At 40.0% G+C, this 288358-nt stretch overlaps 5 protein-coding genes and 1 long non-coding RNA gene across 18 annotated transcripts in view; 4 read left to right on the top strand and 2 right to left on the bottom strand.

Moving 5' to 3' along the window:
- The window catches only part of LOC139753386 (solute carrier family 12 member 8), a 120123-nt gene extending 107054 nt beyond the window's left edge, over positions 1-13069 (top strand). Inside the window, exons 12-14 of the mRNA XM_071669821.1 lie at positions 250-389; positions 6981-7159; positions 10787-13069. Coding sequence (XP_071525922.1) covers positions 250-389; positions 6981-7159; positions 10787-10952 — 485 coding nt within the window. The 3' untranslated portion in view covers positions 10953-13069. The remainder of the gene's footprint in view (positions 1-249; positions 390-6980; positions 7160-10786) is intronic.
- A 28155-nt stretch (positions 13070-41224) lies between these two features.
- Positions 41225-57321, bottom strand: LOC139753385 (uncharacterized). Of its 4 annotated transcripts, XR_011713704.1 has the most exons (8): positions 49710-57321; positions 49130-49236; positions 48914-48973; positions 47896-47953; positions 47477-47678; positions 46635-47305; positions 42433-46405; positions 41225-42170 (listed from the first exon to the last, which is right to left on the bottom strand). It is a non-coding gene; the product is annotated as an uncharacterized lncRNA (long non-coding RNA). The 4 variants fall into 4 exon arrangements; XR_011713703.1 differs by lacking the exons at positions 48914-48973; positions 49130-49236; positions 49710-57321 and having other exon boundaries at positions 47896-48907; XR_011713702.1 differs by lacking the exons at positions 48914-48973; positions 49130-49236; positions 49710-57321 and having other exon boundaries at positions 41225-43268; positions 43376-46405; positions 47896-48907.
- Positions 57322-57640: 319 nt separating this feature from the next.
- On the top strand, positions 57641-100292 carry LOC139753384 (zinc finger MYM-type protein 1-like). 5 transcript variants are annotated; one of them, XR_011713700.1, is made up of 4 exons: positions 85382-88028; positions 95731-95883; positions 97114-97554; positions 99865-100001. XR_011713700.1 is itself a non-coding variant. In XM_071669819.1 (3 exons), the coding sequence occupies exons 1-3, from the start codon at positions 58149-58151 to the stop codon at positions 100042-100044; spliced, it is 771 nt and encodes a 256-aa protein (XP_071525920.1). In that variant the 5' UTR covers positions 57641-58148; the 3' UTR covers positions 100045-100292. The 5 variants fall into 5 exon arrangements, 4 of the variants coding, with proteins under 4 accessions (XP_071525920.1, XP_071525921.1, XP_071525918.1 ...); XM_071669819.1 differs by lacking the exons at positions 85382-88028; positions 97114-97554 and adding an exon at positions 57641-58586 and having other exon boundaries at positions 99865-100292; XM_071669820.1 differs by lacking the exons at positions 85382-88028; positions 97114-97554 and adding an exon at positions 82415-82550 and having other exon boundaries at positions 99865-100292.
- Positions 100293-116166: 15874 nt separating this feature from the next.
- Positions 116167-127149, top strand: LOC139753383 (general transcription factor II-I repeat domain-containing protein 2A-like). Its single transcript, XM_071669816.1, has 2 exons — positions 116167-118150; positions 126111-127149. Exons 1-2 carry the CDS (start codon positions 116342-116344, stop codon positions 126270-126272), a joined length of 1971 nt encoding a protein of 656 aa, XP_071525917.1. The 5' UTR covers positions 116167-116341; the 3' UTR covers positions 126273-127149.
- A 22478-nt stretch (positions 127150-149627) lies between these two features.
- Positions 149628-280338, bottom strand: LOC139753382 (proteasome adapter and scaffold protein ECM29). The gene is made up of 26 exons (XM_071669814.1): positions 280153-280338; positions 263239-263369; positions 263020-263136; positions 256444-256562; positions 256125-256274; positions 249420-250418; positions 242065-242266; positions 238422-238581; positions 234028-234176; positions 233228-233356; positions 229548-229677; positions 223805-223992; positions 221387-221491; positions 219728-219877; positions 217073-217142; positions 216250-216407; positions 212885-212999; positions 202567-202750; positions 193322-193439; positions 186339-186509; positions 181788-182033; positions 172313-173599; positions 167758-167881; positions 164663-164863; positions 161136-161207; positions 149628-152442 (listed from the first exon to the last, which is right to left on the bottom strand). The coding sequence occupies exons 1-26, from the start codon at positions 280190-280192 to the stop codon at positions 152300-152302; spliced, it is 5658 nt and encodes a 1885-aa protein (XP_071525915.1). The 5' UTR covers positions 280193-280338; the 3' UTR covers positions 149628-152299.
- A 3714-nt stretch (positions 280339-284052) lies between these two features.
- LOC139753091 (zinc metalloproteinase nas-4-like) overlaps positions 284053-288358 on the top strand; it is a 25799-nt gene continuing 21493 nt past the window's right edge. For 5 of the 6 annotated variants that reach the window (XM_071669182.1, XM_071669181.1, XM_071669179.1 and 2 more), the window contains exons 1-2: positions 284112-284191; positions 284335-284505. In XM_071669182.1, the coding sequence (XP_071525283.1) occupies positions 284189-284191; positions 284335-284505 (174 nt within the window). In that variant the 5' untranslated portion in view covers positions 284112-284188. Of the gene's footprint in view, positions 284192-284334; positions 284506-288358 lie in introns of all 6 variants that reach the window. The other variant, XM_071669178.1, reaches the window with a different exon arrangement.

The following is a 288358-nucleotide window of genomic DNA, read 5'->3' as shown; positions in this document are numbered from 1 at the left end:
GTGTGTGGACGTGTATGTATATACATGTGTATGGGGGTGGGTTGGGCCATTTCTTTCGTCTGTTTCCTTACGCTACCTCGCAAACGCGGGAGACAGCGACAAAGCAAAATAAATAAAAAAATAAAAAACTTCTTACTAGGCCACACAGCTCCACTATGGTAGAAAGCAAGCTTTTTTTTTTTAGACTAGATAAGAATCATTCAAACACTGTTCCCCACTGTCTGTTACAACCAGTCTTTCCTCCAGCAGAAGAAGAGAGCATTGGTAGTGGTGTGACAGGTGAAGGAATGGTGCCTTCCACAGGAGGCCCTGCAGGAATGATGGGTATCTCGGGTAAACCAACACATTGGTACTCTTACCTCTGTAACCGCTGGCTATCCCTGCTGGGGGTGAGTACTTCATCTCTTTGAATCTCTTGATTGTATTGTACCTGATGATTTAAACAATGAAATAAGCATAAAATAAGGTGAGATGATTTGAATGCATGAGGGGGAAAAGCATTGGGACAAGCTCCCAACAAAGGGGTGTGAAACTGTATGAATAACAAGTGAAAATATGTGACAAAAAGCTGCATGATGAAAGAAAGAAAATTTCATGAAAGTTCAGTAATCCAGAAATAGAGGTGAAGAAAAAGCAAGGGGGAAAGAGAACACAAATTCTTGAATATGGAAGATGTGAATGAGGACCTTTTAACAGGAAAAAAAATCTGAATATAGGGGAAAAAATAAATTATTTAATTCTTTGGTTAAACTGATAAAGAAACAAATTTTTGAAAACTGAGGGTGCAACAGACTTGGTTTAGAGGCTGCTGGTGAGAGTGAATGAAGATCTTGAGAGGTAGACTTTAAGCTAAGTTCTTCATGTCTAATTTATAAGCTCACCAGAATCTTCATACAGACTATCAGCTTTAGAGGATCTAAATGCTCCTATGCACAATCTAATACCAATATTATGGATAATGTAACCATATTTAGGATGTCATCAATGACTGACAAATAAGGATAGTAATAAGAGTTCAGTTTGGTCCACATATCACCTCAGCATGGTTTTCCTATCAGCTTCTGTGTAGTGAGGTACTAACTTCAACTCGTTTAGTGACTGTCAATTTACTTTTAAAGCTTTTAAATATGAGGGCCCCATGTCAATCTCTGATCAAAAATCATGCTTAAACAATTTTCTCCTCTTTATGTGGAACAAGAAATGCCTCTCAGTAATGTATATGGAATTGCTGGTCTTTAGTTGATCTTGTAAAATGCACACCTTTAGCTTTTTGTTCAGAAACATCAAAACCACAGATATTTGCTCCAACATTACTCTTCAACAAATGTCAAACAACAGCTTCAGGTTATAATAACATATAAATGACAGCCAATTCATCAAAAAGGGATAAATTGACAACCTCTAGATTGGTGTCTACAACACTGTATATGGTAATAATGAAGCGTATAGTATAACACTAAACATACTGTTCTTCCATGTAAATTCTATTGAATAACCACCACCAACTATCACCTCTATTTTTCTGTCTTTCATGTACTGTTGAATAAAGTATACTAACTCAAAAAAAAAAGCCAATTTTGTGGAATAAATCTATGATACCATATCTCCGAGTTATTTCACAGGCTAGAACATGACTGTTGTATGATGATTAGCATATCTTTTCTGCAATTCACTTGATATTCATATTCAGGGATCTGTAATAGATAAATATTTTCTAAAACCATACTAGAATGGAGTAATACAATTATTTCTATCAACAAACCAATCTATTATAAATTGATTTTTTCCATGAATTTGCAGAGAATTAGTCTGTGCAGGTCTATAGCTTGAAGTAACGGTAAGTCTTTACCTGGCTTAAGAATGCCAAGAATAATGGATATCTTTCAACTATTTGAGAGTACACTAAGCATCCATCTTAGGTTTAACTAAGCTGATAAATATTTGAAGGTGGCTTTGGGTGGATGTTTTAACAGGTCATAGTGTACTTCATCCTCCCCTAGAGCAACAGAATCAGTGTCTGCCACAGTTTATACCATTTACTTTATAGAAATGGCTCATAATGGTCCTCTCTTCCTTATTAGAGGAAAAATAGGGGAGAGGTATCTCTGTCAAATTCAGTGGAACTCCCTATGTCTGCTGATGCTAGACACTGATGAGAAACTTTCAGGAAGAATATCAGCTACTGCAGAGGGGTTATTTATTTAAAGAAGTCGATGAATACAGCAAGGTAAAGACATAAGAGGGTACTTTCCAAACAATCTCTATGGTCTCTTTGAAACTTCTTCAGTTTTGGCACTGGAGATAATATCATCAACATACTTATCCAAAATCAAGATGTCCTCTTAGTTTCACTGATTTTTTTTTCAGATACTCTCAGACTAATTAATCTATTAAGCAAAAAGTAATTATCCCCAAATTTTCCATGGAACTAATGATTCTGGGTATTTGCTTTTGATTTTAGGGATACTATCCTCTGCCGCATGAAAAAAAAATAATCATATGCTTCTTCAACTACTGGTAATCAAAAGATTCATTGAATAATAATGTTCTAGTTTTATGTCCATCCCAATTACCCTTCTAAAGTTTCCACCAAGGAGGGCTATTTGGCAGAGAATATTCTGTCTTTTCAGTAAGATTGGAAAATGATCACTAATAAGAAGTATGTGAACAAATGACCATTTAAAATTTAGATAAATATCACCAAAACAAAGGGAAAGGTCATTTCCTGAAAGATTTCCAATGTGTAGTTTTGGTAAATAGGGCTACCATCACTTAGAATATGTCAAAGTTCAATAACCTTCCATTGAAGTCAACAAAGCAGAACAGGGCTTAGTTGTTCAATTCATAGGTCTTCAATATCAATTTGCATAAGCTCTCCTTCTGAAAGGGAATATAAGGAGCAGAAAGGAATTCCAGATTTCAGAATTATCAGTACTCTGAATGCTGTCAATTATAATGTTGTTCTCAAAGGAACAAGTCTGATTGATTTCTACTTTCTAAATAATGTCAGCTCCTCTTTCAGTCTTATTACCAGGTGTAGGGTTGGATGTATAAAACTTAGTCACATCCAAGGGTCAGGTTCTCCTTCCTACCCTGATTAAATGCAAACTAATGGTTTTTGGGGAGGTTTTGTTCAATAAATCTAAGATCTTCCATATGAGACTGTATTTTCATAGAGTTCCCCTCCTGAATACATGAAGAAAAACTGATTATTTTACAGAATTAAGAACTCCTTATTCTATGTAGTTCCTCTAACTTTGGTTTTGTCTGCTGACTTTACCACTTTAGGATAGTTCCTAGGCGGGATGAAAATCCCATGCCATCATCCAAGGGCTCCTTCTCCCTAATTAATCATGACCAATTGGTTCTGAAATATAGTCTTTATATTTTCTTTATTTTTCATGATGTCATTCTGAAGTAGAAGCAGGTGATTCTAGTCTCTCAGAGGCCACTGATGAGCATTCCTTGGGCATAGAACCAAAGCTCTTCAATGCAACATCAAAGGATATTTTGGGAAAGGTTTCATTTACATCTCTCCTTGCTTCTGCAAATTCTACTTTTTGGGGTATACAGAAGAAATTTGTTTTTCTCTTTTCAACTTGATGCAGTTTTTGTCACCAGATTTGTGTTTACCCACACAGTTACAACAAATACCAAATTACTTTTGTATATGCATGGATGTCTTTAAAGATTCCTGCAAAACCATATGTTTCAAATAATTGCTCTTCCCCTTGAGTAACCAAAGGCCATGACAAAAATTGGGCAAAAAGTTAGTTAGAAAGGATGAAGGATGTCAGGAATGGTTAAGTGTTAGGGTGGTGGTTAGTTGGAATAAAATAAGCGATGAGATGGTGAATGGTGGCAGTTTATAAAGGTTTAAATGGCTACTTGATGGCATAGAAAGTCAGGAGACAGGGTACCACAATTGTAGAGATCTCTCCCTGTACTGTACCAATTGGTAAGTATACCTTTCAGATAATCATGGTTGAGGACGAATCAAAGAGAATGCCAGAAATCATATACCTTTCATTCATTCCAGGACCTGAAAGCAACTTTTAGCAATATTTGTCACAAAATTATTCCATTCACCTTGGGTAGTGCAGTAGCCACCACTACATTACAATTAACTTTGGTGATGAGAGGGATTTCTTTTCCAATTTGTTCTGAGTTAAAAATCTGACTAATGAAGAAATATCCTCTCCATTTACAAAAGTGACAAGTAGTTGTCACCAATACAAAAGCCATGGTATCGCCCCAATATAAAAAGGTATTCAAGCACTGGGGACTCAGAACTATTGAAGTATCAGTTAGGACATTCAAATGGGGCACTTGATAAATTGTGGCTAATGCTAATAAGGAGGTATAATATTTACAAAAGTGCAGTAAGATAAAGCAAACTGAGCAGTTGTGTGGCTATAGGGAGAAGGATTGGAGATGTAAGGCAGATCCAGAGTTGTGGGAGTGTAGCTGTGATGGTCTGGAATATGAGTAAAGTGGTCAATGATAAGCTTCTGATCATGAAGAATTGAAAAAATGAGGACTTCTAACTCCTCCCCCCCAAAAAAAAACAGACACACAATCTGTGCAGAAGGATTTCAACTACTCCCTATGATGGATTTTGAAATCTGCTATATGAAGAACCTCAGCTTATGGATGAAAGGATGTCACAGTCTTATGGAAGGGATTTACACTACCAAGAAAAAAAAGTATGATTTGTTAGAGTCAAGCAAGCAGCAAGAACAGAGGTAAACTGCTGTAATTGAGAAACAGATCTCAAGCCAGATGATGTCAAAGTTTGGAGATTCAAAGTGCATGAAGCATGCAACAGATGTTTTTGTTCTTGGAATATATACAGTCCCCTCCTATGAAGCAGAATTGATGGTGATGTGAAAGGGATCACTGAAAATATCATTAGACAGTTGAGTCTCTGAAAGTAGTCAGATGCTGTATTATGAGAGGTACCCACTAAATGGTGTTTAGAAGAAGAAAGGTTAGCAAAAAGATTAAGAATTCTAGAGAAATTAAAGGAGAAATTCAGATTGTCACAGAAGCAAAGGCCCGAGAGGAGCACTGTTATTGCTGTAGCCCTCCCTCTAAACAGCAGCAAAGACAGGTGGATTCCTCAGATTCTTCACACCTTATACCAGATAGTAAAGGGCACAAGCTAGTTGAATTCTTTCAAGTTGCATTTAAAGGTTTACGATGAGAAACAGGAGAGAGAGAAAGAGAGAGTAAAAATGAGTTGTGTAGATGTACAGTGCTTGTCGGGAGATGACAGACTCCTTTGGAGTGATAAGTTCCTCATCAAAACTACACCCCTTTTCATCCACTGATAATGATACAACTTTGCCAAAGGAATTCACTCATGATGGTCTAGAATATGAGTAAAGTGGTCAATGATATGCTTCTGATCATTAAGAATTGAAAAAGTGAAGCCTCCACCACATGCAGGTGGAGTCCAGCACCCATAATATACATATCAAGAGAGAAACATGGAGTGTACCTAACTACAAGTACATAGAATGAGATTTTGTCATCATCATGGTGTGCATTGTTTACTGGATGACTTACTGCACATATCGTCTTCAGGCACACACATTACATAAATATCAATCCCGGGTGTATCTAGAACTGTTTCTGCCAGTCATCAAGGTTTTTCAATATTTCTGTGCTTATCCTTTGCAAATTTCTTATCTCACTTAAGGAGCCTTTCCAAGTATGAATATGTATATGTGTATATATGTATATGTCTGTGTATGTATATGTATGTATATGTTGAAATGTATAGGTTTGCACATGTGCGTGTGTGGGCTTTCATGTATATACATGTGTATATGAGTGGGTTGGGCCATTCTTTCATCTGTTTCCTGCACTTCCTCGCTAACACGGGAGACAGTGACTAAGTATAATAAATAAATAAATATAATCTGTTAGCATATTCAAAGGTATTACTGCAACATCAATTACTCTGTTTCTAATCGGAGAGAAGTTTTCACTGCAAACAAGTTTTTGATACCCTCAATTTTCTGCCAAGAGATTATCACATATCTCTTCCTTCTATGCTATGGGGTATGAGTTCTTTTGACTTATTATGTTGATCAATATGTTTCACTCCATCAGTTTTACGTTTGAAGTGCTTCTGAATTCTTTCTAATTTGTTAATTTCTCATTATTCAGATGGTGACCATATTATACAGCATTTCAAGTTAACTCTTTATTAATGAACAGTACAAAACATTTTCATATTCACCTTACTATCATGTACAGTATGATGAAAAATTCCATCATCACTCCACTCATTCTTTAAGCAAATAATGTGATTTCACTGAGAAAGTACCTACTTCAAAGAGAGAGAGATAAGTAATTGCACCGATGAAAGTTTTGTATGCAAGTCTTGAAGGGTACACAAATACCATACATTGTATGCAGGGCTAGAAGGGTACCAGACATACCATACAAGGCTCTCATAATTCAATATATAGCAATTAATATGATGCCCTGAGGTATTTATTGTGGAAGATTTACATTGTTTGACTGAGCTAAAGTTGGGAATGGTTATAGATAAAGCTTTGAGATCATATGCCCTTGAATTAACCCATTTAAATGAGGAGTAAAAGATTATGAATATGTGAATTATATCACTAAGCATTAAATGTGTCTCATGAATTCAGTGTGTTACTGGTTATTTCAAATCTTATTTTTACTGTTTGGTAAAGACTCATTTTCCTTTACAAAGATTGTTAATAATTTAGACTAGACTGCTGAAAATATGATAAAAAAGATAAAGTATACTTGAATTGTACAGTGAACTTAATTTTTCAAACCACCATTTCTTGAGCATATGAAACTTAATCTTACACCCCACTGTTTTCTAAGATAAACTGTGTAATTGATCCTTGTTGTTCATCATATACAGTGTACAATCCTTAGTACTGTTTTTTAAGTTACATCAATTAAATAACTCTGCCTGATAATTGCAGGTAGGTGTGAAGCTTGCAATGATGCTATGTGTTCATTGGGCATACGGCCTTGTCACCCTACTGACAATGCTTCTTCTGTATGTTTATATTGGACAAGCAGCACCTGGTGGCCCTCCTGGAATAGCCACAGAATTTGTCTTCCTCCGATGGCTCAAAAACAAGTTCCTTACTTGCATTGGGTATGTTAGTCTGGAGTTACCAATGTCATTGAATTTATTTGTTGAATTCCTATATGCAGATTATTAGCAGCCTAGAACTTATATTGGGCTTTTACCCTCTAGGTGCAACATGAAGGTATACCCACTCTGACATTAATGATAATCAAGCATGACAAGCAGATATATTCCATGGTCACTAGTAAAATTTTTCCCTGGAGGCAATGTGCTGGCATTTTCTCTCATCCTTTAAATCCCTACCATATGCCTGTACATGCTGCTATCTGTTCAGCTACTGCAGATATTCCTGGTTTGTTGGTGGCAGGCAGTGACAGCTGATGTAAGTAGGTACAGTATGTGAATTAAAGTTATTTTCGCAATTAATCTTGTTTCTGCAAGTTATACTCTGCATATGTAGTCAGTATTATATCATCTGTGACCTAATGTACCAATGCAAGCTTTATTTTTGTAAGAGCTGCTACAATGTATATATGTGTCGGTGCATATCATCCCAATCTTCATTTTTTATTAAGCAGACCACTTGAACAATGCTTTAAGAGATTTTTTCTGTTTGTAGACAATTTCTGGGTTATATTTCATATTCTTCTATTGGCAGATATGGGACTGTGATGACTGCTGCTCTGTTTGTCTACATTCAGTCAGCTGTTTGGTGCCATCTTAAAGTCAGGGCACAAGGAAAATATGTCAAAAGTTCATGATGAAAATGCAGTAGAAAATCTTATAAATCTCATTTTTTTGCTGAACAAATGACACGTTTTGTGAACTGACACTTAATCAGTTATGCACCCAAAGGATTAAACCAAGCTTATGTTGTAAGCCCTGCAATTACATTTTATGGGATGTGGAAAATGACAGGCTCTGTACCATCACTTCCCTGTGAAAGGGAGACAGTGCACTTTCATATTCTGACATGAAAGTGAAACAGAAAAGAAAATGCTAAGAAATGTTGATATTAAGAGGTATATGTGAAAGGATGGACTTTCAGAGAAGGGCAAATTCCTCCTAAAGAAGTTGAAACATTTTCAACTTAATTAGTGCAGTTTGGGGCAAGTGACCCACATGTTAAGTTGAAAATTTAGTTAAGACCTCTCACCATTTTATTGTCATAACATAAAACTTCAGATATATATAAAAAAAATCAGCATATATAAATAACTGGCATTAGAGATATAAATAGACTGATAAATAATTAAACATAAGTTTCTTAACTTTCTCATCATGATTATTATCTTTTGCAGTATATTACTGATTATTATTAGTGCAAACAGTCTACAATAATTTTCATTTACCATTTTCTAGTACTTTCTGGACAAGTGTAGTCTGTTTATATGTTTATACATATTCTTACTTCCAGCCCCAGGAGTCCCTTCCATCTTTAAACTTCTGCAGCACTCAGGAAGTTGGCCATGTCCACTGGGTGGGACCATAGGTCATGAAATGTAGTAATGTGTGTGCATTTATGTGGGTAGAGTGCTGGGCATCCGAGCCGTAAGGGTTCACTGTCTTCATTGTGGTTGTTACATCTTAGGCAAGTAGGGATCTACAATGTGTTGATTTGATGTTTATAGTAAGATAGAGATGGTTGGTAGCGACAGTGAAGACCGGAAAGTGTGACTTGTTTCTGCCCGGGAAATGTGTATCAAGTTGGGTGGAGTCCCAAACTGAGTTGAGAGAGCAATTGTTTTGTGCTTTTGGGTTGTTTCAGTGTGTATGTGTTTAATGAGTGTAATATCTCTTGGGATTGTATTGGGAAGATTTCTATTTCATTGTGTAGGCAGTGAGTGGTTATGGTTACAAGGCAGCCAGTGATTGTTCTGAATGCTCTAGTTTGTATGTTGTGCAGCTTTATTCATAAAAATAGGTATTTGCTTTTGAAAGGATGGAAGACCAGGCAGGTGAGGTGTGGTTTAGAGTAGAGCAGATGAGTTGTTTGTGGAAGATGTTAAGGGGGCTAAGTGATTCTTTTCATAATCCAAATCTGGTGCCAGTTAGTGTTCAGAGGGCATCTAGTTTGTGAGAGGCTTTTGTGTTGATGTTTCTGGTGTGGATAGTGAAGGTTCTTTCATGTCATACGTGATGCTCAACATTCATGGTGTTTTATTCAGTTGGTGTGATGAGTCAAGGTGAGTGGAGGGTGTAAGATGAGTTTATGTCTATCTGGAATTAAAAGAGTGACTGAAGACTTCTATGGAGATGCAGATGATCTGTTCTGGGTGAGCCATTGTTGTTCTTGGTGAGCCACTGTTGTAACTGTGTTATATAGTGCAGCATGATTGCTTTTCTACTGAGATGTCAGAGTGTTGTGATATGACTTTATATTGTGGTTTGCTAGAGGTAATGGGAGGATGCATAGGAAGAGATTGAGGAGAGTCAGATGGAGAACTACTCCTTGGGGAACTCCATAGTAGAGTTTGTCTTTGAGGTAAATCCATTGTCAGCAGGAGTGTAACTCTGTCTATCTATCTGTCTATATATATATTTTTTTTTTCACACACTTGATCACCATTTCCTGTGTCAGCAAGGTAGTGCCAGGAACAGAAGAAGAAAGACAACATCTGCTCACATCCATTCTCTAGCTGTCATGTGTAATGCAATAAAACTACAGCTCCCTATCCATAACCAAGCCGCACAGACCTTTGTGTCATTTACCCCTGTGATGCTTCACATGCCCTGGTTCAGTCCACTGATAGCATGTCGACCCCTGTATAACACATCATTCCAGTTCCTTCTATCCCTTTCACCCTCCTGCATGTTCATGCTCCAATCATGTGCTTGTCCAATCATTAAAAAAGAAGTAAAGAAGTGCTTTTATTATAAAGCATAAGAGAAATGGATGAAATAAATAGAATGACTGAGGATTTAGTTAATGCAGCCAGCATACATAAATTTAAAAAGTCGTATGATAATACAGAATTTTCAAGAGATGGGATCCAATTAGTGTAAAACTCCCTTCCCATATAGAACAAATAGGTAATTAAAAGCAGATAAATATACCTTACCTTCCTGCCCAAGGACACTTTCTGTGAGGGCTTTCATAAAGCAAAAGAAGCCAGCCACATCCACAGGAGAGCATAGATCAAGAAGTGCAGAGATTTTGTGATTGTCTTTGCAGGGTGTGTGCAGGACAACTGAGGATTATGTGTTTAGTCTAATCATTACAGGCATTGCAACTTGGGCATGAAGGGTCTTGTGATTATGTACTGAATTGATGTTTATGATGTTGGAGAGATGGGTGGTGTACAAAAGTGTAACTCATACGAGGCTGAACAGTGTAGTTTTATATGTTGATTATACTGTTAATGGACTTCGTCTACTTGAGATTACATTGCAAGTGAAGTCACTTTTGGTAAGGCTGCATTATCATCATTTGACAAAAAAAAGAGTACGGTCTCACCAAAGAACTTCTTGCTTTCAAAGAGTCCATCCCGTCCTTGTTACTGAGGGTAGTAAAGCCTTGGAAATGCAGGAGCCCTTATCCAGAGGCTCCTGCAATAACACCAGGACCCTTTCAGAAAGAGTCCCCAGAGTAATTAGGGATACAAAAATTTATGTTTTTGTTTTATGAATCTTACATCTCTAGGGCTTCAAATTCTAAGATGCACCTTTCTTTTATCCTCTAACCTTGAGCAGGCAGAGCCCAGCAGAATATGATCAAGTAGTAGTCACCCCTCTACACCCTGGAGTTGAGGTTACTGCCAACCAACTGACTGAAGAAAATGAAGATTTTGCAGCGAGGTCACGCTATCATCAAGCGACACCAGGGCAGGCACTGCCAGGCCTACCTGAACCCCAGTGATGTGACAGATGAATCACACAAGAAATTATATTAATCTCTTTTACCATCCCAGTGTAAAAAAGCAACATGCTTTTACTGTGTCTTTTGCTTCAAAATGGTCAAAATTGAAGTTTGGACATAGATATTCCGGGGACTGAGCTGCCAAATGCATAATTCTCATCCCCTTGCTAAGTCTCAGGGCACTGGAAGGTATAAAATGCATATCCACCGACTGCTCATCTCAGATTTCTGAGTGAATGATAAATATGCTATATGCCATACAGTATGCTACTTCCAACATCAGGAAGATGTGGACTCCTTTGGATTGTTTTTCCTCCAAGGTGACTTTTCACTTGCAGTGTAAACTTCATCTGCCAGACTCCAGTAACATCTATATATATAGAGTTATTGGATTACTTCTATAAGTGGTTACACAGTGTGTGAGAAGTTGCCTCCAATGAAGCTAAATCATCTTGTCAACGATCATCTCATCCCAAAGGAGTCCATAATTTCCCTGCTAGCTTCAAAGCTGCAGGAGCCCCATGAAAGGGGTTCTTTCGGATATATGAAAATGAAAATAAAAACCTTTACCTTTTCAGTACATTCCTGCCCCAGGGTCCCCTTCACTGGGGCTTCTGCAGCACTCAGGAAGTCAGCCACATCCATCAGACAGGACCACAGGTAAAGAGGTGTGGTGATGTTATGTGTGTTTGCCCTTGTGGGATGAGTAAAAGACAAATGAGTCTTCAGTGTGAAAGCTGCATCTTGGGCATGAGGGGTCATGTGATTTGTTGAATCAGTGTTTTTACTACTGATGTCCAGAACACAGACAAGGGTATCTTATATGTGCCTGGAGAGTGTAGTTTCAGATGGGAGTATGTCTGTGGGAGTGGTATTCAAGCATAAGCTGAGAGGGCAGTTATTTAGTGCTTATCAGGTCATTATGGTGTGTATGAGTTTTGTCAGTGTTGTGTTTATTGAGCAAGGGGAAATCTCTTGTTGAAGATTGAGGCAGGGGTAAGCTTTTTGTTTCTACTTGGAGGATGGTGGTTGGCTATGGAATGCTTCTTATGGTAGTGGTCTTGCACTGTTGCAGAGAAATGAGTGTCAGGCATTCTGAGGTAAGATTGTACTAAAATCAAATTTGCTCTAATGTGTATGTATTAAATGTTTGTGGTTGCTAATAAGCCACTGAGTGTTCTGAGTTCTCTGTTTTGTGTAATCTGCTGCTTTGTTATACTTACTTTATACAGAGTGGACAACTAGGATGGTGAGGCATAGTTAAGAATGGAGTGGGTGAATCATTTGCTGAGGGATACTAAGGGATTCTTCTTCTGGTCCAAATCTGATACCAGGAGTGTTTGGAGTGTTTACTTTGTTAGTGGCCTGTGTGTTGTTTGAAGTGTTGGGGAATGAATGTTGTGTTTGATATACATGAAGCCCCGTTTGGTTGGAGTTTTGCCGAGTGTGAGTGGTTGACCATATCAGGGTGATACAAGGATGAAGTTTGAATTTATATCTGTAAGAGCTTAAGAGAGTGAAGGTAGATTTCATGATTCAGATTTGGTTTTGAATGACAGTGTTTCTAGCTGAATGATGCAGTGTTGCAAGTTTGCTGTTGCTCCAGGTACTGTCAGGGTGCTGTGAAGTGATTGTAAATTCATCTGCTTATGACATACAGTAAGAGGAATTTCACACTAAGCTTTGTAAGAGGTGACATAGGAAGAGACTGAGATGGTAGAAGGAGCTGCTCATCAGGGAACTCCATTGTAAAGCTCAGGTTTTTGGAAATGAGACCTTTGTGAATTACTCTGACTTCATGGCCAACTATGAAGTTAGTTCAATCATTTTTGTCATTACTGTGGAGGTGGTGTCATGTAACCTTTGTGTGTGAGGATATGTCGCATGAGAACAAAGTGTTGAATGCTTTATTGATATTTATTGTCACATACTTTTCAGGAGAGGGGGTTACAGTAAGATAAAGCCATCCATGATGTGTTGTGTAAGGACTGTGTACAGTGTGACAATGAAGTGATAGGGTCTAAAGCCATGCTGTGGGTGAATGTGATATTTTGGATGACTGTTGTGGAGGAAGTTTTTAAGGAATTTTGATAGTGAAGACATTAATTTATATATATATATATATATATATATATATATATATATATATATATATATATATATATATATATATTTTTTTTTTTTTTTTTTTTTTTTTTTTTTTTATACTTTGTCGCTGTCTCCCGCGTTTGCGAGGTAGCGCAAGGAAACAGACGAAAGAAATGGCCCAACCCCCCCCCCCCATACACATGTACATACACATGTCCACACACGAGTATACATACCTACACAGCTTTCCATGGTCCACCCCAGACGCCTCACATGCCTTGATTCACTCCACTGACAGCACGTCAACCCCTGTATACCACATCGCTCCAATTCACTCTATTTCCTTGCCCTCCTTACACCCTCCTGCATGTTCAGGCCCCGATCACACAAAATCTTTTTCACTCCATCTTTCCACCTCCAATTTGGTCTCCCTCTTCTCCTCGTTCCCTCCACCTCCGACACATATATCCTCTTGGTCAATCTTTCCTCACTCATTCTCTCCATGTGCCCAAACCATTTCAAAACACCCTCTTCTGCTCTCTCAACCACGCTCTTTTTATTTCCACACATCTCTCTTACCCTTACGTTACTTACTCGATCAAACCACCTCACACCACACATTGTCCTCAAACATCTCATTTCCAGCACATCCATCCTCCTGCGCACAACTCTATCCATAGCCCACGCCTCGCAACCATACAACATTGTTGGAACCACTATTCCTTCAAACATACCCATTTTTGCTTTCCGAGATATATATATATATATATATATATATATATATATATATATATATATATATATATATATATATATATATATATATATATATTCTTTCTTTCTTTCTTTTAAACTATTAGCCATTTCCCGCGTTAGCGAGGTAGCGTTAAGAACAGAAGACTGGGCCTTTTTTGGAATATCCTCACCTGGCCCCCTCTGTTCCTTCTTTTGGAAAATTAAAAAAAAAACGAGAGGGGAGGATTTCCAGCCCCCCGCTCCCTCCCCTTTTAGTCGCCTTCTACGACACGCAGGGAATACGTGGGAAGTATTCTTAATCCCCTATCCCAAGGGATAATATATATATATATATATATATATATATATATATATATATATATATATATATATATATATATATTTTTATTTTTTTTTTGCTTTGTCGCTGTCTCCCGCGTTTGCGAGGTAGCGCAAGGAAACAGACGAAAGAAATGGCCCAACCCACCTCCATACACATGTATATACATACGTCCACACACGCAAATATACATACCTACACAGCTTTCCATGGTTTACCCCAGACGCTTCACATGCCCTGATTCAATCCACTGACAGCACGTCAACCTCGGTATACCACATCGATCCAATTCACTCTATTCCTTGCCCTCCTTTCACCCTCCTGCATGTTTAGGCCCCGATCACACAAAATCTTTTTCACTCCATCTTTCCACCTCCAATTTGGTCTCCCACTTCTCCTTGTTCCCTCCACCTCCGACACATATATCCTCTTGGTCAATCTTTCCTCACTCATTCTCTCCATGTGCCCAAACCATTTCAAAACACCCTCTTCTGCTCTCACAACCACGCTCTTTTTATTTCCACACATCTCTCTTACCCTTACGTTATTTACTTGATCAAACCACCTCACACCACACATTGTCCTCAAACATCTCATTTCCAGCACATCCATCCTCCTGCGCACAACTCTATCCACAGCCCACGCCTCGCAACCATACAACATTGTTGGAACCACTATTCCTTCAAACATACCCATTTTTGCTTTCTGAGATTATGTTCTCGACTTCCACACATTCTTCAAGGCTCCCAGGATTTTCGCCCCCTCCCCCACCCTATGATCCACTTCCGCTTCCATGGTTCCATCCGCTGCCAGATCCACTCCCAGATATCTAAAACACTTTACTTCCTCCAGTTTTTCTCCATTCAAACTTACCTCCCAATTGACTTGACCCTCAACCCTACTGTACCTAATAACCTTGCTCTTATTCATATTTACTCTTAACTTTCTTCTTTCACACACTTTACCAAACTCAGTCACCAGCTGCTGCAGTTTCTCACATGAATCAGCCACCAGCGCTGTATCATCAGCGAACAACAACTGACTCACTTCCCAAGCTCTCTCATCCCCAACATGTGTATGTGTATACATGTGTATGTAGGTGAGATGGGCCATTCTTTCATCTGTTTCCTTGCGCTACCTCGCTAACGTGGGAGACAGCAACAAAGCAAAATTGTTTTTATTATTATTTTGCTTTGTCGCTGTCTCCCGCGTTTGCGAGGTAGCGCAAGGAAACAGACGAAAGAAATGGCCCAACCCACCCCCATACACATGTATATACATACGTCCACACACGCAAATATACATACCTATACATCTCAATGTACACATATATATACACACACAGACACATACATATATACCCATGCACACAATTCACACTGTCTGCCTTTATTCATTCCCATCGCCACCTCGCCACACATGGAATACCATCCCCCTACATGTGTATGTAGGTGAGTTGGGCCATTCTTTCGTCTGTCTCCTTGCGCTACCTCGCTAACGTGGGAGACAGCGACAAAGCAAAATTTTTCTTATTATTATTTTACTTTGTCGCTGTCTCCCGCGTTTGCGAGGTAGCGCAAGGAAACAGACGAAAGAAATGACCCAACCCACCCCCATACACATGTATATACATACATGTCCACACATGCAAATATCGCAAATATACATACCCATACATCTCAATGTACACATATATATACACACACAGACCCATACATATATACACATGCACACAATTCACACTGCCTTTATTCATTCCCATCGCCACCTCGCCACACATGGAATAACATCCCCCTCCCCCCTCATGTTTGCGAGGTAGCGCTAGGAAAAGACAACAAAGGCCCCATTCGTTCACGCTCAGTCTCTAGCTGTCATGTAATAATGCCCGAAACCACAGCTCCCTTTCCACATCCAGGCCCCACAGAACTTTCCATGGTTTACCCCAGACGCTTCACATGCCCTGATTCAATCCACTGACAGCACGTCTACCCCGGTATACCACATCGCTCCAATTCACTCTATTCCTTGCACGCCTTTCACCCTCCTGCATGTTCAGGCCCCGATCACTCAAAATCTTTTTCACTCCATCTTTCCACTTCTAATTTGGTCTCCCACCTCTCCTCGTTCCCTCCACCTCCGACACATATATCCTCTTGGTCAATCTTTCCTCACTCATTCTCTCCATGTGCCCAAACCATTTCAAAACACCCTCTTCTGCTCTCTCAACCACGCTCTTTTTATTTCAACACATCTCTCTTACCCTTACATTACTTACTCGATCAAACCATCTCACACCACATATTGTCCTCAAACATCTCATTTCCAGCACATCCACCCTCCTGCGCACAACTCTTTCCATAGCCCACGCCTCGCAACCATACAACATTGTTGGAACCACTATTCCTTCAAACATACCCATTTTTGCTTTCCGAGATAATGTTCTCGACTTCCACACATTCTTCAAGGCTCCCAGGATTTTCGCCCCCTCCCCCACCCTATGATTCACTTCCACTTCCATGGTTCCATCCGCTGCCAGATCCACTCCCAGATATCTAACACACTTTACTTCCTCCAGTTTTTCTCCATTCAAACTTACCTCCCAATTGACTTGACCCTCAACCCTACTGTACCTAATAACCTTGCTCTTATTCACATTTACTCTTAACTTTCTCCTTTCACACACTTTACCAAACTCAGTTACCAGCTTCTGCAGTTTCTCACATGAATCAGCCACCAGCGCTGTATCATCAGCGAACAACAACTGACTCACTTCCCAAGCTCTCTCATCCCCAACAGACTTCATACTTGCCCCTCTTTCCAAAACTCATATATATATATATATATATATATATATATATATATATATATATATATATATATATATATATATATATATATATATATATATATCTTCTTCTTTCTTTCAAACTATTCGCCATTTCCCGCATTAGCGAGGTAGCGTTAAGAACAGAGGACTGGGCCTTGAGGGAATACCCTCACCTGGCCCAATTCTCTGTTCCTTCTTTTGGAAAATTAAAAAAAAAACCGAGAGGGGAGGATTTCCAGCCCCCCGCTCCCTCCCCTTTTAGTCGCCTTCTATGACACGCAGGGAATACGTGGGAAGTATTCTTTCTCCCCTATCCCCAGGGATAATATATATATATATATATATATATATATATATATATATATAATAATCTTACTTCTTCATCCCACCACTCACTACCCTTTCTAATCAACCCACCTCCCACTCTTCTCATGCCACAAGCATCTTTTGTGCAATCCATCACTGATTCCCTAAATACATCCCATTCCTCCCCCACTCCCCTTACTTCCATTGTTCTCACCTTTTTCCATTCTGTACTCAGTCTCTCCTGGTACTTCCTCACACAAGTCTCCTTCCCAAGCTCACTTACTCTCACCATCCTCTTCACCCCAACATTCACTCTTCTTTTCTGAAAACCCATACAAATCTTCACCTTAGCCTCCACAAGATAATGATCAGACATCCCTCCAGTTGCACCTCTCAGCACATTAACATCCAAAAGTCTCTCTTTCGCGCGCCTGTCAATTAACACGTAATCTAATAACACTCTCTGGCCATATCTCCTACTTACATACGTATACTTATGTATATCTCGCTTTTTAAACCAGGTATTCCCAATCACCAGTCCTTTTTCAGCACATAAATCTACAAGCTCTTCACCATTTCCATTTACAACACTGAACACCCCATGTATACCAATTATTCCCTCAACTGCCACATTACTCACCTTTGCATTCAAATCACCCATCACTATAACCCGGTCTCGTGCATCAAAACCACTAACACACTCATTCAGCTGCTCCCAAAACACTTGCCTCTCATGATCTTTCTTCTCATGCCCAGGTGCATATGCACCAATCATCACCCATCTCTCTCCATCAACTTTCAGTTTTACCCATATTAATCGAGAATTTACTTTCTTACATTCTATCACATACTCCCACAACTCCTGTTTCAGGAGTACTGCTACTCCTTCCCTTGCTCTTGTCCTCTCACTAACCCCAAATTTGAAGAGAGAGGCATTTGGACGATTTTTGCAGGGAAAAAATGCAATTGAGTGGGAGATGTATAAAAGAAAGAGACAGGAGGTCAAGAGAAAGTGCAAGAGGTGAAAAAGAGGGCAAATGAGAGTTGGGGTGAGGGAGTATCATTAAATTTTAGGGAGAATAAAAAGATGTTCTGGAAGGAGGTAAATAAAGTGCGTAAGACAAGGGAGCAAATGGGAACTTCAGTGAAGGGCGCAAATGGGGAGGTGATAACAAGTAGTGGTGATGTGAGAAGGAGATGGAGTAAGTATATGAAGGTTTGTTGAATGTGTTTGATGATAAAGTGGCAGATATGGGGTGTTTTGGTCGAGGTGGTGTGCAAAGTGAGAGGGTTAGGGAAAATGATTTGGTAAACAGAGAAGAGGTAGTAAAAGCTTTGCGGAAGATGAAAGCCGGCAAGGCAGCAGGTTTGGATGGTATTGCAGTGGAATTTATTAAAAAAGGGGGTGACTGTATTATTGACTGGTTGGTAAGGTTATTTAATGTATGTATGACTCATGGTTTTCACTGCTTCTAACAACTTGCCTCCCACACCATATATTCTTAATACCTTCCACAGAGCATCTCTATCAACTCTATCATATGCCTTCTCCAGATCCATAAATGCTACATACAAATCCATTTGCTTTTCTAAGTATTTCTCACATACATTCTTCAAAGCAAACACCTGATCCACACATCCTCTACCACTTCTGAAACCACACTGCTCTTCCCCAATCTGATGCTCTGTACATGCCTTCACCCTCTCAATCAATACCCTCCCATATAATTTACCAGGAATACTCAACAAACTTATACCTCTGTAATTTGAGCACTCACTCTTATCCCCTTTGCCTTTGTACAATGGCGCTATGCATGCATTCCGCCAATCCTCAGGCAGTGAAAAGTTTTTATCGAGGAGGTAAGGCATGTGTACGTGTAGGAAGAGAGGAAAGTGATTGGTTCTCAGTGAATGTAGGTTTGCGGCAGGGGTGTGTGATGTCTCCATGGTTGTTTAATTTGTTTATGGATGGGGTTGTTAGGGAGGTGAATGCAAGAGTTTTGGAAAGAGGGGCAAGTATGAAGTCTGTTGGGGATGAGAGAGCTTGGGAAGTGAGTCAGTTTTTGTTCGCTGATGATACAGCGCTGGTGGCTGATTCATGTGAGAAACTGCAGAAGCTGGTGACTGAGTTTGGTAAAGTGTGTGAAAGAAGAAAGTTAAGAGTAAATGTGAATAAGAGCAAGGTTATTAGGTACAGTAGGGTTGAGGGTCAAGTCAATTGGGAGGTGAGCTTGAATGGAGAAAAACTGGAGGAAGTAAAGTGTTTTAGATATCTGGGAGTGGATCTGGCAGCGGATGGAACCATGGAAGCGGAAGTGGATCATAGGATGGGGGAGGGGGCGAAAATTCTGGGAGCCTTGAAGAATGTGTGGAAGTCGAGAACATTATCTCGGAAAGCAAAAATGGGTATGTTTGAAGGAATAGTGGTTCCAACAATGTTGTATGGTTGCGAGGCATGGGCTATGGATAGAGTGGTGCGCAGGAGGATGGATGTGCTGGAAATGAGATGTTTGAGGACAATGTGTGGTGTGAGGTGGTTTGATCGAGTAAGTAACGTAAGGGTAAGAGAGATGTGTGGAAATAAAAAGAGCGTGGTTGAGAGAGCAGAAGAGGGTGTTTTGAAATGGTTTGGGCACATGGAGAGAATGAGTGAGGAAAGATTGACCAAGAGGATATATGTGTCGGAGGTGGAGGGAATGAGGAGAAGAGGGAGACCAAATTGGAGGTGGAAAGATGGAGTGAAAAAGATTTTGTGTGATCGGGGCCTGAACATGCAGGAGGGTGAAAGGAGGGCAAGGAATAGAGTGAATTGGAGCGATGTGGTATACCGGGGTTGACGTGCTGTCAGTGGATTGAATCAGGGCATGTGAAGCGTCTGGGGTAAACCATGGAAAGCTGTGTAGGTATGTATATTTGCGTGTGTGGACGTATGTATATACATGTGTATGGGGGTGGGTTGGGCCATTTCTTTCGTCTGTTTCCTTGCGCTACCTCGCAAACGCGGGAGACAGCGACAAAGCAAAAAAAAAAAAAAAAAAAAAAGACTCATGGTGAGGTGCCTGAGGATTGGCGGAATGCGTGCATAGTGCCATTGTACAAAGGCAAAGGGGATAAGAGTGAGTGCTCAAATTACAGAGGTATAAGTTTGTTGAGTATTCCTGGTAAATTATATGGGAGGGTATTGATTGAGAGGGTGAAGGCATGTACAGAGCATCAGATTGGGGAAGAGCAGTGTGGTTTCAGAAGTGGTAGAGGATGTGTGGATCAGGTGTTTGCTTTGAAGAATGTATGTGAGAAATACTTAGAAAAGCAAATGGATTTGTATGTAGCATTTATGGATCTGGAGAAGGCATATGATAGAGTTGATAGAGATGCTCTGTGGAAGGTATTAAGAATATATGGTGTGGGAGGCAAGTTGTTAGAAGCAGTGAAAAGTTTTTATCGAGGATGTAAGGCGTGTGTACGTGTCGGAAGAGAGGAAAGTGATTGGTTCTCAGTGAATGTAGGTTTGCGGCAGGGGTGTGTAATGTCTCCATGGTTGTTTAATTTGTTTATGGATGGGGTTCTTAGGGAGGTAAATGCAAGAGTTTTGGAAAGAGGGGCAAGTATGAAGTCTGTTGGGGATGAGAGAGCTTGGGAAGTGAGTCAGTTGTTGTTCGCTGATGATACAGCGCTGGTGGCTAATTCATGTGAGAAACTGCAGAAGCTGGTGACTGAGTTTGGTAAAGTGTGTGAAAGAAGAAAGTTAAGAGTAAATGTGAATAAGAGCAAGGTTATTTGGTACAGTAGGGTTGAGGGTCAAGTCAATTGGGAGGTAAGTTTGAATGGAGAAAAACTGGAGGAAGTAAAGTGTTTTAGATATCTGGGAGTGGATCTGGCAGCGAATGTAACCATGGAAGCGGAAGTGGATCGTAGGGTGGGGGAGGGGGCGAAAATCCTGGGAGCCTTGAAGAATGTGTGGAAGTCGAGAACATTATCTCGGAAAGCAAAAATGGCTATGTTTGAAGGAATAGTGGTTCCAACAATGTTGTATGGTTGCGGGGCGTGGGCTATGGATAGAGTTGTGCGCAGGAGGATGGATGTGCTGGAAATGAGATGTTTGAGGACAATGTGTGGTGTGAGGTGGTTTGATCGAGTAAGTAACGTAAGGATAAGAGAGATGTGTGGAAATAAAAAGAGCGTGGTTGAGAGAGCAGAAGAGGGTGTTTTGAAATGGTTTGGGCACATGGAGAGAATGAGTGAGGAAAGATTGACCAAGAGGATATATGTGTCGGAGGTGGAGGGAACGAGGAGAAGAGGGAGACCAAATTGGAGGTGGAAGGATGGAGTGAAAAAGATTTTGTGTGATCGGGGCCTGAACATGCAGGAGGGTGAAAGGAGGGCAAGGAATAGAGTGAATTGGAGCGATGTGGTATACCGGGGTTGACGTGCTGTCAGTGGATTGAATCAGGGCATGTGAAGCGTCTGGGGTAAACCATGGAAAGCTGTGTAGGTATGTATATTTGCGTGTGTGGACGTATGTATATACATGTGTATGGGGGTGGGTTGGGCCATTTCTTTCGTCTGTTTCCTTGCGCTACCTCGCAAACGCGGGAGACAGCGACAAAGCAAAAAAAAAAAAAAAAAAAAGACTCATGGTGAGGTGCCTGAGGATTGGCGGAATGCGTGCATAGTGCCATTGTACAAAGGCAAAGGGGATAAGAGTGAGTGCTCAAATTACAGAGGTATAAGTTTGTTGAGTATTCCTGGTAAATTATATGGGAGGGTATTGATTGAGAGGGTGAAGGCATGTACAGAGCATCAGATTGGGGAAGAGCAGTGTGGTTTCAGAAGTGGTAGAGGATGTGTGGATCAGGTGTTTGCTTTGAAGAATGTATGTGAGAAATACTTAGAAAAGCAAATGGATTTGTATGTAGCATTTATGGATCTGGAGAAGGCATATGATAGAGTTGATAGAGATGCTCTGTGGAAGGTATTAAGAATATATGGTGTGGGAGGCAAGTTGTTAGAAGCAGTGAAAAGTTTTTATCGAGGATGTAAGGCGTGTGTACGTGTCGGAAGAGAGGAAAGTGATTGGTTCTCAGTGAATGTAGGTTTGCGGCAGGGGTGTGTAATGTCTCCATGGTTGTTTAATTTGTTTATGGATGGGGTTCTTAGGGAGGTAAATGCAAGAGTTTTGGAAAGAGGGGCAAGTATGAAGTCTGTTGGGGATGAGAGAGCTTGGGAAGTGAGTCAGTTGTTGTTCGCTGATGATACAGCGCTGGTGGCTAATTCATGTGAGAAACTGCAGAAGCTGGTGACTGAGTTTGGTAAAGTGTGTGAAAGAAGAAAGTTAAGAGTAAATGTGAATAAGAGCAAGGTTATTTGGTACAGTAGGGTTGAGGGTCAAGTCAATTGGGAGGTAAGTTTGAATGGAGAAAAACTGGAGGAAGTAAAGTGTTTTAGATATCTGGGAGTGGATCTGGCAGCGAATGTAACCATGGAAGCGGAAGTGGATCGTAGGGTGGGGGAGGGGGCGAAAATCCTGGGAGCCTTGAAGAATGTGTGGAAGTCGAGAACATTATCTCGGAAAGCAAAAATGGCTATGTTTGAAGGAATAGTGGTTCCAACAATGTTGTATGGTTGCGGGGCGTGGGCTATGGATAGAGTTGTGCGCAGGAGGATGGATGTGCTGGAAATGAGATGTTTGAGGACAATGTGTGGTGTGAGGTGGTTTGATCGAGTAAGTAACGTAAGGATAAGAGAGATGTGTGGAAATAAAAAGAGCGTGGTTGAGAGAGCAGAAGAGGGTGTTTTGAAATGGTTTGGGCACATGGAGAGAATGAGTGAGGAAAGATTGACCAAGAGGATATATGTGTCGGAGGTGGAGGGAACGAGGAGAAGAGGGAGACCAAATTGGAGGTGGAAGGATGGAGTGAAAAAGATTTTGTGTGATCGGGGCCTGAACATGCAGGAGGGTGAAAGGAGGGCAAGGAATAGAGTGAATTGGAGCGATGTGGTATACCGGGGTTGACGTGCTGTCAGTGGATTGAATCAGGGCATGTGAAGCGTCGGGGGTAAACCATGGAAAGCTGTGTAGGTATGTATATTTGCGTGTGTGGACGTATGTATATACATGTGTATGGGGGTGGGTTGGGCCATTTCTTTCGTCTGTTTCCTTGCGCTACCTCGCAAACGCGGGAGACAGCGGCAAAAAAAAATATATATATATATATATATATATATATATATATATATATATATATATATATATATACAGAGAGAGAGAGAGACAGGAGCTCAGTTATATCACAGATCTTCAAATTAAAGTCACCAAGTCGTACCCAAATTTGCATTCTAAAATTTTGAATATATGTTTAAAACTTACTATGACTTCTAAATGCAAGAACAGTAAAGATACAATAATAAATCAAAATTATCCATGTTCCAACTTATCTTACCTAATTGCATTTTCTCTTCTAGTCGTTCCTACAACTCAGACACCTTGTTTTCAGTTGCACCACTGAATCCCAGGATGAACTGCTCTTCCATTCCCCATTTGTCTCTTGGACCCATGCAAGAAAGTGAAAATGCATTGGTGTACACTTTATGTAACATTTAATCTGACCTTAAATTTCTAAAATACTGGAATTTTTATCTAATGTCATGGTCAGTCATCATCCAAATATCTAATATATAATGGTTTCTACATTCACCCTCATGCATATGAAAAGTATTTACATAATGAAAACATATCAGTATGTAAAAAGGCCAAGGTAAAGATCAGCAGTCAATGACCCATCACTGAGAAGGCAAAATAATGTATTATATACCTAATGACCCCATGCCTTCCCTTCTCTGCATTGGTACATTGTGACCCACATTCAAAATAATGAATATCTCCTATGAAACTGCCGCACTCACTGTTTGCAGATTACAGTACAATGACTGTAAGGTTCTAATTCAGGAATACTGTACAACACTGCGATACAGTACAGCCCTTTTTTAGTTATCATCTTTTCTGCTGGCTGAACAAGAATACTGTACAGATTATGACACAGCTAAAATATATGGGATCAGTAACAATAATCCTGAGTGTAACATCTCATGGTAGAGCCTCATGAAGTCCCAAGGATGAACTTTTTTGATGTAACTAATCATTTCATGAACGTTAAGAAAGTAATGCATGGAAGTAACTGCAAAATGTTTCTCATGTATAATTTCTGTGTGGTACTCCTAAATATGAATTGATTGAATTCAATTGGTAAATATAAAGGTTTGTTTCCAACCCACAGGCTACTGTTTAAAAATGCATGATATAACAAAGCTCCTGTATGTGTGATCACAATTTGTATTTTAGGAGAGAGTTTTACATTCATGTTGCCCCATCTTCTTAACTTTGTATATAGTATGTACCGTGTGTGTGTGTGTGTGAGTGTGTGTGTTAGTATATATATCATATATATTCAGGAAACACCCTACATATTCAAGGCACACACCTGTTTGCAAATGTGAAAAGTCCACTTTACTAAAAACTGTATACTTTTTCATCTAAAATACATCCTAAGATATTACAGTGGTCATAATGTGTTCATAAACATTTTATGTTAATAAATGGAACGTATAGTAATGAAAACAAGAACCTTATTAATTCCACATAATTAGGGGGAGGGTAGGATACCATAAAAAATTATTGTACAGCATATCTCCAACAGCGGTCCATACATTTAACACAAAAAATTTTACCTCTCCTTAAAACCCAAAGTCTATCAGCCTCAGTATGAAAACTTTTCAGATTGTGGCTTTTTTGTTCTCTGTTCATATGGCTCATTAAACTGCATTATTATTATTCGTCAATTCTTTTTCTCAACTTTGTTTTATCATTTTCCTTTCTCTTCCTATATTCTCAAAATTCATTGTCCTTGGGCAGTCACATGATCCCAAAAAGTACTGCCACAGCAATTGTCCAGGATTTAGATACAAGTCACAGGCCACCTTGTATTGTGTGTGAACACTAGGTGAACTTTCTGAATCAACATATGATAGAGCATATGAGAGCCAGAGGGGACAATACACTATCTCTGATTTACCTTATACTATTACATAACACCATGGGGTAGAACATAATCAAACATGAGCCATTTTTTGGAAACAGTGATCATTTCATGCCTGACTATGACAATATGGTAGAGGGATATCAGACGGGGTGCCAGACCCAATAAGTAAATACAGTCATGGCAACTAGGCAGTGCTGATCAAGTCCTCTGAGAAAGAGAATAAACCGATGCTATATAAGGCTTAGTAAAATCTACTAGGAAGGGGTTAGAAAATGGATACCATTTGACATTAATTGAGGAGAAAGAAGAAAACAGAGATAGACATGTTCCGCAACAAATGTTAGAAAGTGAAAGAGCAGCTCAGGGATGTACTAAGGAAGAGATATAAATAACTCTGTAACCAGCTACCATATAAGGAACAGGAGGGCAAGAAATGAATAGTGCAAGAAAAGGGGGAGACAAAGAATAATTCTTAAAAGAAGACAAGGCAAAACACAACACAAAACTTCCATAAGTTTATCATAATCAAATTAATGGGTGAGAGCATCTAATTTGGCTTAAGAGACCAGGAGGGAAGAACTGTTGAGGAAAATGAAGGTATTCAAAGAAAAAACTGCTTCATAAAAGCAGAACCTGCTTTATAAACTAGATCTGAGTATACTGTTGCCTGAAGACACCCATGTATACATATCTTGAGCCCAAATAGGCACCCTTAATAAGCCACATATGGTAACATTTTACAATAAATTTATCCAAGTATTTATATACTCTTAATCTGGTTTAAATACCAGAACTAAACCAGGGATATGATGACTACAGCTTACGATTTATGAGAAAATATTCAGAATAACTGCTTAACGATAACCCAGAGATAAAACCACAATCACGAAACTGGCAATGGGCAGAACACCAAACTAAGAAACGTTACACACAAGATGACAGTTACTTAAGACCATCAAACAAAGTGCATCTCTGTAGTGTTCACACAAATACTCCTTTGTTAAAGCTAATTACATATTCATAAAATCTGTCTATAGTCAACGAATGGAGATGGATGAGGAAGCCGAGTAATATACACTTTAGGGTTCTCCCAATAACAAAGTTGTGGACCAAAGATTATGCAGACTTTGCCACCTCTGCAAAGAAGTATCTTCCAGCTGATGTTTGTTGAGTATAAACTCAAGCTGTTACTATAGAATACATAATGTATTTGCTTTTGTTATGTATATAGAAAGTTTAAGTTTCTCAAAAAAAAAATTTAATTGTAAAAGTGTATTTTCTTTATTTTAGTAATGCTCTCTTCAGTCAGCATTGTTTGACTTTGTTTTTGAATAATAAAGTTCAAGAGGGAGGCCAGATTTTCTCTTAATCCACCGTCATGACAGCACCTATGACAACAGGATATAAGCCCAGCAAGCATCTAGTATTTGACAGTGATGAGGAAAAGTACAAGTTGTGGGAAGTGATGTGTCTTGACCATTTAAGATTACAAAAGTTGCCTTATGTGATTACCAGCACTGGAACTCCCACTGCAGACAAAGATGCCAACGTGCTTGTCAAGCTTGTGCAATTGTTAAATGACTGTAGCCTATCCCTCATCATCAGAGATGCTAAGGACAATAGTAAGAAAGCACTGACAATTCTAAGTGATTATTAGTTGGGCAGAAGCCTAAATCAATTGCTTTATACAATGAGTTGACCTCACTGAAGATGACCAGAAGGAAATGTTACTGATTATGTGATTCAGGAAAAGACAGCAGCAACTTCACTGAAGACAGCAGGTGAAACTATCATTCACAGCCTACATGTGGCTATGGCACTGAAAGGCCTACCCCTAGAATGTAAGGCTTTTTCTGTTGTAAAGACTCAAAAAGAAATACCAATGACTTTTGGTGAATCTAAGAGTGCACTAAGAAATTTTGATGAGAGAAACGAACCACTTTTCGTGAATTTAAGAGTGCACTAAGAAATCTTGAAGAGACAGAAAAGAACCAAGAGCTACAAAGCACAGCTAACTACAGTGTCATGAATGCCAGGTCAAAGGATTTAAGTTTTAGTCTTACATGTTTTTTGTGTGGCAAGGTTGGTCATAAAAAGTTTGAGTGTACAAGCAAAGATAGGCCAGAGCCTACTAAACCCCAATGGCAACAGTCCCAGTAATGTGACTATCACAAGTCTTGTACTCATGACACAAAATTCAGAAAAAAAAAAATCAGTCAAGTCTGTAAGTGATAACTTCTCATTCATCTGCTTTTACAGTTAGAACTAGCACTGATCCTGTTAATAATCATATGAGTTATGATGTAAAGCACATTGTTTGTTGGTAGACTGTGGAGCAACAGCTCATATCATATATCGTAAGTGACAGATCAAATTTTGTGAAATTTGATAAAGGTTATGATTCCTCAAACTACTTTATGGAATTAGTTGATGGAAGTATGCCAAGGCAGAGGTAATGCAAGTGTCTTATTACATGATAAAAATGGTAGTCCTCAGAGTCATGTTAGAAAATGCTTTGTGTGTACCTTCTTACAAGCAAGATATATTTTCTGTACAGGCAGCAACAGAAAAAGGTGCATCAGCAAGTTTTACCCCAGTCTGTAGAATTAAGGGCTGCAGACAGTACAGTTTTCAACATTGAGAAACACAGCAAGTTGTATTTTCTTATATTATTTATTTATTATACTTTGTCGCTGTCTCCCGCGTTTGCGAGGTAGCGCAAGGAAACAGACGAAAGAAATGGCCCAACCCCCCCCATACACATGTATATACATACGTCCACACACGCAAATATACATACCTACACAGCTTTCCATGGTTTACCCCAGACGCTTCACATGCCTTGATTTAATCCACTGACAGCACGTCAACCCCGGTATACCACATCGCTCCAATTCACTCTATTCCTTGCTCTCCTCTCACCCTCCTGCATGTTCAGGCCCCGATCACACAAAATCTTTTTCACTCCATCTTTCCACCTCCAATTTGGTCTCCCTCTTCTCCTCGTTCCCTCCACCTCCGACACATATATCCTCTTGGTCAATCTTTCCTTACTCATTCTCTCCATGTGCCCAAACCACTTCAAAACACCCTCTTCTGCTCTCTCAACCACGCTCTTTTTATTTCCACACATCTCTCTTACCCTTACGTTACTCACTCGATCAAACCGTCTCACACCACACATTGTCCTCAAACATCTCATTTCCAGCACATCCATCCTCCTGCGCACAACTCTATCCACAGCCCACGCCTCGCAACCATACAACATTGTTGGAACCACTATTCCTTCAAACATACCCATTTTTGCTTTCCGAGATAATGTTCTCGACTTCCACACATTCTTCAAGGCCCCCAGAATTTTCGCCCCCTCCCCCACCCTATGATCCACTTCCGCTTCCATGGTTCCATCCGCTGCCAGATCCACTCCCAGATATCTGAAACACTTCACTTCCTCCAGTTTTTCTCCATTCAAACTCACCTCCCAATTGACTTGACCCTCAACCCTACTGTACCTAATAACCTTGCTCTTATTCACATTTACTCTTAACTTTCTTCTTCCACACACTTTACCAAACTCAGTCACCAGCTTCTGCAGTTTCTCACATGAATCAGCCACCAGCACTGTATCATCAGCGAACAACAACTGACTCACTTCCCAAGCTCTCTCATCCCCAACAGACTTCATACTTGCCCCTCTTTCCAAAACTCTTGCATTTACCTCCCTAACAACCCCATCCATAAACAAATTAAACAACCTTGGAGACATCACACACCCCTGCCGCAAACCTACATTCACTGAGAACCAATCACTTTCCTCTCTTCCTACACGTACACATGCCTTACATCCTCGATAAAAACTTTTCACTGCTTCTAACAACTTGCCTCCCACACCATATATTCTTAATACCTTCCACAGAGCATCTCTATCAACTCTATCATATGCCTTCTCCAGATCCATAAATGCTACATACAAATCCATTTGCTTTTCTAAGTATTTCTCACATACATTCTTCAAAGCAAACACCTGATCCACACATCCTCTACCACTTCTGAAACCACACTGCTCTTCCCCAATCTGATGCTCTGTACATGCCTTCACCCTCTCAATCAATACCCTCCCATATAATTTACCAGGAATACTCAACAAACTTATACCTCTGTAATTTGAGCACTCACTCTTATCCCCTTTGCCTTTGTACAATGGCACTATGCACGCATTCCGCCAATCCTCAGGCACCTAACCATGAGTCATACATACATTAAATAACCTTACCAACCAGTCAACAATACAGTCACCCCCTTTTTTAATAAATTCCACTGCAATACCATCCAAACCTGCTGCCTTGCCGGCTTTCATCTTCCGCAAAGCTTTCACTACCTCTTCTCTGTTTACCAAATCATTTTCCCTAACCCTCTCACTTTGCACACCACCTCGACCAAAACACCCTATATCTGCCACTCTATCATCAAACACATTCAACAAACCTTCAAAATACTCACTCCATCTCCTTCTCACATCACCACTACTTGTTATCACCTCCCCATTTGCACCCTTCACTGAAGTTCCCATTTGCTCCCTTGTCTTACGCACTTTATTTACCTCCTTCCAGAACATCTTTTCATTCTCCCTAAAATTTAATGATACTCTCTCACCCCAACTCTCATTTGCCCTTTTTTTCACCTCTTGCACCTTTCTCTTGACCTCCTGTCTCTTTCTTTTATACATCTCCCACTCAATTGCATTTTTTCCCTGCAAAAATCGTATTTTCTTAATAATGTAAATTATCTCAAATGAAATGCACAGACCATAGAAGAGCAGCATACAATTTTTTGACACTGTAATGCGAAGGTTGTACTCAAACTAGAGGGTGTTGTAAATGGTATGAACATCGCTGACAAAAATGATAATCATAGTAAATGTGTTATGGGAAAAATGTCTCAATATAGGTGAAGAGAAGCTGACAACTGTGCTACTTATCAACTTGAATTAGTTCATTGTGATTTATCAGGTCCAGTTGAACCTGTTGTTAGAGGTTTCAGATATGCAATTTCATTTGTAGATGATTATTCTGGTGCAATTATGGTGTATTTTCTGAATTGTAAGAGTGGTAATGTGGCTGCCACAGAGGGATCTTGGCAGATACTGCTCCATATCATTCAAGCAAATGGTGCTGAGTTTTCCTCTACAAAGTTTAGGCCACTTCTTATCAAAAATGGCATTAAGCATGAATTTTCAACACCATGTTCACCACATCAAAATGGCACAGTGGAGAGATCATGCAGATCCCTTTTTGACATAACTAGGTATATACTGTTTGAAGCCAAGTTGCCAAAGAAATTATGGACTTATGCTGTGAAGACTTCAGCTTATATTTGCAACAGGTGTTATAATCAAAGGACTGGAAAAAAAACCTTATGAGATGCTTACAGGAAAGAAATGAAATTTGAGTAAGACGCATGTATTTGGAACTGCATGTTATGCATATGTGCAAAATAAGAAAAAGTTAGATGGATGCAGTGAACAGGGAATTTATACAGGCAATGATAGTAAGATGTGTTAAATTCAAAGACAAATTCAAGCAAGAAAGAGTGATGCCAGAGCCTGAATATGAATATGCAAGGCCTGTGTCGCCAGACTCAAAACCACAGTGTGAGAAGGTGAATCAAGATAGTGAACAAGATGGTGAAAAAGGTGAAGTAAAGGAAGATACAAATGAGCAAGAGAGGAGATATCCTCAGACAGAACAACAAAGCCAAGTATCTAAGGGATTATGATACGGAATCAGAAGCATTAAACATTGCTAAGTGTTCTGTCGACTAGTGTTACAGGTGTTAAGTGTTCTATCGACTATCGTTACAATGGCAAATGTTCCAAGAACATACGAAGAGGCAATCTCATCCTCAGATTACCACTAGTGGAAGAAAGCAATGGATGAAGAAATGAAGGCTCTGGCAGATAATGATACATATGAGCTCACAACGCTAACAGAAAGTCGATCTGTACTGGGGGAAGATGGGTGTATGCAGTGAAGCTAGGTCCAGACAATGAAGAAAAGTTCAAAGCAAGATATGTAGCAAAAGGTTATTCACAAGTTCAAGGAATAGATTATCAAGAAACATTATCACCAACAGCTCATGTTACTTCAATTCATATGTTGATGCAGTTAGCTGTACAACACAATTTAACAGTTCACCAGGTGGATGTAAAGACTACTTATTTGGTGATATAGACTGTCAGCTTTATTTAGTACAACCAGAAGGTTCTGTCAAAACTAGCAAAAATGGTGAAAAGCTTGTATGTAAATTGAAGAAATCATTGTATGGTTTGAAACAGAGTGCATGCAATTGGAACAATATGTTACATACTTTTCTTTTTTTTTTTTTTTTTTTTTGCTTTGTCGCTGTCTCCCGCGTTTGCGAGGTAGCGCAAGGAAACAGACGAAAGAAATGGCCCAACCCACCCCCATACACATGTATATACATACGTCCACACACGCAAATATACATACCTACACAGCTTTCCATGGTTTACCCCAGACGCTTCACATGCCTTGATTCAATCCACTGACAGCACGTCAACCCCGGTATACCACATCGCTCCAATTCACTCTATTCCTTGCCCTCCTTTCACCCTCCTGCATGTTCAGGCCCCAATCACACAAAATCTTTTTCACTCCATCTTTCCACCTCCAATTTGGTCTCCCTCTTCTCCTCGTTCCCTCCACCTCTGACACATATATCCTCTTGGTCAATCTTTCCTCACTCATTCTCTCCATGTGACCAAACCATTTCAAAACACCCTCTTCTGCTCTCTCAACCACGCTCTTTTTTTTTCCACACATCTCTCTTACCCTTACGTTACTTACTCGATCAAACCACCTCACACCACACATTGTCCTCAAACATCTCATTTCCAGCACATCCATCCTCCTGCGCACAACTCTATCCATAGTCCACGCCTCGCAACCATACAACATTGTTGGAACCACTATTCCTTCAAACATACCCATTTTTGCTTTCCGAGATAATGTTCTCGACTTCCACACATTCTTCAAGGCTCCCAGAATTTTCGCCCCCTCCCCCACCCTACTTTTCTATTGTCTGAAAATTTTGAACAATCATTTGCTGATTCATGTGTTTATACCAGAATTGATAGTGAATCAAAAGTTATCATTTCCATTTGGGTGGATGACATTATCATTGCTGCAAGTAATGAAAATGTATTTCATGTTAAGGATTCCTTGTGTATCAAATATAAGATGAAGGATTTAGGAAATCATCATGGTTTCTAGGTACTGAGTCTAATTTTGAGGAAGATTGTATTAGAATTAATCATATCAAATATTTGCAGAGAATACTCAGTAAATTCAAGATGATTAATTGTAATCCTAAGTTAATCCCATGTGATTCAAGGTAAACAAGATGATTAATTGTAATCCTAAGTTAATCCCATGTGATTCAAGGTAAACAAGATGATTAGTAGTGACTCCAAAGAGCTAGCAGATGCTAAAACGTACAGAGAAATTATTGGAAGTTTAATTTACATTATGTCAGGTACAAGGCCTGACTTGTAACACAGTTGTCTCAGCATATGGCCAACCAAACCCTTGCACATTTTAGTCTACTGTACTGAATGAGTGATTTGAAGTTAACAATATCAAATAACACATTGAATTTGATTGTTTTTTTGTGACACTGGGGTTCAATGGAAGATAGATATCTTATTACAGATTGCAGTTACAAGGTAAGTAGTAATGGACCACTACTTTCATGGAAAAGTAGAAAGCAGAAAATTGTAGCATCATGTGAATCAGAGAATATGGCCTTAAGTGCTATGTAGGACGTTCATTTCTTAAAACAGTTGTTTGCAGATATACAAAGATGTGACAGAGGAGCAACAGCATTAGCCAAAAATCCTTTAAATCATCAAATATCAAAACATATGGATACTGAATTTCATTTTGTTAGATCGGAAGTACAAAATGGTGTTAGAGAATAGCAGTGTGTACGCCATCAGAGGATGACGTTGCAGACATATTTACAAAACCTGTATGGAACGTAAAATTTAATGAATTTTCTGTTATAAGTGGTTTGACTTGAGTTTAATTGAGGGGGTTGTTGTTGATGTTGTTGTTGCTTCAGTATATATATAATTGTATTTGCGTTAATGTAAATAGTAGGTTTGCTTTAGTCTTCCCATAAAATTGTATATGTGTGTTTATTTTAGTAATGCCCTCTACAATCATCATTGTTTAACTTTGTTTTTGAAAAATAAACTTTAAGAAGGAGGCCGGATTTTCTCTTATTCCACCGTCATGACAACACCACTGACAGCAATATTCAACAAACTTTTGAACCAAATTGGCCAACATGCATCAGCCGGGCAGGTGACAGTGACACTTTACCTTGAAGAAAGATGTGATACATAAAAATAAAATAGTACAAGACTGATATTGGAATATGATTATCAGAAAACGACACGGGATATATTTATATCATAAACATACCCAATCAAGTCACAAGGCTGAAGGAAGCACACGTTGATACACAAGCATAGGTTGCTACCAGTAAAACATATCTATTAACAACTGACTTGAAATCATATTCCAACACAGTTGCAACTGATAAACATTGGAGTTCATCTCATCAAGGTATGTTGCCTATACTTTCTCCCCAATGATCTAAATACAGGCAGCACTACTGAAAACTGGGTATCCATGATTCACACTTCTGAAAGCACATTGAATTTGTCCGTATGTGACTGCCTGAACAGAAATATAAGAATCAAGGCTGGATGATAGATTCTCTAATATTACATCATGCAACTTTGAACTATTGTTTTGAACGAGCGGATGGACGTTTAGTCTGGAATGGCCATTGCTTGCTATTGATTATATCAGGTCCCTGGGGCGCTTGTCGCTTATCGTTGCCCGTCCTTATAGCCATGATGGGATCAGCAATATAGCTGGTGGAATTTCTCCTGCCATTGGTTATCCCGTTCAAGAAATCACGAGTGTAACATACCTATTGTTCAAGTTTATCATAGGGGGTTACCTTGCGTACGTCACAATATGGTTGGTTGGTTATTTGTTATCAACTACCAGGGTCGCCAATATTTAGTCCGTCAACATCAATTTGTAATCACTAATCGACAAAAGGAACACCATGCGTTCAAGATTATTCAAGACCATGAACGAACACTAAATATATCGACCTTAAACCACAGATAGTGGACACTGATTATCAAACAACGTAGCTGTACATCAAGGGATGAGATGAAATTCACTTATTGTAACTGATTCTTGCAAGAAGTTCTTTTACTATGGCAGAAAACTCAGCAAGTAGGCATTTCATCTAGAGGGAATGACCCATATATTACCCAGAGAGTATGGTCCTCCGTCAAAGTTTCATCTTCCAAGACCAGCATCTACATCTGGATGATTCAACAGCGCATTTACTGCGGCTAAAGGTAAGTTTGTACGCAACATTTACACCAATTTCTACTGTTTTTGTTACAGCCCTCCTAAAGCCTGATTCACACTAGAAGTAACTTCACTGATAAATCAACATACCGTACCGGCCCGACAAAATATGATTCAATGGTATAACCATTGTTTGTTTTCACATTACACCGCATCTGCACCGTCGGTCAGGTTTCTCGGCGAGAATATTTTGCTGTGTCTATCCAGTAACGATCAGGTCCTGATCCTGTATGTGTTAGACAGTGTGAACGTAGCATTAACACGGGTAACTACTACCGACAGCAGCTACTGAGCTGCCTCAGTTGAGATCACACTATCGTACGTCGCAAGATGGACGAAGAGAAATTAATTACAGTCGTGCGGAACCATGAATGTCTTTATAACATTTCCCACAGATTACAGCAACAATGCAAAGGATAGAATTTGTGCTGAAACAGGAAATGGATCAGAACAATCAAGTAACTGATATTTCATTTTTTAGTCAATACACCATAATTTGATATGTAAAGCAGTACTTACATGACACATTTGACAAATCAGCGGAAGTAACTTCCATAAAATCATTTCCTATATATATATATATATATATATATATATATATATATATATATATATATATATATATATATATATATCCCTGGGGATAGGGGGAGAAAGAATACTACCCACGTATTCCCTGCGTGTCGTAGAAGGCGACTAAAAGGGGAGGGAGCGGGGGGCTGGAAATCCTCCCCTCTCAATTTTTTTTTTAATTTTCCAAAAGAAGGAACAGAGAAGGGGGCCAGGTGAGGATATTCCCTAAAAGGCCCAGTCCTCTGTTCTTAACGCTACCTCGCTAATGCGGGAAATGGCGAATAGTGTGAAAGAATATATATATATATATATATATATATATATATATATATATATATATATATATATATATATATATATATATATTCAAACTATTCGCCACTTCCCGCGTTAGCGAGGTAGCGTTAAAAACAGAGGACTGGGCCTTTTAGGGAATATCCTCACCTGGCCCCCTTCTCTGTTTCTTCTTTTGGAAAATTAAAAAAAAAATTGAGAGGGGAGGATTTCCAGCACCCCGCTCCCTCCCCTTTTTGTCGCCTTCTACGACACGCAGGGAATACGTGGGAAGTATTCTTTCTCCCCTATCCCCAGGGATAAATATATATATATATATATATATATATATATATATATATATATATATATATATATATATATATATATATATATATATATATATATATATATTATATATATATATATATATATATATATTATATATATATATATATATATATATATATATATATATATATATATATATTATTATACTTAGTCGCTGTCTCCCGCGTTACCGTGGTAGCGCAAGGAAACAGACGAAAGAATGGCCCAACCCACCCACATACATGTATATACACAAACGCCCACACGCACATATACATACCTATACGTTTCAACGTATATATATATATATATATATATATATATATATATATATATATATATATATATATATTTATATATATATATATATATATATATATATTTTTTTTCATACTATTCGCCATTTCCCGCGATAGCGAGGTAGCGTTAAGAACAGAGGACTGGGCCTTTGAGGAAATACCCTCACCTGGCCCCCTTCTCTGTTCCTTCTTTTGGAAAAAAAAAAAAAAAAAAAAAACGAGAGGGGAGGATTTCCAGCCCCCCCGCTCCCTTCCCTTTTAGTCGCCTTCTACGACACGCAGGGAATACGTGGGAAGTATTCTTTCTCCCCTATCCCCAGGGATAATATATATATATATATATATATATATATATATATATATATATATATATATATATATATATATATATATATACAGACATATATACACGTACATATTCTACTTGCTGCCTTCATCCATTCTCGTCGCCACCCCGCCACACATGAAATACCACCGAAAGCTTAAAATCCCTGCTAGTATATTTTCATTAACAAATGTCGAAAAGGTATTGCATGGAAAGTCAATGGTGAAATTCTCAGTATTAAGTTTACTACAGTGTTATTTCCTTAGAATTGGCCACAGTTGACCAATCAAACTTTTACGAAAATATGTCAGTGGAAGGGCGGGATTTTAGAGAAAGCACCTCCTGTGAAATAAATCTCCTCGCCTACGGTTAGGCGAGCTTTTTATATATTTTCTTAATTATTACACTAATTCGGATATTTATATCGATATCATACGCCAATTCAGCTGTCAAAAGGCATTAGGATAGGATTACTACATAAGGGGGTCTGTTCTACACAGCGTAAGATTTCATCATTAATAATCATCTAAGCTCCTTACTTACCTCTCGACCTTATAACAAACGAGTCATTTCATATCGAAAGATGAATCATATTAGTGAAAACTGCTAATGCCCCTCTCTTCAGTAATCATTTAAGGGTCATGAACGATTTCATAAGAGAAAAGAGATCATACACCTAGAACCAGCAACTCTTCTCTCGGAAACATGGAGGACCTTATCATCACGCATAGACATGGAGGAACTTACTGTACATTACTGCGAAGCAATCTTCATTTTTTTTTTTTTTTCCCCGTGCTGAAGCTCGTGATCCGATTCCAATTTTCTTCGTTGATGAAGCTCCTGATCCGATTCTTTCCCCTCTGCCGATTTTTTCCATCATCAGATACGTTTTTGGCCACTAGAACACAACACAGAAGTACGAGCCTTCCAGCTTGCTGCTAGATGACAGGACGACCCTTGGGTGGGATGGTTTAGCTCAGGGGTCAAGTCAAAAGCCAGTCTGAAGTCGTTTCTGGCAATTTTTCTTTTCTTAGCCACAATCTAACATTTTCTTAAAAATCAAAATGATCAAAACACACCGTATATACACAGATGTGTTTGAAATAATCAAAATGATTAAAACACACCGTACATACACAGATGTGTTTGAAATAATCAAAATGATTAAAACACACCGTACATACACAGATGTATTTGAAATAATATTATCGGTCGACATAACACTTCTTGCCAAATAGTATTTAATGTACTAAGCGCCTCAGGGTGTAATCCATAACGCACAACACACACTAAGCAACTGGCGCCTTGTGTCACTCTTCAGCCTGAACGACTGTACGAGAATCGTGCTCTGTATTTACATAGCCTGTACTGTGCAACTAGTTATGAGAGAAACTACAAAATACAAGTCTTTATGAAAAAGTGTTAGAATGATAAAGGAAATGGTAAAATCCAGCTTTTGTATAATGCACAACTGGTCGAGGGTCAGTGTTGCAATGCCAAGAATCATATCCTGCAAATTTATGAAAGCTGAAGGATGCAAAATTATAACCAATATATGCAAACTTAGAAAGTAAAGGAAGAGCTGTTGTGATCTAATAACACTATATACTTGCTAAAATAGAAGCCCACAGAAGAAACAAAACATTCTGAACCCTGGAAATACCAAGTAACAGTTAGGATGCTGAAAATGTCATAGAATGGAAAAATCTTGTTCCATATATAAGAACTATTGTCTCCTCACATCGCAGACTGATTTTGTATTGTTCATGTAAGTCTCGCGCTCAATATCAGTGCTTCAATAGCAGCAATATTTGTATATTTTACACCAATCTTAAGTCACTCTTCCAACCCGTCGAAAGTAAAAATACTGCTCATGTGGACAAGTCACGGCCACTTCCCCTGATATCCCCTGGGGGTCGCAACATATTTGAGAAACCATTTCATGTGTTTATTATACAATTGTTGTGATGTCGAAAATACCAGCATGGTATGAATGAGAAATTCTATATTACTAAACAGTATTACATAAGACAACTAGTACAATCAGGTATGTCAGACCCCATATACTCAACGGAACTGATAGAGACAGTAACATGATTTTATGCTATGACTGAAATGGGTAAAATCACCATTTTACACATCTACCCCCCACCATCAAAAGCCATAGGAAAAACAACTTCAACCAAACCAAACCTAATTTGCTGTATGCCCTATAGAGTGATAATACCAAGAATTGGAAAGGGGGGGGGGGTCAACCATCTGGAAACATAAGTGAAAACAAGGGAATCACTTATAAAAATCAAAAGAACCTCTTAAAAAAAATTCACTTAACTTCCACTAGCATCATGAATTCACAAGAGTTTTGTAGTTCAGTAAAACAATATGAAGATATCATGGTATCGTGTATATTCTGCTCCCTACGTGTTTACTTCCTACAACCACAGACACACTTTCCAGTCACCTTAAATGGACAGTCTCCACCAATGAACAAAACACTAACCTCTCTAGACGTCACAAACGATACACTGATGAATTCACTTCCAACACTAGTAGTAACATGAATACGAAAGCAACACAAATGCATCTCAGAACACGAACTGGTACCAGATGTGGACAAGAAAAAGAATCCCTTAGTATCTTACACAAACAATTCATCCGCTCCACTTTATACTGTGCCTTGCTATCCTGACCTTCCACTTTCTCAAAAGCAAATGTAAGAAAGCTGCAAATCACACAAAATAGTGTTCTACGAACAATCACTGGCTGCCTAGCAACCATAAACACTCAAAACCTTCATAATGAAACAGAGATCCTCCCGAAACAGACCCACATTAACATGCTCGTCACCCAGGTATACGCAACCCCTCAGTACAAATAAAAAGCTTACACTTCAGTAACCTATACTCACAGCGAGTCAGTTGTGTGCTGATGACACGGCATTGGTGGTAGATTCTAGTGAGAATGATGTCTGAGTTAGGGAGGGTGTGAAAGATGGAAGTCAAGTGTGAATAAAAGCAAAGTTATTAGGTTTAATAGTGCAGATATACAGGTTAGTTGGGGGTGTGAGTTTGTATAGAAAACATTTGGAAGAAATGAGAGTTTTAGATATCTGGGAGTGGACACGGCAGCAAATGGAACCATAAACGCAGAGGTGAGTTATAAAGTGTTTGGGGTTGAAGGTTCTGGGAGTATTGAAGAGTGCGTGGAAAGAGAGTTTGCTCTTTGGGAGGGCGAGAATGGATATCTGAAGTGAGTGTAGTGCTATTGATGTTGTATGGTTACGAAGCATAGGATATAGATGAGAATGTACTGAGAAGGATGCATATGTCGGAAATGAAATGTTTGAGGACAATATGTAGTGTGATGAGGGTTGATCGAGTAAGAGAGGTATGACAATAATAAAAGTGTAGTTGAGAAGGCTGGCTGAAGGGTATGTGCTGAAGTGGTTTGGACATCTGAAGAAACTGAATGATGAGAGGTTGACAAAGAAGATATATGTGTCAGAAGCAGAAGGGACAAGAGAAAGGGAAGCCAGTTTGGAGATGGAAGGACGAAGTGAAAATCATTTTGAGTGCTCAGGGCCTGAATATGCAGGAGGGCGAAAGGCGTGCGCGGGATAAGAGTAAATTGGAGCAATGTGGTATACAGGAGTCGACGTGATGTCTATGGACTGAACCCTGGTATGAGAAGCCGTCGGAGGAAACCACTAAAGGTCTGTTGTCCCTGGTTTTGGATAGGGGGTTGTGGTTTCGGTGCATTACACATGGCACTTAGAGAATAGATGTGTGCAAATGAGACCATTCTTCGTGTGTTCCTGGTGCTACCTTGCAAAACGTAGAAACAACGAACAATTGTGTGTGTGTGTGTGTGTGTGTGTGTGTGTGTGTGTGTGTGTGTTATAAAGGACAGGTTTCATAAAATTTGAATTTGGCGGATAGGTTGCAATTTTAGCGTATTGTGACAGGGGTAGCAACATTGTTGGGCTAGCGGAGGTAAACACGTGGTCCAGCTCTCTAGGAATTATTGCCTTAACGGAAACAGGAATATTGTGTTCTAGCCTAATGGAGGCGGAAGTTGGTTGGCGCAGTGACAGTGAGGGAATACTTCATATGAGGGAGATAGGCGTCCTTTTGGACGTCCCAGAAGTACGTACAGTCAGGCCTAGCCCTTCCTGTTAGCGTGGAATGGAGCTCAGCCATGGTGTGAGGTGAAGCACCTTGTCTTACAAGATGGAGCTTGCAACCAAACAAGATACCTAGACCACCAGGTATATATATATATATATATATATATATATATATATATATATATATATATATATATATATATATGTGTGTGTGTGTGTGTGTGTGTGTGTGTGTGTGTGTGTGTGTGTGTGTGTATATCTAACGCCCTGAGTGAAGAATTATGGTATGGGTTACGTAGAGGATGGTAATCTCACTTATGATAACTAATGGGTGAATACAGTAATAAATTGGAATTATGCACGAGACGGTCAAAGCGATACTGGGATACATATGCCGATTTTCTCTTTTCTCAAACGATACCTATTAAAGACCAACCATTCTTGAATTTATAATCTATCAGCAAGTTTAAAGCAGTGACCATAGCAATCATATTGTGTCCGGTGAGAGGAATGTGGCCACAAAACAAAAGTACTTATTTCTATTTCTTTTATTTAATGAAAGTGACAAGGTATCGTATCATTCAACAGTGTTCAATTCTTATTTTCTTTACATACATAAGGAAGGCACTAAAAGGGAAAACACTTTTTTTTCATTGCATCTTTATTCATTAATAAGTTCAGCCATCTGCAGCACAGCACCGGCCGATACATTCTTGAAAAATTCCAGATATGTCAGGAATGTGGATGAAATGTGCTTGTTGAGTGCGAGGTGAGATGGACAGTGATGAAACACTTGTGACTACGTTAAGACTCATAGACACCATGATGAGCACATCTGGTTGGAGCTGGTTGAAGGGACATAATTTGAACTATGACGGTTTATCGCCATAGCGAGACTTCAATGCATAACATGGGAGCCAAAGGAAGCAACGGCTTCATCAACAGTACATCCAGGAACAATGACAAGTAGTAGGTGGAAACTTGAAGATTCTCCGAGAAACCAGCACTGCAACGTGGAGCTTCAATGGCTGAAGAGCGTTCGAAGAGACTTCTTGGGGATTGGGAATTGTACGTGTTGCACAGAAAGGCTAATTTCAGCAAATATCCAATATGGCTGAGGGTACTATTAAGTTTTCTGGGCAACCATTTTATAAATTAGAAAATTTCCAAGTTGAACACTATAACAGTCTTGACAATTTTAGCATTTAAACGTAATTTTCATAGTCCCCGAATCAAAATCCTTTGAAGATGCTGGTGTGCATTCACATTGTTGGAGTTTTATTCCCGTTTCCAATGTGCAACGCTTCCGGTGCAATACGGTCGACTGCTCTAACACCTCAGAATGACCACTCGTCTGCCTTGCCCAGTCTCTCCTCATGTCAAATATACCTCGGCTCGCTCCAACCAGCTGTTCGACCCAGCAAGTCACATACATCCTATGATGGCTCCAACCAGTCTCAACAATTAAGCCAAATGACCTGGAATTGGTGATTTTTGTTGAAAGGATGTTTACTTCGTATGAATAGTTTGTGGCCTTTGTGAATAATCTAAAAAGTCAGTGAACGAGGACACTTAATGATTCACCAATATATACATAACTAGACAATAGTTTGGCACATTTACTAAATGAACTACCATTGCAACTTGTGCTTGTGAAACATTACCGTGATAATCATACTTACCGTGCAAAACTGAAATGATACACATACCCTACCTTTAGAAGATGACTCTTCAACTTACATCATGGAGATTATAAAGTATTCATCGCCGATTTTCCTTCCATCATATTACAGTAGAAAGTACTTTCTTTCATTATGCAGTCATGTTTATCTTGCGATACCAATAGATAGTTATCAAAGTTCCTTTCCCAATACACAACGCAATGCGACCAAGCCAATCCCATCCTCTTCAACGCTGAGGGCGATCTTTCCCAAACCTGCTGGCGACCAAGCCCATTCCATTCAGTTCTCATAACACTGAAGTCGATTCTCCTCCTCTCTCCCACAACTGGTGGCGACCAAGCCCATCTCCATTATCGCTCAAGATCATCCTCATCTTTGCCACACCTTGTTAGCGAAAAAGCCCATCCCATTCCATTTTCTTGAACGCTAAAGGCGATCTTTCCCTGAACCTGTTGACGACCAAGCCCATTCCATCTCGAACGCTAAGCGTCCTTTAACCCCCAACATCGACCACGCCAATCTCCATTAACGATGAAGGCGATCATCTTTTCTCCCACACCTGTTGGCGACCAAGCCCACCTGCAATGTTGAAGTCGATCCTAATCCAACCACACCTGTCGTCGACCAAGCCCATCTCTAACGTTGAAGGCGACCCTCATCATTCCCAAACCTGTTGGCGACCAAGCCCACCTGCAACGTTGAAGGCGATCCTAATCCTTCCAACACCTGTCGTCGACCAAGCCCATCTCCAACGCTGAAGACGACCCTCATCATTCCCAAACCTGTTGGCGACCAAGCCCACCTGCAACGTTGAAGGCGATCCTAATCCTTCGAACACCTGTCGTCGACCAAGCCCATCTCCAACGCTGAAGACGACCCTCATCATTCCCAAACCTGTTGGCGACCAAGCCCACCTGCAACGTTGAAGGCGATCCTAATCCTTCCAACACCTGTCGTCGACCAAGCCCATCTCCAACGTTGAGAGACCTTCATCTCCAAACCTGTTGGCGACCAAGCCCATCCTATCTTCAACGTGAAGACGATCTCATCTTTCCAACACCTGTCGGAGAGGCTCCATCTCTCCTAGTATTTCCCACGCCTGTTAACCAAGCCCATCCGATTAACGATAAAGGCGATCATCTTTCCGAAAACCGGTTGCCGACCAGGCCCATTCCATCTTCAACACTAAGCCGATTGCTCATCTCTCCCACACGTGTTGACGACCAAGCCCATCCGATCACCGATGAAGACGAGCATCTCACAATACTGTTGCCGACCAAGCCCATTCCATCTACACGAAGCAGATTCATTTTGCCACCTGCAACACTGAAGGCGATCCTCATTTTTCCACCTATATGCGATCGTCTTGCACGCCTGAAGATAATAATCGACCTCATCTTAAAGAGGACCAAACAAAACTCCTCCTTCCTTCACGCAGATACAGATGTAGCCAGTACTCTACAACGAACACTGAAGGCGACCAAAACGTCGCCGTGTCGTCGTCGTCTTCATCCAATCAAGCGAAGAGAGACAGAGTACAAATCCTGCATGAGCAGAGATAGCGACCAGAAACATAGTTATGCTAAATGATTGGCTGGTGATTATTATTCCCTTAATCTCGCCATGGAAAATGATTAAGACGTCATCATGTTTCCCTTCCCAAAGATAGAAATTTATACCTTATAGGCTTAAAGTACTTAGAAATTTATACCTTATAGGCTTAAAGTACTTAAATAGTAGAGAATATGAGACTTCAATTCCTATTAAGATTCATTAACCTTCAACACTACAACCTACAATAGATTTCACATTAAGAACGATAGGGTATAATCCAAGCAAGTAGCAAGCCATCTAAATGCTGAACAAAATAATGGAGATAAACTTGACATCATGTGAAGGACAGGCGATCAATCTTCCAGAGACTTGAAGAGTGTATCACGTGACTGCATAAGGGACATCTTCATCCTCTACACGTGTTGTAACCAGTCACCTGCATGGCAGCTGCCACCATTAATTTGGCAAGATAGCTGAACCCTTCTTCCTCTACACGTGCTGTAACCAATCCACCTGCCACCAGTCATTTGGCAAGATAGCTGCAAGTCATGGTAAAGCTTATAAATATCGAAAATTGGCCTGTTATGGTTCTAAGGTTATTAGAGGGTTATGTTTCAATTACCTTAAATTCCTCATAGTATGTTCACAATTATTTGATGTTAAAACTTTTAAACATTCCAATTCACATCAGCGAGATCCAATTCACATCAGAGAAGTGTTTCCGCTTCAAATCTTCAGTTTAACTTTCAACGTCAAAGAAGTCTGACTAGTTTTTGAGATCATTCTTCAATTAAAGTTCCATACTATCTACCTTTTCCTAAAGTATTTATGCTTAATACTTTAGTTGTGAAATTGATCATTTCCCTACAATTGTTTTACAATGCTGTCACCTTATGTAACGTGCACCACTTTTAGCAGTCTACTTTCAATGAAGCACTATAAGCAGCTCGAGTACAAATTTCATACTTTCTCAATGTGATCTTATGAAGCAATATAATCAGCTTGGGGAGCAAACTTCACTTTCAAAGCATTGCAACTATTTTTCTATTATCGAACTTATTCTTCTGAATATGTCTAGAGTACTTTATATACAACACGGACTGTCTCCTTTCTTTAAAAAAAAAAAAAAAAAACCTTGTTAGATGAACACGTCTTTTCCAAACATAACATTGTCAATGTTTGTTACGTTACAAAATAGGTAGAAAATCAAGAGGGTCATTCACAGGTAGAATTACCTATCAGAGTTCATGTCAAGTCAAAGAGGTTTCAAAGTTATTCATCCATCATTAGAGAACGTAGTGTATAGACAAGGTGGTATAGATATATTGTTCATCTTCAGTAAAAGACCTTTCGTCGAAGGTTCGACATGGAAAATAGTCTTCCTGTAGCCTGTGCCAATATAAGATTCGGAAGTCTTCACTTCACTCTAGATGTCATGAATAAAAAGGATTAGATATATTTTCATATGGGTTCACAAGGGATTTAACCCTTTTTAGACTCGTTCAATACAGAGTATTGTTAAAAGATAATGCATCATTTCAGATCATGATATATTAGAAAAGTTAAATCTGCCGCCTTCTAAGAACTGTCCAGTCCTTCAGTGTTACCGTAGTGTTCATAACGGTACTTTTCTTTTTCATTAATCTCCTTGCTCATTCAATACAAAGTATTGTTCATGATAATAGAGGATTTCAAATCAAGAGTCGATAACAAAATCAAAGCTGTCGCCTTGTAAGAGGAGGGAATAGATTCACCTTGATCAATATCTAACCGGCATAGTTCTATCAACAGAAAAATAGATGTGATCAGATCTACTCCAAATATGGTTCTCTCTTGTTCCGTTTTTGATGATTAGGCTATTTGATCCTTAGGTGGTAAGACAAACACAGTAAAAGTAAGGAAGTGGAGTAGGAGGAGGGAAAGGAGGAGGGAAGTATCTTATGAGGCCCAGGATCATCTCAGTACAACTTTTTACAGAAAAAAAAAAAATCGTTAATTACATCAGTTGCCCATGATTCCAATTCATGTCATCTCTGAATGGGGCACTAGTTACAAGGTTCGATCTTGCTTTATACATCGAAATTTGCCTACTGACAACCAGACAAGTCTGCTACAAATTCCGAAACATCAAATCCAAGAACTTGTCTCCAGTAAATAATCTTTTTCAAGCAATTCAAAATTCCCGATTAGCCAGCTTTACATTGAAATAAAAAAAAATATATATATCGCTAAAACATTACAACCATAACTTTCTCCTGAGAATGGAATTTAATATTTTTTAGCTATCCAAAGTCCCATAATTTCTCAGTAAAAAGACAACCAATTTCACCCCCAAAAAAACAACTGTCTACTAATCCTCCTTTCATAAGTGGAGAAACTGTCGTCAGGTGACTCAAGTCAGCGTCGTCTGTTTGCGCTCAACAGTTTTGACACGACGAATTGTCTGTCAGAACCTCAGTGCTGGATCTACCACAACCCTGCAAATAAACGTAAAGTAAAAATCTAAGAAATCTACAAAGTCGTACAATACTAGTCATTAACAACCAGCAATATGGTATTAATTACTCAGTCGATATATATATTTCACAAATATATCAAGGTATTAAATTAATTACTCAGTAGATATGTATATTTCACAAATATATCTGATAATTATATTAATCAAATATCACCTAGTTTTACTTCAACAATATTACAATAACTAACCTTAAACTACTATGACGACAGAAGTATACCGCCCAGCTCCCGGCGCTGCTGCCGCGATTCCCCGCATGGATTCTGCTTGTAACACCTCTATGACGACGGCGACATAGAAGTGACACCCCGGAGAACATCCCGTTACGGCCTCAAGCTGTTGCTAATCGTCACCATCAACTCAGCCGAAGTCATCATCGATCACCCTCCAACGGCCGCTACCGCCACGATTTCCTAAGCTCACCTGTTACTCGCAGCGTAACCTTGGATGTCGCCAATCACTGCCCTGCTAGGACTCCCAGCGTGGCCTCAGTTGACCAGTGATTCTCACCATGGCTCTGATGCCATGATGCGACTCAACACGGCCCCTGTTGACCCACTGTGACTCTCAGCGTAGCTTCCTTTTTTCCTTGCCTCAGCTCCCACGTGGCCTCGGTTGCAATGTACCAGTGATAATGCGACAGACGTTCATCCTTACATTTCAGACCTCAGACATCTTATACAGCAAAGACTCCAAGCCAAAGTAACGTCCGACATGCCTAGCTTCCCGCCGTCTTCAAAGTCGCTTGAAGCGGCCGTTGCCAAATTAACATCAAAACTTTATCAAGTGCGCAGTACACATTCCTTCGTTGCAGTTATTCCAGTTATTCAAGAAATCTATGATGGCGCTTGACAGTACATTCCTGAAAAATAAAAATACGTGATTAGAAATTAAATCACTTGACAAATGACCAAAGACTGTAATTGCATGAGAAAATTAATCAAATAATACGAAAATTATAGTATGATATTCTTGATCATGTTTTAATGTTTTAGACTCTACAAGTGCGTTCTTAAAGTTTTAAAATACAAACCTTTGATGAAACGTAGCCTTGAATGATGCCGACTCCTTTCAGAAGAGACGTCGACATAGCCATATTCTAAGCATTTATTGGTTCCCCAGATCCTATCTCTCAACCTCATGATCTAATACGATAGTCTCCCAAAGCTTCGTAACAAAACTCGTTAATGACTGCTTCGACATCCAGCAACCGATCCTAGCAAGCGTCTTGAAACCTTTAAAATCAAACAAATATGTATTACCTTACTATAACCAAGAATAGTCGTTCATGTGTGAAATTTAAGGACTGCACACAAAAAATTGGCATAGGGCAACATGTTAAGAAAGTTTTCACTCACTGGCTAAGCTTTAAATATAATTCTATTAACACTTTATCCAATTATCAACAAAACTGTTAGATCATTTAGTTCAATATTTTGCCATGACACTCACCATCAACTGTTTGTTGTTTGTAAAGGTTGCAGTGTGTCCAACTTCAGTATCCTGCCAACTTTGCCAGTATTATTTTACTTGGAGGAAAAGTCCCACCCTCTCTCCCACTCTCGTTGTAAGCCTACTATATTAGGTTTACAACAGAGTGACCAACACCCATGAATAAACCCGGATTCAAATGAATCCAAATCAACTGAAGTAACTCAGCCATTCCTCCAAGTTTACAGTATATATCAGTCAACAAATCTGTATGCAGCAACATTTCGAATATACTAGCATTACAAATAAACATATGGTTTTTAAAGCTACAACTTTGTGAAAAAATATAACGATTCTTTTTTTTTTTTTTGTTTTCTTCAGTAAAAATGTTATAACCAAATGTTTAGTAATCAGTTAATGTAACTACTAAAAACTTAAGTCAATCATGAAGTAAATAAGTTGTGTCTGCTTTAAAAGTCTACAATAACATTTTACAAGAACTAATTAATAAGCCATAATATGAACTAGAAAATTAATATGTCACAAATATAGCATCCCGTTACAAGCCGCTGGAAGACATTTTCCATATACAATGCACAATGTATTGTTACAAAAGTACGCAACGAATAATGCATTCACACCACTTTCATTACCTTAAAAGAAAACTAGGTCATAAAAGTAGTTCACTGCATCATTTATGCCCACTTTACCATCAAAAATCACCCGGTTTATGTTTTGTATACACATCCCCAAACAACACTACCTATCCCTCAAATAGTTAAAACCTAATATTACAAGTATAGCATATATAATGAACTCATGGGAAGATATTCTAACAGGAAACTATCCCATGTATAGTCTTATAACAGTTCTCATCATTACGTTATTTCATGTATGCACAGTCTATTATCTATTCTTTCAAACCCATTTGTATGAAGTTTTGCACATGTCAGTAACATACGTACGAATCTTAACTGAACTAATCATACCGATTTAAACCTCATCACAAACAAAAACTGTATTGAACATCAATAAACACCTATAAAGTTATTGGTCCCGATGTATTCTTATTTGCCGAGCTACCTGATGAAATCGGGTTCTGAAAAGTGAAATAAAGAAAAAAAATTGAAGGAAGATATTGAGCAATGACAATTCATATGATTCCATCATTACATAAAATTATATGTATCAACTGCTACATAGAAAGAAAAAAATAGAAAAAAAAAAAAAAAGGCCTTAGGAACGTCTTACTAACCACTTGGGTTTATGACAGCATAGACGTGATTCTCTCCGTTCATGAGTTTGGAGACAACCGTTGATTGCAGTCTCGACTTTTCACCAGTCAACATAGCCGGTCTGTAACTAAAGAACTTCCTTACTGAATCCCCCCCCCCCCCACCACTTACAACTATCCAAGCCACAAGGTTCCTTTTCTATGACTGAGAGCTAAGAGGAGCCCAAACAATTCCCTTACACATCAGTTACTGACTTCAGTCCTTCACATTGGAGGGTTTCAACTGTATGCATATCCCAGATGCATGTATTTTTATTTCGCCATCACCCAATGTCCACTAACAAATTATATTGCAAAGTATCTCAAAAAAAAAAAATTAAATTCTTAAGATACAGTTACTGTCTCCTAAAATCACCCAAACTTTATTTTCACTGTCCACCTACAGCAATCTCTGACTGAACCAATTGTTGAACTTCATCTTAAGTGTTCTAATGCATGAACTAACTTCATCTTAAGTGTTCTAATGCATGAATTGTCCCTATAAATGGTTACCTAATAAATCGACAAGCCCTAATACTAACTGGAACATCCAAGCACATACCAGTGCGTGTGGTTCAATTGCTGCTATCGCCGACGTTGATAGGCTTCACCACTTCACGACCTTCCGCACTTTCTCTACCTCGGATGAAACCTTTTACCGCCAATCCTTTAACAAAAAACTTTGCTTTTTCCTACCTAGACTCACGTAATATATATCTACTGTTTACTTTGATAACATTTTTCTTATTCTTGAACATAAAAATTTTCAATATTCAGCAAGATGCTTTTTCTAAACATGTACAGAAAAACAAAGATCATCAGTAATTAATGCAACAGACTGTTCGACTAGAATTCACAACTTGTAGGCACAGCTTTATAAAAAGCAATCACCAAACCTTTCACAAAAAGGATGATTCTTCACAGAGAACTGCTAGAAAACTGTCGGAACCAACAGCTGCTGCCGGGCAGACAAAGCTGTCATACAAAATAAAAGAACATTAGTCTTACCCCCCTCCCCCCTTCGACCCATTTAATATACATCTCTGTACACTTGACAGTACAATACATTCATCATTCGGACAATGAATCTTTAATGCATTACAATTACAAGCAAAGCTTGGATTACACCATTCACTTTTATGCAAACCCTGTTAAATTGTTGGAACAAAATTGGGTATTCAAAAATTGAGTAAAATCACATACCACCAACTATAAAGGATGCACTACAGCATATATGCCGGCAGAACATGCAGACTCTACTGTGAAAGGAAACCGTAGAACGCCTGTGATGCGCCATGCCGAGGGTAGTGTTGGCCATGTCTCCTGAGAGTCTAAACAAACATGTTATTTACCCCTCCCCATCCCACCCCTTGAAACAGTAAGCCAGACACCCCTCCCAGAAAGGCTAGCAAATTGTATTAGTTAATTAATATCCACATGACTATTTGCCATAGAGAGAGGAAACTTGGAAAGACCGAAATGAAACTTACAAAACACATAACAAGGAAAACACAACCGTAGATCAGCAAGTGTAGCCGTCACTCACAACCAAGATGTTATACTGCCATGAAAGCTGTTGCCCATATCTGTTCAGAAAGTCTAAACAAAGTTATTTACCCCTCCCCTTTACCCCTTCAAACAAGCAAATTAATCTTTTTTTCTCATTCCTAGTTAGAATTAACTAGCACTACCACACCTGTTAGAAAATTATGCAGGCATTCCATTTAATAACAATAAGCTGTGTAATCAAACGCTTTTAAGCGCAAAAAAAAATCCGACTCCACGGGTGGATATATCACTCAGTGCTCAGTTGAAGGTTAATAAGTGTGGCGTAGAGGAATATACACAGCGACGCATGCTGAACGAGTATTACCGAATGGAGAGCCCTGTCCCATCCTACTTGCTAGAACAAACTCACATGGATTATTGTATTTGCTATAGCCTCATGAAATTAGAGCAGACTTTCACCATCCAAAAAAATGATGCAGTTTGTTTCTATTTTCAAACAGCACCCATGATATTCTTGATCGATATCAAGTTGAAAGTATCTAACCAGACCATTGCAAGATTACAATTTTCCATGTAAACTCCAATGGGTATATGAAATATAGTAATACTACCGAAGCCAATTTAAATGCATTACTACCAGCAAAATTTCAGGCTTGATCATGCTACTTTAGGCTATATATATATATATATATATATATATATATATATATATATATATATATATATATATATATATATATAAACGATCATGAGTCAAAAATTACACTTCACACGTACACGTCGAGTACCTTAGCATATTTCAAATCATCACGGGAAATGCAAAGCTATTAATAACGATGCCGCAATGTTGCACTCAAATGGATTTCAAATAAAAAAAAAATCAGGGCTCAATCCAACTGCTCTCAAAGGTGTATAACTTTTTATCGTTAATTCTGCCACCACTCCAAAACAATCAAAGCTGTACATCTATAAACTGTGAATGAAAACTAATCACTGTAAAAGTGAAATACTTTTAAGGGTCAATTTCAAGAAAAACTATGCTCAAAAACGAAATACCTGTAACTGCGTGGATGCACCAAATATATCAAAGACTGATAATAATGATTTTATAAAAATCGGTCAAGCCTACCTTCCACTCAATAGTCCAGAAGACGAGAGCAACACATTCTTAAGGTTGAAAAAATAACATGCTAGATTCTCCTTTAATTACAAACAAACCTACCACTGCCTTCGACGTTTTAATCAGCTTACTTTCCAAATAATTTGAGTTTGGACTTACATACATTTCACCATTCTTAAGAATTCATAACAATCTTTGCAATGTGCCAATAGATGAAATCAACGAAAAAATTCATTTTCTGTCAACATGCAACATCTTAATATACTTTTTTTTTTTTTTTTACCTGTGTCGTACTATGATATCTTGAGGGGCGGCGACAAGTTGTAACACAAATATGGGGAATGCTGACCAAAGCGACTGTGTACATAAATGGAAAAATGGATGTTCTAACCGCACTGGACCTGCATCACGAGAACGATCACAAGGCACAGTCCACCGAGTCGTGACCTACTGGAATAAATAACTTTATCTGCACCAACACTCCCAACCCAAAAGGTTTCCCTTGTGTCGAATGAAAAATTCCGTCCATTGCCTCACCAATTACGCAAACTTGTCCAAATTCCTATGAAACTTCCCTCTTAAGTTACAATCAACTTGCATCTACCACAAACAGCAGCATACAGTCAATCCTAAAAGTAGGTTCAATCCAATTTTCCAGTTGTGCCCTAAGTAGGTTTAATCTAATTTTCTGGTTGTGCCCTAAAAGTAGGTTTATTCCAATTTTCCAGTTGTGCCCTAAAAGTAGGTTCATTCCAATTTTCCAGTTGTGCCCTAAAAGTAGGTTCATTCTAATTTTCCAGTTGTGCCCTAAAAGTAGGTTCATTCTAATTTCCCAGTTGTGCCCTGAAAGTAGGTTCATTCCAATTTTCCAGTTGTGCCCTAAAAGTAGGTTCAATCCAATTTTCCAGTTGTGCCCTAAAAGTAGGTTCAATCCAATTTGCCAGCAAGTACAATAAAAAATGCTCACATTTTCTAAAACTGTCCTAAAAGTAGGTTCAATCCAATTTGCCAGAAAGTAGACAATAAAAAAGGTTTACATTATTTCTAAGTCTTCAAAGTAGGTTCACTCCAATTTTCTAGTTAGGTGCCCTATGAGTAGGTTCAATCCAATAAAACGGCTCTACACAAGCTATCGCAAAAATGCATTACAACCATACTATCCATTCAGAAAAATGAGTAGAGTTCAAACAGAATCTCTATACAATTCACAACACTGCACAACTGGTACGAAATTCGCAATCCATGACACATATCAGTACGTTTGTCACCTGTAACAAATGCTCTTTACACTCTCCCACTTGCGTAGGATTGCATCTTCCCGAAGACCAAATCATCGACCACCATCTGGTGTCGGCTGATGACATAGGTAATGCTCAAACGTTTCTATACATTTTCATCGGAGTCCTATCCAGTTTTCCTTTCACCCTAATTTCGATAAAAATACTGCAACCCGCACTACTAACATACTATAACTTTCACTCCATGTTCCGTCCAAGAAATATATACGTTCACATAAAAGTGACGTGGCCTAAATATTTCCAAAATATCCCATTTGACTGGGGTCCAAGGAAGTTATAACTTCAATATAGCAAGTGTGCAACTGGAATACTTTGTGAAATGACAAATTCGACTAACTAGTTCGTGCCCGATTCCGTGCTAGCTAACGAAATTCTTTTCCCTAGCTTCATAAGCATACACTTCACTTTTCAAACATCAATATAATTTGAATCCACACGATAACCGACCAAATTCTCAATACTGTAAACATGTTCACCCTAAAAACAATGAGTACCGCACAAGATATAATTACCTAGGTTTACCTGTCACTGATGTGAAGATGTTAGACAACTGAAGTTCAGGTACAGCTATTGAAACAAGTCATTCATCAAGGAACCAACTAAAGTTGTTATGGCCTCCAGAATCATACCACTTGCTGGACGAATCAGGGACTGGTGCACTTGTTGTGGTTCCCTAAAAATAAAATCAATATTCACCCCATCCCCCCTCACCCTTACAATAACTACATATCCTTTATATGGGCATCTTTAATCCTTTGGCCAGCAACAGCATGCATGTATTCTACTAATTACACAACTTAGTTAATCTTTTAATTTCTGTAATTCGAATGAGTTTACGATAGCATGGGATCCTTGCTTGCGAACTACTGTGTTACCTCCAATTCTCAGGACTTATGAAATCCAAGGCGAGGAAGTTGTGTCAGAAGCAACACACTGGTCATGCAGTCCAAACTTCAGTACAGGAAACAGGAATGCCAGCCAGCAAGTGGAGAGAATATTCGGTGATCTGCTGCATTCATCCCGTGCTACCCTTGCAAAGAAACATCAAAAACATGCCCTCTCCCAAACCAACTTCATCGTAAGCATCAAGAACATTAATTCTTCATGTTATTTATGGCAATCTCCTAAGTTTAGGACAAAACTTAAAAGGTTATGGAAATAAAGTGCTAATCAAAGCCATGCTAAATTCAGCACAGATTGAGTCCCAAAAGCTTACGAAGAGATATTGCAAATTTAAAGCTTTCCAAAACTTCAAGCTGATGCTGTTCCCATAAGATGGGGTTGCATTTCAGCGAGCCGAAACTCGACTCAGCCCTAAGCTTAAACGAATTAGCAGCTATATACTAATAGGGGCTTTAAAATTCTAGAGCTACTGATGATTACCTAGTAAATCATCATGCTATACCTCTACGTAAGTAGTCTTACACACAACAATCATTAACAGGTAAACAAGTCAATCCAAACGAAATTTTCCACGAAAATTACCTGCTCATATATCGCCAGGTGTAAACAGAAGTGCGCCCTTCAAGTGCAAATTAAACAGCCATTCCTTCTATGTCAGTAAGTGCACACACTCCAGTTCAGCAATGCACATCAATCTGTTATATCAAGCCATTCATCTCCCCTAAATTCTCTACAAAACCCATCTTCCATGCAACATTTTTTTTTAGCGATGTATATACAAACATCATTTACAATTTCAACTCTTAAACCAGTTATCACTGGGTGATGAGAACAGCTACAAATGTAAACCCTATGGAAAGCAAATGTGGCACCTTAAAATGGCGAATCAAATTTCAAGCCCAACTCCAAAGTTAGTTATCCACGCCGAGATAAAACAAAAAAACCACTGCAGATTTCTCTAACTTGTGATATCAAGGAATTTACTTGATATTTTTTGCCTGCCCATCTATTTGTTAACAACGAATCACCTTTCCCACAGTAGTATAAAGCTTGGGCACATGCCTCTAATGGTAGTAACTTATCTCTGTACACGACCGCTCATCTGCAGTCCCCTCATCACCAATGTTGACGTGCTGCCTTGGTGAAAAGTGGCCAGAGCTTTACTCCAGGTGAACAGATCAGAAACCGATATCCATGCCGTAGAATCTTTAACAGTACCCGATAGTCGTATCACTCATGGTCTGGATCTGCAAGTATTGTTATTTCCCTTCCCATACAATTCCCCATTATCTCAAGACAAAGGTATAATGGAAAAACTATTTTGCAACCTAAATACAAGGTAATTTGTAAATGTACAAACCACTTTTCATATTTCCTAAGCAGAGCAATCCTCACACCTGTAGCTGTTTTCGTGATCCCGGTGACAGCTCACAGAAGGCGAGGCTCGCTGTTAATGGCACCCTCAACAGGATATGTGCAGTCTGGAAGTACTTGTTTAGTATTCCCACCCCGATACCCCAATATTGCTACCACATAACTATTCAGTCTGTTAACAACAATAACTGTATAATGCATGGCATCTGAATTAAATCCAATGTGCATTTGCAAAATTTTTGATTCCTGGGAGCATTTTCCAGGGTATGGGAATCGAACCCAGAAATTCAAGCGTAAGATTTCATCTCCAGCGCTTGCGAGACTAAACCAAGATTACCTAATTACATTAGGGGTAAAGTCAACGTTATCACTCAGCAGCAGAAATTTGCTCATACCTATACCAAGTGCCGAGACCGTCGAGCTCCGCTTCCGGTTGAAACTCCACCACTAGCCGTCATAAGCGGGATGGTTACAGCCCATGGGATGAGAGAGAGTGTAAGAGGAACGGTGATGGCAAATTCCGTTATATTACATGGCGCCATAAATCAAAACGAATTCTAATTGTGATAAATATGCTTCAGGCAAAGCTATAAATATACACAAAACCCGTTAATGGTGAACCAAAGCTCAAGCAAAAAAAAAAAAAATCGTTCCACATCTCTGCAAATCATTATTGTTCCTACTGTAAATACAGCATAAGAACAGTAAAACATGGGTTATAAAGGGGGATACTTAGTACCACTGGGACCGGGATGCGAGATGATCTGGGACATTGCAAGATGATCGGGGACTCCTCGGCCACAATCGGTCAGGATGGCTGTAACACAGACACACGATAGCCTTACCCAAACATACAAAAATAAAGACGTGCTCATTCTATACAATATGCCAGAAACGTTCAGGTAGTACTTTAAGCTTGCGACGCTAATGGCTTTACATTCAAATGATCTTTTTTTTAACGCCAGTAACGTTTAGAACATTTAATCAAGTGCTGAAACGTGATTATCATAATTCACTTTACATTAAAAAGGTGAGTGATGTGGGTTATGATCAAGTTAAATGCGAGGTAAGTTTACATTAATACGTGACACATCATACAACACAAACATACGAAAACGTCTCACCTTATCTCCCTTAACAGCCGATATTTCACTTAATTTTAATACCACGAAAATATGCTGATAATACGGTCGTCATTTCCATGCCGGCGTGGGGTCTACTAGTCTGAAAACTATAACCGGCAACAGCATAGAAAGAACGGCCTAACGAAATCACTCATTTTTCAGATATCAAAAATTAAGTCATTCCTAGCTGCTTGGGAGGTTCAGCAAGGTTTTCAGAGCATACTGCTTTACGATGTTTCACATCCTTTGCAATTACCGCACATTTTCTTTCTTCACAACCATCACCATTTGTCATCTTATCAAATGAGTGTAACGAAAATGTTTCAAATTTGGCACCGCCACTCTTAATGAATCCTCTAATGTATGTCTACACATTGCAATATCACTCATTATTTAAAGCAATTAGCGTCGTATGGCTAACGTAAAACTTCCGCGTTCAAACGCTCGAGAAAGCTAGAAACATCATAAAAACAAGAAAAACTGCACTGATAAACCAATATATCCGTGATGCCAGCGGTGCTGCGTAGACAGGACAAAGCTGTGTATATGCGGGTTTGCTGCAGGCTTGGACACAGGAGAACACCAAAGAAGATATAACGAATCCTCAGCTGCCGGGAAAGGAAACAATTATCTAATAAACTGCATTACGTTTCAAAGCTTATCACTATTTGACGAAAGTTCACAATACGCTGCACCAAATCCTATTCACTATTCAAACCCAAATCTAAAACCGAACTACAAACGGAACCGATGCTGATACAAATACAAAAAAAATATATTCTCTAGCTGTTCGACGTGTGTATCTTCCGAAGTCCAGGGTGGCCTGAAAGTGACGGGCGTTCAAAGGGTGCGGTCTTTTATACAAGGTTACCGCCCTAAAGCGGACTCGGGATGCTCGTGTGTTACTCCGCGACGGTGAAAGAAGTAGATCCTCATATAAATCAATAATTTGCAGAGAATGACGATTTGTGAGAGCATTTATACCAATCGTTTGTTAAATAATTAATTTCTATTTACGAAATTATGCATAAAGTACTTATTTTTGGTAAATATAATATTGCAACATATGGAATGTCGCGGAGGGATGTGTGAGCGTGGTGGTGATGCGGCGCGTCTGGGAGCAGGGAGGGCGGGCGACGAGGAAATGACGTCATACAGACTCGGGACCAGCTTAGTCAGCATGGCCTCCCACGCTGCCATATTTTTTTTTCTATAATAGTCACCGAATGCCGTTTCATATAGCTCATAATTAATAGATTTGAATGAGACTCAGGAAATCCCATTTTCCTGCCAAAATTTAATTCTCTTAATGTGATCATGGTGATACCACATGTGTCAAGTCTAACACCAGGCTGCGTAATATCCCACCGGCCAGGAGAATCTTACCGCAATGCAGTCTTTCTGCATAAAAAAAATTGGAGTAAACATTCATTACAGGTTACTTTCGACAATGAAAATGGGGCATACTAAAAAAAAGTAAAAATGATTGTGGCGCACACATGCAACATAGAGCCAAAAGTCACTGTGCACCTATACTACAAAAAAAAATACGATCAATTCAGTATTGAAGTTAGATAATATGGCTTACGTGACTTTTTGACACGTACTATGACCTCTCGTCCCCCCCCCCCCAAGATCTCCCTCCCATCCTCCACCCCTGCCTTCCTCACGCAATGTCACTTCAGTGTTTCTTTGAACGCAAGCGTGTCCGGATGCCGACAGATGTTAATTTAGTGAAAATGGTTTTGTCCCTCGAGGCTCGAGTGTTTTTGGTGGAACAGGTATTACGCAATGCTGATCAATATACGGACGAAGTGCAGCAGAAGTTTGCTGAAAAGTACCCCGACATTCCCGTGCCACATCGCAACGCAGTGCGGCGGTTAATTGCTAAGTTCCGTGAGACGGGATCGGTTGCGGACGCTCCAAGATCCGGGAGGCCGACAGTAATAACAGAGGAGAACATATTGGACATCTCCGATCACTTAATGCAAGACCCGACCAAGTCCCTTCGTCAACTGGCACAGCAGACGGGCGTCTCGTACAGCAGCATACGTAGAGTACTGAAGAAACACCTACACTTGCATCCTTACAAGATGCAGTCCTCGTCTTCGGTAGGTGCACAGTCACTTTCGACTCACCCTTGTATACACTTTAAACACCTTACCTCACACTCCCACTGCCCTCTACTTACAGATCCCTCCCTCTTCCCCACCACCTACCCAACAAATACACCACTGACTTAACACATACACACTGAAATAACACAACAAGCACTGAACAGTCGACCTCCCAGCTCATTATTAAACTCCAATCAACCATGAGGAACGCCCATGAGAAACCACACTCCCCACACAAACACGGGCCACACTCCCGCTTACGCTCTGAACTGCTGTCATCCATCACCACAAGACTACACACACCGTTGCACCATAACACCCAAGAAGTAAAGTATATATGTGGTTTCAGTGCATTATGACATGATAGCTAGAGACTGAGTGTGAACGAATGGGGCCTTTGTTGTCTTTTTCTAGCGCTACCCCGCACACATGAGGGGGTGTTATTCCATGTGTGGCGGGGTGGCAATGGGAATGAATAAAGGCAGACAGTATGAATTATGTACATAGGTATATATGTATATGTCTGTGTGGGTATATATATGTATACATTGAGATGTATAGGTATGTATATTTGCGGGTGTGGACGTGTATGTATATACATGTGTATGTCGGTGAGTTGGGCCATTCGTTCGTCTGTTTCCTTGCGTTACCTCGCTAACGCGGGAGACGGCGACAAAGCAAAATAAATGAATAAATAAATAAATAAATAAATAAATAAATAAATATATATATATATATATATATATATATATATATATATATATATATATATATATATATATATATTGGAAAGGATCACAATTTTGCGCGTGATCAAGTATATTCCTATGAGTCCACGGGGAAAATGAAACACGATAAGTTCCCAAGTGCACTTTCGTGTAATAATCACATCATCAGGAGAGACACATGAGAGAAATATAAGTCAGTTGATATACATCGAAGAGACGAAGCTAGGACGCCATTTGGTAAACATGTGATTGTCCAAGACAGACAACGAACGTATCATAAACTTATTATGTGGACAAGAAAGTGAATTGTTTACAAATCTTATCAACAATAAAGTTATCCAATTTGTATAGACCCTCACTAATATTAAGGTTAGAATTTAATAATTTAATAATAGAAGATTCAATGATATTTCTCGTGGTACTAGAGTTAATAACTGAGTTGGCATTACTCCAGTCAATACAATGATCATAGTTTTTAACGTGATTAAACAAGGCATTTGATTCTTGTTCTGTTCTTATATTATATTCATATTGCTTAAGTCTAACAGAGAGATCCTTATCAGTCTGACCAACATAAAACTTATCACAATTTCTACATGGCACCTTATAGAGAATTTTCTAGTGAGTTCCTGATTAAGATATTCTTTATAGTACTATTGTTGCTGAAGGCAACATTTACATTAAAGGATTTAAGCAACACGGGAAGTAAAGTAAAATTATCATTAAAAGGGAGAACGAAAAGATTCTTGGTGTCATTGGGAGGTTTGGGCTCAACTCTATAAAAGGGATTTATCAATGAAAGATCTAGGGTACTTTAAGTTATATCCAACAGAATATATCTTCTCAAACTCATCATCAATAAACTCTGGACTGCAAATACGTAATGCCCTAAGGAACATAGATTGAAATGATGATAATTTAACTGTCATGATGAGATGACAAAGTGAAATTATCATCATTTCAATCTATGTTCCTTACAGCATTACGTATTTGCAGTCCAGAGTATATTGATGATGAGTTTGAGAAGATATATTCTATTGGATCTAAGTTACATTACCCTAGATCTTTCATACAGTTGCTACAAATTATGGGCAAGAGAAAATTGCACCACCTGGCTAGACACCGGCAGCTGAAGGAATCGAATCTCAAAACAACCCCCGGGGTATTCATTAGACGGACTAACTATACAAAGGTCAGCTCTGATTGGTTGAGAACAAGAAATAGGCAAAGTAGACCCTTGACTTCAACCCGGACACGCCCCCATCTCGACTGTGACTGGCTAGAGACTGAGAACAAGAAGGCCATGAGTGAGGTGCTGACGAGAAATGAGCGTTCGCCTACCAGTTGTGACACCACTAACCCGACTGCACGTATGCCCACCACAGCTCACACCGTCCACTATCTAAGCCACGGATATTATGTGTACCTCATTCACAATGCTGAGTCTATAGATACAACCCAACACACACACACACACACACACACACACACAACACAACACAACACAACACAATTTCGTAGCACTATATTTCCACGTCTTGCTGGACCGATGATATAAAGTGGGCATCTTCCGCTGTTCCTCCGATACTTGTAAGCCAGCGACAAGTGGGTTCCTGTAATCATGCTTGGCTACAGTTGGTTCGTCGTGGTCTTCGGTTTTCTTCCAGATATGTTCGGCTGTTTTAGGGATATTAAGCTACTCTATCTTGTGCCGGGCGTGGGACAACCGCTCCTCCACTGTGGTGGTGTTGTAAGGTGGTTTCTCTTCAGTGGCTCATCGAATTAAATTACTTTGGATGGTCTGGAATGTGTGCATGGTAGTGCAGCTCACTGTGTGGAGTGGCACTTGGTGGATATTCCAGGTGCGGTCTTACTACACCAGGCACCGTCTTCGAGTTATTCGGGTGTCTTCATTAAAAGCATAAAATCTTAAGTTTCGCTAGTGTGTTGCAGGCTGCCTCTCTCTCTCTCTCTCTCTCTCTCTCTCTCTCTCTCTCTCTCTCTCTCTCTCTCTCTCTCTCTCTGATTTTGTTTACTTTGTCTGTCTTGCTACTCCATCTTGGGCTTTTTGACTTTTGTAAGGTGTGTGTGTGTGTGTGTGTGTGTGTGTGTGGAGGGGGGGAGGGCAACGATTATGATTTCTTCATCTTTGACAATTTTCTACCATTATTTCTTACCATTATATTTTCTACCGTTACCACTAGCACCATTATCGTTGTCTTTATTCATCATTTTCGTAATTACACCAGATATTTCCTTAATTCGTTTCGTGTATCAGTCACTGTGTCGCGACTGCGGGTGGTGAGGTGGTAGAGTAACATTTGATGCCTTCCTCTTCGGCTTCGTGTTTGGGAACCGACGAAGCTCTGGTCATCCATCCAGTGGAATGTTTCCACGTGATCTTTCCGAGGATTAACGAGGGTCTGATCAAATAATCATAGTCACTGATGTATGACCTTTTGAGTCACGACTACGTCCTTGAATCTTACCTCCTCTACAATGGCTCAGACATTTTTTTTTATTTCTTGAAATATGGTTCTGTTGTTTCCTTTGTGATGGATTTATCATTTAATTACTGCTGATTTCAATGTTCTTATCCGTACTCCCTTATAGGGAGCGTATATAGATCGTCCCTGATGTCATCATGTGAAAGTAGGGGTTAATATTGTTCACTTTAACGTGTTATCTTCCGTTTAGGTTTCAGGGAAGGCTGCACAAAAGTCCTCCCCAGTGTCTAAGGCTATTTTCCCTCAAACGCACTCCATCCCTCAGTCAGAATGAAGCTGTATCATCACTTTGCTGTCTCGGAGCTGTGTTCTCGTGCGGTACCAGCCGCCCTCCATTCTCCTCACCCCGCACGATTTCCGAGAGAGGGAAGCGAAAGGGTGAATACCTGCAGGCAGGTCCTTCACCCTGTGAAAGAGAAGTGAAGCAAGAGGTTGGAAAGCTACGTGAGGGTCCATGTCCTCCCAAGAAGCCCTAGTTCTCTTCGGATTAGTTTCACCCCGTGGCTGCTCCACAAGGTATAGTTTAGCGGGCAGTGAAGAGTAAGGTCATACCCATAGGTAGGAATCATTCCACAACTGCTGAGTCTAAACCTTGTCCCTATCTCCTGCACATATAAAAGACAGCAGGTTGGTACTGCGGTACATCAGTACGTCGGTGATGCTTCCAGCAAGATTGGCCCAAGCATAGACAACAACCACAATCCTATCTGATCAAATGGCGAAATTGGTCTATAGAGGACTATGTACTGTATGAACCAGAGACAGAGAGAGGGAGAGAGAGAGACAGAGAGAGAGAGAGAGAGACAGAGAGAGAGGAGACTTCACAACACCAATCTCCGAACTGCCAGACGTAAGAAAACGTCTGTATTTTTTCCTGTGCTTGTTCATGTATTAGTTATTGCAAGCTAGACGGTGGTATCAGCTTAACAGCTGTAATAGTTCCCTATGATTAATGAATGTGATCAGCTAGAACAAGTTAACTGCTAAATACGAACACGACTGAAGATGTGCGTCGTAGCAATAAGATCACAACAGATAAAGAGAAAGGGCAAGAAAACGCAAAATTTTTGTTTTGAAATGTTTGAGAACCTATTTCACAACGCTGATATTAATAAATTCTTTGAAATAATCAGGAATTGATCAACTAGAATAATGAATGTGAAGCAATGGTACGAGCACGATATTTGTCTGAGGCAACATAGACACGAGTTGCCAGTTTCTAATTTGTTGATTGTTTCATCAAGCCTTGCAACTTGTTTATATCCATATACATATATCAATACCAGTAGGTGTTAGTGCATATGTCTTTAACTATATATATTTTCTAAGTATTTCTTCGACTTCGCTTGCACTGAAGTAAAGCAAAAGGAAATTAGCTGTCAATCCGTGTATGAAAACAATATGGCGTGCGAAGGTGGCCTGTCGCCGGGGATAGTGTATTCCTCACGTTAAGACCAACAAAGAAACTAATAAAAAATAAAACATTACAAACGCGCTTGGCTTACGATCAAAACTTTTTCACTCTTAAGTACAGGTTTATAGTCAAGCCCAGATAATCTTAACCTGAAGAAAAAAGTGTTGATTTTAAGCCGGTTGCTTATAGTGACTAAGTCTGGATCTTCCAGTGTTGTTCTACCTTATATATAAAGTACAGATTACTGCAGATACGTTTCTAAGCCGAAACGCCGTTATTATGATTAATCCCTCCTCCAGTACGGTTTTGTAGCAAACATATGTGCCCCTCCTCATCCAGAGTAAATTCTGTAGCAAAACTGGCCAACAAATCACCCTGATATGAAAGATATCGTCATTTTTATACTTACTTTACACGGTCGAACAGCTCGTCGAGCCCGGTTGTCGAACTTACTTGTTGAAGCTTTCAGACACTACATCGAACCTCAGTGTGCCTCGTGCTAAAACAATGTCAACATGTCTCTCGACCAGGACGATTTGATAGCCATTGGTTTAGCAAGTGGCACTAAGAAGGAAAAAATGATCAAAGTGGACGAAGGACTGGCAACTAAAAAGAGATAAATATTCACACACCAACTTGCTTGATGATCTAAAAGTAGAGCCAGATGACTGGCATAATTATTTACGTCTGGATGAAGACACGTACATTGATCTACTGAGTCGTGTCAGCCCTTTCATTACTTATGAAGATACAAGTATGAGGAAGGCCATAACGCCACATGAGATACTGAGTGCCACGTTACGGTATTTAGCAACAGGAAGGTCACTTGATGATCTGAAATATTCAGCCATCATTTCCACCAGCTCTTTATCAGCTATCATACCAGAAACATGTGCTGCTCTCTACAAGGTTCTTCAAACAGACTATCTAAAGGTAATGAATAATTTGTAAGAGTTGTATATTCCTAAATGTTTATTGATAACATATGACAACTGAACTTTAGTAACATATAGTAAGCTTGGTAAAAATGAAAAAAATACTAATTAAACGTAGGGCATATGACATATCCTAAGGTTGAAAATTTGAAACTTAATGCGACATCTCGGAGTCATTTGTATTACTACTGCTGTTACTGCAGTAACTATACAGTGAGTTATTTGAAGGGATTGGTAGTGGTACCGTCTCTTGGTGTGTTGAAATTACTCGAGATGAGGAATTCAAATTCCCCATCTCTGCCTCAAAAAGTACATCATTTATGAGTTTTCTAGTTATTATTGCAGTGCGCTGGTCCATTGCAAGTATCCTACGTGTGACGTAGCTCCCGAAGTGATCCATACCAGACATATCTTTATGTACAGAGTCGTCTAGTTTTCTTGCCACGGTATCCAATATTTGATAAGATTTAGAGAGACCTTTGCGTGGACGTTTTACCTGCTGGCTCGTGCTGGGTGTAGCATTTTCCGTTTCATCTCTCTGCAATCTGAAAGTAAACATACATAAAATTAAACTAATAGTATATATATAATTCGTTTTCTTATATTTCAGTTTCCTACCTCAGTGGCTGAGTGGCAAATTATTGGACGAGAGTTTGAGTCAAGATGGAACTTCCCGAACTGTGTCGGGGCTGTTGAAGGCAAACATGTACGGATCACGCCACCGTGACCAGATTGTGGATCATATTTTTGGAACTACAAAGGGTACAACAGCCTTGTTTTACTGGGAGTGGTTAATGCAAACTATGAATTCACCATGGCTGACATAGGGACAAACGACGTGTATCAGATGGAGGGGTTATTGAAAACACAGAGTTTGGAAAACGTCTTTCAAATGGGAGACTTAATCTTCCAGAGGACGCTACCCCTGTTACATTTAATTGTAACTTGCCTTACGTTTTTGTAGGAGATGAAGCATTTGCACTGAGACCTTATTTTATGATACCTTATCCTCAAAAGGATTTGAATGCAGAGAATAGGATCTTTAACTACAGACTGTCTAGAGCAAGGAGAGTGGTCGAAAATGCTTTTGGAATAATGGCTTCTAGATTTAGAATTTTCTATACATCAATAAATCTGAAATTATCCAGTATTGAAAAGGTTGTTATGGCATGTGTTGTCCTTCACAATTATTTAAGAATGACTTGCCCTTCAGAATATTCTCCTTCAGAATGCTTCCATAGCGATGATATTTCAAACAGAATAACTGTGCCAGGGTTATCAGTTCATCCTAATTCTGTTGCAAGTTTAGCTCACTGACAAAGGAATACGAAACTATTCCCAAAGGGCTAAAGACGTACGTGTGAAATTTAAAGAATTCTTTTATAATGAGGGTGCAGTACCATGGCAAAAAGTCTTCGTGTAAATAAAATAATAAAGTGTAGGCCTAGGCTACTGTATTGTGTAAAGACATTATACAACTATTAAAATAAACGTACTGTATTACTTTGTTGAGATAAAGTATTTGTAAATGAATTACATTGATCTACTTTCTGTAAATAAAATATAAAGTATATGAGTTCTTTGTCACTTACATCAGCATTCATGTTGTCAATATCCACCAGATTAGAGCAGCTCTCTCGCGGGACGTCCTGATCGAAAACAAACATCATCTCCTCATAATACCAAAGAGAAGACGTATATATATATCATCTGCTGAGGTCCCAGACTTCTTCGAGTTTTCAATTTTCTTGTACTCTCTCCTAAAACTTGCTCGTCAGGAGTTGATTTTCTTGATCACGGCGTGCCGTGTGCAGTCAGGCTCGAGTTCTTACAATATTTCCTGCGGAGCCGCTAGCCCTTTGTTTCTGGCTACTTTATTGGAATAGTCTTTTGATTTAACCTTCCATAAAGCTGGATGATCCCGATATGTATGTATGAATTCAAGTACGACTTCCTTCTCATTCCTCTTTTCATTAATGGCTGCCATTATTCCTTTCCTCGCTGATGTTTCCCTAGTAGGTTTCAAGCACAATTGAGGTTCGATGCTCGACACCCGTTCACTCGTTCAAACCGTTCGTTGGACAATGAAGCCTCGCCCACAAAAGTCAAGATGAGCCTGACTTTCATCGAGCCGTTCGACGAGCGCGCTCGACCGCCAAATTTCCCGTTCACACGCTCGAACATCACTTCAAACACGTGGTTGTCGAACCGGGCTCGACGAGCTGTTCGACCGTGTAAACCCGCCTTTAAAGGTAAAGATACATTCTTTCGTAAAGCCTGACTCTAATTCGCTCTAACAAGCCTCAAAACTTGCCATGGAAGCATCATACGTGCTTGCTTTGCTGACAGCCAAGGCTTGGGCGCCCCAGGTTCTCATAATTGCGAAGAATGTTGGATGGCAAAGCTGTCGCTGCCATCAAAACAATTTCCAGTTCAACCAATACTGTTGCTCGGAGTGTAAATGAAACAGCAACCCAAGTTGTACTGTACGTTATGAACAATACTGTAGCTGATAAGTGATTTGCACTCCAGCCACACTGACGAAGCCACAGATGTGTCAGGTGACGCACAGTTATGATATATGTTGGCCACTCCAATACTGAACTGGGCGTTCGTGATCATATGCTCGGATGCAGAAGTGTAAAACGAGATATCACAGAAGAGGAACTCTTCACATGACTCGCCACTTCGGTCAGTGGTGAACGTGGTCGGCAGCAGGTGAGGTGCGTCGATATATCCAGGTACGTGACGCAAGTCCCGACCGTCGGCAGGGGACAGTAGCCCCGTTGCTCGCGTCGTCATATTAAACTCATATATGCAAATATAACGTATTGCCTGAGCCACCAGCAGGCAGTGGCGTCTCAGGAAATAATGAGTCACTCTGCGTGATACCCTGTGCACTGATGTGAAAGTTGTGACTTTCATCAAAGCTCAAGGTTGGAAATTCTCTTCTTTCTCAAATGATGTGTGAGGAAGCGGGTTCTTCCCAAGCAAGCAGCCCTCCTTGATGCACACAAACACACGGTGGCTCTCTCTCTCTCTCTCAAGGAAGCATCCTAACACATCCATATGAAGCAAGACATGACATGGTACTTTTTATTCGTGAAAGGAAGTCTGGTATGGAAAACTACTTCCAGGATTATGCCTGACTCTGCCAGCTGGCTTGCCGCGCAGACCTATTTAGCGAGCTAAGTGAACTGATTCACCAGCTTCTGAGTTTCGACTGGAATATATTCAAGACACAAGTGGGAGAGAGAGATTTTCACAGACATGATACTTTGGTTCTACTGTGTTAAAGATGGGATCTTCGAGCCATTACAGACTTAGTGAAGACCTTGAAGATAAACCACCTCAGCTCTGTGTAAGAGTGAAGGCCAGTATAATGGAACAATCGAACCAACTCACTGTTGCATTACTGAAATTTTTTTCTAAGACTAAACTTCTCAATACCAGTTTTCAGTGGGTCACACACCCCATCAGTGACAAAGCCTCAGCTAACGGCTCTCCCCGTGGACAAGGAGGAGAAACTCCGTGATTTGTCTGCCCACTCACGAAAACTGCGTGTTTAAGGAACATACAATTGGTGACATTTGGCACATTGCTCTCAGCAAGTTCCGGGAACTATGTGAAATCGCCATCACATCACTTCTCCTATTCTCAACTACCGCCTTGTGTTACCAAGGGATCCTCCCTAGCCTTGACGACCATAATTGGCCGGCAGCGGAAGTCGCCTTCACCCTGCATCCGCCATCATCCCGGGCCATCAGCAACACCCGCCCTCTGTTGCTGTCGACAAAATCGCACGCTCCACAGCGCTGTGAGTCAACGTTTGTCAACCAGGGGGCAGCAAGTGTCACTCTGCCCCCCCCCCCCCCCCCCCCCACTCCTAGACCGTCTTACGTCATCAATTATGTAGAAATAGCGATTACAGCAATATATTTTTTTCTTTGCATTTAACATTTTCTTCTTGTATACCGGTATATACAGAATGAGACACCAATTATACCTACATAGTCCTATACATATAGCCCGAGAAGTATCATTTTGTAATTGATGTTTCGTTACCCTAATTCTGTATTCGAGTTGAAGCGAGCTTGAATATTGTATAATCAGAGTGCAAGCCAATTTCATTATACTAATACAAATCCATACGAAACTTGTTGCTTCTTGCAGTGCCTTGTGCTGGTTTTCTGTTATTCTGCTGAAATGAACTACGTCGGTCGTGCTGAGGATCACGTGTGACTAAGTGTTGAGTGATCCCACTGCCGAAGGTCAACAAGGATGTCTCGTAAGTGGGTGGACAGTGCAGACAACTTCTGTTATGTTTGTGGGGAGGTAACTTCTACCTCACAGAAGCGGGCCATAACCCCAATAATCAGGAAAGCCTACAATCTTTACTTTGGCTGTAGAGTTGGGCACCATGACAAGAGCTGGGCCCCTCACGTTTGCTGCAATGCTTGTGCAACAAACCTTCGCAGTTGGTTAAACCGCAAAAGGCGATCAATGCCTTTTGCCGTACCCATGTTGTGGGGGGAGCCAACAGATCACGCCAGTGACTATTACTTCTGTATGGTGCCTCCAGTCCGGCAAGGTATTTCCAAGAAGAAAAAGTGGACTTTAAGCTATCCAAATATACCATCTGCTATGCGCCCGGTGCCCCACGGTACAGGACTTCCCCTCCTGGAGCCTCCACACTCGTTTCCCCTTGGAATCAGAGGACAAACAGGATGACGAAGTTCGTGAAAGGCGTGAGCCCAAAACATCAATAGATCCTGATTTCACACCAAACGCGACGACGTCTGCTGAACCACACAGGATCACGGAGAGTGAAATAAACGACCTGGTCATAGATCTGGAACTGACGAAGAGTAAGGCAGAAGAGCCGTCGGGCTTCCAGACTACGGCAGTGGAATCTCCTTGATGAAAATGTGACAGTGTCTGTCTTTTTTGTGACCGTCACAAAGATTTACCAGAGCAGATGGAGCTCAGCGATGTTAGCAGCGGACCATGGCTGGATGGTAAGGAAGGAAGGATGCTCCTGAACCCGTATACAAGCGACAGATGAGCCGTCGAGTTTCATCGAGGTAAGACAGTGACTGCACACCCTGTGTCATCAATTTTAAGTGTAAAATACATGTAAAAGGTAAGGTAGGGAATTTTTCTTGGAAACTGTAGCCAATCTAGCGTTTTCAGCGTCATTTTCGTGTTCAGCGTCCCAAAATCCTTCTGTTCCGAATCATTTGTTGATCAGCGGTGGGGGTGTATCACAGAGATGCAGTGTGCCGCCGCATCACCTTGTGTAACGTCGCCTTGGCCGCGATTTCCCGAGCCAGTTGCCACCACCACTCACACGGCAGGCAAGGCTCAAAGTTCCAACTCCATTGCATGAAATAGTCGCCCGTACAAACGGAGCGGAAGCGCGGTTCATGGCATCTCCCAAGGGTTTACGGACGTAGAAAGCATCATACTGATTCAACGATGTTAGGGGCTATTTTCCTATTCGGACTTCTGAAGAACTATTCCTTAATGCCACAACGTGGAGGAAGCAGGCTTTGGACTACTTTTTGTTTGAAGACTCATGTTTGGCCAGGTTCTTGTATGATCAGCAGACACGGATGCTGTGGCCCGACTCAGAGGATATATATATATATATATATATATATATATATATATATATATATATATATATATATATATATATATATATATATATATATGACAGCTAGAGAATGAGTGTGAACGAATGTGGCCTTTGTTGTCTTTTCCTAGCGCTACCTCGCACGCATGCGGGGGGAGGGGGTTGTCATTTCATGTGTGGCGGGGTGGCGACGGGAATGAATAAAGGCAGAAAGTATGAATTATGTACATGTGTATATAAGTATATGTTGGTGTATGTATATATATGTATACGTTGAAATGTATAGGTATGTATATGTGCGTGTGTGGACGTGTATGTATATACATGTGTATGTGGGTGGGTGGGACCATTCTTTCGTCTGTTTCCTTGCGCTACCTCGCTAACGCGGGAGACAGCGACAAAGTATAACAATAGTATAATATATATATATATATATATATATATATATATATATATATATATATATATATATATATATATATATATATACCTATGGTATTCTATACTTCCTATTGAAACTTAATAAGACGTAATGTGGTATTTTTCGAGTCACATTTATTTTATCCTGTAACATAAATTGTTGAAAAAAGGTGAACCCAGAGATGATTCATGGTATATAATAATCAGCATCTCATTTGGGATATCACCCTCCTCAACTTGAAAACTATCAATACTTTCCCCAAAATGATAAGTTCCCTCATGTAAATTACTGAGTTTAATGATTAAGGCGCAGTTTCTTGGCCTTTAGTTCATTCTAGTCTCTTTTTTACCGCGCCCACACGATGGGTAAATTCAATACTTCTTGCAAAAAGAATTACAATGGAAATTGAATTATTCTCGATTTAGATAAATGACAGATTATGAGTGAAAACATTGCTGACAGATCTGAAGGTCAAATTTCCTGTTTTGCAAGCCATGTGGAGGGTTGTGTGACGCGCTGCTGGCTGAGTTGGTGGGGGACGGAATGGCGGCTCCATGCATGCGCAGGACTGACGGTCGCCACCATCTACCACGCAGCACGTTGGCCCTAGCCTCGCTCGCTCTCTCTCTCTCTCTCTCTCTCTGGCGCGCAGCTGTTTTCCCTTTGTTAAAGGGTTATATTTCCGTGTTTAATTTTAAGTACAGATTCATAATAATCATGATTAGAATACTAAAAAACGAAGGTATCGCTAGACTTGGTCACAACGCATCTATTACTGAAAACGTGACTCAACCTCGAAAGTTTTGTTAAGAAATGGTAGGTATAATCAAATGGTAGAGGACCAAAATGAGCTAATGTACTCAAAGAATAAATGCCTAAACCCTGAGTACGTTAAACGAAACGACTTGTACACCAAGACAGCACTGGGGTTTGATGGTTGGTTGGTTGGTTAGGCTTCGCCCTTTCCACTTCGGGCGTTAAAAGATACACTCTCGATATGGCCCATGTGCTGGGGATTGATGGAAAACTTGTCACAAGCATAATGGCTGTTGAAAAATCATATCTAACTTCTCTTATTTGTGCTAGTGAGAAAGGGAACGGAAACACGGGTGACGCAATTTTTTATTAATAAACATGCCTGCTGGAGTGGTGCAGGGGAGTGGCCTATATTTCAACATATCTTACGACTCTGCTGGGGTTCCTCTAGCTGTCAGTTTACTGTAAAGACTGGTGGCTGTGGTGGACCCTGTGGGGCTTTGTGGTAGCTGGTGGCCTCGTTCTGGAGATGTGGCTTTCATGGCCGCGATTTATATCATCATTATTATTAAGTGGCTTTCATGGCCGCGATTTATATCATCATTATTATTAAGAGGCTTTCATGGCCGCGATTTATATCATCATTATTATTATGTTATGATAATATATTATATTTACCGTATCGTTTCAGTGAGTGAAAGGCACTGGTAGGCGAAGAATCCACGATCCGTGTCTTAAACTGCTGGTAGTTTTTAAATATAAAATAGGATTTCGTTTTAGTTTAGAGACTAAATGTGGCTGGTGCAAGCCCATTTAAAAGCCAGTAGGCACTGGTGGTGTTTTCGTGGCTGACTAATCATTACAGTGGTACCCTGGTGGAAATCTAAATACGGATGGACTCCCGGTTGTAAAGGTCAGGGTCATCTACCTAATGGGGTACCTACCGTGTGACTTGGAGTTTGTTAGCCAATGTCACACGACGTCCCTTGTCGATATCCAATGTCTGTACTTGGGTCGACTTATGTCAATGGATTAAAGTTAGATCGTTGTCAAAGAGATAATGTAGGACACCTGTGATTGGGAAATGACGCTACACAGGCGAAAATTATATGAAATCACGACTCTGTGACATCACGCCCATGCGCGACTTTATCGTCGATGCTTGAAATGTAACGAAATGGCTGAGCCTGCGGCACTCCGTCTTTAATCGAGAACAAATCTCATAGCTGTTGAGCTCCGAAGGTTTTTCAGGATGGAGTATGATGGCTCCTTAAAGACAACTTTTTTGTTGTTATTATTTCTGGACAAGATGGAAAAGATACAAAACTTTTGCTTCCAGTAATAGAGTGCTGATAGTTTTTTAAAGAGTAAGTGATACAAATGTATAGATATCAATGAATTCAAACAGCAACAGATCATTGGATCCTAACGAGGCTGTCTGTGATGGTGGAAGAAAACGGAAACTCATGGATAATTGTGATAAAGTAGAAAGACATACAGATTTTTCAAAGAGAAAATGCTGTAAACTTTTCATACAACTGATGAGGCTCTAATAATGTTAGTTGTGGATTTTAAGCGAAATATTTATCGTCTATATTTTACATGTATCTGTGGTACTGTTTTTAGCTGCTTTAATTAGTAAATTAGTGTTGGCGATTGTCCAGTGTATGAAGAAAGTTCATAAACATATCTTAATAACATCAGGGTTTCTGAATATTAATAAACCCTCATCCAGTAAGGATGAAGGTTCCCGAAGCTTGCCAAAGAGAAAGGAGGCCAGTCAAAAACTCCAAATATATGAGGCGAGTCATTCCGAGGTACGTGCAAATGTTTGAGCTTTCTCTTCTATGCTTTCCTACAAATGAAATCATTTTGAATGGAAAGAAAGATATCCCTTGGATGGTCAAGAGATTATCCACTAACAAAAGAAACAGGAATATTTGCAAGACAAGGAAGAACTGCAAGATATGGCAACAAAGGCATGCGATCTGCCGAATAATTTCAATCAGTTCTCTTACAATAACTTCCACTGTTCAAGATAACACTCGGGTGATATTCCTCCCAGCTGATTCTACGATAAAGGAAAATTGAAACGTGGTAAAGTTTCCATTGTTACTTGCTGTTCTTCCACAACAGGCATCAAGGACAAACACTGAGGTGAGGTGGAAATACCACAGTCACGTCGGCTGTTACAAGGAAGAAATTCTGCTTCCGGATATTATTCCGTATACCACCTCAAATACTCCACCTCTCTCTCTCTCTCTCTCTCTCTCTCTCTCTCTCTCTCTCTCTCTCTCTCTCATATATATATATATATATATATATATATATATATATATATATATATATATATATATATATATATATGTGGTATACCAGGGTCGACGTGCTGTCAATGGATTGAATCAGGGCATGTGAAGCGTTTGGGGTAAACCATGGAGAGTTCTGTGGGGCCTGGATGTGGAAAGGGAGTTGTGGTTTCGGGCATTATTGCATGACAGCTAGAGACTGAGTGTGAACGAATGGGGCCTTTGTTGCCTTTTCCTAGCGCTACCTCGCACACATGAGGGGGGAGGGGGATGTTATTCCATGTGTGGCGAGGTGGCGATGCGAATGAATGAAGGCAGTGTGAATTGTGTGCATGTGTATATATGTATATGTCTGTGTGTGTATATATATGTGTACATTGAGATGTATGGGTATGTATATTTGCGTGTGGGGACGTGTATGTATATACATGTGTATGGGGGTGGGTTGGGCCATTTTTTTCGTCTGTTTCCTTGCGCTACCTCGCACACGCGGGAGACAGCAACAAAGCAAAATAAATAAATAAAATAAAAAAAAATTATATATATATATATATATATATATATATATATATATATATATATATATATATTTCCTATGAGTCCACGGGGAAAATGAAACACGATAAATTCCCAAGTGCACTTCCGTGTAATAATCACATCTTCAGGGGAGACACAAGAGAGAAATATATTAGTCAGTTTATATATATATATATATATATATATATATATATATATATATATATATATATATATATATATATATATATATATTTCTTTCAAACTATTCGCCATTTCCCGCGTTAGCGAGGTAGCGTTAAGAACAGAGAACCGGGCCTTTGAGGGAATATCCTCACCTGGCCCCCTTCTTTGTTCCTTCTTTTGGAAAATTAAAAAAAAAATAATGAGAGGGGAGGATTTCCAGCCCCCCGCTCCCTCCCCTTTTAGTCGCCTTCTACGACACGCAGGGAATACGTGGGAAGTATTCTTTCTCCCCTATCCCCAGGGATAATATATATATATATATATATATATATATATATATATATATATATATATATATATATATATATATATATATATATGAAGGTGAAATCGCACTTCAGTAGTTCATACAATTTCGTTTAACATGTAATTTTTCTATACATGTGGCACGACATGTTTCGTGGAGGCAATCTGCCTCATCAGGTGCCAGTATTCAACAAAGTTGTATGATCGTAAATGGAAGAAAAAGAATACAGTCCAGGCGAAGAACTTTCACCACAAAGGAGTTCATACTTTCCCTGCTACTCAGTGTGAGGCATATCTCCCCGAGTCCTAAAAGAGTATGCCTCTGAGCTAGCTTGGATCTTTGTTCGCCTATTTCATCGACTAAAGACAACTTTTCGTTCATGGAAGCATTTGTTGGTGTTGCTAATTCACAGAAAATGAGATCATTCTAACCCTGCCAACTGTCGTCCCAGTGGTCTTATTTCTGTTGTACTCAAAGTGTTTGAAGATCTGTAACGCAATTTTTTTTAGGCACAGAGAATCCCATTCCCTTCTTTCTCATCATAAATACGGCTTTTGCAGAACAAAGTCCACAAGTGATCTATCCTGTCTGATTCACTTCTGGTCATCTGTGAGGAATTTTGGTTAAATTAACTGTCATGGCCTATGAATCCCTAAAGTATTTGACAAGATGTAGCATAAGTTTTTGTATTCTAAACTTTCCTTCTCTCTGCCTCTGTATTCCTCTCTATTCTGTAATGCACAGCTTCCTCTCTAACCCCATTCACTGCAGTAACTGTAGATGGAACTTTTTGATAAGCTATCAAAACTGGCGTCCTTATGGTTCTGCCGTGTTACCTACACTCGTTCTCTCTGTAAACGATCACATCAACTTACAACACTTCACTCTCACGCTGGAGATTTCACTCACACACCCCAGCTAACCATCTCCTCATTCTAATACTTTTTTTTTTTTATCGAACGGAACATATTTCCTCTTAATTTGAACCTGTGCAACAACTCGTAATAGTGAAGCATCAGCCTAGTCCAATTCGGTAGTACTTAAACACGATATATTCTTGTATTTCTTAATTAGTGCCACTCATTCCCCTCTGCAGTTCTAAAACGGTATAAATCAACCCTGTAATAACAAGCGTGTTGTTCATAATCATATCTTCCATTCTATAGTGGAAGCCCCACATAATCATACAATCTGCTTCGCGAAAGCTGGGGGTGTTGTATCAGTGCTGTAATTAATACCATTATTATCATTATCATTATCATTATCAATATTACTTTTATCAATATCATTATTAGTATTATTATCATTATCATTATTAGTATCATTATCATTATCATTATTATTATTTGTTATCAGCTATTACATATCTACAGTTTTTTTCCACTAATATGGAGAACTGATCATAAAGTTCGGGTGGTTCTTCGTCCACTTCTCTACCAGCAAGAGTGGAATGAAAAACCACCTGTCTCAATGCTCCAGGCATCACTTCGCTCCAACCATCTCTCCTCCTGTCCGCCGTGATGTTGCTGCCATGTCATTTAACGTATCATTTTGTGGCCACTGCTCTCGTGAGCTGTCTGTATGTGACCCACTTACTTGAACCCAAGGGACGTGTCTTTGCATGAAAACAATTGCCTGGATTTTTTTTTTTTTTTTTTTTTTTACCAGATTCATTGGATAAGACCCAAGCCAAGATACTTATTCTGGACGGTGCCCCTTGTCACACAGCCAAAATATTGACGCAGTAGTTTTAACTATTGTGAAGTGCCCGACTCCAGTTGTTGGCCAGGTAGTGGTGGCCCAGATATCAGTCCTACCGAGAAGCTCTGGTCTATTCTAAGGCGCCGCCTCCGTGACCGACACACGTCATCCGTCCTTAAGTTAGAAGCAGCCTTTATAAAGGTCTGCTGGACTTTATCACTTGAGCTCCTCCACAATCTACCACACAGCGTTCTCAAAGACTTCAGGACGGCCTGAAGCGCCATGGGAGAACAACAACATTACAAACAGAAGAGGGAAGTGTCATTTTCCTTCAGTTTTATCAGCGAACGATAATAAAAAAAATGTGCCCTACTTAAAGCTTTCGTGGAGCAAAACGTCGTATTTTAGAAAAGGGAACGAAGTAAAATAAATAAATATATATATATATATATATATATATATATATATATATATATATATATATATATATATATATATATATATATATATGCAGACACACCTTTTCAAGTTTTGCGAAGATACAAGCTGCAAATGATTAAAATGAACTTTATTAATTCATAATTACCCCAGGATCTCTTTCTAAGAAAGTCTCAGTGTTACCTAGAATATATTTCTAGAGGCTCCTGCAGCCCAAGGCCGCTCTATTTCCAGTAGCATGGAACAGTGGACTCCTTTACAGTGAGTAGTTCGTTGACGAGACTGTATTCCCAATTAATTATACAACATCCCTGAAGGATACGATCCACTCTCGGTGTAACCCCAAGCAAGAGCCCACGTGACTTATCTCTCTCTACCCTGAACCCTTTCCACGGGCTTCCTGCACCTTCAGAGTTCTGCCAACCTAATCTTTTACGAGTTTCTCAGTGAAAATATGCTCCTTTCCCTCTGTTGACGACCACAAAACGTCGTCGAAGATGACTTTCCATTTTGCGGTCTAACCACATACAGGTGGAATCCGCAATCGCCTGGTCTGTATATATATCTATAACTCGTTAAACAGTTAAACAGAAGAAGGAGTCACGCGGGGAGTGTTCATCCTCCTCGAAGGCTCAGAGTGGGGTGCCTAAATGTGTGTGGATGTAACCAAGATGTGAAAAAAGGAGAGATAGGTAGTATGTTTGAGGAAAGGAACCTGGATGTTTTGGCTCTGAGTGAAACGAAGCTCAAGGGTAAAGGAGAAGAGTGGTTTGGGAATGTCTGGGGAGTAAAGTCAGGGGTTAGTGAGAGGACAAGAGCAAGGGAAGGAGTAGCAATACTCCTGAAACAGGAGTTGTGGGAGTATGTGATAGAATGTAAGAAAGTAAATTCTCGAATAATATGGGTAAAACTGAAAGTTGATGGAGAGAGGTGGGTGATTATTGGTGCATATGCACCTGGGCATGAGAAGAAAGATCATGAGAGGCAAGTGTTTTGGGAGCAGCTGAATGAGTGTGTTAGTGGTTTTGATGCACGAGACCGGGTTATAGTGATGGGTGATTTGAATGCAAAGGTGAGTAATGTGGCAGTTGAGGGAATAATTGGTATACATGGGGTGTTCAGTGTTGTCAATGGAAATGGTGAAGAGCTTGTAGATTTATGTGCTGAAAAAGGACTGATGATTGGGAATATCTGGTTTAAAAAGCGAGATATACGTAAGTACACTTATGTAAGTAGGAGAGATGGCCAAAGAGCGTTATTGGATTACGTGTTAATTGACAGGCGTGCGAAAGAGAGACTTTTGGATGTTAATGTGCTGAGAGGTGCAACTGGAGGGATGTCTGATCATTATCTTGTGGAGGCTAAGGTGAAGATTTGTATGGGTTTTCAGAAAAGAAGAGTGAATGTTGGGGTGAAGAAGGTGGTGAGAGTAAGTGAGCTTGGGAAGGAGACCTGTGTGAGGAAGTACCAGGAGAGACTGTGTACAGAATGGAAAAAGGTGAGAACAATGGAAGTAAGGGGAGTGGGGGAGGAATGGGATGTATTTAGGGAGTCAGTGATGGATTGCGCAAAAGATGCTTGTGGCATGAGAAGAGTGGGAGGTGGGTTGATTAGAAAGGGTAGTGAGTGGTGGGATGAAGAAGTAAGAGTATTAGTGAAAGAGAAGAGAGAGGCATTTGGACGATTTTTGCAGGGAAAAAATGCAATTGAGTGGGAGATGTATAAAAGAAAGAGACAGGAGGTCAAGAGAAAGGTGCAAGAGGTGAAAAAAGGGCAAATGAGAGTTGGGGTGAGAGAGTGTCATTAAATTTTAGGGAAAATAAAAAGATGTTCTGGAAGGAGGTAAATAAAGTGCGTAAGACAAGGGAGCAAATGGGAACTTTAGTGAAGGGCGCAAATGGGGAGGTGATAACAAGTAGTGGTGATGTGAGAAGGAGATGGAGTGAGTATTTTGAAGGTTTGTTGAATGTGTCTGATGATAGAGTGGCAGATATAGGGTGTTTTGGTCGAGGTGGTGTGCAAAGTGAGAGGGTTAGGGAAAACGATTTGGTAAACAGAGAAGAGGTAGTGAAAGCTTTGCGGAAGATGAAAGCCGGCAAGGCAGCAGGTTTGGATGGTATTGCAGTGGAATTTATTAAAAAAGGGGGTGACTGTATTGTTGACTGGTTGGTAAGGTTATTTAATGTATGTATGACTCATGGTGAGGTGCCTGAGGATTGGAGGAATGCGTGCATAGTGCCATTGTACAAAGGAAAAGGGGATAAGAGTGAGTGCTCAAATTACAGAGGTATAAGTTTGTTGAGTATTCCTGGTAAATTGTATGGGAGGGTATTGATTGAGAGGGTGAAGGCATGTACAGAGCATCAGATTGGGGAAGAGCAGTGTGGTTTCAGAAGTGGTAGAGGATGTGTGGATCAGGTGTTTGCTTTGAAGAATGTATGTGAGAAATACTTAGAAAAGCAAATGGATTTGTATGTAGCATTTATGGATCTGGAGAAGGCATATGATAGAGTTGATAGAGATGCTCTGTGGAAGGTATTAAGAATATATGGTGTGGGAGGCAAGTTGTTAGAAGCAGTGAAAAGTTTTTATCGAGGATGTAAGGCATGTGTACGTGTAGGAAGAGAGGAAAGTGATTGGTTCTCAGTGAATGTAGGTTTGCGGCAGGGGTGTGTGATGTCTCCATGGTTGTTTAATTTGTTTATGGATGGGGTTGTTAGGGAGGTAAAGGCAAGAGTTTTGGAAAGAGGGGCAAGTATGAAGTCTGTTGGGGATGAGAGAGCTTGGGAAGTGAGTCAGTTGTTGTTCGCTGATGATACAGCGCTGGTGGCTGATTCATGTGAGAAACTGCAGAAGCTGGTGACGGAGTTTGATAAAGTGTGTGGAAGAAGAAAGTTAAGAGTAAATGTGAATAAGAGCAAGGTTATTAGGTACAGTAGGGTTGAGGGTCAAGTAAATTGGGAGGTGAGTTTGAATGGAGAAAAACTGGAGGAAGTGAAGTGTTTTAGATATCTGGGAGTGGATCTGTCAGCGGATGGAACCATGGAAGCGGAAGTGGATCATAGGGTGGGGGAGGGGGCGAAAATTCTGGGAGCCTTGAAGAATGTGTGGAAGTCGAGAACATTATCTCGGAAAGCAAAAATGGGTATGTTTGAAGGAATAGTGGTTCCAACAATGTTGTATGGTTGCGAGGCGTGGGCTATGGATAGAGTTGTGCGCAGGAGGATGGATGTGCTGGAAATGAGATGTCTGAGGACAATGTGTGGTGTGAGGTGGTTTGATCGAGTAAGTAACGTAAGGGTGAGAGAGATGTGTGGAAATAAAAAGAGCGTGGTTGAGAGAGCAGTAGAGGGTGTTTTGAAATGGTTTGGGCACATGGAGAGAATGAGTGAGGAAAGGTTGACCAAGAGGATATATGTGTCGGAGGTGGAGGGAACGAGGAGAAGAGGGAGACCAAATTGGAGGTGGAAAGATGGAGTGAAAAAGATTTTGTGTGATCGGGGCCTGAACTTGCAGGAGGGTGAAAGGAGGGCAAGGAATAGAGTGAATTGGAGCAATGTGGTATACCGGGGTTGACGTGCTGTCAGTGGATTGAATCAAGACATGTGAAGCGTCTGGGGTAAACCATGGAAAGCTGTGTAGGTATGTATATTTGCGTGTGTGGACGTATGTATATACATGTGTATGGGGGGGGGGGGTTGGGCCATTTCTTTCGTCTGTTTCCTTGCGCTACCTCGCAAACGCGGGAGACAGCGACAAAGTATAAAAAAAAAAAAAAAAAAAAACTCGTTAAGCATTCTGCAACAGTGCATAGAGAAAATTATGGTTGCGAGTGCTGTATATCATGAGAAAGATTAAAAATGACATTGATAAGTTGAAGAGAAATCCTAGCAATGAGTATAGTTAATGCAAAGATGTCACCTTCGGATATAACAAACGCTTCGCTTGACTGGCTCGTGTCAAGTGAACTATTATTGTATCTTTAGCCAAACATTCTCCCTTTATCCTTGATTTCATGGAAAGAAAGAAGTTTGGCAATCTTTCTTCTGTAATTTTACTTCAACTGATCGTATATTTATGACCATAATCATACGGATGGGAGTGGAAAATTCCAGAAGCTTCTGCGCCTTTGGCAGCAGACCATCGCCTCATCTCCCTCGCCGCACCGCCGCCGCCGCCGCCGCCAACGTGCTTCAAGGAGTTACCAGCTCGTAATTAATGATAGTTTCGTTTCATGTAACTGTACGAAATTTTTGTGATAGGTCTCATATACTTCTCGTATATAAAGAGTATCCAAGTTAGAAGATTGATAAATAGTGCTAAATTCTGACAGGTTGTTGAAGGAAAAAAGTCTCGTTTAATATACGAAGGAAACGCCATCAACAAGTATCCCCCGTGATCCACATTATGTCATACACGTTGCCACATCTCCACGTTCTTTGTAAGAGATCGTGTATAAAAGCCAATTGAACTTGTTCACTATATATATATATATATATATATATATATATATATATATATATATATATATATATATATATATATTCTCTCTGCTTGCTCAAAGTTACACCGAAATGTAGTCAACTTTTCTGTTCAGAACGATGTTCATGGGAGTAAGTTCGCCACCGTTGTGACTGACTTTACGAACGGCAACATCCGAGAAGAATTTCTGACACTACACCTAAAATCTACCCTGCCATGATGGTTAAAGCCACTGGTATAAGCATTCCCCATGCAAATATTCTTAAGTGCAATTACATTTATAACTGCACGGTTGTGTTTATGGATTCAGACGGTTGGTTATAGGGTGGACCCTGCCTAGCATGGGCCAAGAAGCCTCTTGCAGTGTCCTCGCCTCTTATGTTTTTATGTATTACTCTCATTGTTACACTGTGCACGACATAGACTAGATAGTGGCCTTGTCCAAATACATCCTAACTGTGCATATGTAACTTCATTGTATTTCCCAAACTATGTAACTTGCATTCATTATATGTCTGTTGTACATTAAGCCCTGATTTTTTGTACATACGTCATATATCAGCTCTAAAAGCCTACATGCAAGTGGTATGGACAACGGAGAGCTTCAGGCATGCCGGTGCGTGGGGTGGATACAGAAGATGATGATGTAAGTCTGGGCGGAGCATCTGTGCCACAGAGCCTTCAGGTGATTGGCTGCCTGCGGTTCAAGTGGCGCCTCGGCATAGTGGACAAGGCCATCATTGATAATACTGCAGTGGTGCCATTTGCTGAAAATTACCTATACCCATTCCAAATGTCTATTGGAAATGACTTTTTTTTCTGGAGATCTCTGCCTTGTAACACACAGGCTCATATAACTATCCAGTTCAGAGGACACTGGGGTACGAAATCATGAAGATCTGCATATTGATGCTTGCACAAACGCCCATGCGTCACAGTTTGCGGCTGGTTATCTAGTGAAAGTCTAAGAAACCCTCGCGTGCTGAGTGACATAATGAATTATCTTCTAGTTGAAAACTACCACTATAAATATGCTTGATGTATTGAAGACATTCCTCAGCTGGTATGAGAAAATATATATGTGCCTGAAGTACACAAGTACCAGTTCATGCCATACAGCATTGATGCAAAAGGTGTCAAAGCTGTGCACCCTTCTACCAGCCAGCTCATACGCAAGAATTATAAGACCAAAACCATCTTCCTCCCAGCCAATATTACATCTCTTGCTTAAGTGCCTGGTGGTGGTGCTGGAGGAAGGAATGGATCAAGATTATACAGAAACCAGGGGCGAAAGACCTCAGGAGAACTCCAAGGCCTGAAACATCTAAGACACCATCATCACTGTGCAGAGGCCAAGCGAATGGTTGACTTCAGAGAATTGTCAGAAGAATGAGTTCAGCAGCTTTTTATAACGAGGTATTCAAACTTGATAAGGTTCGATCTTTTACAGCAACAGCATCAACGGGTGGTACAGCACAAGAAAAGCACACTTCTCAAACTTTTGCCTCCTAGAAAAATGTCATCATACTGAGAGAGAGAGAGTGAAGCAAAGAATAATATTTCTGAAGCACGTTTAAAACCATGTGACCCATGGCGCAGGGAGGCCGTGGGAAACGTGGGGTAAGTTGCCAGACGCACGATCTTTGTAGCCAGATGAACGAGAACATCTTTGTAGGAGCAGACTTACAGGATATATTTCAGAATTTCTTCTAAATTGTTTAACGTCCTATGCCTGTCTGACACTAGCAATTTAGCGGATTGGTGATAATTTCATTTCACAAGGAATATCGCTAGAATATATACTAAGTAGCGATGACAAGAAAATGCTATTCAGCTTCTTTTACATGACCTGAAAACATGAATGCTTACGTCCATTACCTCTTAAAAATTGAGAAATTCCCCTGTTGGGTCTATACTCACAGTACCTGGGTAAGGATGTTAAACTTTTGTATACGCTAGTTGGAAAATGCTGCATATTTACTTGCATTATTTTATGTTGCTAATCTCCTTACAGTTATTCTTGGTATGACATTTATATAACTGTGGAAGGAAAAATCATGCATAGAATATAAACGTTAACATTTTTGTGGCTGTGTTCAGTGAATGTATAATTCTTGAACAAACAGATTTATTGGAAACATTTATATGCTGTCGTCACATACACAAATGATCCACCAACCATAATAACATCAGAGTCTATTTGGAAGTAGTTTATGCATTATCACAAAAAAGTATGACATTTTTTATCAAGGTAGCTTGATTACAAAGAAAATCAAATTAGTTTTTGCTACATGATCTCATTCAATGCATGTCATTATTATTCTTTCTACGAGTGAAATGAAACTGATAGATTCTGAGCGAAAACCACGTAGAAGTGACATTCTAACTAAATGGTCAGTACGTGAGCAAACCTTGTGTGAAAGCAAGTGTTCACAAAGCAACCAATCAGGCAGACCTCATCATCCCACAAAGAAAATGATTCAATGTGGGAGGAATGGCGTGGTCGGTGCAGGGGGCTCGAAAATTACTCATGGAGAAATTTCCTCAGAGCTTGGGCGGTGAGTCTCTTGGCTGAATCATCCTTAGTTACTCAGATTTCGTATCGAGTATTTTAGGGCCAGGAAGTACATTGTATTCGTGTACATCATACACTTTTCGATAACCCTAAAACCCCGGTTTTTGTGCAGATCTTACAAAACACTGATATCGGAGCAGTCCGCAAACATGGCCCTAGCCAGGATGGGAAATACATGCTCGAGAGGGACCAGGTAACGTGCACGTGTTCCGCCGCTCTGCTTCTAGCGTCACCTGCCTCCCGCCATCGACCGGGAACATTCCAGACTTTTACAACGGGACACGAAGGGAAGGCCTGTCCATACACCTGGACATGGACATTCGGTCTCAGGTGGAGAGAGAGAGAGAGAGAGAGAGAGAGAGAGAGAGAGAGAGAGAGAGAGAGAGAGAGAGAATATTTCCTTTTCTAGTTTAAACATTTCTTTCGTTGTCATTTAGTGTATCTGTCCGAGGTTACTTTAATCATTGCATTTATCTTACATGCCCCTTCATCTCTGAAGATGTTAAGTAGTATCTGAAATATACATACACTGCTGTACTTCATTAGGGGAAATCTAAGTATAATCACGATAATCACAATATATATTATTAGCCAAGTACAACTTTGATAAACTGAATTCTTTTTATTCTTGAAGCTAATGTTGTTTATCGTCATAAAAGAGAATTCATCATACAATCTCACACTGTTCTCTTTGAATCAGCTCATGACTCGGCCGTTTAGGAACAGATGGCAAGGGCCTGGCAAATCTTGATCAAGGTGATCCCGAGTCAGTGCTATTGTGTGTATGCTGCCTACTGTATTCTCATTAAGCCAGAATTTGTACCGTACATGTCAAATGTACCTAAAAAAAGAAAATAAAAATGAAGTATCAAATCTCGTTCCCATCTGATCGGTTTTTCCATGAGTCATTCAGCCTTGCGTCATGCTGACATATAAAGTGTACATTTTCCCTTTGAATCTTTTAGGTCCGTGTATCTTAGCTTCCAAACATGTCATATTATAATCAGGTAAGAATAAATAAAGAATAACCAGCATGTCAGACTGCGCAGCAATTGCTTGATATCAATATATGGGTATATTCCATTTATCATTTCGCTGAAACATTATTTTAGACTGCATTAAAAACATTGTTTTGCTGCTAAGTTTACAGTCACATCCATCAGAATTATACCTTTGTGAGAAATTATTTCCTCATATAATCGACTTTTTGTTAACTTTGGTACACAAAATTGCGAAAACTCTGTCATCCTCTCGTCGATATACTGTACCCACAGACGCTGTGTGGTTGCTTTATATACCTAAGTCCAGCGTTCTGTGTTCTCAATATCCGAGAAACTTTGAAAAGAAAAACATTCATAGCTTTTTAGCTCACCGAATATTCACTGAAGCTTACATGGCTTCAAATTGGGGAGGGCCTGTCAACCCAGCAGAACCAGTTACCTCGGACCTCAAGCGGCATCACGAGGAATGTCACCCCTGAATGAGTTTATATGGGAGAAAAAAGTAAACATTTACCAATGATCGATTATAACATTTCCAATGTTCACAGGTTGTTTTGGGCCTTATAAATCAACTGTCTGGGTCATTAAGGTCATCATCGTTATCAACAGAAAAATGGTGAACACCTTCAGAAATTGTGTATAATTCTGAGACCACTTACATTAACTATTCACATGGCCCACCATGGGAATTGTCACCACTTCGGCAGCCATTCCATCAACAGTTGCCAGACAACATCATTATATTAGGCAAAGCTCGAAGTCCCAACTCATAACGTGTGATACTAATCCGAAGAAGTACAATCCACAATCATCCATTACTCATTCCTTCCAATGCAAGGTTTAAGTATTTCATCCGTATGTTTAACCCGAGATACTCGAGAAGTATTCTAACTATGCCAACTGAACTCGTATGTCAGTTACGTAATAATATATCTAGACGGCCTGGTGGTGGGTCCTGTGCCAACGGCCACATATTGGATAGCAGTGCACAATGAACGCTGCAATGTGTGGTAAAAAAAAAAAAAAATAAATAAATCAATGCCATGAAATTTGTGTTTACGTCTGGAGTGCTGATATGCAGCCCCTCCGCCACTGCGCTGGCAGACGTACAAAACATCACCGAGAGCTGAAAAATATTGTGCCAAACCAATTTCAAATTACTTAATGTTGCTTTCTCAACAAAATGAATATCCTTTCAATGAAGAAGAAAACAGACATCTATCATAGACACCCATTTAGCAGAGGACAGCCACATTGGAACTATACTTGCAGCGCCAGTGCGCCATACACAAGTCAGGTTCGGTACCACAGTTCCTCGAGGTTACCGGCGAAGGTGAAAGTAGTTTGTCAAGCAAAATTGCACGATATTTAATATTCACACTACCGCTAGACTATCAGTTTTAGTGAGAAGGGATAATAAAGTGAATAACCTTCAAAAAATAAATTTCTGTCGATTAACACTGAACGAAAAAGTTGAAATTAAGGGCAGAGGAAGACCAACGCCAAATTTAAGTATACAGCAGACTAGTAAAAGCAGGAGTAAGGAATATTTACGTCATTTCAATAGTAATATCTATGAAAAAATTGACTGGATCTGTGGCTGTGATGAAACTAATTCCTTATTTTGCTTTCCATGTTTACTCCTCGGCGGGGATGCATCTTGGACAAAGAGCGGCGTTAGTGACGTGAGACGTTTGCCACAGAAAATCAGAAAACATGAGCAGTCAACTAAACATATTAATAACACGGTCGACTTATCACTATTGGGCAGAGTTAATACTACAAATCAAATGAACACAACATATCAGTTTTCAGTGCATAATGAATTAGTAAGAACGGAAAGAGGTGTATTATCAAAAATTATAAATTGCATAAAATTTTGTGGAAAGTTTGAGTTACCACTCAGAGTACACGATGAAACCAAAAGATAAAAAAATCTAGAAGTATTTCGTGGCTTACGTGACTTCGTTTGCGAACAAGATTCTAGTTTTGACACTCAACACGACAACAGTTCTAAAAGGAACATGTAAGACAGTACAGAATGAACTCTTGGATTTAATGCTAAGCATATGTCAATCTCACATCAAAGAAGTAAGTAAAGCGGAATATGTGGCAATTATGTGTAATGAAACTACTGATGTTTATGATAAAACGCACAAGGTAGTTGTTCTGAGGTATGAACTACAAGGGAAGCCTGTTGAAAGATTCTGGGGATTTTTAAGCCCAGCTAATCAAACGCCAGAAGCTTTAGCAGAACTTTTGCTTAATGAGCTCCGTACTTTAATATGTAATAACCCAGACAAGCTTATTGCACAAACCTATGATGCAGCTGTTCTATGTGGAGCTGAAATGGGTGTTCCAACAAGAATTAAAGAAAATTACAAAAATGCCCATTTCATTCATTGTTACGCGCACCAGCTCGACTTAATTGTTGAAAAGGCAACATCACTGAATAGCAGCGTTAGAGTATTCTTTAATAGTTTGTCAAAAATATTAGCATTTTTTTCGAGAGCCCAAAGGACAGCTGCATTGGAGAAGTTTGTTGGTAGAGAGGCAAAGCCATCCTGCATACAACGGAATTCTAAAAGCAGGGTAGTCTGTGCTATAAATGAGATGAAAGATGCTTTCATTGAATGCTGCAGCACCTTAGAGACATGTAAATCGAAAGATGCGGGTTTTGCTGCTGCATGTATTAAAAGAACATTAAATGATCCTGAATTTGAATTTTGGCTTGATTTTTTCTCTAAATTAATGCCTCATATTGACAATCTGGTTTCCCAGATTCAATCTGCGTATGTTGATGCCAACAAGGTTGCTGTTTCTTTAAATACATTAGATTCCGCAATACAAAAAATACGAGATGAATATGAAGAAATAAGAGATGTAGCCTCAACCAGTAAGAGTAGAAAATGTTTAACAGATAAATCAGCTGCTGTAAAGGAAGTCTGTGATGCGATTTTGCTGCAATGCAGAGAAAGATTAAAGTTTATTAATCATTTGGAAGCAAGTAAACTACTTACTGCAGATAACTTTCCATCATACGCTAAAGATTTCCCGTGTTATGAGCTCACTCAAGCTGTTGACGCGTATCCCATGCGCGAGAGAGAGAAACTTAGAGCGGAACTTAAGTATGTTTACACGAGGCAAGACTTGTGTAACACAGAAAATCTCTTGGACATAATGAAAGTCATGAACGATAGCCACTTACAATCGACATTCTCTGAGGCTGTAAAGCTCTTAAAGATTCTAATAATAACACCGATGGTAACTGGAGAATCAGGAAGATGTTCCTCAACCATGAAGATAATCAAATCTTTTATGCGTAATAACATAATGGACGACAGATTGTCAGCCTTAGCAATGCTATCCATTGAAAATCAGATGATCACAGAAATAAAAGAATTTAATGAAAAAGTTATGAATACCTTTGTTACATCAAAGAGACGTCGTCTAGATATTAATTCAAGTAATCTGCTCTGTATAAATGATCTAAGGACTATCTACACGCATTGTAAAGCTGAGGTAAGTAACCATTTATCAGGTGTATTTTTTTCTTTTTTTGGTTATGATACATTCCCTCTAATTTGCCGTTTCGAGCCGTCGGTCAACGAAAGTTAATAATTTTCTTATTGATTGGAATAATCATCTGATCTTACTGATAATAAACGAAAGGTGATAATTTTTTTTCTCTGATATGAATAATCACTTGATCATTGCTGATAATGAACGAAAGTTGATCATTTTCTCGCTGACAAAAAATTATTTGATCATCACACTGATGATAGTCCAATGAATACTATACATAAACTTCGGAACTCGAAGCCAATGATTTCTTCCAGCTTGTTACATAGGGAGTTAAAAATTACATCATACGCCAAATCACAATCAGATATTCATGAAATTATAAGCCCAGCAGAATTGCTCCTTCGTCGAGTGAGAAAAGTTTAAGACCCCATTTTGAATTACCTCAATGTTAGCTGAAGGAGGGAGCAACAGGCACCTCACGCTTTGTTAAGGCCAGAATTCACTTTACAGTGAAGTCTTCTTAGAGGTTGTAATGATCTAATTAGCTAAGAAAAACATTCATCCCTCGGGGACTGATACATCGATACAGGATATAATTACTGACTTGGCAGCTCCAGGCGTACCTCATCCTAAGTCTGATACGTACCAAGTCACCTTTGGAACCTATTACCATGTGTGGCTTGTTCATATTCATATTTCGACTCGAACTGTAAACAGCTTTTGAAAACCAGCTTGATCTATCTGCACCACCGTCTTATACAATAATCTTTCACTATGCACGCCTCTACATCAAAATTATGCTCCTTGTCCACCCAAAATATATTTTCAAAGGCGATACACAGTTGAAGATTATTGCAGGTAAAAGAATATAACGCTTTCAAGGTGAAATTATCGTACATGTGGTCGCTGAGACTAGTGTTTCTAACGGTGTGACCACCAGCAAGTTGACATCTGGGACTGGTTTAGAAATCCTTCCACTGAAGCTACATCAGACATAATGCGGCTTATAATCCAAGACAAGAGGCTGACTGACCCGCTGCGATGGCAGTTGGAAATTAAATTACGTGGAAATGGCAGCACCTGACATTTTTTTAATACAACGGATTAAAAACGAATAACCTCAAACAGCGGAAAAGGTAATCCTTCAGTTGGCTGCATCTTACCTGTTCCAGCTTGGGTCAATCACGCACATGGACATGAGGTCCGAGAAAAAAAGACTGCAAACAACTAAGTAAATAATAGAATATTTATCTAATGGTCCTAATAAATGGGAACCTCTAAATTATTCATTCCTTAATCTAAAAGTAATAGAAACCTTCGGGTTTGCTTGTATTTCTTCCTATTTTCTCTTGGAAATTCAACACAAGTTTTATAACGCAAAATTAATCGTTTCACTGTTAGACTTTTGCAATATTTTAGTCGTAAATTGTTACACGAGGTTAGGGACATACTTTCCTTGTCTTTTTTCCTTCCGAGTCAACAACACTTGGTGTCACATGCCATCCTACGCAGGTGAAAATAATGAACAACAGGCCAGCTACATTCGATGGAAGAAAATTATACAAAACCCACAAATCTAGTTGATTAATTCAAGACTAACCCCAACCAAATCTTTAGTACCTCCGTACACCCCCCCCCCCTTCCCAAGGTAAGCAGACCCCATCCTAGTTAACATGAATGATGTATTATTTACCTTGAACAGTTACCCAACTTACGATCCCTCATCGAGACAAAGTGCCACATATGGCTAGATCTTAGTCTTGCACTCTACCACCTCTCTAGCTCTCATATACTTATATAACTATCTCTCACTTCTAGTTTTCCTAATGTCATTGTTTCACATAGCCATCAATCTTAAATTATAACGAATGATCTGAAAATCTTGAAACCCCGGCGCATTTGTTACATGCAAACGCCACTTGCATTATATAATCGCCATGATGGGGTCATGACAAGATGAATTAGTGTGTACACTTTTATCCATTATGGAGTTTACTTAGAATCAAATTTACCGTTCAGCACTTTCGAAACAGTAAAATGATATAGGAAACAATCTTAGTATCATCCCTCTATAATGAGTCGAGGAGACAGTGTTTCCGTAATGGAAAATTCCCCCACGTGATGGTGGTCGTGGAACACCGCGGCAACACTGCACACATGGGAAGACCGCGCGCGTGTGCCGGCAACTGTAGTGCTAATGTTTATATCGTGCTTTACTGGTCATTGTTTACTGACCCTTTTAGGTAACATTTTAGGAAAGACTAATACAGGCCATAAATTCGTTGTAATGTTAATAAGAAAAGGAGGCAGATGAGTATTACTTCGATTTCCTAGTTGCAGAGAAGAGATATATGACAATTCTTACTCTTACATTGTTGCCAAGTTTTGAAAATATCACAAAAGTTTACACGAAATGTTGGTGGTGTGTATGGTATACCATAGGTAGGATTTATCTATATCTCTCTCGCTTGTTAGATAATATCAATAACCATGCTTGATCAGGTGTCTAAGTATATTTAGACTATATTCTAGACTGGATCAAAGCCACAAAAACAAGAATACCCCATACGAAGTTTCCTGATAACAATTTATAAATGATGAACATGTGGCTCAAAGAAATCTTCGTTTTGTTTTACATTACAGCACCCTAAATAATTCATTATTACCATTGGTTATCATTAAGTCTGCAACATCCGTGAGGCACAGCAGACTACAGTAACTTACTGTGAAGGCAAACATTTCGTTGGCGAAAAACTTGTCTTACTAATCCCTGATACATAGTATGACATTTTCTTGTCGTTTTCTTTGCTAGTCTTATCATCGTCTGCCACTGGTTGAGAGTTACTGAGAGTGGGTGGAGGTAAGACTAATAGTGTGACTTAAAAGAATTTGGGGAATGATAAACAGAGAGTCCACAGTTCAAGGTGGATGTGCACATCTTAAATAGTAAAAGCAGGGTAAAGATGATTCAGGACACAAAATTACGGTTTCCTTTCAACCCAGCTGGCCGCCAAGATTTGCAGCATTGTGGTCTGGAACGAAAATATGGCGAGCGTACAGCAGGAACTGAAGAGCAAGGTCAAAATTACCATAGACGAGTTTAATGATTAATAATATACTTTAATAAGATACTTTATCATAGACGAGTTTAATGATTAATAATATACTTTAATAAGATACTTTATTATTTTTAGATACACAGAGTTCCTGTTTGAAATATTTGAATGAATTTGACCATATATGAGAGAGGTTTACTATCACAGCTGTGTAGTGCTAGTGGAGATGTTGCCTCTTCAACTCGTACGCGAAGGAAAAACATATTTCAGGCCTTCCTCTTTTAATGATAAATGGAGATACTGAGGTTGGAACTATTCATTTTCCTAACAGGACCATAAGTATTCTTGTGATTCTGATAGAATGAATCCGTTTAACGTCACGATGTAGCTGAGATGCCTCCACTGACCAATGAAGATCCGAATCTCGGGTGCGCGCGCAGCACCAACCTGCCACCCATTACATAGTGAATAGACGGGTGGACACTAAGTTCATAAACGTTTAACTAAAAGGTGTCAGACACTGAAAATAATTCCGTAATTTCTATTAACCATCACCCCCACTTCGTTTTGTTAGTCTATCCTTTTAAGATAATGTAAGGCGCGTCATACTGTTGAAGATACCATCTCTGCTGATACTGGAGACATCCACAGTTGATTTAGAGGATGATGGCGTTAAACAGTTCAGCCTTACGTGCCTGTACACAGACAGACAGCGAAAGGAAACCAAGAAATACGGATGACGGAATGTAAAACATCTTCATCTCCCACCGATCAGTCCTATGAAACGAGTCTCTGGATATTGTTTAGGAAGTATGGGTGTGGTGAAGGACAGACGACAGTTGGTGAGGGAAAGTACCACTGTAAATATTCTGAAATGTGTGTCAATGTTACTTGGCCAATGAGCAGGAAGTGGTTTCTTGGTCTGGACCCTCGCATAACAGCTGTGTCGCGTTTGTTGGGAGCTTTGGGATCACACGTGACTCTACGATATTTATTCCATAACTATTTGTGTTGCACTCAGTTGTTTTTATGATTTATATTGCAGATCAACAAATCATGTGAATAAATTCTGCAAACATAAAGGTTTACTCAAAAGTAAAACCAGGAAAACGTCGTAAACTTGGAACCTTTATATAGATTTACTGCAGAAAGGGTCGTGCCCCGTGGCAAGTTAACGGGATCACCCACGTGCTTGAGTTATTGATTTTGGGCGCGTGACCTGAAGATTTGCACGAGTCACAGGCGTCCTGGACCCAAATTGTTGGAATCGGATTCCTCCTGGTCTCGCCGTTATACTTTTGTAATGTGTTCACTTTTCTCACGTATCATTAAACAGGAGGTTTAAAAAGTGCCTCTGCTTTCTAGACTTTCACCTGAGAACAAACATTAGTGTAGTGAGGTAGCAAAAATTGGTAAACCCTCTTAACTTACAATGAACCATGATGACCTTCTTGGTGCTCAAGGTGTGGTTCAGTTTCAACTGCGAATCGTCTAAATACAAACACAAAGAACTCTTCCTTCCGTGATAGCTGGATGAAGACTAAACAGTTTGTGATCCAAAGCACAGAATTTCTTGTGGGTACAATACATCGGAAAAAGAGGGTGGCAGCTGGGAACCCGTGTCGTCCCATAAGGAGGAATAGCATTGATGACTTTGGTGAAATACAAAGCATATACGTATTCATAGTTTCAGGGTTCGTTTCCAAGATACACCGAGTTTATCGTAGATGGAACTTACCCAAGACTGTGGAATCTCCAGTACACGCAAATTCAATTTCGATATCGTAAACTTACATTTCGACTTTCGGCTGTAATGTCACTGATTAAAGTGTAACCATAAAGAGAAATCAGTAGAGTGAGCATATTCGAACGATCTTTTCCCCTGCTTGTGGTACATCGCTCACAAAGACTGTTCTGGATCAGACACACATGCATTCTGAGAGTAATTTACATATTGGAAAAACATATTTCTAAATGACTGATTATCAATCGATACATGTGCAACTCAACTGGTTCCACTTCCTGGCAATCATGGGATTAACCCATATTAGCTCTTATTTCCTGACTTTCAAGCATTAGCCTGCTTTCCTAGTTCAGACTTGAGCAAAGCTGTGACCTGAATTCTCTCTCGCTAAGTTTGCGCTCAGAATCATCTGGATATGATTTCATGAGCTGTAATGCCATCCTGTAAATATGGTCTTCAACTGACATACTAGTCATACCTTAAGTCATTTTGTAAGCGCTAGTCATGCTTTAATTGTCATTTTGTAAGCGCTAGTCATGCTTTAATTAAGTCATTTTGTAAGAGCGACAATCTAAATGTCAGTGATGACTAAGAATGTTCTCATTTTGTCTTAACCTTAAGTCATTTGAATCTCAAGACTGATCCAGGTTCGTCATATTTACGGTTGTCTGCGCATTCGATAGTTGTTTCAAAGTTACTTTTTTGTTTAATTCCTGCTGCAGTCACAGAAAGTTTCATAAGCTGAATAATTCAGCCAGACATACTGGTTTCCATGAAACTCTCAATCCATCACATGAGGTATTCAGGAGAGAGATATGTTCTTTGCCTTTATCGTGACTGCTGATCTGCTGCGCAAGAAACAGATCGAATATTGTAGATATCGCACTCCAGAATATTGCCGGTATGAGGCGAACCCACGGTTTCATCATTTCCACGTAATGATGAGCCACTTTCTACCTAATACCGAACAAATTCGGTGAAACATTCCAGTAATGCACGTCAGTAGCCTCGTTCTGTCACCATCTGCTTTACAGAGTGAAAGTATACGTTTCCCGCCGTTACTGCGCTTACTGGCTCTAAGATGTAAAAATTGTGAGGAAACTACGGCCCGCCATGCAATTTCAACTAACCCCAAGTGTTCTACATCATTATTATAAAAGTGTGGGCCCTGAGTAATTTTTATTTAAAGTGATGTGCACTTACGAATGAAAAAAAAAGTTTGCTTCAACTCTATAAATAAAAATTGCAATATTCAAAGGACTGCTACTCTCAACCATGTTTACGGTACATCGGGGTATCATCATCGAGCTCTAGCCGTCGCTCGATACTGCCAGAGACGATGCTTGAGGTAGCGTCGGCCTAGTGTTGCCAAGTTGGCGAAAAATCCACTGCCAAGTTGGCGAAAAATCCGCTAGATCTAGCGATTTTTCCTACCCTGTAGTGAATTTCTTCGGCTTATAGCAAATAATTTTTGGTTCGCGGAATTTCCTGATTTTACATGTTAATATGTACACATTTACTAATGTTTTTGATATCTATACTCGTCCTTTGGTGTATGTGTTCATATTAATGGATTCCGAAGTCACGGCCATCTGTTATGCCAGGTTCTTACACCGAATAGCAGTACTTTTCCCGTTTTGATCACTTATGTGACACGTCTTGTTTCCGCTCCACCTCTGCCTGATCACCAGATAGTCCTCGCGTGCCTGTTGCGAGTGGAAGTCCTGATATAAATACGAAAAATATGGGCCTAGCTTACCCCCCAACCTTACCGAAAGAACTGGGAAACACACCCATACTTAAAAGATTGTTTAAAACCAAAAGAACAAAAATTAGAGAAAAGCTTAGTCTATTTTGCCAAAATTATAGCGAAGCTTAGTCGTTTTCGCAAACATGTAAAAACATCCAAGACATTTTCCAGTGCAAGACAATCAAAGATACCTTTATCTAGAGTATGGAATCAAGAAGAAACAAGTTCACAGCAAAGTTCAAGCTCCGAGTGATTGAAAATGCAGAACAGACTGACAACTGTGCAGCAGCAAGGGAATTTAAGGTATCCGACTAAAATGTTAAGATACTTAAGCATAGGCCGAAAAACAAATGTGCTAGCAGAGGAAAGTGTAACTAGTGGCCACAGCTGGAAGCTTTAATTAAAGAGGCAAAGTGTGTCAGTGAAAGACAACACAATGGATATGGTGTTTCCCGAGAATCAATTTGAATGTTTGCCTTGAAACCAGCAAGGAAATTAGGCATCACAGGTTTTAAGGTTGTTGCACAAGATTTATGAAATGATTCTGTACTGAGATGGAGAACCAAATTATCACAGCGTCTTTCACTAGACTTTGATGACAAGGTAAATATTTTTCATGTCCGAAGTTAAAAATTGCTCCTACCTCTTCCCGTCATGCACGGATTTCAACCTAACGAAACTGTCGACCTCTAATTTTTGTCTTTTGGTCTTAACAACTCGAACTATACACGAGTATATAGGTAAGTATTTGTAGTTTACGAAAAATCCTTTTTGTCGGATTGGCCAATCTCATATAAAGGTGTTCTAATTTAACTGTATACCTGTATAAGGTAGATGTTTTAACAATTGTGTTTCTGTAGGATTAAGAAATGCTCTTTATGTTACATCTTTTTATTGTATTATTTAAAAATTATGAGTGATTTTGGAACACACAACATATGGTAGTGAATTCCATCTTTCAATTGCTCTATTTGAGAAACATTTTCCGTATATTCTTTCTTCGTCCCCCTATTTATATTTCATATCTGTGACTCCTCTCTCCCCTTTGCATGTATACTATTGTCAGTTCTTCCAGACATAACATTACTTTCGAGTAACATGTCATACTGCCTCTTATTATTTTAATTTCATTTTAATAACATATTACAGGATAAGGAGTCTGTCAGGAATGATCCTGCAAAAGCTTCTGCCACTTCGGCTGAAGAAGAAAACCGTGGATGGATGTTGTATGGCCAGATACCCAAACAGGACCCAGAAGAAGAGGTGTCAGTAAAGGATGAGAGTCTAGATCTTGATGTGAAGGTAAGGATGAGTTAGTTTTTGATGTATCTTCAGATGGAACAGGTAGCATAAACAGGCTTTTTACCCAGGATATGTACTTCATAGTGGTATTTTGTTGAAAGAGGATGACTTTATTTTCCCAGGCTCTGAACCATCACATTCTTACATAAGTGATTAGAAATAACTGAATATAGGGCGTCAAGATTTACGTGTAAATCATTATTAAGGCTAGTTAATATTATGTATAAATCAATATAGGTCGTCAAATTGTACGTGTGAATCATTATTAAGGCTAGTGAATATTGTGTATACATCAATATAGGTCGTCAAGATGTACGTGTAAATCATTATTAAGGCTAGTGAATATTGTGTATACATCAATATAGGAAAATTATTATTAAGCTTGATTTTAGTTCAATTAATTACGACAGATTTTTTTCCCAGATTTTTTTCCGATCCATGTTTAAAAGGTACCTATCAAACAATATTTTCTACCATTGTAGAAAAAGTTCCTAGGGCCGTATTGTGAAATGTGGGTGTTACCCCGGCAAGGTTGTGAGTTATCAGATTCATATTTGACTAAATAAGAATAATATAGACTGTCAGGATTCATTGTTTTTAGGTTACTGAGTATTAATTATGTACAATGTAAATCTGAAAATAATTGTTGGGCTTGAGTGTAGTAGAATTCATACGGATGGGTATGTTACATAACGTTATTCTTCCAGTTTCTATAACTTTTAAATAACAATGAAATTATTCTCTACCAATGTAATTTAAAGCCCATTTTTAATTTTTTTTCTTAAAGTTGCAATCGAGAAAATCAGCCCGCCTCATTGATGCATACATCAATATCAATTTTTCAAATGTGCGTGTGTGCTGTGAGCAAATACATCTGGTAACACTGCAGGGAGAAAAGTTACCAGGTGCGTCTTTTATGAACAATAAACGAAACGTACTTAGGTGCAAAAAGAATGCGATTAACTTTTAACGCATTTATGCGTAGAAAGAATTATGGAAGATTGACTTCGTTTCAAGATATAAACGCATCAATTACGAAGTCTGGAATATAACCACATCAACGGGGGTGGGAAGGAAAGGTGTCGCTGCCACACGTATGAATGACTCATGAAATGAACACTGGCTAAAGTTTTGTTTTCAATGTAGTGATCACTGTAACTGTGGTTAATTTTTTCATGTTTGTTTTTCGTATCAAGTTTAAAGTAGCAAGTATAGAATTATTTTCCTGAGGTATGAGAGACGGCAGAGGGGAGAGAGAGGGAGGAGTAATGAAACCTGAACCTGCTGTCTGCACCTCGAACCATCACTGAAAGTATGGCTCAGCATCAGAAAATAACTTTAAGAGGCCAGATTGTTGGTATGAAGAGAAGTGGAGCCTCAACTGCTTACACTGCACAAGAACTGGGTATATCCCAGACAACAGTACACAAGTGGTGGAAAAGGTGGCAGAATGATGGTAATCTATGCGACCTTCCAAGGAGTGGAGGACCCAGGAAAACTACACCCGAAGACGACAGAAGGATTATCCAACAGGCAATAGACACTCCAGTTACCAACACAGTTCTCATCAGAGAACAACTCAATCTACAAGTCTCGCTTGATACAGTGCGACGACGTCTGAATGAAGGCGGCATTTACCACAAGACCCCCACTAACAGCCACACCTTAGAGGTACATTCTTTAGTATAGCATAACTGCTTATGAATATATGCATGTTGTCTACATTGACCATGCTGCCCCCAGTCAGTCTGTTCATTTTGTCCTTTACGCTTTTAACATAAATGTATTTTTTTACACTCTTATTCATAAGTTTCTTAATTTTGTTAACGTCTTGTGATTGAAACATCTCTACATCATTCGAAGTGGCCACTATGCATTGTCGATCTCTTAGAAACTTAATTTTGTGACCAGGTTAACCATCAACTTCTAAGGTATGTAAATTTAAGCCTCCAGCTTTTCCTTGTAGCTCAAAAATCTTAATTTCGATACTATCTTTGTTGACCTCTGAACACCTCTCTTCCAGCTCTGTGCTTCTTTGAGCACATTCTAATTTTGGCCATATTCATGATATGATAGCTTGCAAAACATTTCTTAATTCATTCTGATATTTGCCAGCTGTTTGTTTCCTGAACTAATCATGGGACTGAAGCAGTGGGTTTGGGACTCGATTTGTGTTTGCTCGGTAATTGAAAGGCGACTCATGCGTTTGGTCTTTAAAAAAAAAAAGTAGTTACATTAATGAATAAGAATTTTTCATATTTTTCTATTATATTTTTGAAAAATCAAATTTAGTATTATGGAGAATGTATGAGAAGTGACTATTTATTATTTCCTATTTTTTTTTCCTATCTCACATAAAGAGGGGAGTAATTAGGGCTAGCTCAAGACATAATTGTGCCCAAAAGTTTAAACACCTTTGCACACAAAGCATTTAACGATAGTTTTACAACCTCAAGTGGATGTTAGTATCAACACCGGTGACTGTTTTGATTCATCTTAAAATTGTAAAATTGCCAATCTCTAAAAGGTACGTTTACACTACACAAAGATATCAATGGGATACACAGTTTTCTGTGGGTTGGATTTCCCTTGTCCATTCGTTCTTCACCCCCCCCCCCCCCGAACCACCATCCCAGCCAAGCAATGTAAACAAACAATCCGATGTGGTGGAGCCTGAACAATTGCTGATTAAAGCCACATTAAACTGCTTGAAGGAGTACACAGAGTTGAAAAAGAAAAGAAGAAAAAAAGGGTTCTGGGTAAAACTATGGCTCCAGAAAAAATCAAAGAATGTCAACGAAAACTTAGTTCAAGAGAAGCGCCTGGAAGATGAGTCAAGTTTGTTTACGCTCGAAGGTCAGTTGACGGTCTGAACATACTCTTGCTGGATGTATAACTTGAAATATTTTAACTTCTAAATACACATTTCTGCATATTTAAAGGCACAATCTTTATTATGTAATTATAAAAATATAACGGACATGCATAAGAATGATAATGATAAAATGCAATCAGTGGCCAAAAGTATTTCCGCACAATGGCGGATCAAATTTGTTATGGGTTTTGGTCTCATATACTTACAATACAAAACAGAACCAAAATTTTTCACAGATAATTGGGTGTGATATCAGTGTCACCGGTCATGAAAATAAGTTAGAGTTGTCCTTCTCTGTCTACCTGTCGTCTGCTAGCGAGATGGCAGAGCGGGGGAAAGAACTGAGTGACGAGAAGAAAAGAACGATTGTGACTTTAAGTGATGACGGTTTAAGTGGGCGACAAATTGCTAAAATGTTGAAAATCAATGCTTCTACCGTCCATAAATTTCTTAAGCGGTACGGAGAAAGAGGTTATGTCGAAAACGAAAGTAGAAGTGGGAGACCGACAAAATACGACGGCAAACTTGACAGACAACTTTTGAGAGTTGTAGAAAACAACCGTCGGAAAAGCTTGCAGAAGATCACTAATACATTTAATGAAGTAGCATCGGTCACACTGAGTCAAAGAACTGTTAGAAGACGTTTGATATTCTATGGTTACACGAGAAGGATTGTAAAGAAAATTATCATACCCAAAGCTAACCGCTCTACGAGAACATTGTCTACATCGAATCTCCATAATAATGTACATACGTCTTGGAACAGAGTTATATTTTCTGATGAAACGCAAGTAATGTTGGGCTAGATCAGTAACGTTTATGTAATATAGTGCCTACACAACCAAGTTGTTCAGCTATTAGTTTCAAGTCTTGCTTGGAATAAAAACTAATATAACGATTTCTGACATGTCTATATTAAATATATCCGATCCTGGCATAAATAAACATATCACACAAATTGGATTATATATACGTGTCAATGTGTGCATATCTATGATGAATAGGATATCTGCCAACAAAAAAATCTCAATTGTTTTAAACTGTTTAGTAATTGCTAACAGTTATGTTAATGTCGCTATATTTATCATTTTAATTACAATTTACAGGATAAGGAGTCTGTCAGGAATGATCCTGCAAAAGCTGCTGCCACTTCTGCAGAGGAAGAAAATCGTGGATGGATGTTGTATGGCCAGATACCCAAACAGGACCCAGAAGAAGAGGTGTCAGTAAAGGATGAGAGTTTAGATCTTGATGTGGAGGTGAAGGAAGAGTTAGACAGTTTTTGATGTATCATCAGATGAAACAGGCTTTTTACCCAGGATATGTACTTCATAGTGGCATTTTGATGAAAGTGGGTGACTTCTTTCCCAGACTCTGAACTATCACATTCTTACATAAGTGATTAGGAATATATGAATATTGGATGACAAGATTTATATGTAAATGTTTTTAAGGCTAGTGAATATTATGTATACATTCATGTATGCAAATTAATATTAAATTTGATTCTAGTTCATTTTGATGGATTTCTATGAAACGTTCTTGTTTTTCCCATCTATAACGGAAATAAACTATTTTTTCTACCACTGTGGAAAGTTCGTAATTGCATACAGTGAAATGTGAATGATTTTTCCCCCAGGCGGTGAATTATCAGATTCATACCTGAATTTATAGGAATAATACAGATTGTCATTATATATATATATATATATATATATATATATATATATATATATATATATATATATATATTATCCCTGGGGATAGGGGAGAAAGAATACTTCCCAGGTATTCCCTGCGTGTCGTAGAAGGCAACTAAAAGGGAAAGGAGCGGGGGGCTGGAAATCCTCCCCTCTCGTTTTTTTTCTTTTAATTTTCCAAAAGAATGAACAGAGAAGGGGGCCAGGTGAGGATATTCCCTCAAAGGCCCAGTCCTCTGTTCTTAACGCTACCTCGCTATCGCGGGAAATGGCGAAAAGTATGAATATATATATATATATATATATATATATATATATATATATATATATATATATATATATATATATATATATATATGTGTGTGTGTGTGGATGGGTTGGGCCATTCTTTCATCTGTTTCCTTGCACTACCTTGCTAATGCTGGAGTGACTAAGTATGAAATAATATATATATATATATATATATATATATATATTTATATTTATTATTATTTTGCTTTGTCGCTGTCTCCCGCGTTTGCGAGGTAGCGCAAGGAAACAGAAGAAAGAAATGGCCCAACCCACCCCCATACACAATGTATATACATACACGTCCACACACGCATACATACCTATACATCTCAATGTACACATATATATACACACACAGACACGTATATATATATATATATATATATATATATATATATATATATATATATATATATATATATATATATATATATATATATTTTTGCTTTGTCGCTGTCTCCCGCGTTTGCGAGGTAGCGCAAGGAAACAGACGAAAGAAATGGCCCAACCCACCCACATACACATGTATATACATACGTCCACACACGCAAATATACATACCTACACAGCTTTCCATGGTTTACCCCAGACGCTTCACATGCCCTGATTCAATCCACTGACAGCACGTCAAACCCGGTATACCACATCGATCCAATTCACTCTATTCCTTGCCCTCCTTTCACCCTCCTGCATGTTCAGGCCCCGATCACACAAAATCTTTTTCACTCCATCTTTCCACCTCCAATTCGGTCTCCCACTTCTCCTCGTTCCCTCCACCTCCGACACATATATCCTCTTGGTCAATCTTTCCTCACTCATTCTCTCCATGTGCCCAAACCATTTCAAAACACCCTCTTCTGCTCTCTCAACCACGCTCTTTTTATTTCCACACATCTCTCTTACCCTTACGTTACTTACTCGATCAAACCACCTCACACCACACATTGTCCTCAAACATCTCATTTCCAGCACATCCATATCCTCCTGCGCACAACTCTATCCATAGCCTACGCCTCGCAACCATACAACATTGTTGGAATCACTATTCCTTCAAACATACCCATTTTTGCTTTCCGAGATAATGTTCTCGACTTCCATACATTCTTCAAGGCTCCCAGAATTTTCGCCCCCTCCCCCACCCTATGATTCACTTCCGCTTCCATGGTTCCATCCGCTGCCAGATCCACTCCCAGATATCTAAAACACTTCACTTCCTCCAGTTTTTCTCCATTCAAACTTACCTCCCAATTGACTTGACCCTCAACCCTACTGTACCTAATTACCTTGCTCTTATTCACATTTACTCTTAACTTTCTTCTTTCACACACTTTACCAAACTCAGTCACCAGCTTCTGCAGTTTCTCACATGAATCAGCCACCAGCGCTGTATCATCAGCGAACAACAACTGACTCACTTCCCAAGCTCTCTCATCCCCAACAGACTTCATACTTGCCCCTCTTTCCAAAACTCTTGCATTCACCTCCCTAACAACCCCATCCATAAACAAATTAAACAACCATGGAGACATCACACACCCCTGCCGCAAACCTACATTCACTGAGAACCAATCACTTTCCTCTCTTCCTACACGTACACATGCCTTACATCCTCGATAAAAACTTTTCACTGCTTCTAACAACTTGCCTCCCACACCATATATTCTTAATACCTTCCACAGAGCATCTCTATCAAATGCCTTCTCCAGATCCATAAATGCTACATACAAATCCATTTGCTTTTCTAAGTATTTCTCACATACATTCTTCAAAGCAAACACCTGATCCACACATCCTCTACCACTTCTGAAACCACACTGCTCTTCAGCAATCTGATGCTCTGTACATGCCTTCACCCTCTCAATCAATACCCTCCCATATAATTTACCAGGAATACTCAACAAACTTATACCTCTGTAATTTGAGCACTCACTCTTATCCCCTTTGCCTTTGTACAATGGCACTATGCACGCATTCGGCCAATCCTCAGGCACCTCACCATGAGTCATACATATATTAAATAACCTTGCCAACCAGTCAATAATACAGTCACCCCCTTTTTTAAAAAATTCCACTGCAATACCATCCAAACCTGCTGCCTTGCCGGCTTTCATCTTCCGCAAAGCTTTTACTACCTCTTCTCTGTTTACCAAATCATTTTCCCTAACCCTCTCACTTTGCACACCACCTCGACCAAAACACCCTATATCTGCCACTCTGTCCTCAAACACATTCAACAAACCTTCAAAATACTCACTCCATCTCCTTCTCACATCACCACTACTTGTTATCACCTCCCCATTTGCACCCTTCACTGAAGTTCCCATTTGCTCCCGCGTCTTACGCACTTTATTTACCTCCTTCCAGAACATCTTTTTACTCTCCCTAAAATTTAATGATACTGTCTCACCCCAACTCTCATTTGCCCTCTTTTTCACCTCTTGCACCTTTCTCTTGACCTCCTGTCTCTTTCTTTTATACATCTCCCACTCAATTGCATTTTTTCCCTGCAAAAATCGTCCAAATGCCTCTCTCTTCTCTTTCACTAATAATCTTACTTTTTCATCCCACCACTCACTACCCTTTCTAATCAACCCACATCCCACTCTTCTCATGCTACAAGCATCTTTTGCGCAATCCATCACTGATTCCCTAAATACATCCCATTCCTCCCCCACTCCCCTTACCTCCATTGTTCTCACCTTTTTCCATTCTGTACTCAGTCTCTCCTGGTACTTCCTCACACAAGTCTCCTTCCCAAGCTCACTTACTCTCACCACCCTCTTCACCCCAACATTCACTCTTCTTTTCTGAAAACCCATACAAATCTTCACCTAGGCCTCCACAAGATAATGATCAGACATCCCTCCAGTTGGACCTCTCAGCACATTAACATCCAAAAGTCTCTCTTTCGCGCGCCTGTCAATTAACACGTAATCCAATAACGCTGATGATACAGCGCTGGTGGCTGATTCATGTGAGAAACTGCAGAAGCTGGTGACTGAGTTTGGTAAAGTGTGTGAAAGAAGAAAGTTAAGAGTAAATGTGAATAAGAGCAAGGTTATTAGGTACAGTAGGGTTGAGGGTCAAGTCAATTGGGAGGTGAGTTTGAATGGAGAAAAACTGGAGGAAGTGAAGTGCTTTAGATATCTGGGAGTGGATCTGGCAGCGGATGGAACCATGGAAGCAGAAGTGGATCATAGGGTGGGGGAGGGGGCGAAAATTCTGGGAGCCTTGAAGAATGTGTGGAAGTCGAGAACATTATCTCGGAAAGCAAAAATGGGTATGTTTGAAGGAATAGTGGTTCCAACAATGTTGTATGGTTGCGAGGCGTGGGCTATGGATAGAGTTGTGCGCAGGAGGATGGATGTGCTGGAAATGAGATGTTTGAGCACAATGTGTGGTGTGAGGTGGTTTGATCGAGTAAGTAACGTAAGGGTAAGAGAGATGTGTGGAAATAAAAAGAGCGTGGTTGAGAGAGCAGAAGAGGGTGTTTTGAAATGGTTTGGCCACATGGAGAGAATGAGTGAGGAAAGATTGACCAAGAGGATATATGTGTCGGAGGTGGAGGGAACGAGGAGAAGAGGGAGACCAAATTGGAGGTGGAAAGATGGAGTGAAAAAGATTTTGTGTGATTGGGGCCTGAACATGCAGGAGGGTGAAAGGAGGGCAAGGAATAGAGTGAATTGGAGCGATGTGGTATACCGGGGTTGACGTGCTGTCAGTGGATTGAATCAGGGGCATGTGAAGCGTCTGGGGTAAACCATGGAAAGCTGTGTAGGTATGTATATTTGTGTGTGTGGACGTATGTATATACATGTGTATGGGGGTGGGTTGGGCCATTTCTTTCGTCTGTTTCCTTGCACTACCTCGCAAACGCGGGAGACAGCGACAAAGCAAAAAAAAAAAAAAAATATATATATATATATATATATATATATATATATATATATTTTCTTTCTTTTCTTTCAAACTATTCGCCATTTCCCGCATTAACGAGGTAGCATTAAGAACAGAGTCCTGGGCCTTTGAGGGAATACCCTCACCTGGCCCAATTCTCTGTTCCTTCTTTTGGAAAATTAAAAAAAATGAGAGGGGAGGATTTCCAGCCCCCCGCTCCCTCCCCTTTTAGTCGCCTTCTACGACACGCAGGGAATACGTGGGAAGTATTCTTTCTCCCCTATCTATATATATATATATATATATATATATATATATCTTTTTTTTGCAGTCTCCCGCGTTTGCGAGGTAGCGTAAGGAAACAGACAAAAGAAATGGCCCAACCCACCCCCATACACATGTACATACATACATCCACACATGCAAATATACATACCTACACAGCTTTCCATGGTTTACCCCAGACGCTTCACATGCCCTGATTCAATCCACTGACAGCATGTCAACCCCGGTATACCACATCGATCCAATTCACTCTATTCCTTGCCCTCCTTTCACCCTCCTGCATGTTCAGGCCCCAATCACACAAAATCTTTTTCACTCCATCTTTCCCCCTCCAATTTGGTCTCCCATTTCTCCTCGTTCCCTCCACCTCCGACACATATATCCTCTTGGTCAATCTTTCCTCACTCATTCTTTCCATGTGCCCAAACCATTTCAAAACACCCTCTTCTGCTCTCTCAACCACGCTCTTTTTATTTCCATACATCTCTCTTACCCTTACGTTACTTACTCGATCAAACCACCTCACACCACACATTGTCCTCAAACATCTCATTTCCAGCACATCCATCCTCCTGCGCACAACTCTATCCATAGCCCACGCCTTGCAACCATACAACATTGTTGGAACCACTATTCCTTCAAACATACCCATTTTTGCTTTCCGAGATAATGTTCTCGACTTCCACACATTCTTCAAGGCTCCCAGGATTTATACTGGGGATAGGGGAGAAAGAACACTTCCCATGCATTCCCCATGTGTTGTAGAAGGTGACTAAAGAGAACCGTAGCGGGAGGCTGGAAACCCTCCCCTCCTTGTATTTTAACTTTCTAAACGGAGAAACACAATAAGGAGTCACGCGGGGAGTGCTCATCCTCTTCGAAGGCTCAGATTGGGGTGTCTAAATGTGTGTGGATGTAACCAAGATGAGAAAAAAGGAGAGATAGGTAGTATGTTTGAGGAAAGGAACCTGGATATTTTGGCTCTGAGCAAAACGAAGCTCAAGGGTAAAGGGGAAGAGTGGTTTGTGAATGTCTTGGGAGAAAAGTCAGGAGTTAGTGAGAGGACAAGAGCAATGAAAGGAGTAGCACTACTCCTGAAACAGGAGTGGTGGGAGTATGTGATAGAGTGTAAGAAAGTAAACTCTAGATTGATATGGGTGAAACTGAAAGTGGATGGAGATAGATGGGTGATTATTGGTGCATATGCACCTGGGCATGAGAAGAAAGATCATGAGAGGAAAGTGTTTTGGGAGCAGCTGAGTGAGTGTGTTAGTAGTTTTGATGCACGAGACCGGGTTATAGTGATGGGTGATTTAAATGAAAAGGTGAGTAATGTGGCAGTTGAGGGAATAATTGAGTGTACATGGGGTGTTCAGTGTTGTAAATGGAAATGGTGAAGAGCTTGTAGATTTATGTGCTGAAAAAGGTCTGGTGATTGGGAATACCTGATTTAAAAAGAGAGATATACACAAGTATACGTACGTAAGTAGGAGAGATGGCCAGAGAGCATTATTGGATTACACGTTAATTGATAGGCGCACGAAAGAGAGACTTTTGGATGTTAATGTGCTGAGAGGTGCAACTGGAGGGATGTCTGATCATTATCTTGTGGAGGCGAAGGTGAAGATTTGTAAAGGTTTTCAGAAAAGAAGAGAGAATGTTGGGGTGAAAAGAGTGATGACAGTAAGTGAGCTTGGGAAGGAGACTTGTGTGAGGAAGTACCAGGAGAGACTGAGTACATAATGGAAAAAGGTGAGACCAAAGGACATAAGGGGAATGGGGGAGGAATGGGATGTCTTTAGGGAAGCAATGATGGCTTATGCAAAAGATGCTTGTGGCATGAGAAGCGTGGGAGGTGGGCAGATTAGAAAGGGTAGTGAGTGGTGGGATGAAGAAATAAGATTATTAGTGAAAGAGAAGAGAGAGGAATTTGGACAATTTTTGCAGGGAAATAATGCAAATGAGTGGGAGATGTACAAAAGAAAGAGGCAGGAGGTCAAGAGGAAGGTGCAAGAGGTGAAAAAGAGGGCAAATGAGAGTTGGGGTGAGAGAGTATCATTGAATTTTAGGAGAATAAAAAGATGTTTTGGAAGGAGGTAATTAAGTGCGTAAGACAAGGGAACAAATGGGAACTTCAGTGAAAGGGGCTAATGGGGAGGTGATAACAAGTAGTGGTGATGTGAGAAGGGTTGCTGAATGTGTTTGGTGATAGAGTGGCAGATATAGGGTGTTTTGGTCAAGGTGGTGTGCAAAGTGAGAGGGTTAGGGAGAATGATTTGGTAAACAGAGAAGAGGTAGTAAAAGCTTTGCAGAAGATGAAAGCCGGCAAGGCAGCGGGTTTGGATGGTATTGCAGTGGAATTTATTAAAAAAGGGGGTGACTGTATTGTTGACTGGTTGGTAAGGTTATTTAATGTATGTATGACTCATGGTGAGGTGCCTGAGGATTGGCGGAATGCTTGCATAGTGCCATTGTACAAAGGCACTACTGACATCACGTTGACCCTGGTATAACACATCGTTCCAATTTACTGTATTCCTTGCACGCCTTTCACCCTCCTGCATGTTCAGGCCCCAATCGCTCAAAATCTTTTTCACTCCATCCTTCCACCTCTAATTTGGTCTCCCATTTCTCCTCGTTCCCTCTACCTCTAACACATATATCCTCTTTGACAATCTTTCCTCACTCATTATCTCAATGTGACCAAACCGTTTCAATACATCCGCTTCTGCTCTCTCAACCACACTTTTTATTACATTTCTCTTACCCTTTCATTACTTAATCCACCAACCCCACACCACATATTGTCCTCAAACATCTCATTTCCAACACATCCACCTTCCTTAGCATAACCCTCTCTATAGCCCATGCCTTGCAACCATATGACATTGTTGGAACCACTATTCCTTCAAACATACCCATTTTTGCTCTCCGAGATAACGTTCTAACCTTCCACACATTCTTCAACACTCCCAGAACCTTCGCCCCAACCCACTTCTGCTTCCATGGTTAAACCTGCTGCTAAATCACTCCCAGCTATCTACAAGACTTCACTTCCTCCAGTTTTTTCCATTCAAACTTACCTCCCAATTAACTTGTCCCTCAACCCTATGGAACCTACCTTGCTCTTAGTCACATTCACTCTCAGCTTTCCTCTTTCAAACCCTTTACCAAACTCAGTCGCCAACTTCTGCAGTTTTTCATCCAAATCAGCCACCAGTGCTGTATCATCAGCGAACAACGACTGACGTGCTTCCCAAGCCCTCTCATCCAGAACAGACTGCATACTTGCCCCTCTCTCCAAAACTCTTGCATTCACCTCCCTAACAACTCCATCCATAAACAAATTACACAACCATGGAGACATCATGCACCCCTGCCGCAAACCGACATTCACTGACAACCAATCACTTTCCTCTCTTCCTACTCATACACATGCTTTATACTCTTGATAAAAACTTTTCACTGCTTCTAGCAACTTACCTCCAACACTGTATACTCTTAATACCTTCCACAAAGCATCTCTATCAACTATCTCTTATGCCTTCTCCTTAGCCAAAAATGCTACATACAAATCCATCTGTTTTTTAAGTATTTCTCACATACATTCTTCACAGCAAACACTTTACCCACTCATCCTCTACCACTTCTGAAACCACACTGCTCTTCCCCAATATTAAACTTAATCACCGTCTCCCGTGTTAGCGAGGCAGGGCAAGGAAACAGATGAAAGAATGGCCCCACCCACCCACATACACATATATATATACATAAACACCCACACATGTACACATACATATGTATACATTTCAACATATACATACATATACATGTACATATACACATATACATATTCATGCTAGCTGCCTTCACCCATTCCCATCACCACCCCACTACATGAAAATAGCACCCTACGAAGTAGCACTAGGGAAAGACAAAAAGGCAACATTTGTTTACACTCAGTCTCTAGCTGTCATGTAAAATGCGCCAAAACCACAGCTCCCTTTCCACATCCAGTCCCTACAAAACTTCCCATGGTTTACTCCAGACGCTTCATGTGCCCTGGTTCAATCCATTGACAGCACGTTGACCCTGGTATACCACATCGTTCCAATTCACTTTATTCCTTGCACGCCTTTCACTCTTCTGTATGTTCAGGCCTCGATCACTCAAAATCTTTTTCACTCCATCCTTCCACCTCCAATTTGGTCTCCCACTTCTCCTTGTTCCCTCTACCTCTGACACATATATCCTCTTTGTCAATGTATATTTTTTCTTCATACATATTCGTCATTTCCTGCATTAGCAAGGTTGCATTAAGAACAGAGGACTGAGCCTTAGAAGGAATATCTTCACTTGGCCCCCTTCTCTGTTCTTTCTTTTGGAAAATTAAAAAAAATATATTTTTTCTTCATTCATATTCGTTATTTCCTGCATTAGTGAGGTAGCGTTAAGAACAGAGGACTGAGCCTTAGAAGGAATATCCTCACTTGGCCCCCTTCTCTGTTCCTTCTTTTGGAAAATTAAAAAAAACGGGGGGGGGAGGATTTCCAGCCCCCTGCTCCCTACCTTTTTAGTTGTCTTTTACGACATGCAGGGAATATGTGTGAAGTATTCTTTCTCCCCTATCCCCTGGGATAACATATATATATTATCCCTGGGGACAGGGGAGAAAGAATACTTCCCACGTATTCCCTGCATGTCGTAGAAGGCGACTAAAAGGGGAGGGAGCGGTGGGGCTGGAAATCCTCCCCCTTTTTTTTCCCCCCAAAAGAAGGAACTGAGAAGGGGGCCAGGTGTGGATATTCCCTCAAAGGCCCAGTCCTCTGATCTTAACGCTACCTCGCTAACGCGGGAAGTGGCAAATAGTGTGAAAGAAAACCATGGAAGCGGAAGTGCATCATAGGGTGGGGGAGGGGGCGAAAATTCTGGGAGCCTTGAAGAATGTTTGAAAGTCGAGAACATTATCTCGGAAAGCAAAAATGGGTATGTTTGAAGGAATGTATATATATATATATATATATATATATATATATATATATAAATATATATATATATATATATATATATATATATATATATATTATCCCTGGGGATAGGGGAGAAAGAATACTTCCCACGTATTCCCTGCGTGTCGTAGAAGGCGACTAAAAGGGGAGGGAGCGGGGGGCTGGAAATCCTCCCCTCTCATTTTTTATTTTAATTTTCCAAAAGAAGGAACAGAGAATTGGGCCAGGTGAGGGTATTCCCTCAAGGCCCAGTCCTCTGTTCTTAACGCTACCTCGCTAATGCGGGAAATGGCGAATAGTTTGAAAGAAAAGAAAAAAAAAAAATATATATATATATATATATATATATATATATATATATATATATATATATATATATATATATGTGTGTGTGTGTGAGAGTGTGTTATATAAGTTGATAGAGAAGTGTTCAAGGCAAGAGGAGGACACCATGCTGGAGACTGAAGGATGGAGTGAAAAATATATTGAAAGATCATGGCCTGAACAAGCAAGGTGATAGGCTTGTACAGAAGAGAATGAATTGGAATGATGTGGTATACCAGGCATGTGAAGCAGCCAGAGGAATCCCCAGAAAAGTCTGTCATTCCTGGTTGTGGAAATTGGGAGCCAAAGGATATCCTATATAGGTCTGTTGTTCCTGGTTGTGGAAAGTGGGAGCTGTGGTTTCAGTGCATTACTCATGACAATTAAGAGAATGGATGTGAGCGAATGAGGCCTTTCTTTGTTCCTGGCACCACCTTGTTAATGTGATTAATGGCGAACAAGTATGAAACATATTTCACCAATGTTCGCCACCTCTCATTTCCAATGTTAGCACCAAGAAGAGACAAAGAAATGGCTTCATTCATTCACATCCACTCTCCATCTGTAGTGTATACTATACTGCATTGAAACCAGAGCATATATGCACAATCAGACCCCTAAGTATGTGTATATTTGTCTATTTTGAACTGTCATACCCCAACGATAGTTTCCCTCCTCTGTTTATCAAAATCATCAGTTATTTCACCCTTTTCCTGCCCTAATGCAATAAAACCCATTCTGTGGTTCTCCCAGCTCTCAACCATTACAGTCCGTCAGATGCCTGTTGTAGTACATGAACCTCCAGAACAAAAGTTCATTCAATTATATTTCTATATTCAAGTGAGTAATTTGAGTAGTTTTATGTACCTTACCCATCACCTTGAAACTGGGAGCTGAGTCAATAGTGGTAATCATACAAGACATTTCAAAATAAGAACATGGTACCACATGCTCGAGACAACTTTTAATTAAAACATATATAACAGAATTGCTTATGGTCAGATCATTTTTATAAGATGATACATTAATGGTGTCTACAAATTCCTGTGGCACTGTCTTCAATTCAGTGCCTAATGCTAATAACTGTGTAACAATTTTTGTTGATGGGTAGTGTTATTTTCTAATTGTTTATGCATAAAAAGTAGAGAAAAAGGCTATTATTCCCTTCAAACCTAGCTTTTTATGACCAGGACTGATATTTTAATATCTACCCTATTTTCCATTGGACATTGGATGAATTTCAACAATTCCATTAACATAAAGTCAGAAAAACAACATATGAATCAAAATTAACATGTATTTACCCTAATATTAAACAAAAGTGATCACAAAAGATGTAGAAATGAGTATTTTTTTGAGATTTATGACTGAACTGTAAATCACTTTCTCTAATTAGACCCCACATATAATCTCCCATCATGTTCTCATTATATGTTCCTTGGGAGTGACATTCAAAGTCCAGTATATCCTGGTGGAAGTGCTTGCCTTGCTCCTCTGAATTTGCTCCCATGCTCTCCCTGGATTTATCAAGATGAACATCAAGGATATGGACTTTTGAGGGACATCTTGCAGACCATTTTGCTACAGTTCTCCACCATTGTTTCAACCAGCTTCACATAGTTTTTGGCCTTGTGATTGCTCAGGAAGCCCTAAACCACTGCGACAAAGTTGTACCAAGCTGCTTTCTCCATCCTAGTAAGCTTCCTGGGGAATTCCTTGCGCTCCAGGAACCTCTTTATCTGCGGTCCGATAAAGACACCAGCTTTGACCTTCGTCTCGGAGAACTCTGGGAAGAAGTCTTGATGGTAGTTGAAGGCTGCAGACTCCTTATCTAGAGCTGTGACAGACTGTTTCATAAGGCCTAATTTCATGAGTAGTAAAAGTCTGGATACGTGATAGCAAGTGCATTCTTGCTAGTCCAACGTTTGGAAGGGTCCACCATGCAGAAATAGCAATTGCTTGAGTGGTCAGTGGGTTTCGCCAAATTCTTGAGATGGCAAACTTCATGTCTCTCTTTTTCCCTCTGTACCATCCTGCAAATGAATGCAAAATTATTTTCATGAATTTAATCATATATCATTTATAAATTTATTTCAACCATGACAAATTTGTAAGAGATTCTTTCAACATTCCGTATATATGTATTTTCAATAACATGTGAGAATAATAAATAATCTAAAAATTCTATTTCCTTTTTATAAATCCCGCCATCCAAACGAGCAATAACTGTCTAACTTACCTTCCTTTTTTTTTTTTTTTGCAGGGCTCACACGTGAATTGAGGTGCCCAGAATTTGTCTTGATCCCCGAAAGGCGTGCCGAAATATACCTTGTAGGCCTCGCACATCTTAGTTGATGTAGCACGGAACACTTTTTCGCTCGTTTTGATAAATTGGCCGCAGAAATAAAATGCGTCTGCCGTATGTTTGCAGCTTCTTGATACCATCTCAGAAAAATGTATATATAAGTGTATCTACCTAGGCAGCTAGATCTAAACTGAACTGGTTAGCCTAAGGCCTTATTATTTATATTACTATTCATATTGATAGAAAGTTCTCTATCAGCTATTCGACAATGTTTTAAAAAATAGGTAAACTTCAATATATCACTATCCTGATCACAAAGACTAAGTTTCAAGGGAGTAATAGCCATTTTTCTATACTTTTTAGACAAATCAATTAGAAAATAACACATAACCTAGGGGAAAAAAGTAAGGATTTGTTACAGTATAATGCAGCGGCCGGATACTACACTACTACCATATTAACCTCGATAACAGCAATTGTTCCTTGAGAGAATAAGTTAATTAGTCCACAAATTCACAAAAAAAAACCTGAATTGATAATCGTCTTTCTGTACATTATATATATAGTGTTCTTCATTATCACAGACATCAGCGGATAGCACAAGTCGTCAAATTTGTCGAGAAAGTGGAGCACTTGTTGCTTGATCGATCATTTGCGCTCTGGAATCTTACCCACTAACCTTCTGATTTCCATGCGGCATTTGTTCAAATTTTAACGATATAACATTACAAAGCCTGCACAGCTAAAAATGATTGCAGTAAAAAGGTGCTGCAGAGGCCTCTGACTATATTTGGCGTGTGTATGAAGGTTTACCCAAACCAAACGTAGTATAGGATAGTCAATGACAACACGTACACGGGGTGTCAATTACTGACAGGTTGGCCCTTGTGTGTGTAACTACTGTGTTGTGAACTCTTTTTAGGAGGATGAATGTCGTGCAAAATGTAACATGGGTCACATCAATACCGTATTTTCGAAATATAATACAAATATGCACGTGAAATTCTTATTATGTCGGACTGAAGGGTATCACGAATCTGTGGATACAAAATGGAAAAAAATCGAATTTAAGAAAAATATATTAATAACTTTTGAATCTATGACAACTGATTTATAAGATTCTCCAATATCATGACTTAAGTCCTTGTTGAGACAATTCGCTCATATTGTGCTCTTGGCACCATCCCGCGTCCATTGTACCGTCATTTCCTTTCAGTTAATTTACATTTCTACACCATATGATGGCAGGAGATTGGCTGTAGGTGTGGTGCGTCTTGGAATAAATAATCACGATGAAATCACTGAATTATTACCAACTATAAAAAGCTATCATGATTCATTCAACTCCTTTGACAAAAAAGAAATACTGTTCCTTGCTCTACTATATTTGTGTAAGTCACCATGTCTAATTGAAGGAAAGGTATTGCTATGCAGATTCACATGTATCAAACGTTTGAAATAAGAAAAAACAAATCTTTTTAACTGGAGAGTATGGTGTAAGTAAATATATTTTGTTCCAATAGTGGCTCCTGACCGATAAATCGCCTTTTCAAAGATTCCAGTGCTTTTTCGTGTGTATCATGTTAAACATATAAACACGACTTTTATCAATAAAGCTATAAATCTTAAGGAATTTTCGGCACGATTAATACTATTTCAATAATTTCCTTTAAAAACCTGACGAGCCTCGTTCACTTATGTACAAGCGGCATGCGGCCTTGAGCACATTTAGTTACCAATTCAGCTATTTTGTCGCAGTATTTAGCATTAAGCTGGGGTTTTTTTTTTCAGCGTTTAGTGACAGCTTCGTTTTATCTACTTATATAAGTTCTAACGTCTATTTCAGCGATTTTTGTAAAAAAAAAAATGTAAATCAACTCCGAGAGAAAACTTTTATTGTAAAAGATTCAGGGAGTGGTCTGGAACAGACACATTACAGAACATGGTCGGGTTATTCTACACAATATTTACCCATCCACATTCAGTACTAGACGCGTTTCAGACCCAGCTGAAGCATCCATTCGTTTAGAGTCTTAGCTTGGTCGACTTATTGGTTATATTTAAAAGAAAAAATACAAGGGCCAGCTAAACAAGATACAATTAATGACTAGGCATAACACGATAAAATGTATTGCAACTATTGTAACTGTTCTCTGACAGATAGTGACATTGAAAAACACCATAACTCTGCAAAGGATGAGAGAGAAGAGCCATTTAGCTTTGAAAGATAAAGAATTCTCTATTGACAAAAAAAAAAAAAGTCGAGACGGATGTGTTGTACGTCTGCTTACAGCAAAGATTTGTAGGTCACTTGACTGGTGTCTAAAGTTAGCTTACAGGCATTGATATGGTGAAAGGACTGAAGTATAGATCAGAGCGCAAGGTAATTTGTTTTCGCTACATTTTATTGACCTGAAAATGATGGTCAGAAAATGTAGACTCAGCAATGAAGTATTGACGTTTCTGTGACAAAATCATCAAGGACTGTCATAATATATTCTAATGCTAAAACAAAAGTTAACTTTTACTGCATGACACTGAATTCACTTGCTATATGAAGCCATACAGAGTCTAGAAATAATGCACTGGAGCTGCCAAGACTCACTACAGCTAGGGCTAACAATGCATGAATGATGACGGATGTACAGAATACAGTGCATGTGAAGCTAAAGACTGAGGTTCCATATTTATACTCATTAGATGTATGTGTCACTCCCTACATCAAGCAACGTTTATTGCAACCCAGGAGCATCTGCACGTAACCCAGATGTTTTAGTTAATGACACTTTCTCGAGGTCTTTGAGGCAAACAAGATCAAAGGGGCTTTAAAGTGATCTAAAGGACCCTTTGAAATTTGTGACGACTTATCAAACATGCTGCCCTCGTCAGAGTAATGAATCTATTGTGGATTGAGCTCAAAATTCATTTTGACTCAACTACAAAAGACGAACGCTGTTCGTCTTCACTTATAATTCAATGCTTTGAGATTCTCTTTGTTTGTTAAACATTCACGAGAAGAGTTTCTCATCAAGCTGTTTAAAGTGAATGATCTTACGTCTACCAACTCCGGCATTAAACCTAATGGTTTAATAACATTCTTTTTACGATTTTGACACAACACTGCTTCTGAGCAATCAACTGGATGAAGCAATCAACTGGATGAGGCTTAGTATTACTGTCAGGCAATGTTATGACAAATTCATAGGTTTACGTATCATATATGTTTACTGTTTCATACAATATTATCGTTGTATGACCAAAATGAGTTGCAGGCCTAAAAACAATCAAGGCACACATTGGTAACACCTCTCATGCTGTAGTCGCCATGTTTGATAACAAGCTGACGTAATCAAGGCGAGCTGAGGGTGCCACTGCCTGCAAGTTGAGCTCAAAGCGACCGAAATGTTCGCACTAATGATGTATTGATTATGTACAGGCTAGCTCTGTCTGCCCTCACCAACGAAGGGTTCAACAATGAGTAAACCTTCCCAGAATTGAGTGTCTAGTATTCGGCAGCCTTCCGACCAATAAGCGTCTTGGCACGCCGTTTCCATAGTAACGAATGCGGTGGTGCCAAACGTATGAATACTTCAAACTATAGGTTACGGTAACGTGGGACACAGCTGTGCAGGGCAGCCACACCGCCTTCCCGTTTACACTCAAGCTAACACCAAGCTATTGAGGCAAGAGCCGTGAAAAGAAAGTGTTTTACAAGTATAACTTAATCAGTGCTTCATAACAATATGCCGTATGTTTTAGTCGAGTGATAAGAATGACCACCAACAGGAAAAGAAAGATTTTAGAGGAACACAGGACATTTAACATGAAATGGGAACAGAGATTTCTCTTTATTGAAAATAATGGAAAACCGCAGTGTCTAGTGTGTTCACAGGTTCTAGCTGTTTCGAAAGGATACAATGTAAGTCGACATTATAACACTCTGCACAAGGCAGAATATGACCAATATGTTGGAGAATCGCGATTTATTCTTTTGAAGGACTTGAAAAGCAGATTTAAAAAACACAAATCACTGTTTACAATAACTAGTGCGGTTCAAACTGCTAGACTGGCTGCGTCTTACCAGGTCTGTCTGGAGTTAGTTAAAAGTAAGAACTCTTTTAAAGACGGAGAAATTGTGAAGCGATGTGCAGTTAGGATGGCGCGGGCGTTTGGGGACGAAGAAATGGCTAAGAAATTCGAGAGTGTTATGCTGTCTCCTCAAACTGTTGCGAGAAGAGTAAGTGAAATGAATGAGGCTGTTTCTTCCAAACTGAAGTCTGTCGTTGAAAACTGTAAATTCTTTTCACTGGCATTGGATGACAGTAGTGACGTCAGCAACATCAACCAACTGCTGATTTTCATACGAACCATCGACGAAGATTTCTCAGTACATGAAGAACTTTTGAAGATGCATCCCTTAGGTAGCAGTACGAAAGGGTCTGACATTGTAACAGCAGTGGTTTCTGTTGTTAACGAGTTTGGAGGGTTTCACAAATGTTCCTGCATTGTGACCAATGGATCTGATGAAATGATGGGTATTAAAGCAGGTTTGGTTGGACTGCTGAAAAAGAATGGGGTGGACTGTGTGATTCTTCACTGTATCATGCACCATGAGGTGCTTCACAGGAGGTACAAGATGAGCGATGTCATGGCCAGCGTAATCAGTATAGTGCATATCTTAAGAGGCATCAGTAAAACTGACAGAAACAAGAAATTAATATCCTTTTTAGAAAAGCTGAATGCAGAATTTAGTGACATGCTTCCAAACTCTAATGTCAGATGGGCGAGTGCAGCAAGGTGTCTGCAACATTTCTTTTCTCTTAGGAAAGAAATTCTTTACTTCTTTCAAAATGAAAACTGCGGTATCTTAAGTCACTATCGAGAGCAGTTGCACGATGAAAGGTTTCTTCGCTCCCTGGCATTCCTGACAGACCTGACTATGTACCTAAACATGCTGAACGTGAATTTGCAATGTAAACAACAGAATGTCTCTCAGTTACTGCAACACACCGAAGCATTCCGCAAGAAACTGAAGCTATTTAGTGCCTGTCTTAAAAAAAATGATGTTACTCACTTCCCTTGTTGTCGTGAGTTGTTGGCTGAGGACAGCACAGCCGACTTTTCAAGCTTCATAGAAGTAACAGAGAATGTTTCTGCAGAGTTTGACAAGAGATTCACCGACGTAAAATCACTGAAAACAAGTCTAGCATTATTCAACAATCCAATGGAAAGTGATATTGAACATCAACCAGCAGATCTTCAGCTAGAGTTGTGCGACTTACAAACCAACTTCTTTTTTCAAACAAAGAAGAATGAAGTCCATGATCAATTCTGGAAGCTAGTCTGTCGTGACCGTTTCCCAAATTTACGGGACTTTGGGCTCAAGATGTGTTCGATGTTTGGAGGTACATATATTTGTGAAAATACCTTTTCGATGATAAAACACATGAAAGCCAAAACTTGTAACAGGATTGAGAAGAACACACTAGATGCATGCCTAAGACTTGCAACAACTAGCATTAGTGTTAATTTTGAAACACTGGTTCAAGTTCAGCCTTTAGCCAAAAATTTACGCAAAGAGGTAAGAATAAAAAGATATAATTTCTATATGATGTACCTTTTCTGTAAGGTTATCAGTAACACCAATGTAATTGATATGGGTTTTGTATTAATGGACAATGTTAACTGTGTACGTGGCCGTCGATGCTGAAATTCTGGAACCTATCTACACAGATTCCATTGATTTGAACCCTTTTGGAACTCCGAGTCGGCGCACCCAGCAGCTTGTTCGGTTATAAATTCTACTTCTAGAACATACTTATTAAAGAAAAAAAAAATCCCTTCCAACAAAATCCACCAATAACTGAAATAATGGAAGAAGTATGTCGACCAAGGAACCTCGGCCCAACCATATCACTGATGAGTAACATTAGACAAAACCTGTGAATCATATTTTTAAAGATGTAGACTAAGGAGTAAATCATAAGAAGAGAGGAAACTGTTTGTATATCAAATAGTAATAACCTTCACAGTTTTACGAAATTTATAGGTCAGCTACGTAGTTGCAAAGGAAAGCAAACATAGCAATGAGAAATTATTGTGATGAAATACTGTCAGTCAGAGACTTGTGGCACAATATTAACATCAGTTCTTATATGTGTTACTCTTTATTATTATCAAATAATTCCATGCCTTGATAATTCTGCCGGGAAAAGAATGAACTTAGTAGATGTATCCAATATGGCTCCTCGATCTTGGCCTATCACTATATATATATATATATATATATATATATATATATATATATATATATATATATTGTCGCTGTTTCCCGCGTTTGCGAGGTATATATATATATATATATATATATATATATATATATATATATATATATATATATATATATATATATATATATATATATGAGAGAGCTTGGGAAGTGAGTCAGTTGTTGTTCGCTGATGATACAGCGCTGGTGGCTGATTCATGTGAGAAACTGCAGAAGCTGGTGACTGAGTTTGGTAAAGTGTGTGGAAGAAGAAAGTTAAGAGTAAATGTGAATAAGAGCAAGGTTATTAGGTACAGTAGGGTTGAGGGTCAAGTCAATTGGGAGGTGAGTTTGAATGGAGAAAAACTGGAGGAAGTGAAGTGTTTTAGATATCTGGGAGTGGATCTGGCAGCGGATGGAACCATGGAAGCGGAAGTGGATCATAGGGTGGGGGAGGGGGCGAAAATTCTGGGGGTCTTGAAGAATGTGTGGAAGTCGAGAACATTATCTCGGAAAGCAAAAATGGGTATGTTTGAAGGAATAGTGGTTCCAACAATGTTGTATGGTTGCGAGGCGTGGGCTATGGATAGAGTTGTGCGCAGGAGGATGGATGTGCTGGAAATGAGATGTTTGAGGACAATGTGTGGTGTGAGGTGGTTTGATCGAGTGAGTAACGTAAGGGTAAGAGAGATGTGTGGAAATAAAAAGAGCGTGGTTGAGAGAGCAGAAGAGGGTGTTTTGAAGTGGTTTGGGCACATGGAGAGAATGAGTGAGGAAAGATTGACCAAGAGGATATATGTGTCGGAGGTAGAGGGAACGAGGAGAAGTGGGAGACCAAATTGGAGGTGGAAAGATGGAGTGAAAAAGATTTTGTGTGATCGGGGCCTGAACATGCAGGAGGGTGAAAGGAGGGCAAGGAATAGAGTGAATTGGAGCGATGTGGTATACCGGCGTTGACGTGCTGTCAGTGGATTGAATCAAGGCATGGAAAGTTGTGTAGGTATGTATATTTGCGTGTGGGACGTATGTATATACATGTGTATGGGGGGGGGGTTGGGCCATTTCTTTCGTCTGTTTCCTTGCGCTACCTCGCAAACGCGGGAGACAGCGACAAAGTATAAAAAAAAAAAAAAAAAAAAAAAAAATATATATATATATATATATATATATATATATATATATATATATATATATATATATATATACACACACTTTCCCGTTTCCCGCGTTAGCGAAAAACACCATGAACACGAAAAAAGGCCACATCCATTCACAAGCTGTCTTGTGTAATGGACAGAAACCACAGCTCCCTATCCACAACCAAGCCTCACAGAACTTTCCATGGTTTACCCCAAACTCCTCACACGCTCTGGCTGAGCATGTAAAGCAACTGCTGCAGCTACAGCTTGAATTAGCCAGAAAGCCAACAAATGTAGAACCAATTTTCAGATATGGAGACAAGAAATGTGCTTCGCACTACCGCTCCATGAGTCTACTTGATTCCTAGGTAGGGCGCTGGACAGAATGAGAAAAACCATCTATTTCTTAGGAGAACATTTTTAAATAACTGACCATCAACATAATTATTAGAATAAAGATCCTGTTTAACAAATCTGACTGAAGTTTTTAATGTAATGACAAATAGGATTCCAAAATACTCTCAAACGTTGCATACTTGGATTTTCACAAAGCCTTTCATAAAGTAACATACTAAAATTGCCAAATGAAATTAAAGCTCATAGCATTGGAGATAAAAAAAAAAAAAAATGCATGTTTATGGTGACTGCCTCTCCTAATGGAAGCATAATCTGATATCATATGGGAAAGTATCTTGCATCATGTACTTCCTCATCCCAGACACCCTACATCTGCCATCCTATCATATAACATTCAATATTCAAAAGTCCTTCAAAATACTAAATTTTCTTTTAACCTCTTCTTTGCTTGTGACCACTTTCCCATCTAGTCCTTTCAGTGATCCTCCCATTTATTCTCTTGTTCTCAATATTCACCTCCTTCCAAAACATTTTCTTAATATTCTTAAATTTTACCAATACTCTAACCAAATCATAGGTGACTTTTACAAGTTTTCTTCATTTGAAATTCATAAAAAAAACTCATTTGCACAAAAAATTACTATAATCTCTGGAATCAGCATAAAGTAATTTACAATAGCAATTTTCAACATTTTTTTGAAACTTGCCTCCAACAACCAGTGTTGAAATATTCCATTAATGTACGTGCACTTTAGTATTAATTTGACCATTCTTAGGAAATACATAACAAATGATTATCTTGAGAGTATATTTTACTGATTATAAAAAAACAAAAGATCTAATTGCAAAATTACGATGATTTTATAATTAATAAGCAGCCTAGGCTTGGACCTACTGAGAAGCAAGTAAATGTTAAGTGTGATGTTTGTAATAGTAAGTAAAAGAGAAGTTTTGAGTTGGCTTCTTTCCTTCATTTTCATATCTGATGTGGTAGGGAAAGACTGCTCACAGAGATATTTAAAAGATTTAAAAGAAAACTCTGATATTCCTTCATATCTTTAATGCTATGTTATTCATATTCTGTTGTCACTTCAAGCCAGAAAGGACCTCAAACATTTTCTTGAATAATATTCTTGCAGTGTCAGACTGATTGAAAAGAAAAATGAAAGATGTAATAAATCAGAGGAGGTGAAGGAGTAAAGCAAAGAATAAAGTCAGAAGACAAAATCAAAGATATCAAACAGGCATTAGGAAGGAGCAGCACTGTATAGAGAGGGCAGGAGTGTTACAAGAGTGACTGTAATGCATTCAAATGTACATGGATTAACTGTTAGTTATGGGGGAGGTGCAATTTACATTGTTGGCACCATGGAGGGAAGGCATTTTGCCTGGTGAGGTACATGAAAGAATGGATAGGAAAAGAAGAAAGAGGAGGGAAAGACTGATCTTAGTAAAGGATAGCATTAAGTTTCAAGAAATAATGGAGGATGGCCCATTTACACAGTGCATAATGGGAAGAGTAGCTGTAGGGAAGAAATGTAAGTTGTGTTAATATTACACAATCCTCCCCAAAACCACAATGATCCAGGGCAAACAGACAATGATGAAATTAAAAGAACACAACAGGATGAAACACTCTACTCTCAGAGATGGTAAAGTACTGATAGGGATTTCAATTACAAAGAAAGACTGGAAGAATTTGGATTCTTATGGCATTAGGAAGTTCAGAGTGTACACAGGAAAATTTCCTGCACCAATATATCAGTGACCTTCCTATCTTATCTTATCTTCACGTACACAGTGCTAGCATGGATATAGTGTGAACAATTTATATGATATACCAACTGGAAGTGGTGCTCATGTAATGCTCAAGTTTGACTGTGGTAAATAATGACATTAAAAGAGCTTAGGTAAAACAAGACATAAAAAGATATAATCATGGAAATTACACAAACAACAAAATCTATTGTGACAGATTGGCAAAAGGAGTTCAGCAGCCAAAAACCAGGGCTTTTTGATGAAAGGTTCTGTGAGTAGAAAAATTGGCACTTCAAGCATCATTTATAAAGGGATTGATAAGAAGTGAAAATGGTTTAATAAGAGATGTGAAAATGCAAAGCAGGTTTGAGTGCCAGTGGCAAAGATAAGGATGGCACTCCAGCCAGCCAGCATCTGCAAATCATAAGAGAGCAAGGGATGAGAATACCAGGATAAGAAGAAACAAAACTTTTGAAAAGAGTATAGGGGTTAAGGCAAGAGAAAATCTAAAATTTTTCCATACATTCAACAGGAGCATCTATAATTTAAAGAAAAGCTAATCAGGCTTAGGGATGGTGTATGGATATGTGAGGAACTAAATAATAAGGTCAAAAGTATTTTTACAATGGAAGACACTATAACCCCAACATCACTGAGATGGAATGGGATGGAGGGTTTAGAAATTATTGAGGTACCTCAAAAAGATACGAACAGAATACTAAAAGGTCTTAACCTGAACAAAGCTCATGGTCTTAATGAAATTTCAACATATCTGCTGACGATATGTACAGATATGCAAGGCAAACCACTTGAAATACTCTTCAAGATGTCAGTGGTGAAAGGCAAAGTGCCAAGGAAATGAAAGAGGACAAACTTCACACCTATCTCCAGGAGAGGAGACCGAGAACAAGCACTGAAATACAGACTGGTCTCTCTAGTGAGTGTGGTATGTAAGGTTTTGGAAAAAATATTAGAAAGTAATTGAATGACTTTCTACTGAAGCGAAATTAGTTAAGAAATTTTAAGGAAAGGTCACGTCTACCAAATCTTTCTACTGAAGCGAAATTATCTAAGAAATTTTAAGGAAAGGTCAAGTCTACCAAACCTCTTAGAGTTCTACAAGAGAGAGAGAGCCCAGTCTTAGACAAAAGGGTAGGCTGGGTGGAGTGTTTGTATCTAAACTGCTACAAAGCATTTGACAGTACTGCATGGGGAGATGATTTAGATAGTGCACCAGCAGGAATAAGGATGAAACTCCAGAGGAAAGATTATCCTCTCAGTGAGAGGATACAAAGAATGTACTCCAGAGGATCCTTCTCCAAATGGATCAAAGTGACCAGCAGAGAGCCATTGTGTTCTATTATGGGACCAATGCTCTTCCTGATCCATGTAAATGACATGCCGGAAGGGATAGACTCCTACCTGATTAAGTTTGCAGATGATGTCATGGTCATGAGGGAAGTGTAAGGTAAGGAGAATTGTATCAACTAACAATGAAACCTAGGCAGATGATACGTGGTTAGTGAAATTCAACCCATGCAAATGTAAAGTAATGAGGATAAGGACAAAGAGAAAGAAGGGCTCACTATAATTACTATCTAGCATGCAATAAGTTGTAGGATTCTGAGTGTTAGAAGTACTCATCAGAGTCCCATACCATAAAGTTTAGATAATCTGCCTGCGGGCAAATATCAAAAAAATCAGAAAATGCTTAGCATATTCATATACTACTTAAGGCCAAAGTAACATACATGTGCTTCTCAAATTTGGTCACTGCATCTAAAGAAGGGCAAAGAGGTAATAAACAATGTTCCGAAGAGGTCAACAGAGATGGTAACATTATGAAGACAACAGAGGTAAAGGAAAAAGCTAAAAGCTTAAAGCTTGCCCATCTTGGAAGAGAGAAGAGTGAGAAGTGACCTGATCACAGCCTTAAGTGTTTAAAACAGACCAATAACATAGAAAATGAACAGTTCTTTGACAAATGTAGGGATAGAGCAACCAGAGGACATAGCATGAAATTAAGCAAGAAACATTAAAATAACAGTAAAGAACTACTTTTACAGTAAGAGAACGGAGGATGAATGGAACAGAATGACTGAGGATATGGTTACTGCAGAGCTTACGTAAATCTAAGATGAGTTCCAGGAAAGAAGGTTCATGAGACGGGAACCCATGAGTGGTAACTGCCACCCACTTAATGATTTATTCATGATATCCCTTTTTGATTTTTTGTTGTTTTATTTTGCATTTTATGAATATTATGATGTCAAGATGTGTTGTATTAGTGTCTATTATTTATCAAAATGCATAAATAATGGTCCTATACAATGTTTTTGATGATTACAAGCTGGCAACACGTGGCTGCCAAGTGTGCCTTGAAATCCAGCTTTAACATTGGTGTTCTTTACAGTTTGTTCATCATGAGTGTATGTTATGTATCACATAAATACAGATTTATATAATAAAATTCAATGTCTGTGATGAGTGCTCATACATTGGTAATGCAGTGCTACTCAGCATCCCTGTATATCTGGTTATCTCATTTTTTCTTGCCCTATACAGTTCTTTCCACATTTTGAGAGTATGAAGAAAGGATTCTGTTGTGCCTAAAGTTTATGCCATCGTGTAAGTCATCAACCGTCAATACTGTATTTCAATTTTCTACCCCTCCTCCAAATATGCCAGATATGGAAACTATGCTTGAGAGAGAGAGAGAGAGAGAGAGAGAGAGAGAGAGAGAGAGAGAGAGAGAGAGAGAGAGAGAGAGAGAGATGTACTGTTAGTGCTCCTAGTTTCTTCACTATGCAGCCAAAGTGTCTGGAAGATAATTTTTTTTAGAACACTAGAGAATGTTCGGTCCATGGATATTGTGACTGCTGCTTTGAAAGGGTTAAGGAAGGCAAGAGGTGTGTGTTAGACAACTGAAATTATATTGTATATGGGGACAATGTGTTATTAAGGGGTTGAACCAGGGCAAGTAAAGCAATCGAGGTTAACCTTGGACGGGTTTTGTGAGTCTTGGCCCAAGATACCAGATTATGGTCTAGGTTTGTTGTACATAGGAGCAAGATGTGCTGATAAAGCTTACTATTCTTCCTATCCTAACAAAACCATACTAATAATATTGCTGTGGGGGGGGGAGAGAGAGAGAGAGAGAGAGAGAGAGAGAGAGAGAGAGAGAGAGAGAGAGAGAGAGAGAGAGAGAGAATGAAAAGGAATTACAAATAGCTTTAGAAAGACATACCCAAAGGATTTACATTATTTTCTGTAGCAAAAAATATCACTAATGGCAAATATTTCTTTCACATTACACAAGAATAATGACACTGATTATTTGAAGTAAATCAATTTTGGAGATAAAATTTGTCACCCTTATGTTGAGGTTTAGAAGCACCCTTTACCCATAAGCTGGCTCCCTCAGCAATCAGTTAAGAAGTGTTAAACATGCAAAATTCAGAAGTTAACTGACACATATAAACTCAAAGTCAAACCCTAGTGGAAAAGGCTAGACAGCATAGTACGAAGAGGTGGAAAGGATAAAGTTTTAGTAATGGCTTAGAGTATGTCAACTATCAAAGCTCATCTGCTGATTTCCATGCATTATGATTACTGTTAATCAGCTTTCTTAATAATATATGAATCCTGTCCTGTCATTGGTCTGACTATGTTTGAGATGTTGATTCAGTTTTTAATGAAATAAATCACTGAGCATGCTCTACAGACAGTTAGGAATATTTTGTGAAGAAAATGTGCACATCTTTGAGGATAGTCTGAAGTTTTGCTGAACATTTTTCCTAGTAACTTTTTTATGAATGATGTGTTAACTCTATGTAGCTCAGCTTCTTGGTTGCATTAATATGGGGAATTGTCATCTTTAAGCTACTCTAACTGTATTTTAAAAACTTTAAAGTAATTTAAGTCTGTTAACTATTTTAAACTTCATTTCATTTTTGTAATAAAGAGCAATTAGTGCACTGAGGCATTTCCATATTTAAAACTTTCTTTATCTTTTATAGGATGAGGAGTTGGTCGTAGATGAAATTGCAGCAACTACTGATGATGGTGAAGGGCGTGGTTGGCTGGATTATCATATGACATCCAATGAGGGAGCATTCATAAAAGATGAGCAACCAGATCCTGATGTGGTAGTGAAAGAAGAATATATAGAGAGTTTTTAATGTACCAGCAAATGGAAGAGTATTACAAACACCTTTCATCTAAAAAACAAGGAAAATGAGAGAAAGTAGCTAGGAACTGGAGAAAGAATAATAAAAGGTTCTGGAAGGAAATAATTAGTGTAAGGATGGTAGTCTGGTCTTTGGTCAAGAAAGCTGAACAGGGTATGCTAAAATATTTCACATATATTGAGAGGATGAGTGAAATAGACTGGGTTAGAGGATCTTGTGTGTCAAAAGAGGAACAGGAAGATTGAGAGGACTGAAAGGAGGGTTTGGGGTATCAGGGCCAGAACATTCACAAGAGTAAGAGGTATGCATGAGACAGAGTGACTTGGATAAGTTTGGTATACTGGGGGAGTGTGACCTACTAACTTTGGGCTGAACCAGGGTATATGAAGTGGTCTTAGTGCTGTGCAATATTCTGTGGAGCATAGCTGCGGATGGTATGACCTGGTTTCAGTACAATTTACATGACAACTAGGTATTTGATGTATGCAAATCAGGCTACAGTTCATTTTATCCTGCTCATGGCAGTATGAATGTTATCATTCATGTAAGTACAGCAAAACTTTATTTGCTTTGAGAGTTCTTCAAAACGTTCAAGTGTAATGGGATACTGATACCAGTTTATCCACCGAGATACAAATCCTAGAGATTATGGTTAGTAGTTTATGCCACAGTATTAATATTAAACTATACAGCAGTACTATATCAAGAATGCTAATAGTTTTTGTTATTTGAATCACTGTAGGTTTTAATAACCTATGTGAATGATAGACAAGCTTCTTATATTACTGGCTTAAATACTACTTTTTTTTACAGTTTTATATTACTGTGCAACACCCATTTATGAACTTATTTAAAATTAACTTTGACAGTAAATGCTTTCCTTCTGTTCCTGTTCTGCAAGAGGCATGGTTCTGTCATTTGTTTCACAAAACCAGACAAAATCACACATACTTAGTTGTAGGAAATACACATCTCAGTGGCAGCACTACAATATACAGGGTGTTTACTAAATAGGGGACAGAGATATGTAGTTGATGACTGTTTGAAAACTTTAAAGCTTCTTTTGTGTGACTGACCAACGTTTTTACTTATTTTGCTAATGGGAAAGAAGTTTTAACGCAATCAAAAAAAGAATTCTTCATTTATTAGACCAAAGACAGTAACGGGTCCATACCTATTTTCATTTGGTGGTTAAGATGTGAGAACACATGAAATTCTAATATTGTAATTTGCATTGTGTCAGTAGTTGATGAGGGGCTTGATAGATTTGGAAATAATCTGTTGTTGAAGGGAAAGAATATATCTTATGTACAGTTCATTGCAAGATGGTTATGAGGAGGAACTCATCCAGTTCTGTACTACTGGTAATGATAAAGAATGGAAATGTAAAGTGGTGGCATTTTAATTCTGCTTCATAGTACTTCAGTACCTTTGGACCTGTATGAGAAATAAGAGTATTTTCTTTTCTGTACTGCTTAAATATCTACAGGAAAAGTGGCAGTTATAATCCCAAATAGGGTTAATTCTATCTACATCTCTGATGCCCATTCCAATTGGAACTCACTCATAGGGCTGGCAACAGCAACAGAGTCTCCATAACTAGTGGACTCCACTGCCACTTCTTTTAGCCTTTCGTGCCTCACCCTTAGCAGGCCATTGGCAGAAGGCAACTCTTGCACAATATCTACTGAGGCTCCTACCTAATGTTCCAACAGATTACTTTTATCTAATGCTCCTTCAAACTACTTCTACCTAAAATTTCTACCTGATGCTTCTGCCTAAATGTTCCCACCTACTACCTCTATCCACTGCTCCTACCATTTTGCCAAAAGGCAGGGATAGGACATAGTGCTTACCACAGGAAAATCTAGACTTAAGAAGAATGAGCTGTGTGAGTTAAGAGTTGTCAAGTGTTACATATGACAAGGAGAGATTGTATGTTTGTGGACAGAATGCCAGTAGTCCACATGTTGGTGAGGCAGAAAGAAAAGACAGCTACCTGGGTCAGAGGATTGCAGCTTGAAAACCACTGAAGTGCTGACTCACAAACCAGATGTCACTAACCCTCCCAATACTCAGGCGGGTAGTACTGGTAAAATACCTCCCTTATCGTTGGCTGCCTACGAACTACTACCTAACAGGATTCATGTTTGCTTTTATAAAGAACTCAGTATATCAACAAGGCAAGTGTTGCATACGACGTCTGTGAGCCTATCTTTTGTCATCTCAGAAGCTGCTGTCTATCAAGATAACTTCATTTTCTCATATTTATACTTACGAAATCAAGAAAATATGATTGATAGAAGTCTACATAAGATTTCTAGGATAGTAGGACAATTACTGCAAGCACCAACATTAAATTTGAATTATGGGATGAAAAACAAAAAAGACAAACATATGAACTGACGGAGTATGTTCCCCCTCAAACAACTGCATCATCATTTCCATCCTCAGAACACCAAAGATCGATTTACTAATCAAAAGATATTTTAGGGTATAGTGAAACTGCACGTCATGGTTGACATCAAATTAAGTTCATTACACCTGTGATCAACTTAATTTGACGTCAACCTCGACGTGCATTTTCACTATACCCTAAACTAATGTATCCTCACTTCACCTTCGAAGAATGCATCTTTACCATACCTGGCCTCTGACCTAACATGTAGGGGGAAATCCAGGGTTAAAAAACTGATTACGGAATATAACAATGAGAAACGGATCAAAACCAGTTTCTGTTCTATAGAGGAAAGCATGAAAATGGGTCCCTTTGCAACAATATTCATGACAGTTATTTACCATGTAATTTGTCAAATCATTCATGTTACCCAAACCATGTTAACACTTTTCTATGTAACCTATAATGTATTTCAATCACTTATGTAACCTATAATGTATTTCAATCACTGAGGCCCAGTCCCTTGACCTTTTGTGCACTCTGTATCCTCTTTTGCGCTACCGCTCAAAGATGGGTAGGAGTTCGGCAAAAATCAAATGCTAGCCTACCATACCACGTTTTCTATAAAGCAGCTGCTATGTTGACGTCCACAAGATTAACTTTTTTTTTCTTTTTTAGATTACACAAAGCAAAGTGATATTGGTCTCTCCGACAAATTAAGCCTATGTAAGACTCACGAATCAGTACAAAAAGATGGTGGCAGCGGGGAAAACATCGTTAGTCATCAGACAAGGGAAAAGAAATGACACCGACTCCTGTTCCAGTGACCTGTGGCGACTTGACAACTGTCCGTCTTGGCAGAATAAGCATAACAGGTGACAATGAACAAGCTTTTAAGACCTTAGAGAAACATCACGACAAATATTAGTTGGAATTATTTGACAGGTAAAATTCGTTGGAGCTCCCAGCACCAATTATCCTGGCCCAGATACAATGTTACACAATGTTAATGTCAAATTTGATGCACATTTTGCCACACAATAATGTACTGGCAGACCGGTATAATAATTCGAAAGCTGGTGCAACATATAAGAGAATTTCTATATTCATTAATCACCAGACACTAGATTCTAGCCAAGAAATGTGAATATGGAGATACGAAAGAAAATGAGATGAGATCAATTAGCATCTGGATGCCCTGATGACTGCGTGAAAAGTTCTATAAAGCAGATGACCTAAACTTTGACATAGCTGTCAAAATCTGCGTGGCACACTAAGCATCAGTGAAGATGCTTGCACTTCACGTTGAAGGATCAAAGTTGTAATAAGGTGACAGAAGAAACCTATACAGAAGACAAATGAAGTGAAATCATCCAACATGGGGACCACACCAGATCACACCCACGAGGGATTACAAATTACGTAGCAAAAAGCATATTTGGAAGAAAGACGACTGCCCAGTATATGGTAAGACCTGTAGCAAGTGCAACAAGAATCACTTTGCAAGTAAATGCATATCAAAAGTGAAGGCAGAGTTATAGAGTAAGTATATCCAATGGTATTCAAGAGGATGAAAACGCAGATGACCCCAGATGCCAAGTAGGTGTAAAGTATTAAACACGATGCACCGACAAGGCCATTATAATATCCATGGAGGTAGACAGTAAGAGGTTTAAGTTTCAAAATGAGTGTGGGGCTATCGTGAATGTTATTCCTCAACATACATCACATGACAAACAGTTAATAGCCATGTGATAGAGTGTGACGTACATGTGGAATTCTACTAAGCACACTTGAAAAGTAAAATAGTTAGTCTATTACATGACTACAAAGAAATATTCTGTTGAGGCCTTTGTGGGAAAACAGGAATTTGAATAAATTTTGGTTAAATGAATTGTGAGAATATTAGTGCAGTTCAAAATATCTCAAATAAATGTTGTGCTTTCAGAAGAGCTAAGGAAATTACCCGGTATTATCAAGCAAACTCTTCTTATATCATTTAACCTAGTAACAATCTCCTTATGTAGAGCGCCAAACAGTGTTAAAAAAAAAAGGTTCATGATGAGCGCAGTGAATCACAAAAATGAAAGTCAGCCAAAGTGGAAGAATCAACAGAATAGGCAAGTCGAATGGTTACTGGAGACAAGACACTGGGTGACAAAAGAATTTCATTGGTCCACAAGCACTGAATGAAGGGACCAGAAAGGAGAAATGCATCCAATACCAGTGACTGATTGTGTATTATTTTTTTCAGAGGTTAGATTGTTCACAAAATTTGATATGCGGAATGGGTATTGGCATTGTATACTAGACGATCAGTCAAGCTATCTTACTACATTTCAGACTCCCCTATGAAGGTATAGGTGATTGAGATTACCATTTGGTTTAGTTATGAGTGGTGAAATACTTCAGAAGAGGCTGAATGCAAACATATTTTGAGAATATACTATGCAAGGTAATACTGGGTCTCTCTCTCCGAAGTATTATACCTATGTAAAACTCAAAAACCTGTACTTTCAAACTACAGTGGAGAAAATAAGCGTTAATCAATGCTGCTTGAGCCTCAAGACAACGCCAATCACAAGCTGACTTGACCTATGCCTCTATTTCAACCACTGATGATTACTTATGAAGGATATCAATCACCAACATCCACACTGTTATGTACATCAAGGCACCTAATTAACATTACTGTAAAAGAATCACGTCTAATGGACTTTTCTATGCCTCTGTCACCATGGGTCTTGGTTACTTTCTGTGACGAGACCGGCAAACGAAAATATATTCCTTACCATACTTCCTATCCTCAACAGCGAAGCTGTGGAATTTTCTCAATTATCTCTTCCTGTTCCTTTTCTACCTTTTACCCTTACATACTGGCTAGCATTAACATTATCTTATGAAACAGAGGTCAACATCAAATATGGCTCTACCTTTTCATGCTTGTTTAACCTTTGAAAATGTTCAACCCTTTAACGACGATCCATGCGTCCCCTCCAAACACCTGTATTTCGAGATTCTCAAAAAGAAGACAGTATAACAGTATAAGGGAAAAAAATCGCCTTGTAAAGTTACTTCTATGTACGACAATTAAGTTCTTAACTCCAATACCTGTTTTACGTTTTGAGTTAATGTTTGATATGTTGGGCAGACTAGTAAGGTTCTTTACGTTAGACAAGCAACAAAAATTTGTATAAGAACAAGACAAAATTCAAATGCTATGTTTAATCACGTTAAAAATTATGACCACTATATTGATTGGAGTAATGCCACTTCAGTTATTAGCTGTAACTCCTTTACCACGGGAAATATCATTGAATCTTCTATTATTGAATACACAAAGAATTGTAATACTAATATCAGTGAAGGTCTATACAAATTGGATAGCTTTACTGTAGGCAAAATTTGTAAAGAATTCCCTTTCTTGTCCACATAAAAAAAAAAAAAAAATTCTATGACATGCATGATGCCACCAGACCACCACCAACCCGAACACCACCATCCGGTGACGCTAAGTCTGTTCCTCATATATCAAGTGACTGTTCTACGTCTTCTATCTCATTCTTGTATCTCCCCTGACAATGTAATCATTACAAGAAAGCGCACTTGGGAACTTATCGTGTTTCATTTTCCTTTTCTTTGGCATATAATAGATCACGCAAAACACGGTGACCATGCAATGTATATATATATATATATATATATATATATATATATATATATATATATATATATATATATATATATATATATATATGGTGGAGGGAACGAGGAGAAGTGGGAGACCAAATTGGAGGTGGAAAGATGGTGAAAAAGGTTTTGAGTGATCGGGGCCTGAACATGCAGGAGGGTGAAAGGCGGGCAAGGAATAGAGTGAATTGGATCGATGTGGTATACCCGGGTCGACGTGCTGTCAATGGATTGAATCAGGGCATGTGAAGCGTCTGGGGTAAACCATGGAAAGTTCTGTGGGGCCTGGATGTGGATAGGGAGATGTGGTTTCGGGCATTATTGCATGACAGCTAGAGACTGAGTGTGAACGAATGGGGCCTTTGTAGTTTTTTCCTAGCGCTACCTCGCACACATGAGGGGGGAGGGGGATGTTATTCCATGTGTGGCGAGGTGGCGATGGGAATGAATAAGGGCAGACTGTGAATTGTGTGCATGTGTATATATATATATATATATATATATATATATATATATATATATATATATATATATATATATATATATATGTGTGTGTGTGTGTGTGTCTGTGTGTATATATATGTGTACATTGAGATGTATGGGTATGCACATTTGCGTGTGTGGACGTGTATGTATATACATGTGTATGGGGGTGGGTTGGGCCATTTCTTTCGTCTGTTTCCTTGCGCTACCTCGCAAACGCGGGAGACAGCGACAAAGCAAAATAATAATATAATAATAATAATAATAATAATAATAATATATATATATATATATATATATATATATATATATATATATAGAGAGAGAGAGAGAGAGAGAGAGAGAGAGAGAGAGAGAGAGAGAGAGAGAGAGAGAGAGAGAGAGAGAGAAATGTACAATGATAGTAAAACATAAACAGTAAAAAAAACACCATTCTCTTAAAGAGGAAACAAAAACTAACCTCAAAGATCCGGTTAGCACAAGGATTGTGGATTGTAGCAGCTTGCACCTCCTTGCACTTCGCTGCACGACTTCAACACTTTTCATATACATTGTTGGCACTGATGTTTTCCTTCACTTTCGTCTTTATTATTACCCAAAAACCAAATCAACACACTAGACCATTAAATTACAAATTTGTTCACTAAGATGTTCAGTTCTTTTCTTCCACACTGTAATCACTGATGTGCTCATTCACTTTTATTTCTAAAATACTTTATGTACACAAATTTTAAACCTTGAACACGTTATTACATACAAATAGAGCATCGATCATGAAAGTCTTCGATGTACTTTCTTGATTATAATTTACAGAATACAATGGCTTGTCTGGCTGTGGATTCCTCGTTTCAAGTCAGACATAATGGCGTCCGATGCATGTCTGGGCGGTTATTACTGACAATGTATCCAGCTGATCTAGCATGCTTAATGGTAACTGCATATCTCTTTTTTTCGTAACGTGCCTGATAGGTAACTGAATGAAGCCACTGAAATGTGATTTCGGTACAAGTCCAGTCTAGCACCACACGGAAACTACCTTCGGAAAATGGCTACCTTTGCTTCGCGTGCTTTATTCGATTCGTTGTGATTAAGGAACACCGAAGAAGAATTCGGAAATTAATGGTATACTGAACGATGCTAGTTTTAAATTAACCAAAGAAGTAGATCCACCCAAAATGGAATTTATTACATAAAAGTCTCTATAATCTTCAAAATTTATGAATGCCTCATCTAAACTCCCAATAGTTAATACTATTCTAATATACAATAATCTAATCGAGATATATCATCATAATTAAGAAATGCATCGGCAGTGCTTTTGGATGTAAACAAACAGACTACACAGCAAGATACTGAGCTGTAAACAAAATGCTGGGCCACTTCTACCATCATTTCGGCTCTCACGTTAGAATTTCATAAGTTCTGTTGCTATTTCACTGTTGACGGATTTTAAAGTTTAACTCAAAATTTCTGCCTGCTGTAAATTACAGATATCAACTTACCGTACATTTCTTCCCGTATATACCACTATCACTTTATACAATATCGCTCAGTAAAATACAGTAATTCAAAATATAAGCTAATATTTCTGTAATTACAAATAAAAAAATCACCGTAAAACATAAGTATTCATTTCTCGAAGTCGTCAGATTCTTATGCGGAGCTAAACTGGACTTTTACCATGGTGTTTTTCCCTGGTACAAACACTTATTGTTGAATAAAGTGACGTCAGTTAGGTGGAAAATAATTTCACGTCACATTCCACTAATCTGCAAGTTTGCCTTGTCCACCAGACGCATGTTTATGCTATTTTTGGTTTCATTATTTTCTGATGTGTTTCTGTTCCATTTCTTTCTACCAAGTGTATTACATGAACAGCAGCCAGTACCTGAACGTATTTGTCATGCCATCATTACAATGTTCCCATACACAAACCTGACTAAACCTTTTTCAATTAGTTCTAAGCTTCGCATTTCCCTCCACACAAACTCCTGTATCATTTTCTTGCAGAAAATTGCACAAATCAGGGATTCTGTATCGGGTATGTGTATACAAAAGTAGACCCTTGTGGAGTTTCATAAATGATTTAACAACAGCATTCTTGACACAAAGTTTGAACGTGATCAACTTCCCTGTATACAATGATGTAAAGTACTTGTGTATATTATAATGTTAAGCAGAACACCTGGAATCATTGTTACAGAGAAAGAATATCTTACTCAAAACCTGAATCGCAAATTCCCGAGTGTCCCTTGAAGTAGCACTTCTGTGTACAACCAAATTACTTGAGCGTCCGTTCAAGAATATCATTTACGTCTATTATCATACTCTGAAGTGGGGAAATCATTTCTGAATATATCTTTAGCAAGAAAAAAAATGTTACTTTCCACAGGTTTTGTGATGCCCACTGCAAATACCTCTTCAGCAACATAGTATATTAAAACTTGGCAAAAATTGGTACCTTGTTTAACTGGTCTTTGGTCCTGTAATCTGTTTTCATAATTTCCCCATATTTTCTTTATCAAATCCAATGGACATGAAAATATGTACACATCCGCTTAAGCTTCGGTATGTAAGCAGCGATTAGTCGCGACACCATTCTTTTGGCTCACGGGGAAATATCTGTCAATTAAGTTCGTAAGTTCACCAGAGAAAAATAATCTACTTCAGGCGAGCTCTCATTTACCCCATTATCATTCGTACTCCAGCATCCAAACTGTTGTGGGTCAAGGGCTTCATGATAATAAATGGCTCAGATCATAACCAGAATCGTACAAGAGTGGCTTCCATGCTGGACCGTGCCATGGCGGTGGGTACGCTACCACCCTCTTCCTCCTCACTTACTGAGTTTCTAGACACTAAAATCTTCCTCGATATTGAATATGGGAATGTCTATATCATCATCACATTCATGTTCCGGAAAATGGTTTTCTTGCGCTAAATGTCAAACTATTTCTTTGTCAAGAGAGCAAGGCATTTTGGAGAAATGTCAACACCTTCAATGATTGCTAGTCAACTGAACTGCAGTGAGTTGTCTTTACCAGAGAGAATGGGAAGTTTGAAATTTCCTGCACTGATATTAAAAGAAAAAAAAAAAAGAAAAAGCGAACCCGTTGAAATCGTCAGCTTCTGTCAAATCATACACTGCATCAACCTTAGTAAAAGGGTTAGATATTTACCTGACTTACCGTACAATTAGTAGTTTATGGTCTTTTTTGTTATTGGGTGGGTGACGGAAAAATTTAGCTCTATGACTACCCATAAAACCATCATTCTAAGTACATGACAGATTACCACGGAAAATATCTAGATTGTTAGATGAGTTGAAATTAATCAAGGCTTTTCAGGTGTTTGTGGTCCTGACCCCGCGTCCAAGCCTCGTTGTAGAGGACATAGACGGACAGCTCATAGGAGTAGTGAACAAATCAGTACCTGTAAAAAAGAGAGAGCAGCAGCATCTCGGTGTATAGAAAGGTATGTGATTAGAGGAGATGTCACAAGACAAAATTCCTTCAATTCCACTCTGTTCTGGAAAGAGGTGGAGGGAGAGCCACCCCTGATGTGAAAGTATCCCCTGTACGGGCGTGGCTCTTGAAGACATGAAAGTCTCTCTCAAAAAAAAACTACAGCACCTAAACAACGCTCCAAACTTTTTAGGAAGCAGCCAGTGACGTTCCAGGATATAGTTTGGTTACTCCCTTGTGTGTGTATATATATATATATATATATATATATATATATAAATATATATATATATATATATATATATATATATGTATATATATATATATATATATATATATATATATATATATATATATATATATTTTTTATTTTTTTATTTTTTTTTTATTATACTTTGTCGCTGTCTCCCGCGTTTGCGAGGTAGCGCAAGGAAACAGACGAAAGAAATGGCCCAACCCCCCCCCATACACATGTATATACATACGTCCACACACGCAAATATACATACCTACACAGCTTTCCATGGTTTACCCCAGACGCTTCACATGCCTTGATTCAATCCACTGACAGCACGTCAACCCCGGTATACCACATCGCTCCAATTCACTCTATTCCTTGCCCTCCTTTCACCCTCCTGCATGTTCAGGCCCCGATCACACAAAATCTTTTTCACTCCATCTTTCCACCTCCAATTTGGTCTCCCTCTTCTCCTCGTTCCCTCCACCTCCGACACATATATCCTCTTGGTCAATCTTTCCTCACTCATCCTCTCCATGTGCCCAAACCACTTCAAAACACCCTCTTCAGCTCTCTCAACCACGCTCTTTTTATTTCCACACATCTCTCTTACCCTTACGTTACTCACTCGATCAAACCACCTCACACCACACATTGTCCTCAAACATCTCATTTCCAGCACATCCATCCTCCTGCGCACAACTCTATCCATAGCCCACGCCTCGCAACCATACAACATTGTTGGAACCACTATTGCTTCAAACATACCCATTTTTGCTTTCCGAGATAATGTTCTCGACTTCCACACATTCTTCAAGGCCCCCAGAATTTTCGCCCCCTCCCCCACCCTATATATATATATATATATATATATATATATATATATATATATAGGAGGGTGAAAGGAGGGCAAGGAATAGAGTGAATTGGATCGATGTGGTATACCGGGGTTGACGTGCTGTCAGTGGATTGAATCAGGGCATGTGAAGCGTCTGGGGTAAACCATGGAAAGTTCTGTGGGGCCTGGATGTGGAAAGGGAGCTGTGGTTTCGGGCATTATTACAAGACAGCTAGAGACTGAGTGTGAACGAATGGGGCCTTTGTTGTCTTTTCCTAGTGCTACCTCGCACACATGAGGGGGGAGGGGGATGGTATTCCATGTGTGGCGAGGTGGCGATGTGACTGCCTTTAGGCAGTGTGAATTGTGTGCATGGGTATATATGTATGTGTCTGTGTGTGTATATATATGTGTACATTGAGATGTATAGGTATGTATATTTGCGTGTGTGGACGTGTATGTATATACATTGTGTATGAGGGTGGGTTGGGCCATTTCTTTCGTCTGTTTCCTTGCGCTACCTCGCAAACGCGGGAGACAGCGACAAAGAAAAAAAAAAAATATATATATATATATATATATATATATATATATATATATATATATATATATAAGCTTGAATTGTAGTGTTTTAAAACTGGAGAAGGAAGCGAGTGACAGATATAAAGGGAATAATTGCGTATAAGAAGTACTGAATCTAATTAGGCGATTGCTTCCCTTTTTTAAGTTGTACGTATTCGAACTGAGAGAAGAAATATGTAGGGGGGGGGGGGATTTCCTGGGATTCCAGGAAATCGACAGAGCGCTCCATTCCCACCCCTCCCTCATCTTCCATACCCTTTTTGGCCTTACAGCTCATGGCAAAAAACCGTAGTAAGATAAAACAGGATGACTAATGGAGAAAGGAAGGGGATCCGCAACTTTCTTCCCCGATAAAATTCCTCTCAGTGGCACTGAAGAGAGAGTTAGCGTATGTGCAGTTGATATCATCAGCATGATAATGAATAAGTTTAGCAGAAGAAAGATTATTTACTGAAGAAGAGAGAGGACGGGGAATTCGCTCCATTAACGTTTGCCGGCTATCGGTCCGCAGTCAACCTAATCGTTCCATGGTTGGTAAGTTGGGTACTGGTTTAGGCTAGGTTGCGTTTGTGGGATGCCCTTGATCTAACTATTCAGTAACTCGTACCATTAAAAAAGACATTAGATTACTAGCTGTCTTAATAATTATAATATAAAAAAGCCTGACAAGTAGATCTGGCCTCATCTGACCTCCGAATCCCTAGATGAGACAGCGTCAATGAGCTTGGTTACAGCTTCCCACTTTCAACTTCAATATTTGAAACTCCTTCTTCAGGTCTCTGCCAATCAGTGCTGGTCAATGGGAAGCTACATTCTTCTAAGAGCTGCCTTTACCAAAGGTAAACCAGTTGAACTTTTTTCCAGAAAAGTGCACTGCTCTGGAGCCTGAAATCTTGGCCAATACAACGTATGACTTTGCCTTCCCACAGTAACCCTTTCACCCTATCTTTCCATTTTCAGTTTGGTCTCCCCTTCTCCCTGTACCCACCACTTCTGACACATTTTCTTTATCAGCCTCTCCTCACTCATATTATCCAAATGTCCAAACAAGTATAGCACATCTTCAGCCCTCACAACCATACTTTTATTACCGCACTTATAATATTGCCCATTTCTTACTCGATTAAACCACTTCACACCACATATTTATCCATTTCATTTCCAACATGTCCTCTGCACATCCTCACTTATACCCTATGCTTTGCATCCATACAACACCGTTGGGACAACAATACCTTCAAACATACCCATTTTCGCCCGCCCAGATAAAGACCTCTTTCCACATTCTTCAGTGCTCCCTGAACATTTGTTCCCTCATCCAACATATGACAATTTCTGCTTCCGTGTTTCCACTTCCTGCTATGTCCACTCTCAGGAATCTAAAACACCCCTCACGTCCTCCGTTTTTTCCACATCAAACTCACTTGTCCCTCAACCCTGCAATCTATCTATCTATATCTTCGATGTTCATTCCCATTAGGAACTTCCTCAAGGGAGTGATCATGACAAAATTATCTCAACTGGTGAACTCCAGTTCATCCTTAAACCCGCTAAACTTAAAAACCTTGATTTTAGTCACATTTACTCTCAACTTTCTACTTTCACAAATACATCCAAACTTCAGCAGAATCTCGCGCGAATCTGCCATCAGTGCTGGGGGGAAAAAAAATCCCCAACAAACTGCAAATTTGCCCCTCTCCAAGACCCTCATATTTACCTCTTTCAACACCCTATTTATAAACAAGTCAGAAAGACATCAAACATCCCTACCACAGATAGACCATTCACTCTCCTTCCTATTCGAACAGATGCCTTACAGCCTTGATGAAAACTTCTCTGCTTTTAGCAGCTTTCTCTCATACCATGCATTCTTCAGACCTTCCACATGGCATCTCTATCAATCCTATCATAAGCTTTATCCAGATTCATAATGCCGCATAAATCGTTGTTTGTCTATGTACTTCTCACGCACATTCTTTACTGTAAACATCAGATCTACACATCATCTACCACTTCTAAAATCGTTCCTCCCCAATCTGATGATGTGTACATGCCTTATTCACCCTCTTAATTACTTCACCACCACATAACAGGAACACTCAGCAAACTTATACCTCTGTAGTTTGAAAACACCTTTATACAAATGGCATTCTGCCAATCCTCAAGCACCTCAACTTGATCCATATACGTATACAATGAAAATCCTAACTAACCACTCAACAAATTCAACTGCAATACACTCCACTCAAACTGCCTTGCCACATATCATTCTAAGCATGGTTTCACCATCTCTTCCGTCTTCACCAAATCATTCTCTATGACTCACTTTGCTTACCATCCCAATCGAAACATCCTACATCTGCCACCCTATCAACAAACACAATCAACAGTCCTTCAAAATACTTGGCCAATATCATCACAACCTGTTACCACTTCTCGATCTTCTCCCTTCACCAATGTTCCCGTTTGCTCTCTTGGTTTTTGCATATGATTAATCTCCTTCCAAAACATCTTGTTCTCCCAAAACTTAGCTGATACAACTCTCATGTGCCCTTTTCTAACCTGTGCATCTTCCTCTTGACCTCTTGCCACTTTCTTATACATCTCTCAATCATTTGCGCTCTCACTGCAGGTACAGCCCAAATGCTTCTTTTTTCTCTTTCGCTAGCAACTTTACGTAATCCCACAACTCACTAAACTCTCTAATCTGACCACCTCTCTTGCAAAAGCCAGCACTACTTCCCTGGATACCTTCCATTCCTCACCCACTTCCCTAGCTTCATTTTATTCTCACCTTTTACTACTCTACACCCATCTCACTTTGTATTTTTTCAGTCTCTTTTCCAAGCTCACTTACTCTCTTCTCACCAATAACGTTTCTTCTTTTCTGCAAATCTTCACCCGTGGCTCCACAAGGTAATGACCTAGATGTCCCACTGACTACACCTCTCATCACATTCATATCAAAGATTCTCTCCTTTGCATGTCAATAATTAATATGTATGCCAATAATGCCAGCTGACCATCTTTCCCCCTCATCTATATATACTTTTTTAATACCTCTTTTTATACCAGGTATTCCCAATCACCTGTAATTTTTTCAGTATTCAACTCCACAAGCTGTTTGCCACTGTCATTCCTTTACTAAATATCCCATACCCTCAACTGTTACACTGCTCAACACTAATACCCAGTCTGGTGGATCAAAACTGCTAACACATTCACTCAGCTGCTCCCAAAACACTTGCCCCTAATTATCTTTTTTTCTGCTTAAGCACTAATAATCACCCACCTCTCACCATCTGCTTTCATTTTTACCCACATCAGTCTATAACTCACTTCCTTACACTCTCCCACAACTACTTCAGCAGTAGTAATACTCCTTCCTTACCTCTTGCCCTCTCACCAAACACTGACTGACATAGTTCCTATGACATTTCCAAACCATTCTTCCCCTTTACCCTTGAGCTTTGCATAACTCAAGAGCTAGAACATCTAGGTTTCTTTCATCCAACATACTGTCTCTCCTTTCTTCTCAACTTGATTAAATCCACACACATTTAGACACCCCAGCATGAGCCTTTGAGGAGGATGAGCACTCCCTGCTTGGCTCCTCCTTGTTTCATCTCTTAGAAATTGAGGGGGAGGATTTCCAGCCCCCTTTAGTCACCTTCCACAACATATTGGGAATACGGAGGTAGAATTCTTTATCCCTTACCCCAGGCCTTCCCCTCTCTTTTCCATGGTCACATGGAGAGAATGAGTGAGGAAAGATTGACCAAGAGGATATATGTGTCAGAGGTGGAGGGAACGAGGAGAAGTGGGAGACCAAATTGGAGGTGGAAAGATGGAGTGAAAAAGATTTTGAGTGATCGGGGCCTGAACATGCAGGAGGGTGAAAGGCGTGCAAGGAATAGAGTGAATTGGAACCATGTGGTATACCAGGGTCGATGTGCTGTCAGTGGATTGAACCAGGGCATGTGAAGTGTCTGGGGTAAACCATGGAAAGTTCTGTGGGGCCTGGATGTGGAAAGGGAGCTGTGGTTTCAGGTGCATTATTATATGACAGCTAGAGACTGAGTGTGAATGAATGTGGCCTTTGTTGTCTTTTCCTAGCGCCACCTCGCACACATGAGGGGGGAGGGGGTTGTTATTTCATGTGTGGCAGGGTGGTGATGGGAATGAATAAAGGCAGACAGTATGAATTGTGTACATGTGTATATATGTATATGTCTCGGTGAGATGTATAGGTATGTATATTTGCATGTGTGGATGTGTATGTATATACATGGGTATGTGGATGCACTTTGGTCATTAGCAGACCACTTTCCTCCTGCAAAGTAAGATTGTGAATACCATACTTACCCTTTAAAATAATATAGCCACCCAGGACAGAATTCACATGGTTCCTCAGTTACCATATGCTCGTAAAACTGCTCGACAAAGTGACTTTCTTTTACTGCATTGCTACTTAAACCACTTGAAAAATCTCCATCTCAGAAAATTTAGAGTTTCTTATCATCTTTCATGTTGCAAGGCCTTAGACCGTCTCATCACAAGGCTTAAGAATCTTTTCCTTTTCTGCCTTCAAATCACAGACTGCAGTGCTGAGGATGAGCTCATGAACAAGCATCCTTGTAGCCTCACTATCACCCATATGGCATAAAATCTTTACTTTGTCCTTACTTCTTCAGAGATGATGGTGTTGAGGACATGGCATATAGACATGGAATATAGTGACTGCTTCTTAGATGCCACTGTTTACTAAGTAAATGAACACAAGATTGATCAAATGCATAGAAAATGTTAGGCACCCACAGGAAGGCAAATCGGCAGCTCAGTGCTCAACAAGGAAAGAAAACTTTTTATCTTAAAAATGCTTCCTTTTTTCTTGACTTTTGAGCTTTTTGCTTTCTAATGGGAATTTTTTGTAAGATCACCTAATTGTTACTATGATATTTTGTAACTTAACTGGAGTGAGTGAACCAATTGCATATTTCCTCTAAGCATAAGGAAGCAGGTGATTAATTCATAATTTTATTGAAAAGGCATGAAGTCATGAATGGAGAAGCAAAAGGAGCATGAAATGAAGATACAAGCCAAAGGTTGTTGTTGAGTGGAAAATGAATGGACTTGGGTGAGTAACCCATGACCAGATTTGAACTCATGCTGTAAGCCTTTTTCCTTGTAAAGAACTGGTGGTGGGTATTGGTTCACAATGGGTAATCCTCCTTTAAGACTACTGTGGTTATTATTAGTATTCCTGAAGACATTGGATCTCTTGCAATTCCTTGCCCACTGGCTAACTTTTGTTAGGAAAAATTAACCACACTAATATCAAATCAATCTATTTTACTTTGAAAAATGATTGCAAAATACATGAGTAGTCTGGAAAAAACAGTAGGAAATAAGAATTGAAGTTTCCTTATATTTTCATAATTTCCTCAGCTATTAGATAATTCTGGCAATAATCTATGCAGCCAAATTTTCATCTAAAATCTTTTTACTCCCAAAGCTGGATGTACATCAGAAACTGATTCTTAACAACCCCCCACACCTACAAGTATGTAAGAATAGATGCTTAATGCTTAAACTAGTTGCTAATCATTTCCTTGTTAGTTTGGAGTTCATGTACCTGAAGCAACTGCTATTGTTTTATACTGAGAAGTAAAAATGTGAGTTGCTTTGGTAAATACACTAAAGAGAGATAGCAGAAGTAGGCATGGTGCAATGAAAAGAAGATATGTGACAGGGGAAACTACATGAAAAACTTTTTTATACTGAGAAGTAAAAATGTGAGTTGCTTTGGTAAATACACCAGAGAGAGAGCAGAAGTAGGCATGGTGCAATGAAAAGAAAAAGATATGTGACTGGGGAAATTACAAGAAAAACTGGAAAGCAGCAATCTTTATATGATAAAAGAGAGCAACTGAAGTTATGTGGCAGACATCTGGAGAGCATGAGAAAACATATTTCTTCTGAGGCAATTAAGACAAACCAAAACATATTCACATATGAATAAATCTATCAGCTGGAAGATTATGGATCAAACACATATAAATGAACCAGTATCACTATAGTGATGGATCAACCTTTTTTTAGAACCTCAGATTTCCTTAAAAAAGTTATGCATTATACAAAGTATTAATGACAGTAAAGTTGAATACATTTGCTATCTAGTATTTCTGTACTAATTTATAATTCACCACCTTTTCTTTTTCTATACCAGTTTACCATTTCCTGCCTTAATGATATGGCACCAAGAACTGAACTTTTGAGGTAAAATTCTCACTTGGCTGTTCTTGCTTTTAGAGATAGTACAAATGGGAGAAATTTCCAGTTGCCAATGAGACAGCAAAAAACATAAAACTGGTGATGCTGATAGTGGGCTTGGATGATTAGCCCTTGAGAGAGGACCTTTACAAGCATATGTTTGAAAAAAAGATGAGAAACCCCATGATGCATTAATGAAAAAGCTGCTGCTTGGCAAATGAAACAGGCAATATTGAGAGAGGACCTCTACAGGCATATATTTGAAAAAAAGATGAGAAACACCACCATGATGCATTAATGAAAAAGCTGCTGCTCGGCAAATGAAACAGGCAATATATGTTAGACATTTTGAACCTGCAATGAACACAATTGTGGCAGTTTAAATTCTGATATGGGGGTGACTGTATTATTGACTGGTTGGTAAGGTTATTTAATGTATGTATGACTCATGGTGAGGTGCCTGAGGATTGGCGGAATGCGTGCATAGTGCCATTGTACAAAGGCAAAGGGGATAAGAGTGAGTGTTCAAATTACAGAGGTATAAGTTTGTTGAGTATTCCTGGTAAATTATATGGGAGGGTATTGATTGAGAGGGTGAAGGCATGTACAGAGCATCAGATTGGGGAAGAGCAGTGTGGTTTCAGAAGTGGTAGAGGATGTGTGGATCAGGTGTTTGCTCTGAAGAATGTATGTGAGAAATACTTAGAAAAGCAAATGGATTTGTATGTAGCATTTATGGATCTGGAGAAGGCATATGATAGAGTTGATAGAGATGCTCTGTGGAAGGTATTAAGAATATATGGTGTGGGAGGCAAGTTGTTAGAAGCAGTGAAAAGTTTTTATCGAGGATGTAAGGCATGTGTACGTGTAGGAAGAGAGGAAAGTGATTGGTTCTCAGTGAATGTAGGTTTGCGGCATGAGTGTGTGATGTCTCCATGGTTGTTTAAGTTGTTTATGGATGGGGTTTTTTGGGAGGTGAATGCAAGAGTTTTGGAAAGAGGGGCAAGTATGAAGTCTGTTGGGGATGAGAGCGCTTGGGAAGTGAGTCAGTTGTTGTTTGCTGATGATACAGCACTGGTGGCTGATTCATGTGAGAAACTGCAGAAGCTGGTGACTGAGTTTGGTAAAGTGTGTGAAAGAAGAAAGTTAAGAGTAAATGTGAATAAGAGCAAGGTTATTAGGTACAGTAGGGTTGAGGGTCAAGTCAATTGGGAGGTAAGTTTGAATGGAGAAAAATTGGAGGAAGTAAAGTGTTTTAGATATCTGGGAGTGGATCTGGCAGCGGATGGAACCATGGAAGCAGAAGTGGATCATAGGGTGGGGGAGGGGGCGAAAATCCTGGGAGCCTTGAAGAATGTTTGGAAGTTGAGAACATTATCTCGGAAAGCAAAAATGGGTATTTTTGAAGGAATAGTGGTTCCTAACCTAACCTAACCTAACCTAACCTAACCTGGGGATAGGGGAGAAAGAATACTTCCCACGTATTCCCTGCGTGTCGTAGAAGGCGACTAAAAGGGGAGGGAGCGGGGGGGCTGGAAATCCTCCCCTCTCGTTTTTTTTTTTTCCAAAAGAAGGAACAGAGAATTGGGCCAGGTGAGGGTATTCCCTCAATGGCCCAGTCCTCTGTTCTTAACGCTACCTCGCTAATGCGGGAAATGGCGAATAGTTTGAAAGAAAGAAAGAAAGTGGTTCCAACAATGTTGTATGGTTGCGAGGTGTGGGCTATGGACAGAGTTGTGCGCAGGAGGATGGATGTGCTGGAAATGAGATGTTTGAGGATAATGTGTGGTGTGAGGTGGTTTGATCGAGTAAGTAATATAAGGGTAAGAGAGACGTGTGGAAATAAAAAGAGCGTGGTTGAGAGAGCAGAAGAGGGTGTTTTGAAATGGTTTGGGCACATGGAGAGAATGAGTGAGGAAAGATTGACCAAGAGGATATATGTGTCGGAGGTGGAGGGAACGAGGAGAAGTGGGAGACCAAATTGGAGGTGGAAAGATGGAGTGAAAAAGATTTTGTGTGATCGGGGCCTGAACATGCAGGAGGGTGAAAGGAGGGCAAGGAATAGAGTGAATTGGATCGATGTGGTATACCGGTGTTGACGTGCTGTCAGTTGATTGAATCAGGGCATGTGAAGCGTCTGGGGTAAACCATGGAAAGCTGTGTAGGTATGTATATTTGCGTGTGTGGACATATGTATATACATGTGTATGGGGGTGGGTTGGGCCATTTCTTTCGTCTGTTTCCTTGCGCTACCTCGCAAACGCGGGAGACCGACAAAAAAAAAAAAAAAATGTTTCCTTTCAGATTTAACATATTATGCCACTGATGACATGAGAATGAAAACTTGGAAATGAACTATAAACTTTTTTTTGTGAAACCCTATTTAACTCTTGTGAAAATACTTATACACATATGAAAGAAACAAGGTGTTTATTTCACCAGTGTTATTTGATATATTTCTAGTGCTTATATGACCACAACCCTACATGTAATAGATTCCAATCTTAAACCATCTTTGTTAATAAAGCTAAAATCCTTTCTAACATTTAATATGGACATTACACATAACAAATTAAGCAAATTCTCTAAATATTTTCCTTGAGAGCATTAATGTATTCCTAACTGCTAAATGAAGAAGAGGTTGGATGTGCTTTGAGATGTTGTGCTGGGTGTAAAAAATAAAGGAGAAGGGTGATAACTACAGGAAAGATAACAGCAATGGTATATTTATGTTACAACTTGCTAATATTCGTATGGAGTCAAGAAGATACTTTGGCATACTGAATGCCAAACAAAAAACCAGAGTGCATTTCTGACTTTAAAAAATCATGCATGTGATGATACTTTTATTAAAAAAATCATGCATGTGATGATACTTTTATTTTCTTCTTTCAAGAATTATCCCTTACTATATAAACATTAATATATTTATTCATATTCATTTTGCTTTGTCGCTTTCTCCCGCGTTTGCGAGGTAGCGCAAGGAAACAGACGAAAGAAATGGCCCAACCCACCCCATACACATGTATATATATACACGTCCAAACAGGCAAATATACATACCCATACATCTCAATGTACACATATATATACACACACAGACACCTACATATATACACATGCACACAATTCACACTGTCTGCCTTTATTCATTCCCATCGCCACCTCGCCACACATGGAATAACATCCCCCTCCCCCCTCATGTATGCGAGGTAGCGCTAGGAAAAGACAACAAAGGGCCCATTCATTCACACTCAGTCTCTAGCTGTCATGCAATAATGCCCGAAACCACAGCTCCCTTTCCGCATCCAGGCCCTACAGAACTTTCCATGGTTTACCCCAGACGCTTCACATGCCCTGATTCAATCCATTGACAGCACGTCGACCCTGGTATACCACATTGATCCAATTCACTCTATTCCTTGCCCGCCTTTCACCCTCCTGCATGTTCAGGCCCCGATCACTCAAAATCTTTTTCACTCCATCTTTCCACCTCCAATTTGGTCTCCCGCTTCTCCTCGTTCCCTCCACCTCCGACACATATATCCTCTTGGTCAATCTTCTGCTCTCTCAACCACGCTCTTTTTATTTCCACACATCTCTCTTACCCTTACATTACTTACTCGATCAAACCACCTCACACCACATATTGTCCTCAAACATATCATTTCCAGCACATCCATCCTCCTGTGCACAACTCTATCCATAGCCCACGCCTCGCAACCATACAACATTGTTGGAACCACTATTCCTTCAAACATACCCATTTTTGCTTTCGGAGATAATATTCTCGACTTCCACACATTCTTCAAGGCTCCCAGAATTTTCGCCTCCTCCCCCACCCTATGATTCACTTCTGCTTCCATAGTTCCATCCGCTGCCAGATCCACTCCCAGATATCTGAAACACTTTACTTCCTCCAGTTTTTCTTCATTCAAACTTACCTCCCAATTAACTGATGAATGGCCTCATTCACTCACATTCATTCTCTAACCATCATGTGCAATGTAGGAACCACAGCCATCTATCCACAAACTGGTACCACAGACCTTTCTGTTATTTCATCCAGCAACTTCGTATGCCCTGGTTCAGTTCACAGACAGTACATTTCCTCCTGTATACCACAATGCTCCAGTTCATTCTAACCTGTGCATGCCTTACACCCTCTGGTATAAGCAAGCCTCAAGCACTCAAAACCATCTCCACTTTTTCCTTCCCTCACCAATTTGGTTTTCTGCCATCTCTCTGTTCCCTCCAATTCTAAAACATCCTCTTTGTCAACCTTTCCTCACTCATTCTCTTCATGTCCAAGACCATCCCAAACACAGTCCATTTCATCAATAAAATTCCTGTTTGATAAGTTATCATATGCTGAATTTTTCTGGCAACCTGTGTCAAAATCTACTCCAAACTCTACTTAAGCCTTTGACTGAGAAATATGGACTGGAAGAGCCTACAGAACCATAAGGAAGCAAAATTTCCACACTATAAACCTCAGAAATTATAAAGTAAATGAAGAAATTTTGTTATAATCTGTAGCTAATGCTCTATCAAAATGCACCTACCACTGGTAAATTTATTAAATGGTAAATTTGAGTTTTCAATAATCTATCATCATTCCCATTTGCATGGGATAAGGGAGAACAAATATTACCCATGTATCTCTTGCGTGTTGTAGGTGACTAAATGGGGGCAGGATGCTGGAAGTCCTGCCATCCTGTATTACCTCTATCCAAATATCCAAAAGAAGGAACAGAGGAAGGAGCCAAGTGAAGACTTTTCCTCTGAGGCCCAGTTGTCTTCTGTTTCTGGTGCTGCTATTCTTAATAACATGGGAAATAGGAAACATGTATGAAAGAAAAAAGTTTGAGTGCATAAAGGTATGTACCTTTTCTGTAAATCATTCTCACAGAGATAGGGTCTTAACCCGACAGGCTAACAAAGTAACAAAGGGTGGGGATACATCCTTTGGGGATAAACTTGCTTCATTATGAAGCATGAAATATATTTTCACATTTCAATATACTTTCCTGTATCAAAAAGAGTCTGATTGAAATACAGCAAACCCTGGATTTAATGGATCCCGATATAATGGATTTCGGATTTAACGGACAAATAATAATACGGTACATTAACAATAATCAAAATAAAAAAACCTCAAATGCTGCACCATACATATTTCATATTGCACTTGTTTTTGGTGGTGTGGGGGTAGACTCACTTTGTTTCGGTCATAGTCTGCCTCAAACTATTGTGCACTCAGATTGTATACAGTGTTTCTGTTATTTCAGAATTGTGACTTTAGTTATCAAATAATTTTGCAATCCTTACAATTCAAAATGGAATCAAGTGATTGTAAGAGGTGCAATGAAAGTAGGTAGTCCATCCTCACTTTATTCTGAAGAAGTATTCTTTCACTGAAGCAGGGTGGCATCACCTCTATATCAGTCTAACTTCTGCCTCTGACTACCTAGCGAGTGTTCCCACACTGATGGGTGGCCACCGCCCAATTATCGTACCACACACTAAACCCTACACTCCCCAAAAGATTTTGGTAACTAAATGTGACATTTTGTCAAACACACATACACACACACACAAAAAAAGTAAAATTCGATAAGGCATAAGACAAATACACACAAATCACTGCTCAGCAACAATACACTTCCTTTACATGTGAGCAGAACAAAAATGACAACAAATTAGTGTGTTCACTCTTCACAGAAACCACCACAAACAATCTTGTAAGTGTGCAAGGTGGTGTCTTACATGGTGAGGGTGCCGCCACCTGAAGCTGGATGTTGCCACAACTGGGGGCAAAGCCGCTGCTGGTGAGCACTCCCCTTGACCCATGAGTGTCATGGGGATCAGTGAAACCTGGGGTTGTGGGTGACGTTGGTTTCGCAAAGACAGGCAACCACTGCCATCCAGCTTCACCCCCATTATCATGCTTAACCTGTCCCACACCTTCGAAGTGACATCCCGCATGCAGACAGGGGTGCCTATAGACAGTTGGAGCAGTCTAGTGGCATCATCTACTAGGCTGCCCTGCATGCGATCCTGGCTCTTTGCTATGGCCCACTCCCTGTTTTGCAGAGCAGTTATCCATTGCTGGTTTATCAGATAATGTTGCAGGGGGGCTGGGACACCATCTCGCAACTGTCTTCCTGCTGCCAGCTTTGCGAGAGACTTATTCCTCCTCTCTTAGAAGGGTGTTGAGATACTGGAGCATAGCCTGAGTTGCTTTGGTATTGTGCAGGCTACCTCCAACATCCATCTAGCTGCCTTTACCACTGCTTCGGTGTGCCTAATGGACTGGGGGAAGTGGGCTGAGGAGATGTGGGCCATGATTCCACATGTTTTGTAGAAAGCTTCAATCCCCTTGCTGTATGGATTGGTTCTCCCATCCGAGGCGATTTCTTTGGGTGCAACCTATCTCCTGAAGAAGGTGAGCAGCCTTGAGATGACTTGGGATTATCCTGCATAGGTTCGAATCCTGCTCCCTGCTCCATGTAAGAGGTGCAATGAAAGCAGGTCAGTCCATCCCCACTTTATCATAAAGAAGTATCTTTTCACAGGAAAGGGGTGGCATCATCTCTATCTCAGTCTGACTCCTGCCTCCCAATGCCCGGTGAGCTGGGTCCCTGTCACCCAACTATTGTACCACACACTGAACACTACAGTGATAGAGGAGTCAAGAGAAAGTGTGTGAACTTCAGTATGGCACAGAAATAGGTTACATTTGATTTAACTGACTTTTGGCATTAACAGACACCCCATACGGAGCCCCTATTAGTCCATTAAATCAAGGGCTTACTGTATCTGCATCTTTATTTATCATGCATGCAATTCATGTTTAAGTCCAATTCTAGAAAAATATACTGTTTACAAAACAAGATGTAATTCTGGTAAATGAAGCTCATCTAATGTGGAAATTTTTTATCTAATTCCTAATTCAATGCTCAAATAATCTCTATAAGGTAATTAAAACAGTATATACATAATTCAGAAAGATACAACAGATGTACATAATGACTTATCAGAACTATTTTACACTGAGGGTAATTAATTTCCAATGTTTCTCATTCAATACTGCTGATCACAGAAGATGGATACAAAAATAAAAAACAAATAATTTTCATACTATAAATTTTGGGAGCCTTGAAAAATGTGTGGAAGTCGAGAACATTATCTCGGAAAGCAAAAATGGGTATGTTTGAAGGAATAGTGGTTCCAACAATGTTGTATGGTTGCGAGGCGTGGGCTATGGATAGAGTTGTGCGCAGGAGGATGGATGTGCTGGAAATGAGATGTTTGAGGACAATGTGTGGTGTGAGGTGGTTTGATCGAGTAAGTAACGTAAGGGTAAGAGAGATGTGTGGAAATAAAAAGAGCGTGGTTGAGAGAGCAGAAGAGGGTGTTTTGAAATGGTTTGGGCACATGGAGAGAATGAGTGAGGAAAGATTGACCAAGAGGATATATGTGTCGGAGGTGGAGGGAACGAGGAGAAGAGGGAGACCAAATTGGAGGTGGAAAGATGGAGTGAAAAAGATTTTGTGTGATCGGGGCCTGAACATGCAGGAGGGTGAAAGAAGGGCAAGGAATAGAGTGAATTGGAGCGATGTGGTATACAGGGGTTGACGTGCTGTCAGTGGATTGAATCAAGGCATGTGAAGCGTCTGGGGTAAACCATGGAAAGCTGTGTAGGTATGTATATTTGCGTGTGTGGACGTGTGTATGTACGTGTGTATGGGGGTTGGGCCATTTCTTTCGTCTGTTTCCTCGCGCTACCTCGCAAACGCGGGAGACAGCGACAAAGTATAAAAAAAAAAAAAAAAAAAAAAAACTATAAGATTTCTGACTGATTTCCAATATGTACTTCACACCAACCTTATTCATTCTAAAACATTGAGTCCTTTACATGAAAAAGAAATATCAAAGTATATTATTTACTTTAAATATATATTGTGGGAAATGACAAGTAAAGTAAACAGTTCAATAAAAGAATACATCACTCGTTATTGTCTCTCACATGCTAAAGTTCTGCTACATCTATTTTGCATCTTTGGCCTCCATGAGAAGTACCCGATGAGCTGAAGCAGCAAGAGCTTGGACATCAGGTTGTGCATCTCTACGTGCCTCCTCAACACCTGACAAAAGTTCTCCTCGAAGTCGCACCACCAAGGTTTCACTTACTACCGATGAAAAATATGTCATTATACTAGACATCATAACCATTATTGTTAGTCTACTACTGGTAATATTTCATTGTAGTTATATTTTTTCTCTATGGATAGAGTTGTGCGCAGGAGGATGGATGTGCTGGAAATGAGATGTTTGAGGACAATGTGTGGTGTGAGGTGGTTTGATCGAGTAAGTTACGTAAGGGTAAGAGAGATGTGTGGAAATAAAAAGAGCGTGGTTGAGAGAGCAGAAGAGGGTGTTTTGAAATGGTTTGGTCACATGGAGAGAATGAGTGAGGAAAGATTGACCAAGAGGATATATGTGTCGGAGGTGGAGGGAACGAGTAGGAGAGGGAGACCAAATTGGAGGTGGAAAGATGGAGTGAAAAAGATTTTGTGTGATCGGGGCCTGAACATGCAGGAGGGTGAAAGGAGGGCAAGGAATAGAGTGAATTGGAGCGATGTGGTATACCGGGGTTGACGTGCTGTCAGTGGATTGAATCAAGGCATGTGAAGCGTCTGGGGTAAACCATGGAAAGCTGTGTAGGTATGTATATTTGCGTGTGTGGACGTATGTATATACATGTGTATGGGGGTGGGTTGGGCCATTTCTTTCGTCTGTTTCCTTGCGCTACCTCGCAAACGCGGGAGACAGCGAAAAAAAAAAAAAAAAAAAAAAAAAAAAAAAAAAATTTCTCTCACAAATATTCATGGTTTCCTACATTAGCAAGGTAGTGCCAGGAACAGACGAAGAAATGGTCCCATTTGCTGACATACACCATCTATATGTCATGTGGAATGCACCAAAACAACTGCCCCTACCCAAAATCAGGCCCCACAGACTTTTCTGTGGTTTCCCCTGCCCACTTCATAAGCCAAGGTTCAGAATACTAACAGCATTGGTCCAATTCATGCCTTAAACCCTTCAACATTTTCAAGCTTCTAGGATTTACAATTGTTTCCACTCAGTCCTTCCAACTCCAATTTGGTCTCCCCCTTCTTGTTACCCTCCACCTCCGATACATATAACCTCTTTTGTCGCCCTCTCCTACCTCATTCTCTCCATATGTCCTAACCACATAAGTACACCCTTTTCAGCTTGCCCAACCTTACTCTTCTTATCAAGACACCTCTCTCTTCCTCTGTCATTTCTAAATTCATACTGCCTTCTTCTGTGCATTCTCATCTCGATCCAAAGCCTAGCCACCATACAGCACTATCAGGACTACTATACCTTTAAACATGCCCATTTTGTGCTCCAGTACAGTGACCTCTTTTTTCCATACATTTACACACCCTATGGCTAATTTCACCTCCCACTGTTCCATTCACTGCCATATCTACTCCCATGTATCTAAAACATTTTATTTCCTCCAAGTTTTCTCCATTCTACTCATATCCCACCCAACCTGTCTTTTTGCAATGCTAAATCTAATAACCTTACATTTATTCGTTTATAATCAACTTTCTCATTTCACACTCTCTCCCAAACAAAAAAATAAAATTTTGAAAGTTTCAAACTCGAATCTGCCAACACACCATGTCATCAGTGAATAGTAACTGACAAAGAACCTTTAATTCACATTTAATCTCATCTTGCTCCTTTCACACACTCTCCCAAACTTAGTAATTGTCTCACCTTCCAAGCCACATCATCCCTAAGAGACTACAGACCTTCTCTCTCCCCAAAACCCTTCTATTCACTTCCCATCCATAAACAAATAAAACAGCCATAGAGACATCACCTTCACTTGGAACCAATAATCCTCCACACTATTTACTTGCACACATGCCTTCATCTTATGATAAAAACTCCTCACTGTTTCTACCAGCTTTTCTATCATGCCATATATACATAAAACCTTCCACAAGGAATCTCTATTAATCCTATCATATGCTCCCTCTAGATCCATAAATGCCATTTTACAATCTTTCTGTTTCTCTCAGCATTTCTCACATAAATCCCTCAAAGGAAACCCCTGATCCTCACATCTTCTACAACTGACACCACGCTGTTCCTCCTCAATCTGATGCTCTGTGCAGGCCACCATCCTCTGAATCACCAATTTCCCATTTAACTTATCAAAGGCACTCAAAACTTATAGGATAGTTATTCAAACATTCACCTTTTCCTCCTTGCCTTTATACAATGGCACTGCAGGCATTCCACCAATCCCAAGCAACTTGCGATAATTTACACATGCGTTGAAAATCCTAACTAACTAGCCAAGAATACAATCATCCTCTTTCTTGAGAAATTCACTTGCAACATCATCCACATTTAAACTTAGGAAAGTCTTTCACCACTTTGAGTATCTTCACCAAAGCACTTGCCATGACATCATTTCACATGCCTTCCCAACCCAAATACTCCATACATGCCACCCAATCATCAAAAACATTTAAAAATCCTTCAAAATACTCAATCCATCTCTTCACCTCATTTCTGCCCATTACCATTTCTGTTTTGGCCACTTCACCACTGTCTTCATTTGTTTTCTTGTTTCTCTTGTTTTTTCACACTCATAACCTCCTTCCAAAACATTTTCTTATCCATACTTAAGTTTTGCTAAAACTAATTTCTCCTCTTTCATCAACCACTGCACCTTCCCCTTGATCACCTGCTGCTTTCTCATACACATCTTTCAACTACCTACATCTTTTTTCCACAAATAATGCCCATACACTCTCTCTCCTCTTTCACTAGCGCCTTAACTTTGTCATCCCACCACTCACTATCTTTTCTCTCCTGTTCACCTCTCACCTTCCACAGATCACACACTTCTCTCCCATATTCAGTCTCATTTACTATCACCTTTTGCCATTATACAATTAATCTCTCCTGGTATCTTTTCAAACAAGGATCTTTTCCAAGTTCATTCACTTCCACCAACCTCTTTCCACTGTCAATATTTTCTCTTTGCCTGCCCTAAATAATAAAAAATCCCACCAAATGCACATTCACATCCAACAGTCACTCTTTTGAACTCCTTAAAATTAGTATACAATCCAATAATGGTCACTTTCTAAAATAATGATATTCATCATTCATTTATTATACTTAATTGCTGTTTCCTGCGTTAGCAAGGTAGCACCACTAAACAGACGAAGAATGGCCCCTCTACTCGTATATATATATATATATATATATATATATATATATATATATATATATATATATACACATATGCCCATACATACACATAAATACATATTCATGTCAACATAAACACATGTAAATATATATACACATACATTTTTTCATACATATTTGCCATTTCCTGTGTTAGCAAGGTAGCGCTAGGGACAGAGGACTGAGCCTTAGAGGGAATATCCTCCTTCTTTTGGAAATTAAAGAAGAGAGGGGAGGATTTCCAGCCCCCTGCTCCCTCCCCTTTTCACTACCTTTTACAACACACAGGGAATACGTGGGAAGTATTCTTCCTCCCCTATCCCCAGGGACAACACAGAGAGCATTATTGGGTTACATGTTAATTGATAGGTGTGTGAAAAAGAGACTTTTGGATGTTAATGTGCTGAGAGGGGCAACTGGAGGGATGTCTGATCATTATCTAGTGGAAGCAAAGGTGAAGATTTGTAGAGGTTTTCAGAAAAGAAGAGAGAATGTTGGGGTGAGGAGAATGGTGAGAGTAAGTGAGCTTGGAAAGGAGACTTGTGTGAGGAAGTACCAGGAGAAATTGAGTGCAGAATGGAAAAAGGTAAGAGCAAATGACATAAGGGGAGTGGGGGAGGAATGTGATGTATTCAGGGAAGCAGTAATGGCCTATGCAAAAGATGCTTGTGGCATGAGAAAGGTGGGAGGTGGGCAGATTAGAAAGGGTAGCGAGTGGTGGGGTGAAGAAGTAAGATTGTTAGTGAAAGAGAAGAGAGAGGCATCTGGACAATTTTTGGAGGGAAGTAGTGCGAATGACTGGGAGATGTATGAAACAAAGAGGCAGGAGGTCAAGAGAAAGGTGCAAGAGGTGAAAAAGAGGGCAAATGAGAGTTGGGGTGAGAGAGTATCATTAAATTTGGGGGAGAATAAAAAGATGCTTTGGAAGATGGTAGATAAAGTGTGTAAGACAAGAGAACAAATGGGAACATCAGTGAAGGGGGGCTAATGGGGAGGTAATAACAAGGAGTGGTGAAGTGAGGAGATGGGGTGAGTATTTTGAAGGTTTGTTAAATGTGTTTGATGATAAGAGTGGCAGATATAGGGTGTTTTGGTCGAGGTGATGTGCGAAGTGAGAGGGTCAGGGAGATTGGTTTGGTAAACAGAGAAGAGGTAGTGAAAGCTTTGTGGAAGATGAAAGCCGGCGAGTTTGGATGGTATTGCAGTGGAATTCATTAAAAAAGGGGGTGACTGTGTTGTTGACTAGTTGGTAAGGATATTCAATGTATGTATGATTCATGGCGAGGTGCCTGAGGAAACATTGGCAAAGGGGGAAAGTGATAACAGGTAGTGATGGAATGAGTATTTTGAGGGACTGTTGTATATTTGATAACAGAGTGGCAGATGTAGGGTGTTTTGGTTGGGGTGGTGTACAAAGTGAGAGTCTGGGAAAGTGGTTTGGTGAGAGTGAAGAGGTGGTGAAAGCCTTGCAGATGAAATCCAGCAAGGCTGTGGGAGTGGATGGTATTGCAATTGAATTTATTAAGAAAGTGGGTGACTGCATTGTTGATTGGTTGGTAAGGGTATTCAATGTATGTGATGAATCATAGTGAAGTGCCTGAGGATTGGCAAAATTCATGTATAGTGCCACTATACAAAGGCAAAGGGGATAAAGGTGAGTGCTTAAACAACAAAGACATAAGTTGGTTTAGTATGCCTGGAAAATTGTATGGGAGGGTAATGATTGAGAGGGTGAAGACATTATATTTATATATATTTTATTTATTATACTTAGTCGCTGTCTCCCGCGTTTGCGAGGTAGCGCAAGGAAACAGACGAAAGAAATGGCCCAACCCCCCCCCCATACACATGTATATACATACGTCTACACACGCAAATATACATACCCACACAGCTTTCCATGGTTTACCCCAGACGCTTCACATGCCCTGCTTCAATCCACTGACAGCACGTCAACCCCGGTATACCACATCACTCCAATTCACTCTGTTCCTTGCCCTCCTTTCACCCTCCTGCATGCTCAGGCCCCGATCACACAAAATCTTTTTCACTCCATCTTTCCACCTCCAATTTGGTCTCCCTCTTCTCCTTGTTCCCTCCACCTCCGACACATATATCCTCTTAGTCAATCTTTCCTCACTCATTCTCTCCATGTGCCCAAACCACTTCAAAACACCCTCTTCTGCTCTCTCAACCACGCTCTTTTTATTTCCACACATCTCTCTTACCCTTACATAACTCACTCGATCAAACCACCTCACACCACACATTGTCCTCAAACATCTCATTTCCAGCACATCCATCCTCCTGCGCACAACTCTATCCATAGCCCACGCCTCGCAACCATACAACATTGTTGGAACCACTATTCCTTCAAACATACCCATTTTTGCTTTCCGAGATAATGTTCTCGACTTCCACACATTCTTCAAGGCCCCCAGGATTTTCGCCCCCTCCCCCACCCTATGATCCACTTCCGCTTCCATGGTTCCATCCGCTGCAAGATCCACTCCCAGATATCTAAAACACTTCACTTCCTCCAGTTTTTCTCCATTCAAACTCACCTCCCAATTGACTTGACCCTCAACCCTACTGTACCTAATAACCTTGCTCTTATTCACATTTACTCTTAACTTTCTTCTTCCACACACTTTTCCAAACTCATTCACCAGCTTCTGCAGTTTCTCACATGAATCAGCCACCAGCGCTGTATCATCAGCGAACAACAACTGACTCACTTCCCAAGCTCTCTCATCCCCAACAGACTTCATACTTGCCCCTCTTTCCAAAACTCTTGCATTTACCTCCCTAACAACCCCATCCATAAACAAATTAAACAACCATGGAGACATCACACACCCCTGCCGCAAACCTACATTCACTGAGAACCAATCACTTTCCTCTCTTCCTACACGTACACGTGCCTTACATCCTCGATAAAAACTTTTCACTGCTTCTAACAACTTTCCTCCCACACCATATATTCTTAATACCTTCCACAGAGCATCTCTATCAACTCTATCATATGCCTTCTCCAGATCCATAAATGCTACATACAAATCCATTTGCTTTTCTAAGTATTTCTCACATACATTCTTCAAAGCAAACACCTGATCCACACATCCTCTACCACTTCTGAAACCACACTGCTCTTCCCCAATCTGATGCTCTGTACATGCCTTCACCCTCTCAATCAATACCCTCCCATATAATTTACCATATATATATATAAATATATATATATATATATATATATATTTTTTTTTTTTTTTTTTTTTTTTTTTTTATACTTTGTCGCTGTCTCCCGCGTTTGCGAGGTAGCGCAAGGAAACAGACGAAAGAAATGGCCCAACCCCCCCCATACACATGTACATACACACGTCCACACACGCAAATATACATACCTACACAGCTTTCCATGGTTTACCCCAGACGCTTCACATGCCTTGATTCAATCCACTGACAGCACGTCAACCCCTGTATACCACATGGCTCCAATTCACTCTATTCCTTGCCCTCCTTTCACCCTCCTGCATGTTCAGGCCCCGATCACACAAAATCTTTTTCACTCCATCTTTCCACCTCCAATTTGGTCTCCCTCTTCTCCTCGTTCCCTCCACCTCCGACACATATATCCTCTTGGTCAATCTTTCCTCACTCATTCTCTCCATGTGCCCAAACCATTTCAAAACACCCTCTTCTGCTCTCTCAACCACGCTCTTTTTATTTCCACACATCTCTCTTACCCTTACGTTACTTACTCGATCAAACCACCTCACACCACACATTGTCCTCAAACATCTCATTTCCAGCACATCCATCCTCCTGCGCACATCTCTATCCATAGCCCACGCCTCGCAACCATACAACATTGTTGGAACCACTATTCCTTCAAACATACCCATTTTTGCTTTCCGAGATAATGTTCTCGACTTCCACACATTTTTCAAGGCTCCCAAAATTTTCGCCCCCTCCCCCACCCTATGATCCACTTCCGCTTCCATGGTTCCATCCGCTGACAGATCCACTCCCAGATATCTAAAACACTTCACTTCCTCCAGTTTTTCTCCATTCAAACTCACCTCCCAATTGACTTGACCCTCACCCCTACTGTACCTAATAACCTTGCTCTTATTCCCATTTACTCTTAACTTTCTTCTTCCACACACTTTACCAAACTCAGTCACCAGCTTCTGCAGTTTCTCACATGAATCAGCCACCAGTGCTGTATCATCAGCGAACAACAACTGACTCACTTCCCAAGCTCTCTCATCCCCAACAGACTTCATACTTGCCCCTCTTTCCAGGACTCTTGCATTTACCTCCCTAACAACCCCATCCATAAACAAATTAAACAACCATGGAGACATCACACACCCCTGCCGCAAACCTACATTCACTGAGAACCAATCACTTTCCTCTCTTCCTACACGTACACATGCCTTACATCCTCGATAAAAACTTTTCACTGCTTCTAACAACTTGCCTCCCACACCATATATTCTTAATACCTTCCACAGAGCATCTCTATCAACTCTATCATATGCCTTCTCCAGATCCATAAATGCTACATACAAATCCATTTGCTTTTCTAAGTATTTCTCACATACATTCTTCAAAGCAAACACCTGATCCACACATCCTCTACCACTTCTGAAACCGCACTGCTCTTCCCCAATCTGATGCTCTGTACATGCCTTCACCCTCTCAATCAATACCCTCCCATATAATTTACCAGGAATACTCAACAAACTTATACCTCTGTAATTTGAGCACTCACTCTTATCCCCTTTGCCTTTGTACAATGGCACTATGCACGCATTCCGCCAATCCTCAGGCACCTCACCATGAGTCATACATACATTAAATAACCTTACCAACCAGTCAACAATGTACAGAGCATTAGATTGGGGAGGAACAGTGTAGTTTCAGAAGTGGCAGAGGATGTGTGGATCACGTGCTTACTTTGAAGAATGTGTGTGAGAAATACTTTAGAAAAACAGATGGATTTGTATGTGGCATTTATGGATTTGGAGAAGGCATATGACAGGGCTGATAGAGATGCTCTGTGGAAGGTCTTAAGGATGTATGGTGTGGGAGGGCAGCTACCAGAAGCAGAGAAGATTTTATCAAGGGTGCAAGGCATGTGTACGAGTAGGAAGAGAGGAGAGTAAGTGGTTTCCAGTGAAGGTCAGTCTGCGGCAGGGGTCTGTGATGTCACCATTGTTGTTTAATTTGTTTATGGATGAGGTAGTAATGGAGGAAAATGCAAGAGCTTTGGAGGGGGCGAGTATGCAGTCTGTTGGGGAAGCGAGTCAATTTTTGTTTGCCAATGATACAGCACTGGTGGCTGATTCAAACGAGAAATGGCAGCAGTTGTGAAATTAGTGAATAAAAGAATCAACTTCATAAAGAACCATTTTGATGCATCTGAGTGAAACTTCTTAAAATCTCAAAGCTGAACACGACTGTGAGTACTCTGCTGGATTTCACAAGAAATCAAAAGAATCCTAATTTCATTTGCAAGCTACAGCAAAAATTCTGAATTCTCAAATCCATGTACTATACTCACCTCTCACTTTTTCCAGAAATTCAATCAATACAACAAGAGACTCTCTTCGTAGACTATAATACTTGGCAACACCTGAAAAAATTACATCTGAGTTAATGAAGAGCGTAAGGATCAAGATGTTACAATATAGGCATTGTAAATATGTGTGGGTTCAAAAAATTAAAAACCTTTTATCTTCAAGGCAGTCTTACTTGTATGAGATTCCAGAGGAAAATCAAGTTTGTGACATTCCACCTTTCTGTGTTTCCAGTGAGAAAGGAAGCGCTAGCCTTCCTCATCAACTGCTATCCACTTATTTGTAATAATCTATAATTGCCACAAGACCCCCCTTTTTAATAAAGGGCCCATGTGTTAACGCAGACCTCTTTTCAAGAGCTCCTGCAACTCTAGGGCTGTGCCACTTCCAGTAACAGGGAAGAGAGATCCTAAATGAGCAAATTGAGTGGAAAGTTAATGGTGGGGAAGTAAAGCACATCCTCATTGGAAACACTTAGGAGTTGGAGGGTTCTAGCCCTAATTTCCCAAAAGAACATCCTACTGAATCTCATGCTTGAAGGACAAATCATGGAGAAAAATTCACAAAATATATCATACATGTCTAAGTTTTTCAAAAGAAATGACAACATGCACAGTCTATCTGTCAATTGCCATCATTCCATTTCCAGTGCCTTGAGATGGATCACGTACAAAATGCCTCAAACCATCAGTTACATACAGCCTTAACCAATCCCCAGTGTGTGACTGAAACATGGAATTCCAAACTTGTAAAGTGTTTCCCACTTTTTCACTTTGCACACTACAGTGATTCATTAAGTGGAACCAATGCCTCCATTCTCACCACCTCCCTACATAAAGTACTTCTATCGCACCTGTTTTCAATCAGAGCTCTATCAACTTCACATAAAATATAGAGTCCTAAGCAGTTTTCTCACAGAATCTCTCCATCTCTGTACAATCTAAAGCACCATATCATCCTAAAAAGCTTTCATCCAAGTGCTTTTCTAATGATTTCTTCACACTACATATCTCTTACACCTTCATTTTTAATTCTATCTATACTCATTCCAACAATACTATGGAAGTTATTCTTCTCCACTGCTCTCCTTTTTGGCTTACCCTGACCAATATATACTTGGATTATAAATCCATACATCAACTTTGGGACACACTCCTTTGTGCAAGCTTTTTGCGCACACTGCATTTAATTTTTTTTTTCATTTGCCATAGGTTTTAGTGCATCTCCCATTTTTCTCTCTCCTATGGCCAAAATTTCAACTTCAAATTTCCTAGTAAAATAACTACTAAACATTACACCTAAATACTTAAACTACACTACAACATTCAGTGCTTCATTATGCAAATATGACCCATACTTTCTCCTCTCTCAAAAACGAATGGCTTTTATTTGCATTAGCATTCAGCATTCCTCTCCTACACACAAAACTGCCAAGATTTTGTTTCAGCTACCCTCTGATATAGCTACAAATAAAGCAATATCAGCATATAAAACCTGAGGCAACTTCCATTGTGTTCCTCAATGTTTTTAAGTGATGTCCCATCCTTAAAGATATTGAATAACCATAGTCGCAATCAATGACTAATCTTGTTGTTCTTTAATATTCAATTCAAATGACTTTCATACCATCATTTCTTTCTCATGCAATACCTCCATTACACTTTAAAGCTCTTAAAGCATACAAAGGTCTTTCAATTATACCACTGTGAGATAGAACTCAGGTGTTTCCCTATTTACTTTATCATATGCCTTTTCTAAATCCATTAATTGTGCATGCACTTCTTCTTTTTTCTTAAAGCTTTCTCAACTACTTGCCTAAGTGCATATATTCAATCTAATCACTTTCAAGACATCCTAAAATCATCTCATTCTTCACCTAACAATGCTTTCCCTACAGTGAAATCCTTTCACCAAAATCAATCACAATAATACCATACATCTTGCCAACAATACTAACGAGACCAATTATTCTACAATTCTTACACTCACTTTTACTCCCATATCCTTTATACTTAGGAATAGTTACAGCCTTCTTCCAGTCATAAGGCATCTCACCACATTTCCATGCTTCCATACTCACTTCCCAGATCCACTCTACAGCAGTTTCACCTCTACTCTTCACCACCTATATCCCCTGATTTTCCATGCTTCATGAGCTTCACTGCTCTTCTTAAGCCCTCCTTTAAATGGCCTATTCTTCTGTACATCTATTTCTCTCTCTGCTTACCAATATTCCTTCAAAAGCAAGTAACACATCTCTTTCACTATTATCTCCATCTTTTACAAATGCCATTCTTTGTCACTAGCATTCTCTTATCCTTATCTAATACACTTATGCTCTATTCACACACATCTCTTCTACATCTATTCCCTTCTTTTTAAAACAGTATGACATTCTCTTTTGAATTCTCACTACGTTTTCTCACGATTCTCATCTGCTTTCCCCCTTATTCGTATGTACCATCCTTTCAACTTTTCTACTCAAGGCATTAACATTTCACACTCTATGCCTTCATTATTTTCTAAAGATTCAACTTTTTTTTTTAAATTCTCTCTTCTCCTCTAATAACTTTCTTAAATTTCCATTCCACTCTTCTGTGCTTCTCTTCCCACAACCTATAAGCACAACACCATACAGCTCCAAGGCAGTCTCCAATGATGGTGTCTTAAACTCCCTCCTTATCAACTAAATTTCAACCCATACTAATACAGATCCTCATAGCTTTTCAACTAACATTTTATGGAAGGTAAGTTCTACCCCTTTCAATCCTTCATTTTCTATTCTTATTCTTTATTTTTTTTTTTTATTATACTTTGTCGCTGTCTCCCGCGTTTGCGAGGTAGCGCAAGGAAACAGACGAAAGAAATGGCCCAACCCCCCCCATACACATGTATATACATACGTCCACACACGCAAATATACATACCTACACAGCTTTCCATAGCTTACCCCAGACGCTTCACATGCCTTGATTCAATCCACTGACAGCACGTCAACCCCGGTATACCACATCGCTCCAATTCACTCTATTCCTTACCCTCCTTTCACCCTCCTGCATGTTCAGGCCCCGATCACACAAAATCTTTTTCACTCCATCTTTCCACCTCCAATTTGGTCTCCCTCTTCTCCTTGTTCCCTCCACCTCCGACACATATATCCTCTTGGTCAATCTTTCCTCACTCATCCTCTCCATGTGCCCAAACCACTTCAAAACACCCTCTTCTGCTCTCTCAACCACGCTCTTTTTATTTCCACACATCTCTCTTACCCTTACGTTACTCACTCGATCAAACCACCTCACACCACACATTGTCCTCAAACATCTCATTTCCAGCACATCCATCCTCCTGCGCACAACTCTATCCATAGCCCACGCCTCGCAACCATACAACATTGTTGGAACCACTATTCCTTCAAACATACCCATTTTTGCTTTCCGAGATAATGTTCTCGACTTCTTATTCTTAAAAAACACAAAACATGAAGAAAAAACTACAAAAAAGGAATTACCTAAACAGTAATTGAATATCTTGCAGGAATGATGCAAGAGTGGGTCAAACAGAGGTGTTTCTAGGGAGGCTGGGAGCTCTTGCAGGAGAAAATGTCGTCCCCAAAAATGCTTCAGAGCACCAACTATGCTCAATTGTGTTTTACGTGGAACACGTGATACACTATTATTCAACATTTCCACTACCCGTTCACTGTACTTTTCTGAAATAACAAGGTAAATAAATTCTAATTCAGAAGCAGTAATATTCCTAAACATATATATCTTTAAAGGTGCTGTATCTAATCTTGTATCCCACATTCTGTAAAGGTCTATGCTTGTATTTTTTCTATCACACAGCATGGTGGATCACAAAAGTTCTTCAGTACTGTATATCAAAGATGGAGAAGGTTGTGCTGGAGAGTTGAGAGAATTCTTTGAAGATTCTGCCCATTTTCCAGTTCTTATGGAGGTCAAGATCATAAGGAAATGGAAGTATGGCATAGGGAATAATGGAGAGGTAAAAATGTTGGAAAAAAAGTATGAAAGAAGGGTGACATAAAGCTTAGATGAAAGTGTAGTAAATATAGGGATGCTGTCATGTGCAGCTGTGTTTGATTTGTTTACAGAAAGACAAAGGTTGTAGAATTAGTAGTTGGATACAAGGTTATGAGATATAAGCATAAAAGGGGGAATGCATGGTGGATGGATGAGATTAGAAATGCTGTGGAAGAGAAGGAAAAGGCATATGGTAGACTGCTTGAAAGGACTGTACTAATGAAAGTTCAGCAAAAGAGGAGGGAAGAATATAATATGTTAAGTTGAGTGTTGAGGCTGATAAAGCTCTGAAGTAAAGAAACAGAAGATGAAGATTTTAGAAGAAAGTTGAGTGAAAAGTTTAGGGAAAATAAGAAAATGTACTTGAAGGTGAAAAAAAAAAAAAGAGGTGAATGTAAGAAAGGAAATGTAAATGTGAGAAGTAAGGAAGGGGAGCTGCTGAATCAAAAGGAGGAAGTAAAAGAAAGATGGAAAGAGTATTCTGAAGAACCAAAGAATGTGGAAAAAGGAGAGGCAGCACTTGTTACATGCATGGATATGGAAGATGGTAGGAAAAGGATACACAAGTGCAGGGGTCTACAGCAAGAGACAAAAAGGACAGGGAGACAAAAAGGACAATAAGAGGCTGAACACAGGAAAGGCACCTTGAGCAGATGGAATTACACCAGAAATGTTGAAGTAGGAAGAAATATGGCAGAAAAAGCGTGACAGTTGATGAAGTTGATAAAAAAAAGTCTGACAGAGTAGATGCGTTTGATATGCAATTTCGTATGTAGGCAGAGGGTTATGCATGAGGATTGGGTGAAAGCTATTATTGTTCCTTTATTTAAATGAAAAAGGGCTAAGGATGTATGTAACAATTATAAGGGGAATAAGTCTGTTAAGTATACTATGAAAAGTGCATGGAAGAGTGATGACTGATACTGTGATGGAAATGACTGAATGCAGAAAAAGGCAGGAGCACAGGTGCTTAGGGAAGGTAAGTGATGGTGTGGATCAAATCTTTGCACTGTGAAGGACTGGAAAAGTATCTAATAAAAGTAAAGAAGCTATATGCAGCATTTATGGATCTGGAGAAAGCGTACGACAGAGTATAGTGGAATGCTTTGTGGGATGAATTATGGATATATGGGATAGGGGTACAACTGTTAGAAAGCGTGAAAGACTTGTGAAAAGCAAATGCATGCGTAGGAGCAGACGGAGAGTTTAGCAAAAGTTTTGGCATACGTGTGGGTGTGAGGCTGGGCAGTGTGATGCCACCATGGTTTTTTAACATATATATGGATAGAGTGATCATAGAGATGAAAAAAAAAATTTTGGAAAAGGGTGTAGAGATGGAGTGTGATGGTGAGATACAGTGGCTAATGACAAGCCTGTTTTCAGATGATACTGTGTTCTTTGCTGACAGACACAGGAGTTATAGAACGTAATTCAAGTAATAATAAAGTAGTGGTGTTTGAAAGGATACAGTGGAAGTAAAAATTTTGCATAGTCCTATAGAATGAGAGGTGTGAAAAACTGTGTTACAGATATGGAGGAGTAAGACTGAACGAGGTGACAGCTCAGTGATATGAAAGGATAAATTAGGGAGACAGCAGTATGGAACAGAAGAGTCACTGCTTGTCTTAAAAGAATAATGATGGGGAGAGATGTATGTATGGAAAAGAAGAAAGGATTAGGGGACTGCACAGTCTTCCTAACCCTGCCTTGTGCAGTTGAAACATGGACATGGAAAGTGTCACAAAGGTCAAGAATCCAGGCTGTGGAAATGAATGATTTGAGAGGTGTATGTGATATAACAACACGAAATGAAGAATGAACATAACCCTTCCTGCATTTCAATTTCTTAATCTATGATGCCCTGACTTGCAACAAGGTTTCAAAGAACATAACCCTGTTGTACATCTGGAATTCTCTGTATTACTGGTAAAATAATATATCCATAAATCGGATTGATTATAGAAGAAAACAAAACTGATTATACTACTAGCATACATAGTAGACAAAAAAATAAATATTCATACAAATATGATGGCTGTGGTTTTGTTGCAATGCATGTGAGTGAACGTGGCCTTTCTTCATTTGTTCCTGGTGCAACCTTGCTAATGTGGGACAAGGGGGAGAAGCGTAAAAGAAAAAATGTGCAATGACAATACTACATTCTTGTCTTTGACAATAGTGGCATAGCAGGCTCTCCAAGGACTATAAATGGTATAAGTTATTTCCCTATTCTTCATCTCTCTTATCTCAATCTGTAACGATAAATAAGTTTCTCTTGTAATCTCAAAATGGAACAGTGCAAGACTGGCATGAAGACTTAATTGTGAGGTAAAGAGTTAATAGTGAAAAACAACTAATACCAACTTTCATCTTTCCCCCTCAATAACTCAAACTTGCCTGAAATTTCAATCACAAAGCCAAAGGGTCAAAGGACATTAAATGGGTTAAGCTCCTCATGGGAAATTTTTTGGTTCATGTAGTCTTCCTTAAAGCTCCAGAAATATGTCTGTTCTTCAAAACTTAAAAAACATGGCACAGTATTGATTTTAACATATTTTACCTTGGGTGTCCTTGGATAAGGGCCAAGCACGCCCTAAGGAGTGGACCATTTCATCAATGAGATCCCATCGCAGAGATTCCTCCTTCTTGGTACGCTCCTCCTCATCTGTGTCTTCCTGTTCTTGCTTTTCCGGTGGAAACAAAAGACAAGTTTTAAACTTCTAAAGAACTATTTACTCCTACAATGAAGGCCAATGTATAAGGGAAATAAGAGCTTCAATTTCTTTAGGGATGATAAGCAAAATCACCTGTGGGAAGTCATGTCACTGTCTCTAAGGACATAATCATCTCAACTCATGAAACAAGGGTTACATCACAAGCTCAAATCCTACTGGTATTGAACACTTTCAGTCCAAGCACTATTACAAATTTCAAACTGCCTAAAGAAAGCATAAGACAGTAAAAAATGGAAGGGTAGGGAAAAAAAAAAGAGGCTTGGTTACTGGCCTTCTCTGTAGGAAAAAGTATTTTTCAGGAGTTCAAAACTCACTTTCTTCTGAACTGGAAATACCCAGTAAGCATGGGAAATGAAAGCACAGCCAAACAGAGGCAAATGGGGAAGTCTCAAAATTATGGAAAGTAGTGGATTAGTGAAGAGGTGACTTTGAGAATCCCAAGGGATAGACGAATGTTTGCAAAACAAGACTCAAGAAATAATGGCTAAAAGGGCGAGTAGCATCCACCAATGGGAGGTTCCTCACATATATTACTATGAAGGCAACATTTCTAGAAATATGATGCTTAAAAATGTATCTCAATATCCCTTGCTGACATAGGAAGTGTGATGGTTGCAAAGGTAAAAAGAATCAACAGAATATTTGCTGAAAAAATCCAAATAGACTTAGGTGCTTCCTAGACAGACACTATAATGAGTGTTTTGCTCCCTTCAGCTACAAATAATGATGTCCTTGTTGGTACACTGGCTGTTTCATTTCTTGTAAGAATGTTAAGTTATGAAGGATGAAAAACTTTCTCTCTGAGAAGGTGACTCATGAGATCAAGAGATTTTCTAAGGTCCTTTGTGTTAGAAACCTTCAACTCCCTGCCTTTTGATAAAGTTTTCCCCTCTAAACCCTTGATAACCACTTTCCAGTAGTTGCAGAGTACAGCTTGGAGTGGGTGCTCACTGCCAATCAGCAACTTCTACACAGTGATAATGTCAACATCCTGTGACCTGAAAAGCTGACTGTAGTTGCCTCATAATTCTCAGAAAACAGACATCATCACAATGAAGATTACCTTCAATTGAGCAATTTTTATTTGAAAAGGTAGGGCACCTATCAGCAACCAGGAGAATCTACTTGAGCCAATTACCTTTTGAATCCATACCGATTTCTGAAAATCTGTTGCATTAATCATTTTGCTTCTTATCTCTTCTAATTTTCAATATGCTACCATATTCATATCATTTCATCTGTCTCACAACTTCATTATCTTTACCAGAAACTACTAATGCATCAAGTTCCTATTTAGTCACTTTTTCCTGTGATGACAAACTTCTTTCTTATTTACAACTTTAATGCTCATTGAAATTTCATTTCTGTTGCTGACTACCATTTTCACTATTCATTTTCTAATTCAATCTCCTTTACCTATCTATCTATATCTCTGATGCTTCTTCCCTTTGGGAACACCCTCAAAAGGATGGCTACAGCAAGAGTCTCCATAAGACTTTTAGTGCCTCACCCTTAACAGGCCCTTGGAAGAGGGTAGCTAAAACACGGTGTTTCCAGACGTTATTACTTAATGTTACTACCGACTATTATCCAATGTTCCCACCTACTACTTCTACCTACATGTTCCTACCGACTACTTCTATCTAATGCTCCTGTCTAATGTTCCTACCAACTATTTTTATCTACTGCTACTACTATTTTGCTAAATGGAAGGGACAGAACATTCTCACCACAGGTAAATCTATTTACAAAGATTGATTTGCGTGAGTTAAAAGCTGTCAAGTGTTATGTGTGACAAGGACAGATTGTATGTTTGTGGACATAATGCCATCATTCCACTTGTGGGTAAGGCAGAAAGAAAGGATAACTACCTGGGTCAGAGGAGTGGAACTTGACAACCACTAAAGTGCTGGCTCACAATGTAGCCATAACTAACCCTCATGATATCCAGGCGGGTAGTACAAGTAATATACCTCCCTAGTCGGTGGCTGCCAACCAACTACAACCCACCAAATCTCCTCTACCTCAAGTTCATTTCCACAATCAACACTCTTTTCTAGAGAAACTTGAGCTTATTTGCTATCTATTTTTTTCAACATGAAATTAATATCAATCTTTCATACACTATTTGAACCAAGTGATCACTGACTTATGTATCTTCTGTTTTGCATAGAAATATATTATTTTTTTGTCTATTCAGTATTACAGGTACAACACTGATTTTCTGGTAACATGATTCGGGACCTTTAATCCGAACAAAATTACATGAGAAACTTGAAATTACCGCAGCCGCCAGACTAGTTTACTGGGTAGCCACAGATGGCGTTGTGTGTAGGGTGCACTTATTTGCATTCTTTACACTGTACTCGATGGTGACAATGCAATTCTGTGAGATTCTTAGCTTATTTTGTTTAAATCTAACCCTAGCTATGGCTTCTAAGACATATGAGAGCATCAGTTGTGATGTCAAATGTAAACACAAGTCTATATCGATCCAAGATAAATCAGAACTGTTGAAAAAAACTGACTGTGTGTTTCGGTGTGTAAGCTGTGTGGCATCTACAATATTGGTTCATCAACTGTTTATGATATATAGATGCAAAGGGAGAAAATATTGAAATTCTATGCGGATAGCGATTCCAAGAAGCAAATGACGATTAGAAAAACTATGAAAGATGGTAAGAGTAATGAGCACGATTGAGTGATGACAGAATGGTTTCGACAGTGTCAGAGTGATGGAGTGGACTTGTTAGGTAGCATGATAATGGACTAGGCCAAGTTGTTCCATAAAGAACTTAAATTACAACATGAGTGTGTCTATAGTGAAGGATGGCTTCAAAGATTCAAGAAGTGTCATGGAATTTCCATGAATAAAGTGTACGGAGAGAAGCAGTCTGCAAACCACGAAGAAACTGCCGAGTATGCTCACTAATTTGCAAAACTCATACCTGATGAGCACCTGAGCAGGTGTATGATGCATATGAAACTGCATTATTCTGGCGATGCATACCTAGGAAAACACTAAAAACAGAAGACGAAGAAGACCCCACAAGATTCAAACAGGGGCGTATCTAGGGGAAATAGCGCCTATGGCAAGCACTGAAATTGCTCCCCTGTCCAAACATATGACACCAATATTTTTTACTCTTATTACCTCTGCCAAGGAGATTATGTTTTTACCAGTGTTTGTTTGTCTGTGAGCAAATTTCAACAAAAGTTATGAACAAATTTTGATTAAATTTTCAGGTAAAGTCAGAAATGACAATGACCAATTGATGAGATTCTGGGAGTGATCCAAAGCATTGTCTGGATCCAGGGCGCCATTACAGAAATATCAATTTTTGTGAATGACTATTGAATTAATGATATCAATGTGATTCCAAATGCCAAAGATATGTTTTCACGGTCAAGAAATCTAAATCTTTAAGATCCGAATCATTGTCTGGATCCACGACGCCATTGGTGCCCCCCTTCAAGTGGCACCCAGGGCACATGCCCTACCTGCTATACCCTATATACACCATTGGATTCAAACAATCTAAGGACAGACTTACCATCTTAGGGTGCTTAAACATTTAATATTTAATTTAAATTTCTAGTAGTCCATGGTATACTTTAGACACACGGGAGATATACTTAGTGGGTTAGAGGTGTGTTGATGAATTATTATTACATGACCAAGGTTGATCTGGCAAAATGATTAATCTGACAAGGCTTTGGAACCAAGAGTGCGGGAAAAATGGTGGTGTACCTGTACCAACAGACTTACAAATTATGAGACTGAAAATACTGATATCAAGTGTCCAGACAGCTGGCATATGTCAGTGGTTATTTTAGTCTTTCAAATTTTAACTGATAGATTATTTTCTAACAACTTATATTCTTTTGAATTAAGTTATTTCTCTCCATCTATAATCTTTTCTTAACATCTACTTTTTTTTAACAGTATTTCCACTAGAAAGATTTCTGTTCTAAGAATTTCACAGTATACTGTTATGTCAACTAATCAACCACTCTAATCAATTGTGTTCTTATATTTTTCCAACAGACTCACACCTATGAATCTCTGCACTGGTTTCTTTTATTTTAATGTGATCACTGCACCCTTCAGTAATACTGTATTTCTTAAATTCTGATATGTACTGCATTTCCCTTTTCATGAAAAATAATCACTGAGAGATTGTCTGTTTACTTTCTGAGCTTGCCTCAATTCTATTTTTCAAATATTACACACTTGAGAGAGAGAGAGAGAGAGAGAGAGAGAGAGAGAGAGAGAGAGAGAGAGAGAGAGAGAGAGAGAGAGAGAGAGAGAGAGAGGAGAGAGAGAGAGAGAGAGAGAACATCTGAGTATACATGAATGTATCTCATAGTAATACTTACAGGTGTTAAATATGGAAGGCAGATGTCAAACACTTGCTCAAATCTGTCAATGTGGAATGTGTCTAGGACGGTAGTTAGGGCTTTGATGGCATGAATCTTGTACTCCAACTTCTCTTTGCTAGCTTCCCGTGTTAGAACCTTTACTACATCATCCAGTAGAAGGTTGTCTCCATCTTCGTGTTTAAGGGTGCCTAGAACTGACTTTGTATGAACTGCTACATTTGAAAGTGCTGTTACAAGAGATTCCTTTCCTGTCCATGTTCTGCCATGCAGACTATTGGTTAGTAGAGTGACAAGAGATGTGACAAGGCCATCATTCAAACTTGAGCCAAGCTTTTGAGAAAGTGTTGAAAGGGATCGGCCAGCCTGAGCTTTCATTGCCCAATTTGAACTCTGCAGAGCTTGTTCACATATCACAATAATCTCAGTTAAATACAGTCTCACTCCTGATTCTGTCCCAGGAGTATTGTCCGACCATATTTCCTCCCAAATCTTAGCACCACTAGGGTCACTTTCAGCTGTTTTCTCTGCATGCATGGCCAAAAATGCCAGTGGCATAGCTTGGGAAGCATATTGTTTCATAATGTCATTATTCTGAGTGTGCATACTGCGGATGGTGAGAGCACCACTCAACCTAACATTGTCTTCTTCCTTCTCAAGGTACCATGTCTGTAGTTTGGAGAGAAGCTTTTCTATACTTGAAGCTTTAGCAGTTTTAACAAGATTTCCTATGGCATTTGCATATACCTTCCTTACCACTGCATTTCTGTCACTTAAACCATTGACAAGTGCAGCTAAGAGCTTCCCGGTGTACTTTTCTAAGGGTGCTGGACAGGTGTGGGTCAAGGTCTCCACAACATGCGCAGCACCTGCACGACTGACAAGACCAACAGAACTCTTCAGCACATCAACCAGACCTCCCACTAACTTTTCCATTACACTCTGATCTACAAACTGCAAGACATAGTTCAGTGTATCCATCATGGGTGTGCTTCGAGTTGCAGCAACTCTGGCTACATCTAATTTCTCTCTGTCTTCATCATTTAACCTTACAGAGGTATAACTGAGAGCCTGTGACTCAAGTCCAGAAAGAGCCTCTAAAAGTGCAGGGACAAGAACACCTAGGTGTGGTTTCACTAATGCACCTCCTGATCGGCACAACTTGGACACTGTCTGCAGGCTGACACTCCTCACTTCAGCCTCAGTATTAGTGATGCCTGATGTCAGCAAAGTAGGCAATACTTCTTTCATCATCTTCTCACTTTCCTCACCAGTGCTTTCACACACCTGCAAAATAATTTTCCACTATTAATCTGCAAAATAATGTAAAATATGGTTGGTGCTGTATACAACACCCACAAGTGTAGCTACATCAATGTTGATGGACAGAAAGGAATAACCACATCAAGGACCTTCACACTTTTAAAAGAGTACAATTTTCTTACTCCTGTGTGGCATGCAGCCTCACAGCTGCAGGAGCCCCATAAAAGGGTTCTATGGTTTTCCAATAATAATAACACAACTATCTATCTATACTTCTGATGCCAGTTCCAACTGGAACTCCCTCAAGGGGGTGGCCACACCAACAGCCTCCATAACTAGTGAACTTCAGTAACACTTCATAACCTTTAGTGCCTCACCCTTAACAGACCAGTGACAGAGGGCAACTTTAATGCAGTGTTTGCAGAGGCTCCTATCTAATGTCTTTATGCAATGCTCCTGCCTAAATGTTCCTACCTACTACTTCTATCTACTATTACTACCATTCTTCCAAAAGGCAGGGCTAGTGCTCATCACAGGAAAATCTAGTTACAAAGAACAAGCTGTATGAGATAAGTGCTGTCAAATTGTTTCGTCTCACATAGAGATATTTTATGTTTGCAGACAAAGTGCCAGTAGTCAAAAACTAAGTAAATACAACACTGACAAAACATATTTACACTACAATGATCCAAGAAACACCACTGAACAATCATTCACTCAACCCAATTATGAAATCCATTCTGTTGGAAATGCATGGACCTGAAGCTTCACTCCCCATACAAATACAAGTCACACTTTTTCATCTTTTTCATCCATACTTTGGATACTACTCATCTCTTCAACTTTACAAACATTGATTCAATACATTGCAAGACCCCTCATGCTCAAGATGCAGCCTTAGACAGAGGACACTGAACACCTACTCCTCAACTGCCTCGTGTTCATCCCACAAAGACAAAAGCACATCACACCACACTCCTTGAGATATGGTCCTAGCTAATGGACATGGCTGGCTTCAAAGACACTGCAAGAGCTACAAAGGTCATTGGGTAAGACTGAGTGAGTAAGTATGTAAATAAGTACAACATAACAATTAACACTTACGTCTTAACCTTTAAATTCCTCTAGATGACTCTACATAAGTGACCAACTGGGCTTCAGTGGTTTCCAAGTTGGTGATGTTCAATAACAACTCCCCATAGTCAGTCACCCTCTGGCCATGCCAAAGAGGACACATTTCTGTGAGCTTTGTGAGATTTAGAGGACCAAGTAGAAGATAATCCTGAATTGATGATGACAATCTGCATCAGTCTATGGAGTGTGCGGAGAGTGATCTAATGGACAATGAATGACTCTTCCAGCATTGAAAATGCCCAAGAAAGGCAGCAGAAGGAGTTCTAAGCACAAGTGAAGCCATTGTTGCCAGTGGTTCCCTAGGGCTAGAGTCTGTAAATTTTTTCACTTGTGATATAATTTGTTTTATCATTCACCTCTTTGCATAGGGAAAGAGATTTTATGAATAGTGACTCTTCCAGCACTGAAAGTAACCAAGATAAGGCAGCAGAGTGTTCATCATCAGCACTGCCGGTGGACACCCTAAAACAAAACTCAATAATTTTTTTACTGTTCAGATATTACTGTGCATTATCATTTACCACTGTAAGTGCTATAACGCAAATCTTATTTTGGTTTGTTTTACAAGCACATACAAACCTCAGCAGCATAAATAATCATGACATTATTGATGGGTGCATTGTTCATTTGTGTCTAACTCCCTGCTTTAAAGAGTATATATTACATATCATTGTTACCACACTGTATTACTAAAAGAATAAATTTTGTCTTTTCTTCATCTGGCTCCGAGAAGTAAATGTGTATCAGACTGGAAGAGAGAGATCACAGGGAAGGGATGAGGCATTATTAAGTTTCCAATTACTCATCATTACTTCACAAAATAATCTCGAACCTAAGCTTGTTCATTTTTTCAGTGCTTCAAGAGCATTTCTATTATCATTCTTCTATCTGAGTAATAAAATAAAAAATAATTATCATTCCTGAATTTCACTAACTCATCATGTAAAAATCAATTACATATCATTATTCACCTCTCAGTATTAATATGGTACAGGAAAAAACTGTGTTCATAGATTATACTGATTTTTATTAATAATCCTCCCATCAGCAAATATGAAGCAACAGAGTGGAACAGAAAGAACAAATAAAGGGAGACATTATTAAGAAACAAATGGCACTCATCATGATTTACTTTGCATTAACTTTGATATAATCCTTGTTACTTTCACTCTATAAATATCATCATTTATCTGTATGAATAATATAATACAATATTTAGTATCATTATACTTCACTGATGTTTCCCGCGTAAGCAAGGTAGCGCCAGGAAACAGACGAAGAATGGCTCATCCACTCATATACACATTTTTTTTTTTTTTTTTTTTGCTTTGTCGCTGTCTCCCGCGTTTGCGAGGTAGCGCAAGGAAACAGACGAAAGAAATGGCCCAACCCACCCCCATACACATGTATATACATACGTCCACACACGCAAATATACATACCTACACAGCTTTCCATGGTTTACCCCAGACGCTTCACATGCCTTGATTCAATCCACTGACAGCACGTCAACCCCGGTATACCACATCGCTCCAATTCACTCTATTCCTTGCCCTCCATTCACCCTCCTGCATGTTCAGGCCCCGATCACACAAAATCTTTTTCACTCCATCTTTCCACCTCCAATTTGGTCTCCCTCTTCTCCTCGTTCCCTCCACCTCCGACACATATATCCTCTTGGTCAATCTTTCCTCACTCATTCTCTCCATGTGACCAAACCATTTCAAAACACCCTCTTCTGCTCTCTCAACCACGCTCTTTTTATTTCCACACATCTCTCTTACCCTTACGTTACTTACTCGATCAAACCACCTCACACCACACATTGTCCTCAAACATCTCATTTCCAGCACATCCATCCTCCTGTGCACAACTCTATCCATAGTCCACGCCTCGCAACCATACAACATTGTTGGAACCACTATTCCTTCAAACATACCCATTTTTGCTTTCCGAGATAATGTTCTCGACTTCCACACATTCTTCAAGGCTCCCAGAATTTTCGCCCCCTCCCCCACCCTATGATCCACTTCCGCTTCCATGGTTCCATCCGCTGCCAGATCCACTCCCAGATATCTAAAACACTTCACTTCCTCCAGTTTTTCTCCATTCAAACTCACCTCCCAATTGACTTGACCCTCAACCCTACTGTACCTAATAACCTTGCTCTTATTCACATTTACTCTTAACTTTCTTCTTTCACACACTTTACCAAACTCAGTCACCAGCTTCTGCAGTTTCTCACATGAATCAGCCACCAGCGCTGTATCATCAGCGAACAACAACTGACTCACTTCCCAAGCTCTCTCATCCCCAACAGACTTCATACTTGCGCCTCTTTCCAAAACTCTTGCATTCACCTCCCTAACAACCCCATCCATAAACAAATTAAACAACCATGGAGACATCACACACCCCTGCCGCAAACCTACATTCACTGAGAACCAATCACTTTCCTCTCTTCCTACACGTACACATGCCTTACATCCTCGATAAAACTTTTCACTGCTTCTAACAACTTGCCTCCCACACCATATATTCTTAATACCTTCCACAGAGCATCTCTATCAACTCTATCATATACACATAATTATACTTAAACACCCATACACGCATGTATACATATCAACATATACATATGCATACACGGACATTTATACACATGTACATATTCAAACTTGCTTTGCCTTTGTCCATTCCTGGCACTAGCTGTCATGTGTAATGCACAGAAACTGCAGCTCCCTATCCACATCCAGGCCTCACAGACCTTTCTATAGTTTATCCTAAATGTTTCACATTCCCTAGATCAGTCCATTGATAGCATGTTGACCCTGGTATTCCACATCATTCCAATTCACTCTATTCCTTGCATGCCTCTCACTCTCCTGTATGTTCAGGCCTTGATCACTCAAAATCTTTTTCACTCCATCCTTCCACCTCCAATTTGGTCTCCTGCTTCTTGTTCCCTCCACCTCTGACACGTATATCCTCTTTGTCAAACTTTCCTCACTCATTCCCTCCATACGTCCAAGCCATTTCAACACACACTCTTCTGCTCTCTCAATCACACTCTTTTTATTTCTACACATATCTCCTACCCTTTCATTACTTACTCGATCAAAACCACCTCACACCACATACTGTACTCAACATATCGTTTCCAACACATCCACCCTCCTCCATACAACTATAATACAAATAGTTATATCTTCTTAACTTTATTGTTTCATCATCAAGTAATCAATTGTCATTATTTACCTTGCTGTACTACTGTTGGAATGAATTTCATACCTTGATAATATTGTGTTTTATCTCTGAGTTTTCTTGGAATAAATATGAGTGCATTAGAATGGGAGAAAGAGAACAGAGTGGGAGAGAGAGAAAAAAAATGCATATACCAATAACAAACAGAAGATGTGCACTTTGTGTTTTATCTATGAGTCTTCTTGAAATAAATACGAGTGCATTAGAATGGGAGAAAGAGAACAGAGTGAGAAAGAAAAAATGCATATACCAATAACAAACAGAAGATGTGCACTTATCTTGCTAAGCATGACTAGAGAACCCAGTTGGCAACATGGGTAATATATATAAATGATTTCAACCTAACACCAGATATTTCTGCAAAAATTCCCATATGTTATTACAAGTGAAATACATGTAAAATCGTAAACTTTATAAAAGAAAATAGTTAATTCTATTACAAAGACGAACTAAGTAGTCAATACCTCAAAGAACAGGCGTAAAAAAAGGGTGTGGAAGCCCACATGTCACGTGTATCCAGCACTTCTCAGCAGCCTGTCTTTAATGCCACCTGCTGATGAAGCAATCCAAGTTATCACACACTCTCAAAAGGATGTTAGTGGCGTTTTGTACTTTTACAAGATTTTTCTTCTTATAATATGAATACCTTTCAAAGACTAAACCATGAAACTTTTAATCTAATCTATCTATCTCTATCACAATATATCTCTGATGCCCATTTCCTTAGGGAACTCCCTTAAGAGAGTAGCTACAGCAAAGCAGCCTACATAACTAATGAACTCCAGTGCTGCTTCTTAGCCTTTTAGTGCCTCACCCTAAACAGGATACTAGCAGAGGGGGAGTCTAGTGCAGTGTTTCCAGAGGCCCCAACCTAATGTTCCTGCCATCTACTACCTAATGTTCCAACCTTCTACCTAATGTTCCTACCTACTACTTCTATTCATTACTCCTATCGTTTTACCAAAAGGCAGTGCTAGCACAATACAGCTCCCTGAAGGAAAAATGTAGTTACAAGGAATGAGTTGAGTGAGTTATGTATTCAAATATTACGTGACTGTATATTTTTGGACTGAATGCCGGCAGTCCATGTAGGTGGGAAGAAAAACCAAAAATTACTTCTACTACTTAGGTCAGAGTATGCAACTTGAAAACCAGAGGTGCTGGAAAATCCCCAAACTTTTAGTGTTGTAATAGAGAACCAGCCCTAGGTATTTAAGGCATAGGACAAGTGTGTGTGTGGGAGTGTGTGTGTGTTTTATTATACTTGATCACTGTTTCCCGCGTTAGCGAGGTAGCATTAGGAAACAGCATCAGATTGGGAAGGAGCAATATGGTTTCAGAAGTGTTAGAGGATATGAGGATCAAATGTTTGCTTTGAAGAATGTGTGAGAAATACTTAAAACAAAAGATGGATCTGCATGTGGCATTTATGGATCTGGAGAAGGGACATGCTAGGGTTCATCGAGATGCTTTGTGGAACATCATAAGAATATATGGTGTGGGAGGTAAGCTACTAGAAACAGTGAAAATCCTTTATCAAGGGTGTAAGGCATGTGTATGAGTTGGAAGAGAATAGAGTGATTGGTTCCATGTGAAGGTCAGTCTGTGGCAAGGGTGTGTGATGCCACCATGGTTGTTCAATTTGTTTATGGGGTGGTGAGGAAGGGAAATATAAGAGTTTTGGAGAAAGGGACGAGTATGCAATCTATTGAGGATGACAGGGCCTGGGAAGTGAGTCATTTGTTATTCACAAATGATACAGCACTGGTAACTGATGTGAATGAGAAACTGCAGAAGTTGGTGACTGAGTTTGGAAGAGAGTGTGAAAGGAAAATGTTGAAAGTAAATGTAAATAAAAGCAAGGTCATTAGGTTCACCAGGGTGAAGATACATGTTAGTTGAAATGTAAGTCTGAGTGGAGAAAAACTGAAGGAAGTGAAGTGTTTTAGATATCTAGGAGTGGACTTGGCAGTGAATGGAACCATGGAAGTGGAAGTGAGTCATAGGGTGGGGGAGGAGGCACAGGTTCTGTGAGCAACAAAAAATGCGTGGAAAGTGAACATTATCTCAGAAAGCACAAATGGGTATGTTTGAAGGAAGGAGCAGAGGTTGGAAAAGAGGACAGATGAGAGTTAAGGTGAGCAAGTATCAGTAACTTCAGGGAGAATAAGATATTCTAGGTTGTTAACAGTGTGCAAAGACAAGAGAACAAATGGAAACAACAGTGAAAGTGGCAAACAGGGGTGTGGTAACAGGCAGTGATGAAAAGAGATGGAGTGACTGTTGTGAAGGACTGTTGAATGTGATTGATGGCAGGGTGGCATGTAGGGTGTTTGGGTCAGGGTGATATGTGAAGTGACAGGGCCGTGGAGTGTGGTTTGGTGAAGAGAGAACATGACGTAAAAAACCTTCAATAATATGAAATGTAGCAAGGCAGCTGGATTGGATGGCATTGCAGTTGAATTCAATAAGAATGAGGGTGACTGTGTTGCTGATTGGTTAGTATGGATTTTCAAAGTGTATATGGATTATGGTGAGGTGCCTGTTGACTGTCAGGATGCATGTACAGTGCCACTGCATCAAGGCAAGAAGGATAAAGGCGAGTTTTCAAAATACATAGGTATAAGTTTGTTGAATGTACCTTGTATGGGAAAGGGACGATTGAGATGATGAAATTATGTATGGAGCATCAGATTCAGGAGAAAAATGTGATTTCAGAAGTGGTATTTAAAGTGTAGATCTAGTGTTTACTTTAAAGAACATGTGAGAAAAATCTAGAGAAACAGAAGGATATGTGTACAGCATCTATGGATCTGGAAAAAGCAAATGATAGGGTAGCTAGAGGTGACTTGTGGGAGGCATTAGGAATATATGGTCTGGGAAGAAAGCTGCAAGCACCAGTTAGAAGTTTTTAAAAAGAATGTAAGGTGCGGGTACAAATAGGAAGAGAAAAGATTGAGTGGTTCTAAGAGAAGGCTGGTCTGCAGAGAGAGTATGTGACGTCATCATGGCTGTTAAATTTGTTCAAGGATTGGGTGATGGGGAGACAAATGCAAGTCTTGGAGAGAAGGGCAAATTTGCAATCTACTGGGATGAGGGGGGACTGCAAAGCGAGACAGGTGTTTGCTGATGAAACCACTGGTGGGAGATTCTATTAAAAGCTACGGAAGTTGGTGACTGAGTTTGGAAGTGTGTGTGAAAATTTGTAATGCCGGAGTGATGGTTGGTGTGCAGAATGTTGTTAAACTTTCTAATATCTACATGTCTTGGGAGTGTAGTCTCAGATGAGTGAATGTCTGATGCATTGAAGTCTAATTCTGAGTTGGAGGGAGGTTGTTTTGTGCTTGGTGAGTTATAAGAATGTAAGTATGTTTTATCAGTATTGTGCTTGATGGGAAGATGGGAGAGAGGGCAAGACTTGTGAGTAATTGTTGATAAAGTGAGAGGCAAGAGCAAACTTTTTATTTCTGCTTGGTAGGTGGTTAAGAAGTGGCAAGAGTAAAGGGGGGGTCGTGTCTTGAGGCAAGGGATTGGGTGCCGAGCATGTTAAGCGGGATTCTACTGTAAGTATTTGTTTAAATTTGTAGATGCTTAATGTGTGTGGCTGCTATTTGGTGAGAAAGAGAAGTAAAATGGCAAAGGTTACTAAATGAGGGGTAATCAAACTGATAACACATTAAAAAACAAAAAACAAAAAAAAAAGGAAATAAAGTACTCTATATTGCAAGTACATTTACAAAGGTAAAGAAAAAGTAATGAGGGTTAAAGAAAAATACAGCTTATAAACAATTATTAATGAACATATCAAAATTACCTTGATGCAACTTTTACTCAATGCTTGTAATGTCTTCTCTGCTGCATGCCGAACAGATTCTTTGATATCGGCACAAACTCTAAAAAGTGTAGTCCATAATTCATTCATTCGATGTAATGCACTGGCAGCTGACTGTCTTCGCAAAAGATCTGTGAGGGCATGACAAGATGACTCCCTCACTCTCCACATATTGTGAGTTAAATTATTGATGAGATCACACAAGATGGGGTCATAATACTTTTCAATCTGAAAAGAAAACAAAAAGTATCATTATTATCACCACTATATTTGATCACTGTTTCCCACGTCAGTGAGGTAGTGCCAGGATACAGACGAAGAAAGACCAATCCACTCATTTACACATGTACATATGTATATCAACGTATACATGTGCATTTATATAATTTTTTTCTTATTATACCTCAATGCCATTTCCCATGTCAGTGTATCACCAGGAAACAGACAAAGAATGGCCCGTCCACTCACATACACATACATATATACATATTCATACTTGCCTTCATCCATAGCTGGCGCCATCTCGCCTCACAAGGAAACATCATTGCCATCCCCTGCATCAGTGAGGTAGCACCAAGAAAACAAACAAAAAGGCCACATATATTCACACTCAGTCTCTAGCTGGCACATGTAATGCACCAAAATCACTGCTCCCTATCCACATCCAGGTCCCACAGACCTTTCCATGGTTTACCCCAGACGTTTCACATCCCCTGGTTCAGTCCATTGACAGCACGTCGACCCCGGTATACCACATCATTCCAATTCACTCTATTCCTTGCACCCCTCTCACCCTCCTGCATGTTTAGGCCCTAATCACTCAAAATAATCTTTTTTACTCCATCCTTCCACTTCCAATTTGGTCTTCCGGTTCACCCCTGACACATATATCCTCTTTGTCAATCCTTCCTCACTCATTCTCTCTGTATAACTAAACCATTTTAACACACCCTCTTCTGCTCTCTCAACCACACTCTTTTTATTACCATACATCTCTCTTACTTAATCAAATCACCTCACACCACATATTTTCCTCAAACATTCTATTTCCAACACATTCATCCTCTGCCTTACAACACTATCTGTAGTCCACTACTATTCCTTCAAACATACCATTTTTGCTTTCTGAGAAAATATTCTCTCTTTCCACACATTCTTCATCAAAATATTCTCTCTTTCCACACATTCTTCATCACTCCCAGAACCTTCCCCTCTCCCCCGCCCTATAACCCACTTTCACTTTCATAGTTCTATTCGCTACTCAGTCCACTCCCAGATACCTAAAACACTTCACTTCCTATAATTTTTCTCAATTCAAACTCCCATCCCAACTAACTTGTCCCTCGACCCTGTTGAACCAAATAACCTTGCTCTTATTCAAATCTACTCTCAACTTTCTCCTTTCACACACTTTTCCAAACTTAGTCACCAACTTCTGCAGTTTCTCGCATGAATCATCCACAAGTGCTGTATCATCAGCAACCAACACCGAACTCACTTTCCAGGCCCTCTCATCCCCAACAGACTGCATACTCATCCCTCTCTCCAAAACTCTTGCATTCACCTTCCTAACCACCCCACCCACAAACAAATTAAACAACCATGGAGACATCACATACCCATACTAAAGACTGACCTTCACTGGGAACAAATCACTTTCCTCTCTTCCTACTCATATACATGCCTTACACCCTTGATACATGTACACACAAGTACATATTCATACTTGCTCGCCATCATCCATTCCACTACCATCCCACCCCATAGGAAACAGTTCCCACCTCCTGTGTCAGCAAGGTAGCGCTAGGTAAACAGACAAAGAAAGGCCACATCCATACTCGAGCTATCATGTGTAATGCTCTGAAACCACAGCTTCCTATCCACATCCAGCAAGGTATCAGGTTCAGCAGGATTGAAGGACAAGATAGTTGAGGTGCGAGTTTGAAGAAAGAAGTGAAGGAAGTGAAGTGGTCTAGCTTCCTATGTGTAGACATGGCAATGAATGGAACCATGGAAGTGGAAGAGAGTCACAGGGTGGGGGAGGGACAAAGTTTCTGGGTGCGCTGAAGAATGTGTGGAAAGAGAACATTATCTTTCTTTTTAAGGGATAGCAGTCTCAACAATGTCATATGGATGTGAAACAAGGGCTTTTGGTAAGGCTGTGCAGAGGAGGGTAGATATGTTGGAAACGAAATGTATGAGGAAAATATGTGGTGTGAGGTGGCTTGATCAAGTAAGTACTGAAAGGGTGAGAGAAGTGTGTGCAATAAAGAGAGTATGGTTGAAAGAGAAGATGTGCTGAAATAGTTGGGATATATGGAGAGAATGAGTGAGGAAAGGTTGACAAAGATGGTACATGTGTCAGAAGTGGAGGGAACAAACAGAATGGGGAGACCAAATTGGGGACAGAAGGATGGAGTGGAGAAAAATTTAAGTGATCAGGGCCTAAACATACAGGAGGGTGAAAGGTAGGCATGGGATAGAGTGAATTGGAAAGATGTGGGATAATGGGTTTGACGTGCTGTCAGTGGACTGAACTAGGGCATGTGAATGTCCAGGGTAACTCATGGAGAAAAGTTCTGGGTGGGTTGTGGATAAGGTGCTGTAGTTTTAGTGCATTACATATGACAGCCAGAGAGTGGATGCAACCTTTCTTCATCTAATCTTAGTGTTGTCTCACTAACGTGGAAAATGGTAAATAAACATGGAGAGAGAGAGAGAGAGAGAGAGAGAGAGAGAGAGAGAGAGAGGGGGGAGAGAGAGAGAGAGAGAGAGAGAGAGAGAGAGAGAGAGAGAGAGAGAGAGAGAGAGAGAGAGAGAGAGAGAGAGAGAGAGAGAGAGAGAAATCACAGGAGGTTTCCCAAACATTTTGATTGTGACCCTAAATATAATCTTTTACCAACATAGTGACCAAATAGACTGATATGTAATGCATTACAGTGTCAGAAAAAAAAAAAAAAATTCATCCCTAAGTATTTCTAAAGGCGATACATGGCTACGATATATTGTGGTTACAAATACATGAAGCTCTCAGGGAGAAATCATTGCACATTTGGCTGCTGACACAAGTGTTTCTAAAGATGTATGCACTAGCAATTCACACAGTATGCCTCATGCTGTCTTATGGAAACAATGTTCTTTCTTTACTCTTCCAGGCCACCACTTAATTTTGAGAATTTCACTTTTGGGCAAAGTACTTCTTCCATATTCTTCCACCTATGCTTGAAGATGGTTGGCTTTTACCTTTCTACACTGGAGACTCAAAAGCCCAAATTTCTGCCTGGAAGGAAGAAAATGTACATATGAGATATCTAGGTGCACTGGGTGCTCAGAATGTACAATCAGGCTGCTGTTTCCTGTAACAGATCGTCAGTGCCTCAACTCATTCAGAAGAACAAGACCCTATAGAACCAAACACATACCTAGAATATTTCAGAATCCTTGCCAATTCCATGCCCAGATGTCTGCAGATGGTAATCAAGGCCAAAGGAGAGATGACAAAGTATTAAAATGCAAGTGTGTCATCGCCTTTGAAAATGTATGAGGCAATGGACAAGGATTTCTGCAGACACTGTATGTATGCTGTACTATATTGTTCATGCAGCTTTTACACACACAGACACAGCACAATCATAAACTGATTATAAAAACTGGGGAAAAAAGTCACTTTTGAGGGAAATATGTATGGTTATAAGGCCTTAAACAGGGAAATGGCAGCACTTCCTTTTTCAGCCCTACATATTCTCACCAATGACTCATTCAATCATTCATATTCTTGTCAACGACAATATCTTCCAATTCAAAGCCATATAATCATAAACCCTCTGAACAAGCACTGCTCCACATCAACAAATCACCTTCAGAGCTTTATTGGGTATGATACAAGAAAATCCTTACTTTGTTTCTGCTAATTAGGCCTCAACCCTCTCTCGTACGCAAGTGAATCCTCAAACGTGGCAACAATGGTATTGAGGGACGACTGATGGTCTTCACTATCATACTAGGTGACTTGATGTACAAGTGCAAGTACAAGAAAAGACTGACTTGAATGTGTGCCAAGTAAATATGAAGGGTTTATTCAAACCCATTCTCTTCTTAACAGTATTTCTGTGATCATTCATAATTCCCCAAGTTCTATCAATATCTCTGATGCCTGTTCCCTTCTGGAACTCCCTCATGGGGATGGCTACGACAAGTGAGTCTCCATAGTTCTTGCCTAAAATCATTTTTCCCCAAGACCATACTGTGACCCTCAGGAACATCCTTACAATCCTAGTTTGGGAACCATGGTTCTAGAATAAAGGGAAAAGAGAGAAAGAATACTATCCATATATATCCGGCATACTGTAGAAGGCAACTAAGAAGGGCAAAAGTGTGGGGCTGGGAATCTTCCCATTCTGTATCATTAATTTCCAGAAGGAACAGATGAAGGAAAAAAGCAGGGAATTTAGCATCTGCTCCTGATGCTACCTTACAAATGCAGTAAAAACATATAAAATTAAGAAAAACTAAAAACCATTAAACAGTACTCACAGTTTTATTGTTATCGGTTACTAATGCATTCCAGATGGCAGTCATAGGTTGTTGAATCTTTGGAATGGGGTCATGTTGGTATCTGTATAACTTAGGAACAATCTGGGGTAGATATGGCTCCAGTTGGGTGCCTGCTTGAGATGCAAGAGTCCCAAAACCAAATGCAGCGCCCTAAAAAAAATATATTATGATTAGAAATTGACTTAAAAGAAAGAAAAATTTTGTGGAGGAGGTAAATAAATGTAGAAGAGACTTATGCTTAAGAAATAAGTGCATATGATAAGCTTGGGAGAAACCATGTGACAAAGGATCAAGCTTGAGGAGGTTGAGTGGATATCTCAGAAAACTGATCACAAATGGTTGTAAAAGAAGTCTGTCTACTGGCATAGTAGGACTGAAGTTAAGAAGACAGACAAAATGATATCTGGAAGGATGCCAATAAAAAGGAAAAGATGAAAAGAGCAAGTATATACAAGGGAAGAAGGCAACAAAAAGGAGATAAGAAAAGCAATAAAGATATCAAAATATGGAAAAGTTAGGGGGTGTTTATTTATGAAGTGGTAAGCATGGCGTTGCAGAAAAGAGGTGAAGTTGCTGGCAAGTGGAACTGGAAAATGTGTATGGAAGCATAAAGAGTGGTCAAGTTTTTATCTGCTAAACAGAGGGAGTAATTATCTCACCGTTTAAAGGCAGAGTAAAAGTGAAAGAATTACAAAGGATTTTTTTTTTTTTTTTTTTTGCTTTGTCGCTGTCTCCCGCGTTTGCGAGGTAGCGCAAGGAAACAGACGAAAGAAATGGCCCAACCCACCCCCATACACATGCCTTGATTCAATCCACTGACAGCACGTCAACCCCGGTATACCACATCGCTCCAATTCACTCTATTCTTTGCCCTCCTTTCACCCTCCTGCATGTTCAGGCCCCGATCACACAAAATCTTTTTCACTCCATCTTTCCACCTCCAATTTGGTCTCCCTCTTCTCCTCGTTCCCTCCACCTCCGACACATATATCCTCTTGGTCAATCTTTCCTCACTCATTCTCTCCATGTGACCAAACCATTTCAAAACACCCTCTTCTGCTCTCTCAACCATGCTCTTTTTATTTCCACACATCTCTCTTACCCTTACGTTACTTACTCGATCAAACCACCTCACACCACACATTGTCCTCAAGCATCTCATTTCCAGCACATCCATCCTCCTGCGCACAACTCTATCCATAGTCCATGCCTCGCAACCATACAACATTGTTGGAACCACCATTCCTTCAAACATACCCATTTTTGCTTTCCGAGATAATGTTCTCGACTTCCACACATTCTTCAAGGCTCCCAGAATTTTCGCCCCCTCCCCCACCCTATGATCCTCTTCCGCTTCCATGGTTCCATCCGCTGCCAGATCCACTCCCAGATATCTAAAAACACTTCACTTCCTCCAGTTTTTCTCCATTCAAACTTACCTCCCAATTGAATTGACCCTCAACCCTACTGTACCTAATAACCTTGGTCTTATTCACATTTACTCTTAACTTTCTTCTTTCACACACTTTACCAAACTCAGTCACCAGCTTCTGCAGTTTCTCACATGAATCAGCCACCAGCGCTCTATCATCAGCGAACAACAACTGACTCACTTCCCAAGCTCTCTCATCCCCAACAGACTTCATACTTGCCCCTCTTTCCAAAACTCTTGCATTCACCTCCCTAACAACCCCATCCATAAACAAATTAAACAACCATGGAGACATCACACACCCCTGCCGCAAACCTACATTCACTGAGAACCAATCACTTTCCTCTCTTCCTACACGTACACATGCCTTACATCCTCGATAAAAACTTTTCACTGCTTCTAACAACTTGCCTCCCACACCATATGTTCTTAATACCTTCCACAGAGCATCTCTATCAACTCAATCATATGCCTTCTCCAGATCCATAAATGCTACATACAAATCCATTTGCTTTTCTAAGTATTTCTCACATACATTCTTCAAAGCAAACACCTGATCCACACATCCTCTACCACTTCTGAAACCACACTGCTCTTCCCCAATCTGATGCTCTGTACATGCCTTCACCCTCTCAATCAATATCCTCCCATATAATTTACCAGGAATACTCAACAAACTTATACCTCTGTAATTTGAGCACTCACTCTTATCCCCTTTGCCTTTGTACAATGGCAATATGCACGCATTCTGCCAATCCTCAGGCACCTCACCATGAGTCATACATACATTAAATAACCTTACCAACCAGTCAACAATACAGTCACCCCCTTTTTTAATAAATTCCACTGCAATACCATCCAAACCTGCTGCCTTGCCGGCTTTCATCTTCCGCAAAGCTTTTACTACCTCTTCTCTGTTTACCAACTCATTTTCCCTAACCCTCGCACTTTGCACACCACCTCGACCAAAACACCCTATATATATCTTCTTATTCTTAGCATACTTGGCAGAGTATGGAAGGCTAGTAAATGATCATAATTAAAGATCAAATGAACTCCTTTCAAATACTTTCCCAAACTCTGACACCAGCTACTTCATTTTTTTTCACTTGAACCTGCAACCTGGACCATGTCATAAGCAAACAACACCTAACCCACCTTCTAGCCATCACACCCCTAACATACTGCATCCTTGCTTCCCTCTTGAGGATCCTTGCATTCATTCATTGAGAGAGAGAGAGAGAGAGAGAGAGAGAGAGAGAGAGAGAGAGAGAGAGAGAGAGAGAGAGAGAGAGAGAGAGAGAGAGAGAGAGAGAGAGAGAGAGAGAGAGAGAGAGAGAGAGAGAGAGAGAGAGAGAGAGAGAGAGAGAGAGAGAGAGAGAGAGAGAGAGAGAGAGAGAGAGAGAGAGAGAGAGAGAGAGAGAGAGAGAGAGAGAGAGAGAGAGAGAGAGAGAGAGAGAGAGAGAGAGAGAGAGAGAGAGAGAGAGAGAGAGAGAGAGAGAGAGAGAGAGAGAGAGAGAGAGAGAGAGAGAGAGAGAGAGAGAGAGAGAGAGAGAGAGAGAGAGAGAGAGAGAGAGAGAGAGAGAGAGAGAGAGAGAGAGAGAGAGAGAGAGAGAGAGAGAGAGAGAGAGAGAGAGAGAGAGAGAGAGAGAGAGAGAGAGAGAGAGAGAGAGAGAGAGAGAGAGAGAGAGAGAGAGAGAGAGAGAGAGAGAGAGAGAGAGAGAGAGAGAGAGAGAGAGAGAGAGAGAGAGAGAGAGAGAGAGAGAGAGAGAGAGAGAGAGAGAGAGAGAGAGAGAGAGAGAGAGAGAGAGAGAGAGAGAGAGAGAGAGAGAGAGAGAGAGAGAGAGAGAGAGAGAGAGAGAGAGAGAGAGAGAGAGAGAGAGAGAGAGAGAGAGAGAGAATGTATGTTACATCACAAGCACCTACCATAGATCCATCCTCACTTGGAACCACTCACACTCCTCTCTTCCTTCTCACACACATACCTTACTCTCTTAATAAAAACTCTTAACTGCTTCCAGCAGTTTCCCTCCCACACTATATTTTTGCAACATGTTCCACAGAGCATCTCTTTTCAACTTTATTATAGGCACTCCAGATCCATAAATGCTACAGACAGGTCCTTTTCTTTATCTTAAGTATTTCTCACAAACATTTTTCAATGGAAACAGCTGATCCAAACATCCTCTGCCACTCCTAAAGCCACACTGTTCCTTCCCTATCTGAAACTATGCATACCACCACCTTCTTAATCACCACGCTCCCATATAACTTATCTGGTACTAATATGCATACTACCACCTTCTTAATCACCACTCTCCCATATAACTTATCAGGTACTTAACTGACTTATACCTCTATAATTTCAACTTTCACTTTTGTTCCCTTTGCCTTCATACAATGGCACTAGACATGCATTCTACCAATCCTCAAGAACCTCACTATGACCCAAACATACACAGATAATCCTAATTACCCAATCAATAACATAATCTTAAGCTAGTAAACTGCAATCTCATCCACTCAAGCTGCTTTGCTGCAACATTTTCTTTTTATCACTTGATCACCATTCTCCAAGTTAGCGAGGAATGCCAGGAACAGATGAAGAAAGGCCACATCTGCTCACATCCATTCTCTAGCTGTCACTGCATCTGCTCACAACCATTGTCTACCTGTCATGTCTAATGCACCAAAACCACAGCTCCCTATCGACAAGCAGGCCCCACAAACCTTTCCATGGTTTATCCCAGACACTTCACATGGCCCTGGGTCAGTCCATTACCATTGTAAGCACTATGACCCCAGTATACCACATCGTTCTAATTCACTATCATATGCATGCCTTTCACCCTACTACATGTTCAGGCCCCGATCGGTCAAAACATTTTTCTCTTTATCTTTCCATCTCCAATTTGATCTCCATGTTCTCCTTGTTCCCTGCACTTCTGACATATATATCCTTTGTCAACCTTTCCTCACACATTCTCTTCATATGTCCAAATCATTTCTGCACACCTTCTGCTCTCTCAACCACAATCTCCATTTTACCTCATGTATCTCTTACCTTTTCATTACTTACTTGATCAAATCATCTCACATCACATGTCCTCAAACATCTCATTTCAAACACATCCACCATCCTTCGCACTGCCTTATCTATAGCTCATGCCTTGCATCTACATTCCTTTAAACATAACCATTTTCCCCTCCATGATAATGTTCTATCTTTCCACACATTCTTCAGCACTCCCAGAACCTTCACCCCCTTCCCCACTGTAGGACTCAATTCCGCTTCCATGGTTCCATTCGCTGCCATGTTCACTCCCAGATATCTATAACACTTCAATTCCTCTAATTTTTTTCCCTTCAACCATCCTACCTTACTCTGTCTCTCAACCCTGCTGAACCAAATAACCTTGCTATTATTCAAATTCACCCTCAACTTTCTCCTGTCACACAGTATTCCAAATTAAGTCACTAACTTCTGTAGATTCTCACTTGAATCAGCAACCAGTGCAGTATCACTAGCAAACAGAACTGACTCTCTTCCCAGCCCCTCTCATTCCCTACAGAATGCATACTTAACCCTCTCCAAGGCTTTCACATTCACCTTCCTCACCACCCTATCCATAAACAAACTGAACAACCATGGTGACATCATACACTCCTGCTGCAGATCAACCTTTCGCCCACTTCACTCCACAATTCATTCCTTGCCTAACGAAAACTAATCATACAATCCCTCATTTCTTTCTCCATTCCATCCAATCATCCCAAATACTTCTCTCAAACAGCTCATTTCCACTACCTGGATGCCTAGCCTCTAAGACTTATTCTTTTTTTTGTTTTTTGCTTTGTCGCTGTCTCCCGCGTTTGCGAGGTAGCGCAAGGAAACAGACGAAAGAAATGGCCCAACCCACCCCCATACACATGTATATACATACGTCCACACACGCAAATATACATACCTACACAGCTTTCCATGGTTTACCCCAGACGCTTCACATGCCTTGATTCAATCCACTGACAGCACGTCAACCCCGGTATACCACATCGCTCCAATTCACTCTATTCCTTGCCCTCCTTTCACCCTCCTGCATGTTCAGGCCCCGATCACACAAAATCTTTTTCACTCCATCTTTCCACCTCCAATTTGGTCTCCCTCTTCTCCTCGTTCCCTCCACCTCCGACACATATGTCCTCTTGGTCAATCTTTCCTCACTCACTCTCTCCATGTGCCCAAACCATTTCAAAACACCCTCTTCTGCTTTCTCAACCACACTCTTTTTATTTCCACACATCTCTCTTACCCTTACGTTACTTACTCGATCAAACCACCTCACACCACACATTGTCCTCAAACATCTCATTTCCAGCACATCCATCCTCCTGCGCACAACTCTATCCATAGCCCACGCCTCGCAACCATACAACATTGTTGGAACCACTATTCCTTCAAACATACCCATTTTTGCTTTCCGAGATAATGTTCTCGACTTCCACGCATTCTTCAAGGCTCCCAGAATTTTCGCCCCCTCCCCCACCCTATGATCCACTTCCGCTTCCATGGTTCCATCCGCTGCCAGATCCACTCCCAGATATCTAAAACACTTCACTTCCTCCAGTTTTTCTCCATTCAAACTCACCTCCCAATTGACTTATTCTATGTTCATGTTTTAGCTGCATATGTCTGGGCCAGGAGAACTATGCTGTCCTTTAACCCTTTCTTCACTTGCATACCTGCACATCTACCCTTCATTGATTTACAAAGGGATCCAAGGGCTCTTCTACCCTATACTGCTCTCTCCCTTATCTCTCCTTCCAAATCATCAACCTTATCCAAGATAGCTTCCAAATACTTAAATTTTGTCTCCTACTCCCAATACTTCTCCCCTCATATCTATAACACGGTTTAGTACAGACTTTCTTCTCCGACTGTAAAGGGCTTTGAAAATCTGTTACTCTGTTTCCTTTCAAACACCATTACTTTAATTTCATTTGCAATTATCTTTAATCATCTACACATACAGACATCATAAAACACACGACATTTTGCAATTCCTCTTCACTCTAAGCAAACAACACAGTATCATCTACAAAAAAAAGGTTGTCACTAGACTCCATACCTCACATCACACTCCATCTCTAACACCCACATTCCCTAGTTATGCTTTCATCTCCCACATCATCCCATCCATATGTTTTTGTTAAAAAAGCCCTGCCTCACATTCAGATGTATCCTGAAATTTTTGCTTAACTCTCCATCCACTTTTACACATGCACTAGCCCCTCTACAGAAGGCTTTCACACCATCCAACATTTGTCCCCCAATCAATGATAAAAGTGTCAATATAAGCGTGGTTTATCTTATACAAAGACATTATCAAGTACTGCTTATCTATAAATCAACCTTACACTTACATATGAAATAATCTTAATATAACAATTAACCTGCCTTCTTACTAAAATTAAATGTGCTGATATCATTATAAACAATAAAACAGTTTTAGACATCCTGTAAACACATTACCTTTTTTGAATTCCAAACTGAATTATGATTAGCAAGATTCATGAACTTGTAGATCAGATCTGGTTGATTTAGGTCTGTTGCCAAAGAACATAACTCACGATAAGTTGATAGCTGAGCTCTGAAAATGTTTGTAACCATTAACTAAGAAACTATTCCTCACTATTCAGAGAGGGAATGTGGACAGTTTGGATGAACTAAAGTGTTGAAATACTAGAGAACATGTTCAAACATTAATAGCAAACAGTTTCATACAACAATAGAAACAGTATTCTTGTGGAAACCTAAACATGTATCAAGACATCTGGTGCACATGTATCTCTCCTAAGTCAAGTCAAGGAGGAAATGTCTATATACACCTCACTTGTCAAAATTATCAACTCATAAAATCAACTTCCTATATGAAATCTGATTTACTATCAGTATCAGCCATACTTGACACTAATATTTTGCCATAAACTTTTTTTATTATTAATTTCATTAACTATTAACTACTAATTTCATCTCTAATTGCTTCTCCCATTTTAGTGAGCAAACAAACAATGGTCTCATTTATGCATATCCAATCTCTAGCTGTCACATACAATGCGTCAAAACCATAGATTATCATCCACACCCAAACCCTACAAATTATTCCACATGGTCTATCTTGACCACTTCATATACTGGTTTAGCCAACTAACAACACATCACCTCCCATATACCACTGTGCTTTAATTCATTCTATCCAATGAATGTTTCTCAACTTTCTGGATATTAAGGCCCCAATACCCAAAAGCTGTCTTCACTATATCATTTCATATCCTTGCTCTCCCTTTTCCCTTGCTCCCTCCATTTCTGAAGCAAAATTTCTTTGTCAGTCTCTCTTTGTTCACCTTCTCCATATGCCTGAAACGTTTTGACACACCTGGATCAGCCCTCTCAATCAGAGTATGCTGCTACAATCCTCCTGTCACTGTCATTTCATAAAAGATCAATTTGTCTCAAATGACATATCATCATCAGGAATTTCATTTCCAAAACCTCTGTTCCCTCCCTTTCTTCTGTGTTTATGGCCTATGACTCCCATCAATATATATACCTTTACCCTTACAGCTATGGATCTTTCTTACCATCCACATCCACTATTTTTTCTCATTTTTCTTCGTAGATGCTCTAGATAAGAAATGGCACATTTCACAAATAATCCAGCAAACATATCAACCCTTCAGTGTGCAAATAATCCTTATAGCCTCTCCTAGAGAATGAAAAACAGTGAAATGGTTTATTTTCTATGAATAGCAGCAAAAAATAAGAAAATTAATATTTTTTCTTTTGAATGACAACTTATGCATTTCTAGTTTAGGAAAAATACATCATTCACCAGACTGGCCCATCCCAAGTAAACAAAAATGTATTTCTTTTCATGATCTGGTACACACAAAAAAATTCAGAATCATCATATTTTTTATGAATTACAAATTAGGCATTCCTGGTTTAGGAATAATTCTTTATATTATTCTTTATCCCTGGGGATAGGAGAGAAAGAATACTTCCCAAGCATTCCTCATGTGTCGTAGAAGGTGACTAAAGAGGATGGGAGCGGGGGGCTATAAACCTTCCCCTCCTTGTATTTTAACTTTCTAAAAGGGGAAACAGAAGAAGGAGTCACACAGGGAGTGCTCATCCTCCTCAAAGGCTCAGACTGGGGTGTCTAAATGTGTGTGGGTGTAACCAAGATGAGAAAAAAGGAGAGATAGGTAGTATGTTTCAGGAAAGGAACCTGGGTTTTGGCTCTGAGTGAAATGAAGCTCAAGGGCAAAGGGGAAGAGTGGTTTGGGAATGTTTTGGGAGTAAAGTCAGGGGTTGGTGAGAGGACAAGAGCAAGGGAAGGAGTAGCACTACTCCTGAAACAGGAGTGGTGGGAGTATGTAATAGAGTGTAAGAAAGTAAACTCTAGATTGATATGGGTAAAACTGGAAGTGGATGGAGAGAGATGGGTGATTATTAGTGCATATGCAGCTGGGCATAAGAAGAAAGATCATGTGAGGCAAGTGTTTTGGGAGCAGCTGAGTGAGTATGTTGGTAGTTTTGATGTACGAGACCAGGTTATAGTGATGGGTGATTTGAATGCAAAGGTGAGTAATGTGGCAGTTGAGGGAATAATTGGTGTACATGGGGTGTTCAGCGTTGTAAATGGAAATGGTGAAGAGCTTGTAGATTTGTCTGCTGAAAAAGGACTGGTTAAAAAAGAGAGATATACATAAGTATACGTATGTAAGTTGGAGAGATGGTCAGAGAGCGTCATTGGATTATGCGTTAATTGATAGGCGAGTGAATGAGAGAATTTTGGATATTAATGTGCTGAGAGGTGCAACTGGAGGGATGTCTGATCATTATCTTGTGGAGGTGAAGGTGAAGATTTGTAGAGGTTTTCAGAAAAGAGAGAATCTTGGTGTGAAGAGAGTGGTAAGAGTAAGTGAGCTTGGGAAGGAGACTTGTGTGAGGAAGTACCAGGAGAGGCTGAGTACAGAATGGAAAAAGGTGAGAGCAAAGGACATAAGGGGAGTTGGGGAGGAATGGGATGTATTTAGGGAAGCAGTGATGGCTTGCGCAATAGATGCTTGTGGCATAAGAAGCATGGGAGGTGGGCAGATAAGAAAGGGTAGTGAGTGGTGGAATGAAGAAGTACGATTATTGGTGAAAAAGAAGAAAGTGGCATTTGGACAATTTTTGCAGGGAAACAGTGTAAATGACTGGGAGATGTATAAAAGAAAAAGGCAGAAGGTTAAGAGAAAGGTGCAAGAGGTGAAAAAGAGGGCAAATGAGAGTTGGGGTGAGAGAGTATCATTAAATTTTAGGGAGAATAAAAAGATGTTTTTGAAGGAGGTAAATGAAGTGTGTAAGACAAGAGAACAAATGGGAACATCGGTGAAAGGGGATAATGAGGAGGTGATAGGTGAATGAGGAGGTGCAAGAGGTGAAAAAGAGGGCAAATGAGAGTTGGGGTGAGAGAGTATCATTAAATTTTAGGGAGAATAAAAAGATGTTTTTGAAGGAGGTAAATGAAGTGTGTAAGACAAGAGAACAAATGGGAACATCGGTGAAAGGGGATAATGAGGAGGTGATATCAAGTAGTGGTGATGTGAGAAGGAGATGGAGGGAGTATTTTGAAGGTTTGTTGAATGTGGTGGATGATAGAGTGGCAGATATAGGGTGTTTTGGTTGAGGTGGTGTGCGAAGTGATATGGTTTGGGAGAATGATTTAGTAAACAGAGAAGAGGTAATAAAAGCTTTGCGGAAGATGAAAGCTGGCAAGGCAGCAGGTGTGGATGGTATTGCAGCAGAATCTATTAAAAAAGGGGGTGACTGTGTTGGTAAGGATACTTAATGTATGTATGATTCATGGTGAGGTGCCTGAGGATTGGCGGAATGCATGCATAGTGCCATTGTACAAAGGCAAAGGGGATAAAGATGAGTGCTCAAATTATAGATGTATAAGTTTGTTGAGTATTCCTGGTAAATTATATGGGAGGGTATTGATTGAGAGGGTGAAGGCATGTACAGAGCATCAGATTGGGGAAGAGCAGTGTGGATTCAGAAGTGGTAGAGGATGTGTGGATCAATATTTGCTTTGAAGAATGTATGTGAGAAATACTTAGAAAAGCAAATGGATTTGTATGTAGTATTTATGGATCTGGAGAAAGCATATGATAGAGATGATAGAAATGCTCTGTGGAAGGTATTAAGAATATATGGTGTGGGAGGCAAGTTGTTAGAAGCAGTGAAAAGTTTTTATTGAGGATGTAAGGCATGCGTACCAGTAGGAAGAGAGGAGAGTGATTGGTTCTCAGTGAATGTAGGTTTGCGGCAGGGGTGTGTGATGTCTCCATGGTTGTTTAATTTGTTTTTAAATGGGGTTGTTAGGGAGGTGAATGCAAGAGTTTTGGAAAGAGGGGCAAGTATGCAGTCTGTTGTGGATAAGAGAGCTTGGGAAGTGAGTCAGTTGTTGTTTGCTGATGATACAGTGCTGGTGGCTGATTTGGGTGAGAAACTGCAGAAGCTGGTGACTGAGTCTGATAAAGTGTGTGAAAGAAGAAAGCTGAGAGTAAATGTTAATAAGAGCAAGGTTATTAGGTACAGTAGGGTTGAGGGACCAGTCAATTGGGAGGTAAGTTTGAATGGAAAAAAACTGGAGGAAGTGAAGTGTTTTAGATATCTGGGAGTGGATTTGGCAGCAGATGGAACCATGGAAGTGGAAGTGAGTCACAGGGTGGGGGAGGGGGAGAAGGTTCTGAGGGCGGTGAAAAATGTGTGGAAGGCTAGAACATCATCTTGAAAAGCAGAAATGGGTATGTTTGAAGGAATGGCGGTTCCAACAATGTTATATGGTTGCAAAGCGTGGGCTATAGATAGAGTTGTGGGGCGGAGGGTGGATGTGTTGGAAATGAGATGTTTGAGGATAATATGTGGTGTGAGGTGATTTGATCGAGTAAGTAATAAAAGGGTAAGAGAGATGTGTGGTAATAAAAAGAGTGTGGTTGAGAGAGCAGAAGAGGGTGTTTTGAAATAGTTTGGTCACATGGAGAGAATGAGTGAGGAAAGATTGACAAAGAGGATATGTGTATCAGAGGTGTAGGGAACGAGGAGGAGTGGGAGACTAAATTGGAGGTGGAAAGATGGAGTGAAAAAGATTTTGAGTGAACGGGGCTTAAACATGGAGGAGGGTGAAAGGCGTGCAAGGAATAGAGTGAATTGGAGCGATGTGGTATACCAGGGTCAGCGTGCTGTCAATGGATTGAACCAGGGCACGTGAAGCCTCTGGGGTAAACCATGGAAAGTTTTGTGGGGCCTGCATGTGGAAAGGGAGCTGTGGTTTCGGTGCATTATACATTACAGCTAGAGACTGAGTGTGAATGAATGTGGCTTTTGTTGTCTTTTCCTAGTGCTACCTTGCACGCATGCAGGGGGGGGAGGGGGTTGTCATTTCATGTGTGGTGGGGTGGCAATGGGAATGAATGAAGACAGCATGTATGAATTGTTTTTTTTTTTTTTTTTTTTTTTTTTTGCTTTGTCGCCGTCTCCCGCGTTTGCGAGGTAGCACAAGGAAACAGACGAAAGAAATGGCCCAACCCACCCCCATACACATGTATATACATACGTCCACACACACAAATATACATACCTACACAGCTTTCCATGGTTTACCCCAGACGCTTCACATGCCTTGATTCAATCCACTGACAGCACGTCAACCCCGGTATACCACATCGCTCCAATTCACTCTATTCCTTGCCCTCCTTTCACCCTCCAGCATGTTCAGGCCCCGATCACACAAAATCTTTTTCACTCCATCTTTCCACCTCCAATTTGGTCTCCCTCTTCTCCTCGTTCCCTCCACCTCCGACACATATATCCTCTTGGTCAATCTTTCCTCACTCATTCTCTCCATGTGCCCAAACCATTTCAAAACACCCTCTTCTGCTCTCTCAACCACGCTCTTCCTATTTCCACACATCTCTCTTACCCTTACGTTACTTACTCGATCAAACCACCTCACACCACATATTGTCCTCAAACATCTCATTTCCAGCACATCCATCCTCCTGCGCACAACTCTATCCATAGTCCACGTCTCGCAACCATACAACATTGTTGGAACCACTATTCCTTCAAACATACCCATTTTTGCTTTCCGAGATAATGTTCTCGACTTCCACACATTCTTCAAGGCTCCCAGAATTTTCGCCCCCTCCCCCACCCTATGATCCACTTACGCTTCCATGGTTCCATCCGCTGCCAGATCCACTCCCAGATATCTAAAACACTTCACTTCCTCCAGTTTTTCTCCATTCAAACTCACCTCCCAATTGAATTGACCCTCAACCCTACTGTACCTAATAACCTTGCTCTTATTCACATTTACTCTTAACTTTCTTCTTTCACACACTTTACCAAACTCAGTCACCAGCTTCTGCAGTTTCTCACATGAATCAGCCACCAGCGCTGTATCATCAGTGAACAACAACTGACTCACTTCCCAAGCTCTCTCATCCCCAACAGACTTCATACTTGTGCCTCTTTCCAAAACTCTTGCATTCACCTCCCTAACAACTCCATCCATAAACAAATTAAACAACCATGGAGACATCACACACCCCTGCCGCAAACCTACATTCACTGAGAACCAATCACTTTCCTCTCCTCCTACATGTACACATGCCTTACATCCTCGATAAAAACTTTTCACTGCTTCTAACAACTTGCCTCCCACACCATATATTCTTAATACCTTCCACAGAGCATCTCTATCAACTCAATCATATGCCTTCTCCAGATCCATAAATGCTACATACAAATCCATTTGCTTTTCTAAGTATTTCTCACATACATTATTCAAAGCAAACACCTGATCCACACATCCTCTACCACTTCTGAAACCACACTGCTCTTCCCCAATCTGATGCTCTGTACATGCCTTCACCCTCTCAATCAATATCCTCCCATATAATTTACCAGGGATACTCAACAAACTTATACCTCTGTAATTTGAGCACTCACTCTTATCCCCTTTGCCTTTGTACAATGGCACTATGCACGCATTCCGCCAATCCTCAGGCACCTCACCATGAGTCATACATACATTAAATAACCTTACCAACCAGTCAACAATACAGTCACCCCCTTTTTTAATAAATTCCACTGCAATACCATCCAAACCTGCTGCCTTGCCGGCTTTCATCTTCCGCAAAGCTTTTACTACCTCTTCTCTGTTTATCAAATCATCTTCCCTAACCCTCTCACTTTGCACACCACCTCGACCAAAACACCCTATATCTGCCACTCTATCATCAAACACATTCAACAAACCTTCAAAATACTCACTCCATCTCCTTCTCACATCACCACTACTTGTTATCACCTCCCCATTTGCGCCCTTCACTGAAGTTCCCATTTGCTCCCTTGTCTTACGCACTTTATTTACCTCCTTCCAGAACATCTTTTTATTCTCCCTAAAATTTAATGATACTCTCTCACCCTAACTCTCATTTGCCCTTTTTTTCACCTCTTGCACCTTTCTCTTGACCTCCTGTCTCTTTCTTTAATACATCTCCCACTCAATTGCATTTTTTCCCTGCAAAAATCGTCCAAATGCCTCTCTCTTCTCTTTCACTAATACTCTTACTTCTTCATCCCACCACTCACTACCCTTTCTAATCAACCCACCTCCCACTCTTCTCATGCCACAAGCATCTTTTGCGCAATCCATCACTGATTCCCTAAATACATCCCATTCCTCCCCCACTCCCCTTACTTCCATTGTTCTCACCTTTTTCCATTCTGTACTCAGTCTCTCCTGGTACTTCCTCACACAAGTCTCCTTCCCAAGCTCACTTACTCTCACCACCCTCTTCACCCCAACATTCACTCTTCTTTTCTGAAAACCCATACAAATCTTCACCTTAGCCTCCACAAGATAATGATCAGACATCCCTCCAGTTGCACCTCTCAGCACATTAACATCCAAAAGTCTCTCTTTTGCGCGCCTGTCAATTAACACGTAATCCAATAACGCTCTCTGGCCATCTCTCCTACTTACTTTATGTACATGCATATATATGTATATGTCTGGGTATGTATACATATGTAAATAATGAAATGTACAGGTATGTATATGTGCATGAGTGGACTTGTATGTATATTCATGTGTATGTGGGTGGGTTGGGCCATTCTTTTGTTTGTCCTTGCGCTACCTCGCTAACGCGGGAGACTGTGACAAAGTACAATAATAATAAAAAAAATTCTTTATCTATCGGAGAGACCAATGCTAAGTATGGGTGATGAGGGAGAGCAGTAAGAATCATATGGCAAGGCAATAGGTATCATAGACAGTGAGTCCCAGGAGAAGGCATGCACCGATCCACTATGAACACTAGTGCATTAATGAGTCCTCCAGGTAGCTCTAATGATTTGTCCTTTGTCTGCATTGCCATCCATGGCAAGACTACAATGCACTCAGAGTTCAACTCAAAAGTAGGCGATTAAGAGTGCAGATGAAAACCAATAGCATCATGTTGCATCAGTGTCAACTGTTACCTACAACAATGAGAGGATTAAACAACAGCATTTATGTAGAACAGGTATCTCAGCAGACTGATGATAGGAGAGTGTGTGTGAGCAACCAGCAAGCCCTGACATTTACTGGTGCACAAAAAATCTGAATGAATGTTTACCAGCTTACAGGGCTCTTTGGTTAACACATTAAAATGAGACAAAACCTTATTAGCTTTGTAAACTGATAACTTGGGAAGTACCTGCTGTTACAATTATTTCCCCATTCATCAAAAAATGTTATAGTTACCCATTATACCTTATTCAGTTTTCTTTGAGGAATGATATGTCCAGGGTACATTATATTGTTTTGAGGGTCTTATTAGTGTATATTAACATAAGAGATTTTGTTTATTAGAGTGTAAACACGTAAAGAGTAAATATTTTCAATATTATAAATTATGGAAGGACAAAACATATGTAAGAGACAAGAGAAAGTGATATGAAGAATTTGTATAGAAACTGAAAGAAGGCCAAGGTCAAGCCTCTCTCTCATAGACTGGCTAAGAGGAAGGATGTGATACAAAGCTGTTGGTACATGTATAATGTAATATGTACACATCTCAGTCATTTCAACCCTTATGTTATATACATGAGGCCAGTAAATTTGCCGGTGATGTAAAGTAATATAGAGAGAGAGATCTATGTATCAAGAATAAATTGTAACATTTATGTTATGAGAGAGCCACATTTATTTCTGCTATCATAAATACATCTTTACAGATTTTTATCTGTGTTAGGTATTTGACCAGCGTGATGAGAATGGAAAAGTAGGTATACAATTATGGCCATCAGCTGTCAGAAATTAGCCAGATGGTAAGGGAATCTGTGTCCAGCCCAAATCTATCTGTTAACAGAAGCTGTTATTTCAGACTCATGTTTTAATGGGCCAATGGGCTGATTACACCCTCTAATGTGTAAGGGGTGGAGGCAGAATGGAACACTGCATTAATACTGTAATCATCAAATCATTGCACTGGATCTCAGTTTAAAATACCCTCTTCTGATCTATAATGAAGTGTTGTGTAAAACTGCTTGACGTTCAAATGAGAGAGAGAGAGAGAGAGAGAGAGAGAGAGAGAGAGAGAGAGAGAGAGAGAGAGAGAGAGAGAGACTCACTAAAACAACAAATGGGAACATAAAAGTAGACAACATACCCTGAAGGAGCCTTCCCCAGCTCTCCTTCCTGAAATATCTTTGTATCACCAGTAATATTCTGAATTGAGCGTTTTCCTTCTGTTAAGGTTTGTACCAGTTCTTCTACCATGGACTGCTTTGTAGCTTCAGAGCAACACTCATAAACAACACCTAAGCCTTTTGAAGCTGCATCTTGGACTAGATCTGAAATTAAAACAAGTAAGTACCTCAGCAAGTAAAATCAAATTCTCTTATACTGCATTTCTATGAATGAAAGTGTTAAAAAATTAATGCATGGTTATATTTTTACAAGTTATATTTCCATTCATTGATTTTGGAAAAACTAATGACTGCATAAATGGGCTTGAGAAGAGGAGAAAGATGATTGTAATAGATGACATGAATGCAAAGGGGGTAAGTCATGAAACTGGCGAGATAGTTGGTACATGGAGAGTGCCTGGAGTACACGAGAATGGAAATTATTTTGTGGATATCTGTACAAAGAGGAGTTAATTCCAAGCAAACAGATTTTTTTGGTACAATATGATCCAAAGAAGTATGTTGATGAAAAATAGTGGATGAGAACAAAAAGGTTTCACTGACTAGGTAAAAGTGGATGAAAGGTTGTGCTGGATGCTAGGAGCTGTGAGAGGATTCTTTGGAGATTTTGACCATTTTGTAGTTCTTTTGAAGGTTAGGATCAGGGAAAAGTGGAGGTATGGTGTAAGAATAAAGAGGTAAAAGTGTTGGCAGGTGAGAAAATGAATAAGAAAGAATGCGAGGAGGAGTATGAAAAAAGGGTGACAAAAAGTTTAGATGAAACGTGCAGTAAACATAAGGATACAGATGAGGTGTTTAAAATATCTAGAAAAGGGGAAATACATGGTAGATAGATGAGGTTTGAAATGCTGTGGAAGAGAAAAAAATATGGTAGATTGCTAGAAAGGAATGTACCAGTGGAAGTTCAGCAAAATAGGAGGGAAGAATACAAGAAGTGTAAACATAATGTTAAGAGGCTGACAGAGGAAAACAAAGAAAAAGAAGATGAAGACTTTGGAAGAGTTCAGTGAAATACTTAAGGAAAATAAGAAACTGTACCAGAAGGTGAAAAAGGAAATAGGTAGATGTAAGAGTGGAAATGTTAAAATGAGAAGTAAGGAGGGGGAGTTGCTGAATCAAAATGATGAAATGAAAGGAAGACGGAAAGAGGTTTTGAAGAGATGATGATTATAAGTTGAGGCAGCACTTATTACAAGCAAGGGTATGAGGGATGGAAGAAAAAAGTCTAGGGATATGTAGCAAGAAAGGAGGTAAAAAGTGTAATAATGAGGTTGCAGGCACGAAAGGCACCTGGTGTGGATGGGATTATAGCTGAAATATTGAACTATGAGAAAGTGTGAAAGAATGGATGCATGTGATATGTAAGTGAGAATGAAAGCAGAAGATTGTAACTGAAGATTTGGTGAAAGCTATTATTATTCCTTTGTACAAAGGAAAAGGTATTAAGTATGTATGTAACAATTACAGGGGAATAACTCTGTTAAGTACACCAGGGAAAGTTTATGCAAGTGTTGACTAACAGAGTGATGGAAGTGGCTGAATGCAGAATAAGTGAGGGGCCGGAGATTTTAGGAAAGGTAGGGGATGAGTGTATCAGATTTTTGTGGTGATAATGATTATGGAAAAGTATTTACTGAAAGGTAAGCAGCTGTATGCAGCTTTTATGAACCTGAAAAAAGTGTTTGACAGAGTCAAGTAGAATGCTTTATGGGATAAGGATATTAGGGTAGGGAGACAACTGTTGGATGGTGTGAAAGCCCTCTGCAGAGGAGCAATGCATGTGCAAGAGTAGATGAAGACTTCAGCAAAAGTGTTGGTATACAATCTCTCCCTGTTGCACACAACACTGACAACACTTGACTCCAGCAACTCATTCTGCATAACTAGATTTTCCTGCAATGAGCACTATATGAGAGCCCTGTCTTCTAGTAAAAAGGTTGGAGCAATTGACTGTAGAAGACTGGAGCATTAGGCATAAATAGTAGGTAAGAACATTAGATTGGACATTAGGAAGAAACAGTAGGTTGGAATATTAGGTGGACACATTAGGTAAAAGTAGTTGGTAGAAACATTAGGCAGGAGCACCACTCACTACCCTTTCTAATCTGCCCACCTCCCATGCTTCTCATGCCACAAGTATCTTTTGTGCAAGCCTTCACTGCTTCCCTAAATACATCCCATTCCTCCCCCACTCCCCTTATGTCCTTTGCTCTCACCTTTTTCCATTCTGCACTCAGTCTTTCCTGGTACTTCCTCACACAGGTCTCCTTCCCAAGTTGACTTACCCTCACCACTCTCTTCACACCAAGATTCTCTCTTTTTTTCTGAAAACCTCTACAAATCTTCACCTTCACCCCTCAGCATACTAACATCCAAAAGTCTCTCTCGTGCACCTATCAATTAACACATAATCCAATAATGCTCTCTGACCATCTCTCCTACTTATATCCGTATACTTATGTACCTCTCTCTTTTTAAACCAGATATTCCCAATTATACTTAGAAAAGCAAATGGATTTGTATGTAGCATTTATGGATCTGGAGAAGGCATATGATAGAGTTGATAGAGATGCTCTGTGGAAGGTATTAAGAATATATGGTGTGGGAGGAAAGTTGTTAGAAGCAGTGAAAAGTTTTTATCGAGGATGTAAGGCATGTGTACGTGTAGGAAGAGAGGAAAGTGATTGGTTCTCAGTGAATGTAGGTTTGCAGCAGGGGTGTGTGATGTCTCCATGGTTGTTTAATTTGTTTATGGATGGGGTTGTTAGGGAGGTAAATGCAAGAGTTTTGGAAAGAGGGGCAAGTATGAAGTCTGTTGGGGATGAGAGAGCTTGGGAAGTGAGTCAGTTGTTGTTCGCTGATGATACAGCGCTGGTGGCTGATTCATGTGAGAAACTGCAGAAGCTGGTGACTGAGTTTGGAAAAGTGTGTGGAAGAAGAAAGTTAAGAGTAAATGTGAATAAGAGCAAGGTTATTAGGTACAGTAGGGTTGAGGGTCAAGTCAATTGGGAGGTGAGTTTGAATGGAGAAAAACTGGAGGAAGTGAAGTGTTTTAGATATCTGGGAGTGGATCTGGCAGCGGATGGAACCATGGAAGCGGAAGTGGATCATAGGGTGGGGGAGGGGGCGAAAATCCTGGGGGCCTTGAAGAATGTGTGGAAGTCGAGAACATTATCTCGGAAAGCAAAAATGGGTATGTTTGAAGGAATAGTGGTTCCAACAATGTTGTATGGTTGCGAGGCGTGGGCTATGGATAGAGTTGTGCGCAGGAGGATGGATGTGCTGGAAATGAGATGTTTGAGGACAATGTGTGGTGTGAGGTGGTTTGATCGAGTGAGTAACGTAAGGGTAAGAGAGATGTGTGGAAATAAAAAGAGCGTGGTTGAGAGAGCAGAAGAGGGTGTTTTGAAGTGGTTTGGGCACATGGAGAGGATGAGTGAGGAAAGATTGACCAAGAGGATATATGTGTCGGAGGTGGAGGGAACAAGGAGAAGAGGGAGACCAAATTGGAGGTGGAAAGATGGAGTGAAAAAGATTTTGTGTGATCGGGGCCTGAACATGCAGGAGGGTGAAAGGAGGGCAAGGAATAGAGTGAATTGGAGCGATGTGGTATACCGGGGTTGACGTGCTGTCAGTGGATTGAAGCAAGGCATGTGAAGCGTCTGGGGTAAACCATGGAAAGCTGTGTAGGTATGTATATTTGCGTGTGTGGACGCATGTATATACATGTGTATGGGGGGGGGGGGTTGGGCAATTTCTTTCGTCTGTTTCCTTGCGCTACCTCGCAAACGCGGGAGACAGCGACAAAGTATAATAAATATAAATAAATCTTCCCAATTACCAGTCCTTTTTCAGCAAACAAATGTACAAACTCTTCACCATTTCCATTTACAACACTGAACACCCCATGTACACCAATTATTCCCTCAACTGCCACATTACTCACCTTTGCATTCAAATCACCAATCACTATAACCTGATTTTATGCATCAAAACTGCTCCCAAAAAACACTTGCCTCTCATGATCTTTCTTCTCATGCCCAGGCACCAATAATCATCCATCTCTCTCCATCCACTTTCAGTTTTACCCATATCAATCTAGAGTTTACTTTCTTACACTCTATCACATACTCCCACAATTCCTGTTTCAGGAGTAGTGCTACTCCTTCCTTTGCTCTTGTCCTCTCACCAACCCCTGAACTTTACTCCCAAAACATTGCCAAACCACTTTACCCTTGGGCTTCGTTTCACTCAGAGCCAAAACATCCAGGTTCCTTTCCTCAAACATACTACCTATCTATCTCTCCTTTTTTCTCGTCTTGGTTACATCCACACACATTTAGACACTCCAATCTGAACCTTCGAGGAGGATGAGCACTACCCGCTTGACTCCTTCTTCTGTTTCCCCTTTAGAAAGTTAAAAAACAAGGAGGGGAGGGTTTCTAGCCCTCCTGCTCCCATCCCCTTTAGTCGCCTTCTACAACACGCGGGGAATGTGTGGGAAGTATTCTTTCTCCCCTATCCCCTATTCTGAGCTACTGGGGCCTGAAGATACAGTAGGGTGAAAGGCATGCTAGGAATAGAGTGAACTGGAATAATGTTGTATACCAGGGTCAACGTGCTGTCAATGGATTGAACCAGGGCATGTGAAGCACCTGGGGTAAACCATGGAAAGTTTTGTGGGGCCTGGATGTGGAAAGGGAGCTGTGGTTTCGGTGCATTGCACATGACAGCTAGAGACTGAGTGTGAACAAATGTGGCCTTTGTTGTCATTTCCTGGTGCTACCTCACGCGCATGTGTGGGGGTAGGGAGGTATCATTAATGTGTGGCGGGGTGGCGGTAGGAATGGATGAAGGCAGCATGTATGAATATGTACATGGTTTTTTTTTTTTTCAAACTATTCGCCATTTCCCGCGATAGCGAGGTAGTGTTAAGAACAGAGGACTGGGCCTTTGAGGGAATATCTTCTCCTGGCCCCCTTCTCTGTTCCTTCTTTTGGAAAAAAAAAAAAAAAAAAAAAAAAAAAAAAAAAAAGAGGGGAGGATTTCCAGCCCCCCGCTCCCTTCCCTTTTAGTCGCCTTCTACGACACGCAGGGAATACGTGGGAAGTATTCTTTCTCCCCTATCCCCATGTGTATATATGTATATGTCTGGGTATGTATATGTTGAAATGTATAGGTATGTATATGTGCGTGTGTGGGCATTTATGTATATACATGTGTATGTGGGTGGGTTGGGCCATTCTTTTGTCTGTTTCCTTGCGCTACCTCGCTAACGCGGGAGACAGCGTCAAAGTATAATGAAATCAATAAATATAAATAAAATATTTATTCATTTATGAAATCAAAACAGGGGAAAAGGGGTGCAGAGATAGAGTGTGATGGTGAGGTATGGTGGATAGTGACAAGCCTGCCTCCAGATGATACTGTGGTGTTTGCTGAAAGTGAAGAGGAAACGCAGAAGGTTGTAAGCATATTTTATGATGTAAAAAAGTGGAGGTGAGTGAAGATATATGCAAGGAGAGTAATGATGTTTGAGAGGAAAGAGACTGAGAATATACATTTTGCAAAGCCATACAAACTGAAAGAAGGAAGTGCACTACTGTGTATTGTAGATATAAGAGAATAAAGACTCAGAGAGAGATGAAAGGCATGATAAGGGAAAGAGCAGAACAGGGTAAAAGAGTCATTAGGTCCCTTAACAGAATAATGTAGGGTAGACATGTAAGTATGGTAGTCAATAAAGGATTAAGGGACAACACACTCCTCCTGACCCTGACCTATGCTACCGAAACATGGACATGGAATGAGTAATGAAATCAAGAAGCCAGGCTGTAGATGAGCCATGTGAAATGAGCACATGGTATGACAAGGGGAATATAGAAAGAAAGAAAAGGGTGTGTGGGAGAGATTAAGTATGAGAAAGAATGTAGACGGAATGAAATGTAGAGGGGTAAGTGGGAGAAACGTAAAATTTTGAGGGGGTTTGGGTGTGTGGTAAGAATGCAAAACTGGGAGTCTACAAGGAGAATGTGTGACAGTATTAAAGGGGTTAGTGTGAGAAGGAAATCACCTGTAACATGGGAAAGCAGAGTTGAGAAGTATTGGAAAAAGAGAAATGGTGGAAGAATGTATGGAATGATGTATGTGATGTAGGCATGTAAAGACAGGGGTAAGTGGAGACTTTTGCTGTGGCCACCTCTTTGATGGGAGTTCCCAGAAGGGTATGAGATGTAAATAGACAGAATAATGAAAATAATAATTTAGTTATGATGCAAGGAATGCATATGCACTTAGCTTTCACTGTTTGAAACGTAACATGAGGTTGTAAAAAGGAGTACATATGAATTTGGACTCTTAAGCAGATATGAATGTTTACCTTCTGTTTAACAAATATTCAAACTCCATAATGAGAGATGGGAAATGTACAATGGGTATCCTCGCCTTTTATTTTTTCCATAGTGACAGACATAACATGGGTAAAACATGCACCAATAAAACCTTTCTTGAATGAAAGGAAAAGGTGAAAGGAAAAGAAAACACAAATTAATCAGGGCTCCACAGACCTAACCCTTAAAGGAAAGACAGGTTTGTGACGAGAGAAAGATAAGAAAAAAAAAAGAAAGAAAAAAAAGAAAGAAACTTCCATAACTTTGTTGTCTGAGGGAAGAGGAGGCATCATAACAGCCAATCCTTGAGTGGCCAGTCTCTACACAGAAGCTTTGGCAAGCAGCAGCTAAAAACAAGACACTGTTCCAAATCTTGGGTGAAGGGCCATATGCAGAGAGCTCACAAGAACACTGGCCAAAATTATACCTACAGAACACAGGGAGAGCAGCAACACTACAGTATATGGAAAGGGAAGAATGAAGAGACGAGATGCCAGGAGAAGTGATGAGACAAAAAGCTTTTGATTCCATTCTGGTAAACAGAAAAGTGAATGAAAAGGCAGCCTAGATGTGCAATCAGTATTCCATACTTGGACAAATAAAATTCTAGGTATAATACTGCTGCTCACAAAAAAAATTATTACAGCACCTATACAATGCTCCAAGTTTTTGGGGACTGCTAGGTTTCAAGGACAGAATGGAGGACATGGTTATGCCCTATATGTTCATGTTAATAAAGGGTTCAATTGTGGAATTCTGAAATTTGACAGATGATTCATAGTAGGAGATATATGAGGAGAAACTATTTTAGCACTGTTAAATTTTATAAGGTTACTGCTTCCCTACTCCAAAATGCTGCACAGGTCAGAATACAGAGGAAATGTGACCAGTATGAGACAGCACAGGAGTATTAAACGAAGGAGGGGAGGAAAAGTGAGCTGAAGTATATAAAGTGGAATCATCAGCATATGAGTGAATAAGGTTAGAAGCAGAAGAGAAAAAAATAATTAATTGAGAGAAGAAAGAGAGTAGGGTATAAGACAGAACTCTGAGGAACACCACTATTGATAAGACAGATGGGAAAAGTTCCTCCATTGATGAATACAGTGATGAAATGGCCAAAAAAAGAAACTATACATTGTATAACATAGACCAGTCAAATACTTTAGAGGAGTCGAGGGCTATGACAAGAGTTTCGCTAAAATCCCTGAGAGAGGACTAAACATTGGTCACACAGGAGAAATCACCAGTAGACCTAGCAATGTGAAATCCATACTGATAACTTGAAAGAAGGAAATGGGATTCTAAGCAGAATGGAAAGTCTAGGACTTTACACAGAAGTACAACTGGCGAGCAAGAATAGGTGCTTTCTCAGGGGCGCACTCCCTTAGTACATAAGGAAGTGTGCCATCTGAGCCATATGCCTTTTCCACAAGAAGCTAGGTAAGTACTAGGAAGACCCTCGCCCAAGAAAAGTATAGGAGATGGCATAGGTTGACTGGAATGAGATGGGGGTGGAGGATTTAAAGTTGAATCATCCAAAGTTGAGTTAAGGGAAAATTGTGGCACTAAAAAGATTGGTTTTATCAGTTGGAGAGACAACTACAGTTTGATCCTTGACTGGTGGTTACCTGCTACCCACTACTACTAGTACAGAATAGCATCAGCGGTGGGTGCCACCTGCTACTAATTTTGAATTTTGTCCTAAATCATGAGATATCCTATCACATACTATTCATCTTGAACTCTTTTCTCATTCACAGTGGTTGAATCTATTCTTATTAGGATATGTCTAATATTTCTTTGACTATACACAAGAGTAAGTCTGTAAAGCACAAGGGCTGGCAAATCTACTTTCTTTTTTTCATACACAATTTTTTTTTTTTTTTTTTTTGCCGCTGTCTCCCGCGTTTGCGAGGTAGCGCAAGGAAACAGACGAAAGAAATGGCCCAACCCACCCCCATACACATGTATATACATACGTCCACACACGCAAATATACATACCTACACAGCTTTCCATGGTTTACCCCAGACGCTTCACATGCCCTGATTCAATCCACTGACAGCACGTCAAACCCGGCATACCACATCGATCCAATTCACTCTATTCCTTGCCCTCCTTTCACCCTCCTGCATGTTCAGGCCCCGATCACACAAAATCTTTTTCACTCCATCTTTCCACCTCCAATTTGGTCTCCCACTTCTCCTCGTTCCCTCCACCTCCGACACATATATCCTCTTGGTCAATCTTTCCTCACTCATTCTCTCCATGTGCCCAAACCATTTCAAAACATCCTCTTCTGCTCTCTCAACCACACTCTTCCTATTTCCACACATCTCTCTTACCCTTATGTTACTTACTCGATCAAACCACCTCACACCACACATTGTCCTAAAACATCTCATTTCCAGCACATCCATCCTCCTGCGCACAACTCTATCCATAGCCCACGCCTCGCAACCATACAACATTGTTGGAACCACTATTCCTTCAAACATACCCATTTTTGCTTTCCGAGATAATGTTCTCGACTTCCACACATTCTCCAAGGCTCCCAGGATTTTCGCCCCCTCCCCCACCCTATGATCCACTTCTGCTTCCATGGTTCCATCCGCTGCCAGATACACTCCCAGATATCTAAAACACTTCACTTCCTCCAGTTTTTCTCCATTCAAACTTACCTCCCAACTGACTTGACCCTCAACCCTACTGTACCTAATTACCTTGCTCTTATTCACATTTACTCTTAACTTTCTTCTTTCACACACTTTACCAAACTCAGTCACCAGCTTCTGCAGTTTCTCACGTGAATCAGCCACCAGTGCTGTATCATCAGCGAACAACAACTGACTCACTTCCCAAGCTCTCTCATCCCCAACAGACTTCATACTTGCCCCTCTTTCCAAAACTCTTGCATTCACCTCCCTAACAACTCCATCCATAAACAAATTAAACAACCATGGAGACATCACACACCCCTGTCGCAAACCTACATTCACTAAGAACCAATCACTTTCCTCTCTTCCTACACGTACACATGCCTTACATCCTCGATAAAAACTTTTCACTGCTTCTAACAACTTGCCTCCCACACCATATATTCTTAATACCTTCCACAGAGCATCTCTATCAACTCAATCATATGCCTTCTCCAGATCCATAAATGCTACATACAAATCCATTTGCTTTTCTAAGTATTTCTCACATACATTCTTCAAAGCAAACACCTGATCCACACATCCTCTACCACTTCTGAAACCACACTGCTCTTCCCCAATCTGATGCTCTGTACATGCCTTCACCCTCTCAATCAATACCCTCCCATATAATTTACCAGGAATACTCAACAAACTTATACCTCTGTAATTTGAGCACTCACTCTTATCTCCTTTGCCTTTGTACAATGGCACTATGCACGCATTCTGCCAATCCTCAGGCACCTCACCATGAGTCATACATACATTAAATAGCCTTACCAACCAGTCAATAATACAGTCACCCCCTTTTTTAATAAATTCCACTGCAAAACCATCCAAACCTGCTGCCTTGCCGGCTTTCATCTTCCGCAAAGCTTTTACTACCTCTTCTCTGTTTACCAAATCATTTTCCCTAACCCTCTCATTTTGCACACCACCTCGACCAAAACACCCTATATCTGCCACTCTATCATCAAACACATTCAACAAACCTTCAAAATACTCACTCCATCTCCTCACCTCACCACTACTTGTTATCACCTCCACATTTGCGCCCTTCACTGAAGTTCCCATTTGCTCCCTTGTCTTACGCACTTTATTTACCTCCTTCCAGAACATCTTTTTATTCTCCCTAAAATTTAATGATACACAAAATATCAAAAGGTAAACAAAAACTGACTTCTATATACCGTTACTGTCACCAAGAAGATTCATGAAGGTTGCCTGGATAGTAGTCAGCTGCTGTTGAATGATGGCTTTTTTGCGACATTTCTTGAGCAGTGCAAGCAGCCAGATGCAAGAAGCCTAAATAGAGAAAAAATTCTTATGAAGCTATATCCTAACTATAATGGGTCTGCATCAAAAGTTATCAACACCATGAAGTGGCACATCATACTGTATGTGCATCCCATATCATTAGCTCTGAAAACATATTTTATAATTATGTTCAACAATTGTGAATTAAAGGATACTGGTGTGTGATCCGTTGATTCTCTTGCCATGGAATACCATACTGATATAAAATAATGGTAAAAGAGATTTCACTTCGTATTCTAACAATGACAGAGTTAGAGAAACTGAGTGCCTCGATACATAGGCAAAGCTTTGCTGTACAAAGACATATTTACACTCTTAAAAGTTTAATTAAAGTGTGTAAAACCTACCTGACAACAAGCCACAAGGAAGCAAACAAGAGTAACCACTGATATCAGTGACTATCAACACTGGCTCCATCCGGAGGCAACCCTACAAAACCCATTGTAAACCATGGGTGAATTATAGAAAAGCATGGTAAGCTAAGACGGTGTGTTTCTATCCATTTTGTTATACCCAATTGAATGGAGAGAGGAGGATGAATTATCGTGCCTCACCTTTATCATCAGCCCTTCATCCCTAAACTACCAGTATTATCCTCCTTTAGCTGCCAGCTTCATCCTCCTTTAGCTGCCAGCTTCATCCTTCCTTCTAACCCACCTTTAGCTGCCATCCTCATCCTTCTTTCCATCCCACCTTATTTGGTAATCCAAGTACAACATACCCCATCAATATCAGCCAACTTATCCTAACTGGGCCCTCAGCATTACTGATATTCTCTTTGATTTTTACTTTAATTGTTTTGAGTTCTCTCTCTTACTCTCTTTTCTTAAAACTCTTTAATCTGCCTTTCTCTCCTCTTGATATTTCAATGTACACCAAAAGGCCTGGTTAGGATCTAACTGGAACAACCCTAGTGCAACCAAGGCCTTTTCTTTTTCTTTCCTTAATGGTCTGGAACAATCAATTAAAAACATCCTACCCAAGTTCCCAACTGCAATGATCTCTCCCCACACACTTGACTTTTTATCCCTTGAATTCTCCCACAATATATACACCATCTCTGCCCCCTTTGGGTACTCTGATCACAAATTTATTTCTGTTAATTCTAACAGGGCACATCCATATTATATCTTCCCTTGCAAATGCCAACTTTGGCACTGGGAAAACTCAAAGGTTATCCTTACATGGGTTCTCGATTGACTTTCCCTAGCATGCTTCTCAGGATGGGATACCCGATGTTGTGCTGTACACACAGCAGAGATTATCTTGGCTTGATGGAGTCCTATCATCCAAATCTTTTTGCCCCTAAATGTGGTTCAACTGTTCCTGTTGTGATGCTCCAATGTTCCTTTTCCCTCCTCAACCAACCTATAACTCACCTCCACATCCACGGTTCCATTTGCTGCCAAGTACACTCACAGATATCTAAATTACCTCACCTCAAAATTGATTCCAATGAGACTCACACCCAAACTAACCTGTCTTTCTGCCCTACTAAACTTAATAACCTGGCTTTTACACATTCACTCACAACTTCCTCCTTTCACACACTTCCAAACTCATGTCACCAACTTCAGCAGTTTCTCACTTGAATGTACCTCCAGTGCTAAGTCATCAACAAACAACAACTTACTTAAGGAGATTCCCAGGCCCCCCTCATCCCTACAGACTGCATACTCGCCCCTCTCCCCAGACAGCTGCATTTACCTCACTCACCATCCCATCCATAGACATATTAAACAGCCATAGTGACATCATACAACCCTGCCACAGACAAATCTTCACATGGAACCACTCCTTCTTCTCTCCTACTCATACATACACCTTACATTCATGATAAAAACTAACCACTGCTTCTCATAGCTTTCCTCCCACACCATATATATGTGAGACCTTCAACACAGCATCTCTAACAGCCCTCTCATGCTTTCTCAAGATCAATGAATGCAGCCCTATCATACGCTTCCTCCAGATCTATAAATGCAGCCGTCCCATTTGCTCACTCCAGATCTATAAATTCCACATACACATTCTTTTTCTCAAAGTATTTCTCACATACATTCTTCAAAGCAAACACATGATCCATACAGCCTCTACCAATCCAGAAACCACATCATTCTTCCCCAGTATAAGGCTCTGTACATGCCTTCACCCTCCCAATCACCACTCTCATATACAACTTACCAGGCACACTCAACAAACTTAAACCTCTTTAGTTTGAACACTCACCTTTGACCCATCATGATTATGCATCCTGCCAATCCTCAAGCACCTAACTAACAATCAATAACAAGTCACCCTGTTTCTTAAGAAATTCAACAGCAATACCATCCACTTCAAATGCCTTGCCACACTTCATCACACACAAGGCTTTTACCACTACTTCTCTTTTTACAAAACCACTTTCCATGACACTCTCACTTTGCACACCTCCCTAACCCAAACACCCTACATCTGCCATCCTAACATCAAACACACTGAACAATTCTTCAAAATACTACTCCATCTCCTCAATCCCTCATCACTACCTTTTCCCACTTTCCCATTTGCCCCTTTCACTGTTGCTCCCATTTATTCTATTATCTTTCTTATGTTATTAAGCTCCTTCCATAAGATCTTATTCTCCTTGGAGTTTACTGATAATTGTTCACCTCAGCTCTCACTTATCGTCTTTTTCAGCCCCAGCATTTTCTTTCCTCTTGATCTCCTGCCACTTTCTCTTGTACCACTCCCAGTGACTTGCACCCCTTCCCTGTAAGTACAGCCCATAAAACTCTCTTTCCTCTTCCACTAACAACTTTACTCCATCATCCCACCTCTCACTACCTGCTCCTCTCCCACTTTCTGCATGCTAAACACTTGTCTTGAACATGCCAACATTGCTTCACTACATATCTCCCTTTCCTCACCTATTCCCCTTGCTTCATTCACTTTCACCCTTTGTCATTTTGCACCCAATCTCTCCAGGTATTTCTTAACATACATCTCTTCCAAACTCACTCACTTTCACCATCCACTTCTCATTTATATCATTCCCTCTTGCTTCCACCAGGTAATGGTTATAGACATCCCACCAGCTGCCCCTCTCAATTCATTCACATCCAAGAGTTCATGCCTACCATCTGATATGTAATCCAATGATGCCCTCTGACCCTCTTTCCTACTTATCCATGTATACACATGCATGTCCCTCTTTTTAAACCATATCAAAACAAAAAAATATAAAATGCTTACAAACCTGTCTAACATTTGGGTGTGTTTGTTGAACATACTTATGTAGAAGTTCTTCTAAAAGCCACGTCAAAACATCTTTCTCAACTTCTTGACCTACTAATGATTCGTCATTTGAAGCCCCAACTTCTTTAATGTCCATCGCTTCATCAATCTGAGATGTTTCTGAAACACAATAAAGTCTATCATTATCCACAAAATTTCTGTCTATCTCCACTATCTATACAAAGCCTCTAACTACCAGTATTTACCTACTTAACTTCTGTAGGGAGAGAAATGATGGAAGAATGTGTGGAATGGTGTATGTGAGGGAGACATGTCAGGAAAGGGATAAGTGAGACTCTTTAGCCATAGCCACCCCTTAACAAGGGTTCGGGTTCCTGGAGGGAATGGACATTAGAGATATATACAGTAGGGTGAGAGGCATGCAAGGAATACAGTGAATTGGAACGATGTGGTATACTAGGGTCGATGTGCTGTCAATGGACTGAACCAGGGCATATGAAATGTCTGGGGTGAACCATGGAAATGTCTGTGGGGCCTGGATGTGCACAGGGAGCTGTGGTTTTGGTGTATTACACATGACAGATAGAGACTGAGTGGGAATGAATATGGCTTTTTTGTCTGTTTCCCCGGCACTACCTCAATGAAGCAGGAGGTAACGATGCTGTTTCCTGTAATGCAGGGTAGCGCCAGAAATGGATGAAGGAAAGGAAGTATGAATATGTACATGTGTTTCATTTTCTTATCTTTTGCACATCTGAATAAGCAATCAAATAAAATACTTTGTTTTTCCATTGTAAAAAAACTATGAATCAATTTTCACTTACTTTTATCTGACTTTACGTAGTCTTTTTCCATGGCTTCATCAGCGTCCTTTTCTTTTTCATCTCTGCTACCCTGAAAAAGGATTTTCTGATACATAATCTCTCCTGATATATAAGAGGGGCAGAATCAGGTGGCTGAAAATCCTCTTCCTATATTACTTTCCAAAAGAAGGAACAGAGCTAGGAGGCAAGTGTGGAAATTTACCTCTAAGGCTATCATCTGTTCTTGTTGCTACCTTGCTCATTAGGGGAATGGCAGAGAGAGAGAGAGAGAGAGAGAGAGAGAGAGAGAGAGAGAGAGAGAGAGAGAGAGAGAGAGAGAGAGAGAGAGAGAGAGAGAGAGAGAAATAGTTCAATTTCTCATAGCTCAATCCTTAAAAAAGTACTTGTTTGTTATTTCCCATGTTAGCAAGGCAGTGGCAGGAATAGACCAAGATAAGACCTCATTTCCTCAAAGCCATTCTCTAGATGTATGTAATTCACCAAAACCACAGCCCACTATCCACAGCCAGGCCCCATTGACCTTTCTATAGTTCAGTCCCCCGTATACTAGATGGCTCCAAGTCATTCTATCCTATGAACACCTTTCACTCTCCTCCATGTTGAGGCCCCAAGTACTCAAAATCTTATTTACTCTATCTTTCCATCTCCAGTTCAACTCCCCTTCCTTGTCTCCTCCAGTTTTGATGCATAAAACCTCTGTCAATCTCTCCTTACTCATTCTCTCCAGATGTCTAAACCATTTCATAACACCCTCTGCAGCTCTCTTAACTATACTCTTATTACCACTACTCTCTCTAATCTATAATTACTTACTTAATCTACCCTCATGACACCAAGTACTGTCCTCAAAATTTCATTTCCACCATGGTCGTCCTCTTCAGCACATTCTTATTCACAGCCCATGCCTTACATCCATTCAATACTGTCAAGACTACTTTACCTTCAAACACTCCTATTTTGATAAAATAGTTTTCCAAACTTGATCACCATTTCCCTTGTTAGTGAGGTAGTACCTGGAAACAGACAAAGAAACACACATCCACTCACATACACATATTTTCATACATATCTGCCATATCCTGCATTAGCAAGGTAGTGTAAAGAACAGAGGACTGAGCCGTAGAGGGAATATCCTCACCACTTGGCCCTCTTCTCAATTCCTTCTTTTGGAAAATAAAAAATGGGAGGGGAGGATTTCCAATCCCCTGCTCCCTACATATGCACATATATGTGCATATTACTATTCTATTATACATGATTGCCATTTCTCGAATCACCATGGTAGCACCAGGAAGCATAAAGAAAGACCCAGCCACTCATGTATACATACATGCACATACACGTACTTGCTTGCCTTCATCCATTCCCAACCCACAGGAAACAGCACTGCCACCCTTGCATCAGCCCCCCCCCCCCCCCCCCCCCCACACACACACACACACACACACACACACACACACACACACACACACATTCGTTTACGCTCAGTCTCTAGCTGTCATATGTAATGCACTGAAAACCACAGATCCCGAGCCACATCCAGGCCCCATAGGCCTTTCCATGGTTTACCCCAGACATTTCACATGCACTAGTTTAGTCCATTGATAGCACATCACCCTGGTATACCAAATAATTCCAATTCACTCTATTCCTTGCATGCCTCTCATCCTCCTGCATGTTCAGGCCCCGATCACTCGAAATCTTTTTCACGCCATACTTCCACCTTCAATTTGGTCTCCTGCTTCTCCTTGTTCCCTCCCCATCTGACACATACATCCTCTTTGTCAACCTTTCCTCAATAATTTTCTCCATATGTCCACACCATTTCAACACACCCTCTTCTGGTCTCTCAACCACACTCTTTTTATTACCACACATCTCCCGTACCCTTTCATTACTTAATCAAACCACCTCACACCACATATTGTCCTCACACATTTCATTTCTAACACATCCACCCTCCTCTGTACAACCCTATCTACAGCCCATGCCTTGCAATCATATAATAACGTTCTCTCCTTCCAAACATTCTTCATCGCTCCAAGAACCTTTGCCACCTCCTCCATCACTTCCATTCACTGCTAAGTCCACTCCCAGATATCTAAAACACTTCCCTTCCTCCAACTTACATCCCAACTAACTTGTCCTAAAACCCTCAGAATAATTAAAATTCAGACCCAGCAATTCACTAAGACTGAGTGACTGTCAAGCCCAAATACATAAAATAAGCAAATTCTGGTAGTCTTATGCCTCTTGTACCTTCCAACAGCACATCTGATAAAGCTTTATGCATAAAAGATGAAAAAGAATATCCTTTTGGTGTCTTAAAATCTAGTGAATTATGGCATCTACTGATATAATCATTTTCACAAACTTGGACTACATTCAATTTATGTATAGGTGTCCTCATATTACATATATCCAATAAGTTAAAAGTCTAACTTGCTTCCTTCTCCCTGAAATGAGGCGAAATCATAATGAGTAAATGGGGAAATAAATAAACAGAGCAAGGAAACTCAGGAGAATAAGTCTAGTGGACATCAATTTCTAGGTCAAAATGTTTGTGTAACACTGATTTAATGGTTTCCTTCCCCTTTTCGATGATCAATCTTTGGTTATTTCTCTATCAGTTCTATAATTCAACACTGAAATTACCTCTTCCATATTTCCCTCTAAGCTTTCATTTGTTTTCTCCTTCATGGGATCTTCCTCAGTCCAGAGATTTCTTCCTGAAGGTGATTCAGTACCAAGAGCACAATCAGCCAAGGACTCGCCAACAGCAAAGTGAACTTCTATCTCATTTGTCTGAAAATATGATATCTGTTTATCATACAAATCTCAGTTTATCTAAATCATGTTTCTCAGTTCCTGTGATACAGGTTGGTTGTCAATAAAGCAGCTCTAAATACCAACATAAAGGCACACCTTACATCCATCCACAATTGTTCCCTTTTCTCACACGAGTAATCTCTCACTTTTTCCTTCCAAACCAGGGAATTTTTCTAAAATCTCTTACTTCCCTTATCAACATAAAAGTATTTTCTTCTCTGAGATTGACAGCAAAGTGGTGATCCAAAAAATACAAGGCTACCACTCCAGACTGTTTGGACAAAAGATTATGCACATGAAAGGAATCCAGATGACCAGGGATAAGTGGTCCCCAGTACTGTTTGTCCCCACACAGTTAGCCTTATGTACAGTACATGATACAAAAATCCATCATGTAAATACAATTCACCAACAATAGATATCAACTTCCATCCTGCACTCATTCCACAGACAGTATTAGATATGCACACTCATGCAAGCTGCTAGGTTGTTCAATAGCCTCCTGCTTTCACAAATTACTTCACATTTGTGTACATAATGCCTTTAACGTTATCAAATTTAATGCATTATTCTGCTAACAGTGTATTTCACTTTTTGTATAATTTTGTAAGGTTAAATAACATTCTCTGAGCTTACCAGTCAGCCATATTGAGTTACACGTCATTTAGTAAATTTTCGCTTTCCTGAGTAACATGTATATAAAGCTGCTACTACACAGTGGTAGATGTAGCACTCAAGGCCAATCGAAAAGCCATAATCCTTGGGACCATGCAAAGCATGTGGTAGAACGTGAGAGTCATGTAATTCCCATAAAGGATTTTGGGAATACAACAACAACAATCTTTGTGCCCAGCATATAGAATTAATTCACTAAAGTAGAGGGAGGGGGCTTTAGTGGCCTTCTGGTAAAATCATGTAAAGAACTGTGCTCAATTTTTTCACAACCATTCATTTCAACAGTGAAGAAAAAAGTAATTAACCACATAATGCGACACATCTGTCTAATCACATTTCCCTGAACATGTGTATTAATGAACTTTATAATAATGATAATATGATTTAATTATCTATTAATGAACTTTATAATAATGATATGATTTAATTATCTAAGACAAGTTTAAAGATGGGCTCCTACTTTTCAGGTTAAACTGTATTTCATTTCATCTATCTATGTCTCTGATGCCTGTTCCCTTTGGGAACTCTAAAGAAGGGGTGGCCGTGGCAAAAGTCTTCATAACTGGTGAACCCCAGTGCCACTTCAAAGCTTTAAGCGCCTCACCTTTAACAGGCCATAAGCAGAGGGCAACTCTAGCCCAGTGTTTTCAGGGGCTATTGCCTAAGTTCCTACCAACCACTTTATTTCATAACTAGTCAATGACAACTAACATATTCACATGAAACAGAGCAAAATTGAAAACTTGCTTCCAAAAGCAGAGAATGATAACAAACTTCTACATACAAAAAAGTGCAATAATGCAAACTTGCCTCCTTTGCTAGAGCCAGCAAAGCCTCTAAAACTTTCTTCTTATGTGGAAATTCTTGTTGACCAACACAAAGGTAACCACAGGTGGCTATAGCTTGTTCTCGAACCTTGAAGAAACATAAAATGTATTAACATGCAAGTGCAATAAATATCTTAATCTATAAATCTGACTGATATAATCCCCAAGTATCAACAAATCTTTTATCAGTTAAAGCATTGTTTAGCCAGAGAGTTATATTGTTCCTATCTTAACTTTAACACTACCTTCTCATTTTCTGTGAAAGATATAAATATCATTCAAAACCTATTATATGTTCACAGTTACACCACAGGGGTAGGAGCAAAGGATGGGAAAACCTCCTCTCTTAGAACCACATTTTAGAAGCATGAATAAAAAGTTGCCAAGTGAGGGCTTTTCCTTCAAAGATCAAACCAAGGTGAACATAATCGTAACCATGATATAAAGGGGAAAGAAACAATAGCTACACTTGATAATAGAAACCTGAATGTTCTGGTTTTGAAGGGAACAATGCTGAAGGAACAGGGATTAGAGTAGTTTCGAAGCATCAATAAGGTAAAATCTGGGGCGAATAGGAAGACAAGGACTTCTGAAGCTATTTCATTTGAAATTTTTCAAGACTACAAATATCTATATTTAGTATCTTTGGTTTGCCACAACTCTAAACTTTTTAATACATGTTTTAACACAGGCAAAGACAATTTGACTAGTTGAGAATGATCAGTAAAGAATGCATGCCTACTGCCAATTTGCATTCTCAAATTTTATGAGAAAAAAATCCTTGCTCAACATCAATAACTAAAAATTTCAGTCAACATTTCATCCTAAAGGAAAACAGATCTTAACTAATACCTTTTATTGTGATGACTGTTGCAAGGCAAACTGTCATGTAAGAAAGAGGAGGTTATTGCTTACTATGCATGAGAAAATGACTCCAGACTGGAAGTTCCTAATAAACCCAATTCCATACTGGAGAGTTTCAGTGGCTGGTATTATGAGGAGTGGATAGCAAATATGGTCTGGTAGACTGACTTTTGTCTTTTTTAATAGTAAACGATATGGTACGAGCAGAAACACCTTAATCAAGGCCATCCTGGATGAGACAGAAACAGAACACAATAAAACCAATTGAATAAATTTAGCTTCATAGGAGTCTAAAACCCTAATTCTTAAAGAGAGGGAAAGATAAAAGAAGGAAGAGAATTCCACAGCTTCGCCATAGAAAGTTTGGAGGTCGCAATGGTCAACGGTTGTTATGCTAGTGCGTCATGTCACAAAAGCAGGTTTCAAGGGCCTATTGTCAAATGATAAAAATATGAAACTAAAAGGATGTTCCACAAATTACATGTCTCAACTGTTTTTATTATTATCATTATTTTGCTTTGTCACTGTCTCCGCGTTTGCGAGGTAGTGCAAGGAAACAGACGAAAGAATGGCCCAATCCACCCACATACACATGTATATACATACACGTCCACACACGCAAATATACATACCTATACATCTCAATGTATACATATATATACACACACAGACATATACATATATACACATGTACATAATTCATACTGTCTGCCTTTATTCATTCCCAGTCTCAACTGTACTGTACAGATATTGGGTCAAACAAGAATGGGCAGAAATAATGTCTGGAAAATATCAAAACGATGTTTTAAGTTCTATGACTAAAGGTAAATCCTTCATATAAGGGCATAACTCAGGCAACATGCAAACTATAGTTATGGGTTTTATGCTAAGAATTCTCAAATGTGGGGAAATTACCATAAAACCATTCGAAGGTTACTGATTTAGATTTTTCAAGTTAAAAAGTTTAAGCTACAGGTCAAAATGATGGGTAGATGGAATGACAACAGGCAGATAGACAGACAGCTTACATATGACGATCAATGATAACCACAGAAAAAGCAATCGCTGTTAGCTAGACTACACAGGGGAAACAAAAACAAAAAGGAAGTTCCATGGAACATCTGTTATCTGCACTGCTGCACAGATATTAGAAGTGAAATAAGTACAGGGTTTGAAAATTTCTGAAACATTTGCTCTGCATTCCATATAAAAGGTGGAATTTTCTTCCTGTGAAAAACAAATCTAACTTCCACATCAACAGACTTTAAAAAGAGCAAAACAACAAAACAGCTACAATCTTTGAGACCTAATTTTTTGAAGTTATGATCAAGGTATGTTGCAAGCTGAGGTGTGACAGACAGACAACAAAAACAAGAAAAGATGATGGATCAAAAACCTTATATGTCTGTCATGGTATGCAGGAAACCTTAATATGATTTTCTTCCTAAGTTTTTATCAGAGAGATGAAGAGTTAATATATTTGTGGATCTCTACACACCAATGAGATATCATTTATTCTTGTAAAATATCAAAATACCTTTGATGGTAGCTTCTTGTCAGTGAATATCTTAAAGAGTGCTTTGAATAGGGCAAGAGAAGTGGGTTTCCTGGAATCTTCTTCAGCAACACCAGCTGGCAGTGGTAGTGGACCCTGTCTGGCCATCTCTCCTATTGCAATCACTAAGGCATTCTGAATGGGACTACTGTCACTCAGCACCTGACGCACTAAGGCAAAGAAAAAATGTGAACAGTAAAATAACAGTAACTTAATGGAATGTAGTTACTGTACTCAAAGAATATTGGCTCTCAGCATTTTTCTAATAAAAGATCTGTATATGAAATTTTTCAGCTGCTAAATAACTGGCATCCTGTGCTCTGCTCTTTCCTATGAATACAAGTGCCTTATCATTCATCATTTTGATGGTTTTATCTAAATTTTTATAATGACTTACATGGCAAGGGCAAAACATGCTTTAATCAAAGGCCACAATAAGTGAAAAAAAGATGTAAAAATAAATAAGGGTTCCACAAGTGTTGGAAGTAGAAAGCTCATAGGCGGAGAGCAGGAAGAGAATTCCATTGCTTCGCTACTCAAGGGAAGAAAGAGGTATCACAACAGTCAGTCCTTGAGTGGCTGGTCTTCACACAGAAACAGTGGAAAGCAACAGCCAAGTGCATGCCTTGGGTACAAGCTTTGAAGCAGTGTAACACACAGACAGCTCAAGGCACACTGGCCAAAATAAAAGCTGTCAAACAAAATGTGAGCTGCAAAATCATGGAATACAAAAAAAGATGGATGAAGATGGGTGATGCCAGGTGAATTAAAGATATGGAGGGCTTCTGATTCCATTTTGGTTAATAGAGAGGTGGAAGAAAAATCACCTAAAATGTGTGAGTAGATATCAGATACAAGCTCAAAAAAAAAAGAATTATGACACATACAACACCCTATATTTTGGGGAAACAAAATTTGGCTGTTGATTAAGAGGGGGTTTACAAGACAGATTGGTGTATATGGTTATGCCAAACATATTTACTTTATCACAGGGTCTGAATTTGGATGGCAAAAATGGTTATGTCTGAAGATATATATAACGATGCTGTAGGGATGCAAAGCATGGATTGTAAATGAGGAATGGAGAAGGGTGGATGTGTTGAAAATTAAAAGTTTGAGAACAATGTGTGGTGCGAGGTGGGTTGATCGAGTAAGTAAAAATAATAGAAGAGGGAGGTGCTGTATGAAGGTATGGTTAAGGATGTGTCGAAATGGACTAGACATACAGGGAGAATGAATGATGAGAGGTTGATAAACTGGATTTATGTGTCAGAAGTGCAGGGGACAAGCAGAGGGAGAAAAACATGGAGACGAAGATGGAGTGAAAATTTTGAGTGCTTGGGGCCTGAACAGGCAGAGGGTGAAAGGTGTGCATGGACTGAAGAAATGTGGTATGCAAGAGGTGATGTGCTTTCAATGGGCTGGACTAAAGCACATGAAGCAGCCAGGGGAAACCATGGATATGTCTACAAGGCCTGGTTGTGGATAGGAAACTATGGTTTTCGTACATTAAACATGACATGAAAGTGAATGAGGCCTTATCTTTCTCAGTTCCTGGCACTACCTTGATGATGCAGGAAGTGTTAAATAAGTATGAAAAATATATATCTAACACTCCATGCACATGAAGACCAGAGAGGTCCCATTAACAGATGCCTCCAGCCTACACTCAATAACACAAGACTGGTATGCCCCTGATAGGAGCCACACCCTTTAAGAGCTTCCTTCCCTAGTTCTCACCTATCCCTGCTCCCATGTGGAGTGCAGCCTCAAGCTAACCGCAGCTGTCATGCTGGATGATGGGTCATACCCAGATATCTCACTTAATCAGCACATTCTTTCACTACAGGGAAATGATAGACAGGTCATCATCTCCCAGCTACTTGTGCAAGCTGGTGACATTAACCCTAAACCATGACAGCCAGTATACTTCTACCCAATGCACCAAATGCTTATCACCGAAAAGCAAGACTCAACTGAATGCTCCATCTGCATTCAGTGACATCACCTCTGTCATCCATTAGAGACTACTAAGAACACTGGGAATGCAGCAAACATTCAGACAGCAACTAACAAAACCCTGAATATCCAGCATAGATTCCCAACATAAAATATAAGAGAATGGACAATCTCATTCTTCACAAACAGACCATTCTACTCTAGAGAGTCCCAGTGACAAACTTAACATTCTTACAGCTCAATGCCAATGGCAATAGGAACATATACACAGAAGTGGTCAACCAATAGAGAACACAACAGTCACACTGCCCTCATCCAAGAAACCAGATTCACACCCAGATCTACCCTCCAACCTTTCCACCAGTGAAGAAATGTAAAAAAAGAAGACATGTCTAACAAGGACAAGGAGGGACATTCAAAACACTTGACCAATAAAACACACCTTTCTCTAACACCAAAGACATAACAGAACAATGAAAAAATAACAATAACAATCTAGAAATACAATCCAAAAAATGATACTTCACAGTACCAACTACAACACAATCATCTTAACCTTCTCCCTCAAATCCACTTTCTAACAGTAGAACCTTGCTAGCATGCCCAATGCCTACCTCTGTTGAGATCTCATGCCCAACTTGCCATTTGGCTCAAAACACACACCCACGATCCCCAAGATGGACTACTTATAAACTAACTGCAATCCCTCAGTATCCACAACCTAAGCAACCAACCAACAACTCCAGAAGCCAACTTTGCTAGACATCACATTCTGCTCACCAGCACTATGCACAAGGACTAAGTGAAGTATGCTACACTATCTATCCTTTATCCCACTTTCCCATCTTGACAACCCTCAATCTAGCCTGCCCAATCAACAAAACCACCCCAAAACGTGCACAAACTTTTGGGAAGCAGATTTGCCAGTCTTCACACAGTACATGAAAACAAAACTCCAAAGCTTCAGTACAAATGATTTCTTAACTCTATATCATGCAGTTTCACACTTCATCAGGATCTCTAACCAAGCCAGCAAAAAACTCAAACCACAAAGGCAGAGAAAGAAATATAATCTAAATATCTTCCAATGTTACACACCACATAAATCAAAGAAACCTGTTCAGACAACCATTCATCATCAGAGAACAAATACAAATTCTAAATAACACCATCAATAACCTAATCAATGACAAACTAAAAATTGGCACTCCTTCCTCATACAGTGAATCACAAGACACAAAGCAACCAACTCTGCCTCACTTTAAAGAAAATCCAATCTCATCACATCAGTCAAACCACACTCATGAAGCACTCCTGACCTATTCCAATGATATCCCTTCTCCCAAAGAACACACAAGCATGCTCATAGAACACTACTAAAAAATCAGTGACAAACCAACCAAACCTCTAAACACAAGAAAAACCTTTACAAAAATCCATCCAGAAACAACTACCTATTAACCTTCACACCCACCAACAAAACAATGCAACTAAAACTTAAAAACTGACCTGCTCCAGGCCCTCATAATGTAACAAACTTTCACATATAATACTATGGCCCTTTTGCAATACAGGCACTTAACAGATATCTTCAACTACTCCAGGCTACCGGACAAAATCCTTAACATCCAGAAACTTTCCAAATTCATTATAATTATTATTATTATTATTATTATTATTATTATTATTATTATTATCATTATCATTATCCTTGATCGCTGTTTCCCGCGTCAGTGAGGTAGCGCCAAGAAACAGATGAAGAATGTCCCATCCACTCATATACATATATATATATATACATAAACACCCATACATGCACATATACATACACAGACTTAAACATATATACACATGTACATATACTTGCTTGCCTTCATCCATTTCTGGCACTACCCCGTCACACAGGAAATAGCATCACTATCCTGCTTCAGCGAGGCAGCACCAGGAAAAGAGACAAAAAAGGCCACCATTGCTCACACTCAGTCTCTAGCTGTCATGTGTAATGCACTGAACCCACAGCTCCCTATCCACCTCCAGGCCCCACAGACCTTTCCATGGTTTACCCCATACATTTCACATGCCCTGGTTCAGTCCACGGACAGCATGTCGACCCCAGTATACCACATCATTCCAATTCACTCTCTATTCCTTGCATGCCTCTCACCCTCCTGTATGTTTAGGTCCCGATCGCTCAAAATCTCTTTCACTCCATCCTTCCACCTCCAATTTGGTCTCCTGCTTCTCCTTGCTCCTTCCACCTCTGACATAAATATTCTCTTTGTCAATCTTTTCTCACTCATTCACTCCATATGTCCACACCATTTTAACACACCATCTTTTACTCTCTCAATCACACTCTATTTCCACACATCTCTCTTCCCCTTTCTTTACTTGCTTGATCAAACCACCTCACACCACATATTGTCCTCAAACATTTCATTTCCAACACATTCACCCTCCTCAGTATAACCCTCTCTATAGCCCATGCCTCACAACCATACAATATTGTTGGAACTACTATTCCTTCAAACATACCCTTTTTTGCTCTCCAAGGTACATTCTTCACTGCCCACTCCCAGAACCTCTCCCCCATCCTGTGATTCACTTCAGCTTCCATGGTTCCATTTGGTACTAAGTCAACTCCCAGATATCTAAAACACTATAACTTCCTCCAATTTTTCTCCGTTCAAACTTACATCCCAATTAACCTTATAAACCACCCAATTCCTCCTCCTACAGCCATGTATGACTTCTGTCATCAGTATGTGAAAAATTATCCATAATAGAATGAAGCATCACAATCTCACCCACACAACATGGCTTCAGACCAAACCATTCTAGCAACACATTACACAATGACCTCACACAACATATTTCAGATGGCATGACAACAAGCATTCACCAAACATCTGACAATGTCCCTCGACTAATCCTCACACAAAAACTTAACAACATCCTCCATAACATGCAAACTCATTCTAGAGATTTCCCCAAGGAGCAGCCCATTTTCTATCTGCATTACATATTTTTTTCTAAATCTCTGCCATGGCTTCATTGGTTTGAAATAAGTCACAGATTTCTGTTTTTAATGGCCCAATTGAATGGGTAAATGACTTACTTTCATCTTAAGTATAAAACTCTCTGGGGCTTCCTTAACCATTTTCAGCAATATATGCTTCATCCATATGCTTGTTTTGATGTATAAGTCCCTCAGTTTCTCTACACAAATTTACATAACATATTCTTTACATGTTACTTTTTAAAACAAAAAATGTTTGTCATTGCTCAACCACTTTGGCATCGTTCTGGAAAAAGTTTGTCTTATGTGTATTGGCACATGTGTACCCTCCATCACTTTGCTTTACTGAAGCATTTCCAAGCTATGTCCATACTGTTCTGACTAACTACAGCATCCCAGGTTTGCCTGTAAGAGCAATGCCAAGACCACTGAAATCCCTATCTAACATGTACTCAACATCATTAATCCATTCTCAATCTAATGGGGTTGATCAGGTAAATATAGACATTGTATTATCATACAACTTTCAAATAATAACACTATAATGAAAAAACATCATCTGACATTTATGATTTAACTATCTACACACAACTACTAGTCCTAGGAACATACACAATAGGTATATGGGTAAGAGTGCATGGCAGATAGGTCATACAGTAAAAGGAGGTGAAATACATAAGGCATAAGATGAAATTAAATCATATCACTGATAAATGCAAGTTTTCCTGAAGAAGTATAAAATCTTACCTAGATCATTAACAATTGACTCATATGCTGGCCATTCCTTCAGGGAGATCCCAGACTTCTTCATACTGTTCATATAGAATGCATAACTATGACCCACAGCAAGTACACAACTCTCCTGGCTGTCCATACGCTGAGAGAATGAAAGAATTTTTGTTTGTAAAAGAAAAATATTACATGCTAAAAACAGTTTAATAATACAGTAAATTTATAACGAATGTTCTAAGGGATGACAACTTCTACTCTTCCCAAGGGCATATGCTAATTACATCAATCAGTCATCTAAACAAAAAACAATTCATTTGCATCTATGCCAAAGAGAGGCAGGTTGACATCCTGTGTGATGTTAATACAAAAAATTAGAAAAACAAAAAAATTCTAATTAGCTCGTTATTGCTAAGCATCCAATATATCAATCTGAGATGTGCAAGATGTGCAAGCCATCTTGTGAATATCTGCTATGCTGTTTTCATCTACACTGTCTCATCAATAGCAATAGTTTTCCTGCAATTGTCACCTCTTGTTTTTAAAGAAAATAGCTGGAACTCCATCTAGTCCTGGTGTAAAGTTCGCTAAAGTGGGCCTATGCTGCTAGCTCATTATCTGTAATGACATTCTCCCTATTATGATTAAAAATTTTCTTGACTTGCTATTTGAAACCTGACATTCATCACACTGAATACTGCATTTATTCTTAGATTGTTTCCATATCTTTCAAACACTTTGAAAGATAAAAATCTCAAATCTTTTTTCTTATACAGGAATAATACTTTTCAATTTTGTTCCTCATTTTGTTATTTCCATTTTATATCCATTCTTTTCTCTTCTGCATGACTAATTATCTCTTTGTCAGCAACTCTTACTTAAAGCTACTCTCATCTTTACCATTTTCTTCTTTTATTCATCTACTGTTTCTACTTTTTCCTTTCACCTATTTGTCCTTATCTTTTGAGAATTTCTGTTTCATTTTCAACAAGTATCACTCCTTTTACAACTTGCTTACCTTATAACCAAATATTGTTGTTATGTCACTGTTGTGGGTAATAGTCCTCACTTCTAAAACTAACAACATCCAAGCCTGAGTTTTTCAGGCCTGGAGGACCCCGGGGTGCGCATGTGTGTGTGTGTGTGTGTGTGTGTGTGTGTGTGTGTGTGTGTGTGTGTGTGTGTGTGTGTGTGTGTGTTGCACAACTGAGTTGAACTTTGTTAACTTTTTCACCATGATGTTATGCACAAGAATGGGTCATATTCTTATGCCACTCCTATGCCAAAGTTTTATGGTTTCCAATTATGGATGTATGATACTAGACTGCACGCATCATCCTGAAGGTCCCAAATTCCTACATGCTTGAAACTTAGGTTATATTTGTAAATATTCACCCTATACATTTGCATATCTGGGAGAGGATTTGGCAGCAGATAGAACCATGGAAGCGCAAGTGAGTCACAGGGTGGGGAAGGGGGCAAAGGTTCTGGGAGCGTTGAAGAATGTGTGAAAGGTGAGAATGTTATCTCGGAGAGCAAAAATGAGTATGTTTGTAGGAATAGTGGTTCCAACAATGTTATATGGTTGTGAGGCATGGGCTATTGATAGGGTTGTGCGGAGGAGGGTGGATGTGTTGGAAATGAAAAGTTTGAGGACAATATGTGGTGTGAGGTGGTTTGATCGAGTAAGTAATGAAAGGGTAAGAGAGATGTGTGGTAATAAAAAGAGTGTGGTTGAAATAGCAGAAGAGGGTGTATTGAAATGGTTTGGTCATATGGAAAGAATGAGTGAGGCAAGACTGACAAAGACGATATATGTGTCAGAAGTGGAGGGAACAAGAAGTGGGAGACCAAACTGGAGGTGGAAGGATGGAGTGAAAAAGATTTTGAGTGATCAGGGCCTGAACATACAGGAGGGTGAAAGGCGTGCAAGGAATAGAGTGAATTAGAATGATGTGGTAAACCAGGGTCGATGTGCTGTCAATGGATTGAACCAGGGTATGTGAAGCATCAGGGGTAAACCATGGAAAGTTTTGTAAAGCCTGGATGTGGAAAGGGAGCTGTGGTTTTGGTGCATTACACATGGCAGCTGGAGACTTAGCGTGAACGACTGTGGTCTTTGTTGTCCTTTCTATAGAACTACCTTGCATGCATATGGGGGGAGGGGGGTGACATTTCATGTGTGGTGGGGGGTGGCGGGAATGGATGAAGGCAGCATGTGTATATACGTATATGTCTGTGTATGTATATGTATTTATACGTAGAAATGTAAAGTTTTGAATAGGTGTATGTGTGGATGTTTATGTATATACATGTGTATGCGGGTGGGTTAGGCCATTCTTTCGTCTGTTTCCTTGCGATACCTCGCTAACACAGGAGACAGTGACAAAGTATAATAATAATGATAAAAAAATTTGCTTTTGTATGAACATGGCCCTGTTATGCTACAAAGGAAATCAAACTGCATGGCAACAGAATCTATCATTCTTTCTCTGAACGTGCTCCACACGTGCATTTGGATATCATTCATAATTAGCCAAATTTCACAAGAGACAGAAAAATCATGATACTATTCAATGTATACATTCTTCTTTGTACCTCATTGCTGTTTCTTGCATTAGCGAGGTAATGCCAGGAAAAAGATGATGAAAGACGCGTCTACTCGCATACACATATACATACATGTACATATACATACATACATACATACATACATGCACATATAGACACATATAGATACAAACATATACCCACATGTACACATTATTACTTGCTCAACTTCATCCATTCCTGGTGCCACCCCACCTCACAGGAAACAGCATCACCACCCCGAGTCAGAGAGGTAGCACCAAAAACAGACAAAAAAAGGCCACATCCGCTCACACTGTCTCTAGCCGTCATGTGTAATGCACCGAAACCACAGCTCCCTATCCACATCTTGGCCTTGCAAACCTTTCCATGGTTTACCCCAGACTTTTCACATGCCCTAGTTCAGTCCACTGACAGCATGTTGACCCAAGTATACCACATCATTCCAATTCACTCTATTCTGTGAATGCCTTTCACCCTCCTGCATGTTCGGGCCCCTATTGCTCAAAATCTTTTTCACTCCGTCCTTCCACCTCCAATTTGGTCTCCCACTTCTCCTTGTTCCCTCCACCTCTGACACATATATCCTCTTTGTCAACTTTCCTCACTTACTCTCTTCATATGACCAAACCATTTCAACACACCCTCTTCTGCTCTCTCAAGCACACTCTGTCCCCATGGTTGTTTAATCTGTTTACGGATGAGGTGATTAGGGAGGTAAATGCAAGAGTTTTGGAGAGAGGGGCGAGTATGCAGTTTGTTGGGGATAAGAGGGCCTGGGAAGTGAGTTAGTTGTTGTTCGCCAATGATACATCATTGGTGGCTGATTCAAGTGAGAAACTGCAGAAGTTGGTGACTCAGTTTGGAAAAGTGTGTGAAAGGAGAAAATTGAGAGTAAATATGAACAAGAGCAAGGTTATTAGGTTTAGTAGGGTTGAGGGACAAGTTAATTGGGATGTAAGTTTGAATGGAGAAAAATTGGAGGAAGTGAAGTGTTTCAGATATCTGGGAGTGGACTTAGCAGCAAGTGGAACCAGGAAAGTGGAGGCGAGTCACAGTGTGGGGGAGGGGGCGAAGGTGACACATCTTGGAAAGTATTCATAACTTACCATATTTTTCATGTTGGTAATATGATAAACAACTTTTTCATATTCCTGTTGGCATTGAACTTGGCCAGCAACAACTCCAAAGAGATGAGCTGCCACTTCTCCATAATGGCTTCCACGGAGGATAAATTTCTGTAGAATAAATAAATGATCAAACAGCTGCATAACTTTCAAGATATATGGAAAAAAAAGCTATAAGGAGAGTGGAAGTAAAATAAGAAGTTGATGAAAGGATGGTGTGAAGGAGGTTTTTAAAATACTAAGGCTTGAACATTCATGGATCTTTTGTGTCACCTATCTTTTATGTTAGGATGTGTTGTGTGATGGTGTTGTATGCTTTACTGATATCTAATATGGTACACTAGTTTCTTTTTTTTTTTCAATAATACTGCAATTAAGGATGTACTGTGATAGGTTAGTCCATAGTAAGGTAACGAAGTTTTACAGTCTACAGCTATGGTGTAGGAGACAGTGGGCTTCTCTGGTTGATCCAGCTGGGAATCAAATTTATATGAAGTTCAGATAAAGAAGGTAGCAGTGATACCAGGCTGCAGATGGCAGGGGACTTGAGTGATCTGCTTTTCAGGATGGGTACAAAGTTGGCAAGTGTCCATATCTTTGGAATTTTGTTGTGTAACTAGGAGAAGTCAAAGACTTCTGTAAACTGTAAACACTTGAATTGCAACTGGGCCAAAGAGTTTTATGAGACAATACAGTACAACAAGACACCACAGCATAACAGCAAACAATTACAAGCATTATGATATAGAGGACACATCATATGAGATGACAGTGCAACTTACCCGTATCCAATCCATTTTTAGGGAGTAGTGATTATTAAAATGTTCTGGAGCAACAGCCACTACTCTTAGGATTGATTCCAAGGCTGCAGCAGACCAGGCATCTGCTGCTAACTCAGCAAACCCTATGTATCTCATGAAAGGATTGGGACCTGAAAAAGCAGTTTTCCCATATAAGTCCTGTATATTTTTATTCATGAAAAAAGTAAGTGAATATAGGTATGAGAGTTAATCAAAGGGAAAGAAAGGGGGAAATAGGAAGCTCAAGTGCTAGTCCAAAGGCAAACAATTCATTTTAAAGGTTTAACACTGCACTAGAGTTGCCCTATGCCTGTTGAGGGTTAGGAACTAAATGCCAAGAAGCAGCATTTGAGTTCACCTGTTACAGAGACACTGGCTGTGGCAACCCCATTGAGGGAGTTACCAGCACAGACAAAACTTCTCTTAGAAATGACTGGGACAATCAATGGAAAATGCAAGACTGAGAGGTGTGAGATTCTCATAAAGGGATGCTATTTTCATGTTTCATGGTTCCTGAAATAGCAAATACATGTAAAGAAAGGGGCAAGAATGAGGAAGGCAAGCATCTTGTGTATGTTAGGAGATGCTGAAACTACTCTTGTAGCTGAGTTTTAATGTGAATGTATAAAAAACTAAAAAACTCCCAAGAACCAAAAGGTTAGTCTACCTGGGGTTACTCATTTCACAAACAACCCTAAGATGACCCACATTAATTCTGGACTTTTAGTCCTAAGGAAAAACCTCTTTTGCATCAGCATTAGCAGTACTAAGGATTCTAAATGAGTGATTTCATTACTCTAGGAGCTAGACCTTAGTATCAGCTAACCTCTGCATCCAGCCACTAAATGCATGTTAAGACTAAACATTATCAACTAAAAAAGTTTCCAGTTTTTCTATTATGCATATGACTGAGGGTACTCTAAAGTCCTAAATGCATCAGTTCCTTGTTCAGAACCAAAAGAATCAGCTCAATTACTCTATGGACTATACTATTTTATTATTATTATACTTTGTCGCTGTCTCCCGCGTTTGCGAGGTAGCGCAAGGAAACAGACGAAAGAAATGGCCCAACCCCCCCCCCCATACACATGTATATACATACGTCCACACACGCAAATATACATACCTACACAGCTTTCCATGGTTTACCCCAGACACTTCACATGCCTTGATTCAATCCACTGACAGCACGTCAACCCCGGTATACCACATCGCTCCAATTCACTCTATTCCTTGCCCTCCTTTCACCCTCCTGCATGTTCAGGCCCCGATCACACAAAATCTTTTTCACTCCATCTTTCCACCTCCAATTTGGTCTCCCTGGACTCCTCGTTCCCTCCACCTCCGACACATATATCCTCTTGGTCAATCTTTCCTCACTCATTCTCTCCATGTGCCCAAACCACTTCAAAACACCCTCTTCTGCTCTCTCAACCACGCTCTTTTTATTTCCACACATCTCTCTTACCCTTTTACGTTACTCACTCGATCAAACCACCTCACACCACACATTGTCCTCAAACATCTCATTTCCAGCACATTCATCCTCCTGCACACAACTCTATCCATAGCCCACGCCTCGCAACCATACAACATTGTTGGAACCACTATTCCTTCAAACATACCCATTTTTGCTTTCCGAGATAATGTTCTCGACTTCCACACATTCTTCAAGGCCCCCAGAATTTTCGCCCCCTCCCCCACCCTATGATCCACTTCCGCTTCCATGGTTCCATCCGCTGCCAGATCCACTCCCAGATATCTAAAACACTTCACTTCCTCCAGTTTTTCTCCATTCAAACTCACCTCCCAATTGACTTGACCCTCAACCCTACTGTACCTAATAACCTTGCTCTTATTCACATTTACTCTTAACTTTCTTCTTCCACACACTTTACCAAACTCAGTCACCAGCTTCTGCAGTTTCTCACATGAATCAGCCACCAGCACTGTATCATCAGCGAACAACAACTGACTCACTTCCCAAGCTCTCTCATCCCCAACAGACTTCATACTTGCCCCTCTTTCCAAAACTCTTGCATTAACCTCCCTAACAACCCCATCCATAAACAAATTAAACAACCATGGAGACATCACACACCCCTGCCGCAAACCTACATTCACTGAGAACCAATCACTTTCCTCTCTTCCTACACGTACACATGCCTTACATCCTCGATAAAAACTTTTCATTGCTTCTAACAACTTTCCTCCCACACCATATATTCTTAATACCTTCCACAGAGCATCTCTATCAACTCTATCATATGCCTTCTCCAGATCCATAAATGCTACATACAAATCCATTTGCTTTTCTAAGTATTTCTCACATACATTATTCAAAGCAAACACCTGATCCACACATCCTCTACCACTTCTGAAACCACACTGCTCTTCCCCAATCTGATGCTCTGTACATGCCTTCACCCTCTCAATCAATACCCTCCCATATAATTTACCAGGAATACTCAACAAACTTATACCTCTGTAATTTGAGCACTCACCCTTATCCCCTTTGCCTTTGTACAATGGCACTATGCACGCATTCCGCCAATCCTCAGGCACCTCACCATGAGTCATACATACATTAAATAACCTTACCAACCAGTCAACAATACAGTCACCCCCTTTTTTAATAAATTCCACTGCAATACCATCCAAACCTGCTGCCTTGCCGGCTTTCATCTTCCGCAAAGCTTTCACTACCTCTTCTCTTTTTACCAAATCATTTTCCCTAACCCTCTCACTTTGCACACCACCTCGACCAAAACACCCTATATCTGCCACTCTGTCATCAAACACATTCAACAAACCTTCAAAATACTCACTCCATCTCCTTCTCACATCACCACTACTTGTTATCACCTCCCCATTTGCGCCCTTCACTGAAGTTCCCATTTGCTCCCTTGTCTTACGCACTTTATTTACCTCCTTCCAGAACATCTTTTTATTCTCCCTAAAATTTAATGATGCTCTCTCACCCCAACTCTCATTTGCCCTTTTTTTCACCTCTTGCACCTTTCTCTTGACCTCCTGTCTCTTTCTTTTATACATCTCCCACTCAATTGCATTTTTTCCCTGCAAAAATCGTCCAAATGCCTCTCTCTTCTCTTTCACTAATACTCTTACTTCTTCATCCCACCACTCACTACCCTTTCTAACCAACCCACCTCCCACTCTTCTCATGCCACAAGCATCTTTTGCGCAATCCATCACTGATTCCCTAAATACATCCCATTCCTCCCCCACTCCCCTTACTTCCATTGTTCTCACCTTTTTCCATTCTGTACTCAGTCTCTCCTGGTACTTCCTCACACAGGTCTCCTTCCCAAGCTCACTTACTCTCACCACCCTCTTCACCCCAACATTCACTCTTCTTTTCTGAAAACCCATACAAATCTTCACCTTAGCCTCCACAAGATAATGATCAGACATCCCTCCAGTTGCACCTCTCAGCACATTAACATCCAAAAGTCTCTCTTTCGCACGCCTGTCAATTAACACGTAATCCAATAACGCTCTCTGGCCATCTCTCCTACTTACATAAGTATACTTATGTATATCTCGCTTTTTAAACCAGGTATTCCCAATCATCAGTCCTTTTTCAGCACATAAATCTACAAGCTCTTCACCATTTCCATTTACAACACTGAACACCCCATGTATACCAATTATTCCCTCAACTGCCATGGACTATACAAAGATTAATAAAACCATTGGTTAAACTGCTAACCAAAACTTTGCACCTTCCATCATCTTACCCAACAAAAAGTGCACTTAACCACCGTAAAGATAAACAAAGACAGAACTTTTCTCATTCCATAGGTACATCATAACTTGTATGCAACACTACAGCATATGACAGCCTATCAGTTAGAGCATAATCTAAGTACCAAGTCAATAATTTAAACTGTGGTTCTAATGAAATGTAAGGATTCTCAAAGTATCTGACAATGCACAAAGTCAATAGCATTTCTGAGGTACACACAAAATGCACTAGCTTTTCCTGGAACATTTTGCTAAGGTCACCAAATACTAGGGTCTGGTCAATCAGAAACTTTCTAGGCATGAAACCTATCCTTAAAACACTAAGTCAAAAGCAGATAGTTATAAATCTATGTCAACATTAGATAATCTGGGATTTTCTCTATTACTGAGAAGTGTAATAACCATTGCATATTAAGGGAGAATATAAATAAAGTTCCAAGTCATTAACATTTGATGGACTCTTACAGACAACCATACAATGAATCAAATTAAATGTCTTCTCGAGACAAACATAAATTACATCAAGTCTATGCTAGAACTTAGGTGATGTGAAACTGCAAGATCATCTAGTAGATAATCTGTGATGGTGTCGATAAAAAAATATTTACCTTTCTTTATTGCTCCTACAGCCACTCTTTGCTGATGCTGACTGATAATCTTGTGAACTAACTGCCCTACAGCAGGTGGGTCAGCCCAAAATAAACCTTCCTCACGTCCACTCTGATTCCCTGCTTCTACCTCTAAACAATGCTCCAGGTATTTAAGTATCTGCAAGAAAATTTTGGTATCAGGAGAGATAGAATTATCTAGGGTGGGATCCTTACTTTAAGCACATATGGTTAACTGATATAACAATACACTTTTTTTTTTTTTTGTTGTAACTGAAAAGCATGAGGAAAACAAAAACCCAATCATGAAGATCTTGGAAGACAATATTATAGAGTAAAAGACCATGAGTGAAAAATTAATTATAGCTCCTGACATGTTTGGAGACCTGCCTCTTAAATGGAGAAAAGAATATAATACATGAGTCTACATGAGAAAGACAGACAACAGGAGGCCTGATTGGCCCACAACTGGGTTGTGTATGCATGTATGTGTTAGGTAGGTGGTTGGGTGGGAGTTGAACTTAACAAGAAAATGCAATTCCACTCAGCAGTTTTTCTGAAGATACATAATTCTTTATTATCTGAGGAAAGATGGTATCTATCTTGACAAGAAAATGCAATTCCACTCAGCAGTTTTTTAAGTAATGTAAGTAATGTAAGGATAAGAGAGATGTGTGGAAATAAAAAGAGCGTGGTTGAGAGAGCAGAAGAGGGTGTTTTGAAATGGTTTGGGCACATGGAGAGAATGAGTGAGGAAAGATTGACCAAGAGGATATACGTGTCGGAGGTGGAGGGAACGAGGAGAAGTGGGAGACCAAATTGGAGGTGGAAAGATGGAGTGAAAAAGATTTTGAGTGATCGGGGCCTGAACATGCAGGAGGGTGAAAGGCGGGAAAGGAATAGAGTGAATTGGATCGATGTGGTACCGGGGTCGACGTGCTGTCAATGGATTGAATCAGGGCATGTGAAGCATCTGGGGTTAACCATGGAAAGTTCTGTGGGGCCTGGATGTGGAAAGGGAGCTGTGGTTTCGGGCATTATTACATGACAGCTAGAGACTGAGTGTGAACGAATGGGGCCTTTGTTAGCTTTTCCTAGCGCTACCTCGCACACATGAGGGGGGAGGGGGATGTTATTCCATGTGTGGCGAGGTGGTGATGGGAATAAATAAAGGCAGACAGTATGAATTATGTACATGTGTATATATGTATATGTCTGTGTGTGTATATATATGTGTACATTGAGATGTATAGGTATGCATATTTGCGTGTGTGGACGTGTATGTATATACATGTGTATGGGGGTGGGTTGGGCCATTTCTTTCGTCTGTTTCCTTGCGCTACCTTGCAAACGCGGGAGACAGCGACAAAGCAAAATAATATATAATTCTTTACTATTTGAGGAAAGATGGTAATTACCTCTACAGTAAAAAGCTGTGCCCCAAGGAACTGTATTCACCCCTCCTGTTCCTCATCATTATATCTGACATTGTCACAGATATAAGCCATAGATTTACGTCATCTTTTACAGATGATTAAATGATAAGTATGAAAATCACATCATAATAGGATGCTGAAAGGCTACAAAGAGACATAAATAAAGTCTAACTGGGCAATCGATAAAACCATGCTTTTCAATGGAGATAAGTTTCAACTCCTTAGGGATGGGAAAACTGAAGAAATAAAAAAACAATACAGAATACCATACAGACAAACGTCTCATCATATACAAGTTTAATGCTGTCACAGACCTATGAATTATAAAGTCAAACTATCTTACTTTCAGCAAACAACAAAAAAATGACTTCACAAAGAAGGATGGTAGGCTGGTTCCTGTGGACCTTCAAGAAAGGGAAGAAAACCAATGATATCATTCAATGTGCAAATTCTTTTATGAACTGAACATTGCTATGTTCTAACATCACCCTACAAGGCAGGCAAAATCATGGAATTAGAAAGTGCATGGAGATCTTTCACAGCCCATATTAATATGTGAATGGCTGAAATCTCTGAGGTGTATTCCCAGAAAGGCAGCTGGTATAGGCATATCATCATCCATATCAGTTAAATCCTAAAAGGTATGGTTCCCAACTTACACCTATTATCTTACCTTACTGGCATGAGAGGCAAGGAAGACTTTGTAAAATACTACCCTGAAATTCAAAGGTGAAATTTGCACAAAAAGAACACCTTGAACATCTGGGGCACAAGACTTTTCAACCCCTTGCCACCTATCATCAAAAAGAGCATGGGATGCACAGTATAGTAGTTTAAGGGTGCACTAGACAAGTACCTACAAAATGTACCCAGCCAGGAAGGCTGCGTGGGCCATATATAGGGACCCATGGCTTACAACAGCTTGGTCAACCAATGACCCAGCTCAACACCTTGGACTAAATCCAGGCTGTGGGGTTAGAAGAACCCGAAAAATTCACCAGGTAATCCTTGCGAGGCTGGTTTCCACACAGAAACTATAGGAAGCAGCATCCAGATATGTATAATGGGTCCAAGCCTTAGAGGAAGGGGCATACACAGACAACTCTTGACCAGTGATTGAAATAATGAGAGAGAGAGAGAGAGAGAGAGAGAGAGAGAGAGAGAGAGAGAGAGAGAGAGAGAGAGAGAGAGAGAGAGAGAGAGAGAGAGAGAGAGAGAGAGAGAGAGAGAGAGAGAGAGAGAGAGAGAGAGAGAGAGAGAGAGAGAGAGAGAGAGAGAGAGAGAGAGAGAGAGAGAGAGAGAGAGAGAGAGAGAGAGAGAGAGAGAGAGAGAGAGAGAGAGAGAGAGAGAGAGAGAGAGAGAGAGAGAGAGAGAGAGAGAGAGAGAGAGAGAGAGAGAGAGAGAGAGAGAGAGAGAGAGAGAGAGAGAGAGAGAGAGAGAGAGAGAGAGAGAGAGAGAGAGAGAGAGGAGAGAGAGAGAGAGAGAGAGAGAGTGGGGTGAGAGAGAGAGAGAGAGAGAGAGAGAGAGAGAGAGAGAGAGAGAGAGAGAGAGAGAGAGAGAGAGAGAGAGAGAGAGAGAGAGAGAGAGAGAGAGAGAGAGAGAGAGAGAGAGAGAGAGAGAGAGAGAGAGAGAGAGAGAGAGAGAGAGAGAGAGAGAGAGAGAGAGAGAGAGAGAGAGAGAGAGAGAGAGAGAGATGGCTTAGGTGAGGTAATACATGGAGTATTAATAAGATGAAAGGCTTTTGATTCCACTTTGCCTCATATAGAAGAGAAGAAAAGCCACTATATGCAAACAGTACTCCAAATTGTGATATCCACATTGGTGCTGACTTTTTTTAGTGCTCCTTCCTTATAAACCCTCATCTATCTTTCTACAAAACAAAAATCTGCAAAGTGGATTAAGAGTCCCGCACAAGAAAATATAACATGCACTAGTCTCTTCTCTCGGTGCACATCTCCAATTTGGTATCCCTTACTCCTTGCCCTTTTCCATTCTAAAATTTATTGAAAACTGCCCCACCGAGGGTATACTAAATGTCTAGAGCAGCCACAGTCAGCAGGTTAAATTTCACACTACAACTTCCCACCTCTCTCATAACTCATCATAATTCCCCATAAATTAAGACATTAAGTAACCATGGTGACATCAAACTATCTTGATGCACTTACACATTTATGAATAAAAATTCAGCAATAATGATAACATACCTGCTCCATGACTGATAAAGAAAATGGAACTGGTTGGTTTGTAACCTCATGCCATTTACTTCTTGGGAGAGAATCTACACGCTCCAAGACATAGCTAATGACTGAGGAGAATGGTGGTACTTGATATGTTGGGGTTCCATCTTTTGCTTCTTTGGATGCCTTGTACAACTGTCTCCGTGCCTCTAAACGTATGTCATCATGGCTAGTTTGAGATGATAATACAAATCATAATTCGGAAATTAATCACTACTACCAATATGATACTATAATTAACATATTCATAACACAAAATATTGCCTTACTTAATCAATAATGCATTTTAGTTTTTCATACTTATTCACCTTTTCCCATGTTAGTGAGAAAGTACTTGGAATAGAAGAAAGGCCACATTTGCTCACATCCATTCTCTAGCTGTATTTGCAATGTGCCAAAACTCTATCCATAACAAGGTCCCAGACCTTTACATGGTTTCCCCAGGTCTCTTCACATGCCCTGGTTTAGTACAGTGACAGCAAGTCGACATCAATATACCACACTGTTCCAGTCCACTCTATCCTATGCATGCCTTTCACTCTCCTGCATATTCAGGTCCTGATTGCTCAAAATCATTTTCACTCCATTCTTCCATTTCCAATTTAGTCTCCCCTTCTCCTTGTCCCCTCTACTTCTGACATATATATCCTTTTCCCTCCAATCTTCCATCTCCACTTTAATCTTCCCATTCTCTTTGTCCCCTCCACTTCTGACACATATATCCTGTTTGTCAACCTCTCCTCACTTATTTTCTCCACTTGTCCAAACTGTTTCAGCATCCCCTTCAGCTCTTTCAACCATACTTTTCACATTACCATGCTTCTCTTTTACTTACTTGATCAAACTACCTCACATAGCATACTGTCCTCAAACATTTCTCTTCTGAAACATCCACCTTTGTCCAAACATCCTCATCTATAACCCATGCCTAGCATCCATACATTGTTTGGACTACTAAATTTTCAAACATAACCATTTTTGTCCTCCTAGGTAACAAACTCCTTTCACCCATTTTACAATGTTACCAAAACCTTCATCCCTTCACCTAACCTTTGCTCACTTCCACTCCCGTGAATCCGTTTGCTGCCATGTCCACTCCCAAGCATCTAAAACACCTCACTTTCAGCAAATTTCTCCATTCAAACTCACACCTCAACTAACCTGCCCCTCTGTCATGAAAAAACTTATAACCTTGCTCTTACTTACACTCAACTTCCCCCTTTCACACAATATTCCAAACTCAGTCACCAAATTCTACTGTTTCTTACTTAAATCTGCCACCAGAGCTGTGGTGTAGCAGTTAGCATTCCTGACCGTAACACATTCACAGGCCATCCAAGATTGAGTGCATTGGTTCAAATCCTGGTTGCAGCAGTCAGTCCACAGTCAACCAAGCTGTTCATCAACCCTTACGGGTTGGTCGATAAAATGGGTGCCTGGCTCAGGTGTGGTTGAGAGAGCAGAAGAGGGTGTGTTGAAATGGTCTGGACACATGGAAAGAATAAGTGAGGAAAGATTGACAAGGAGGATATATGTGTCAGGGGTAGAGGGAATAAGGAGAAACGGGAGACCAAATTGGAGGTGGAAGGATGGAATGAAAAAGATTTTGAGTGATTGGTGGCCTGAATATAAATGAGGGTGAAAGACATGCAAGGAATAGGGTGAACTGGAACAATATGGTATACTGGGGTTAACATGCTGTCAATGGACTGAATCAAGGAATGTAAAGCATCTGGGGTAAACAATGGAGAGGTGTGTGGGGCCTGGATGTGGATAGGGAGCTGTGGTTTCAGTGCATTACACATGACAGCTAGAGACTGAGTATGAACGAATGTCGCCTTTTTTGTCTGTTTTCCTGGCGCTACTTCACTGAAGCATACGACAGGAATGGATGAAGGCAAGCAAATATGAGTATGTACATGTGTATATATGTATATATGTAAGAAAATAAACTCTAGATTCATATGGGTAAAAGTGAAAGTGGATGGAGAGAGATGGGTGATTATTGGAGCATATGCACCTGGGCATGAGAAGAAAGATCATGAGAGGCAAGTGTTTTGGAAGCAGCTGAGTGAGTGTGTTAGTGGTTTTGATGCACGAGACCGGGTTATAGTGATGGGTGATTTGAATGCAAGGGTGAGTAATGTGGCAGTAGAGGGAGTAACTGGTGTACATGGGGTGTTCAGTGTTGTAAATGGAAATGGAAGAGCTTGTAGATTTATGTGCTGAAAAAAAACTGGTGATTGGGAATACTTGTTTTAAAAAGACAGATATACATAAGTATACGTATGTAACTAAGATGGCCAGAGAGCATTATTGGATTACATTTTAACTGATAGGTGCGTGATAGAGAGACTTTTGGATGTTAATGTGCTGAGAGGTGCAACTGGAGGGATGTCTGATCATTATCTTGTGGAGGCAAAAGTGAAGATCTGTAGAGGTTTTCAGAAAACAAGAATGTTGGGGTGAAGAGAGTGGTGAGAGTAAGTGACCTTGGAAAGGAGACTTGTGTGAGGAAGTAACAGGAGAGACTGAGTACAGAATGGAAAAAGGTGAGAACAAAGGACGTAAGGGAAGTGGGGAGGAATGGGATGTATTTAGGGAAGCAGTGATGGCTTGCACAAAAATGCTTGAGGCATGAGAAAGCATGGGAGGTGGGCAGATTAGAAAGGGTAGTGAGTGGTGGGATGAAGAAGTAAGATTATTAGTGAAGGAGAAGAGAGAGGCACTTGGACAATTTTTGCAGGGAAATAATGCAAATGACTGGGAGATGTATAAAAGAAAGAGGCAAGAGGTCAAGAGAAAGGAGCAAGAGGTGAAAAAGAGGGCAAATGAGAGTTGGGGTGAGAGAGTATCATTAAATTTTAGGGAGAATAAAAAGTGCATAAGACAAGGGAACAAATGGGAACATCAGTGAAGGGGTATAATGGGGAGGTGATAACAAGTACTGATGATGTGAGAAGGAGATGGAGTGAGTATTTTGAAGGTTTGTTGAATGTGTTTGATGATAGAGTGGCAGATATAGGGTGTTTTGGTCGAGGTGGTGTGCAAAGTAAGGGGGTTCGGGAGAATGATTTGGTAAACAGAGAAGAGGTAGTAAAAGCTTTGCAGAAGATGAAATCTGGCAAGGCAGCGGGTTTGGATGGTACTACAGTGAAATTTATTAAAAACAGGGGTGACTGTATTGTTGACTGGTTGGTAAGGTTATTTAATGTATGTATGATTCATGGTGAGGTGCCAGAGGATTGGCGGAATGCTTGCATAGTGCCATTGTACAAAGGCAAAGGGGATAAGAGTGAGTGCTCAAATTACAGAGGTATAAGTTTGTTGAGTATTCCTGGTAAATTATATGGGAGGGTATTGATTGAGGGTGAAGGCATGTACAGAGCAGCAGATTGGGGAAGAGCAGTGTGGTTTCAGAAGTGGTAGAGGATGTGTGGATCAGGTGTTTGCTTTGAAGAATGTATGTGAGAAATACTTAGAAAAGCAAATGGATTTGTATGTAGCATTTATGGATCTGGAGAAGGCATATGATAGAGTTGATAGAGATGCTCTGTGGAAGGTATTAACAATATATGGTGTGGGAGGAAAGTTGTTAGAAGCAGTGAAAAGTTTTTATCGAGGATGTAACGCATGTGTACGTGTAGGAAGAGAGGAAAGTGATTGGTTCTCAGTGAATGTAGGTTTGCAGCAGGGGTGTGTGATGTCTCCATGGTTGTTTAATTTGTTTATGGTTGGGGTTGTTAGGGAGGTGAATGCAAGAGTTTTGGAAAGAGGGGCAAGTATGAAGTCTGTTGTGGATGAGAGAGCTTGGGAAGTGTCAGTTGTTGTTCGCTGATGATACAACGCTGGTGGCTGATTCATGTGAGAAACTGCAGAAGCTGGTGACTGAGTTTGGTAAAGTGTGTGAAAGAGGAAAGTTAAGAGTAAATGTGAATAAGAGCAAGGTTATTAGGTACAGTAGGGTTGAGGGTCAAGTCAATTGGGAGGTTAGTTTGAATGGAGAAAAACTGGAGGAAGTAAAGTGTTTTAGATATCTGGGAGTGGATCTGGCAGCGGATGGAATCATGGAAGCGGAAGTGAATCATAGGGTGGGGTAGGGGGCGAAAATCCTGGGAGCCTTGAAGAATGTTTGGAAGTTGAGAACATTATCTCCGAAAGCAAAAATGGGTATGTTTGAAGGAATAGTGGTTCCAACAATGTTGTATGGTTGTGAGGTGTGGGCTATGGATAGAGTTGTGCGCAAGAGGGTGGATGTGCTGGAAATGAGATGTTTGAGGACAATGTGTGGTGTGAGGTGGTTTGATCGAGTAAGTAATGTAAGGGTAAGAGAGATGTGTGGAAATAAAATGAGCGTGGTTGAGAGAGCAAAAGAGGGTGTTTTGAAATGGTTTGGGCACAATGAGTGAGGAAAGATTGACCAAGAGGATATATGTGTCGGAGGTGGAGGGAATGAGGAGAAGTGGGAGACCAAATTGGAGGTGGAAAGATGGAGTGAAAAAGATTTTGAGTGATCGGGGCCCGAACATGCAGGAGGGTGAAAGGCGGGCAAGGAATAGAGTGAATTGGAACGATGTGGTATACCGGGGTTGACGTGCTGTCAGTGGATTGAATCAGGGCATGTGAAGCGTCTGGGGTAAACCATGGAAAGTTGTGTGGGGCCTGGCTGTGGAAAGGGAGCTGTGGTTTCGGGCATTATTGCATGACAGCTAGAGACTGAGTGTGAACGAATGGGGCCTTTGTTGTCTTTTCCTAGCGTTACCTCACACACACGAGGGGGGAGGGGGATGGTATTCCATGTGTGGCGAGGTGGCGATGGGAATGAATAAAGGCAGACAGTGTGAATTGTGCATGGGTATATATGTATGTGTCTGTGTGTGTATATATATGTGTACATTGAGATGTATAGGTATGTATATTTGCGTGTGTGGACGTGTATGTATATACATGTGTATGGGGGTGGGTTGGGCCATTTCTTTTGTCTGTTTCCTTGCACTACCTCGCAAACGCGGGAGACAGCGACAAAGCAAAATATAATATATATAAAAAGTTTGTTGAGTATTCCTGGGAAATTACATGGTAGGGTATTGATTGAGAGGGTGAAGGCATGTACAGAGCATCAGATTGGGGAAGAGCAGTGTGGTTTCGGAAGTGGCAGAGGATGTGTGGATCAATATTTGCTTTGAAGAATGTATGTGAGAAATACTTAGAAAAGCAAATGGATTTGTATGTAACATTTATGGATCTGGAGATGGCATATGATAAGAGTTGATAGAGATGCTCTGTGGAAGGTATTAAGAGTATGTGGTGTGGAAGGCAGTGAGAAGTTTTTATCGAGGATGTAAGCATGTGTACGTGAAGGAAGCGAGGAAAGTGATTGGTTCTCAGTGAATGTTGGTTTGTGGCAGGGGTGCGTGATGTCTCTGGTTGTTTAATTTGTTTATGGATGGGGTTGTTAGGGAGGTGAATGCAAGAGTTTTGGAAAGAGGGGCAAGTATGCAGTCTGTTGTGGATGAGAGGCTTGGGAAGTGAGTCAGTTGTTTGCTGATGATACAGCTCTGGTGGCTGATTCAGGTGAGAAACTGCAGAAGCTGGTGACTGAGCTTGGTAAAGTGTGTGAAAGAAGAAAGCCGAGAGTAAATGTGAATAAGAGCAAGGGTATTAAGTTCAGTAGGGTTGAGGGACAAGTCAATTGGGAGGTAAGTTTGAATGGAGAAAAACTGGAGGAAGTGAAATGTTTTAAATATCTGGGAGTGGATTTGGCAGCGGATGGAACCATGGAAGTGGAAGTGAATTATAGGGTGGGGGAGGGGGCAAAAGTTCTGGGAACATTGAAGAATGTGTGGAAATCAAGAAAGTTATCATGGAAAGCAAAAATGGGTATGTTTGAGGGAATAGTGGTTCCAACAATGTTATATGGTTGCAAAGCGTGGGCTATAGATAGAGTTGTGCAGAGGAGGGTGGATGTGCTGGAAATGAGATGTTTGAGGACAATATGTGGTGTGAGGTGGTTTGAACGAGTAAGTAATGAAAGTGTTAGAGAGATGTGTGGTAATAAAATGAGTGGGTGAGAGAGCAGAAGAGGGTGTTTCGAAATGGTTTGGGCACATGGAGAGAATGAGTGAGGAAAGATTGACAAAGAGGATATAAGTATCAGAGGTGGAGGGAGTGAGGAGAAGTGGGAGACCAAATTGGAGGTGGAAAGATGGAGTGAAAAAGATTTTGAGTGATCGGGGCCTGAACATGCAGGAGGGTGAAAGGCGTGCAAGGAATAGAGTGAATTGGAATGATACGCTATACCGGGGTCGACGTGCTGTCAATGGATTGAACCAGGGCATGTGAAGCATCTGGGGTAAACAATGGAAAGTTCTGTGGGGCCTGGATGTGGAAAGGGAGCTGTGGATTCAGTGCATTATACATGAGAGCTAGAGACTGAAGGTGAACGAATGTGGCCTTTGTTGTCTTTTCCTAGCACTACCTCGCGCACATGTGGGGGGAGAGGGTTGTTATTTCATGTGTGGCGGGGTGGCAACGGGATTAAATAAGGGCAGACTGTGAATTATGTACATGTGTATATATGTATATGCTCATGTGTGTATATATATGTATACGTTGAGATGTATAGGTGTGTATATGTACGTGTGTGGATGTGTATGTATATACATGTGTATGTGGGTGGATTGGGCCATTCTTTCGTCTGTTTCCTTGCATTACCTCGCTAACGCAGGAGACAGCAACAAAGTATAATAAAAATATAAGTATATATGTTTACGTCTGTGTATGTATATGTTGCTAAGTCCACTCCCAGATATCTAAAACACTTTTCTTTCTCCAATTTTTATCCATTCAAACTCACATCCCAACTAACTTGTTCCTCACCCCTGCTGAACCTAATAACCTTGCTCTTATTCACATTTACTCTTAACATTCTCCTTTCACACACTTTTCCAAACTCTTTTATAACCCCCTAAACCTTCCTTGTGACCTCATGATGCTTTCTCTTGTACATATAAGCATTTGCACTCCTTTCCTGTAAGTAACATCCATATATCTCTCTTTTCTCCTTCACTAGCAACTTTACTTTGTCCTTGCACCACTCACTACTTTTTCTCACCTACCCAGCCCCCCCACATTATGCACTCCATGCACTTCTTTTGCACATGCCAGCACTGCTTCCCTAAATATCTTCCATTCTTCATCCAATCCCCTAGTCATTTCGGTTATGAGCATTAGTAGCACATTCAGACACAAATTCTTGCTTAACCTAGTGAACTAAAATTCATAATGCATTTTACTTATGGGTGTTACTAATAAGAATTTACCTGTCTCCTGTGGCCACCATGAGTATAAATCTAGAAGGCACATGGTCATGTGTGAACACAGATGCAGCATAATGAACAGCAGTTCGTCTCAGTTGAGCATTGTGATGTATCACATATTCAGACAGCAGGACACACAGCTCATCTTGGCTAGACATATTTAACTCTTTACAAACAGGTGAGACCATTGACAAAGCTTCCTGTACTGCCAGTAAAACATCTCCTTCTTCTTGTGTGAGTGCATTCATGAGGGTTTGTAGATAATGAAGCTGAGAGGGATGTGAAAGCAAAAGGCTTGGAAGTTTAACTGATAGTTTTGCCAAAGCACCATATGCTAAGGATCTTAGCCTTGCATCACATTTCTCCTCTTCAATAACCTTGACAACTCCACCAAAAAGTACACTTCCAACTGGAGCCAGCTTATCTTTATCAGCATTAAATGCCAAATGATGCAAAAATGTTACACCTTGCTGCTTTAATTTTGAATTAGAATTTTGACCCCACAGGCATTCAAAAAACACCTTAAGAGCAAGTGGGGCATAGTTACATGCTTCTTTAGACTTCAGAAGGTATGGCATGAGCTTTAACCGAATTCTTGTGTTTGCAGGATTTTTAAACTTATCAGCAGGAGTTTTATCTTTTGGCAACAGTGTACCCAGAAAAAGAACATATAGTGGTGCAATAACTGCACTACTGTTCCAGTCAATACTCCCATATATCCTTCTAAGCTGTAAATCTGCTGTATTTGCAACAGAAAATCTTGTATCGGCTGCACCAACGAGCAACTGTAAGACAACAGAAGAAGGGGGCAACACCTCTGAACTTAAGAACTTTATAATTGAAACTTTAAGTTTCTCTAAATCTTCAGGCTTAGGCGCTGTATCCCCTATGACTCGCTTGAAGCTATGAATACTCATTCCTGCTGGCACACCAGGAACAGGCGGACCATCTCCGTTGTCTTGAGCAGCATCATTTCCTCTTTGTTGAGATAGTGGTGTAGCACTGAAAAGACATTGAATAAGATGTAATCTTCATATAAAACAAGCAAAACAAAAACTTCACTGATTACCCAAATGATCTTCCCTCTTTAAAACGATGATCTACAGCAAATTTTTCCAAATTCAATTTCATTTCAGATCTTCACCATCCATAAAGTCCATTTGTTATAACTTTCAAAATTATCTTCACTGGATCATGTTTCATATATTTCATTTATCATTTTCAAAATTCTGCTTCTTCCCTCGACTTTTACCAATCCTAATAACATCTTTTCTAATATACCATGGAACGATTCATAAAATATCAGCACCTTCCTAAAAGGGAACCATGGGGATAGAAATATATATGCACAGAAAATGTCAGAGGCTTGGAAAAAAAAAAGAGCAAATTGATAATTCCTTTCAAGCCAAATAATGAGTAATAAATCATGACCACTCTCACAACAAGAGACAGAAAAGCAATGATGAAGATTTTCATTATATATATGAGAAGCAAAATAGAAAACTGCCGTGATGGACAGTTACCAATAAAACAGATGGAGAGAAACAAATTGGAAAGAATACAAAAACACTTCATATGTAATACAGCTATAATGATGATCTGGAGTACATGAATTATCACATGAAGCAGAAAGAAATTGAACTCTGCAGTCTAAGAATTGGGGATCTGAGGTACATGAATTATCACATGAGGCAGAAAGAAACTGAACTCTGTACTCTAAGAAATAGGAGACATAAGATCACAGGACAATATATGGATGACAGCACTGGGGGTACAAAGAGTAATGTTTTACATATTAAAGCATCTCAGCAAGGAAGGTACAGAATTAACAAGTCAAGAGTAATTCCTGGGAATACATCAAAAAGATATAAGACAAAAAGTAATATTGAATATTGAAAGATTATTCAATGCATTACTAGTTGAAATAAGAAATATGCTTCGTGGAGGATGTCAATCCCTGATGAATCTCAAACAGACAATTATTCAATGGACACTTTGGTAGGTATATACAGGTACACCACTGGTTTTCAGGCACTCTTGGTTCCAAAGCCTTACCAAATTAACCATTTTGTCGGACCAACCATGGTTACTTGATAATAATTCATCAACACACCTCAGAGCCACTAATTATATATCTCCCATGTGTCTAAAGTATACCATGGACTGCTATTAAATGTAAATTAAATGAATAAATTAAATACAATATACACCTGCTCAGGACTGAGGTGCTTGTTAGCTAGGAGTTTCGCAAATGCGTCCACATACTCGATAGCTCCTTCGTGGTTTGCAGACCGCTTTTCTCTGCACACTTTATCAATGGAAACTACATGACGCTTCTTGAATCTTTGAATCCATCATGCTCATATAGTAATTTAAGTTCTTTATGGAACAACTTAGCCTAGTCCATTATCATGCTACCTGACAGGTCCACTCCATCACTCTGATGCTGTCGAAACCATTCCATCATCACTCGATCGTGGTCAGTATTCTTATCATCTTTCATAGTTTTTCTAATCGTCATTTGCTTCTTGGAATCAGTGTGCATTGAATTTCAATATATTCTTTCTTTGCTTCTTTATATCATAAACAGTTGAAGAACCAATACTGTAGATGTCACAGAGCTTACGCACCAAAACACCATGGTCCATTTTTTTCACCAGTTTTACTTTATCTTGTATTGATATGGACTGGTGTTTACGTTTGACACCACGACTGACCCTCTCATATGTCTTAGAAGCCTTTTCTTTTCTTTTCTTTTAAACTATTCGCCATTTCCCGCGTTAGCGAGGTAGCGCTAAGAACAGAGGACTGGGCCTTTTTTTGGAATATCCTCAACTGGCCCCCTCTGTTCCTTCTTTTGGAAAATTTAAAAAAAAAAAAAAAAAAAAAACGAGAGGGGAGGATTTCCAGCCCCCCGCTCCCTCCCCTTTTAGTCGCCTTCTACGACACGCAGGGAATACGTGGGAAGTATTCTTAATCCCCTATCCCCAGGGATAATAGCTACAGTTAAAGTTACGCAAAATAAGCTATGAATCTCACAGAAGTGCAGCATCACCACCATCAAGTGCAGTGTAAAGAATGTAAATAAGCATGCCCTACACACAACGTCATCTGTGGCCGCCCAGTAAACTAGTCTAGTAGCCGCGATAATTTCAAGTTCCCTAACGTAATTTTGTCTGGACTAAAGAAGGTAACGAACCATCAGTTACCAGAAAATCAGTGGTGTACCTAAAGTATACTTTAACAAGCAAGACATATACTTACCTATTGGTAATCACCTCTATATTCTGAATGGAGAGGACGTTTTACACTTGTGGGACCCAATCTCTTGAATGGCCTCTAATAAATATGTAACTTTTAAATTTCAGCATGCTGTCTGCATCAACCACATCATAAGTAATTTCGTTCCATTCATACACCGCTCTAACAATAAGTATAAAAGTACTTTTTTGCATCTTTCTTAAAAAGCATCTTGCTTGATTTCATTTTCTCTGGATGTTCTATCCCTGCATCTCTCAAAGAACTGTTCACTGTCTGATTTAAGAACTTAAAGGTATTGATCAGGTTACCAATAACCCTTTTCTCTACCAAGACTGGCAAATTTTGGGCCTCTAGCTATTTCCTAAAACTCAGCTCTCTTAATATTGGTACAATCGTTGTTGCTCTCATTGGACCTTCTTTATTATTTCTTCATGCTTCTTTAAGTGTGGGGAGCAAAACTGGAGAAACATATTCCAGTTTTGGCCTGATGTATAATATTAGCGGTCTTGCTAAATATTATCCTATTTGCTAGTGGATAGCAGGTCTCCTGAACTATTCTCCTAAAGTGTGACTACGGCAACACATTACGGATGATATCAACCCGTCCTTCTCACATAGAGTCCTTATTACTTTACATTTAACCACGTATCAGACCATTTTTGGAGTATGTCAGGGTCCCCTTCTGCAGCAAAAACTTTTTTGGCATGTAATACATTGCCATCAACTTGGGAATAGTATGTGCACCACATGCTTGGGAAGTTACTAATTCAAAATAAACTTTCATACAATATCAATTAGTGAGGATGTGTCTGTAAAAGTATGAGTGCTATCAATTTCATCATTTAGCCAGTATCACCTAAGTGATTCCTGATCTAGAATGAACACATAATACTCTATTGATGCCTGAATAGTTTGGATGAGGGATATTTGTGCCACTTGAACAAAGGCCTACTGTGACATAATAAGCCTTAGCCACTGGGAACAAATTGGTGTCAATCTGAAAGCACCTGAGGCCACTAATGACCATGCTAGTGCATAATTCCCTCCACTAACACATGAAAGGATATGTCAAGTCATGAGGCAAAGAACTAATATGCTAACCAATTATCCTGCCAATTCCCACCTTGTTAAGTGTGTGGGAACAATGAGACAATGAATGCCGTTACTGAAGTTGGAAGCCATCAAAGTAGGCCTACCACATTATTTGCCATGATCCACAATCATGAGTGCTAAGCAGAAGGATAACAAAGTGATTAATGACTGCAATGAAGCTACTAGATTGCACTAGGAAAGATGATCAACTGCAACCAGTGGCCAGGGTGATGCGGTAATTTTCAAAAAATTCTTCAAGATGACATTTCCATCTTTAACATAGGAGGATCATAATAACTTTGCTTTTTTCAATCAACTAGGAAGCATACCTACCCCTCTCCAAGACCCTTGCACTTAACTCCCTCACTATCCCATCCATAAGTACAATTAACAGCCATTTTTTTTTGGTGTACTAAAATCATTTAATACAGTTTATTGCCTGTGTTCCAAAAACAGATTATATCAATCTTCCAAAGACCTCTTGCTCCAAAACATTTAGGACCTGTGATATTTGAGTGTAGCTTCACATGTATGGCTTTTGTAACATCATTTACCACTAAGCAAGATGTTCCCCCACCTGTAATGTCAGATCATCCCTTGAACAAAAGATCATGGTTTCAAAAAACCACTATCTCAAGTACAGTATGTACAAAACTTATTTCCTTTGGGTGAAACAAATGCACTTCTCTGAAGGAAACATGAAAAAATATCCTAAACTTGGTCATACATTTTTAGAGTGACCCAACTAAACTGTAGACTTAATTCTGAGAAGCATACAGTTCCAGATATGAGAAATTCAAATGAGGAGGAAATAAATAAACATACACAAAGACACTTAATGAGACCAATACCCTATCCCTTGTAGATTATACAGAAGACATCTCTGAATTTTTTTTTTTTTTTTTTTTTTGCCGCTGTCTCCTGCGTTTGCGAGGTAGCGCAAGGAAACAGACGAAAGAAATGGCCCAACCCACCCCCATACACATGTATATACATACGTCCACACACGCAAATATACATACCTACACAGCCTTCCATGGTTTACCCCAGACGCTTCACATGTCCTGATTCAATCCACTGACAGCACGTCAACCCCGGTATACCACATCGATCCAATTCACTCTATTCCTTGCCCTCCTTTCACCCTCCTGCATGTTCAGGCCCCAATCACACAAAATCTTTTTCACTCCATCTTTCCACCTCCAATTTAGTCTCCCACTTCTCCTCGTTCCCTCCACCTCCAACACATATATCCTCTTGGTCAATCTTTCCTCACTCATTCTCTCCATGTGCCCAAACCATTTCAAAACACCCTCTTCTGCTCTCTCAACCACGCTCTTTTTATTTCCACACATCTCTCTTACCCTTACGTTACTTACTCGATCAAACCACCTCACACCACACATTGTCCTCAAACATCTCATTTCCAGCACATCCATCCTCCTGCACACAACCCTATCCATAGCCCACGCCTCGCAACCATACAACATTGTTGGAACCACTATTCCTTCAAACATACCCATTTTTGCTTTCCGAGATAATGTTCTTGACTTCCACACATTCTTCAAGGCTCCCAGAATTTTCGCCCCCTACCCCACCCTATGATCCACTTCCGCTTCCATGGTTCCATCCGCTGCCAGATCCACTCCCAGATATCTAAAACACTTCACTTCCTCCAGTTTTTCTCCATTCAAACTCACCTCCCAATTGACTTGACCCTCAACCCTACTGTACCTAATAACCTTGCTCTTATTCACATTTACTCTTAACTTTCTTCTTCCACACACTTTACCAAACTCAGTCACCAGCTTCTGCAGTTTCTCACATGAATCAGCCACCAGCACTGTATCATCAGTGAACAACAACTGACTCACTTCTCAAGCTCTCTCATCCCCAACAGACTTCATACTTGCCCCTCTTTCCAAAACTCTTGCATTCACCTCCCTAACAACCCCATCCATAAACAAATTAAACAACCATGGAGACATCACACACCCCTGCCACAAACCTACATTCACTGAGAACCAATCACTTTCCTCTCTTCCTACACGTACACATGCCTTACATCCTCGATAAAAACTTTTCACTGCTTCTAACAACTTGCCTCCCACACCATATATTCTTAATACCTTCCACAGAGCATCTCTATCAACTCTATCATATGCCTGAAATATCTCTGAAATACAAATAATAAATAAAAACTGCTATGCAAGTTCTTAACTTTTTCTGGTTCGGGAGCACAGTTTTCCTGAAAATAAATTTTTTCATTTAAAAAATCCTTTTGGAACTCATTTTTTTCATTAAGAATTATTTAAAACACAAATTAATCTTATACCTCTACAAAAATATACTGACCCATAAGGAAGAAGTACCAAATCTAACATAAAGTCCAGAAGCAGCTTAGCAACTCCTGGCCTCTCTCGCAGACCAAACAGTGAGGCAGTTTTCTCAGCAGTCTCTGGGATCTTCATATGACCAAACACTGGCACCATCAACAGCAGAAGACTTGAGGAATGTAACAAATATTTCAATTAAATTGAAAAAATTATCACATCATTAAAAGTTTTATACATCATTCAGTAAATATCTATCATCTCCAGGTCTTTCAATTATTCTACTAATAGTATACCACATATCTGATTAAGCTCTAAACTTTTCATGATATAACAGCTACCTGTCTTGGTGCTGAGCTGGTTTGCCTTCCAAACTGTTGAGCATTGATGGTAAAAGTTCCACTTGTTTGTTGAGGTCTAGCCTTGGATATCCCATCTTAATGTAAATAATAGAGAAATTCTGCAAAAAATTTATACATTACACCACTATTCTAGGATCATTATTGTGCACTGCTTTCCTAAATCATAAGAAACAAGAAATTGGCTGAAGCAAGTGAATGTTTCAGTGTTGAAATTATTTTTTTTTTTTTTTTTTTTTTTTTTTTTTTTATACTTTGTCGCTGTCTCCCGCGTTTGCGAGGTAGCGCAAGGAAACAGACGAAAGAAATGGCCCAACCCCCCCCCCCATACACATGTACATACACACGTCCAGACACGCAAATATACATACCTACACAGCTTTCCATGGTTTACCCCAGACGCTTCACATGCCTTGCTCCAATCCACTGACAGCACGTCAACCCCTGTATACCACATGACTCCAATTCACTCTATTTCTTGCCCTCCGTTCACCCTCCTGCATGTTCAGGCCCCGATCACACAAAATCTTTTTCACTCCATCTTTCCACCTCCAATTTGGTCTCCCTCTTCTCCTCGTTCCCTCCACCTCCGACACATATATCCTCTTGGTCAATCTCTCCTCACTCATTCTCTCCATGTGCCCAAACCATTTCAAAACACCCTCTTCTGCTCTCTCGACCACGCTCTTTTTATTTCCACACATCTCTCTTACCCTTACGTTACTTACTCGATCAAACCACCTCACACCACACATTGTCCTCAAACATCTCATTTCCAGCACATCCATCCTCCTGCGCACATCTCTATCCATAGCCCACGCCTCGCAACCATACAGCATTGTTGGAACCACTATTCCCTCAAACATACCCATTTTTGCTTTCCGAGATAATGTTCTCGACTTCCACACATTTTTCAAGGCTCCCAAAATTTTCGCCCCCTCCCCCACCCTATGATCCACTTCCGCTTCCATGGTTCCATCCGCTGACAGATCCACTCCCAGATATCTAAAACACTTCACTTCCTCCAGTTTTTCTCCATTCAAACTCACCTCCCAATTGACTTGACCCTCACCCCTACTGTACCTAATAACCTTGCTCTTATTCACATTTACTCTCAACTTTCTTCTTCCACACACTTTACCAAACTCAGTCACCAGCTTCTGCAGTTTCTCACATGAATCAGCCACCAGCGCTGTATCATCAGCGAACAACAATTGACTCACTTCCCAAGCTCTCTCATCCCCAACAGACTTCATACTTGCCCCTCTTTCCAGGACTCTTGCATTTACCTCCTTTACAACCCCATCCATAAACAAATTAAACAACCATGGAGACATCACACACCCCTGCCGCAAACCTACATTCACTGAGAACCAATCACTTTCCTCTCTTCCTACACGTACACATGCCTTACATCCTCGATAAAAACTTTTCACTGCTTCTAACAACTTGCCTCCCACACCATATATTCTTAATACCTTCCACAGAGCATCTCTATCAACTCTATCATATGCCTTCTCCAGATCCATAAATGCTACATACAAATCCATTATGTTGAAATTATGTATAACCAATACAACATGAACAGCTGAATAACCAATAAAACTAGCTTTCAAAGTATAAAGGACTGTTTATGGATATTCTTGAACTGTGCTCAGTGATTCTAAGTCTAACCATTTACGTAAGCTCTTGAATGAAGCAAATGACCTTCACACAATAAATCATCTATTCTGTTATTACTGTTAGTTACTACCTCCATACCTCTCAATATCTAAAAATTCACTATGTGGATCTCATCAGAAAAACTCAAATCTTCAAAATTTCACAATAATTAATCAAATCATAAATTCTTTTGCAGCAATTATAAAAAACTCATCCTGTTCGCAAAGAAACTGGGCAATTGTCTGCTCGTCCCTTAGGTCTCTGCTTGGGAGGATGCCCAACCGAATAATGATATAAAATGACCATATATATATAGCATACCCTTATGTATATTTATTTATTCTTTTTTTACATTGGGGGCTCCAGTCATGGACAAAAGTCCACATCAAGGCTGGACCTTAATTGAAATATATAGGTAAAAAAAAAAGGGGGGTACTTACAACTTTTTAAGGAAGTGAAAAACCTATTTCTTAAAATATGTGAGGCCATAGTTATTGGGAAATACACAATAGGGTAAAGATTTCCAAAGCTTTCAGGTGTAGGGTAAGAAAAAGTTTTCAAAACATCCCACCCAAAATTTGCCAACAGCCACTCGGTAATCATGTGATGCAACAGTTGGCCGAGTATTGCGTAGTCTGGCTAGTGGTGGTCAAGTGTCAGGCCTGCCACTGCTGGCCAACTGTGACACAAGCCACTACAGGTCAAGCATGAGACCTGACACAACTAGCTAAGTGTGAATTCTGCCACTAATGGCTGAGTGAGAGACTAGACCTGCCACTACAAGCCAAGTATGAGTCCTGTCAGTACTTGTCAAGTGTGCTACCTGCCACTAATGGCCAAGCATGATACTTGCCACTGGCTGAGTTTGAAACCTACCACTATCGGCAAAGAGTGACACCTGCCACTAATGGCTGATTGTGAGACCTACCACTATTAGCCAGGTGTGACACCTGCCACCAATGGTTGAGTGTGACACCTGCCATTACTGGTCATGTGTGACACCTGCCACTACTGGTCAAGTGTGGCACCCGCCACTAGTGGCCAAGTGTGAGACCTGCCGCTACTGGCTGTGATAAACACCATCAATCTTTCACTCCTAGATACAAGTTTTCTTTCTGATTCCCTGGAAATTATCTGTTTTCTGCACTCTGCTTGCTACCAATAATTGACATGAGAATATATTAAACAGTGTACCTCATTTTGGAAACAAATATCAATAAGTGTATACTGCCAATACTCTCACTGTCTTGTTCATATACACCAGCATTACAGCTTTATCATCTTTATTTTTCTTTATGCATAATAAATGTGTGTTTATACCTGCACCAGGAGGAGGGTACTCCCAGCCATGGTGCAGCTGCTGCCCAGGGTTAAAGTTCTTATTAAAAGCACAAAATTTTCCTCTGTTGCCTTGCTGTGCATCATGGGTAGTCACTGAACTCAGATCGGTTGTTATCGTACCTTAACTCAAGTGATTAGCTTATTGTACCCTCTTGGTTTTATAAATTACTGCACTCAATCTGTTAAGTAACGATGCTTTGGAAGTTATCAAGATCAACCAGTTTAACAATTATCCTCACGTAGCTGAGACATTATACTCAAGCGGCTATTCTGTAATCATAATTACGTGTTTGAATTATCGTGCTTTGGCTCTTAGGCCATCATATTCACCAAGCCATCATATTCTGGGAGTAAATCAAATGATAAGATATTCACTTCAGTTTGTGAGTATCTGTCAAAGCAACAGGGGACTTGTCAACAACACTTTCTACAGAAAGAGGTGTATACCTGTACAGTTTGTGTGTGCAAGCCAACCACACAAGAATTAATCATGACACCACCTTTCCTTATACTGTACAGAAGAACTGTGGCATTCTCTTACATCTTTTGTTTCTCCCTCTCCCTCTTCCTCTAACCAAGTTAGGTTCACAAAATACTTGATGAATTCAAATAATCCTTCCTGTCTTTCTCCTTAAACTTATTACCTTGACCTTCATCCAAAGTAACAATGACTAGGGGGCATGCTTTTGACCATGTCATGTCAGCTATTACTGATAATAATACAAATGCTTAAAAAAGTAGTAATTACTTGTATGTGTTGTATGGGGAGACTTTTACACTTATGGGGCCCCAATCTCTTAAGTACTTTCTGACAACCATTTAAACTTTTGTTTGCTGCCCAAATCTACCACATCCTCTTTCAACTTATTCCAATCCTCTTTCAGTTTATTCCATTCATCCAACGCATACTAAAAAGGTACTTTTCTACATATATTTTAAATAAATTCTCCCTCTTCCTCAAATGAAGTCAGGTTCACATAAACACCTGATGAATTCAAATAATCCTTCCTCACACCAGTCATCTTAAACTTCATCCAAAATAACCTTGATTGGGGCATGCCTTTGCCTATGTTATTCCACTCATGCATGAGTGCATGTGTGTGTGTGTGTGTGTGTGTGTGTGTGTGTGTGTGTGTGTGTGTGTGTGTGTGTGTGTGTTGGAGAGAAATGATTCCTGATGGATTAATGAGAAGGAAAGTTTCTAAATATATTTTGACTAGCTAATAGAAAGAGGAAGGAAGAAACCACGCTGGGGCAAATATATAACAATACAACACCCTCAGTTTTTGGAAGCTGACTTTATGATGATTATAGGAAGTTTCCAAGATAAAGTGTAGAATATAGGAATGTTTAATATGGTTATGTTATTGCAAGGCACATCTATGGTGTTTTGAAACTGAACATAGGGAAATGAGTGTCATTTAAAAAGATGTATTGGTAGATATCATTTCCTGGCAGTAATGAATTCAACCAGATTACTACTTCCCCATTCCAAGATGTTGCATAGGCACAAAGAATGACAAGAAATAAGTTTGGTGTGAGAAAGATGAGTACATACATATCAGAGGGATGAGAGGAGGGAAGGAGAGTTAAAATGTTAGCAGTGGAATCATAAGAATAAGAATGAACAGAATTAAGAAGTGTGCAGAGATCATTCACAGAGAGAAAAAATAGTGTGTCATATGACTGATCCCTGACAAATGCAGCAGCTCCTTGACACGAAGCTACGCATTAGTTAAATAGAGAATCAAAAAAGCCAAAGGAAGGAAGTTTAGAATGCATAGAACTTTGAGAAACCATCAAATGCTTTGAAGATATCAAGTGCATGACAAAATTTTCATCAAAATCCCTGAAAAAAATTAAAGAAGCGAGTCCCATAGAGAAAATCGCAAGCACACATTGCATTGCATGAACCATGTTAGTCAACAGAAAGAAAGGAATGGCTTTCTAAGTGTTTAAGAAAGTGAGAGTTTAAGTAAATCTTAAAAGGTTTTAGACATCGCAGAAGAGAGAGAGTAATGGGGTGACAGTTAGAGGGGTTAGAATAGCATATCTTCTCCGGGATGGGCTGCACCAAGATATGCTTTTAAGAAGATAAGTCTGAGTATTTAGAGAGAGACAAAATAAGCAATAAATAATTGAAGCTAGCTCAAAGGCATGCCTTCTTAGGACATGAGGAGTTATACCACCCAGGCCAAACATACTGCTCACATGAGGGCAGGAAAGAACTCGAAAGACCCTGCAAAAGGAAAATATGGGAGGGGGGTTAGAGGTTCAGCAGGAGGTTACAGGGAAGAAAGACTGCAGTACTATCCAAAGTTGAATCACAATTAGATACTGAAGAGAGCAGCTTTATTTCAGCAGGAGATTACTGGGATGAAAGACACTGCAGTACTATCCAAAGCTGAATCACAATTAGATACTGAAGAGAGCAGTTTTATGAGTTAAAGAGAGGTTGAATTAGTGAAGTCATTGGTTAAGGAACATAAAGGTTTATCAGTAAAATAGGTGAAATCAGTGCATCATATCTTTATGAATGAGTTCTTGAATTTATAAAGATAAGCTCTGCAGAAATTCTAAGAAAAGATAGCTGAGTCGAGCGAAGGGAAGGGAAGGTTTTATAGTTCAATATACCCTGCCCCTGATGTAACAAACATCAGAGTAGGAGCCATCAAACCATGACTGCCAGGAGAAAGATCAGGTAGGATTGATGTTGGGCTCCATCCCAGTCAAGATAACCCTATATACATGGTCAGCACAAATGAAGGCATCCCAGCTAATGAAGCAGCACCTTTGCTATGGAAAGTTAATAAAAGCTGTGCAGGTATGACAAGTGAGTTCTAAAGTTTTAAAGTTAGCATTTAGAAGCAGGGGGGTAGAGGGGATGGACATGCCCAAATAGAAGTCATTGAGGTAAGAATGTGATAGGTGGACCTTATGGGGGCAGACACATTGTACATTCATTGAACAATTCAGAGATAATGACAAACTGTGGTCGTGAAGGTGTGGAACATGGTGTCTGTTTGTCCCACGCAGTTTAAGAGAATCTTCCTGAAAGAACCTTGGCTCCAATGGGATCATGACAGATGAAGCCTAACCCATCCTTGTAGTATTCAGTGAAATCCCATGCATAAAGGATTTCCAAACTAATGGTATTTATAATGAAGTGACAAAAAGAGTCCAATATATACCCTTTCCATATTTTTAGCATACATAATGTTGATTTACTCTGAAATAAACAGATGGTAATTCACAACTGTATTCTATAATATCAAACCTATTTTCAAGGCATGAAATGTTAGACATTTTATTTTTGTCTCATATATTTTTTCAACTTTCCCTTATGAAACAAAGCATAAAACTTACCTACATTATCCTCTCATAAACAAAGCGTGGAACTATGAACTTATGACTGAAGCAACTTCAAAATGTATGTTTTTTGAGTCTTCATCACCTTTAACATAGGAGTCCTTGGACTCTATTCTCATCTAAATTTCTGCTTTCAATACACTCAATATGCTAATCAATGACTACACAAAATAGAGGGATAGTTACAGTGACAAATGCAGTGGCACTAGGATCCTGGTACTGAGCTAGAAGAGCTTCAACCGGCAGCTGAATACTTTCATGATCTTTGACTCGACGGTTCACATGAATCAACAGTTCCATCACCTGTGAATTAAACCTAGATTAAAACCTAAAGTTATATAGGAAATGACATTATATTCATTTCATACAATATCTTATAATTAACACAAAAGAATAACATATCACCTTCTTCCGGACAGGTTCATGTGGAGAAGCCAACTTAAGTATAACAGGGGCAAGAAATTTGTGGAGTTCCTCCTCCAAAGCATCATCAGTTGCTGCTGACCCAATTCGAAGAAAAACACGCTCCACCAACACTAGAAAAAATTTTAAATCTTGATTATTCAAGACTAATTAAAAGATTATTCAAGACTAATTAAAATACAGCAACATAAAAATTCTAAGGCATACTAATTCATCCAACTTTATACTGAAGACATTCAGCAAACACATCAATTATACAGCCAATTACAAAAGAAACAACAACCCCAGTAATCAAACAAATATTATGTAAACCAGAAGGAAAAAGTACCTACTGTATGTGACTCATATTTCTCATTATCCAAATCCACTTTTGTTAAAATTTCATACTAATATAAATAATCAGATTGGGGAAGAGCAGTGTGGTTTCAGAAGTGGTAGAGGATGTGTGGATCAGGTGTTTGCTTTGAAGAATGTATGTGAGAAATACTTAGAAAAGCAAATGGATTTGTATGTAGCATTTATGGATCTAGAGAAGGCATATGATAGAGTTGATAGAGATGCTCTGTGGAAGGTATTAAGAATATATGGTGTGGGAGGCAAGTTGTTAGAAGCAGTGAAAAGTTTTTATCGAGGATGTAAGGCATGTGTACGTGTAGGAAGAGAGGAAAGTGATTGGTTCTCAGTGAATGTAGGTTTGCGGCAGGGGTGTGTGATGTCTCCATGGTTGTTTAATTTGTTTATGGATGGGGTTGTTAGGGAGATGAATGCAAGAGTTTTGGAAAGAGGGGCAAGTATGAAGTCTGTTGGGGATGAGAGAGCTTGGGAAGTGAGTCAGTTGTTGTTCGCTGATGATACAGCGCTGGTGGCTGATTCATGTGAGAAACTGAAGAAGCTGGTGACTGAGTTTGGTAAAGTGTGTGAAAGAAGAAAGTTAAGAGTAAATGTGAATAAGAGCAAGGTTATTAGGTACAGTAGGGTTGAGGGTCAAGTCAATTGGGAGGTGAGTTTGAATGGAGAAAAACTGGAGGAAGTAAAGTGTTTTAGATATCTGGGAGTGGATCTGGCAGCGGATGGAACCATGGAAGCAGAAGTGGATCATAGGGTGGGGGAGGGGGCAAAAATTCTGGGAGCCTTGAAGAATGTGTGGAAGTCGAGAACATTATCTCGGAAAGCAAAAATGGGTATGTTTGAAGGAATAGTGGTTCCAACAATGTTGTATGGTTGCGAGGCGTGGGCTATGGATAGAGTGGTGCCCAAGAGGATGGATGTGCTGGAAATGAGATGTTTGAGAACAATGTGTGGTGTGAGGTGGTTTGATCGAGTAAGTAACGTAAGGGTAAGAGAGATGTGTGGAAATAAAAAGAGCGTGGTTGAGAGAGCAGAAGAGGGTGTTTTGAAATGGTTTGGGCACATGGAGAGAATGAGTGAGGAAAGGTTGACCAAGAGGATATATGTGTCGGAGGTGGAGGGAACGAGGAGAAGAGGGAGACCAAATTGGAGGTGGAAAGATGGAGTGAAAAAGATTTTGTGTGATCGGGGCCTGAACATGCAGGAGGGTGAAAGGAGGGCAAGGAATAGAGTGAATTGGAGCGATGTGGTATACCGGGGTTGACGTGCTGTCAGTGGATTGAATCAGGGCATGTGAAGCGTCTGGGGTAAACCATGGAAAGCTGTGTAGGTATGTATATTTGCGTGTGTGGACGTATATATATACATGTGTATGGGGGTGGGTTGGGCCATTTCTTTCGTCTGTTTCCTTGCGCTACCTCGCAAACACGGGAGACAGCGAAAAAAGAAAAAAAAAAAAAAATTAATAAATAAATGTATGCCAGTTGATTTAAGCCCTACGGACTTTTTCTTGCACAATCCACTGACCTTTGAACTTAGCCTTACACTATATAAACACTCCAACAACATCAAGCTCTATTTATGTTGCATCCATGCACGGCAAATTGCATTGTTCAGTGCTATAACCACTTATTACTGCCCCCCCTCTTCATACCTCCCATATTGTCAGCACAATCTACGTATTCAACAACATTTTCCCAAAAATATATCATCCCAACATCCAGCAGTTTCTACCCAAGAAATGGATAAATTTCTGGTAGCTGTGTATAGGGTGGCTAGTCTTAGTACATCTGGCAATTTCATCTCGGGGAGCAAAAATGGGTATGCTTGAAGGAATAGTGGTTCCAACAATGTTATATGGTTGCAAGGCATGGGCCATAGAGAGGGTTGTACGGACGGAGGAGAGTGGATGTGTTGGAAATGAAATGTCTGAGGACAATATGTGGTGTGAGGTGGTTTGATCTACTTAAGTAAGTAATGAAAGGGTAAGAGAGATGTGTGGAACTAAGAGTGTGGTTGAGAGAACAGAAGAGGGTGTTGAAATGGTGTGGACACATGGAGAGAATGAGTAAGGAAACATTGACAAAGAGGATATATGTGTTAGAAGTGGAGGGAACAAGGAGAAGCAGGAGACCAAACTGGAGGTGGAAGGATGGAGTATGGAGTGATAAAGATTTTCAGCGATCAGGGCCTGAACATACACAAGGGTGAGAGGTATGCAAGGAATAGAGTGAATTGGAACAATGTGGTATACCACGGTCAATGTGCTGTCAATGGACTGAACCAAGGCATGCAAAACGTCACAGGTAAACCATGGAAAGGTCTATGGGGCCTTGATCCACATGGATAGGCAGCTGTGGTTTCGGTGCGTTACACATGACAGCTAGAGACTGTGAACACTGTGTACTTTTTTTGTCTGTTTTCCTGGTGCTACCTCACAGAAGCAGGAAAGGGCGATCAAGTATAATAAAAGACATATAATAGGAAGAGAGGAAAGTGATTGGTTCTCAGTGAATGTAGGTTTGCGGCAGGGGTGTGTGATGTCTCCATGCTTGTTTAATTTGTTTATGGATGGGGTTGTTAGGGAGATGAATGCAAGAGTTTTGGAAAGAGGGGCAAGTATGAAGTCTGTTGGGGATGAGAGAGCTTGGGAAGTGAGTCAGTTGTTTTTCGCTGATGATACAGCGCTGGTGGCTGATTCATGTGAGAAACTGCAGAAGCTGGTGACTGAGTTTGGTAAAGTGTGTGAAAGAAGAAAGTTAAGAGTAAATGTGAATAAGAGCAAGGTTATTAGGTACAGTAGGGTTGAGGGTCAAGTCAATTGGGAGGTGAGTTTGAATGGAGAAAAACTGGAGGAAGTGAAGTGTTTTAGATATCTGGGAGTGGATCTGACAGCGGATGGAACCATGGAAGCGGAAGTGGATCATAGGGTGGGGGAGGGGGCGAAAATTCTGGGAGCCTTGAAGAATGTGTGGAAGTCGAGAACATTATCTCGGAAAGCAAAAATGGGTATGTTTGAAGGAATAGTGGTTCCAACAATGTTGTATGGTTGCGAGGCGTGGGCTATGGATAGAGTGGTGCGCAGGAGGGTGGATGTGCTGGAAATGAGATGTTTGAGGACAATGTGTGGTGTGACGTGGTTTGATCGAGTAAGTAACGTAAGGGTAAGAGAGATGTGTGGAAATAAAAAGAGCGTGGTTGAGAGAGCAGAAGAGGGTGTTTTGAAATGGTTTGGGCACATGGAGAGAATGAGTGAGGAAAGATTGACCAAGAGGATATATGTGTCAGAGGTGGAGGGAACGAGGAGAAGAGGGAGACCAAATTGGAGGTGGAAAGATGGAGTGAAAAAGATTTTGTGTGATCGGGGCCTGAACATGCAGGAGGGTGAAAGGAGGGCAAGGAAGAGAGTGAATTGGAGTGATGTGGTATACCGGGGTTGACTTGCTGTCAGTGGATTGAATCAGGGCATGTGAAGCGTCTGGGGTAAACCATGGAAAGCTGTGTAGGTATGTATATTTGCGTGTGTGGACGTATGTATATACATGTGTATGGGGGTGGGTTGGGCCATTTCTTTCGTCTGTTTCCTTGCACTACCTCGCAAACGCGGGAGACAGCGACAAAGCAAAAAAAAAAAAAAAAAAAAAAAAAAATTATAATAGAGTGAATTGGATCGATGTGGTATACCGGGGTTGACGTGCTGTCAGTGGATTGAATCAGGGCATGTGAAGCGTCTGTGGTAAACCATGGAAAGTTGTGTGGGGCCTGGATGTGGAAAGGGAGCTGTGGTTTCGGGCATTATTGCATGACAGCTAGAGACTGAGTGTGAACGAATGGGGTCTTTGTTGTCTTTTCCTAGCGCTACCTCGCACACATGAGGGGGGAGGGGGATGGTATTCCATGTGTGGCGAGGTGGCGATGGGAATGAATAAAGGCAGACAGTGTGAATTGTGTGCATGGGTATATATGTATGTGTCTGTGTGTGTACATATATGTGTACTTTGAGATGTATAGGTATGTATTTTTGCGTGTGTGGACGTGTATGTATATACATGTGTATGGTGGTGGGTAGGGCCATTTCTTTTGTCTGTTTCCTTGCGCTACCTCGCAAACACGGGAGACAGCGACAAAGCAAAATAAATAAATATATATAAATAAACAATATATATTTATTTTATATATTTATGATACTCTGTTGCTGTCTCCTGAGTTAGCGAGGTAGCGCGAGGAAACAGACGAAAGAATGGCCCAACCCACCCACATACACATGTATATACATACACGTCCACACATAGCACATATACATATCTATACATCTCAACGTATACATATATATACACACACAGACATATACATATATACACAAGTACATAATTCATACTGTCTGCTCGTGTTAATGAGGTAGCACAAGGAAACTGATGAAAGAATGGCCCAACCCACCCACATATACACGTATATACATAAACACCCACACACGCACCTATACATACCTATACATTTCAACATATACATACATATCCACACACAGACATATACATATATACACATGTACATATTCAAACATGCAGCCTTCATCCATTCCCACTACCACCCCGCCACACATGAAATGACAAACCCCCTCCTCCAGCGTGCACACGAGGTAGCGCCAGGAAAAGACAACAAAGGCCACATTCGTTCACACTCAGTCTCTAGCTGTCGTGTCTAATGCACCGAAACCACATCCAGGCACCACAGAACTTTCCATGGTTTACCCCAGACACTTTACATGCCCTGGTTCAATCCATTGACAGCACATCAACCCCGGTATACCACACTGCTCCAATTGAATCTATTCCTTGCATGCCTTTCACCCCCCCCCCCTGTGTGTTCAGGCCCTGATCACTCAAAATCTTTTTCACTCCATCCTTCCACCTCCAATTTGGTCTCCCACTTCTCCTCGTTTCCTCCACCTCTGACACATATATCCTCTTTGTCAATCTTTCCTCACTCATTCCCTCTATGTGACCAAACCATTTCAATACACCCTCTTCTGCTCTCTCAACCACACTCTTTTTATTACCACACAACTCTCTTACCCTTTCATTTCTTACTAAGTTTGATCAAACCTCCTCACACCACATATTGTCCTCAAACATCTCATTTCCAACATACCCACCCTCCTCCGCACAACCCTATCCATCGCCCATGACTCACAACCATCCAACATTGTTGGAACCACTATTCCTTCAAACATAACCATTTCTGCTCCAGGATAATGTTCCCTGCCTTCCACACATTCTTCAACACTCCCAAAACCTTTGCCTCCTCCCCCACCCTGTGACCCACTTCCGCTTACATGGTTCCATCCGCTGCTAAATCCACTCCCAAATATCTAAATCACTTCAATTCCACCAGTTTTTCTCCATTCAAACCTATTTCCCAATTTACTTGTCCCTCAATCCTAATGAACCTAATAACCTTGCTCTTATTCACATTTACTCTCAGCGTTCTTCTTTCACACACTTACCAAACTCAGTCACCAACTTCTGCAGTTTCTCACCCGAATCAGCCACCAGTGCTGTATCATCAGCAAACAACAACTGACTCACTTCTGAAGCCCTATCATCCACAACAGACTGCATACTTGCCCCTCTTTCCAAAACTCTTGCATTTACCTCCCTAACAACCCCATCCATAAACAAATTAAACAACCATGGAGACATCACACACCCCTGCCGCAAACCGACATTCACTGGGAACCACTCACTTTCTTCCTACTCGTACATATGCCTTACATCCTCGATAAAAACTTTTAACTACTTCTAGCAACTTACCTCCCACACCATATACTCTTAATGCCTTCCACTGAGCATCTCTATCAACCCTATCATATGCCTTCTCCAGATCCATAAATGCTACATACAAATCCATCTGCTTTTCTAAGTATTTCTTACATACATTCTTCAAAGCAAACACCTGATCCACACATCCTCTACCACTTCTGAAACCACACTGCTCTTCCCCAATCTGGTGCTCTGTACATGCCTTGGCCCTCTCCATCAATAACCTCCCATATAATCCCAGGAATACTCAACAAACTTATACCTCTGTAATTTATGCACTCATTGCTACCTCACTAACGCAGGAGACAGCGACAAAGTATAATATATATATATATATATATATATATATATATATATATATATATATATATATATATATATATTATATTATTCTATTATACTTTGTCGCTGTCTCCCGCGTTTGCGAGGTAGCGCAAGGAAACAGACGAAAGAAATGGCCCAACCCCCCCCATACACATGTATATACATACGTCCACACACGCAAATATACATACCTACACAGCTTTCCATGGTTTACCCCAGACGCTTCACATGCCTTGATTCAATCCACTGACAGCACGTCAACCCCGGTATACCACATCGCTCCAATTCACTCTATTCCTTGCCCTCCTTTCACCCTCCTGCATGTTCAGGCCCCGATCACACAAAATCTTTTTCACTCCATCTTTCCACCTCCAATTTGGTCTCCCTCTTCTCCTCGTTCCCTCCACCTCCGACACATATATCCTCTTGGTCAATCTTTCCTCACTCATCCTCTCCATGTGCCCAAACCACTTCAAAACACCCTCTTCTGCTCTCTCAACCACGCTCTTTTTATTTCCACACATCTCTCTTACCCTTACGTTACTCACTCGATCAAACCACCTCACACCACACATTGTCCTCAAACATCTCATTTCCAGCACATCCATCCTCCTGCGCACAACTCTATCCATAGCCCACGCCTCGCAACCATACAACATTGTTGGAACCACTATTCCTTCAAACATACCCATTTTTGCTTTCCGAGATAATGTTCTCGACTTCCACACATTCTTCAAGGCTCCCAGAATTTTCGCCCCCTCCCCCACCCTATGATCCACTTCCACTTCCATGGTTCCATCCGCTGCCAGATCCACTCCCAGATATCTAAAACACTTCACTTCCTCCAGTTTTTCTCCATTCAAACTCACCTCCCAATTGACTTGACCCTCAACCCTACTGTACCTAATAACCTTGCTCTTATTCACATTTACTCTTAACTTTCTTCTTTCACACACTTTACCAAACTCAGTCACCAGCTTCTGCAGTTTCTCACATGAATCAGCCACCAGAGCTGTATCATCAGCGAACAACAACTGACTCACTTCCCAAGCTCTCTCATCCCCAACAGACTTCTTACTTGCCCCTCTTTCCAAAACTCTTGCATTTACCTCCCTAACAACCCCATCCATAAACAAATTAAACAAGCATGGAGACATCACACACCCCTGCCGCAAACCTACATTCACTGAGAACCAATCACTTTCCTCTCTTCCTACACGTACACATGCCTTACATCCTCGATAAAAACTTTTCACTGCTTCTAACAACTTTCCTCCCACACCATATATTCTTAATACCTTCCACAGAGCATCTCTATCAACTCTATCATATATATATATATATATATATATATATATATATATATATATATATATATATATATATATATATATTTTTTTTTTTTTTTTATACCTCGTCGCTGTCTCCCGCGTTTGCGAGGTAGCGCAAGGAAACAGACGAAAGAAATGGCCCAACCCCCCCCCATACACATGCACATACATACGTCCACACATGCAAATATACATACCTACACAGCTTTCCATGGTTTACCCCGGACGCTTCACATGCCTTGATTCAATCCACTGACAGCACGTCAACCCCTGTATACCACATCGCTCCAATTCACTCTATTCCTTGCCCTCCTTTCACCCTCCTGCATGTTCAGGCCCCGATCACACAAAATCCTTTTCACTCCATCTTTCCACCTCCAATTTGGTCTCCCTCTTCTCCTCGTTCCCTCCACCTCCGACACATATATCCTCTTGGTCAATCTTTCCTCACTCATTCTCTCCATGTGCCCAAACCACTTCAAAACACCCTCTTCTGCTCTCTCAACCACGCTCTTTTTATTTCCACACATCTCTCTTACCCTTACGTTACTTACTCGATCAAACCACCTCACACCACACATTGTCCTCAAACATCTCATTTCCAGCACATCCATCCTCCTGCGCACAACTCTATCCATAGCCCACGCCTCGCAACCATACAACATTGTTGGAACCACTATTCCTTCAAACATACCCATTTTTGCTTTCCGGGATAATGTTCTCGACTTCCACACATTTTTCAAGGCTCCCAAAATTTTTGCCCCCTCCCCCACCCTATGATCCACTTCCGCTTCCATGGTTCCATCCGCTGCCAGATCCACTCCCAGATATCTAAAACACTTCACTTCCTCCAGTTTTTCTCCATTCAAACTCACCTCCCAATTGACTTGACCCTCAACCCTACTGTACCTAATAACCTTGCTCTTATTCACATTTACTCTTAACTTTCTTCTTCCACACACTTTACCAAACTCCGTCACCAGCCTCTGCAGTTTCTCACATGAATCCGCCACCAGCACTGTATCATCAGCGAACAACAACTGACTCACTTCCCAAGCTCTCTCATCCCCAACAGACTTCATACTTGCCCCTCTTTCCAAGACTCTTGCATTTACCTCCCTAACAACCCCATCCATAAACAAATTAAACAACCATGGAGACATCACAGACCCCTGCCGCAAACCTACATTCACTGAGAACCAATCACTTTCCTCTCTTCCTACACGTAGACATGCCTTACATCCTCGATAAAAACTTTTCACTGCTTCTAACAACTTTCCTCCCACACCATATATTCTTAATACCTTCCACAGAGCATCTCTATCAACTCTATCATATATATATATATACATATATATATATATATATATATATATATATATATATATATATATATATATATATATATATATATATATATATATTTTTTTTTTTTTTTTATACCTCGTCGCTGTCTCCCGCGTTTGCGAGGTAGCGCAAGGAAACAGACGAAAGAAATGGCCCAACCCCCCCCATACACATGCACATACATACGTCCACACACGCAAATATACATACCTACACAGCTTTCCATGGTTTACCCCGGACGCTTCACATGCCTTGATTCAATCCACTGACAGCACGTCAACCCCTGTATACCACATCGCTCCAATTCACTCTATTCCTTGCCCTCCTTTCACCCTCCTGCATGTTCAGGCCCCGATCACACAAAATCCTTTTCACTCCATCTTTCCACCTCCAATTTGGTCTCCCTCTTCTCCTCGTTCCCTCCACCTCCGACACATATATCCTCTTGGTCAATCTTTCCTCACTCATTCTCTCCATGTGCCCAAACCACTTCAAAACACCCTCTTCTGCTCTCTCAACCACGCTCTTTTTATTTCCACACATCTCTCTTACCCTTACGTTACTTACTCGATCAAACCACCTCACACCACACATTGTCCTCAAACATCTCATTTCCAGCACATCCATCCTCCTGCGCACAACTCTATCCATAGCCCACGCCTCGCAACCATACAACATTGTTGGAACCACTATTCCTTCAAACATACCCATTTTTGCTTTCCGGGATAATGTTCTCGACTTCCACACATTTTTCAAGGCTCCCAAAATTTTTGCCCCCTCCCCCACCCTATGATCCACTTCCGCTTCCATGGTTCCATCCGCTGCCAGATCCACTCCCAGATATCTAAAACACTTCACTTCCTCCAGTTTTTCTCCATTCAAACTCACCTCCCAATTGACTTGACCCTCAACCCTACTGTACCTAATAACCTTGCTCTTATTCACATTTACTCTTAACTTTCTTCTTCCACACACTTTACCAAACTCCGTCACCAGCCTCTGCAGTTTCTCACATGAATCCGCCACCAGCACTGTATCATCAGCGAACAACAACTGACTCACTTCCCAAGCTCTCTCATCCCCAACAGACTTCATACTTGCCCCTCTTTCCAAGACTCTTGCATTTACCTCCCTAACAACCCCATCCATAAACAAATTAAACAACCATGGAGACATCACAGACCCCTGCCGCAAACCTACATTCACTGAGAACCAATCACTTTCCTCTCTTCCTACACGTAGACATGCCTTACATCCTCGATAAAAACTTTTCACTGCTTCTAACAACTTTCCTCCCACACCATATATTCTTAATACCTTCCACAGAGCATCTCTATCAACTCTATCATATATATATATATACATATATATATATATATATATATATATATATATATATATATATATATATATATATATATATATTTTTTTTTTTTTTTTATACCTCGTCGCTGTCTCCCGCGTTTGCGAGGTAGCGCAAGGAAACAGACGAAAGAAATGGCCCAACCCCCCCCATACACATGCACATACATACGTCCACACACGCAAATATACATACCTACACAGCTTTCCATGGTTTACCCCGGACGCTTCACATGCCTTGATTCAATCCACTGACAGCACGTCAACCCCTGTATACCACATCGCTCCAATTCACTCTATTCCTTGCCCTCCTTTCACCCTCCTGCATGTTCAGGCCCCGATCACACAAAATCCTTTTCACTCCATCTTTCCACCTCCAATTTGGTCTCCCTCTTCTCCTCGTTCCCTCCACCTCCGACACATATATCCTCTTGGTCAATCTTTCCTCACTCATTCTCTCCATGTGCCCAAACCACTTCAAAACACCCTCTTCTGCTCTCTCAACCACGCTCTTTTTATTTCCACACATCTCTCTTACCCTTACGTTACTTACTCGATCAAACCACCTCACACCACACATTGTCCTCAAACATCTCATTTCCAGCACATCCATCCTCCTGCGCACAACTCTATCCATAGCCCACGCCTCGCAACCATACAACATTGTTGGAACCACTATTCCTTCAAACATACCCATTTTTGCTTTCCGGGATAATGTTCTCGACTTCCACACATTTTTCAAGGCTCCCAAAATTTTTGCCCCCTCCCCCACCCTATGATCCACTTCCGCTTCCATGGTTCCATCCGCTGCCAGATCCACTCCCAGATATCTAAAACACTTCACTTCCTCCAGTTTTTCTCCATTCAAACTCACCTCCCAATTGACTTGACCCTCAACCCTACTGTACCTAATAACCTTGCTCTTATTCACATTTACTCTTAACTTTCTTCTTCCACACACTTTACCAAACTCCGTCACCAGCTTCTGCAGTTTCTCACATGAATCCGCCACCAGCGCTGTATCATCAGCGAACAACAACTGACTCACTTCCCAAGCTCTCTCATCCCCAACAGACTTCATACTTGCCCCTCTTTCCAAGACTCTTGCATTTACCTCCCTAACAACCCCATCCATAAACAAATTAAACAACCATGGAGACATCACACACCCCTGCCGCAAACCTACATTCACTGAGAACCAATCACTTTCCTCTCTTCCTACACGTACACATGCCTTACATCCTCGATAAAAACTTTTCACTGCTTCTAACAACTTTCCTCCCACACCATATATTCTTAATACCTTCCACAGAGCATCTCTATCAACTCTATCATATGCCTTCTCCAGATCCATAAATGCTACATACAAATCCATTTGCTTTTCTAAGTATTTCTCACATACATTCTTCAAAGCAAACACCTGATCCACACATCCTCTACCACTTCTGAAACCACACTGCTCTTCCCCAATCTGATGCTCTGTACATGCCTTCACCCTCTCAATCAATACCCTCCCATATAATATACCAGGAATACTCAACAAACTTATACCTCTGTAATTTGAGCACTCACTCTTATCCCCTTTGCCTTTGTACAATGGCACTATGCACGCACTCCGCCAATCCTCAGGCACCTCACCATGAGTCATACATACATTAAATAACCTTACCAACCAGTCAACAATACAGTCACCCCCTTTTTTAATAAATTCCACTGCAATACCATCCAAACCTGCTGCCTTGCCGGCTTTCATCTTCCGCAAAGCTTTCACTACCTCTTCTCTGTTTACCAAATCATTTTCCCTAACCCTCTCACTTTGCACACCACCTCAACCAAAACACCCTATATCTGCCACTCTATCATCAGAAGTGGTAGAGGATGTGTGGATCAGGTGTTTGCTTTGAAGAATGTATGTGAGAAATACCTAGAAAAGCAAATGGATTTGTATGTAGCATTTATGGATCTGGAGAAGGCATATGATAGAGTTGATAGAGATGCTCTGTGGAAGGTATTAAGAATATATGGTGTGGGAGGCAAGTTGTTAGAAGCAGTGAAAAGTTTTTATCGAGGATGTAAGGCATGTCTACGTGTAGGAAGAGAGGAAAGTGATTGGTTCTCAGTGAATGTAGGTTTGCGGCAGGGGTGTGTGATGTCTCCATGGTAGTTTAATTTGTTTATGGATGGGGTTGTTAGGGAGGTAAATGCAAGAGTTTTGGAAACAGGGGCAAGTATGAAGTCTGTTGGGGATGAGAGAGCTTGGGAAGTGAGTCAGTTGTTGTTCGCTGATGACACAGCGCTGGTGGCTGATTCATGTGTGAAACTGCAGAAGCTGGTGACTGAGTTTGGTAAAGTGTGTGGAAGAAGAAAGTTAAGAGTAAATGTGAATAAGAGCAAGGTTATTAGGTACAGTAGGGTTGAGGGTCAAGTCAATTGGGAGGTGAGTTTGAATGGAGAAAAACTGGAGGAAGTGAAGTGTTTTAGATATCTGGGAGTGGATCTGGCAGCGGATGGAACCATGGAAGCGGAAGTGGATCATAGGGTGGGGGAGGGGGCGAAAATTCTAGGGGCCTTGAAGAATGTGTGGAAGTCGAGAACATTATCTCGGAAAGCAAAAATGGGTATGTTTGAGGGAATAGTGGTTCCAACGATGTTGTATGGTTGCGAGGCGTGGGCTATGGATAGAGTTGTGCGCAGGAGGTTGGATGTGCTGGAAATGAGATGTTTGAGGACAATGTGTGGTGTGAGGTGGTTTGATCGAGTGAGTAACGTAAGGGTAAGAGAGATGTGTGGAAATAAAAAGAGCGTGGTTGAGAGAGCAGAAGAGAGTGTTTTGAAGTGGTTTGGGCACATGGAGAGGATGAGTGGGGAAAGATTGACCAAGAGGATATATGTGTCGGAGGTGGAGGGAACAAGGAGAAGGGGGAGACCAAATTGGAGGTGGAAAGATGGAGTGAAAAAGATTTTGTGTGATCGGGGCCTGAACATGCAGGAGGGTGAAAGGAGGGCAAGGAATAGAGTGAATTGGAGCGATGTGGTATACCGGGGCTGACGTGCTGTCAGTGGATTGAATCAAGGCATGTGAAGCGTCTGGGGCAAACCATGGAAAGCTGTGTAGGTATGTATATTTGCGTGTGTGGACGTATGTATATACATGTGTATGGGGGGGGGTTGGGCCATTTCTTTCGTCTGTTTCCTTGCGCTACCTCGCAAACGCGGGAGACAGCGACAAAGTATAAAAAAAAAAAAAAAAAAAAAATATATCCTGGGGATAGGGGAGAAAGAATACTTCCCACGTATTCCCTGCGTGTCATAGAAGGCGACTAAAAGGGGGGGAGCGGGTGGCTGAAAATCCTCCCCTCTCGTTTTTTTTTTTTTAATTTTCCAAAAGAAGGAACAGAGAAGGGGGCCAGGTGAGGATATTCCCTCTAAGGCCCAGTCCTCTGTTCTTAACGCTACCTCGCTAATGCGGGAAATGGCGAATAGTATTAAAAGAAAAAAAATATATATATATATATATATATATATATATATATATATATGTATGTTTGCGGCAGGGGTGTGTGATGTCTCCATGGTTGTTTAATTTGTTAATGGATGGGGTTGTTAGGGAGGTGAATGCAAGAGTTTTGGAAAGAGGGGCAAGTATGAAGTCTGTTGGGGATGAGAGAGCTTGGGAAGTGAGTCAGTTGTTGTTCGCTGATGATACAGCGCTGGTGGCTGATTCATGTGAGAAACTGCAGAAGCTGGTGACTGAGTTTGGTAAAGTGTGTGAAAGAAGAAAGTTAAGAGTAAATGTGAATAAGAGCAAGGTTATTAGGTACAGTAGGGTTGAGGGTCAAGTCACTTGGGAGGTAAGTTTGAATGGAGAAAAACTGGAGGAAGTAAAGTGTTTTAGATATCTGGGAGTGGATCTGGCAGCGGATGGAACCATGGAAGCGGAAGTGGATCATAGAGTGGGGGAGGGGGCGAAAATTCTGGGAGCCTTGAAGAATGTGTGGAAGTCGAGAACATTATCTTGGAAAGCAAAAATGTGTATGTTTGAAGGAATAGTGGATCTAACAATGTTGTATGGTTGCGAGGTGTGGGCTATGGATAGAGTTGTGCGCAGGAGGGTGGATGTGCTGGAAATGAGATGTTTGAGGACAATGTGTGGTGTGAGGTGGTTTGATCGAGTGAGTAACGTAAGGGTAAGAGAGATGTGTGGAAATAAAAAGAGCGTGGTTGAGAGAGCAGAAGAGGGTGTTTTGAAATGGTTTGGGCACATGGAGAGAATGAATGAGGAAAGATTGACCAAGAGGATATATGTGTCGGAGGTGGAGGGAACGAGGAGAAGTGGGAGACCAAATTGGAGGTGGAAAGATGGAGTGAAAAAGATTTTATGTGATCGGGGCCTGAACATGCAGGAGGGTGAAAGGAGGGCAAGGAAGAGAGTGAATTGGATTGATGTGGTATACCGGGGTTGACGTGCTGTTAGTGGATTGAATCAGGGCATGTGAAGCATATGGGGTAAACCATGGAAAGCTGTGTAGGTATGTATATTTGCGTGTGTGGATGTATGTATATACATGTGTATGGGGGTGGGTTGGGCCATTTCTTTCGTCTGTTTCCTTGCGCTACCTTGCAAACGCAGGAGACAGCGACAAAGCAAAAAAAAATATATATATATATATATATATATATATATATACTAGATTCCATAAGTGGAATGATCACAAAACTTGGATACATTCACCTGCCTCCTAATATGTTACCACAGCTAGTTTTATTGCAATGCTAAAACAAATATCTAACCTCTGAGAGAATTTAGCCATGTGAAAGTCACAATTATAATTCAACCTTTCTCCTACTCTACATCAAATCTAAATGTGATAATTTCCTACTTTTCAGAAGCCAGTTTTACAGATGATAGAAATTAAAATTTTCAGGTATACTTTATTATGATGTCCAAAGATGTTATGAGGTGCTGGGTGTTGTAGTGACTATAATTGTATTTATTATAAGTTCTTTAAAGTGGGGAGGGTGTTGAAGCAGAGGGAAACTGTAGGGTAAAAGCACTTAAAATCAACAGTTGACAGTTTAAGTGAGTTTATTCATTCTTTTTTTTTTTATCTTACAAACCATGAACAAACAGGAGAAAAGCCCATGGCATCCTGATGTAAGAAAGGTGTTCACTGTGTGGATGACTGACCAAAAACTTCCAAGTGTCTCTTGTTTCAAGTCTACAGAGCTTCATTCAGTTCATGGGTCAACATACAAAGCAAATAATGTTGTAATATAATAAGAGAAGTTGCTTGTAATGTGTAGAAATCTACTGTCTTTATCAGTGATGCATTCCAGTGGAAGCCACCATGCCTCGTAACGTATGAATTAGACTCGATCAAAGTTTTGCAAATGTGTTGGATGAGTTCTTATGTCTAATTAATTCAGGGCTCAAATTAATGGTTCTGAAATCTCTACTGCACAGAGTCAAGTTTTTTCATCTTTATTTATCTGAACTCACTGGTGAATATCTGGTGTGATCTTTGAGGATCTTCACCCTCACAACCTAGGATAAGCCCAGGCTCTTGGATTGTGTTACTGGTCGATTAAGCTGCTAGAGGCCATAGCCCACAGGCCCACAAAGCCCCCTCATGGCCTGGCTGGTCTGGTCCACTTCGTAGGAAATTGTCCATGGTACTCTTAAACTTCTCTATTGTGCATCCCATGCTTATTTCTAATGATAGCAGGCAAGATGCTGAAAGTTCTTTGGACACTGTTTCCTTTGCAAACCAAATGAAAGAACTAGGTGGATCAGTGGTGTCTTGTTACGTTTTTCATAAAAAGTGTAAATGTTGAGAACTTTACAAATGTAGTCTTTACATGTTAAAAGTTTATAATTGAACTTTCACATCTTACAGTATCTTCATCTAACCCAACATTTTTCCTATCCCTCAAGACTCTACCACTAAAGAGCAAATCGATACCAAAAGATAATTCTAAGGGTTAGCAGAGAAAAAATCCAAACTATCACTTCATTCTTTACAGTAGCTAGGAAGATTCCATAAGAGAAAAACTAAGATATCAGACCTATAAGTGATGTTAGTAAACAAGAATATTAGCCAAAAGTGTAAGGAATGCGCCTTATGAGAGTTAAAATTATCATCAATAATCTCTCCCCTCTTAACTCACCTATAAATGTAAGAAATTCAATATACCAGTTTCATCCAATTCCGTAATTAATGGCGGCACTAAACTGGATTTCCACAAAATATTGTGGCTAACCCTGCCTTAACACACCAAACTGTATCAACAGCAAGATATTACTCTTTTTAATCGTCTATAAATGACTGGAGCCGAGACTTACACACCGGTCTTCCTCAACTTACATATCTCGTCTTGTAGATTGGTTACTGGCGGAGTTGTCATGATAACTCTGAAGTATATTCCTCTACTTTCTATTCTGTAAATAGTTTACTAGACGAATTATCAGCTTTTGCAGCGGTTCTTCTTGTTACTGTTGCAATGTCATCACAACTCCAGCTGAGACCAGCACCAGCGTTCATGCATACACGAAATAAACAAACAATATAATTTGCTATAAAATGAAATAAGTATTTTTCCCTAATCTTAACCTCTTTATGTCATCAACTTATGATACAAATGGTTAGAAAAATTCAAATTATTTTAAACTATAAGTACTATCACAACTGTGAAAAGAAAAATCGCAGACGAAGTGGGTTTGCTTCTGGTAACTGTTTTCTCGAACACTGAAAATAGGTACTGGTTTTGTATTCTGCGAAAATGAGGTTACTCGTTCTATATTCTCTGGAAATGGAAAGATGGTTACTATATCTGTATTCTACGAAAATTAAAAGTTACGGGCTCTCTACTCTCAAAGTGAGAAGATAGTTAAAGGTTCTGTATTTTCTCAAACTTAGGGGGTTGTTACTGGGTACTGGATTTGGATTCCGAAATTTCAAAGGTCAATCCATTCTTGATTACAATGATATTTCAATCAGTGACTGGACGATAACTATCAAATGTCTTGGAACACTGACTCCATCATAGTCTACTAGTTGTCAAAATACACTTTCTCCAACTGACCAACTTTCATCATAGAGAACACAAAATTTGTCTTGCATATCTGTAACTGGTCAATACCATTTTCCACATGTACTGTAGAGAACATCTAACTCCAATACTGTTCTACTACTCAAAGCCTCAAAATACACCCATATATACTTTGACCAACTGACTGACTTACACTGCACAGTGTACAAATTTCGATTTTCAAATCAGTTACTGGTCAGTAACATTTTCCATGTGTACTGTGTTCTGTTAGTCAGACTGCTGGCACTGATGACAACTGTTCATCTCAACAGTGTGTCTAAAAAAAAAAAAACAAACTATCAAGCTGAGGAGTGTAGCTATATCCCTAAAGAGGTAGTCCACCGCAGCCTACAAGCAACCAGTTTAGTGTACCCCATGCGTCCGTCAGAACAGGTTAGCAGCACACCGAACAGGCCGTCCACAGCCAGCAGGTGGCCCCGCAGGTGCACCGGTTGCCTAGCTCATCAACCTCGCAACAACACCCCAGTATTGTCGGAATATGACTTTATCTCTCAAGTACCCGTGATTACCCTCGATAGGTCATTCCCCAATCAAGGCCATGGGGGGGGGGGTTAAAAAGAAAAATAATGTAGAAATTAATCAGGGCTCTGCAAGGGTTTTTAGACACGACTTTAAGCAGCACAGAGGATACGTGAAGAGGGAAAGACAAAGGAATAAATTCCATATCTTGCCGTTTAAGGGACTACGAGGGCATGATCAACATAATTCCATTTTTGGATCTAAAAGTCATTAAAATGTTTTATAAAAGCTCAAGTTGCTCTGACAATCTCCCCGGTGTGCTTGTAAAAATATGAAATGCTTTGCATCAATATTCCAAGCTCTACCTCGCAATATGATTCATCTAAACATTCCCTAGGACCCCCAGTAGTCCCACTGAGGTCGCCCTGAACTTTGCAGTATCCACCATCTACCCAACACTCTCACCACAGTATTTTTGTCTTTTAGATCTGCGTAATCGAGGTGTTCTTATATATATGCTTTCGACTTAATTTTTTCATTATCATACTTTGCTGGTCAATGAAACCGGTGTCGAGTTTAAAGAATCACCAAATCTCCCTTGTACACTAGAGCTACATCTGAACATTATCTGTAGTACCTATCCTCGCTGATGACAATTCTTTGAACAAATGTTCAGCTGATTCTGTCTTGCGAGCCCTCAGTAACCACATGGATACTCTCTTTGGCTGTAGTCGATACAGGCAAGAAGTTTCGGCATGCAAAGTGAAGTCGTTATGAGACCATCATAAACCATAAACCATCATAAACACCCACTCTTGATCTGCTAAATGAAATAGAGCTATCACGTGACAAAGGAGCTTTCAGAGAATGCATGTTATCTAATCGTGTTGGTACACATAGACAGTTCTAGAGAAGAAAGATAAGAGGGAAATATAACAAAAAGCACGACCAAATGTGAAGGTAAACCAAATAATGATGTTAAACTGGAGCAGATATGGTGGATTGCATGAGCTACAACCCCCCGATTTTAAGAGAAGTCAAAAAGAGGACGCATCAGTAACCTCGGAGTAACTTCATAGGAAAAATCTGGCATTTGTTTCTAAGATTCCACGTTCCTTTCAAGCAGACTTGGCTATATGTTGAATGTAAGGTTAGAATATTACGGCGATGCCAACTTGATTCTGTTAAGTATAGGGGCATAAAAAAAAGATAAATAAGAAATGAAAAAATTCCTCTCTAGTGGCCATCTCTTCAGTACTTGAGTTCGTCCAATGCTAGCAGCCATCTATTCAGTGATGAAGTTCGTCCAAGAAATCAAATGTGGCTGCATCTGTGTATCACTTACGCTATGTTTCATATCGACGGGTCTTTGAAACTTCTCCTTTGTCCATCCAAGGCACTCGAAGATATCGTGTCTTTCAATCAGTTCTTTGAAGTCTCGAGTGTTCATAGATTTTGTCCCTTCAAACTTGTGTGAGTCGCTCAAAGGAGCAGGTGCCAAACTGTCCCGTGTAGCAGTTCAGCAGATACATATTCCAATCTATTCAATCATGAAACTCTGGCAGTCGTCTACGGAATTGTTCCTTTGAACACATCTGAGGCGGTCATATTAATCGAACATGTGTGTCAATCTTTGAATCGATCAATTCATTTGCAACCATTTTCATAAAACATAAAAAGATAGAAATATAAATCCATGCAGGTACTCTAGCAGCACCAGAGGTGGTAAAACCAATCAATCCTGAATCTCGAATATCAGTGGAACTGTTTCTGCAGTTCTTGGAGAGGTGAGGCCTGGGCCAGGTGTAACGGCCACATAAAGTTTCAGACAGGTCGGTTTAACAGGTTCAAAGCAAAACCACATGACCACTAAACCATATGAATAAACTCCCTCATCTAACGAAACACTCATTCTTGAAAGCGTAACTTTTTCCCCTTAACATCCGTGACGTGGTCCCGAAATAGTTCAACGAACAAAATGTAGAGGAAGACAAAATAACATCAAGAACCAATAACGAAGCCTCCCACACCAGCTGTTAACTCTAGGATCGACTTACAAAGAATTCTAATTCGTCTACATCAATGTACTCCAATCGGACTTCATAATAAAGTGGTGCCGCAATCGAGTCAAAGGTCTTTTGTGTCGTAGGAAAGGGAGGTTCATCTGTCACAGAATACGGGGCTCCTGCCCCTAATTACCTTGTGTTTGTCGTGTCGAATGGTTCGTCATCAGGACTCAATGAGGACTATCGACTACCAGGGAAATGCATTAAGGATGCCAGAGTCAAGTCATAACCACCAATCGAAAAAGCCTGAACAAGAAAACCTTCTTCAGGTGTTGAAGGAAAAAAGCCTGAACAAGAAACAAGGTGTTGAAGGAATAGCCACAATCCCATTGTGTATATGCTTCGTGTCACCCCTTTTGCCCCCTCTCCACATCCCATACCAGCGGGTCTCCTTCATGGATCACTCTTCCCAGTCCTCTAGTTTCATTACACATTCACTTTGTTCTGGAGACCTCTTGTTTCTTCTTCCCCAGCTTCCTTTGCCCTTGAATACAATGACTTCTGTTTTACCAGTGTCCTTCACCAATTTTCTTTATCCATTTTCTCTTGCTCACTCCTTTCCCTCCCAGCGACGAGTTCCCCTCGGCCCCGAGCCGTGGGTGCAGTGGGGGAGGTAGGGGCGGCGTGTTGCAACCTCCATGCTGGTGCCTCCATCACTTATAAAGACGGCCACGGGCCCTCCCCACCGCCAGCCTCACTGTGGCCACCACTCTGACACTCCGACCTCGCCCCATCCTCCTCCTCTCTTATATAATACATATCGTAAATGGTAAGAGAAATGGAGCGTTGGTGTGTTATCTGTTTTAAGACTCGATGATTTTATTATTCCTTTAGGAATGTGAATTTTTGTGTTCAATGATCGTGCTAATGTTAACTAGAGTAAATCCAATTAGTGTTTGCCTCTGAACCCAGCAGCACATGAACATGTGGGCGGTACTGTGGGCGGTGCTGTGGGCGGGGCAGGTGAAGAGCAGGATGATAGGGGGAAGGTCTTCCGATCCCAACGTCCAGCACGGGCCCAACAATCAGATCCTACTCGACCCCAACGATATCTCCGAGCTGCCAATGGGCTCTCCTGACACGGTCAGTCATAACTTTTGTGTTCATATTCGATCATAGGCTCATACATGCTTGAAATGTGTGTGTGTGTCTAGGTTAGGAGGTCTTTAGATACATATACACTATCTTTGTTGGAAAACTCCTCTCTACCTATGGAATGAAGAGTGAGAAGCGTGCATGGGATAGAATGAATAAGATCGATGTGGTATACTAGGGACGAAGTAGTATCAGTGGGCTAAACCAGTGCATACGATGCTGTCAAAGTAGATTATGGTTTGGTCTTTGGAGCTTTGCTGTGGATTATAGGCCCTGGCTTCCGTACATTTCATATGGCAGTTCGAGAGTGGATGTGCCTAAATGAGGCTTTTTTTTCTTTATAATTCAACAAGCTAACAGGGAGACACGATTATGGCGGAAGAAAAAATGTTAACCATTGTCTTTCCTGTGTGTCGTATGAAGACGACTAACATGCAGGAGCTGAGAGAGGGGTGAAAACTCTTTCCCCTTGTAATAATACCTCCTAAAACAGGTCGAGGACAAAGCTGCGTCAGGATTTTTCCTCAAAAGATTTGAGTGGTATGCCCATATGTGTGGTTGCAACTGGAAAGAAAAGAGAGGAGAGATAGGTGCTATGTCTAGTGAGAGAAACCTGGATTTTCTGGCTTTGGGCTAAATGATATTTAAGAGAAAGGAGGAAGTTAGTCAGATAACACCAAGCAAAGACAACGGTCGCTTTTCTTATGAAGAATGAGCTGTTGGACCGTTTCAATGAGTGTAAAGAAGTCATTTCAAGGTTCATGTTGGTCAAATGGAGAGTAGACTACGAGATGAGGGCGACTGCTGGTACGTATAGTCTAGACTGAGAAGAGTCAAGAAAAAAGAATGCGTTTGGAGCGAGCTGAGCTAGTGCCGAGGCAGTAATGATGCAAGAAATCGAATCTTGGCTCTAAGGGAGTAAAATGCAATGATGGTTGTTGTAGTAACGAAGAGTATACTTGTGAGGGGCAAGTATGGGGGTTCCTGGACTGAACGAAAATGGGAAAATTTGTCGAGTTCTGTGTTTAAAGTGATTGCAAGGTGCATCTGTAAGTTTACCGGGATAAGAGTGGATGGGGGTCACAGGGTGTTAATGGTGAATATGCTGACTGATAGGAACAAAGGAGACTTTGTTGGATGTGAAAGTGCCTAAAGGAGTGTCTAGTTGAATGTCTAATCATTCCTTGGTAAGCGAATGTGAGCAAGATCTGACGGTAGATTTAGGAAAAGAGGAAATAACGTGTGGAAGAAGTGAAGGGAGCAGTCTTGGAAAAGTGACCACAATGTAGAAATACCAAGAAATTGTGGGAGAAGAATGATATGTAGAGAAAGTAAAGGTGGAAGGTATCCAGGGAAGCAGTGCCTAAAGATAAGGGTGAAGTGTTTGAGGTGTGAAACATGCGATGTTGATGTGTGAGAAAGTGCAGTCGCAAATCAAAGGTAAAATGGTCCTTGTATGGACGGCATCTGTATGAAAGGAGTGTGAGTGATTGGGAAAAGCACGAGAGAAAAGACACAATGAGTTAAAAAAAATTGGGTAGCTGAGAGATGAAAGAGAATATCAAAGAACATTTGAGGAAATTAGAAAATGTTTAGGGAATAGTAAATAGTAGAGTGAATAGTAAGACGACGACAAGAGATCAAATGGAGGCGAAGATAAGGAGGGCGGTTGGGAAAGTGGAAACAGGACAATGTGAAAGAGTTCAGAGAAAATTTTGAAAGACTGCAGAAAGTGCCAACGCTGATGTAGATATGCTGTGTTTGGAGCAAGGTGAGCTGTAGATCACGGTGAAAGGTGTGGTAAAAAGGAGAAACGGCAACGAAAACCTTTTGTAAAATGGAAAGCGTTAGACGTGGATGAGAATTCAGGTAAGCTTCTCAAGAAAGATATGCATTACCCATGGTGAGGTCTAGAGGACGGTTGGTGCTGATGTAATGTCCCCTTTATAAAAGACAAAGCAAACATCAATGTTGGAATTATGAAAGGTACAAGCCTTTTGAACATACACCATTGCAAGTGCAAATGAGGTAGTTGTTTGTCTGTTCCTGGGACTAACTCGAAAACAACAAAGATAACTGAAATAAATAAATAATTAAATAAAAAAAAAAAAAAAATATATATATATATATATATATATATATATATATATATATATATATATATATATATATATATATATATATATATATTTCTATGAGTCCACGGGGAAAATGAAAAACGAAAAGTTCCCAAGTGCACTTTCGTGTAACAATCACATCATCAGGAAAGACACAAGAGAGAAATATAACAGTCAGTTGATATACATTGACTGTTATATTTCTCTCTTGTGTCTCCCATGATAATGTGATTATTACACGAAAGTACATTGGGAACTTTTCGTGCTTCATTTTCCCCGTGGACTCATAGGAATATCTTGATCACGGGCAAAATTGTGATCCTTTCCAATATTTATCTATATTTATTTATTTTGCTTTGTCGCTGTCTCCCGCGTTTGCGAGGTAGCGCAAGGAAACAGACGAAAGAAATGGCCCAACCCACCCCCATACACAATGTACACACACACACGCCCACACACGCAAATATACATACCTATACATCTCAATGTACACATATATATACACACACAGACACATACATATATACCCATGCACACAATTCACACTGTCTGCCCCTATTCATTTCCATCGCCACCTCGCCACACATGGAATACCATCCCCCTTCCCCCTCATGTGTGCGAGGTAGCACTAAGAAAAGACAACCAAGGACCCATTGGTTCACACTCAGTCTCCAGCTGTCACGCAATAATGCCAGAAACCACAGCTCCCTTTCCACATCCAGGCCCCACACAACTTTCCATGGTTTACCCCAGAAGCTTCACATGCCCTGATTCAATCCCCTGACATCACGTCAACCCCGGTATACCACATCGATCCAATTCACTCTATTCCTTGCCCGCCTTTCACCCTCCTGCATGTTCAGGCCCCGATCACATAAAATCTTTTTCACTACATCTTTCCACCTCCAATTTGGTCTCCCACTTCTCCTCGTTCCCTCCACCTCCGACACATATATCCTCTTGGTCAATCTTTCCTCACTCATTCTCTCCATGTGCCCAAACCATTTCAAAACACCCTCTTCTGCTCTCTCAACCACGCTCTTTTTATTTCCACACATCTCTCTTACCCTTACATTACTTACTCGATCAAACCACCTCACACCACACATTGTCCTCAAACATCTCATTTCCAGTACATCCACCCTCCTGCGCACAACTCTATCCATAGCCCACGCCTCGCAACCATACAACATTGTTGGAACCACTATTCCTTCAAACATACCCATTTTTGCTTTCCGAGATAATGTTCTCGACTTCCACACATTCTTCAAGGCTCCCAGAATTTTCGCCCCCTCCCCCACCCTATGATTCACTTCCGCTTCCATGGTTCCATCCGCTGCCTTTCCAATATATATATATATATATATATATATATATATATATATATATATATATATATATATATATATATATATATATATATATATATATATATATATGTATGTAGCATTTATGGATCTGGAGAAGGCATATGATAGAGTTGATAGAGATGCTCTGTGGAAGGTATTAAGAATATATGGTGTGGGAGGAAAGTTGTTAGAAGCAGTGAAAAGTTTTTATCGAGGATGTAAGGCATGTGTACGTGTAGGAAGAGAGGAAAGTGATTGGTTCTCAGTGAATGTAGGTTTGCGGCAGGGGTGTGTGATGTCTCCATGGTTGTTTAATTTGTTTATGGATGGGGTTGTTAGGGAGGTAAATGCAAGAGTTTTGGAAAGAGGGGCAAG

Source organism: Panulirus ornatus, chromosome 14, assembly GCF_036320965.1.
Source record: "Panulirus ornatus isolate Po-2019 chromosome 14, ASM3632096v1, whole genome shotgun sequence".
NCBI lineage: Eukaryota > Metazoa > Arthropoda > Malacostraca > Decapoda > Palinuridae > Panulirus > Panulirus ornatus.
The sequence above is the reverse complement of the archived record's forward strand: the minus strand, read 5'-3'. Positions and strand labels throughout refer to the sequence as shown.

Coding starts and splice junctions, on each gene's coding strand:
- LOC139753384 (XM_071669817.1), top strand. CDS start 86,565: ATGCTAAGCATATGTCAATCTCACATCAAAGAAGTAAGTAAAGCGGAA. Junction 88,029..95,730: donor ACACGCATTGTAAAGCTGAG/GTAAGTAACCAT, acceptor AACATATTACAG/GATAAGGAGTCTGTCAGGAA. Junction 95,884..99,864: donor GTCTAGATCTTGATGTGAAG/GTAAGGATGAGT, acceptor TACAATTTACAG/GATAAGGAGTCTGTCAGGAA.
- LOC139753383 (XM_071669816.1), top strand. CDS start 116,342: ATGACCACCAACAGGAAAAGAAAGATTTTAGAGGAACACAGGACATTT. Junction 118,151..126,110: donor CCAAAAATTTACGCAAAGAG/GTAAGAATAAAA, acceptor TATCTTTTATAG/GATGAGGAGTTGGTCGTAGA.
- LOC139753382 (XM_071669814.1), bottom strand. CDS start 280,192: ATGACAACTCCGCCAGTAACCAATCTACAAGACGAGATAT. Junction 182,034..186,338: donor TAACCGATAACAATAAAACT/GTGAGTACTGTT, acceptor TTTTCTTTTCAG/ATTGAAAAGTATTATGACCC. Junction 167,882..172,312: donor GCCTTCCATATTTAACACCT/GTAAGTATTACT, acceptor CCACCGGAAAAG/CAAGAACAGGAAGACACAGA.